At 50.2% G+C, this 286,604-nt stretch overlaps 2 protein-coding genes across 2 annotated transcripts; one reads left to right on the forward strand and one right to left on the reverse strand.

Annotated features, from left to right (window-relative positions):
- Positions 1–25,806: 25,806 nt before the first annotated feature.
- PELI2 (pellino E3 ubiquitin protein ligase family member 2) lies at positions 25,807–170,776 on the forward strand. The gene is made up of 6 exons (XM_048485908.1): positions 25,807–26,204; positions 84,869–84,998; positions 135,971–136,072; positions 155,348–155,545; positions 165,430–165,618; positions 167,907–170,776. Exons 1-6 carry the CDS (start codon positions 26,128–26,130, stop codon positions 168,471–168,473), a joined length of 1,263 nt encoding a protein of 420 aa, XP_048341865.1. The 5' UTR covers positions 25,807–26,127; the 3' UTR covers positions 168,474–170,776.
- Positions 112,964–117,740, reverse strand: LOC125426986. The gene is made up of 2 exons (XM_048485907.1): positions 117,388–117,740; positions 112,964–115,673 (listed from the first exon to the last, which is right to left on the reverse strand). Exons 1-2 carry the CDS (start codon positions 117,616–117,618, stop codon positions 113,814–113,816), a joined length of 2,091 nt encoding a protein of 696 aa, XP_048341864.1. The 5' UTR covers positions 117,619–117,740; the 3' UTR covers positions 112,964–113,813.
- Positions 170,777–286,604: the final 115,828 nt, after the last annotated feature.

The raw sequence follows: 286,604 nt of genomic DNA on the forward strand, positions 1-286,604 counted from the left end.
TTTTGAGGAAGCCCGCGGGTTTTAGATCTGCAGCTGCAAAACCACCTCTCTCCATGGCCATGTACGCAAGTTTTTTTTGTGCAGTACAGATGAGTTTGCAGCTGTTTGGCCTCTTTCATTATGCAAGATCTTGGTTAAGAACACTTCTTCTTTGTCGGAGAGCGAGGGACAAATATCAGCGAGCGTTCCTCATTTTAAACAACTGGTTTTGATGTATTGTTGAAGGTTTTCACGGCCGGATTCAACTGGTTCTGGTGGGTTTTCCGGGCTGTGTGGCCGTGGTCTGGTGGATCTCGTTCCTAACGTTTCGCCTGCATCTGTGGCTGGCATCTTCAGAGGTGTATCACAGAGGGAAGTCTGTTTCACACTATGTCTAAGTAAGAAGGGAAAGTTTAGTGTGGTATATTGTCTACATCCCAGGGTGGGGAACCAATCATTAAGTGTTTGGGTGGAACTTGCTATGCAAAGGTGTGGTTGAGTGCATTGTATTGCGGGTGGGGTTGTACTTAAAAAATGGACTGATAACCCCACCCGCAATACAACGCTAGAAATAAATACAAGCACTCGTAACTTTTTCCCAGTGGGGGCAAAACGGGCTGGGGCAGGGGGTGGGGGGGTGGGGTTTGACATAGTGTAGCTGGAGGGGGTGGTTAAAAACAACCTTGTTTCTCCCAGTGTCTTCCCCCCACTTCAAATAAGCAGCTGCAGTGGCTGCGTTTGGAAAGGAGGGAAGCATTTTAAAAGAAACGCAGAAGAAAATACAGCACGTAGTTAACCCTGTGATTAACTTCTCCAGTGGGCAAAAAGCATACTTATTTCTAACAACCGTTCCCCACGTGCAGGAGCACGCTGTGGGAGGGAAGGTGATGTGGTATAGCCCAACCTCATCAGATCTCAGAAGCTAGTGGGGGGGGGGGACACACAATACTTGGAAGGGAGACCACCACGGAAGGCTCTGTAGAGGAACACAACGGCCAACCACCTATGCCTTGCCAAGGTACTTGGATAGGAGACAACCTCCCTTCCCTTCTCCCCTTCAGGGATTTTCTGTGGAATGCGATTTCCTCTGCATAACATCTGAAAAAGCTCCGACTCGCAAAAACTTATGCTGGAATCAATATTGTTCATCTTTAAGTTGCTATTGGGCTTCTGTTTTACTTCTGTGTGAAGTCATGGGCCCCTTCCGCACGGGCCAATAAACCCGGGCTGAGGACGAAGAAAAACCCATTTTGGGGTGGCGGGGACTTCGCACAGCTCCTGCCGCGAAAGTGAGGCTGTCCCAGGTTTCCGCACCTGAAACGGGTTATTCGAGAATCATGCTATCTGTGATTCTATCATTTTAATGCGAAGTACAGCCACTCGCGTGCGAATGGCTGCCCTGGGAAATGCTTCCTAGTTTTTAATGGTCTCCCTGCACAACTACGCAGCATGGGATGTAAGGAGGTTAAGAGCTCGTGTATCTAATCTGGAGGAACCGGGTTTGATTCCCAGCTCTGCCGCCTGAGGTGTGGAGGCTTATCTGGGGAATTCAGATTAGCCTGTGCACTCCCACACACGCCAGCTAGTCACAGCTTCTCGGAGCTCTCTCAGCCCCATCTACCTCACAGGGTGTTTGTTGTAAAGGGGGAAGGGCAAGGAGATTGTCAGCCCCTTTGAGTCTCCTGCAGGAGAGAAAGGGGGGATATAAATCCAAACTCCTCCTCCTCCTCCTCCTCCTCCTCCTCCCCCTCCCCCCCCCCCCCCCCTCCCCCCCCCTCCTCCTCTTCTTCTTCTTCTTCTTCTTCTTCTTCTTCTTCTTCTTCTTCTTCTTCTTCTTCTTCTTCTTCTTCTTCTTCTTCTTCTTCTTCTTCTTCTTCTTCTTAAAGACACATCTCTGGCCGGAGGTGGGACGGCAGCCTGCATTGCTTCTGCGGGCTCCGTTCACTACCTGCATGGAGGCATGTGAACAGGTTAGCAGGAGAGCGGGCTACTTTTTCCCACCTGCAACCCACTATCCCAATGCTGTGAAGAAAGGACCAAGGACAGGGAATCATGCAGAGATGCAGCAATCAGCCTCCTTGGTGGATCAATCATAAGAGACTTTTTTTAAAAAAAGCATTAACTTCATTTATACTCTCTCTTTCTCATTTCTTTGAGCACATTAGTGAACTCGAAAACAATTTTGGAAATTACTACCCCGTTAGTATGAACTTCAAAATGGATCATCGTAATCACAAATCATCGTAACTGCGTCTCTTCAGAGAAGGGAAATCTTGGTTCTCTATTTTTTCAAGACCCATTCATTCCTGGCCTTTTTTTTAATGTTTAGAGGACAGGAAGATGTCAGATAATGGTCTTTCCTTCTCTTCTCTTCTCTTCTCTTCTCTTCTCTTCTCTTCTCTTCTCTTCTCTTCTCTTCTCTTCTCTTCTCTTCTCTTCTCTTCTCTTCTCTTCTCTTCCCTCTCCCCCTCCCTCTCCTGTTTCGGGTCAGAAATAGAGAAAATGTAATTTCCAGATGAAGAAGCTATTACTGCCGCTCACCCTGTTTGCTGGCCTAGCTCAGTCGCTGGGAGAGTTCCACATAAGTCACTGTCAACACGGCAGGCAAACATTTTTCAGAAACAAAAAACGCATTAACCCCATGCCGAGTGTCTGTGCCCCTCAGGTTGTCCCAAAGTTGGGTCCCACAAGTAATCTGAGGAATACAAACAAACATCGTTAACTCTTCTCTCTTTTTTTTTGGCCTGTTCTGTTCTGATCTGAAAAAAAAGGGAGTTTTAGATGTCAGGGATTTCAAGAGCTGCGGATTCTTAGCAACATGCATGGCTTTAAATGGTCCAACTTGATGACCCTTTGAAATAATCCCGAGTCTGACTTCACCGGCTTAGGATCTTCTCGTTCAGAACTTCGTAGGGTATGTGTGTTTGTAACCTCTATCTGTGGGTTCTGTGGGGCAGAACGTGGAATGAGTTTGCAACAACAAATTTTAAAAACAAAATGGTTTACTTTCTTAACATATAACATCAAACACCAACATTTACATCACACTTCAAAGTCCTGTTCAGGTTTCATTTTCAAGTCCTTATATTTACAGTCTACTGATACTGCCAAGTCCAATTCTTCTTTGCAAGTGGGTTGGCTCCTGAAGACTCCAAGGGCTTGATGAACAGGATTCAACATGAGGAAGGTTTCCAGGAGAACTCTCACCCATTACAACCACAAAAAAACAAACAAACCCTGAAACAATAAACTCCAACATTTACAACATAGCAAAAATAAACAACTACCTTCCCAGTAGCTCCCAACAATATTGCAATTACCTTAACAAGGTGCTAAGGGCTTATGGAAATCAAGGTCCGAGTCTGGTAGCCTTGTCTCCTCCAAACTACATGAGCTCTGCAGCTTTGAGTCTCCACCCCTTTTCTGGGTCAACCCATTCTGAGCATGGGGGTTACATGTTCACCCATGAAGCCCCAGTTGTCTGTGCATGTGGTGACATGCTTTCACAGCAAAGAGAGTGTTTCACCAATTATGATTGCAATGTTGGGGTCAGAGAGCCAGTGTGGTGTAGCAGTAAAAAGCAGGTGGATCCCAATCTGAAGAACCAGGTTTGATTCCCCACTCCTCCACCTGAGTGGCAGAGGCTTGTCTTCTTCCCTTCTCCCCTTCAGGGATTTTCTATGGAATGCGATTTCCTCTTCATAACATCTGAAAAAGCTCCGACTCGCAAAAAACTTATGCTGGAATAAATATCGTTCATCTTTAAGTTGCTATTGGGCTTCTGTTTTACCTCTGGGTAAAGTCATGGGCCCCTTCCGCACAGGCCAATTACCCCGGGCTGGGGACGGGGAAAAACCTGTGTGTGGGGGGGATTTCGCATGGCTCCCGCCCCTAAAGTGAGGCTGTCCCAGGTTCCCCCACCTGAAATGGGTTATTCGAGAATCGGACTATCTGCGATTCCATCATTTTAAATGCGGAGTGCAGCCTGAGTGGCAGAGGTGAACCAGATGTCTTTCCGCACTCCTACGTCCCTGCTGAGTGACCTTGGGCTAGTCACAGTTCTCTCAGGACTCTCTCAGCCCCACCTGCCTCACTCACAAGGTGTCTGTTGTGGGGAGAGGAAGGGAAAGGAGCTTGTAGGCCACCTTGAGTCTCCTTACAGGAGAGAAAGGCAGGGTATACACTCAAACTCTTCTTCAGCAAGCAGTTTTCCTCCGTGTTGGATTGGCTAGGTTGTTCTGGAGGTTTGCTTGCTATCTTCTGGGCATGGAGCAGGGGTCACTGGGCATTTGAAGGTGGGGGGGGGTGCGACTGCACTTGGAGTCCTGTGTTCAGTTCTGGTCGCCACATCTCAAAAAGGATATCGAGGAGATAGAAAAAGTGCAGAGAAGGGCAACAAGGATGATTGAGGGACTGGAGCGCCTTCCTTATGAGGAGAGGCTGCAGCGTTTGGGACTCTTTAGTTTGGAGAGGAGGCGTCTGAGGGGGGATATGATTGAAGTCTATACAATTATGCATGGGGTAGAAAATGTTGACAGACATTTTTCTCTCTTTCTCACAATACTAGAACCAGGGGGCATTCATTGAAAATGCTGGGGGGAAGAATTGGGACTAATAAAAGGAAACACTTCTTCACGTAACGTGTGATTGGTGTTTGGAATATGCTGCCACAGGAGGTGGGGATGGCCACTAACCTGGATAGCTTTAAAAGGGACTTGGACAGATTTATGGAGGAGAAGTCGATCTCTGGCTACCAATCTTGATCCTCCTTGATCTCAGATTGCAAAGGCCTCAGCAGACCAGGTGATCGGGAGCAACAGCCGCAGAAGGCCACTGCTTTCACCTCCTGCAAGTGAGCTCCCAAAGGCACCTGGTGGGCCACTGCGAGTAGCAGAGAGCTGGACTAGATGGACTCTGGTCTGATCCAGCAGGCTAGTTCTTATGTTCTTATGTTCTTATTATGGGACGAGGTGACCCAGGAGGTCCCGACTGTATGTTTCTATGATCCTATGTGTCTTTTTGAACTCTGCCCCAGGTATCTAAAGATGCTGAAGGAGGAGCCGAGACTGTGAAGCTTCAGGCTTGTCTGAAATATATTGGCGCACCCTTGGGAACAGGAAGTTAGTTTGATTTAGAAGGGGCAAACGCTGCATGCAGACCCAAATCTATCCGCGTTGGGAGCAAAATGCAGAAAATACGGAGAAGCTCAATGAAGGATAGCTTGCGGGTTCCACTTGATTTCTCACATGGTTTACCAAAATGTGTTTGTTTACCCTGACAGAGACTTACGGCCCAGCGTTCTGAGCGCCTGCCTCGGCCTAATAAAGAAGATAAATCTGCAATAATTCAGCTCCTGGCTTTTTAATAAAATCTCATCCTTCTTCTTTCTCCCTAAAGCAGATAGGAAAACCCTTGGTGTTTGAAGATTAGCGACTCCTCTCCCCCACTCCCTCCCCGCCCATTCACCCTTATCAGAGGGAAATGACAGGGCCATATCGACGCCAAGGAAATGAATGGCTGGGTACAGTTTCAGGCAGAGCACATCTTTGGCGATGCAAACTGAGCTGCGGATTGTTCCAGGCAGAGCACGTCTGAAACCTTTGGGGATGCAAGCTGGGGCACAGACTGTGTTTGCACTGAGCTTAAATCTCAAAAGCCGGTGTGTTGTAGGGTCAGACTAGGGCCCCTTCCGCACATGCAGAATAATGCACTTTCAATCCACTTTCAATGCACTTTGCAGCTGGTGGATTCCCCACAGAGAAATTAAGCTGGATACACCCCCAGTTCCAAAAACATAAGAACATAAGAACATAAGAACATAAGAACTAGCCTGCTGGATCAGACCAGAGTCCATCTAGTCCAGCACTCTGCTACTCGCAGTGGCCCACCAGGTGCCTTTGGGAGCTCACATGCAGGAGGTGAAAGCAATGGCCTTCTGCGGCTGCTGCTGTTCCCGAGCACCTGGTCTGTTAAGGCCTTTGCAATCTCAGATCAAGGAGGATCAAGATTGGTAGCCATAGATCGACTTCTCCTCCATAAATCTGTCCAAGCCCTTTTTAAAGCTACCCAGGTTAGTGGCCATCACCACCTCCTGAGGCAGCATATTCCAAACACCAATCACACGTTGCGTGAAGAAGTGTTTCCTTTTATTAGTCCTAATTCTTCCCCCCAGCATTTTCAATGGATGCCCCCTGGTTCTAGTATTGTGAGAAAGAGAGAAAAAATTCTCTCTGTCAATATTTTCTACCCCATGCATAGTTTTATAGATACAGCACCTTTTTATTGCGGTTTCTCCCTCCCCACTGCAGCGTGCGTCTAATGAGGACCTTGAAGTCTATCGCGGTTTCAAGCAATGCGACACTCCCCACAAACGCAGAATCTGCTCAGTGGATCTTTTCTTCCTCGTCCTGATTGGCTGTTTTGCTGTGTTGGGGCGGGAACTTTTTTTAAAAAACTTTTTTTCACACGCAGCTACGTAGAATTTCCCCGCCTCTGTGTTTGAACTGCTTTCTTCTGATTGGCTATTGTTTTGGAGCAGGAACAATACTCTGCCCTCAGCTTGTTTTTCACGCACAGCTTCGTAAATGCGCAGCTTTGTCATTCTAAATCAGTCGCCGCTACACACGTGTGCACGTTTGCTGTTCCCCTCTTCGCAGAAGCGTTTCTCCGTAACCACGACCAACGCACACACAAAAAGGCTGTGCGCACTCTGCGGTGGAAGGAATGGAAAGGAAGAATGAGGGCAAGACTAAAACAAGAACCAAGGTACAAGGTTGGCCAAACCCCCCAAAACTTGCCACACCACAGGATTGCACAAGGAAGTGTTAATACCAACAATGACTAAAGTGCATATATGCAATATTCACAAATCAACATAATCAGGAATGATTCCATGAGTCCATAAAGTTCTCCCGACCGTAATACTATAAATATTTCATTCACAGTCCAATGGAAAACATGGAAAAGGCACTGGTTCAAGAAACAGCAACCTGCCGCCCAAGTATAAGTTCAAAGGAGCAGCAAGGTTCAAAGAAGCAGCAGCAAAACGCCTGCGCTTAAGTGTGTTTTCGCTAATCTTCTTCAGTGCATGTGCGTCCTCTTCAGTGCATATGTATAGTATTAGTATGTATTTCCATCATTCAAATTGCTATATGCTACCAAATTACAGATTTCTCCTTCCCATGTACTTTTACCATTCTTACTTTTCCTCCACAGCTTCTTTTCTCCCTATCAGGCTTGGGGGGAAAGTCCTTTTACTCCACAGGAATGCTTGCCTTCTTCCTTTTCTTTTTTTTCTTTTTGAAAAACAAAGCTCCCCCCCCCCCCCTTGCCTTTTGTTCGAAAAGACAGAAAGCTCTTTGGAAGCAAGGCTGCAAGGTATAAAATATCCAGTTAAAAGGGGCCGTCCTTGATAGTCACTTACCTGCGAAGCAGGATATTTACAAATGCTGAAGGGTGGAGGTAGGGGGAGAGAGGGAGCCAGTGCGAGCTGCAACAGTTCACACCCTGCAAAATGTGGCCTATTCTCTGTGTATAACAACACAAGGAAGGGGGAGGGGAGGGGAGCTTTCACATTCCACAAATTATGTTGCAAATCATTCACTAGGTGTTCTTTCTAGGATTCTTAGAATCTCAGAGCCCACTGTGCTCTGATTGGCTGGAAGGCTCCATGTCACTCCCTAGGGCAGGAAAAATAAGCCAACTCTGTCCCCTGTATCTCTCCACCGAACCGGCTTTGGTGCGTGTTTTTCAAAAAGCTGCACTCCCCTGCTGGTTTTTGAAAAACGCGTGATAAGGAGGAAACCGCGCCAGAACCAGGATGAAGCCAAGTTGGCCACTTAAGCCATGGGGAGTCCTTGCCCAAACCGTCATTTTTGCCGTGAGTATCACGGGATAATTTGCCAGTGGGGAATCAACCGCTGTGCGGAATAGAAAAATCCACTTGCAAACAATTGTGAAAGTGGATTGAAAGTGCATTATTCTGCATGTGTGGAAGGGGCCTAGGATCTGGGAAACCCACGTTTGAATCCTCTCTCTGAGTGAAAATGAAGAAAACTTGTACCAACAGGCTACAATAATGACTTCAAAAAATTGTTTACATTCTCCCATTGGAGTAATATATATAACCATAAGTTAGAACGGCACGGCAATATAATCTAAATATAAATATAACAGCAAGACTCGAAGTATGCAAATGACACTTGGTTGAACGTTTCTTAAGAGTAAGTATGTGGGACCAATTTTTCCAAAACATTTGGTTACTGTTTGTAAAATTATAAAATTATTTTGGTTACTTAAAAGTAAATTGCTACTCCAGTGAGAGAACTAATTTTTTGAAGTAATTATTGTAGCCTGTTGGTACAAGCTTTCTCCAGATGGGAGAAGGGCAAATGTAAATATTTTAACAAACAAATAACCCCATTTGATTTGGCCTCAAACAGGTGACTTTTAGGTTTTTCATTTTTTTTCGCCATTTCCTGCCTCCCTGAATAACTCATCTTTTGGATAATGGCAACATTGCAGAATGGTCTCATAGTCAGGGGTATAATATCTTGCTACCGGTCAAACAAATCCCACAAAACCCTTTCTTTGGCCACTGATTTGAGACTGTCCTATTTTCCTTCAAACATACTGGTTGGCCATCTTAGAATCATAGTGTTGGAAGAGACTACAAGGGCCATCAAGTCCAACCTTCTGCAATGCAGGAACACCCAATCAAAGCACTCCTGACATATGATCATCCAGCCTCTGTTTAAAAAACCTCCAAGAAGGAGACTCCACCATTCCCCAAGGCAGTGAATTCCACATTCAAACAACCCTGACAGAAAGTTCTTCCTAATGTTTAGGTGGAATCTCTTTTCCTGCACCCTGAATCCATTACTCCTGGTCTTAGTCTCTGGAGCAGCAGAAAACAAGCTTGCTCCCTCTTCGACATGGCATCCCTTCAAATATTTAAACATAGCTTTCATGTCCCCCCCTTAACCTTTGCTTCTCCAGACTAAACATCCCCAGTTCCCTAAGTCTCTCTTCGTAGGGCATGGATTTTCGACCTTTTACAATTTTGGTTGCCCTCTGGACACATTCCAGCTTGTCAATATCCTTCTTAAATTGCAGTGCCCAGAACTGAACACAGTACTTTAGGTGAGGTCTGACCAATGCAGAATAGAGCGGTACAATTATAACCCTCGATCTAGACACTATACTCCCATTGATACAGCCCAGAATCGCATTGGCTTTCTTGGCCGCCGCATCACACTGCTGACTCATGTTCAGTTTGTGGTCTACTAAGACTCCCAGATCTCTTTCACATGTAGTGTGGTCAAGCCAGGAGTCACCCATCCTATATCTGTGCACTTCATTTTTTCTGCCTAAGTGTATATCTTCAAATTTATCTCTTGAAATTTGGGCGTCTTAGTCACAGCCACAGGGTCAGAACCCTGTGGCACTCCACTACTCTCCAGGATGAAAATACGCCATTGATGAGCACTCTTTATGTTCTGCCAGTCAACTAATTACAAATCCATCTAGTAGCTGCATTGTCTAGTCCACATCTTTCCAGCTTACTCACAAGACTATCATGGGGCACCTTGTCAAAGACATTACTCAAATCAAGGTATGCTATGTTCACAGCATTCCCTTCATCAACCAAGTTTGTCACTCTATCAAAAAAAGAGATAAGATTAGTCTGGCATGACTTTTTTTTTGAGAAACCCATGTTGATTTTCAGCGATCACATAATTCCCTTCCAAGTGCTTACAGACTGTCTCTTTAATTATCTACTTTAGAATCTTTCCTGGTATTGATGTCAGGCTGACTGGGCAGTAGCTGTTTGGGTCCTCTTTTTTCCCCTTTTTGAAGATGGGGACAACATTAGCTCTCCTCCAGTTCGCTGGGACTTCTCTTGTTCTCCAGGAGTTCTCAAAGGTTATAGCAAGCGGTTCTGAGATTACTTCTGCCAGCTCTTTTAATACCCTAGGATTTGGTTCATCAGGCCCTGGAGATCTGAATTCATTTAAAATATTCTGTACTAGCTCTTTATTTAATCTGTGCTGAATTTCCCCCACTGTATCTTCTGATCCATTTCTCTCCAGTTGAGCACAATTTTTCATTTGGGAAAAAACTGAGGCAAAGAAGAGTAGTTCTGCCTTTTCTCTGTCCCGTGTCAGAATTTCACCAATTTCACCATCTTATTTTATGTATGTATGTATGTATGTATGTATGTATGTATGTATGTATGTATGTATGTATGTATGTATCCACCCACCCACCCACCCATCCATCCATCCATCCATCCAAGCATCCATCCAAGCATCCATCCATCCAAGCATCCATCCATCCATCCATCCATCCATCCATCCATCCATCCATCCATCCATCCAAATCAAATCATCCAAATCCATCCATCCATCAAACATCCAAATCCATCAAACGTCCATCCATCCAGGCGTCAATCCATCAGGCAATCATCAGACATCCAAATCCATCCAAATCCGTCCATCCGTCCATCCGTCCGTCCGCCCATCCGTCCAGGCACGTCCGTCAGGCGTCCGTCAAGGCGTCATCAGGCGTCCGTCCATCAATCGTCCGTCCATCCAGGCACTCCGTCAGACGTCAAATCAGGCGTCCGTCAGGCGTCCGATCCGTCAATCCGTCCGTCAAATCCGTCCGTCCGTCCGTCCGTCCATCCATCCGTCAGGCGTCAAATCAGGCATCCGTCCAGGCGTCCGTCAGGCGTCCGTCAATCCGTCCGTCCATCCGTCGTCCGTCGTCAAATCCGTCCGTCCGTCCGTCCGTCCATCCGTCCGTCCGTCCGTCCGTCCGTCCGTCAAATCCGTCCGTCCGTCCGTCCAAATCCAGGCGTCCGTCCAGGCGTCAGAGCGTCCAGGCGTCAGAGCGTCCGTCCGTCCCTTCCGTCGAAGGCGATCGTCAATCATTTCGTCGAAAATCCGTCAATCGAGCGTCAAATCCGTCGAGCGTCCGTCGAGAGCGTCCGTCAGGCGTCCGTCCGTCCGTCCGTCAATCCCGATCCGTCCGTCCGTCCGTCCGTCAAATCCGTCCGTCCGTCCGTCCGTCCGTCCGTCCGTCCGTCCGTCCGTCCGTCCGTCCGTCCGTCAGGCGTCCGTCCGTCGAGGCGTCCGTCAGGCGTCCGTCAGGCGTCCGATCCGTCCGATCCGTCCGTCCGTCCGTCCGTCGTCGATCCGTCCGTCCGTCCGTCCGTCCGTCCAAGTCCGTCGTCAGGCGTCGTCCAGGCGTCCGTCCAGGCGTCAGCTGAAGGCGTCGTCGCGTCCGGTAGGTCGTGCGTCCGGTCCGTCCGTGCGTCCGATGCGTCCATTGCGTCCGTGCGTCCGTGCGTCAAATCCGTCCGTCAAATCCGTCCGTCCGTCCGTCAAATCCGTCCGTCCGTCCCGTCCGTCGTCCAGAGTCCGTCGTCCGTCGTCAAGTGCGTCCGTCCAGGCGTCCGTCCCAGGCGTCCGTCTGGCGTCGTGCGTCCAGGCGTCCCGTCCAGGCGTCCGTCCAGGCGTCCGTCCAGGCGTCCCGTCCCGTCCGTCGTCGGTCGGGCGTCCCGTCCGGTCGGTCCGTCCCGTCGGAATAAAATTAAAGATAAAGATCGTCAGGTCGTCGAATACGTCAGGTCCGGAAGTCAGGTAATTAGATGCGTGTCCCGTCCGTCATTAAATCGATAGATGCGTCCGTCGTCTAGGTCAATCCATCCATCCATCCATCTTGATTGATTGATTGATTGATTGATGAACTTTAGCTTTTCTGACTTTTCCCCTACCTGTCTTGGCTATTTGTTTGAATTTCCCCCCTTTTCCATTTCTTGTACGTATCCCTTTTATATCTTAGCTACTTGAGAGTCCTTTAGACACCTCCCATTTTTTCTCCTCACTGGAATTGTTTGAAATTATGGCTTCAAGATCTCACTTTTAAGAAACCCCCATCCATCTTGCACTCCCTTCTCTTTTAGTGTTCTTAACCATGGGATCACACCCAGTAGTTTCTCAAGTTTGCTGAAATCAGCTTTCTTAAAGTCTAGAATGCATGTCCGACTAGACTTGGCATCCCCTTCCCATTGTATAACGAACTCCAGGAGAACATGGTCACTGCCACCCTACCCCCTCCACCCCATTAATCAGGTTATCATTGTTGGTTAGAGCAGATCTAAAATAGCCGATCCCCTTGTTGCCTCATCCGCCTTCTGGATCATGAAATTGTCTGCAAGGCAAGTGAGGAAATTGTTGGACGGTAGACCTGGAAGTCTTGGCATAGTTTGATTCGCAGCAAATATCTGGATAATTGAAATCTCCCATTACTACTATTTCTCTTCCTTGTGAAAGTTTGGTCATCTGCTCCAGGAAGGGATCATCCAACTCATCAGTCTGGCTTGGGGGGTCTGTAATAGACCCCCACAATGAGATCACTGTTGTTTTTCTCCCCCTTAATTTTTACCCAGACGCTCTCAACTTGGTTCCCAGGATTTAAGTCATGGACCTGCTATATATCCCTGACATATAGTGTTACTCCCCTGTCTTTCCTAGTTGATCTATTTCTCTGGAGTAGGTTGTACCCCTCAATTATTACATTCCAATCATGAGATTCATCCCACCAGGTTTCAGTGATGTCTATTATATCATATTTATTATGCCATTTTAAGAGTTCCAGGTCATTCTGTTTATTACCTATGCTGTGTGCATTAGTGCAGAGACATCTAAGGCTTTGGTTCAAGCCCCGTGGGTGCTTATTTAAGGTTTTATCCCCCTCACTGCTGGGTTTTTAAACTATTCGTTCAGTTCTCTCTATAACCTTCGGCCTATTCTCTCTAGCAGTGGCAGTGGCGTAGGAGGTTAAGAGCTCGTGTATCTAATCTGGAGGAACCGGGTTTGATTCCCCGCTCTGCCGCCTGAACTGTGGAGGCTTATCTGGGGAATTCAGATTAGCCTGTACACTCCCACACATGCCAGCTGGGTGACCTTGGGCTAGTCACAGCTTCTCGGAGCTCTCTCAGCCCCACCCACCTCACAGGGTGTTTGTTGTGAGGGGGGAAGGGGGCAAGGGAGATTATGGCCCCTTTGAGTCTCCTGCAGGAGAGAAAGGGGGGATATAAATCCAAACTCCTCCTCCTCCTCCTCCTCCTCCTCCTTCTCCTCCTCCTCCTCCTCCTCCTCCTCCTCCTCCTCCTCCTCCTTCTTCTTCTTCTTCTTCTTCTTCTTCTTCTTCTTCTTCTTCTTCTTCTTCTTCTTCTTCTTCTAGTACTAGGTGATCCCCTTCCCACTTGAATATTGTCTCCCTCCCCCACTTCACTCAGTTTAAAGCCCTCCTGATAAGATTTGTCAATCTCCTAGCAAAAATGTTCCTACCTACAGGTATGAGGGGTAACCCATCCCTTGTCAGTAGTCCCTCTTCATGAAACCGTGGACCATGGTCCAAGAAGCTAAAACGTTCCTGGCAGAGCTGTAGCAAGGGGAAATTGTGCCTGGGGCACGTGTCTGCCCTGCACCCCTGCCATGCCCCCACTTCGGAACGCCCCCTCCCTGCCCCTGCCACAACCCTGCACCGGTGCGTGCCCGGGGTAAGATGCCCCCTGTCCCCCAGGCACTACGCCACTGGTTCCTGGCGGCACCAGCTGCGAAGCCAGTTATTCACTTCCACTACTCTTCTTTCCCGCCTGGGCTCATATTCTTCAACAAAGTAGAGATGAAATGACAATCTGTGCATCCAGTTTCTTCAGCTTCCTTCCGGGAGCCTGAAAATCCTTTCCAATGTCCTGAAAACTACATCTAGCAGTGTCATTTGTTCCAACGTGAATTAAAAGGAAGGGATAACGGTCAGCAGGCTTGACAAGTCTTCTCAGCTTCTCTGTGACGTTACAGGTTTTTGCCCCAGGGAGACAGCACACCTCTTGATACATCTTGTCAAGGCCTGCAAATTGCTGTTTCTGTCCCCCTGAGCAGAGAGTACCACCACCACACATCTCCTCCGGGGTTCTGCAGCCAGAGGTGGGATCCAGCAGGTTCTCACAGGTTCCCGAGAGTGGGTTACTAATTATTTGTGTGTGCCAAGAGGGGGTTACTAATGGGTGATTTTGCCATGTGATTTTTGCCTTAGTGACGCCCCTCCTCTCAGCAGTAGCGTGCAGAACTTGAAGCAGTCTAGCAGGAGGTGCACCGGCGTGCGTGGCAGCCTGCGCCTGCGTGCATTCGTTTCCCGCCCAAGGACCGGCGCAGCCTCTCCCAGGAATGCCCCGCCCCCGGAATGCCTGGCCATGCCCCCGTCACGCCCCGCCCAGCCCCATTGGCGCTACGCCTGTTTGAATCCCACCACCATGGGAACCTGTTACTAAAATGTTTGGATCCCACCACTGTAAATCTGCAGGTGATGTTTCATGGGTTGAACCTTTTGTCACTTGTACCTTCTCTGAGAGTTGAGTCCGTTCCTCCTGTCCCTGTTCCTTATCCTCATTGAGAAGGGAGAGAACTTCTGTAGTTTCAAATTTACAGAACACTCCCTGGTCCTTCTGCTTCTACGTATTACATTTCTCCAATTGCCCTCCTCCTCTGTTTGAAAGCTGCCATCCTCCTCAGAGATGTTCCCGGTGTGTTTCCCCCCCGCCCCAGTGCCGTCTGCTCCATTCTGTCCAGGAAAGGCTCGTTCTTCTTAACGTACTAAAGTGTAGATACTTGTGTTTCAAGCTGCTGCACCTTCTCTTCTCACGTAGTAACCAACTTGCACTTGCTGCAGGTGTAGCTACCCCAGTGGTGGGATCCAAAAATTTCAGTAACAGGTTCCCATGGTGGTGGGATTCGAACTGTGGCGTAGCGCCAATGGGGTTGGGGCGAGGCCCGCGATGGGGGGCATGGCGAGGGCATTCCGAGCGGGGGGCATTTCCTGGGCGGGGCTGTAGCGGGGCCTTGGCTGCTGTGTGGGTCGCCCGGGCAGGAAACGAATGCATGCAGGCGCAGGCTGCCACGCACGCTGGTGCACCTCCTGCTAGACTGCTTCAAGTTCTGCGTGCTACTGCTGAGAGGAGGGGCGTAACTAAGGCCCCTTCTGCACACACAAAATAATGCGTTTTCAAACCACTTTCCCAACTGTTTGCAAGTGGATTTTGCCATTCCGCACAGCTTCAGAGAGCACTGAAAGCAGTTTGAATGTGCATTATTCTGCATGTGTGGAATGAGCCTAAGGCAAAAATCACGTGGCAAAATCACCAATTAGTAACCCCCTCTCGGCACACACAAATAATTAGTAACCTACTCTCAGGAACCTGTGAGAACCTGTTGGATCCCACCTCTGAGCTACCCGTATCCTCTGGCGGAAAAACAAACATTCCACAGCTGTTGCAGGTGACAGCCGCAACTCCTTGATGATCCATATTTAGGTGTCTTAAATTCTGCAGAACAGATTTCTGGCCCTCCCTTTCGAAAGTCCCCTTATACACTTTACCACCAAAAATCCCATGTAGCCTTCCTTCTGTGAAGCCCAGCCCTGTCCACTGAGCTCCAGACTGTGACCTAAGGATTGAAGACTGTTGCCCCTAGTCACTACCTTACGTTTTGATATCAACCCAAAGATGGGTCCTTATCGGTAAGAATTGTGCACGCTGTAGGCATGTGCCGCTGCTTCTGAGCAAGTCAAAGAGCAAGCGGCAGTGGTTGGGTGATTAAACAGAATCCCCACCCCTCAATAGCCTGAGGCAAACATACAGCCAACGGCAACGGAACCTCTGACACAGACAAAAGCTTCCCCAAGCCCTCAAAAAACAAACACATAAGCCCTCAAAAACACACATACCGGATAAGGATTGATCTTTAAGGATAACCCCTAGAAAAAAACAGAGCTTACCCTTTTCTCACTGTCCTTTTCCCTGGTCTCAGAGAATACAGTCGGTGCTGCTGCTTCCGAGTATGGTTTAAACATTTAGATCTTATGAAGATATTCAGATCTTGCAAACCTTGCTTCCGAGCAATATAATCTTTCCAATTTTACTGCATCTCATAAAAGGCCATCTGAATGCAAGTATTTGAAGAATGTCCCTGGATGAATGCAAATCAGGGTGGGGTTTTTTTTTGGTCATTAAGTCGCAGCCAATTTACGGTGACTTCGTAGAGTTTTCAAGACGGGAGACATTCAGAGGTGGTTTGTCATTGCCTGCCTGTGATCCGGATATTCCTTCTGTCATGATCAGCCCGTTTCTGGTTTGATCCTGCTAATTCCCCTGGCTGGGATGTGGGGTCCTCTGTCACAGGCACCCCTCTTCGTTACTGTGATTATACTTCCGCACTCTCTGTACTTTCACTTCCTAGGCAATGCCTTATATCAACGCCTTCCAGGGAGTGGTTCCTGGGACTCTAGCCACTTCTGTCCCCCCCACTCCAGCTATACCTTTGGCTGGCTATTCCTGAAAGTGTGCAAACTACGAAAGATAAATATGTGCCCAAGAATGTGCATAAACATTCCAATTCTGAGAGACAAGTGAAGAGTTAGTTTGCAGGGGGGAGAGGGAAATTCACAGAAGCAGTCTTAAGGATGGCTGGGTGCTACCGTCCATGATAGGGAGTGAGTGTATGCTGGGGATCATTAGGAAAGGAATTGATAATAAAACTGCAAAGATTGTCATGCCCTTATATAAAGCAGTGGTGCGACTGCACTTGGAGTCCTGTGTCCAGTTCTGGTCGCCACATCTCAAAAAGGATATCGAAGAGATAGAAAAAGTGCAGAGAAGGGCAACGAGGATGATTGAGGGACTGGAGCACCTTCCCTGTGACTCTTTAGTTTGGAGAGGAGACGTCTGAGGGGGGGATATGATTGAAGTCTATACAATTATGCATGGGGTAGAAAATGTTGACAGAGAGAAATTTTTCTCTCTTTCTCACAATACTAGAACCAGGGGGCATCCATTGAAAATGCTGGGGGGAAGAATTAGGACTAATAAAAGGAAACACTTCTTCACGCAATGTGTGATTGGTGTTTGGAATATGCTGCCACAGGAGGTGGCAGCATAATGGTGGCAGCATAATGGTGATGGCCACTAACCTGGATAGCTTTAAAAGGGGCTTGGACAGATTTATGGAGAAGTCGATTTATGGCTACCAATCTTGATCCTCTTTGATTTGAGATTGCAAATGGCTTAACAGACCAGGTGCTCGGGAGCAACAGCCGCAGAAGGCCATTGCATTCACATCCTGCATGTGAGCTCCCAAAGGCACCTGGTGGGCCACTGCGAGTAGCAGAGAGCTGGACTAGATGGACTCTGGTCTGATCCAGCTGGCTTGTTCTTATGTTCTTATGTGTATGAGAGAAAGGTACTGAAGGCTACAAAGCTTGCTTAGGAACAGAACAAAGGCATGGGTTGGGAGAGAGTTTAAGGCTTCTGAGGGGTAGAGAGGGCAGCAAGAGAAGCTGGAGAAAGGATGATAGGAGGGGACCCCTGACCCATCCACTAGGTAGACCCAGGGAAGGAAGGGAAGTAGTTGCAGGTAAGTCCCAAACTGCAGGAAACAGTACAAATGGTTCAAAGAAGAAGAAGAGTTTGGATTTATATCCCCCCTTTCTCTCCTGTAGGAGACTCAAAGGGGCTGACAATCTCCTTGCCCTTCCCCCCTCACAACAAACACCCTGTGAGGTAGGTGGGGCTGAGAGAGCTCCGAGAAGCTGTGACTAGCCCAAGGTCACCCAGCTGGCGTGTGTGGGAATGTACAGACTAATCTGAATTCCCCAGATAAGCCTCCACAGCTCAGGCAGCAGAGAGGGGAATCAAACCCGGTTCCTCCAGATTAGAATGCACCTGCTCTTAACCTCCTACGCCACTGCTGCTCCTTATTGTGGTTTATATGCTCCCTGAATCTCAATGCAGAAGTCCCTGGCCCCAAGGGCATGGTGGCCCCTGGCCCCAAGAAAATTAGGTTCGCCTCAACCAGGGGCAGGGCCTTTTTGGCCTTGGCACCAGCCTGGTCAGCTGACACTAGGGCCCTGCAGGTCTTTAATAAGTCCTGTAGGGCCTGCAAGACAGATGTTCTGCAGGACTTTTGGTTGAGGCTGTCTGCTAGTCTGTCCTGCTCTATCTTGCTGGCTTCCCAATTTCCAACGTGCATGTTTTGATCTATGCACCCCTTCCCCCCCAAAGAAAATTCCTATGAAAGGAGCCATGTTGGGAATAGGGACGATATAAGCTGTAATTTGGGGGTCTCTGGATGCCCAAGAGATTGTCATCGCCATCTGTGGATTTTAGGCTTTAGGTTTTAGTTAACTCGTATTGCAGTTCTGAATTGTTTTTAATGTTTTTAAATATGTGTGTAAGCCACTCTAAGCCCGGCTTAGACCAGGAAGGGTGGGGTAGAAATATAATAACATTTACAAAAACCCAGACTATAAAGGAAGGAAGTAAATAAAAAAACATAAACACGCTGCCTGTCAACGGCAGCTTGATTTTCACATATTGATTGGACAGGATTGCTAACCTCCAGTTGGGGTGTGGAGACTTCTTGGAATTGGAACTGATCTGCAGACTATAGCGTGCAGCTCCCCTTGAGAAAAGGGCGAAGTTGGACGGCAGACTTCATGATATCATGTCCTGCTGAGCTCTTTCCCTTCCCAAACCTCACCTCCCTCAGGCTCCAGTGGTGGGATTCAGCCGGTTCGCACCGGTTCAGTAGAACCGATACCCAATTTTTTTTGTTGAGTTTGGCGAACCAGTAGTTAAAAGTGGCTTCCAGAGCCCTGAAGCTCTAGACTCTGAACCAGGGGGCATTCATTGAAAATGCTGGGGGGAAGAATTAGGACTAATAAAAGGAAACACTTCTTCACACAACGTGTGATTGGTGTTTGGAATATGCTGCCTCAGGAGGTGGTGATGGCCACTCACCTGGATAGCTTTAAAAAGGGCTTGGACAGATTTATGGAGGAGAAGTCGATCTATGGCTACCAATCTTGATCCTCCTTGATCTGAGATTGCAAATGCCTTAGCAGACCAGGTGCTCGGGAGCAGCAGCAGCAGAAGGCCATTGCTTTCACATCCTGCATGTGAGCTCCCAAAGGCACCTGGTGGGCCACTGCGAGTAGCAGAGTGCTGGACTAGATGGACTCTGGTCTGATCCAGCAGGCTCGTTCTTATGTTCTTATGTTCTTAAGCAACTGGGTGTCTTGCTGCTTGGCTGATCTGAGGTGCTAAAAGCCCTGCCGCCCCCTCTCCCAGGGGAGGGGGAGTGAGGGGGCTTTCAGAGCCCAGGAGCAGTCAGGAGGCAAGCCCTGTTGCCTCCTCTCCCTTGGGAAGGGGACAGAGGGGGATTTCAGAGCAGTGGTGGCAAGGCCCCGTTGCCCCCTCCACCCCCACAAGAAGTTCCTCCACAGCAGGTAAGTGGGCCGCGGAGGGTGGTGGACTGGTTGTTAAATTATTAGAATCCCACCACTGTCAGGCTCCCGCTCCAAATCTCCATAAATTCCTCAACCCTGCTAGCAAATAAGAACCAGAATTGGGGGGTAGTTAAAGCGTCAGACTAGAATTTGTGACACTTGAGTTCGAATCCCGGCTCTGCCATGGGAGCTTGGTAGGTGAGCTCGGGCCTGTCACACACTCTCAGCCAAGCCCACCTGACAGGGTTGTTGTGATGATAAAAATGGAGATGAGGGGAAGGCTGTAAGCTGCTTTGGGTACCCACTGTGGAGAAAGGCGGGGAATAACTAAATTAATAAGCCCTACTTATTATGGGAGCAGCAGTGGCGTAGTGGCTAAGAGCAGGTGCACTCTGATCTGGAGGAACTGGGTTTGATTCCCAGCTCTGCCGCTTGAGTTGTGGAGGCTTATCTGGGGAATTCAGATTAGCCTGTGCACTCCAACACACGCCAGCTGGGTGACCTTGGGCTAGTCACAGCTTCTCAGAGCTCTCTCAGCCCCACCTACCTCACAGGGTGTTTGTTGTGAGGGGGGGAAGGGCAAGGAGATTGTAAGCCCCTTTGAGTCTCCTGCAGGAGAGAAAGGGGGGGGGTATAAATCCAAACTCCTCGTCTCCTTCTCCTTCTCCTTCTCCTTCTCCTTCTCCTCCTCCTCCTTCTCCTTCTTCTTCTTCTTCTTCTTCTTCTTCTTCTTCTTCTTCTTCTTCTTCTTCTTCTTCTTCTTCTTCTTCTTCTTCTTCTTCTTCTTCTTCTTCTTCTTCTACTACTACTACTACTACTACTACTACTAGTAAATGAGCAATGCAAGTTTAGGTACCTATCTTGGAGGCACCATCCTGAAAGGAAAAATACACAAATCTTGAAGCATCCACTGTCTTTTAGCCTCCAGGATCTTCAGTTAGTTTTATCCAGCAGCTGGAGAAAGAGAAAGACAAGGGGGAAAAAATGTTCCTTTAAACAAGAAGACAGAGGAAACAGCTCCCCAAAGACAAAAAGCCGAAAAGCTCAGGGTACTGATTAAAGCTGCGAAGATAAAACAGCATATAAATGACTCCAAAGTGGAAACATGGACTTTTAAACACTTGCACTTTAAATTGTTCATAAAAAGAGTGTGACTTTTTTGGGGAGGGAGGGTAGGTAAAATAATAAAACTCCCCGAAGAACAAAGAGCCCGGCAGTTTTAAGATAATTTATTTTAGTCTTAGAAGATGAAACAGAATGGAAATGGCTGGGACCGCAGACTTTAAACTGTCGTTTTAAATTGCAGATAAATTAAAGCCCAGAGAAAAAAAATCTTTTTTTTTTACCTCGGCTGTACACTTAACAGTTTGATCCAGCCCCCTCAACAACTTCAGCCGGATTTAATGTGGCACCTTTTCTCTGCCTTTGATGATTTACTGTGAGGATCTAAATTTTCCTTTCCCGATTTTTTTTACTTGCTGAAAAGCATCCTCCAGGGCCATTAGTAGGGTGTCTAGCCCCTGAATTTCCCTGCCCCACCTCCCCACCAAACCCACCTGTCGCCACCCCCGCCACTGCCCTCTCCACCATACTTAGGCTGACCAGACGTCCCGCTTTTGGCGGGACAGTCCCGCCTTGAAACAACTTGTCCCGCGTCCCGCGTGTTTTTTCCCAATGTCCTGGGTTTGGGAAGGCTGCCACACTGCCTTCTGGGGCACAAGGCAGTGCAGCAGCCTCCTGCGGCTGCGCGCTCACCCACCTGTCCCGGTTTGCGAAGGTGACCATCTGGTCACCTTAACCATACTGCCACCCCAGCAACCACCCTCCCCAACAAACCTTTTCCTCCATCTGAGTTCCGTCGCCCTGGCCGGCATCATACCAGAGGCGGGACCTTATCCCCGCTGCCCAGTGTGTGGCTGGCTGGTGCTACTTGAAGGAGGAAAAGACTTGGGGGTTTTGTGTTGTTTTGTGGTTGTGGCGATGGCACAGAGGTGGTGGGGTGGCAGGGGGAGATCAATGGTGGGCAGAGGTGTAGCTCGGGAAAATGGAGCCCGGTGCAAAATTTGAGTTTTGCGCCCCCCCCCCCGTATGGACAGCCTCCCCACGACCAAAGGCCGTCCTCCCCCACTACGACGAAAGAACAATTTTTTGCACCATGTCATCTCAAAGTCACACTCACATTATAGAACATGCCCCAACTCACAAATCTGGGCTCCCTAGTTGAAACAACATTGAAAGTGATGCTGTTTGGGGGGGGGGGGGATCTATCTATCTATCTATCTATCTATCTATCTATCTATCTATCTATCTATCTATCTATCTATCTATCTATCTATCTATCTATCTATCTATCTTTATGCCCTACCAGCCGAAGATAGCTCTGGGCAGCTAACACATTTCAATAACAATCGTAAAACAATGTATGTAGTAAATATAGTTAAAAATTTTAACACATTGCAGCTTTAAACATACCACAGGAATTTGACAGGTGGCGACTAAATCACAATAAAAATCACAACAAGGTCCTTTCCAACACAACAATAAAGTCCCTATAAAACCCAATCCTAAAACCATAGAACATTATTAAAAATCCACTCAGGTGGAGCCTGAGGAGACAGAGGTTTGGGGAGGGGACAGATTTCAGTGGGGTTAAAATGCCATATCTTCCAAAGTGGCCATTTTCTGCAAGTGAGGCGATCTCTATGGCCTGGTTTACGTGGCACTTCAAACCGTTTCAAGCACCAGTCCTGAATTTTTCTTTTCACTCAGGCTCTTAACTAGGGCCCTTTCTGCACAGCAAATGTATAGCGGGTCGCAGTCGGGATAAAGGAACCCGTTTTCCCGTTTTTGCGTTTGCATGCATCCGTGCAGGCAGCGACTGGAGCCCACAGAAACAATGCGGGCCTATTTTTTTATTTGCTTCCCACCAATGCATAGCTGCGCAGGTATGCACAAATGCATCCCCGCAGCCCTGCTGACATCTCACAAAACGACCATCTGCGCCTGCGTAGCTAAGCAGATGAAAGCCGTGATTTATTTATTTTTAAAACTAGAACCTCGCTATTATTGATAACACATGCATGTGTTTTGGCATTAAAGTACATACACTGGCACTTTCACAAGAACTTTATTTTTTATTTGCTCAAAACTATTTTTTTTTAAAAATCTTCCAGGCTTGTGGAATGTAGCATGTGCTGCGAATGCAGCTGTTTTTTTAAAGGTTTGTTTTTATGGATTGTCAAGCAAGCTCTGCTGCCAGCTCTGTAGAGGTAGATTATTTTTTTTTGAGAGTACAGTGTTAGGCCATTGAAAACAGGATAAAGGTGGTTGAGGGAGGAGATGAAAGGACAAAAAGCCAGGGGTGTAGCGCCCAGGGGATCATAAGGGGTCAAATGTCCCTGGGCTGTGGCCATTTAGTCATGTGGGGCCCCCCGGAAAATCGTGCCGCACACCCCTCCTCTTTCCCCCCGGGGTCCATACACTGACTTCAAGACCTGGTGCAAAAAAAGTTGTTTGGTTGGGGTTGGGGGAGGGGAGGATGACCATCCATACGTCCTCACATATGGTTGGGCAGAAAACTCAGATTTTGCACCAGGCTGCATTTTCCCTAGATGCACCCCTGCAAAAGGCTATTTTATATTGTTACAGTCCCCTAAGGACTGCTAACCTCTGGTGGGGAAGGGTGTCCAGAAATTTCCCATAATCACAGTTTTCCAGAATCACAGATCTGCAATTCCAGTCTCCAGGCCGTGGAGATCGGTTAGTTAGTTAGTTAGTTAGTTTGTTTATTTATTAAACTTATATACCGCCCTCCCCCAGAGGGCTCGGGGCTGTTCACAACAAACAAATAAAAGCACATACCATACAATAGGTGGTGATATACATTAAAATACAGCGTCCAATCATAAAACATGTCAAACAACAGCAACAACAACAGATGGCGTCCAATAATTAAAACTCCCCTAAGAGGGAACAGCAGGGCCCCAGTTGTTAGAATAAAGGGGGGGAGAGGAGGGGGCATCAGCGGCTGGTCTCCCCAAAAGCCCGGCGGAATAGCTCGGTCTTACAGGCCCTGCGAAACTCATTAAGGTCCCGCAGGGCCCGGACAGCTGGAGGAAATGACTGCTTTGGAGGCTCTATGTTATTTCATAGTATCTGGGCTGAGGTCCCTTCTCTTTCCAAACCCCAAATCTCCAGGAATTTCTCAACCCAAAGCTGGCAACCCAGGCGCCAGCCCGTCAAGTACACTATCTGAAGAAGTGTGGTGGATATGACTGCCTCTAAGGCCCCTTCCGCACATGCACAATAATGCACTTTCAATCCACTTTCAATGTACTTTGCAGCTGGACTTTACTGTGCGGAATAACAAAATCCACTTGCAAACAATTGTGAAAGTGGATTGAAAGTGCCTTATTCTGCCTGTGCGGAAGGGGCCTGAGCATGCAGCATTTAACTATGATGTACAGATGGACCTAGCCTCCATGATTTTTTTCACTATAATTCTCCTCGAAAGCCATTTTGGGGGCGTGACTTCCCTTAGCTGAGTGCTTTGTTTGTCGTGAACCCACTAGCCTTTGTTTGTTCTTATATTATGAGATGGAGAAGACAAATAATATATTTCTTCATATCATATGCAACTTTATGATTATGTGGGGCACATAGATCAGTCATGGCGAACCTTTTCGAGACCGAGTGCCCAAATTGCAACCCCAAACCCACATTTATCGCAAAGTGCCAACGCGGCAATTTAACCTGAATAACCCCCTCAAGCCTGCTGTAGCCTCCAGCAAGTCCCACATGCACCGTTCTGCGCCTCTCTAGCATCTCTGCCGCCTCTGCCCCCCCACCCCCGGGCAGCAGCCACCTGGAGCACAGGCACCAGGCCTGCCAGCCGAGTCCCCCCTGCTCGCTGAGGTGCACGCACGTCAAGTCCAGCGGCCCAGGCCAGCCAAGATGTGTGTGGGAGGAATTCCCCCCCCCACATGACAAACTACGTGTGCGCATGCCCACAGAGAGGGCTCTGAGTGCCACCTCTGGCACCCATGCCATAGGTTCGCCACCACTGGACTAGATGGATCACTGATCTTCTGTTCTTAAATACTATGACCCTCTTTGTCAAGTAAGCAACTCAGAAGTGGGGCTTGCTTCCAGATATAAAGTTGCAGTCAGGTATCCCAGACACACTTACACTGGAGTAAAACCTATTGAGTTCTCTGGGTCTTATTGGCAGCTAAATTTATTTTTCATGCTATTTCATTTACTTCGTTGATCACCTGCTTTTCTCTCCGGGTACCCCCAAAACAGCTTATGTTATTCTCTTGCCCTCCCTTTTATCCCTACAACAACCCTGAGAAGTAGGTTAGGCTGAGTATGTTAAACTACAAAATGAATAAGGAATCTAGCTTCTTATGAACTCTTTATGTTTAGGATTTGGGATGCATCTCAGTACATTACTATGTAAAATTGTACCAACAGTTTAAGAACTTATGTCAATAAGATACATTTGAGTCTTGAGACTATAGTGGATTAATCATTTGACTATAATTGTTGACGTTTTCACTACCAGCCAGCCGGTGTGCTGCGCTATTTCCCGGGCTAATTAGGCTGAGTATGTGACTGGTGGAGCGGAGATTCGAACCTGGAATCGCCCAGATTGTAATCCTGTACTCTAACCCAGTGAGGGCGAACCTATGACACGGGGGTCAAAGGTGACACACCGCAACATTTGGAGTGACTCACCAGCGATCACCAACACCCAACAACTATTGGCCCTTGTTTGAGTGTGTCATTTTTGTAGTTATTTGACTTTTCTTTATTTAATACACAGCGCCACACACAACTGCACTGCATTGTAAAAAAATAATGATGTGAAGGATTGTTTCTCGTCTGCTCGAGGGGGTTGACATCCCAGCAGAGCCAAGTTAATTTTCTGAATTTTTTTGGTCCCTTGAGCCCCAAAATACTTATTTATTTATATTTTACATTTATATCCCGCCAATCTCCCGAGGGACGCGAGGCGGCTTACGCGTATATAAAAATACAAAACGATGAAAGCAATACAAAGTACAAACATTTGACGTCATCATTGACCTCACTGCTCTAACCACTACACCATACTGCGTGAAAATGGGCAATTCCAGTTTCACTCTCCACCTCACCCCTTCCAACCGTGCAATTTGATGCTGAAGTGAAATCACTATTTAAACACTTTTTTTAAAATTAGTAATGACCCTTTAGAACCCGAGACGTTTATTGTCTCCCCCCCCCCCCGCCCCCGCACCAAGCAGCGGGCCCTTTAAGAACCATCCATCCCGCCTTCCCTTTACTCTATGTTTACATAACAGATCGGGCCGTACCACTTCTCTCCCAAACCGAAGGGGTGTGGTGCTGCGAAAGGAGCCCGGCAGGGGGCGGAGCTTCCCCGCCCCCCCCTGTTATGCCGATGCCTTCCCTTCTGGGAGGCGCCGGTTGGTCTCTTCCGCAGGCAGTTGCGGCCGTTGCCGTCGAGCGAGCGCTGGCTGGCTGGCTGGCGCGCGCGGCGGCCGTTGAGGAGCAGCCGGAGGATTCCGCGCCGGCGGGCGCAGGAAGCCGAAAGGCGCATCGAGCGGCGGAAACAACAAGAAAGAAGAGAACCGCCCGACCGCTTGACGGACGGCGGCCGCCGGTGCTGCGCGCGGACTTAATTTTTTTTTTTAAAAGACCCTCTTATTTATTGCTCGTCATCGCGGCCCCCCCCCATTTTCCGCCCCCCCCCTCCCCTCCTTATGGGATTATAGCGGCGGCGTCGGCGGCGGCCCCATGTTTTCTCCCAGCCAGGAGGAGCGCTGCGTCCCCAACAAGGAGCCCGTCAAATACGGCGAGCTGGTGGTGCTGGGGTGAGTGAATGAGGGGCTTCCCTTGGGCGGGGGGGGGGGGAGGGGGCGGCGTGGATTTATGCGGGGGGGGGCCCGAATGAGGGGACGAGGGGAAGAAGTTGCGTGTGGGGCGGGCGCCTCAATTGGGGGCTTGCGGAGAAAGAGCGAATGAGGTGGGGGGAGGAGGTTGTTTCCCTTTGACTTAGTGGGGGGCTATCATGGGAGGAAGGAGGGGGTCAAAGGGGCTGCCCCCTTCCGGAAAGGGGGTCCCCGAAATCGCTACAGAATTGGGGGGGGGAAATCCTGAGCGCTTCCACGAAGTCAACCCCCCCCCCCTTGGCAGAATCTACTCGTGAGGAAAACGAGGCTCTCCCGTATTTGTCTTTGCAAGAGGAAAAGTCCCCCCCATGCTTTGCAGGAGTAAAAGTCCCCCCCCATGTCTTGCAAGAGGAAAACCCCCCATGCTTTGCAAGAGTAAAAGTCCCCCCCATGTCTTGCAAGAGGAAAAGCCCCCCCATGCTTTGCAAGAGTAAAAATCCCCCCCCATGCCTTGCAAGAAGAAAAGCCCCCCATGTCTTGCAAGAGGAAAAGCCCCCATGCTTTGCAGGAGTAAAAGTCCCCCCCCCCATGTCTTGCAAGAGGAAAACCCCCCATGCTTTGCAAGAGTAAAAGTCCCCCCCATGTCTTGCAAGAGTAAAAGCCCCCCCATGCTTTGCAAGAGTAAAAATCCCCCCCATGCCTTGCAAGAAGAAAAGCCCCCCAAGAAGAAAAGCCCCCCATGTCTTGCAAGAGGAAAAGCCCCCCATGCCTTTTAAGATGAAGCCACCTCCCCCTTCCAGTGGTAACCGAAAGCTAGCGTTAATCACTCCAGAAAAGCTTTCCCGAGTTGCCCCTCTGGCCTCTGCACACGCTCAGAGAATCTGGGGCTTGGACATCCCTTTTTTTATGGATAGGAGGAGATTGGCAAAAAAATAAAAAGGGGAGATTTCCATTTACAGAGTGGGGCGAGGTGATGCTTCTCAAAGGGGGCTTCTTTTTGGACTGATAGTTTGAGATGGGGACCCCCATTTGGGGAATACCGGGGAGATGATGATTAGCGACGTGGGGGGCTGGACCTCATTTTGGGAAGAGAGGGTGGTAGTTTGCAAAGGAGAACTTCTTGGTTGAGAAGAGGACACTGTTGGGGGAGTAGTGATGTTTGTACTGATGACTTGGGACTGGTGCCCCGTTTGGGACGGGTGTGTGTGTGATACTAAAGGGAATGGGGTGTGATGGTTTGCCAAAGGGGACTAAGTTTGGAAGGGATAATTTGGGAAGGGGGACCCCCGTTTATGGGAGGACTGGGGAGTGGTGATTTGAGATGGAGACACGGTGAGATGATTTGCAAAGGGGTGGGCCCCAGTTTGGGCTGGACCATTTGAGAAGGTGACCCCGTTTTGGGGAGGCAATTTGTGAAGGGGACACAGTGAGATGATTTGCGAAGGGGGGCCTAGTTCGCGATGGACCATTTGAGCAGGGGACCTCATTTGCTGGAGGACTGGAGGCTGACAATTAGCAAATTTGAGGAATGCATTTTTTGGGGTGTGTGATAATTTATGAGGGGGGGGGGGATTGGGTGGAACTGGAGGGATGATAATTTCCAAAGGGGGACTTTGTGCTGGGAGTGAATGGGGTGATTTGGGAAGAACCCTTTTTAGCAGGGGGATCTTTTTGGAGTAAGTGGGGTGGACCATGGGACGTTGGAAGGATGTGTTGGGGCTGGTGAGGAAAGGATCTGGTGCGTTTGAGAGGGAGTGTATGACCTGGAGCAGGTGGCAGAGGTATCAACTAGCAGTGGTGGCGAACCTTTGGCACTCCAGATGTTATGGACTACAATTCCCATCAGCCCCTGCCAGCATGGCCAATTGGCCATGCTGGCAGAGGCTGATGGGAATTGTAGTCCATAACATCTGGAGTGCCAAAGGTTCGCCACCACGGAACTAGGGGCTGGGAAGCACAGAGGAGGTCCAGGGCCTGGGAGCTGGGGAGGGAAGTGGTGGGAAGGGAATCAAAGAGAATTGCCTGTTTCTGCCATGGGGCCTGAAGGTGGGGAAGGAATGCCTCTTGGTCGGTGCCTGGCTGAAGTTCTGGACTGGAAAAGAAATTTTTGGGGTTGGGGGGGGGGACAGTGACTTAGGCAGAGCTCCTTGGGAGGTGGGAAGAAATAGGAAGCTTTTTATTATGCTCCCCAGTAGGAATGCAGGGGGTGGCTGAGGACGAGGAGTTCCTTGCTGGGTGGGGATGGAGAGTTCAGGGTTGCTGGGCTGGTGGAGTGGGGCTGGCAACAACGGCTTTGTGTAGGAGCCGGATTGCTGTAGAAGACGGGGAAGCGAAGCGGGTGGGCTTGGCTGGGGACGACATCTGGCAGGCCTCTGGGTGGGGGATGGAGAACCTGGAAGGTCAGCTGGAGAGGAGGGAGACCTCTGAGGTGTCGACAGGGGGAGGCCCTGAAAGAGAGGCTGAGTAGGGTTGGGGTTTTTTCCCCAGGAATGCCTTCCCTCCCCAGCTGTAGGAGAATCTGTGCACTGTTCTGGTGGGAAGGAGCGCTTTTGTGTTGGGAGTGGTTGGAGGGAGGATAGGGTAGGCAAGCAGATGCTAGCTGGGTGCCTTGACTTGCAAGTTGACAAATCTAGATGGAGAATAAAGGTGATTTGCTCCCTTGTGACCTTAGTAAATGTTAAGTTTAGAAGACTTTAGGGCATTTCCCTGCTCCTCTCTTCCCCCAGTCCTCTCTTTGCAGTAGATCCTTTGATGGAGAGTTAGAGAAAAGGGGTGTGGAGGGGGCAGGGAGAACGCAATAAACTTTTAAAGTTTGGGACACATAGGGCCAAGTAGTGGTGTTTTGGGGTCAGGGACTAGCTGTGTGGCCCAGCATGTTTTGGGGTCAGGGACTGGCTGTGTGGCCCTGCAGTTGTCTGGGCGTCTTCCTTTTTCCAGATGTTGGGCGCAGCTTGGCGGACATGTGCTCGGGCTAATCCCCGCTCTGTAGCTGAGCCAGTTTCCTCTGAGCCTTGTGTTTGCCTGCAGCCTAATGCATATCTCAGGGCTGGATTTCCTCCTCCTATCTTGGCTGACGTTGTGGGATTACTGGGTGTGAACCATGACCATCCGATTGGGGGGGAGCTGTCAGTTGTTTTCTTTAAGCCGTAGGAGTGGCTTCCCGCTGAGTTGGCTCTTTGTATACCCACCCGTACGCTTGCGAACATCAGCAAAGATGTCCGCAAACTCTTTTTCTAACTTCACGTTCAATGGGGTGTGGGAGGAAATTACCCTTCTCTGCACAGATCCTGGTCCGCAGATGGCCTTGCTTGCCTTTGTGGCGCTTATCTAATTAAAGACTTCATGCCATTCACTTCCCAGTTTCTCTGGCAGCATATTATTCACCCTGATGTTCTGTTTCTCCAGACGTGGTGGGGTGGGGTGGGGGGTGGCGGACGCTGAGTGCAGAAGGGATGCGTGCAAGATGCCAGACATGCTTAGTTCAATGCCAGTTCATGGCAGAGCGGTTATTTCTGTAATCGGCTTGGTGTTATGCTTCTGCCCTGCTGTTCTAGCTTGAAGCCTCTCTGCTGAGCGCCATAGAAGCCGATGATGAACGTAAGGCATTTAAACCCTTGTTTGCTGAGCCCCAGCAAGCCCTGCAAACTTGTTTAATCTTGATAGGCGAATGTGCCTAAAATGGACAGCAGAATGCGCTTGATCAGATAAGCAAAGCTGGGGAAACTAGCAAAAAGAAGTTTGCTGCTTTGAAAACCTGTCTCCCTTGTAGGCCTTCTATGCAATAATGCAATAATTCCAGGACGCATTAGTTGTTTTGGGACATATCAGCAAGGAAAGAAGATCAGTGGATTTGAAACAAAACCAGGCGGACAAAACTGCTCTTTACTTTAGCTGTCTGTTCTTGGGAAACCTTTGTAGCCCGTGGTGTGGATGAGGCTGGAATCTCTCCAAAAATCTAGTTCCTTCAGAATGGACTTTTTTTTTTTAAGTGGTCACTGAAACTGTAACATGACTTCAGACTCTTGAAAGGCTTGAGTTTTGGCAAAAGCTGTTGATCTCAGCACTTTCAGATGGAAAAATCCATGTTCGTTTTGCTAACAACCGAGGGTGGTTTGGAGTGGTGGCAGGCTGGAAACGGAGGGGAACCTCAGCTGTGCCGCTCCGGCGGTATCATTTGCAGACCACCCCCCTATTGAATGTGAAAACTTTAATTTCATTAAGTGACAGAAATTTGTTTTGTGCTGCAGCTGCGAGCTTACTTGGAATTGGAGCCTCCTTCCTTTTTATGAGGTTGTGTTGGTTTTTAATAGTAGCAGCGAAGTGTTCTGGCCGCTCCTAACACTTGTTTCGTTTTTAAATATTTGTAATGGGGCGTTGTTATGGATTGCCTTGTGTAAACCCCTGTGTCCTCCTTTGACACCGTCGAGGCTCGGTGTCTGTGAATTTCCCCCCCTCTTCCTCCGCAGAATCGTCCCCACAACGTTGCTCTGTTCTGCATGTGCTTATGACCTTTGACTTCTCCCAACGGAAGCACACGAGACTTTTCATACTGCAGCTCCATAATGACTTATTTTTAGGCAGTTCAGCGAATTCAGGAACCGCCAGCGTTCGTAAGCTAAACCACAATGACACTGGGCTTGTAGTTCTGCTATGCGGGTGATGCAGCTTGTCTTGTTCTGGGTAGATTGCAGCCGGATGCATTTGAAGAGGCAGGAGGACTGTCATTCTCCATCAAAATGATATGAAGGAGAATTTGGTACTGAGCCCCAAACAGCCGGAAGGTAGCCTTTTTCAGGGGAATGGTTGACTTGAAGACAGAAGTTCTTTTATTCTCGGTCTTTTCTCAGACCCTCCTCCTCAGGGACTGTGAATCATTCAGTAGTGTTACAGATAACATAATGCTGTCCATCCCCCCCTCCCCCAAACTGGATCATTAGTAGGAAATAATCGCAGAACAGCTTGAGCATCTGTTTTGCATTCATAAAAGAAAATAATCAACAGAATAAATAATCTTTGTGTAATATTATGCTATTACCAGTGCCTAGAAATGAAGATCTCCAGGTAACAAGGTTTTGAATGAGATAATCAAATCCTTGGAGGATTAGAAATAAGTTGAAGGGTTTTGAAGTTTGTAAGCATTAATGTATTATAACGGTGCATTCCATTGTCACAATTGCTGAGTTGCGGGCACAGTAAAATGACCTGTTTAGTAATTTTTATTAGCTAATTTTCCTTCCGCTGAGAGCTTTTGCAAGATTGCCTAGCAAGGCTTAAGCAGCAAATATCTGGTGCGCATCAACAACAAACTGTGGAACTGAGCTATGGAATGCTGGTACCAAAGGAAATTGTGCTAGATCTAACATATGGGTGAATTTTGCTTTTCTTTCATTAGGTTATTTACACGTAGTGTAATTCTGGGCAGCCCCTTATGTGCATCCAGGTCTTGAAAAAAAGGATTTGTGCTGAAGGGGGCATTATCACTTGCAAAGAGAATGAATTTTACTGCATCCATGACTGTCTTTTGTGTCCATGTGTTCACAAGCAGTGTCTAAAGTGCTACAATTCTGCTGCTGCTGCAATTGGTTTTTAATTACCTTTCAATGGTAGCCTTTGTGAATGTAAGTGGAGTGCCCCCTCATGTTTGGTGAATGTTTTTTCCTTTTGTACATTTATGTGGCTGATATTGCTGTGAACCAAATGAGTGTTTCCATAAGTTAAGCCAGATAAGTCAAAATCACTGGCTAAGAAAGATGGGCCTTGTGATTGGAAGGAGCACTCCCACAAAGTCAGCTGCTTCTCAGGGCCCTGGGCATTTTTCACGAGGGGCGGCAGCAGAGACTTGACTTCCCAGTTTTAATAAGGCAAGCTGTTCTAACTGTTGGGTAGTAGCCATGTGTGTTTCAAACATTACCAGGAAAATCAAATTATTCTTGTTCACAGTAAAACTGACTAACTTGACAAAGATAAGTCTTCATGTGGACCCCTTCAATTTGCTGTGCTTAATTTCAGGATTTTATTTTATTTATTTATAACATTTGCAAGCCACCTTGCTTCCCTAGGGAGTTCAAGGCGGCTTACAAACATAGCTAAAACACCCCAAATAAAATAGATTGACAGCATAAAATCAACATTTAGAATCGCTATTAAGAACTGCTACTAAACATTACTAAATGTTGTCCTGGGTAAAACGGGACTGGCAGTTTGGTCCCCAAGCCCCGTTTTACCCAGGACAACATTTGGTAACGTTTAGTAGCTGTCCTTACAGGCAGGCCTCGCAGCACCTCCTCAAGATCTCCAGGGCGGGGGCTACTCCCTCTGCTTTGGGGAGCCTGTTCCGCTGAGCTGGAGCCTTGTTGGAGAAGGCCTAAGCTCTGATAGATGGCAGATGAGCCCCCCTAAGTGGTGGGATAGCCCTCAGGTGGTAGCCTGATTACTATACTATAGTTGGTGCACAGGGATGAAGGGAAAGAGATAATCCTTGGAATGTGTGGGTCCCAGGTTGTGAAGGGGTTTAAAGTCATAACCTGCACTTTGAATTTAGCCCAGAAACAGGTGAGCAACCGATGAAGTTGTTTCAGAATGGGCAATACATGTTTCCCAGTGGCTATACTCTTTTCCATGTAAATATTGAAGTAGAATTGCATTCACTTAGGGGGCTGTTCTCTAGGGTGGTTTCGGCCATCTTGTCGGGTTGTTCTTTACCACTCGCTAGTGAGGCAGGAAGAGCTTTTTGGTCACATCCTGTTGGCGCCAAAATGCCCCAGTATCTTTCTGCCTCGCTAGTGAGTCGCAGCAACTTCGACTAGCCTCTGGCCAAAAAATCTTTAAAAATCTTCAAAAAAATCTCTCAAAAAATCTTCAAAAAATTCCCAAAAATCCTTCAAAGAAATCTCTCTGTTAAAGTACATCTCTCAGGCCAGACGGAGCGTCTTCTTTTCGCCCTTCCTTTGTTCGCGGAGTCCTCCTCCTCGTTTTTTTCGCCTCACACTCCTCCCCGCTGACTCGCTGGTTCTGGGCTCTTCAGGGCATGTGGCTACGCCCCCCTTTTCTCCCCCTAGGGAGGCTTTTTTTGCAAGTCGGGCCCGCCCGAGAACACTCTCAGAGCGGCGACGCCCTGCTCTCCGGCTGCCCCCCCCCGCTGCATCCCGCTGGTGTTTGAGCTGGGCGGAACAGCCCAGCGCTCCCTCGCCGGCCATCGGGCCCGGGCCCTAGTGAACCTCTCCCGGTGACCGGGAGAGAGAGGAGGGAGATGCGCCAGTTCAGCCGGCCCATACACGGGCTGCTTCTTGGAGAACCCTACAGCCGAGCAACCGCTGCAGGGAAAAAAAAGAATCGCGGGAAGGGAGGCCTCGGCCGGGCAGCGGCGTGGTAGCGCTCGGGACCTCGGCCGCACAGGCCGCTACTCAAGAGCATCGTCTCGTCCCTTTGCTCTCGCGACCGCTTTTGGCGCCAGCTGCCCAGACTCAAGGTTCTTCCCTGCCCCCCCAGGCAGGAGCTACTGGCAGTTCAAGGCACTTCCAGGGAATGCAAGATGACATTCCCAACGACTGGAGCCGCTTTTCTCCACTGTACCAAAGCCTAGTAAACCCTCATAAGCTTCCTCCATTAATAGGGGAGGAAGTCTCTCAGCAAAATTCTCCACCCCTCCCCAGGGTAAAAGAGCATCATAGGCGCAAAGAGGAGGGCCAGGTCCCCGGATCCAGATCTCCCAGGACCCGAGTAGAGGTCTGATAGTGAGACTGGCCTGCCAATTTCCTATGGGTCTGATTATAGCAAATGATATCAGCGAGGGGGGAGTTGGAGTTCTGGATTCAGACTACTTCTTCTGATAACGATTCCCCTGTCCCTGATCTCAATGACCACAGCAATAGGGGCTCTCCTTTAAGATAGAGGCAGCTCCCGGAGTCCTCCTGGCCAAGACCATCTCCTCCTTAGGCCTCCATGATTCTGTAGAGGGAGGCAGAGGACCCCAACTCCACGCAGCCGTCCAAGCCCATCCAAAGGGCTGTCCCAAGGGGTTCTCCCAACATCTTCCCTGCAGGAGGGAGGAGGTCTCCCATTTTTTTCCCCTCTACCAGAATTCTTTTGAGAGCATAGGATTCAAAAAGGAGTGGGTTAAATCCCGCCACTAACAAAGGCTTTCTCCGTCCCTCTTTAAAAAAGCTTCTTATCTCGGCCTTCCCCAGACCCACCTCCACAGTTCCTGAAATCAAGACACCGCTGGTGGGATGGCCTCTGTCTCTGCCCTTCACTCTAGGGGGGCCTAGTACACCCAGGAGACGAGGGCAAGCAGGGAAACATCAAAGATCCCATAGATAGGGAAGGGGCTGGAGTCCAGGACTTAGAGGCAGGGTCCTCACGCAGGGTTCCGCTGCCATGGCTGCTAGGGATCCTAGCCCCCTCGGGCTACACAGTGGCCAGGAGCCACCCTGAAGTCTGGCTCCCAACGCTTCTCACCATCATCCCCCCCCAGGACCAGGGAGTTAGGGGAGGGTGTTGAAAGGGTCCCTCATGGCAGTATCCTTCCCTAGCTGACTTCCTACTCCTGGACCAGCGTGCTCTCACCTCTTTCCCCGGCATTATGGCATGCAGCTTGAAAAGCCGTGACCCGCCGCCTTTATATGCAGCTCAAACCCTGGCAAGCTAGGATACCCTGCTCCAGAGACAGTGGTTGCCAGCTATGACTACCAGGCCGGGCATCCTTTTTTTGGTTCCAGAGCTGGAGGAAGATCCCTGATCAGGAGACTAGAAGACCACAAGAGAAGCAAGCTATGCCTCGGGTCCGTGGAGGCCGGAGAAACCCAGGTTCTCCCACAGGCCTCCGCTTCAAGTCATTTCTGATCTTCCTTTCTCGGCCCCCAGCGCCAGCAGGAACAGGCAGCCCTCCTGGCAGAGGCCAAAGCTCCTTTCAGAATTCCTCTTCCAGGAAGAGACAGGACTTCAGAGGATCGGCTTAGAGGAGTGCGAAAGTCCTTTCGCCTACTGACCCTTCCCAGGGGCAACAAAAGCCTCCGACTGCATCGATGTCCCAACTACGATCAGGGGCCGTCTTCTTCATTTTACAAACATCAGTGGCTCACCCCCTTCATGGCGACTTCAATGGATCCTAGTGAGATCGTTTCCTCCAGGCTACTCCTCTAGAGTTCCACTGCTCGGCCACGTGGACCGATTTCTCCCTTCCCCCATCAGCTCGAACCCGAAAAAGGCGGGCGTAGGCTGAGGGATGGCGATCGAAAAGCACCTGTTGGACATCAGGGCTATAGAGCCAGGGTGCCGAGGGAACAAGTGGGATTGGGGGTTTACTTTCCCCATTTTCTACACTGTTCCCAAAAAAAGAACGGAGACTTACCAGAGCCATCCTCAACCTTTCAGCTTTACTTGTGGAGACCGGAGTTCCTGCTGCAAATTCCTGGCTTCAGAATGGAAACTCTCTGGTCGACGGTCGCAGGGGCATCCAACAAGGGCGACTTCCCTCACATCCCTCATGACCCTCAAGGATGCATGCTACCTGCACATCCCCATCTAGCCCCACTTCCACCACCGCCTTCTCCCAAGGCCTTTGCCCTGGGAAACCTCACAGCACCGGCCCTTCCAGTATGTAGCCCTCCTTTTCGGTTCTGGCATACAGCCCCTCGTGGTTCCTTCAATGAAGGTTCTTGTGGTCCCGGATTAGCTTTCTTATCCGCGAGCCAAGCGGGGATTCACGCCCATCCTTACCTTCCGGACGCACCTCCTCATCAGATCGCAGGTCCAGGGAGCAGGCGTCCAAGGATATCCGGTCGGTACAGACGCAATACTATCAGCCACCACGGACCATTAAAATCTCAACCTGGACAAAGAGTTCCACCTGTCCCTGCTTCAGAGGATGGAGCACCTAGGTGCTCCTGATAGACACCGCTTTCGTGTACTCTCTTCGCTCCTCCGGCAAAGATCAGGAAGATCATAGAGGTTTGTCTACAAAGATCACTTTGGGGCACGCTCCACCTCCCTGCTCCAACTGGCGTACAGTCTGCTGGGCCTTCCTCCCTTGTCTACCACCATCTGGACCTCATATTCATATGGGGCAGGGCTCATGTCGCGCTTCGCCTCTTCAGTAAACCTCTCTTCTCATACTCCCCCATGCGGTAATTCTCCATCTAAATCCATCGCAGGGGACATACCCTTGCCTCTTTTCTCCATCGGGTAAAGGTGCAGCCTTCGATGAGTGGACATCCACCAACAATCATGGGAAAGTCTTTGCACCTCGGTGCCAGTATCCATATATTTTCCCGGATTGCCAGAATCTCAGGGGTGAGGGGAGGCCAATGATTGGACAAGCACTTTGCCCAGGGTCTCTGGACAACTCTCCCAGACAGCATTACCGCATCAAAGCGTCGCACTCGGGGAAGTCAGGGCCATCCTTCTAGCTCTCAAGGCCTTCAGAAACCGGATTCTGCAGCAACAAGCCGTCGGTGTTCACACCCGAATAAATATCTCAGCCAAGTGTTACCTGAACCACCAGGGGGGATCTCGGTCCTCTCAGCTACACAGGGAAGCTCTTCCGAGTTCTCTCCTGGGCAGAAGCCAACCTGACATCCTTGAGGGCAGAACATGTGAAAGGCTGCTCTGAGACACCGCAGTAGCGGATTGGCCTGTGCTCAGCCGCTCCAGCCTTTCAAACGCTGGAATGGAAACTGAACCCTCAAGTCTTCCACCTGATCACTCTCAGACTGGGGGGAGCCGGTGATGGACTTGTTCGCCTCTCACCTCAACACTCAGACCGGACAGGTTTCATGTCCCGCTTTCTTCCATCCCCAGGCGAATGGGAACGTGAGAGTCGCCCTGTCCAGCTCTTCCCGGGGTGGCCCTTTGGGCCTTCTTTATAGCTTTTCCTCCCTGCCTCTTCTTCTGCCAGGTTTCTCCGCGAGGATTCAGGAAGAGAGGAGACAGAGTCATCCTGGTTTAGCCCCGGACTGGCTCCAGATGACGATCAGCAGTGGTACTCCTTACTCCAGCAGCTCTCCATCAAGGGCGAGCCCGTTCCTGCCTACCAGTCTCCCCGGACCTGCTGTCTTCCAGGGCCCCTTTGCTCAACCATCCGGGATCCAGAGTTGGCTCCAGGCTGACCGCGATGGCTCTTGAGCGGAAAGCGCCTGGATTCGTAAAGCGGGTATTCGAGGCGTGGTGGACACCAGTGGTGGCGTGCCAGACGCAAGATCAACCATTGGGATAATAATACAACTACCTCCTGGAGAGGAGCCTTTCCGCCAGGTAAGGTGTAGGAAAAAAGCACATACGCATCCAGAAACCCCACCTACTTCATCGGTTCTGGCTTTCCTACAGGATGGCTTTTGCCGCTGAAACTATTTGGCGCTTGTTCCACTCTACGCCGGCAACTGGCTGCTCCTAGCCACTGTCCTCGCATACCCCGCCGGAAAGGTCCCACATCACCCAGACACCCCGCGGGATGTCCTACCGAGTTCCTGAAGGGGTGCAACAGTCTTCAGCCACCTGTCACTCACCGCTTTTCCATCCTGCAAAGCGGTTGCACGCAGTCTTGGACGGCGCTCACCAAGTCTCCATTTTGAGCCCGGGGTCCAGTCGACACACTCTACGCTTGGCTGCGCGATGAAGGCTTTTTTATTTTTTGGTGGCCATCACCTCCGCTGGGGGCCAGGCGGTTATTCCTGAGCTCAGAGGCCCTTTCAGTGAACCCTAACCTTGCCAATTCTTTGAACCCAGACAGAGTAGTGCTGGGAAGCTTGACCCGTCGCTTCCAAACCTTAAGGTGGCTTCAGGGTTCCACCTGAGACGGGTGAGGTAGTCCTACCAAACTTCTGTCCCCAAAGCCTTCCTCACCCTAGGGAGAGACTCTGCGCACTGCCTCGACGCATGCAAGTGTCGATCGCTTTCAAAGCTGCTCTCATACGCACGCATGAGCAGTCTCCGAAAGAATCTGAATCTCTCTTCACGTCTAATGTAGTTCCCCCTCGGCTGGGGGAGGCCATGTCCTCTCGGCGGCCATCAGTTCCAACGATTGTAGGGAGCCTCTGCATCACTGGAGGCGCACAAGGCAAAATAGTTTGCTCTGTCCCCACTGGCATCACGGCCCACTCTACCAGAAGTGGGGCAGCCGCTAATGCTGCCCTGGTTAGACAGGTTCCACTAGAACAGATCCTGTAGGGGCTGCCACGTGGAACTCCTTCTTCCTTCAAGTTAGGACATTACAGACCTCACTTCCATAGATGCTGTTCAAGGCTTCAGCTTCGGCAGAAGGGTCCTGGAGCATATTATTGGAGACTAACGGAACTCCACCTCCCTATGATTAAAGTACTGCTTGGGGAGTCCCCGACAAGGATGGGTCAGTCAAAACCACCCTAGAGAATCCACTCCATTGGGTACTCACCGCATTGAAGGGGTCTTCTCTTTGCGGTGAAGGCCATCTTGGCCCTCCTCCCTGTTCTCGTTCTTCTCCGAAAATATGCTTTCACCCTTCTGCCAGAGTCTTTTGGTTTATAGGTCAGCTTTTTGGTCTTTTTCTTGTTACCTGTTGGATTTACAGTTTTTTGCCCTTGTCTTGGCATTGTTCTACGAAAGTTTATCACAGCGCGTTCAGCTGTCTGCACTTCTTTGACTGTTCCTGCTTCGGTAGCTCGGCTTGTCAAGATACTGGGGCATTTTGGCGCCAACAGGATGTGACCAAAAAGCTCTTCCTGCCTCACTAGCGAGTGGTAAAGAACAACCCGACAAGATGGCCTTCACCACCCAAGAGAAGACCCCTTCACGGTGAGTACCCAATGGGTCGTTCTACCACTCCAAAGAGCAGGTCTGCCCATTGCTTCTTAATGGGAGGTGGACCAGACCTCCACTCGGTTGGCCATTTTGCGAAGGAAACACATGACTCTGTTTTAAAAAGGCAAGGTTTGCTGGTAGTTGTTCATGCACTATAAATGCTCTTTTATGAAAGAATCACATTTACATTTGTGCAAAAGAATGGTTTTGGCAAAGGCTGTGCTTAAAAATGAATTGTAATGCTTGTAGTCATTTGGGACTATTTTTCCACTGCGGAAGGACGCTACTTTCTTTTCCACTGCATCACAACTGACCGCACTTTTGTCTTTATGTGGAAAAGAGTATAGCCCCTGACAGTAACTGGTCTGCCACGTTCTGGATCAGTTGTAGTTTCAGTCCCATACACAGTGTGTTGAAATAATCTAACCATGATGTTGTAGCTTGTGGCTCAGCGTGGCCAGATGAACTGAGTCTAGGTCCGTGGTGGCGAACCTTTGGCACTCCAGATGTCATGGACTACAATTCCCATCAGCCCCTGTCAGCATGGCCAATTGGTCTAGGTTATGAGACAACTGACAAATCAGATGCAGCTGATAGATGGCGCTTCTGACCATTTTGCTAACTTGTTTTTCAAAGAGCAGGGGGGAGGAAGAACACGAGCACCTAAGCTGTTAACCTGCTCTGAAAAATCCAATGTTTCTCCATTGAGGACAAGTAGATTCAGTCCCTGTCGTGTCTTAGCCTTCTTGACTGACATTATCTCTGTCTTGTCGGGAGTCAGCATCAGTTTGTCCCGCCCTTGTCACCTAACCACATCCTCAGAGAACTGTTTCAGAACCAAGACAGACACATCTGGAGGCTTGAAGAATGAAATGCAGAGCAGTGTGTTGTTTGCTTATTGATGACACCTAAACCCAAAGATCCAAACAATCTCATTCAGTGGCCTTATATGGATATTAAAGAGTCCAGGCAACAGTGTAGAATCCTCTAGCACCCCACAAGATAAATTGTGTCCGGTTGATCCTTCATCTCCGGTGGAGACTCTTTGGGCTTTTACAGACATGTGATCTCCCTTGTTTTGAGCATATATTCCCTTAGGGATGATTCTCGGTTACGCACGTGTTTTGTCCTCTTTGGCAGTCACCCCTACCCCAGATCAGAGACTCTTTGTAGTTTTCTAAACCAGATAAACTGCAACTTTTTCTAAACACCAGCTCTGTATTTGAGTCAGATAAGAGTGAAGGGTTCTACTATATCAGAGGGTTTTTGAGCACAGGGCTAGTAACTGCTTCCTAAGAGAGCCAGCATGGTATAGTGGTTAAGAGCAGGTGGACTCTAATCTGGAGGTTGATTCCCCACTCCTCCATATGCTCCGGACTCTTATCTGATGAACCAGATTTGTTTTCCCACTCCTACATTCCTGCTGGGTGATCTTGGGCTAGTCACAGTTCTTTTGGAACTCTATCAGGCACACCTACTTCACCAGGTGTCTGTTGGGGGGAGAGGAAGGGAAAGCAGTTTGTAAGCTGCCTTGAGACTCCTTACAGGAGAGAAAGGCGGGGTATAAATCCAAACTCCTTCTTTCCTTTTCCTCCTCCTTCCAAGGTCTTTGGAGAGCCCTTCAGTCAGGTTGATAATTTTCACTAAAGCTGCAGCATCCTTTCCCCTGCAGGATTTTAAAAGCCGTGGTGGCCTTGTATCCACACCATAAGTGGTGGCCCTCCTACTCTCCAGGGGCCTGTCAGCATTTATAGGTAGGATTAATCTGAAACTGTTCATAACAAAAGGTCAAGCTGTCAGGTACCAGATCTGCATGCAACTTGGCCTCCACCTGCCAATATTCTGCCCCTAGGGTAAATACATTTTTATAGTACGGTAGGCAGTGTTTGTTGATAATGGTTTTGGTGCTATTTTATTTAAAGTAGAGGTTTGATAAGGCTTTGGCTGGGGAGGGTGTGAGATCAGATTGAATGAAATAAGAGTGGTCTGCTGCCCTGGAATTATTTTCCGCTTTTGGGGCTCCTTAAATATTTAGGTGACAGGTATTTGGTAGAGAACGACTTGTTGCATTTGAGAGCCCTTGCAAGCATCCTTGTCTTCAAAGCATTCGTTGCTTCTGAAGATGCCGGATGTTAAAGGGGCGCTACCGAAGCGTATCCTTTGGCGTGGCTTGGTTCCCCAGGCATTACACTTTGATGCGGCGCCCATAAACTTCAAAGGCATTTAAAAGCTGGGAGTCAGATTCTGTGGTCCTGCTAAGAGGGCGATTGCTATGGCTGTGCTTTCAGCAGTTGGATCTAATCATTATCATACACCCAGCCAGCCAGCCACCACCACTCTGACAAAAATGGCTGCTCCTGTTGGAGCTATAGCCTGCCCCCTAGAGACCATAGTGGTGGTACATTGCGTGTGGGAGGTTCATATGCCAGGCTGCTTCAGAGATTTAAGCCCCTCCCCTCTCTCAGGCAAATACCTGTTACATGTGGGGTGGGGGATCCACCTGTTTTTTGCTCAGGAGCGATTCTTAGATCTGCCTGGTCTGACTTGCAAGCAGTACTCCAGCCTCAGAAGTGCTCCAAGCTGCCCAAAGTCCAGCCTTTCATCCAGCCACGTAAGTACTGATACCCCCTCGTCCATTCCACCCTTGAAGCATGTGAATTCTCTGTGGGAACTCACTTCAGAAGCCCAGTTTGGATTGGAGGGGTTCCGCCTCCCCCCGCACAATTTTCCTGACTGAAATTGCCAGGTTATGCCTGCCCCATTTGGGACTGCCGTTGGAAGCATTCCGAAAATACTCAAGACCGCTTGTACACTATATTCTGGCTCACTGGGGGCATTCCTTTGAGATTGTATGTGATAATTTCCTTTCTGATCATATGTGGCAATTTCTTTGTTGCTCCCATATGGTTTGAACTGTGCAAAGTCTCTTTGATTTTGTGAACCTGATTCAAGCTGGAAAGAACCAGCATTCATCCAGTCCAGCCTTCTGTCCGGAGATGGCATGTTTACTCGCCAGTCTCCATTGACCACACAGTTCTGCAAGGCATACAATTGCGGGAGGGTTCTTGCGGAATTAAAGCTTCAGTGTTATTTGTACCTAAGTTGATTCTTCAGGTTTGTTAAACCTTTACATTGGTCTGTAGAAAAATTCCCGAAACAGCAGTCGTACCTTCTTTAATCGCTCTCTTGCTCTCACGCCATGCACACATATTACAAATAGTGGAAGCGTTTGAGTTCCCTAGAACTGTTCATCTAGTGAGATCTTAAGTACAGAAAAAGAAGAGGTAGAGGAAAAAAAGATTTTTTGAAGGCTTGTTAGAAAACAGTGGGTTTTTTAAAATTAAGCTGTCAAATATTTTATTTTATTTACTGAGCAACCTTTCCTCCGGTTTCTTTCTGTTTGAGGTGTTAGGAAAGAGTTCGTCTGAGTTCACTGATGGATGAGGTGTCAGGAAAGAGTTCGGCTGAGTTCACCAATGAAAGGAAAAGGGGTATATCTGAGGAAGCCAGAAGATAGACTGGAATTGCCATGCCTGTTGCTCACTGTAAGGATAGAACCTTCATACAATAAATCGAAAAAAATAAAAATAAATAAAATACAGCAGGACTTCGAAAGCTGCTGCAGACTCCACAGCTGTTTGGCCTTGAGAAGTCCATGTGTTGTAATTGTGGTATTATTTGAAGATGTTGTTTCTGACGCTATGTGGCTTCCCAAGGTTTTCAAGGCAAGAGATTTTTGGAAGTGGTTTGCTATTGCCTGGCTCTGCCTGGGCAGAAAGAGTTCTGAGAGGACTGACTGGCCCAAAGTCACTCTGCAGACTTTATGTTGGAGGAATGAGGGACTGAACCAGATCAGAGTCCACTGCTGTTAACCACCATGTGGTTTCGTGGGGTTTTCAAGGCCAGAGTTGTTCAGAGGTGATCTGCCATCGCCTTTCTCCCTTGGAGGCAGGAGAACATCTTGCTTGGGTGAGTCCCACCCCTTCATTCAGGGAGGCAGAAACAAATTATTTGCACTGCTTGTCTCCTGTAGTGGGAGTCACCTCCCTCAGTTCCTTTCCTGCCTCAGTCAGGTAGGGCAGCAATAGGAATAGGCTCTGTGTCCTATGCTAACTTTCCTCTATTTTCTTTTAAAATCAACATGTAGTTTCTTTCTGTCTTTTTCTCTTTCATCCTTTTCTTTCACTTCTCCTTTTATCTCCAGTACTTAGGCCATTTTAGTGAGTTTAGGAGAAGTAGGAGAGAGAAACTGCAGGCCACGATTGGCCTTTGCAGTGGATTTTCAACTTCTCACCAAACTGGGAAGCAACCACAGAGACGGCGCTGGAGGCTCCATTAACAGCTGCGCCGGTGGTAAATTACCTCCATAATCGATCAGGCTTGCCCGGGAACCAATGCGACTGTTTACCCAGAGGCTGGGAGCAATGTGTCCACAAAGTGCACAAAAAAGAGGCTCTCCCGGGAACCGGTTCTGTGGTCTACCCTGAGGCTTGGAGCAGCGTGCAGGCAAAAGGCATCAAGAAAAGTCTTCCCTGGGAACCAGTTCTATGGTCTACTCACACGCATAGGAAAAGAGTGCATGAAGAGAGTGTGCTCTTCCCAGCCGTCTGAGGGACTGGGCACCATCTTGCCAGTAGAAAAAAACGGCAAGGTTCCCAGTGATGGGGTCTGTGAACTCTCGGAATTGAATAGTTACCAGGTACAGAATTTAGAACCCCGTCCTCCAATAACACTTCTTGAGGAGTGGCTGGGATGGACCTAGGAGTTTGCCTCCTTCCATCAGAATCGCCAGAACCAAACACCCCTCTTCCTCTAGCCCAGTGGTGGTGAACCTTTGGCACTCCAGATGTTATGGACTACAATTCCCATCTGCCCCAATTGGCCATGCTGGCAGGGGCTGATGGGAATTGTAGTCCATAACATCTGGAGTGCCAAAGGTTCGCCACCACGGCTCTAGCCACTCCCTCAGTAGACATACTGGTGGCCGTTCAGAGGTGGGATCCAACCAGTTCTCACCACTTCTCTAGAAGGGGTTACTAATTTTTTCTGAGTGCTGAGAAGGAGTTACTAAAGCAACTTCCCTGCCCAATAGGGACTGGAGGTGCGTGTGTGCAGCGGCTCCACTGTTTGAATCCCACCACCATTGGAACCCGTATTAAAATTTTTGGATCTCACCACTGTGGCCGTTGTATATAGAGGGTGCTGTCGTGGCTACGAAAATGGGAGCAGGGGAGCAGAAAGTGCAGAGGAGGTTCCCTTCAGTGAGGCATATTAAATCCCAAAGGGAGGGCGGTGACAGAGAGGAGTGAGAATTCTGTCCGACGCAGGGGAGTTCCCATTCGAAGTTCCTAAACAATTCGTAAGGTTTCTTCAAACCTGAGGATTACCAATGTCTCCTCCTTAAATTAGTGGCTGCCTTAGATCCTCTGTGTACTTCTCCCAAGGAGGAGGCAGGTCCCTCCACTGATACCGTTAAGGGTTGACCTAAAAGCAACCAGGACATTTCTCTTGTACTGGCTCCACGAAAAGATTGTTTCCATCCCCAGAATTTTTTGAGAAACAATTCAAGAGGGAATGGGCTAACCTTCCTCAAATAAAACGTTTTCCCTCCTTTATTAAAAAAAACACCTATGTCTTGTCTCAGTTTACAAATAAACTTTTACCTTCTGGAGGATGCCCCAGTGTTTGCTCTACTGTTCAGCGATCTGTTATCAGAGGATGGTGGAGGCTCCAACCAGGGTGTACTGGATAAGATGTCAGAAAATGCTCTAAAAAGAGCCACTGGATTTTTAAAGGTGTCACCTCTTTAGAATGTGAGAAGCGACCCTGCTCAGACTAAGGCGGAAGGCTGGGCTTTTCTTAAGGAGACTTGATTTGTTTGTATCCCCCTTCAGTAGACACTCTAAGAAGGTTGCTTGGACCTTTTTCCTTACTTGCCTTCTCTCCAATATTCTGTAAAGTATGTTGGGTTCATCGTGTGGCCCCTTTGCTGTTTTTGAATCGTTTGAATCATGAACTATATTTTACCTGTTATATGGATTTGATTGAAATTCTGGGAACCACCCTGAGCCTGTATAAGGAAGGGGCAGCATATAAACTTAATAAATAAATAAATAAAATAGATGTAGAGAGTTATTTACAGGGTTGATTTATTTGCTAACTTATTCATTTTTGTGCACAATGTTATTCAATGTTATTGTGCACTAAGTTATTCATTTTTTCAAGTTATTCATTGAACAGTTATTCAATGTTATTGTGCACTAATTTATTCAAATGATTGGAGGCCCTGAGCAGGATGGCTGGTATCTTCCTGTGACCTGCCTTTGCACTTTGCATTTTTTTTGAAGTAAAGTGGTACATCTTTAACTCTGCTGACCTTTCTGTGCCAGGCCAAATAAATATGAAATGAACCAGAGGCCTGTAAATATTATTCCAGCAGTTCGGTCTTTTTGAACCGTGATTTAGAGTTTGGAAAAGATCGAAGTATGAAGTGAAGGATTTGACTGTCTTATCTTTTGCCTTGGGGTAGAAAATCACAGTACGATTTTCGCATATTCTTGAGTCTTGAGCAATTTTGTGCAAGTTTTGTAGCCCTGAGGCTGGGATTTGGGGACTTAGAGTCCCCAGACTTCTGCTTCACTTCAATTTCTGCGTTCCCTTCCCTGTCTGAAAAATTCCATGTAGGGCAGTTACAGTTAAACTGAGTCACAAATTTGCAATGCCTTTGTGGTGTTGAAGTATTCAGTAGTTTTCTCGTAAAACCAAACTTTAGAAGAAGAATGAAATGGTGTACACATGGAGGAGGAGGAGGAAGAGGTGGATTTATATCCCCCCTTTCTCTCCTATAGGAGACTCAGAGGGGCTTACAAACTCCTTTCCCATCCCCCCTCACAACAAACACCCTGTGAGATAGGTGGGGCTGAGAGAGCTCCAAAGAACTGTGACTAGCCCAAGGTCACCCAGCTGGCGTGTGTTGCAGCGTACAGGCTAATCTGAATACCCCAGATAAACCTCCACAACTCAGGCGGCAGAGTGGGGACTCAAAACCCGGTTCCTTCAGATTAGAATGCACCTGCTCTTAACCACTACGCCACTAAAGCTACCTTCTGCTAAACCAGACCATATGTCCCTCAAGATTAGTAGTGTCTACTCAGACTGGCAGTTGCTCTCCAGGATCTTAGTCAGAGGACTTTCACATCATCTTTGGTCTGATCCTTTTAATAGGAAATGCTAGGCTTTAATCTGGACGTTGTAAATGCCCAGCAGGATTTATTTATTTATTTGTTTATTAATTAGAAGTATTTATACCTTTCTTTCCCAGGTGCCTTGCAAACTACAATACAATGAAACCAATCGCGCTAAAACACAATACAGTAAAATAACACCATAAGATAAAAAATGAAGTTTGCAGTAAAATACCGTGGTACCTTGGTTTTCATCGCCCTCGCTTTTCGTTCGTTTCAGTTTTTGTCAATCCCCTGGGCGAAAAAGTTGACTCAGATTTTGTCGATTGCCTCGGTTTTCATTGATTTCCATCACCTGTTGTCTGTCAAAACCGCGTCAATAGAGGGCCACCCAGGAGTGCAAGGTAGGTGGCCCTATGGTGCCTTGGTTGTCGTCGTTTTCGATTTTTGCCAGCTCCTGCCGAACAGATTACCGATGAAAACCGAGGTACCACTGTACACCTATAAAGTCTAAATTGAGGCTTGTTAAAATCTAGATGTTAACATTTATTGAAAGGAAATGTGTTGGACACATATTGTCAGCACAACAACAGATTTAGCAAGGCATCCGAAAGAAAGATGTAAATATGCAATTTCTGTCTCCCTCACTGTTAGAGAATTGAATAGAATCGAATCGAATCGAATCGAATCTTTATTGGCCAAGTGTGATTGGACACACAAGGAATTTGTCTCCGGTGCATATGCTCTCAGTGTACATAAAAGAAAACCCACATAGCAATGAGTTACACATCCAGGTCTCCCCCTCCCTTCCCCTCCCCTCCCTTCCCTTTTCCCCTTCTTTTTCCCTTCCCTTCCCCCTTTTCTCCCTCAGTTGGGGTCTGAGGAGTTAAGCACCATCTTAGAATGAAATGATTAAATAAGTTTTAAATTGGTATTGGTTTTAATGGCTGAAGTTGAATTTATAGTTGGAACTATATTTTACCTGTTATATGGATTTGATTGAAATTCTGGGAACCACCCTGAGCCTGTATAGGGAAGGGGCAGTATATAAACTTAATAAATAAATAAAATAGATGTAGAGCGTTATTTACAGGGTTGATTTATTTGCTTAGTTATTCATAGAGGATTTGTGTGAGAAGTTGACTAGTAATTTTTTTCTGTTATGTTTGTTCCTTCATTTGATGCTTGCTGAGTCTGCTGCACATCAGGGGAGAGGTCTGCACTATCTGTTAATTATCAATTAAGTAAAGGTTTTACTTCTTGAAAGAATCTTTAGCATGGATTCATCCTTACTTACAAAAGTGCAGCATCTGTCACTCACTATGTGCATGCCCTACCTGCTCTTGTTCTAAGGCAGGCTTTAAACTTAGAAGTCTTTAAAGTATTTTTTTCAATTAATGAGAATATATAAACAAGGAATATATAAACAAACAAGAGAATATATAAACAAAGAATACGAATAGAGAACGAACTAAACTTAAATATAAAAGCCCATAGAGTTGTATAAAAGAGGTTCTGTAAAGGCATACGACTTCAGTCACATATTCTTTTCCGACCACTCCACCTTTCCTTAAAGAAACCTTTCCTCAAGTCTTCAGGAAGAGACTTACTAGCATTTTAAGTGTCCAAAATTTCTCTTCCTTGTCTTGTACCTGAAGGTGTGATTTGACCCTGTCATTGTTTCCAGCCAGAGAGCTATTAGCATTTCTGAAGCATTGGGCTGGGTGAGAAACTTTTTAAAACTCAAGGTAAAAGACTAGACCTCCAAAATAAAATCTATTTCTCTACACATGGCATGCTAAAAAGGACTTGTTGAATGTAGTCAACTGCCTTTTTTGAACTGTCTTCCAAATCTCCTGGTTATTAACACAGTGCATGTGGTGTACTTTGTAGCACTGTGCCCATGTGTGGTGAAGGGAGTGACTGCCAGTGTGGACTGTGTCCCGCTGGTATGTTGCGTGCTTGTGGTGCAGCAATTGGCTCAAATTCATCAACTGAGCTACTTGGCTCAGTGGGGATTTGAACCCCTCGGGTTGAGAACCAGCACGGTGTAGTGATTACAAGTGGCAGACTGTAATCTAGAGCAGTGTTTCCCAACCTTTTCAACATCACGGTACCCTTGACCTTACTCTTCATATCTCACGGTACCATCCCTCCACCTTTCCCTCCCAGTGCCCCTGCTTGCCACTCCCCCCACCTTCCCCTCCCAGGGTGAAGGGAAGCACTGTGTGTGTGTGCGTGTGTGGGAATTGGCTGTTGACCTTGCGGCAGTTTCTGCCTCCTGGGCCAGCTCCATGTCCTTGCTGGCGCTGGTGGGAGACACCACAAAAGTGAGGGGGGCCGGTAGCATTGCTACGGTAACCCTGGGACACGCGCACGGCACCCCAGGGTACCACGGAACCCTGGTTGGGAATCGCTGATCTAGAGAATTGGGTTTGATTCTTTTGCCATTTGAAGCCTACCGGGTGACCTTGGACCAGTCACAGCCCTCTCAGAACTCTCAGCCCTTGGGCCAGTCACAACCCTCTCAGAACTCTACTTCACAAAGTGTCTGTTGTGGGGAGGGGAAGGGAAAGAGTTTGTAAGCTGCTTTGAGATTCCTGAAGGTAGAGAAAAGCAGGGTATTAAATCCTACCTAGGAGGCTCTTTATAGGAGAGAAAGGCGGGGTATGAACCTAAACTACTCCTCGTCTTCATCTTCATCCCCTTCCTCTTCTTCACTGTGGCTTAGTGATAGAGCTGCTAGGGCTGGAGAAAAACCCTAGGTTCAACCCTCCAATACCTCCAGTTTTAAAAATCAGGTTATAGCTCAGTGGTGGCAAACCTTTGGCAGTGGTGGCGAACCAATTGGCCATGCTGGCAGGGGCTGATGGGAATTGTAGTCCATAACATCTGGAGTGCCAAAGGTTCACCACCACGGTTATAGCTGATGTGAGATACCCAGACTGTCAGAGTGAATAATGCAGACATGGATTCAGTATAACGCACCCAGATTTTCAGTCCACTACTACTGCATGATGGCTCTCATATTGGCAGATTACATAAGTGGTACCTTGTGTTAAGATCTTACATGTTACGGCTATTAAAGTGGTGCACACGGGGAATGAGAAGTTTCCCACTTGCTGTATGTTCTGGTAAGATTTTTCCTCATGTGCTTTCTTGGATGTCTGTATTAATAAAATATTATTTCATTTTTTTATTTGCCTAGCATGCTTATGTATAGTAAAGGCTGGCATCTTCACCAGATAGTAAATACTTCCACGTTTCTTGCTACTCCAGTACTGCTGCCTCATTAAATTACTAGGCAGTACATTCAAGAACAGATAAAGTGTCCTGGAGTTGTGAACTCTCAGCATTTGTACCATTTCTTTTTAATCAAGAAAATAATCAAATTTAAATATGTATACATTTCCTTATTGAAATCTACTAGTTGTGGGGAAGAGCAACAGGCTGGGAATTGAAATTCGTATCTCCTACTCAGCAAAATACCTTCCCCGGTCCTTTCACAGGGATTTTAGCGGTCATTATCTACATACAAGAACATAAGAACTAGCCTGCTGGATCAGACCAGAGTCCATCTTGTCCAGCTCTCTGCTACTCGTAGTGGCCCACCAGGTGCCTCTGGGAGCTCACATGCAGGATGTGAAAGCAATGGCCTTCTGCAGCTGTTGCTCCCGAGCACCTGGACTGTTAAGGCATTTGCAATCTCAGATCAAAGAGGATCATGATTGGTAGCCATAGATCAACTTCTCCTCCATAAATCTGTCCAAGCCCCTTTTAAAGCTATCCAGGTGAATGGCCGTCACCACCTCCTGTGGCAGCATATTCCAAACACCAATCACACATTGCGTGAAGAAGTGTTTCCTTTTATTAGTCCTAATTCTTCCCCCCCCAAGGCTTATTTTTGCAACCATAAAGGCTATAAACTTTTTTTAAGTAGGGAAGCTAATTTTTTTCCAGTACGCTATATTCAGTCATTTCTCTATAAAATTTTTGGACAACCCTACTGTGTGCCATATGTGGTCTTGTGCCTAGAGGCTGGTTTGTACCTTTAATAACTAGGGCATGGCTAATTACCTTTAAGTTCTGGGTAAATTTGTGTTGTTCTACTGAGTCTAGTAGCCTACTGCATAGAGCCTTACCAGATCTACAGGTTTCTGACGGGTGAAGGGCAATTTTAGGCAAACTTGCCACTCTTGATTTATCACTGGAGGCCCTTGTCATGCTTGAGCCTCAAGAAATAAGGGAAATTAAATCAAGACTCTTTGATCAAGAGCAGCCCCTTTTACTGAGCCAAGCAAGAACAACATGCTTCCTTTTATACTTTGGTATTACTCCAGTTGTTGGCAAGCTGGCGAAGTACTTACTGCAGCTATCCGATCCTAAGCATCGATGGGCCCCTCCTAGGGCCAGATGTAATGTGTTCTCTCCAGCTCTATTACAGGGCTGGTTTGGTCATATTCCTCTAGTCTTATCGGATAAAGTTACGAAAGTGCAGCGCGACATCAAGGGTGCTTGGGTTTATTTTCCGAGTTTTGAAATTCAGATAAACCCCGAGCAAAAGCAGAACCTCTGGGATTCATAAGTCTAGGCTATTACTGATAAATGTAAATTACGACCTCGCGATAGAAAACTTTTGAGCACAGCTACCGGGCGGGGGGGTTGCTTCTCTGATTTCAAAAGGCAAAAAAATCTTCCCATCTTTCCCCTCAAAGTTTAACTCTGCTTTCTGATCTGTGAGATGGCTGATGATGCAACATGCCTGCAAGGAGAAAAAGCCACGCTTAGTCAGTTAATATTTCTGCAGTGTGCAGTCTCCTTGTTAGGAACGAGGATTATTGGGGGGATGCGGCAGGGGAATCCGGCGTCTGCTGGAGCTTTTGTCTCTTGAAGCCAGCCAGGTGAAGCCTGCAGCGCAAACCTTAAGGCATCTTTGTCATTCTCATTAACAAGGTTAACAAGAGTGTGCAGACTATTTATACGTGCCAATGACCCTCCTCCCTCCCTCCCTCCCTCCCTCCCTCCCTGGCATGTACAGAGGAGGAATGGCTGGCAGTGAAAGGCTCTTGTGAGCCGAAGCAGCCTGAGGCACGTTAGGAGCGACCACCTGCCAATTCAAAGATCTCCAAGGAAGGAATATCGGTGCAGCCTGTGAGAGCCTGTTAAGCATCACAAGAAGCAGTTTAGAACTCTGCAGATGCTGTGTTAGCACTGTAAAGTGGGCGATAGCAAATGATTCCTCTGGCTGTCTTGCTAGTGGATCTTGGCATGACCATAAGAAGAGCCCTCCTGGATCAGACTAGTGGTCTGTCTATTCTAGCATCCTGCCTCACACAGTGGCCAACCTGTCCCTCTGGCATGGAGGCGGAGGTCTTCATCAGAACATCAGAAGAGCCCTGCTGGATCAGACTTGTGGTTCATCTAGTCCAGCATCCTGTTTCACACACTGGCCAACCAGTTCCTCTAGAGGTCCAACAACAGGGCATAGAGGCTGAGGCCTTCATAAGAACATCAGAAGAGGATCTAAGTAAGTCCCTGCTCTCTGAGCACTATTTTATTAATTGATTGATTGATTGATTAATTAATTAATTAATGGGTTTTGTATACCGCCCTACCCCCGAAGGGCTCTGGGTGGTGAACAACATAAATCACATATATACAATAACCCTTAAATACATTAAAACAATTTAAAACGCAGCGATCAGTAACAAACAATGTCCACAATAACCCTCATTAAAACCCTCCCCAAAGGGGGAAGAAAACGGGTCCCATAGATGGTAAGAGACCCAGAAAGATGAAGAAGAGGAGGGGGCACTTAGCACTGACTTCTGCTTTGTCCAGCCTCACACTTCTGATGGCTTTCCCTTTGTAAAATTACAAGCAGGTGAGAGAAGATGACGACTTGGTTTTTTTATCCTTTCTCTACTGTAAGGTATCTCAAAGAGGCTTATAATCATCTTCCCTTCCCCCCTCACAACAGACACCTTGTGAGGTAGGTGGGGCTGAGAGAGTTCGGAGAGAACTGTGACTGGCCCAAGGTCACCCAGCAGGCTTCATGTGGAGGAGCGAGGAAAGAAATCAAGTTCTCCAAATTAGAGTCCTCAGCTCATGTTTGGGGACAGGGAATCAAACCTGATTCTCCAGAGCAGAGTTTGCTGCTTGTAACCCCTGTACTATGTTGGCTGTTGAGAGAGTTGTCCTGGGCAGGAAACTGCCTTTACTGGGGAAGGGAGCAGAAGTACACAGGAGACTAGCAACTTGATTCTGCCTCCTCAGTTTATTTCACTAGCCAGGGCATGTGTGGCAGTATCTGGGGACCACATGAACCTCTGGAGTCACAACTGTTCCTCTTTCTCCACCACTTCCATGTTTGCTTGAATCTTCTCTTTAAGGAGCAAACTTCTCATGCAGCCCCTAACACTGGGTTGCTGAGGCTGCCTTGAGGAAGATGGATAGGGAATCACCGCCAGGCCAGACAGTCATGATGGGGAACAGGCCTTCTTCCCACACCCTAGAAGTATTCTACAGTCTACTCTTTTCAGTGTTCTCCTGACTGATTGCTTGTTCGTCTCTTCCCTCTGTCCTTCCAATTTAACTTCTTTTAAAACCTAGAGAGGATTTTTCACGCCGTTTAGCTTGTAATTCAGCGGCTACTGTTATAATGTCATCTGCCCATAAAAGCTTTTTTAAAAAAGGATTCCCATAATTGTTAATGCCGTGCAAGACCTGTGGAGTGGTAGTAGGGCAAAAATGTCAGCCGATAGAACGTGAAGGGACTTTGTAAGCTGTTCTTTTTATACGGGTGCATGTATCTGTTGTTCAAAAATTAGAAAATTTAGGATTCCTGTGGTGAGCAATGGAGTTTTGTGGCAGGAGTATTTATTTTTTTAAATGGTACCCCACTATTTTGAGCATGCCTGTTCGCATGAGTGCTGTCAACAGTCAGGTTTTTTAAATATCTAAAATGCTGAGAGGAACCATTGGGGAAACCAGCAGAAAATCAGATGAACAATAGCAGCCTCAGAAGGAACCAAGGGTAGAAAAACCGGTCAAGGAAAGATGGAAAAATGTAATGTGAAGTACGTATCTGCGTGTGGAAATGGCTGTCATGTGGTTTTGTACCAGTCGGATCACTGAGGGAGAGAATTTGATAGTTAAGGTGCCACAACAGAAAAGATTGGTGGTCTCCTTTCTTCTGAAAGTGGTGGTAAACAGTGTAGAGTATCTTAGCCTGACCTTCACTGCCAGGCTTGTGTGGGTGAATGTAGCCTGCATAACCAGTAAGCACTTTGAATTTTGTCAGGTGGCAGTTTGGGAGCATGGATAGATCCTTCGGGATCGGTGAGGTGTGTTCCTCATAACTCGCGCCTGCCCGCAAGCGTTCCTTGCTGCTGTATTTCGCTGTGACGGAAGTGTCTAAAGTTGCCTTCAGAGGCAAACCCTTACAGCATCCCATGCCGTGATTTAACCTGGATGGGATCAAAGCATGGAAACCTGTGGCCCATTTATGCTTTTAAGGAAGGGCTGCAGGCAACGTGCTAGCCGAAGTTGGAGAAAGAACCGAAAGTGAAATGACAACTCCCCACTTCTTTTTAGCTATTGGTGCCTTTGGATCTTTTACTGCACGGTCAAGAGGACTCTGCACCGTTAAGCTTTAAAGATATAAAGGGTCTCGCATTTAACCAGTCACTTAAAAGACCGTTGTTTTAAAATGCCTTTGAGAATCGGCAGCCCTCACTTGAGACAGACGTGGAAACGTGGACTATTTTAATCTGACTATTAGTCTTTCATTGTGTACTTGGTGATAGCTAAGGTGTGTCAAAGTATACGTGACTTAGCTCTCAGCCTGTGGGGCATGTTTGCTCACCACCTTTTTCGTCAGCCTTCTGTAGTTTGTCTCAGGTGAAATCTTTCTACTTGTATCCAGGGACTTGCTCTGGGCTAGGCAGCTGGCCCTTGTGTCAGTCAGGAAGATACTTGCCTCCAAAGCAGTTACTTAACATTTGAACAACCCCCCCCCCCCTCCATTGACCAGGACGCTCCCCAGTAGAATGGACACCTCACCTAAAGCGCGGCACAAGATGTGTAGCAGTAGTCAGCATTCAATCTGCAGGTTGAACATATGGCATTTGGAAGGTGCTTTGGGTAGGGGGAAACAGTTTATCCCGTATGAGAGCCAGTGTGGTGTAGCGGTTAAGAGCAGGTCCACTCTAATCTGGTGAACAACCGCTGCTGCTGTCCTAATACTTGCTTTCCCCCCACTGAACAGTCAACCAGAGTGGCACAACCAGCATCACACTGTCCTGGTTCCCACCCATCTCCCTCACAATTGAACAGTAGGGCTTGTTTATAGGGTCCTAGATCCTTTTCCTGTGAGTATTTTAAAACGTTTCCACTGTTGAGCTAGCGTAACAAGCAGATACATCAACCTATTTGGTTCCTAAGAAATTGCACCAGCAAGGGCCAAAGAGTCAGAAATAGGATCTTATCGCACAATTCAAGTTAGGCCTTCATCTATAAAAATTGTGATTGTGAAGATCGGAGAGGCCATCTCTTTGTGCCATTGTGGTTGGCCATAATATAAGGTAAGGCTGACAAACATAAATGACACAACATACATGAATTAAAATGATGTGGAAAAAAGGATCCTCAAAAGATACAGATATAATTCTTGAAAATTCACTCAAGACTAGAATTCCACCAAAAGTCCACATAAGACTCGAAAAAATATCCCATAAGACAGATTTCCCAGGAGTTTTTCTCTGTTCTCCTGGAGGCGATCTCGGGCATCTTGGATTGGGTGATTTCCAACCTATACTCAGGGAGGCAGGACTAAATGATGTCACTTCCTGTAGAGGCTGGAATCCATCTTAGATCCCCAGTATTACTTCCTGCCTAGCAGGGAGCGCAGTGCTTGTGAGAGGGCTCCAAGCTACTTGTATTTCTCTACCTTATTTCTCTACCTTATTTCTACCTTATTTCTACCTTATTTCTCTCAGCTTACTTCTATTCTCACGTGTGTTCTGTGTGTCTGTTTCTGTCAGCTCCTGTCCTCTTGTGAATCAGCCTGTCAGTTTGTGAATCAGCCTGTCCAGTCAGTTTTTCCAAACTGTCAGCTTTTTTCCTTTTTTCACCTTAGACGGGCCGCCTTTAAAATGGCCGCCAGCGTACATGGAATCTCACGCTCGCTCCTTCTCACCCCCGCCTGAGTCTTTATGGCAAGACCAGCGGCGCAGAGGGCACTTCGAACTGGCAGCGCTTGACCCTGAAGCGGAGGCATCAGAAGAGAAACAACAGTCAGGGAGTCTCGGCTGAGGGCTCCGTCCACCTTCTTCTTCTGCCGCATCGAAGGCGGCGGCGGCGGCGGCAACGGCGGCGGCGGCGACTTCGGCGCCCCCGCCAGGAGAGATGGCGCAGGCCGGAAAGAACAAAGCCCCTGCTTCGCCAAGAAATCGCATACCTAGAGCTCCTCCTGGAAGGCTATGCCAAGCGCTTAGGAGCACCAGCCGATCCCAGTCCGGGCCGCGGAAAGGTGCTTCAGCTCCGCGACTCCCCACGCCTCCCAATTTTTAAGCATGTTAGCCACGCCGCAGCGGCAGTGGCGAAGGGCGAGCTGCCAGCAAGGGGACCCAGGGAAGCGAAGCGGATGATCAAAGCGGCCTCCCGGCAGTCTCCTCATAGATCTTAGCTGACTCAGGCAAGATCAGGAGGGGGCCCGGTGGGGGAGGGAAGTCCCCAGCGAACCTGCTCCAACCCGCTTTTCAGACCCACTGCATCCTGGAGCTGGCATGCCTGCTCCTCGAAGCTAATGAGTATGTTCAGGGCTGCAATGAGGGGAAGAGATCTCCCTCCATGACAAGAAAAAAGAAAGTAGTACGCCAGAGGGAGACGCAGGTCCCGTTCTAGGAGGGGTGGTAGACGCTTGATGAGCGTTCATCTAGCTCTTTCTTCAATTCCCCCACACATCCCTGTAGCCACTCCACCTCCACTTATAGAGATCCCCTTAATGAATATGGGGAGGAGGAAATTCAGTAGAGAGTGGAAGTGGGACCATTCCTCAGAGCACTTTCTCTAGCGAAGGGGAGGAGGACATGCTCCAAGAGGCCAAAAGAAAAACTTATCATGATTTTTTTTTAGAAAGGAGGATTTAGCTTCCTTGATTATGTCAAAAACTATTTCCACTTTAGAACTCCAGGAGTTCAGCAGACGCTGAGGACCCTGGGAGGGTCTCCCCATCCTCCAAAGAGAACAGATTAAAGAGTGTCCCTAAAGGGGCCACAAAGAAATTTTTTCCCCCAGATGGAGGATGTCCCAGAAGCTTTCCACTCACCCTCGAAAGTACTTTGAAAAGAATTTCTTAAAAAAAGCAATGGGTGCCAGAATCTTGGAGAAGGTAAGAGTTGCCCGTCACATCTCAAGAGTCTATATATACTGCCCGAACACATACATAACATCATTAAAACTCCCTAATTGATGCACCTGTGGTTGCCCTCCAATCCTGGGGTGGGATTAGTCACCAAGGACGGGAGGAGGAGTTCCCTAGAGGGATGCCACTTGAACCGCGCAGGAGCCCGGCGTTTTTTTTCCTGAAAAGGATTCATGATGACAGGCACCTTGCTCCCTTACCATTAGGGCTCCTAGCCCCTTCTTCCACCATGGCCCTCGAAAGCCTCCATCCTTTGGCTTCGGAGGCTTCTTCACTGATGATCCCTCCCGAGGCGCAAGGCCTCCAGAGAAGTGGTTTAGAGAGTTACTCACAGCAGTTTTGTACTGGGCAGATTCCACCTTTGATTATCTCCTGTTAGTCTCCAGCGCATTAGCCTTGGGAGTAGTGGTTCGGAGACAGGCCTGGTTGAGAGCCTGGACCGCAGGACTTCCACTCAAAACAGGTGGTGTCTACTTTCACGATTATCGCATGGTTCCAGGCTCTTTTGGCAAAGATTTAGGCAGCTGTGTTGGTGGGAGACTAAGGGAAACAAGAAATCTATGCCTAGAGTAATGCGTTAGGCCAGGTGACCAGGAGCTCCTCCACCTACAAACCTTACACTTCATTTCGGTGACTTCAAGCGCACACTCCTGCACGAACTCCCAGAGATGGCAGAAAGTGGTTTTCTCAACATAACCTCAACAGCAACACTACTCCTTTCGTGGAAGAGGATTCTCTGGCAGCTCCTTTCGATCCCAACTACTCTAGACAAACCAATAGAGGTGGCAAACCTTTCCAACCCTGAGCTGACCGCCCAGGTCTTGACTACACTCACGCTTCCAGTAGGTGGTTGAGTCTGCAATTTTTTCAACACCGGTGGGTGAAGCGACCATGTCGACCGCTGGACAAAGGAGGTCGTCACACACGGCTATCTCCTAGAATGTTCAACCTTTCCAAGATCCAAATTCCGGACCTACCCCAATGCAATCCAGACAAACTAAAGAGAACACAGCAAGCCATTCTCCATCTACTGAGTATTCAGGCGACGAACCCGTACCCATCTCAGAGCGTTCTTGCGGTGTTTACTCACATTTCTTTACAGTACCCAAAAGAACGGCGACTGGCGTGCCATCCTGAACTTCTGCGGTACGTGAACAGATTCATGCGCCTATGCCATTTCAAGATGGAAACCTTGAGATCCATAGTGGAGGCTCTTCGCCCAGGCGATTACTTAACATCTCGACCTGACCGAAGCATATCTTTCACGTCCCCATCAACCCACTCCACAGACGTTTCCTCAGGTTCATGTCACAGTCGGAACACTACCAGTACAAGGCTCTCCCCTTCGGGCTGGCCACAGCCCGAGAGTGTTCTCAAAGCTCCTTCTGGCACCTATCATTGCGCTTCGGGAACAAGGTCTTCATATCCACCCATACTTGGGCTGACATCCTGATTCGGTCTGGGTCCAGAACACAAGCCCTTCGAGACCTGGATGTCGCCCTGACTACCCTTCGTCACTACGGGTTTATAGTCAACTTGCAAAGAGTTCCTGATTCCAGCCACCCGAATGGAACAGCTCGGGGCGACCATAGCCACAGTACACAATCGTCTCTTCATTCTGTAGTCCAAAATTCTCAAGATCCAGAGGTTGGTAGCGGTCTTCCTCCCAGCCAGGAGAGCTTCCTTCTTCAGCTAGCCAGACTGATGGGTCTCTTCATCTCTGTTATCGAGTATGTTGCAGTGGGGGAGGTTCCATGCGCCCCTTCAACAGTTTCTCCAGCCTCACCAATACCGGATCATGAGGGAAGGAAGACAGGTCACTCCAGATCACAGATCAGTTACGCTACAGTCTTAAGCTGGTGGTCTCATCAGAAAAACCTTTCCAAAGGGAAAGTCTTCATCTACCCTCATCGAATGCAGTTGTTCACAGACGCGAGTCTTCGCGGATGGGGGGCATCCTTGGAGGACAATATAGCACAAGGTCTCTGGACGATGACCCAAACACGTCTGCCCATCAACTTCTTAGAGTTGCGAGCTATTCTCTTGGCGCTTCAGGCCTTCCAGCCTCAGATCCAGGGCTGTCATCTTTTGGTCCGAACCGACAACATCGCGGCAAAGGCCCATCTAAACAATCAGGGCGGGTCCAGATCCCCTCGCCTTCATCTACAGGCAGTAGAGATACTGACATGGGCCGAGAAACATCTCCTATCGCTGTCGGCAGAGCACATACAGGGGAATCTCAACTTTCAGGCGGACTGGCTAAGCCGCCAATCGGTGACGGAAGCAGAGTGGAAGCTCCATCCGACGATCTTCCAACTGATCACTCAAACCCTCAGTTGTCCCACCGTCGATCTCTTTGCCTCCGCTCAAAATGCACAACTTCCTCGATTTTTCACCAGATACTTTCATTCCCGAGCACTAACAGTAGATGCACTGACGGCTCCGTGGCCGAGGGAGCTCCTCTATGCCTATCCACCTACCCCAGTCATCCCGAAGCTCATAAGGAAGGTCTGGTCAGAGAAAGCCGACGTAATTCTAGTACAGGGGTAGGGAACCTGCGGCTCTCCAGATGTTCAGGAACTACAATTCCCATCAGCCTCTGTCAGCATGGCCAATTGGCCATGCTGGTAGGGGCTGATGGGAATTGTAGTTCCTGAACATCTGGAGAGCCGCAGGTTCCCTACCCCTGTTCTAGTAGCACCGTGGTGGCCCAGGCGACCATGGTTCTCCTCAATCCTTCAATTGGCAACTTCTGCGCCCCTGAGGCTGCCTACGCCCGTGGACATGCTCTCTCAGGGACCCGTGGTCCATCCCAACCCCGAGTGGTTTTGTCTGACCGCTTGGCGCTTGAGCGGGAGGCCCTAACCAAAAAAGGTTATTCCGGCCAGGTCATCAATACAATCATCGCGTCCCGCAGACCATCAACCTCTCAAATCTATAACTCTTCGTGGAGGACCTTCCTCTCCTGGGCTCAAGAGGCCCGGATCGACCCACTGAGACCTTCTGTCCCTCAGGTTTTACAGTTTCTCCAGGTCGGATTCGAGAAGGGCTTTAGAAGTGCTACTCTTCGCAGACAGCTGGCAGCGCCACGACTGTTTGGCCCAAAGGTTCATGGACTACCACTGTCCAGGCACCCAGATATACTTAGATTCCTCAAAGGGGTCTCACAAAAACAACCTCCGATAGTCCATCGGTTCCCTTCATGGAGACTTAACATCGTGCTCTCAGCTCTCACCAAACCGCCTCTTCAGCCCATCCGTTCCGTGCATCTGAAATGGGTTCGCATGAAACTTCTCTTTCTGATTGCCATCACTACAGCCAGAAGAATTTCAGAGTTGCAGGCCCTATCCGTCAACTCCCAGCTCTGCATCTTTCACAAGGACAGAGTAGTCATGAGGCTGGATCCCACCTTTGTTCCAAAAGTTGCTTCCAGGTTCCACATGAAGCAGGAGGTGATCATCCCCACCTTTTGTCCAAGTCCTTCACATCCCAAAGAAATCCTTTGTCACACCTTAGATGTCCGTAGGGCGCTCAAGACATTTATCATCAGAACAGAGAATATCAGACGGACTGAATCCCTATTCATAAACGTTACCATGCCTAATCTGGGAGCTCAGATGTCCAAGGCTGCACTCAGTGACACTCTCAGAATGTGCATTACCGAGACATATAAAGTATCTCACATACCTGTGCCCAGCGGCATCACGGCTCATTCCACTCGGAGTGCCGCAACTAACGCGGCATTCAGACGACAGGTTCCTCTGGAGGATGTGTGTAGGGCGGCCACCTGGTCCTCTTCATCCTCCTTTATCAGACATTACAGGTTGCGTTCCATGGCAGCTAACGAAACCGCTTTTGGAACTAGAGTGCTCGAACATATATTTGGAGACTAACATTCCCACCCATTTCGGGACACTGCTCTGGGAGGTCCCAATCCAAGATGCCCGAGATCGCCTCCAGGAGAACGGTACATTGGTACTTACCCTGAAGGGACCTTCTCCTGGTAGGCGATGAGGGCATCTTGGCCCTCCCTGTGCGCACTTTCTATGCAGTCTCCAAAATTAATCATTCCTTCGTTTATTATTATGATCTATGGATCGGGGTAGTTAGTTATAAAATACTTGGAGTTCCTCAGGTTTTGATGTTTGTTTTCAATGTTATTCTTCGTTATTATGTTGTTCTCATTACTTCCTGTTCTACTTCTTAAGATAATAGAGTTTTTTCTCTCACTGCTGAGTCAACGGAATACTGGGGATCTAAGATGGATTCCAGCCTCTACAGGAAGTGACATCATTTAGTCCTGCCTCCCTGAGTATAGGTTGGAAATCACCCAATCCAAGATGCCCTCATCGCCTACCAGGAGAAGGTCCCTTCAGGGTAAGTACCAATGTACCGTTTCATAGGACAGAAGATTCCACTTCTTCAGCCAGCAAGTAAAGATGCTGTCTTGCCCAAAGCAACTGCTGGGACCACTGTCTTTGCAAACTTGAGAGCCAGCGTGGTGGTGTGGTTAAGAGCAGGTACACTCTAATCAGGAGAACCGGGTTTCATTCCACGCTCTGCCACTTGAGCTGTGGAGGCTTATCTGGCAAACCACATTAGCTTGTGCACTCCACCCCACCCGCTCGAGCAAGGGCCCGCCTGCTCTAGCCTCCAGCAAGTGTCTTGTGCACCGCTCTGTGCACTCCATCATGTCTTCTTCTTCAAGCCAATCACCAAAGTATAAGCATGTCCCATTCTGTCTGGGCAGCAAACTCAGCATGAGTGAGTATATAAAAAGTATTACATGAATTCTATTTCTTGTTCTGGATTTTGTGCAGACCAGTATAGCTGTTTACAAGGGGTTTTTTAATCTCCTTAAAAGCCTAGGGTTGGACAAACACAGGGGCAGTTGTTCTGCAGGTATTAAATTTGGGGGTGGGAGGGATGCAATTGTTCTCCAAGTAATAAATTTGGGAGGAGGGAGGGAGACTTATTTCTAGGTGTTTCAGAGCTGTGTGTAGCCAGGCAGACATCTGTACTCAACTCCTCGCATTACATTTTCCGATGGCTTTAAACCTGGGGTATATTTCAGTAGATTCCACAGCCTTTTTAAAATGTAAGATGAGCAGTAGCCCTGATGGCAATCTCTCAACAGCGTCCTCAGCGCCACATATAAATGACACTGACACACAATGACACGCTCGGCGCTCATTTTTTTTCAACTCTAGAACGGTTTTTCCAAAGCCCAGCTGAAGCTGAGTTTGATCAACAGTCTGGAAGCAAGAGAAGATGATGAGAAACATACACAGCTGCCAAGAATCCATATGGCCTGATTTTAGTTGCATTTGTATTCCCCTCCTGCCACAAGTATTTAGAAACGTTCCTGCTTGTGCCAAACCAAGACTAGGACAGGACATACCTACATAGGGAAGGGGGCAGCTTGAAAAGCTGCATCTGGAATGACGAAAACATGGGGGCGGGGGTTAAAAAAACTGAAGCAAGTTTGTATGTCCTCGCTCAAGAAAGTTTTACCCAATGCAGAACGTTTTACCCAATGCAGAACATGTAAAACAGGAAGATGTGTGTCTTATAACCTCCCCCTTAAAAACAATGAAAATGTGTGCATGCTATTTATTTATTGAAAACATTTTATCACTTTTTTCTTTTAAATTAGGGTTCCGAAGGCAGTGAACCGTATAAAAAAGCCTACATGCCTGCATGAGCGCACACACACACCAGGGCCTGGCAAATCCTGGGCGCCTAGTCATCCCGGTGCCCAAAAATTTCATTGTGGATTTCACTGTCGCATTTCTTAAAAGACGTACAAAGCGTGGAATCAAATCCAGTTTTTCCACTGGTACAGAAAAGGAAGGGGACTCTCTTGTCCCCAAAAAAGCTATGGTGGGGATCATGCAACCTGCATGGAAAAGAGCCAAGCTGAACAAGAACTGGAGCACAGAGGGGAATCGGCTGAGATAACAGCAAAAAAGCTAGCTGGATCCATTTCACGTCTTACTTGTGATCTTCAATGAGTCTGGTTTGTTGTACACCATAAATATAAATGTGCATCAAGCCCTTGCTATTGGTTGCATATATGCAAGCTTAACTTTAAGCCATTCACTGGTGGGGATGAACGAATTCATGTATTAACTGGCTGCCCTCTATTCTGGCCCCAATAGTCAGTTACAGGGAGATTTTTTTTCAAAGCAACTATGAATTTATGAGAAACTGGAAAGAAGTTCGTGTAGGGTTGAAGGTCAGCTTTTTTGTTGTGGAAATGACAACCAGGGTTACTCCACGTTTATTTATATGCTTTTGTCATCCCTTTAATAAATTATGAGAAACTGAAGAGCTTACAGTGAGGTTTTATGGTGGCAATAATTAGAAAATATGGCCATTAAAATGCTAAACCCTGGAGGCTGAAAAAATTAATGAGGCTCTCAAATCTTCAGGCTATATGTACAGCTAAAGAAAACACTCTTCACCCACTTGTGGAAAACAAGAAGATTGGGCGGGGGGAGGGGATGAAAGTTTGGATATATACACCCTTTTTGTCTCCTGTAAGGAATCTCAAGGCAGCTTACAAACACCTTTCCCTTTTTCTAACCACAGCAGACATCTCGCAAGGTAGGTGGTACTGAGAAAGCTCTGAATGAACTGTGCTAGTCCAAAGTCACCCAGCAGGATTCATGTGGATGGTTGGGGAAGCAAGGCCAGTTCGGCAGATTAGAATTCACCTTTCTTCACCACTACACCACACTGGACTGGGAATTCCGCACTTCTGGTGCCACAACAAAGGTATCTCTTGGTCAGGTTACCACCTGTCCAGCCTCAGGTGACCGAGGTACCTGAAAATGACCATAATGTACCCAGAGGATACTGGAAGCCACTGCAGACGAAGCAGGATGGGATTAGTATAGCCAAACAGCCCACTGCTGTCAACACTTCCTGCCCCAGCATTCCATATCTACTGTAGCTTCCAGCTGCTCTTAAGCTTCCAGCCGCCTCACAGAGCACCCTGCAATAACCTAAGGAAGCTGTTATCAGGGATGCACCATAGTGGTGAGATCTTTCACTCTCCTGCCACCTGCTTATTGTTAGGCCTCGAACCTTGAAGCAACAAAGAGACTCTGTATTGTTGATCAGCAGCGTTTATTGATAGGCATCGAAGCACCCAGATGGACAAAGCCAGTTCTGGTGAATACTGGCTTTTGCTACCCCCCTTTATCCTGATGTTAACCTCCCCGCTCCCATTTTCCCAAGAAATGTGAGAAAGAGTTAATTTGGAGCTAAGGCACTCCAAGGCCAGCCACCTGGCCTCCTGCCCCCACAGGATAATGGAAACAATCCCGGTTCTCATGAGACCGAAGTGTCAGGGGAAAGCCTGGTTATCTACTCAGTGTATGAAGCCATAAAGCAAAGATGAAAGAACGAATGTCCCAGAAACGGCAGTGATAACATAGAACAGGCTATATATCTTGTAACAGAATATATCTTGTAGCAATTACATTGAGCTCGGAATGCATCTCCAATCACCTAGGTACAATTCTTCCTGACACTTATTCAACAAGGGCCCTGGATCCAGTAGCATTCCCAAAAGGTAAGAACCTGCTTCTTTAGGGAGAGAGCAGCCCCGTCCAGAACCCCCAGGCCTCTGAATATGCAAACTTGCTTAAATGAAAAGGCCCTACTGTAAGCACCCAAGGAACCTAACGTGTTTCTCCGGAAATAAGACAGTGTCTTATATTAATTTTTGCTCCCAAAGATACGCTATGTCTTATTTTCAGGGGATGTCTTATTTTTCTGCTCCATGGCTGCATGCTCTGGTGTTCTGTTCGACGGGCATGCTTCCAAACAAAAACTTTGCTACATCTTACTTTCGGGGGATGTTTTATATTTAGCACTTCAGCAAAACCTCTACTAGGTCTTATTCTCAGGGGATGTCTTATTTTCGGAGAAACAGGGTACTACATGTTTTCCTCTCACCAAGCTACTACTTTGCTGGCATGATCACAAAAAGATAAGTGCTCAAAGGAATGCATTTAAGCACTGCATGGAAAAGCAGAACATCCAAGCAGAAAGCGTGGCATGGCATGGCACACCGTCTCTTAATCCCACTAGCCACAGAACATAGGATAATGATTTCCCCCCATTACAATATCACATCCAGATAGGAACTAAAGTCAAAAGGGAAAGCTGACGTCTTTATCAGCAGGAATGGAAAGTTAGGGCAGGCCATGTTTCCTATGGGTGTTAACTTATAGATTAGATGATTCCCATGTATGCTTCAGAACAATTTAGCCCGACAGCTATAAGCAAATGCAGAGCAGCATGACTATTAAAGGAAGAAACAGTCCCATTTTTATATGCCACAATGAACACAGTTCTGGATTTAAAGAAATCCGTGCAGTCCCTGTTGAGGCAGGAAAAATACTGGCTAAAATGGAACCCAAGCCTCGACAGGAAGTGACGAAATTCTTTTTCCTGCCTCCCTGAGATGGGTGGAAATCACCCACCAAGATGTCCTCCGCCTCCAAGAGAAACTCATTATTACTGCCCTTGGCTGGTGGGGTTGCTGAGAACGGGGATGGTGTGCCACTGATGCGCCCCTCTTCATTTTCTTTGCGTACTTGTACATTCAGAATAAGACACACCAATTTTGACAGAATGCCATCTTCCCACTCCTCCATCTATATTGTCAGAAACCGGAAACCAACACACACAAGTTCACATCCAGCAACCGAATGGATACCTTGTTTTTTGGATATCCTCACTGCCTTCAATTAAGTTAGAGAGAAATCAAGCACAGAAAGGCAATGAAATGCAGAAAACCTCGCCCAGGCGGGTGAGCTGGAGGGGACACACAGCCCCTGCCCACAGCTTTGCTGCCACTCCCTCGGAGTTCTCCAAAGCAGCCATTCTCCCCAGTTTGGAAAATCCCTTTAGGCTGAAATACTGCAGGACTAGCCAGTACCATGCGCAGGACCCTCCCCCTCCCTCCCCTCCCTTGCATGCCACCCCTCCCTCCCTTATCTTGCATGCTACCCCTTCCCCTCCCTCCCCTTCCCTTGCATGCCACCCCTTCCCCTCCCTCCGCTCCCTTGCATGCCACCCCTCCCTCCACTCCCTCCCTCCCCTTCCTTTGCATGCCACCCCTCCCTCTGCTAGGGTGGGTGGGCCATGTCCAGATGCCGGGCCCTTTCCCTCCCATCCCTTGCATGCCACCCCTCCCTCCCCTCTCTCACTCCCCTTCCCTTGCAAGTCTTTTCCCAGCTTTTTCTCCAGTTAAAGATTTAGGTAACCCCCTTTGCAAATGCCAGGACATTACTCACCCATGGGGTGATGTCACATCAATCTCTACTCAACAGACTATGGTTTGGCACTGCCTTCTCCAGTTGTCAACATGTTACCCCCAGAAAGCTGGGTATTCACTTTATTGACCTCAAAAGGATGGAAAGCGGAGTCAACCTTGAGCCGTCTACCAGAAACCGACTTCCCTCGGGATCAAACTCAGGTCGCAAGCAGAGCTTTTACCGCTCCAATTAGAGATTGGAAAAAGCCTCTGAGGAAACAAAAGAATGATGCAACTGGCATCTGGCAAGCATATCGTTTCAATGAAAGAGATTCTTCTAGTTAGAACAATGTATGCAGGAATCTCTCAAGTAAATCTGCACAGCGTAAAGGTGAATGCATGCAGGAGCAATCCTAGGTTTTACCATCCACTGCAAACGCCACTTTCACACCCACGATTATATCTCCTATATTATAAACTGTGTCCTAAATCTGTTTGAGGGACTATTCTCTTCTCCAGCAATAATTCATTTGCACGGTGACAGACAGTAAATGGCAGAGCACCCTTCCATGGATCGGACACAGAAAGTTAGATGCTGGCTGGAAGCCCAGTGCGTTAGCGAACCATGTGGCCACCCACAAGCCAACACTATTGCATTGTGTTGGCTGATGCATATTCTTCTGGAAGCCGAATTTGCCAGCCACGATCGCATATGTGAACAAAACACGAAACAGCGGCGAAGTCCTTTATACAAACAGCAGTGCAGAGCAGACGCTGCTAACTCCATTTGTTGAGACCTCGCTGCAAAAGTGTGAGAGGAAAATTGAAATCAATCAAGTAACATGAAGAAAAGCCCGTGTGATTGTAGCGGGGAGAGTATCGGACGAGCATCAGGAAGACCCGCTTCAAATCCCCGCTCTGCTATTCACGTTCGCTGGGTCGGTCATACACTCTCAGCCTAACCAACCTCACAAGGCTGTGGTGAGGATAAAACAGAGGAGAGGAGAATGCTATTAGCCACTTTGACTGAATACCCATGGCTGATTGTTCCCAGCCTTTACCCCACTCTGGTGCGAGAAGTCACACCAGAAATCCTCTTACATTCCCTGCAGAAATTGAGAAGCATGCACGGGGCAAGAGGAAGCACATGTGCTACCTCTTCGTGGCATGTCAAGAGAGGAGGTGCGTCGGGGCAAGATTTCTTGTCCCAACGTGCCTCCTCTCTCGGCACGCCACAAAGAGGAAGCACCCTGGGACAAGATTTCTTGCCCCAACAAGCTTCCGGTCCCACTGCGTCCCAGAGCACCTGTGGGTAATCGGCCTTTGAGTCCCAAGTGTGGAGAAAGGCAGTGTATAAACGAGTAAATACAATGCATCTCCATCCACAAGAGATGTGCCTACATTACTGTGGAGATCCATAACTAAGTTTTTTGCAGAGAAAAATATACCAGTGGGAGTCCTGGGTCTAGCTGTGGACACTTTAGCCATGTTACCGTCAAATGAAATGCTGAATCAAAGGCAATTTTTTTGAGGTTGAGTATCATAGCTTGATGTCCCAGGCTAGTAAGTACTGCTCGCCAATTTCCCCCGGTATTCCATATGACTCCTGGGGCATGGCCAAATATTTGTTCTTACTTCCTAACCCCAAGCTGCGCCGTGTACTACCGTGTTTCCCCGAAAATAAGACCTACCCCGAAAATAAGCCCTATCACGATTTTTCAGGATTTTTGGAGGAGGCTCAAAATATAAGCCCTACTCCAAAAGTAAGCCCTACCAGTAGTTACAGATCAGGATGGTGTGATCCAGCAGGGTGCTCCCTGCCAATGAGGATGCAGCTTGCATCACATGTGACAGGGAAGCAATGGGGCTGCCGAGAGCCCGCCTTAATGAATTGTGAAGGTACCATATTTCCCCTAAAATAAGCCCTACCCCAAAAATAAGCCCTAATGCAGTGATGGCGAACCTTTTTGAAACCGAGTGCCCAAATTGCAACCCAAACCCCACTTATTTATTGCAAAGTGCCAACCCGGCAATTTAACCTGAATGCTGAGATTTTAGTTTAGAAAAAAATGGTTGGCTCTCTCTTCCTCTGCCCCACCCACTCAAGCAGGGGCCAGCCTGCTGTAGGATCAAGCAAGTCCCACGTGCACTGCTCTGTGCCTCTCTAGCATCTCTGCCCCTGCTGCGCCCCCCCCCCCCGGGCAGCAGCCACCCGGAGCAGAGGTGCCAGGCCTGCCAGCCGAGTCCTCCCTGCTCACCGCAGTGCGCACATGTCGTGCTCAGTGGCCCAGGCCAGCCTAAATGGGTGTCTGTGTGTGAGTGTGTGTGTGTGTGTGTGTGGGGGGGTGATTTTCCACCTTACATGATGAACTCTTTGTGTGCATGCCCACAGAGAAGGCTCCGAGTGCCACCTTTGGCACCCGTGCCATAGGTTCGCCATAACTGCCCTAATGCATCTTTTGGTACAAAAATTAATATAAGATCCTGTCTTATTTTCAGGGACACACGGTAACTTTAGCTAGGTGCAATGTCTTACCCTCTGCTGTGAGACAAGGAAGAAGTACCAATATCATGAAAGACTTTGCGTATGCAGGTTAAATAGTGAGGAATCTGTACACCATGTTTTGCTCCACTGCCCTCTATACGAGACAGCTAGATTAAAGCTTCTGCTACCTCTCTTGGCCCGTTCAGAAGGCTGGACCAATCTACAAAAGACATAGCTTCTTCTGAATAATACTTTGGGTGCAGCTTTAGAGCAAATAGCTAGGTTTCTTTGTATAGTTATAAGTAAGCGCTCCTAATCAGTTTTTGCCTGGTTGCTGTTAAAGTTCATGTTTGGTTACTGTAGCATGTATGTTCTCTTTTATTTGAAAGTATGCCATTAAAGGTTCTTGACTTGAACTAGGTTTTTCAGCAACCCTTCCACCACAGGGAGCAGGGTCAAGAAGGATCCTGGAGACCCAGAGTGAACAGTGGTTAGAGGCCGACTTGGTACAGCCATGTTTTATACCCATTTCTAATAAACACTGTAAAGTTGTGAGTTTCAAAGGTCAGGGCCAGCCAGTGGTAGTTAACACTACAGTAAAGCAAAGCTTGGCTGGGGAGGGGGCTCTCTTGTTCCCCACACGCAGCTGCCCTCTGGTTCTATCATGGAAAGCCACGCAGGCCAAAAATGGGAGCAAGTGTTATTTGCCAGATTATCTTCATGACACTTGGAATCCTATCTGTTAGTGAAGAGCAGGAGGGAAGTCTAAATTGGAGGAATTGGAGGCTCATCTGGACTTCGTAGAAAAGGTACCAAGCCATCCCATCCTTGTCGCCAATGTTATGTCTATGCAATAAGCCCTCCAAGTCTTACGCTCAACTGCTTTATTCAAGCTCAGTCCAAACATTGTAAAACACACTCCAACAGCATTCCCATCCCTTACTTATCCTTAAATACGAGTCTCTTAAAGAGACATATACACTATACCACATTTCCATCAGCCCCTGCCAGCATAGCCAATTGACAAGGGCTGATGGGAATTGTAGTCCATAACATCTGGAGTGCCAAAGGTTCGCCACCATGGCCATAGAACATGCCAATGCAAAGGACAGAGAACAGGAAACACTGTTTGAAAAATAGACGCCACTATGACTACGCTGAAAGTTGTTAAGATGTCATCAGTCACGCTGTTTCTGTACAGGAGGTAACGGAATTAGGGACACACCAGCATATTTGACACCACAAAAATTCTGCAGAAAAAAAAAGATATCATTTCAGGAAAAAAAAAGTTATCAACTAGGGATTCGACCATTGGACTTACCCACGTAGGGTCCTTCTCCATTTGAGTGGAAGAGGACATCTGAGTTATGTTTGCATTTGCAAATCAGGGAGGCAGGATCTTAATCAACTAGGGGATTAGCCATATTCAACACTGCTTGTTGCATACTTCCTTATTTCAGCAGATCTACCAAATTAGCAACAAAATGCTCTACCTCCAGCTGTCTGGGCCCTGCGGGACCTTGGTGAGTTCCGCAGGGCCTGTAAGACGGAGCTATTCCACCGGGCTTTCGGAGGGGCTGGCTGCGGTCCTACTGCCCCCCACTGAAACTGAGGCTGTCTGTTTCCATCTTTCCTATCTTGGTCAGGCCCGATTTCTTGACTCCATCGCAGGCCCTGCCTACTCCCTCCCTTTCTTTTGGCCTGTAGATCGGGCGCCTGTTTTAAACAACTTCTGTTTTAAACAACTTTTGTTGTTTTAATCCATATTTGTTGTTTGTAATTGCTGTGTAAGTTTTATTGGGTTTAAGTTTTATGTTGTTTAATCGCTGTCTTATAGAACAGCCATGTTGTGAGCTGCCTCGAGCCCTTCAGGGATGAGGCAGCCTATAAGTTTAATATATAAATAATATATTTATATATAAACAAAAGAAGAGTACCGCATATGTGAGCAGAGGTCATATCACTTCAATTGAGCACTTAGCTTGGCAGAGGAGTGTGACAGAGGCAATGTGTCAAGCGCACCATTCCACAAACTGAAGATGAATGTTTGGGGGCAGAGAAGAAGAGTTGCTTTTTATGCCCCGCTTTTCTTTACCAAAAGGAGATTCAAAGCAGCTTACAGTGACCTCCTCGCAACAGGCCCCTTGCGAGGCAGGTGGCGTTGAGAGAGTTCTGAGAGAACTGTGACTGGCCCATGATCACCCAGCAGGCTTCATGCAGAGGAGCAGGGAAACACATCCAGTTATTCCAATCAGAGTCCGTTGCTTTTAACCTATCCTAGCCATTTACAGACATTTCCCTTAACAATAACCTTCACTGTTGCCATACTGTTAAAATAATTTGTTTCTGGCGTATGTCAGTGTGTGTTTTACACACGTGTTTGAACTTTAAAAGGTGGAACAATACTCGTATGACGGGCTCTGTTCCAAAATCCTGCCAAGTCAAAAACCAAAAACACAAAATCCCACTTTCCAGGCAGGAAGGGGTACAGGAAACAAGCGACACTTAATTTACACCAGTCACATTTAAAACCAAAGTCCATTGTTCGGTATCAAGGCAAAGGAATTTGAGTGAAATACGCCTGCACTTTTAGGTTACAGTTTTTTTGTGACAGAAAACCTGGTTTCTCTCAATACACACTTATGCAGAGGCAGTACAGGGAAACCAAAAACAGCTGTACGCTCCACTTTATCCAAACAAAGGCGGGATGAAGAGCCGAGAGTTTTAAGCACAAGGAGGTTATCCTGGTGGAAATTGAGAATTGGGAAATCCAGAGAATTTATTTCACTACACATTGAAGCATGTTAATGAGATTTACCAACTAAAGTCCATCTCTTGTAGCAGTCATTTTGTGGTGGCACCTCCTGCTGGTTATACCTGACCAGGCTGTACTAACCTCAGGGTCCATATTTGAAGCACAACACTTATGATACTGTCACATCAATAGTCCAGTAGTGAATACACATGAGCATTTTGCCTCCCTGTCGTGCCACTAGAACATAATTTACCCTCTGATGTTTATTGGCCATGATAATTATCGGTAGAAAAGACAGATTACTCCAGTACGCTTCAGGATCAGTAGATTTTGCACGGGCATTTGTGGTCTTGTGGTATACCTTCTGAATGATATGTAAAATGGATAAGGTGGACCATTCAGGTGGCTTCCTCAGTCTAACAAAAAGTGACTGGTTTATTCACAGTTTTCCTTTCTGACTGAGACCCAAAGCAGATTACTCGGTGTAAGTGGGCGCAGTCAACAGAATGAGACATCTGATAAGAAGTGTCATAGGGCTAGGATTATACGAGATCAGAAACAAAGCATAAAGTGCATAATCTATCATGTTTTAGTGTAAAAAACCCTCCAAAGAGCAGGGATTCTCAACTAAATGGAAGTGACCTCAACTTTCATTCTAAAAGTGTAGCTATTTTCATTTCTGAGTTAATCTGACAGCAGTTTTGTTTCACCAGCCCTTTTGGAAGATCTTCTGTGTCTTTCTTGCTGCACTGGTGAAAAGCTTTTCCAAGGGACTGATGTTATAATATCCCACTGCATAATCTGATCTTTGATCCTTAATCAATTGATACCTTTCAGTTATCAGTTGTTACCTGTAGTATATATCTGCCGCCCTCCAAGGCTGCTGCTACTTTTGCAAGAAGGTCCAGCAAGTGTTGTGGCTTGTGTTCACCATATCTCGATTTTTCACTGGGGTTTCTCTAGGGTCGATTCCGCACTTACGTTATCGACCTAAGTTCGAGTTGCGTTCAACCTAAGGGCTCCGCACAACCACTGGGATTGACGTGGTTTTGTACCAGCTTCGCCCCGTGTAACCGTCAAATTTCCGACTCCAGTTGGGAACGACTACTTTTTCAGAGAACCCCGCTCGAACTCAGCTCGATTCCAGTAAAGTGCGGAATCTCTGGTGCCAGGAGTCCCCCATTCAGCCAATCACAGCTGAGTGTTTCGGGCATGCGTACAGCTGGCCAATCAAAAAACGCCACCTTCATCCCTCCATTCCTCTGGCAGTTTTTTTTATAACGTGTGTGGGGATAGACGGAACATGGCTGTAGAACAGTAGCCAATCAGAACAGAGCGGCGAAGAGGCACAGGATGGTTCCGCCCTCTGAGCTGGGATCAAGCTGGTTGCAGTGGGGAACAACAGTGGCTTCGACCTAGGTCAGTACCCTTCTCAGGGAACTGGGTCGAACCTATTTTACTCATGTGTGGAATCGCCCTAAAAGGGGCTTTTTGAAAGGGTCTCAGACTCTTCCTGTGCTATGGTGACCCCAAGAAAAGATGTCTTCTCATGGCAGCTTCTCAAGGCACCCATCTTTATGTTATTATTATTTATTATTTTCTTAGTGTTGACACCTCACCCTTTCCTGGCTCAAAGACCAGGCTCAGAGCGACTAATGATACTCAAAGGCATCATAGCCACTGCATATCACAATCAAATCATGCATAAAACAACAGTTTCACTAAAACATATCCACTGCATATCACGATCAAATTGTACAAAACAGTTTCGAAACATACAGCTCCGAAATCCAAAATAGGCATCTAAAATTCCTGCAAATCTTATGGCGCCAATATTTCCAATTTAATTTACATTGCTTATTATCCCCTCCCCATCTTATTTCGGACCACATCAGGGCGAAGAGACGGTAGGGGACAGGTGGATCGGGAGGCCAGCTAGTGGGAAAGCTGTTGCTGCCTGGTGGAACATTTCCGTCTTCAAGAAAGCATGGAAACAGCCTGTGGTAGAATTCAGTAGCCTGTTTTCCCAAGGACAGCAGCAGCTATCTCCCCATTTGCTTGCTTGTGGAGGGAACAATGAGTCTGTAACTCTGCGAACTGTCTACCTGGTCACATAGTTTACTTACAACCTACCTTCTGCTGCCTCCTGTGTTCCTATGGCAATGAAGGCTCATAACCTCTGCATTTGATTCATGATCAAAACAGACTCCCTTGAAGAGATGTACTAATGACTCCCGTAGAGATCATCAGTGTCAGAGAATCGTCATGTCCTCTGCCTTCAGCAGACTCACAGAATGTCTCACAGAACAATGTGTATATTCTTCTGTCATAGAACTGAACATGCTGGACCATCTTTGTTGCAGAATGCTCCATTTGGGTCCTAGTACCCACCTAGCCCTGCTTCCCCCCATCTGTTTGAAAATTTGATGATAGCTGTTCCATGAATTGTAAATGTTCTTGTGCCAAAGTGCCAAGTTCAATAATTCACAGAATAAATGGTTTTGGTGGAGACATCGCGTAAAAGTGAGTGATAACTCTCATATTTGTTCGGGACTATATTCTACTGCAGAAGGATGCAATTTTCTCAATCGCTGCACCACAACTGACTGTGCTAACATCTTTATCTGAAACAAACTACAGGCTGCTGGTGTTTCACTGATACAAACCCCGATTAGAAGACTATTTTGAATAAGCTATGTGCTAAATGAGCCAGCAATACTTCTGGCTAGTCCTGGGGAATTCCTCTGCTAGGGGTTTTCATAACATTCGTGAGTTTTTACAAATGTGGACTTTTGACGGTAACCAGGCAGCCGACTGGATGCATTTAGCTCTATCTAATATGCAAATGGACTGCCTCGTGGGATTGGCTAAACAACCTGATCATGCTCCTAAAGAGCAGGCTCAGAAATAGAGAGCAGAGACCATTAAGTGCTTTTTATGCTCATCCACGTGACTTAGTGGAATATCATGTCTGTCTACATGTGTCCGTCTGTCATACTTCTTTAGATGTCAGGGTAAATTTCGGTTTCAGGAGAATGTTGTGATCTTCCATTACTTTTTACTTGCTGTCTAAGTAAGGTTTGATCTTCAGGAATTCCGAACGGGGCATCCCCTCGCCATGAAGATGAATACCTAGGCGTAGCTTCGCGTAGTGGGGAGTTTTCAAAAGAGCTTTGCATAATTGAGCTACAGTGCGATTAGCAATATTTTACAACCACGCGTGAGATGTCATTCCAATATTAACGGCACATTGAAAGCCGGTGTGCTTTGTTATTCTCTTTTTATTCTTTTCCTAATAATCCGCCCCTAAAGGAAACAAATGTTACAAGCTTTCTAACAGCTTCAGGCCTTGCTGGGCGACCGGCTTTTGAAGCAGCGACACAAAGCGACAAACGCGAAGAAGAAAGACTTTTCAAGTAGATTCTAGAGGCTAATGGGGAGCAGTAGGAATTCCAGAGGGCTGTAATGATAAATGACTGTGGGGAACACTCACATTTCTGTTTAGTTGCTTAGTACAAAGGATGCTTGTCTGGAAAGTAAAGCAGGCGTAGCGGCAAGGTAGGCTTGGAATGTGTGGCTGGAGGATTTTTAAAACATTTTTTCCTCGAACCTCCGTATTATTAATGTGCTCAGAATGTTTGTGAAACTCTGCTCCTGTGTGGAACAGCAAGCAGAACTTGGGAAATCAGACTCGTGCCGTATATGGGTTCTGTTGTGGTATGTAAATGGAGACCTTCCCCTTTCTGAGGAAAACGTATACTTACCGTTTCTGAACTGAATGACTGCAGGGGAGTTCTTTTTCAAAAGGACTTTAGGGACCTGATTGAGCTTGGCACCACAGCATGGAGGGACGCCTGCCTCTTCTGTGCCATTTTCCTGAGCCAAAATGCCTGGGGCGTGAGTTCTTAGATGCCCTTTGGATCCGTGTACTCAGTATCAAAGGCATGTATCGCCCCAAAATGGTGGTAAATATCTGCTTTGCAGTGCCTTTTAGCTCAAAACTGTGGGTAAAAGGTTGGAACACACATCCTCTCCCTAGTCCTCAGCCAGATTGGGCCCATGGGGTCCTTTTAAAAGCAGTTTCCCTCAGCTGTAGGGGAGGCAAGTTGGATTCTGGACCCTATCTGTTAAGACTTGTGCAGCCAAATCTGGGGGACGGGGGGCGGACCCACCTCTGAAACCAGCTCAGCCCTCTACTAGCGTGGATGTCTACCCTGCTGACACAAGGGGCAAATGCTCTGGAGGCTGACAGAGTTACCTGGGTGAGCACTGCGCAGCTCTGTGGCACCCAACCTGGAAACTGTCAACCCTTCCCAGCCCTGCCAGTGCAGAAAGCTTTACTGGTGTAGCCGAGTAAGTTCCAGGGGTGGGCCAGCGGGTGGAGCCAGCCTTAGTTGGCTTCCATTGGCCCCCCCCTCAGAATCAGAGTTGGAAGAGACCTCAAGGGCCTTCAAGGCCAACCCTCTGCAATGCAGGAACACATCAAAGCACTCCTGACAGATCACCATCCAGCCTCTGTTTAAAAACCTCCAAAGAGGGAGACTCCACCACACTCCGAGGTGCATTCCACTGTTGAACAGCCCTGACAGTCAGGAAGTTGTTCTGATGTTTAGGTGGAACTTCTTTTCCTTCACTGTGAACCCATTACTCCTGGTCCTTGGAGTAGCAGAAAACAAGCTTGCTCCCTCACCAACATGACATCACGTCACCTCTTAACCTTCTCTTCACCAAACTAAACAGCCCCAGCTCCCTAAGTCTCTCCTCATAGGGCATGGATTCCAGACCTTTTACCATTTTGCTTGCCCTCCTCTGGACCAGTTCCAGCTTGTCAATATCCTTCTTGAATTGCGGTGTTCAGAACTGTACACAATATTCTAGGTGAGGTCTAACGAATGCAGAATAGAGAGGTACAATCACATCCCTTGATCTGGACACTATTCATTAGGGTTGGAGATTCGGACGGTCCGAATCCGAGTTTGGACCGAATCTGCACTGATTTGGACGCAATCGGATGTTGGGTCTGAATCCGAGCTGTCCGAATCACATCTGTTCCGAATCCATGGGATTCGGATCAGCAGCCGAATCCCATTTTTATTTTTTGTTTTTTCATGTTTTGGCTACAGGGGGCACATTTCTGAAGGTACAGTCACAAAACTTTCAGGGTATCTTCAGGAGAGTCTCTGGATGACACCATCCAGGTTTGGGGAACTTTGCTTCGGGGAGCAGTGGGAGATGGGCCCTACCCTTTTTGGGTCCCATAGAATTGAACCCCCTGAAGCAAAGTCCCCCAAACCTGGACGGTGTCATCCAGAGACTCTCCTGAAGACACCTTGAAAGTTTTGTGACTGTACCTTCAGAAATGTGCACCCCACAGCCTTCCACCAGAAATTCCCCATTGACAGCAATGCATCTAAGTCACTACAGAACGAAGAATCTTGGGCAAATTTCTGAGGGTGCTTGCAGGGAGGCATTTTTAGATATATCGGCACTGGAATTTCAGGGTATTATCAGAAGACTGTCCTGATGACACCCCCCAAGTTTGGTGCAGTTTGGTTTAGGGGGGACAAAGTTATGGACTCTCAAAGGTGTAGCCCCTATCGTCTATTAGCTCCCATTGGGAACAATGGGGATGGGGCACCCCTTTTGGTGGTCAATAACTTTGCCCCCCATGAACCAAACTTCATCAAACTTGGGGGTGTCATTAGGACAGTCTCCTGATGATACCCTGAAATTTTGGTGCCGATACATCTAAAAATGCTGGTTGGTGTGTTTCACCGCTCACTCACTACAGCAGGCTTCATGTGCAAGGGCGGTGAAACACACAAACCAGAATTTTTAAGCTAGTGGCACCAACATTTCAGGGGATCATCGGGAGACTGTCCTGATGACACCCCCAAGTTTGGTGCAGTTTGGTTCGGGGGGGGGGGTCAAAGTTATGGACTCTCAAAGGGGGGCCCCTATCCCCCATTGTTTCCAATGGGAGCTAAGGAGATGATGGCTACCCCTTTGAGAGTCCATAACTTTGTCCCTCCCAAACGAAACTGCACCAAACTTGGGGGGTGTCATCAGAACAGTCTTCTGATGATAACCTGAAATTTTGGTGCCGATATATCTAAAAATGCGCCCCCTGCAGGCACCTCCAGAAATTTGTCCAAGATTCTTTGTTCTATAGTGACTTAACTGCATTGCTGTCAATGGGGAATTTCTGGTGGAAGGCTGTGGGGTGCACATTTCTGAAGGTACAGTCACAAAACTTCCAGGGTATCTTCAGGAGAGTCTCTGGATGACACCATCCAGGTTTGGGGAACTTTGCTTATGGGGGCAGTGGGAGATGGACCCTACCCTTCTGGGGCCCCACAACATCGAACCCCCTGAAGCAACAGTCACCAAACCTGGATGTTGTCATGAAGAGACTCTCCTGAAAACACCCTGAACTTTTTGTGGGTTTACCATGAGAAATGTGCACTCCACAGCCCTCCCACAGAAATTTCCCATTGGCTGCAATGGAGCCAGCCAGTCACTGCAGAGCACAGAATCTGGGGAAATTTCTTTGGGTGACTGAGGGGCGCAGTTTTAGAGCTACTGTCACCAAAATTTCAGGGTATCATACAAGGACTGTCCTTATGATACTCCCCAAGTTTGGTGAAGTTTGGTGCAGGGGGTTCAAATTTATGGGACCCTCAAAGGTGTAACCCCATCTCCTGTTAGCTCCCTTTGGAAACAATGGGGGTGGGGCACCCCTTTTGGTGGTCAATAACTTTGCCCCCCATGAACCAAACTTCATCAAACAGTCTCCGGATGATATCCTGAAAGTTTGGTGCCGTTAGCTTTAAAAGTGCGCCCATTGAAGGCCAAAATGTGTAAAAACACCAAAAAATTAAAAAAAATTAAAATGGACCTGATTGTTCGGATTTACCTGAATTTTCGGCCATATCCAAATCGGCTATGATTCGGATTCGGGCATACAAATCATTTTATGCCCCAAAACATCAGAATCTGAATTTTACCGAATTTTTTGAGTATCGACCAACTCTACTATTGATACAGCCCAGAATTGCATTGGCTTTTTTGGCCGCTGCATCACACTGCTGACTCATGATCTCTTTCTCATGTACTGTTGTCAAGCCAGGAGTCACCCATCCTGTATCTGTGCAGTTCATTTTTTCTGTCTAAGTGAAATATCTTACATTTATCTCTGTTGAAATGCACTTTGTTTGTTTTGGCCCAGCGCTCTAATTATGCCACATTTTTTGTGCCACATTTTTTTGGCATATCTTTATTATCCCCCATGGGGGATTTTGATGGGGTTTCTTTTGTTTTTTGGGCTTCCTGCACCATGGGAAAGCCCTTTGGAGCAGGCGGGGTGGCGTTGTAGCGGTGCCACTCCCGCCCACCAGCCTGTCCTGGATTGGGCTGTTAATACATAGTTTGATTTGATGTCGTGAAGGAATGGAAACCATAGGTGTATGTTACTTGTACAACATGAAATATTTTGAGATAAACACTTGGGTTGCTAAGGGGTGTGTGCATGTTACAGATACATCTTCAAGATACTTAAGGAATTGTTGGGTGTTGTAGCAACATACAGAGCTTGTCTGTGTATTAACTTGGCCTGCCCTTCTGTGATGTCTTTCTGCAAGTTGCTGAGCGTGAATCATTACCTTCATTTTTGGGGGTGAAGCATCAAATGGATTCTGGCAAGCTGAAGCTAGCCTGCATATTTCTTTGAGATCGCTGTGTTTTATAGCGCAATTGAAGAGTTTTCCATCAAAGCAGCTGTAGATCAATTTCACCGGGTTTTTCACTGCTCAAAGGACTTTCTTGAACAACTGAAATAGTAGTTTTAGTTGCATGACACCTTCTCCAGTTTGGAATTTTGAAGAAGTGTAGTAGTAGTAGCAGCAGCAGCAGCAGCAGCAGCTTGGATTTATACCCTACCTTTGCCCCCTGCAAGGAGACTCAAAGGGGCTTACAAATGCCTTTCCTTTCCTCTCCCCACAACAGACACCTTGTAAGGTAGGTGGGGCTGAGAGAGCTCTGAGAGGAGGAGGAGGAGGAGGAGGAGAAGGAGAAGAAGAAGAAGGAGAAGAAGAAGAAGAGGAGGAGGAGGAGGAGTTTGGATTTATATCCCCCCCTTTCTCTCCTGCAGGAGACTCAAAGGGGTTTACAATCTCCTTGCCCTTCCCCCCTCACAACAAACACCCTGTGAGGTAGGTGGGGCTGAGAGAGCTCCGAGAAGCTGTGACTAGCCCAAGGTCACCCAGCTGGCATGTGTGGGAGTGTACAGGCTAATCTGAATTCCCCAGATAAGCCTCCACAGCTCAGGCGGCAGAGCTGGGAATCAAACCTGGTTCCTCCAGATTAGATACACGAGGTCTTAACCTCCTACGCCACTGCTGCTATGACTAGCCCAACTATGACTAGCCCAAGGTCACTCAGCAGAAATGTAGAAGTAGGGAAACAAATCTAGTTCACCAGATAAGAGTCTGATGCTCCTGTGGAGGAGTGGGGAATCAAACTCAGTTCTCCAGTCCACCTGCTCTTATCCACTACTGCACTATGACTGTCATTCATGAGTTAGTTTTTCTTTGCCTTCCCCAGTCGTCGACGCTTTACCCCAGGAAGCTGGGAACTTGTTTTACTGATCTCAGAAGAATAGAAGGCTGAGTCAACCTTGGGGTGGTTACCTGAAATGGACTTTAATTAGGATTGAACTCAGGTCGCGAGCGGAGCTTTAAGGTGTCTGTTGTGTGGGAAGCGAAGGGGGGGGGGGAGTTGTAAGCCCCTTTGAGATGACTTCTTCCTTTCCCTCTGTGCCACAGGTCTCATCTTGGATATATACTTTGTGAATTACATGGGCACAGGATGGAGAAGAAATGTCAAGTCTGTGATTTATTTGTGAGAAAACAAAAGATACAATAAAGACTGATCCGTAAAGAGCGCTCACATGTAGCAGAGTTGTATTTTGATATTATTAAGTGGTGTTAGGGCGTGTGAAGTGTGGAGCCACAGAGTCTACAGCAGTGTGTGGTTACGACTGATGAGTGGCAGTCCTCTTTACAGTGGAAAATGGCAACCTGGCCATTTATCGTACTAGGACAGTGATGGCGAACCTATGGCACGGGTGCCAGAGGTGGCACTCGGAGCCCTCTCTGTGGGCACGCACACACAGAGTTCATCATGTGGGGGGCGGAAAATCACCCCCCCACGCACACACCTACACATATCTAGGCTGGCCTTGGCCACTGAGCACAACGTGCGCACACCGCAGTGAGCAGGGAGGACTCAGCTGGCAGGCCTGGTGCCTGTGCTCTGGGTGGCTGCTGCCTGAGGGGGGGCGCAGAGGAGGCAGAGATGCTAGAGAGGCACAGAGCGGTGCGCATGGGACTTGCTGGAGGCTAGAGCAGGCTGGCCCCTGCTCAAGCGGGTGGGGCGGAGGAAGAGGGAGCCAACAGGTTTTTTCTAAACTAAAACCTCAGCATTCAGGTTAAATTGCCGTGTTGGCACTTTGCAATAAATAAGTGGGTTTTGGGTTGCAGTTTGGGCACTCGGTCTCAAAAAGGTTCGCCATCACTGTACTAGGACATTTCCCAGTGTGCCTTTGGCAGCAAGGGTCAAGCCACGCTTTCAAGGCTGCCAATCTGTCTCAGCAGCCTCTTTGGCTCATGCCGTTCAGGGACACTGATGTGCTCATCAGGGAGGGGCCTTCCCCCACCCCACTGCCAGTTGGCAGGAGGAGCCAATGGAGGAGTCCGTGCCCATGTAGGCATTACTGAGCTGAGTGCCCTGCGGCGCCAGCTTGTAGCACAGCAAAAGCCTCTCAGCTGGGTCTGCCCCAGTGTCATTTGAGCTTCCTGGTTTTCTGGTGGTGCAAAGTAAATGCCATCACATCATTACAGAATGAGCGGAAGGGTATTTTCACCCCGCGGACTGTTTCTGGATTGGTGAGGCCGATATCTGGCGCCTTCTCTCATCGTACCTTTTCTCCTCCTTTGACTGCTGCCTCCTCTTTTGGAGGTGGAACACGAGCCCTGCCTTTTCCTTTAAAAAAGAGCAATAAAATGTCTATGCACAGGAATGACTTTCCAGACCTGCTCCTAGAATGCGATAATTTCCACAGCTGTGTTTTCATTTGGTGATTACAGCTGATTTTAATGGGAGCGTTACTAATGAATGTGACTTTGCTGCTGTGGTGTTGATGCTTGCTTACAGTATCTGCTGTGTTAATCTGGCTAAAAGCAGAGAGAATCCTATAACAGCGGTGGAAATGTATAGCTTTAAATGCCCCCATGGCAGAGTTACAAGTTCTGTATGAAGGACCAGGACAGTGTGACTAAGGCCGTTTCCGCACGGCGGCGGAAGGGGTCGGGTCGGCGTAGAGGACGCCAACCCGACCCCTCTGGGACCGTTCGCATGAACGGTCCCAGAGCTGCGCCGTCGTCAGGCCGATGTACCTGTCCTGCGGCCCTCTGGCGCGTCGCGAGGCCAGGGAACACGCCCCCCTGCCCTGCGCGACGGCTCCAGAGTCGCAGGGCAGAGGGGGCATGTCCCCAGGCCTCAGCAACGCTCCAGAGGGCCGCAGGACAGGTAGGTCGCCCGGACATGGGGGGAGTGAAGGCGCCGTGGAGTTGCTGCCGTTTGCACGGCAGCGGCTCCAAGCCGCCGTTTTCCAAAAACCTTGCTGGCCAAGCAAGGTTGGAAAACGGCTGCAAAGCAGCTGTGCCCCCTGTGCGAACAGCTCTCTGGGGATGGCGTTTTTGCCGTCCCCAGGCCGCCGTATTCCGCCCATGCGGAAGGGGCCTCAGGTAGATCCTCCACTGTTATGGTATTTGGGCAGCTCCTGAACTGCTCAATCTCCCTTCTCCCCTTCCAACTCCCAAGACATCAGGGCCTGTCACATCATGTATGTTGGAATGAATGAATTCCCAGCGATGACTGACTTGTAGCAGAAGGATTAAGCTGCAGTCTGTCGAAGAGCCAGTGTGGTATAGCGGTTAAGAGCAGGTGGACTGTAATCTGGAGAACTGGGTTAGATTTCGTACTCCTCCACATAAGTGGTGGACTCTTATCTGGTGACCTGGATTTGTTTCCCCGCTCCTGCACATGAAGCCTGCTGGATGACCTTGGATCAGTCACAGTTCTCTCTGAACTCTCTCAGTCTCACCTGTTGTGAGGAGAGGAAGGGAAAGGAGTTCATAAGCCTCTTTGAGTCTCCTTACAGGAGAGAAAGGTGGAGCATAAATCCAAACTCCTCCTCCTTTCTCTTTTTCTCCTCCTTCTCTTTCTTCTCCTCTTCCTCCTTATGATGTGCTCTTTGGTAAAATAGCTGTTGAAACTCTATGTTGTGAAGTTGTCAGAGAAAACTCTAAAACTTCCAAAAGAGCATGAACTGACTTCGGATGCTTTTATAAATATATATATATATTTATGTAGTACATTTTAAAATCACCTCATGTTATTTTTTTCAGCTCGTAATAGCAGCAAATGCTTGAACCGAGATATTTGACTAGCCAGATAATCAAGTGTCTTGTAAATGTCCTATTGAAGAGTCTGCTGAAATTAATTTAATGGGATAATGTTTGTGAAAAATTAATGATGCTATAAAATGTGATATAACATGGAAATCTTGACACACAAATTTTAGTAAACTCTGTTCAGATCTGTGCAAGGTATTCTGTGGATGGGGCTATCTCAAACACGGTATCTGGAAAACTAATCGAACACTACATTTCAGATGAATGAACTTTCTTGCTGTCAGCTTTCTTCATTGTCCATACCCGTACATAGTAATAGAGACTACTATGATACGAATTATCTTGATCTTAGTCACCAGGGACACATCCAGTGGTGGGGTTCAGCAGGTTTGCACCACTTCGTCACAACCGGTTGTTAAAACGGTGCTGGTAAACAACCAGTTGTTAAATTATTTGAAACCCACCACCAGAACCGGCTGTTAAATTATTTCAATCTCACCACTGGACACATCCCTCTTTTCTCACTCCTTCATGGCTGCCCTTTCTAGTCTCAGTCTATCTCTGATTTCTTGGTTGCAGTTTCCCTTTTGATTTATGATGGAGCCTAGGAACAGAAACAGTTTCATTTCATCACCAACCTTCAAGTTGCGTAATTCCCCGGTAGTCACTACTTGCGTCTTCTTGATGTTTGGCTGTAGTTCTGCTTTGCCCCTTTCTGCTGTAACCTTTATCAGAAGTCCTTTCAAGTCTTAAGTATCTGCTGCCAGTAATGTGGTGTCATCTGCACTTCTCAAATTGTTAATATTCCATCCACCAGTTTTCACTCCGCTTTCATCTGAGTCTAATCGAACTTTCCGTTTGGTATGTTCTGCATATAGATTGAAGAGATAGGGAGGTAAAATACATCCTTGTCTGACACCATTGTCCACCGGAAACCATTCTGTTTCTTCATATTTTGTCCTAACAGTAGCCTCTTGTTCAGCGTATAGATTCCGCATCAAATCAATCAGATGCTGTCGCACGCCCATTTCTTTTAAATCCAACCATAGCTTTTCATGATCCACACAGTCAAAGTGCTTCTGTGATCTATGGAACACAAGTTGACTTTCTTCTGAAATTATCTCCTATGCCCCAATAACCAATGTAAATTTGTAATACAAGCAGCGAAGCCCATTGTGGGGGAGGGTGAGGGGTTTGTCAGACCAGCAGAACAGCGGGCGCGAAGATGCATCTATTCCACCGGCCAGAATTATGGGAGGGCTTTAGCAGGTTTGTGCGTGGGGTGGGGGGAGGGTGGCTGGGGGAATGGGGAAGCATGCAGGAGCCCCTCCGTCAGGCCCTTTTGAATGTAACCACACACTCCAGCCAATGAGTGTGCAGGAGAGTCTCTTGCATGCCCATTGGCTGATGGTTTGTTGTTGCGACATTAGGTAATTATATAAGACGAGCTCTAGCGCCTCTTACTTTTCTGAACTCAGCTTGACCATCTGGCATTTCTCATTTTGTATATGGTAGCAACTTTTGTTCTAAGATTTTGAGCTTCACTTTACTCGTATGAAAATTGGCAGAGTGGTCTAGTAATTGCTGCAATCTTTAACATCTCCTTTTTTGGAATTGGAATGTACAGCCAGCATTTTCAGTCTGTAGGCCACTGTGTTATTTTCTATATTTATTGGAATATTCCTGATGAATTTCATTTCTGTGGCTTGAGATAACTATTAATATCTCATCTACTCTGGTTATTTCTTTTCCCCCATTGTTCTCAGTGCAGCTTTCGCTTCACTTTCTAAAACTGCACGCGGTTCTTCAAAAGGCCAAAAAGGGATATCATGACCGCCTCTTTTAAAGTGAAAGGTAGACTATGAAAGTAAGGAAATAAATAAAATGTGACCCTTTTTTGTCACTTGTTCACTACACCCTGGATCCAGTAGGTAGGACAATCCTCATCAGTTAGGGATGGCTAATGTTTGCCAATTTTATTGAAGGAGCGCAAAATCTGGGTGCACTACTTGGGAAGTACGAAGACTCTTAATGCTGTATTGTCAGAAATTTACTGGAGAGTCGTTTGCTACAGAGCCATGAATCCTAGCCAGATCTTCAGATGCTTTGGAATGAAACCAGTACTTTTTGGCTAGGTCTCAGAAGTGAGCTTTTTATTGCTGCAGGATGTATAGCCTTACACAGGCTTTACAGTTACTTTGATAGATCCCCTTCCAACTCTTTCTTCCATTTTTCCCCACCAGTCTGAAATAACACCTGTATTTGTGTTTCTCCTAGGTATAATGGCTCCCTTCCTAATGGTGACAGAGGGCGTCGGAAAAGCAGGTTTGCGCTCTATAAACGGCCCAAAGCAAATGGCGTCAAACCCAGCACTGTTCATGTGATTTCAACACCTCAAGCATCCAAGGTATGTGGCTGCCTCTCTGAGTTTGGAAGATAATGCTGACCACGCAGGTGGGGGACTTGGCTGCATTTGTCGGTTTGCCATCTGCTCCGTCTTCTGTGTGTTTCATTATTCTTTCGATGCTGAAATATGTGTCTGAAGACATTCTTGGTTTGTCAGTTACCTTGATAGTATTTACAAGCAGGAAGCCTGCAAAGAATGAGGATCGGGGGTGGGTATATATTTTCATATAAAAAGTCTTGCTTGTGGCAAAGAAGACCTCTCCACCCAAATATTCCTCTCCAGCATGCTTCAGTTTTGGAGGGCTTGAGCAAAGCGCTTTCTTCATCTATCTCTGGCTTTCTTCATTCCCTCCATCCTCTTCAAAGAAGAGAATCATGTTTGGCCAAAGTTCTGTTTTGTTCAGTTGGTTAATGTTTCTGCATGCTTATGGGAGTCCCCAGAGTGTGCAAGAATCCCCATTTCATATGTAGGCGGGTTTTCTTTTGTGTGTGTGCATGTGCATGCACTAGGTCATAAAACTTGCTATTCAAGCACATCTTGACAATTCCCAGGCGTCAGCTTGCGTACTAATTTCATTGCAGTACCTGACTTTTTTTTTTTGGTGATAGCAGTATTTAGAAAACATGGTCATATGTAGCCCTAAAGGCTGAAATATGAGTCTGGCTCCTACCTTTTTGGGCTGACTTCTAGAACCAAAGGAAATTTGTCAAGGCCTGTATTAGAGGGAACAAACGAAGTACAAAGACTCTTAATGCGGTATTGTCAGAAATTTGCTGGAGAGTAGTTTGCTACAGAGAGCTGTAAAGAATTGCAGAGGGAATAGATTTGGAGTTTTCTGCCCACATGGTCAGTTCTCCCTCTCCAGTATTCTGTACCTTGTCAGGGTTGAGCTTCTGAGTATTTCTCCTTTGCTTCTTTTGAGTATTTGCTTCTTCTGAGTATTTCTCCATCCTCCCCACCCCAGAAAGTCTTCTGTGATTCCTCTCCTGGAAGCATAGATTGCCTTGAGTCCCAGTGGAAAAGAGGGACTATAAATAATGTAAATACATAAATAGGCTACTTTTATTTAACAAGGTTAACTCACAAGGGGATGTTTTTCTGCTGCCTTAGGATGCCCCCTAAATATGTGGGAAGCCTGCTGACTAGCTCTTGGTGGTCCATTTTGTGATTGTTGTGAACTTCCCTGTGTGTGTGTGTGTGTGAGAGAGAGTGAGAGAGAGAGAGAGAGAGAGAGAGAGAGAGAGAGAGAGAGTGAGAGAGAGAGAGAGAGAGAGAGAGAGAGAGAGAGAGAGAAGGACTGTCAAGTCACTTCTGACTCACTGCGACCCTATGAATCAACGTCCTCCAAAATGTCCTGTCATTTTACAACCTTGCTGTAGAGGACCGGGCTTCCTTTCTAGACCATCTCATGTTGAGTCTTTCCTTTGTCCTGCTGCCTTTCACCTTTCCTAGCATTATTGTCTTTTCCAGTGACACTTGCCTTCTAATTATGTGACCAGAGTACGATAACCTCAGTTTAGTCATTTTAATTTCTAGGGACAGTTCAGGCTTCATTTGATTTCGAATACACACGCTTGTTTTTTTGGCAGTCCACAGTATCTGTTAGACTCTCTTCCAGTACCACATTTCAAAAGAATCTACTTTCTTCCTGTCTGCTTTCTTCAGTGTCCAACTTTCACACCCAGGCATAGTAATGGGGTTTCTTACAACATGAATTAACTTGATCTTGGTCATCAGAAACATTCTTATACCTAGGAATCTTTTCTGCTTCTCCATGGCTGCCCTTCCCAGTCTCTATCTCTGGGTTGCAGCCTCCTTTTTGGTTGATGATGGAATAGTTCACTGCAGGGTAATAATAATACCGTATATACTCGTGTATAAGTCGACCCGCATATAAGTCGAGGCACCTAATTTTACCACAAAAAGCTGGGAAAACTTATTGACTCGCGTATAAGTCGAGGGTGGGAAATGCAGCAGCTGCTGGTAAATTTCAAAAATAACAATAGATACCAATAAAATTACATCAATTGAGGCATCAGTAGGTTAAATGTTTTTGAATATTTATTTCAAAGAAAAACAGTAAACTGGCTCTGTAAGTAGAAAAGAGGGTCAACAAGAACAATATGGTCTCAACAATAACTTTAAAAGTACAAAAACCTTAGCTCAATCAGCAACCAAGCTAAAACACAAGAGTTAAAATCCTTCAAAACTGGATTCCTCATCATCATCTGTATGTCCAAATGTAACTCAACTTAGATTTTAAGAGGGATATTATCAGAAATGGAAAATCTACTATTAGCTTCCATTGTAAACAATGGGGGATGGGGCACCCTTTTGGGGATCAATAACTTTGGATCCCCTGACCCAAACTTCACCAAACCTGGCTGGTATCATAAAGAGACTCTCCTGATGAGACCAGCCAGGTTTGGTGAAGTTTCGTTCAGAGGGTCCAAAGTTATGGACCCTCAAAAGGGTAGCCCCATCTACTAATAGCTCCCATTGAAAACAATGGGGAATGGGGCACCTCTTTTGGGGGTTCATAGCTTTGGACCCCCTGAACCAAACTTTACCAAACTTGGCTGGTATCATCAGGAGTGTCCTCTGAGGGTACCCTGAAAATATGGTGTCGCTAGCATCAAAACTGCGCCCCCTGCTGGCCGGCAAAGTAAAAACACACAAAAATTTTTTAATGACCCGCATATAAGTCGAGGGGAGCTTTTTCAGCATTAAAAATGTGCTGAAAAATTCAACTTATACATGAGTATATACAGTAATTGAAATGAAATGGGGTTCAGAGGTGTTTTGTCACAGTAGACTTATCCTGAACCTCTTTTATGACTGAACAGTGTCAAACGAGCCATCAGAGTTCGTCAAGGGCGGTGTCAAGTGGGCCATCAAATTTTGTGTTGCTAATTTGCATTGCTAATTTGTGTAGTGTAATTTTTCCCCAAGAAGGTGCCCACCAACTCAGCAAGATTCTGTACATGCCAGTTAGAGGTCAGACTGCTGTGTAGGAACAGGTATGCAGGAACACGTTTGTCCAACTGTTGGAAATCTTTTTCGAACAGTTAAACAGATTTTTAAAATGCTCTAAGTTTTCTTTGCTTGGAGTCCCTTTTGTTTCAGTCCTGGATGCGAAATTGTAGCTGGCGGAACTTGTGCGGCCCCAAAAGCTGTCCTTTTAAAGACTCCAGGGAACTGTATTGTATAAAGTATCTAGATATCACTTTAGTTTTGTCAGTATTTTAAGAAGAAAAAAGTTAGACTGCTTCCCCTCCCCCCTTCCAATATAATAAGACTTACAGAAAGTCCAAAAAATGGCAGAGGCATTATGCAACATATAAAACAAATCTAAAGGACTACGCTGTGTATGGGTGAAGAACATACAAATAATTCCTTGCCTAGAATAGAATGAAAAGAGCTGTCGGTGGTCAGAAGCCTGCCAGAATTTCATGAATTCAGGTGGAAAGGTAGCCAAATGTTCACAACCAGCAGAGCGTTCTTTGAAGAAAGCCAGTCTTTGTGGCATGATAGGAAATGATAGGGCAGTGGTGGCGAACCTATGGCACGGGTGCCACAGGTGGCACACAGAGCCCTTTCTGTGGGCACACGTGCACAGAGTCCGTCATGTGGAGGGGCAGAAAATCACTCCCCCCCCCACCCCACACACATATCTAGGCTGGCCTGGGCGTGATCGTTTACCTGGGAGTAAGCTTGGTTGCTGGCAATGGGGCTTGCTTCTGAGTAAGCCCTCCTAGGGTCGTGATTCACCCATTTGAAGTGTTGCACTGTTGTTTCACCAAGTAGCGCGTTTCTAAACTAAAACCTCAGTATTCAGATTAAATTGCCGTGTTGGCACTTTGCATTAAATAAGTGGGTTTTGGGTTGCAATTTGGGCACTCTGTCTTGAAAAGGTTCACCATCACTGTGATAGGGTATTTCTTGAGTAGTTCGCATGCAAGGAAAGAATTCCAGCGTTCTCCGCTAACATTTCAAGGACAATAATGGAAACTTCAACTTTGATAGATGAATGCAAAGTCAGCTGCGAAAAATTTCAGTTTTTTCGGAGATGCCGTGGACATTGCCCCTCCCCTCTTCCCAGTTCCAGTAACAGTTCCTATAGGAGGAGAAATAGTAACGGGCCCCAGTAACACTTGAGCTTTATGGGATTCAAGCACAGGTTTCCTCTGTAGACAGCATTCTGACCACAACTTTACACTGGCTACAACTTTACACTGTCATGTTATGGGATCCAAGCACAGGTTTCCTTTTCAGACAAAATTCTGATGACAACTTTACATTGGTGTGTTAATGGAAAGTAATAGCTGTATCAGGAAATCTCCCTTCTCCATTGGGTTGTAAGATTTCCTGGGTGTTCTGTTTTCAGACCCTGTTAGAACAAGGCCCCTTCCGCACATGCAGAATAATGCACTTCCAATCCGCTTTTAGTGCACTTTGCAGCTGGATTTTACTGTGTGAAATAGCAAAATCCACTTGCAAACCATTGTGGAAGTGGATTGAAAGTGCATTGTTCTGCATGTGCGGAAGGGACCATAGTTACAAGTCTGAGGCCCACACTTATTTATTTATTCAAATGTATACCCCACCCCATTCCCGCAGGGTTCAGGGCGGGTTACAACACTAACAATTAAAACAGTCAATACTTCAAAACAGCATACAATAAATAATTAAAACCAGTAGAGAGCAATACTGGGTGGGGGACGCACATGCACTGAAGAAGATTAGCGAAAACGCACTTCGGCGCGCAGGTGTTTTGCTGCTTCTTCTTTGAACCTTGCTGCTCTTTTGAACTTGTACAATTTGGCGGCAGGTTGCTGTTTCTTGAACCGGTGCCTTTTCCATGTTTTCTTTGGACTGTGAATGAAATATTTATGGAGGGAGAACCTTATGGACTCATGGAATCATTCCTGATTATGTTATTTTGTGAATACTGCATATATGCACTTTAGTCATTGTTGGTATTAACACTTCCTTGTGCAATTCCTGTTGTGTGGCAAGGTTTTGGGGGTTTGGCCAACCTTGTTCCTTGTTTCTTGTGTTCTGATTGTTCAGGGGTTAAGTCATATTTCTGCACGTCCCAAAAGGGAATGTTGGAGAGAGGAAAGAGTGGGAAGAACCTGCAAGCGAAACAAAAAGGGATTAAGAGAAGTCCATCCTTAAGGCAGGATTTCCCCAAAGTGGGTCCTGGAGTGCCATGTGGGTCTCCAATACTTCCCACGGCACCCACTGAGCTTTTCAGAAAGAAGGTGGGGCCATTGTGCGACATGGTAAGATGTGACACGCCTCTGAAGATGCCAGCCATAGATGCGGGGGGGGGGGGGACCAATCGGAGCAAAATCTACCAGACAACGGCCACATGGCCCGAAAAACCCGGGACAGCCAGGGAACCCTTTTTGCTTTTGGTTGTTTGACACTGTCAGTTCAGCCTCTCGGACATCTCATATAACATTTCCAAGCCTTTATATATCTGTGTTCCCAAAATACCAGAGCTGAGGGCAGAGGTGGGATCCAGCAGGTTCTCACCCGTTCCTGAGAGTGGGTTACTAATTATTTGTGTGTGCCGAGAGGGGGTTCCTAATTGGGTCCGCTTTTCTGTTAGAAATTCCATTAGGTCCAAAAATCATGAAGTCCTGTCGTTTCCTATGTGGCTGGTTAGCGAAGGTAGAAAACGGGATAATTCTCCCTGTTGGGCTGTTTTAAAAACATGTTTTAGAAATACGGTAAAGTTCCTTGTTTAAGGAAAGTATCCTTCTTTTGATTTCTAGAAACAAAATGAAGTATTTGAAAGTATTAAGTATTTGACAGGCAGTCAATTAGAGGAGAAGTAGTTGTTTCTGTTGGCAGTAGACGATAGGACTTGCTAGAATGAGTTTAAATGATGGACAGAAAGATACCAGCTGGAAATTAGGAACTTTTTTTTACAGCAAGAGTTTTGTACAGTAACAGAGAAATTATTATTGCCCCGCCCCCGGAATGCCCGGCCACGCCCCCATCGTGCCCCGCCCAGCCCCATTGGCGCTACGCCACTGTTTGAATCCCACCACCATGGGAACCTGTTACTAAAATTTTTGGATCCCACCACTGGCTGAGGGCTGAAATTTTACGTTTGCGTATGCATTTCTTGCTGGTACACATTTTCCCCCTCATAAAACAAAGGAGAAATAGACCATGGAAACGTGTCCAGTACAATATTCTCTTACATCTGGATTTTGTAACACCTCGATACTTGCCAAAGGCCTATTGAGCGTGCCTGAGGCACCTTGTTACCTGAAAGAGCAGCTTTGTCCTCGTCGCGTTTTATGCACCTCGCATTTAATATGCAGCATATTGGCTTTTGTTGTGAGACAATGAAAGCAAAATGTGAGGCGGTAATTAAAATCCTTCACTGTTCTGCATTTCCGAACTTGGAACGGGAAAGAGATGCCAGGTTCAACATAGCTCTTTTGCACTTTCTTTGAACCCTCACGAAAGAGGGGTTTTTTTTCGTTCTTTTTAAATCGCTATTTAAGGTACAGCATCTGGATGTTTGCCCAGAGAGCAACGATGAGAATAGGCTGCAGCTAGCGCTCCTTCCCACATTGAAAGGATTTTAAAAACCTTTTTGGACATCTTTTCTGGGAGCTAATGCAGCCTCAAACAAAATGATGAGGATGGAGAGGAATGATTTTTGCACGTTCCAGAGTTAAATGGCTTCCAGATTCCCCTGCAAAGCCGTGCGGATTTGTGCTTTGTTCCTGGAAATAATTTCCAGCTTGATTTTTTTTAAAAAAATACCTTGGTTCTGCTAGAGCATTAGACATCAGAATGCATAAAAGATTGAGATCCAGTGGCATTCTGTTCTTGTATCCCATATCTCTGAGGGAGCAAGTGGGAACAGCCCTGGTGAAGCGAAGAGCAACAGTGGCATAGTGGTTAAGAGCAGGTGCATTCTAATTCCCCCAAGTTTGATTCCCCGCTCTGCCGCTTGAGCTGTGGAGACTTATCTGGGGAATTCAGATTAGCCTGTGCACTCCCACACACGCCAGCTGGGTGACCTTGGGTGAGTCACAGTTCTCTCAGCCCCACCTACCTCACAGGGTGTTTGTTGTGAGGGTGGAAGGGAAAGGAGTCCCCTTTGAGTCTCCTACAGGAGAGAAAGGGGGGATATAAATCCAAACTCCTCCTCCTCCTCCTCCTCCTCCTCCTCCTCCTCCTCCTCCTCCTCTTCTTCTTCTTTTCTTCTTCTTCTTCTTCTTCTTCTTCTTCTTCTTCTTCTTCTTCTTCTTCTTCTTCTTCTTCTTCTTCTTCTTCTTCTTCTTCTTCTTCTTCCGCACATGCAGAATAATGCGCTTTCAGTCCGATTAATTTGTATAATAGGAGGAGAGAGCTCTCAGCTGTAGGATTCGAATGTTCAGAGGTCTGTTTCAACCTCAGGCTGCTTTGCATTGGGACGGGACGCTTTTATTTAAAGCCTTCAATAGCCCACATGTGCCGGTGGCCGCCACTCGGCAGAGGCCTGAACAGTCCAGGATATTTATAACTAGTTAATGATAAATAGTGTGAGACACTGGATAGTGTTTCATAATAGGTTACATAAAAGCTTTATACTTGCTGAGCGGGGAGCAGCTTGCTACTCGCTGATGAAGCAGAAGTGAGTTTGCTCTTCCGAATAAGATTCTTGATCTTTCTCACAAAGGTTTTGTAGAAACTCCTGCTGCAGTTGGCACTGGATTTATTTAAGGTTGCTTTCTTGATCTGCTTTGGTTTTTGCTTTACAGAGGATTGTCTAGAGTAGCTTTCTGAAAAGGGGGCAATTTGGCTTCTCTGGTTACTTTTCAAGTTAGTCACTGGGTCCTCTCTTCCCTTTCAAAAGTGCTTCTGAAAAGCTAAGCAAGGGAGACACCTGTTGTCCCAGTCCAGTTTCATGCTGATACTAGGCAGCACTGGGTGCAGGTATAATTATCTGCGAGGCTAGTGAGAGCACAGACACAGGTGGTCTCTTGTGCGGGACGTGGTTGGATGAGCGGAGGAGAAGGGGCAGCTAAATTCTTCTTTGTGTGTATAGTTATGCCCCCCTCTCACACTTTTTCAGGGTGGGGGAGGGGAAACAGTTCAAGATTTTTCCCCTCCACCCAAGATGTTTTCTGTCTCCAGGAGAACAGTCCATTGGCTACTCACCGTGAAGGTTCCTTCTTCTGGTAGGCTAGGACAGTGATGGCGAACCTTTTCGAGACCGAGTGCCCAAATTGCTACCCCAAACCCACTTATTTATCGCAAAGTGCCAACATGGCAATTTAACCTGAATACTGAGGTTTTAGTTTAGAAAAAACGGTTGGCTCTGAGGTGTGCGTTACTCGGGAGTAAGCTTGATGGTAGTCGGTGGCTTTGCTTTGAAGCAACCGTGCAACTCTTCCAACGGGTGAATCACGACCCTAGGAGGATTTACTCAGAAGGAAGCCCCATTGCCAGCACCCGAGCTTATTCCCAGGTAAAGGATCGCACTTTAGTTCTTTGCATGAAAATCAGTGAGGTTTAACAGTGCTTAACAGGGTTACCTACACTGCTTCCCCATAACTAGGTCTTAGGTTTAATGCTAAGAATCGAGCCCAGCGGCCCAGGCCAGCCTATATGTGTGTGTGTGTGTGTGGGGGGGGGAGCTACTCTGTTTGCGCGTGCCCACAGAGAGGGCTCTGAGTGCCACTCCTGGCACCCGTGCCATAGGTTCGCCACCACTGGGCTAGGAGGACATTGTGGCCAGATAGAAAGGTTGCAAGGCTTCTTGACGCATTGAGCTGAAGAGGAAATGGGGGCAGATGCAGCTGATCTTGCGGAGATATGAAAGCTGGTCTGGTTGAAATACACTCTCCCACACGGCTGCCAAAGGTTTGGGAGCTCCGTGTCCCCTTGTTTTCCAAAGTGGAGAAAGGACATGTGAAATACCTTACTTGAAGCCAGAACTTGAAAAGAACTATACTCCTTTCCTTCAGTTCACATCTGAATGTTGTGTGATCTTAAAAAGCATTTTTGACAAGTTATGGCATTTGTTACAGTGTCAGTGGAGGGAGGATTTGGATTGCAGGGGCTGGATGTCTACTTCGTATCTGCTTCTACTTCTGTTTTCTTGTAAAATCTCAGTTCTTGGAAAACGCTGTCAACAAAGTGAGTGGTAAATAGTTTTCTCTTCCTATTCCCATCGCTGTTTCCTGCCTTATTCAGCTTGGCCCAAATATCACTCAACACGTTTGTAACATTTGTCATCTTTAACGGAGGAGAAGCACAGTTGCTCATTTGCAGATATTCATTTCAGATGACCCCATGCCAGACTTGTCCAGATGACCTTCCATATTTTTCCCCATTTTCAGTGGCCCTCCAGAAAAAGTGGTTGGTGATAAGGACTTGTTTCAAACCACATTTCCAAAAACTTATAGGCACATCCATCTTTTGAAAAGGGACTGGAGATTCCCCTAATTCAGGGGTGGGCAATTATTTTTTCCATGGGGCTGCATAAGAAACAGAAAATATTGTGGAGGGCCGGGCCAAAAGGCAGGGGGGCGAGGCGCTTTTGAAAGCTCCGCAGAAGCCGGCAGCCAAGGCAACCAGCTTCTGCGGGGCTTTCAAAGGCGCCTCGCTCCCCAGCAAGGCAGGGGGGTGAGGCGTTTTTGAAAGCCTGGCAGAAGCCGGCAGCCAAGGCAACCGGCTTCTGTGGAGCTTTCAAAGGCGCCTCGTTCCCCAGCAAGGCAGGGGGGCGAGGCGCTTTTGAAAGCCCCGCAGAAGCCGACAGCCAAGGCTACCGGCTTCTGCGGGGCTTTCAAAGACACCTTGCTCCCCAGTAAGACAGGGGGGCAGGGCGCTTTTGAAAGCCCCGCAGAAGCCAGCAGCCAAGGCAACCGGCTTCTGCGGGGCTTTCAAAGGCGCCTTGCTCCCTAGCAAGGCAGAGGGCCAGTCAGGGTCATCCGTCGGGCCGGATGTGGCCCGCGGGCCATATAATGCCCAGGTCTGCCCTAATTGCTTCTTTCCACTTCTGACCTGCTGAGCCATTGGTGCTATCTGGAGTATTTACTGCCCCCCCCCCCCCCTTTCCCATTGAACAAAGTCCACTGAGGTTTCAGTGGGAAAGGGAACATCCCACTTGGCACGGCCTTTCTGAGCTCATGTTTTTGGATACAGGCCAAGGAATCTAAATGAAAATGCCCTGAAACTTCATAATGTCTTCCAGTCAGGCTGACAAAAAAAATCAGTCCAGTTGAGGTGTTTCGAGGCAACATGCTGTAGGTTTGCAAGCTGAAATCTTGTGTTCTGCCCTTTTGGAAAGAGAAGATCAGACAGAACACTGTTCTGGAAAAGATAGTTAAAAATGCCGTGGGTGAGCAGGTTGTACTTGCTTAAAGGAAAAGGCTGAAAGTAGTCAGAATGTGGTGGAATCTGTTCTGGGGTCCGTGTGATGTCTCTGTGCAAATGGTACCATGAAGACGGTTGGGAATGTTCTTACCATTTAGACCACTGTTGCCGATCCAGTTAACAACATTAACATCAAATGTTCCCCAAACTACAAGTAAAAAAAAAAAAACCCTTCAGAAAGGGCAATTTGTTTTATACAGCTCAGGAGCCCAAGTGGCACCTTAAGAGATGAACAAAATGTATTGGACTCTAGAGGTGCTACTTGACTTCTGTCTTTATTTTGCTGTTAACAGTGTTAGGTTTTTGTTCCTGTTTGCCGTGCCAGTGTTGAGGGGCTTTGGAAGAAATCTGGGATTTTGAACCTCAGGATGGGACGGCAAGACTAAAGCAAGTCTCCTGAAAAGCCTTTGCAGGTAGAGAGAAAGGGCGATCTAAAATCCTGAATTTTCTCCCAAAGTTCTGAATGGTTTGTTGTTTCCCCTAGGTGTCTGAATGGCCCCGGTTAAAAATGACTGTGAAGCTTTTCTTATTCTCTTAGCACAGGATACAGACTTTGGAAAGAAAAAGAATTCCATTGGCCTTCACTACACAGCACGGTCCATTGGATACTCACTGTGAAGGATCCTTCTCCTGGTAGGCTAGGAGGACATCTTGCTGGGTGATTCCCCCTCCCCCCATTGTCAGGGAGGCAGGAAATAGTTTTCTGTCACTTCCTGTCTTGAGGCTCGGCAGCCATCTTCCCTCAGTATCCGACTGGCCAAGCAGTGGCCAACAATAACATCTTAATAATAGAACAGGAAGCAACATATACCAAAAAAGTAGGCACAGAAACGACAATGAACTATTTTGGAATCTAACTATGATCAAGGGAGGGCCAAGATGTCTTCCGCCTGCAGGAGAAATCACCTTTGTGGGTGACAACATATTGCTCACTGAATGCTGGCCAAATTCAGTGTTGCTCACAGCAAACACAGCACCAGCACAGCCTTGGCTTCCTGCAACAGTGACTGTTGATTTTATTAATAAGATTTATATAAGCCTATGCTCAAAACAGTGTGCTCAGTGGACCCATTTCCTCCCTAATAGCTTTTAAGATGGCCTTAAGAAGAGTCAGTAACGCATGAGGATCAGTGCTATCAGAACTCCATCTGTGTCAGCTGTCCTGACAGGTAGGAGCTAGACTTGATATGTTTGTTTTTTGGGCTCGGTAAATTAGCACATGCTGAAATCCCTCAATTTCAATAGCTTTAAAAGTTGAGATAAACAACAGGAATTTCCCACAGCATTCCTGGGATCCCTCCCCCTCTTTTTTTTCTCGGACGAAGGGAGTAGCCGGATGAAGTCAGCGGCAGAACTATTGAGATTTATGGACGAAAATTATATTCAGTGCATTTTTCACGCACCTGTTTCCTTCCTACTGGCCTTTACAGTGCCGAAAGAAGAATTGCTTTTGATATGCGCTCCTTTTTTGTATGTCTGCATGCAGGCATTCTGCAACCCAGAGAGTCTCTTTCATTTTAAATAAAGCTGCTGGGAAGAATATTTAGGCTTTCACCAGAGATCAGCTGCTTAAAACAATTGCCTGAGGCTGTGCCAAGTGGAAGATACCTTGATTTCAAAGGTGAAGTTGCGAAGAGTGCAGAGAATGTCACCATAAAAAGTGTTGTGTGGGCATGTGGATGGGCCTGCACTTTTTAGAAGCTCATCTGGTGGAACTGCGGCTTGCTAGATGCTGCGCTGCTAATAATGCATTGGGGTTTGGGAAGTGTTTGTAGCAGGATGTCCACAGCAAGAATCAGATACCAGCAGCATCAAATGATGTTCCCAGGTTTTGAGTTTTATATATTTCTCTTCAATGTGGATGCAGCTATCTTGGACCCATTTCAGTCTGGCTTCATTGCTGGCCAGAGAACAGAGGTGGCTCGGAACGCCCTCGTGGATGATGTCATGAGCCAGCACTTACCAGGACACAGAGGACTCTGAGGCAGAACCTGAGGACACAGAGAAGCCAGAGTTGGCTCCTCCTGAGGAAGACCAGGCAGCAGAGCCAATGCCCAGCCCTTCCCTGCCTGATGACATACAGGTGGAGGAGCCTGCAGATCCTCCTGGGGAACCCAGTGATGAGCCAGCTGTGCATAGGAGGCAGAAGCAAAGGCTGCTACTGCAGAAGCACAGAAGGAGTGCTCGTTTGGCAGCAAGGTATGGGTGATTGGAAGTCTCTGCATCTGATGAGGACTAACTCCTTGCAGAATCCCAGCCCCTTGAACAAGGCTCTCTCTATAAGCCTTGCTGTGAGCTTGCTTCTGCCTGGGTGCAACAAGTGTGTTACCTGATGCCACTGTGTGCCTGGTTCTTTGTTGATTCCCAGCCTGCTCCTCGGTTCTCCTGTGCCCTGACCTATTGGACTGTGACCTGACTATGCCTGCCTGCTTCCTACCTTGACCCATTGGACTGTGACCTGACCATGCTTGTGCTTGTCGCCTGTTTGGCCCTGCCGGGTGAGACCCGGCCAACACTCCTGCCTGCTGGCAGCACAGATGATCATCAAAGACTCATGAACTGAGACAGGTCAGTGCTGCTGTTGCTGCTTGATCTGACAGTGCCTCTTGAACTGGTTAATCATGACATCTTGGCCCACCACATCACTGACGCTGGGCTTGCAGTGGCTTCACCCATTTCTCCAGGACCAGGAACAGAGGGTAGCAGAGAAAGAGAGAGAACCTCTGTATGCCACTTGTTGGTGAATGGGGTCCCACAAGAGGTGTTTCCCTCTCTGAGGCTGTTTAACATCTATATGCACCCTCTTGCCAGGCTGATCCAAAGTTTCAGGCTTGGGTGCCATCAGTATGGTGATGACACCCAGCTATTTCTGCTGATGGATGGTCATCCGGAGTTGAAGTTGAATCCATCCAAGGCGGCGGTCCTGTAGCTGGGTTAGGGAGGGATGGGTGGGGCTTGCCGAATACTAGTGTCAGCTAACAAGAGTCTCAGTGTGATGCTCGATGCCTCCTTATCCATGGTCACACGCACAGCTACTCAGGCTTTCTGTCATCTCTCTAGGCAAGACAATTAGCTCCCTATCTGTCCCAGTCCAACTTAGCCACCTCTAGCAACGGTCACCTCTAGATTGGACTACTGCAACGCACTCTATGCAAGGCTTGCACTCTATGCAAGGCTTGGGCCTGCTCTGGAAACTCCAACTGGTGCAAAATGTGGCAGCACAAATCCTTACTGGGACCCCGTGGGAGATGCACCCAGTTGGAGTTTCCGGAGTATACCTGTGCTCTGCCAGCTGCTTTGACTCTGGGTGGAGTACTAAATCAGGTTCAAAGTTTTGGTGCTTACTTTTAAAGCCCTTAATGACCTGGGACCATAGTATTTGTGGGACCACCGTGAATAACTGCAGCGAGTAACTGCAGTCAGAGAGTAACAGTCTACTGGTGGTCCCTGGGCTAGAAGATGTCTGGCTGGCCAGCATGGTGTTGTGGTTAAGAGCAGTGGACTCTAATCTGGAGAAATGGGTTTGATTCCCTGCTCTTCCACATGAGTGGCAGATTGTTCTCTGGCGAAATGAATTTGTTTCTCCACTCCTCCGCATGAAGCCTGTGGGTGACCTTGGGCCAGTCACAGTTTGTCTCTGAACTCTCCCAGCCCCACCTACCTCACAAGGTGTCTGTTGTGGGGAGAGGAAGGGAGAGGTATAAGCCGCCTTGAGTCTCCTTATAAGAGAGAGAGTCGAGGTATAAATCCAAACTCTTCTCCTCATCTTCTTGGCATTTTCAACCTTGCCTCCAACCTAGTGGAATGTTCTCTCTGGCTTGATGGAATTCCACAGGACCTGTAGGACAGAGGTGTTCCACCAGGCATATGATTGAGGCAGCTGCGGTTTCAGTCGTTCCCCTGGCCTCCTCTTTTTCTGGGTTTTGATGGGTTAGGATTTTATGAAATTTAATATATTTGGGCTAGCTGCCATCTGAGATTTTAATTGTAATATAATGTATGCTTTTATTGTTTGTAATTTGTTGGAAGCTGCCCTGAGCCCATGAGGGGAAGGGCAGCATAATAAATAAATAGGCAGAGGGGTAGAAATCAGATTTTTCAGGGATGTCTTTATGCTGGTACAGAACATTTGTCCGGGAGCGGGGGTAGCCCCGACCCCCTCCCGTCGCCACATCGATGAGCCCAATCGGCGCCCCGCTCTCCTCTCGGCCGGCGGGGCGCAGGATAACATTTGGGAAAGATTCTTTTTGAATATGCACTTGAGGCAATTGCAGGGGGCCGCCTCCTGTTATTGAGGGCTCTGGTGGAAAGTGCCGTCAAATCACAGCTGACTTATGGCAACCCCCTAAGGCAAGAGATGTTTGGATGTCGTTTGCCATTGCCTGCTTCCATATAGGCCAATAGTGTTCTGAAAAAAATTGTGCTTCGAGGAGCAGGGAATCGAACCCGGTTCTCCAGATTAGAGTCCATTGCTTTTAACCACTACAGCACGCCTGCTCTCTGTAAAATGATTATTTTACTAGCAGTAAATCCCTTTGTGTGACAAAATACAGCAGACTCTAGAAAACAGTGAGTCGTCACCAGTGCTTGTGCTTGTGTCAGCACAGCCTTGTTACCCAAGGTGGAGTCACAGTCTCTCAATAATGTGGTGAAATTAGCTGCTTATTTCCAAGAGGCTTGGGTAAGGAATCTTTCGTACCAGCATATACGAAGATCAGCTCTCAGAAGAAAATCCGCAGAGAGGAATATGATGCAAATTTGACAATCCGCATTGGAGGGAGAAGGGGTTCATGAGCATCTGATTCAATTCAGCAAACATACACACACATGTTACTCACAGACAATGTTTCTTCACCCACCCTGGACACTCCAACAGGTATATATACTCCACTTGCTTTCCCAACATCAGATCCTCTGAAGATGCCAGCCACAGATGCAGGCGAAATGTCAGGAGAGAATGCTGCTAGAACATGGCCATACAGCCCGGAAACCACACAGCACCCAAATGCACACACAGAGTTCCTAAGATATAGATGGGTTTTCAAATAGATTTGGAATAGAAATAGGGTATAGGATAATACGATCTGTTCATGAACTGAAGGAAATCCAGGGTTCAGAGCCAAACGACCAGCGTCTGGTTCTAGAAAGATGTCAATGGTGCTGGAACAAGGTTTTGTGGGTGGGTAGGATCTTTATAGTAAAGATCCACCTCTGGGGGTGTCAGGACAACCTTTAGGGGATGGCTGGACATCCTCTGGGAGGCGTCTGGATGGATATTGTTGAGAAACAATGGAATGCACTGTGAGGTGGTCAAAAGATGTTAGTTACAGGAGGGAATATTTGGGTTAAGATACTCAGGGAAGGGAATGACAGGAGTTTTCTCGTGGATGAAATGGGTATTCATTTGGCAGGGATATTGTATTATATTGAGAACACATTTTTCCTTGTCTGGGAGGCTGAAAATATGCTGACAAAACCATCAGACTGAAAGCATGAGAACTGGAAAACAGTTCTTTTAGGTCAGTGATGGCGAACCTAAGGCACGGGTGCCAAAGGTGGCACTCGGAGCCCTCTCTGTGGGCACGCGCACACAGAGTTCTTCATGCGGGGGCCGAAAATCACCCCCCACCCCCACAGACACACATCTAGGCTGGCCTGGGCCACTGAGCATGACGTGCGCGCACTGCAGTGAGGAGGGAGGACTGGGCTGGCGGGCCTGGTGCCTGTGCTCCGGGTGGCTGCTGCCCAGGGGGGTGGGGCGCAGAGGAGGCAGAGATGCTAGAGAGGCACAGAGCGGTGTGCATGGGACTTGCTGGAGGCTAGAGCAGGCTGGCCCCTGCTCAAGCAGGTGGAGAAGAGGGAGCCAACCGTTTTTTTCTAAACTAAAACCTCAGCATTCAGGTTAAATTGCCATGTTGGCACTTTGCAATAAATAAATGGGGTTTGGGTTGCAATTTGGGCACTCAGTCTCAAAAAGGTTCGCCATCACTGTTTTAGGTTGGCCTGGCGATTGGCAGAGAATGGGCCTATCTCCGCAATGCCAACATCACCTTTTCTAGACAGGCACGTGAGCAGGGAGATCTGAGAAGCATGGCCCCCCCCCCCCCAGCTATACCAGTTGGTATACTAGCAACTTGCCCCTTCCACTTGCATTCCTGCACAGCTCTTTAAAAAGTGAGTCGTCGCCAATTCGCCTTGCCTTTCATATATATAGAGGGTGCAAATAAGCCAAAGGAAGTATAGTACAGTAGCTAGTATTAGCCTACAGAGGTATCCTGGGGCCAGTCACTCCTTCAGCTTAATCCCCCTGGCAGGGTTGTTGTCAAATAAAATGGCGGAGGGCAGAACTTGAGCAAGCTGACCTCAGGATACAATAGGATATAAAATAGGATACAAAGAAATCAGAGTTCCATGGCTGACGATCAGGTCGTTGGAGGTGGGTTGTTGTCCAGATTAATTGCTGACACTTGTATTTTCCTGTAGTTTGCAGCAACAGAAGACGTAACACTTTCCCAAGGCATGCAGTGACTCAGAAGTCATTCCTGTGTCTGCTGTGCTGTGTTGACAGCTGCCCTCTCCCTGAAGTTTGTTGATCAGCAAATATGGTGCAACGGAGCTGTAGGCAGAGTGTTTGCTCATCTAATGAACCTGTTTTGTTCCAAGAGTGTTTCTTGGATTAAACATCTTTTCAGCAACACCAGTTCCTTCTTTTGCTGCACGTGTTCGTGTCAACACAAGACAGTGCCCAAGAGTTTTAAATCCCAGACAGTTATAGGACGAATCTGAGGTCCCTTGAGATACAATTGGTCTGGCTTTGGTTCTCCAGTGGATAGTTCAGTTTGAGAGAGCTCTTGGCTGCTAACTGTCATACGGTGGAGTGCAAATTTGGAAGGGCCCTGGGCTTGTGTGATTCTTCTTTACTGCCTTTGATACTGGAAACCTGCAGAACACGAACTATTATCCACTGTCAGGAGTCAAGATACAGTGTTTGACTGTGGGAGTTTTCATCTAGAATGTTTTACTGTATGATATTGCATGGGAACTTCATGCTTTTATTGTAACTGCCCTGATCCTCTGAAGATGCCAGCCACACACGCAGGCAAAACGTCAGGAGATAAATGCTACCAGAACACGGCCATACAGCCCAAAAAACCCACAACACCCTAGTGACTCTGGCCATGAAAGCCTTCAACAATACATTGTCCTGAGAGTGTTGTAAAGGGTGGGGAACAAATCTTAATAATAATGATAAATTACTAAATCCCACGATTTGAAAATTGAGATTCAGTGACTATGGCACAAACCAGCTGAGGTCGTCCCAGTGGTCATCGGCACTTTGGGCACCATTCAGAAAACACTGGGGCAACATTTGAAACATCTTCAGATCAACAAAATCAACTTCGGTCCGATTCAGAAGGCAGCCCTGCTGGGATCCGCACAAATACTATGCCGATACATTACAACTTCCTAGACCTCTGTGTGAGGCTTGAATTGTAATGAAAGGCCAACAACCAGCTAAAGAACTGGCAGCTGTGATATCAAACATGATGATGATGATGATGATAATAATGATCTTGTTTGCTGTGTATAACTGTTTTTGTATCAATATAATAATAATAATAATAATAATACTTTTGGCTGTTTCTGGTGCATCTGCTTCTGGATCCTAAACATGATTAATAGGTGTCTAGACATAAAAGGGAAGGGAGTTGATTGCTCCTTATTGAGAGTTGATTGCTACTTATTTTGTAATGGAGCTGAGTGGACACAATTGCTTGGCATCGGGATGGTGATGCTCTTAAATATGTGGAACTGTGATAGGTCTTTGGCATCGTGAGATCTTTGGCCCTTGGCAGACAGCATCAATATTGTTCCCATATGTGATACAAAAGCCAAAATAGAGTACCTGCGTTCAGTGGTGGATCTAGGGCAGAGGGGGCAGATGATCTAGGTGCTATTTTAAAAAGTCACATGAGGGGCGCATTCAGCCGATCCCCCTCCCCCACAGGAGCATACATGGCCCAGGAGAGTGGCAGCAAGGAGCCCTCCTGTTCGGCCCAGCAGTAGTCTGCCCAGTTCTCTTCCCAGGAGCAAGCAGGGCCCTGCAGAAACAGGGCACCAAGCAAAAACTGGCCACTGCATTTTCCTCTGTCCTGCATGCCAAACTGTCTTTGGCCTGCTCGCCTGGCCTGGCCTGCTCGCCTGCTGCTTGCTTGGCCTGCCGCTCACCTGGCCCCCTTTCTTTTTTGCCCCCTGGTGCAGCCAGATGCCCAGACTAGCCCAGTGGGTCACTTGGGGTGGGAACGCAGCTGAGGGAGGTATGTAATGCCCAGGTTAAACCCAGCACCATTTTAAGTAGGTAGGCTTCTGGTTGCATTGCTTTCCCCATTTGTCTAAGTCTGGAATATTCAATGTCAGTCAGAGGCGTATCTAGGGAAAATGTAGCCTGATGCAAAATCTGAGTGAGTGTGTGTGTGCCGCTCGGGTATAGCTGGCTCGCCTCCTCCCACCACCTAATCACAAACAACTTTTTGCCGCCTCACGCCTTGGAGAGGCAGTGTATGGACCCAGGGAAGGAAGGGAGGGAGGTGTTTTGACAGCCTGGGAACATTTGACCCTATATGTCCGTTGGTGGTACGCCCCTGCAGTGCTATTCAGCGGTCAGTGCTACTGTTTCAGCAGGGGATATCAGTTTCCTAGCACCGCCATCTTGCCAAATGTTCTGAGGTCTTTTCAAAAAAGATCTGTATATGCTTGCATGGGGGGCTATTTTGTTCTAAATCAGATCATGTTGTTTAATAGAGTTCCAGCCAGAGGACACCATTTTTATTTGTTCCCAGTAATAGAAAAGCAGCAGATGCCAGGGAATAACATCTTTCAGATTCTTGCCTGAAGCCCTCTCGCTTGGTGGCACTTTGATTAAAGCTGATCTTGTTTCTCGGGTATCCATGCAGCGCAGAAACTAATGCCGAATTTAATTTGATGAAAAATTCATGTTTGGATATTTTAAAGAGTACTGTTTCTTAATCTCTGGGGCAGAGTAACTGACAACCTACTGGGAAGAGGTCCATGATCCAAGTAGCGTTGTGTGGGGCTCAGGGCTCACAAAATTGGGTCCTGCCCCTTGTATTGGTTGTTTGTGTTTCCTCCAGGGCGGATTTGATTCAGATCGCATCTATTCAAGTCACAGTTTAAATCACAGTGTAAATCACTAGTCAGCAAGACTTCTCTTAAATCATGGTTTTCTACATAAAAACTCATTCTTGCTGGTATAATATTAGTATTTACAACCAGATGAAGGTTTCGTTTTTAGAATAATGGCTGCCTTATCCATAGGTAGAGTAACTTTATTAAAATATTCCCAATCTTGGTCTCTTTTACGGCCTGCTGCCATTGTAGATTTTCTCCTCCAGGGAGAGAATAAAATAATAAACCTCAGGCTATATGCACAAAGATTTCTGGAATATTCTGTTCAAAAGGTTTTGCTTTCATTTTTACTGCTTGCCCCTTCCACCTTTCACTGTGCAGATCTATTTCACTCCAAACAATCTTTTATTCATCGAACCCCCTGAAACTTAGCATTTAAGAGGTCAGAGGGTTGATTTTGTGTACATGATTCATAGAGGAACAATGAAATTAAAGGCTTTTTTGCAACTCTGTGTTTATTTTATAGAATTTGTACTATGAAGAAGGGGCATGTTATCTCTGCAGACACAAATTCACAGTTTCGAGAACTGCAGAACCAAGCATGTGCAATAATATCTAGATGGAAAAACTGCCCCAAATAATCTTATAAAAACCTCTGGAAAAGCATGGCATTGTGAATGGATTAATGGCATTAATTTACCAAAAAAGAAAAATTGAAACATGGCATGAATATACACACACAGGCCACATAATTAAAATTTATCCTTATTTCACGATAAATAACCTTTGGACTGTAATGTATCCTAAATAGAAAATGGCTTTTTCCTTAAAAAGCTTTTTATTTAGAAAAATCCAAGTTAAACTTTTTAAAAATCCATTTTTGATTTGTATCCCCCCTGGTTCTCTCCAGTCTACCGTGTTCTTCTTCTGTAAGGAAACACTTCTTCACGCAACGTTGGTGTTTGGAATATGCTGCCACAGGAGGTGGTGATGGCCACTAACCTGGATAGCTTTAAAAGGGGCTTGGACAGATTTATGGAGGAGAAGTCGATTTATGGCTACCAATCTTGATCCTCTTTGATCTGAGATTGTAAATGCCTTAAAAGTCCAGGTGCTCAGGAGCAACAGCCGCAGAAGGCCCTTGCTTTCACCTCCTGCACGTGAGCTCCCAAAGGCACCTGGTGGGCCACTGCAAGTAGCAGAGAGCTGGACTAGATGGGCTCTGGTCTGATCCAGCTGACTTGTTCTTATGTTCTTATGTTCTGCTTTCCAGGGCCTCCTCGAATTTATTTTTATTTACTTGACATCTACCCCACCTTTCCCCCTAACATGACCTCTCCTGCATTATATTCTCAATGCAAACCCTGTGAAGTATGTTAGGCTAAGAGCATGTGACAAGACAAAGGCTACCTGCAAGCTTTCCCTGCAGAAGGTGGAAGCCTGATCATCATAGAGCAGGGGTAGGGAACCTGCGGCTCTCCAGATGTTCAGGAACTACAATTCCCATCAGCCTCTGTCAGCATGGCCAGGTAGGCGGCATGCTGGTGATAGGTGGATTCAGGCCGCAATTCCTATCGTAAGCTTCAGATAGGAATTCATAATTCCCATCAGTTTGCCAGTACGGCCAATTGGCCATGCTGGTAGGGGCTGATGGGAATTGTAGTTCCTGAACATCTGGAGAGCCGCAGGTTCCCTACCCCTGTCATAGAGTCTCCCAGATCCTAGTTTGAAACTCTAGCCATGACAGAACCCTTGCATTTAAAACATTGAATGTTTCGGTTAAAAGGAAAAGAAGAAAGCTCACATGTGCAGCCTGAATCAGTGCATGATCCACAGCTTGTGACTTTTTTGAAAGCAGAACTTAGCTTTGATGCTGAACAGAGGGGATGTCCTGCTCACAGTTAAGTGACCCCCGAGCAGAATTACTTAGAAAAATTAATAGGAACTGTGGTCTATACTAGCGTATTCAGCGCATTGAAACGAGGGTCCTGCTGTGTAACTTTGCATCATTTATTGTGTCATAGGTATATTCTATCTCATAGAAAGATGTCAGTAGATTGTATATTCCTCCACCACAGAATTTAACATGCCGGACCTTCTTTGTTGTAGAACGCTCCGCCTGGGTCCTAGTGCCTACTCAGCCCTGCTCCCTGCAGCCGTTTGAAAGTTTGATGCGTCATTCAGTGAACTATACTATCAAAGTAATAATGCACAAAATAATGGTTTTGACAAAGGCAACGTGTAAAAATGAATGATAATTCTCCTATTTGTTTCGGACTATATTCTAATGTGGAAGCATAAGAACATAAGAACGAGCCTGCTGGATCAGACCAGAGTCCATCTAGTCCAGCACTCTGCTACTCGCAGTGGCCCACCAGGTGCCTTTGGGAGCTCACGTGCAGGATGTGAAAGCAATGGCCTTCTGCGGCTGCTGCTCCTGAGCACCTGGTCTGCTAAGGCATTTGCAATCTGAGATCAAGGAGGATCAAGATTGGTAGCCATAGATTGACTTCTCCTCCATAAATCTGTCCAAGCCCTTTTTAAAGCTATCCAGGTTAGTGGCCATCACCACCTCCTGTGGCAGCATATTCCAAACACCAATCACACGTCAAGTGCGTGAAGAAGTGTTTCCTTTTATTAGTCTCTTCCAATTCTTCCCAGCATTTTCTAATGGATGCCCCCCTGGTTCTAGTTATTGTGAGAAAGCAGAGAAAAATGTCTCTCTGTCAACATTTTCTACCCCATGCATAATTTTATAGACTTCAATCATATCCCCCCTCAGACGTCTCCTCTCCAAACTAAAGAGTCCCAAGCGCTGCAGCCTCTCCTCATAAGGAAGGTGCTCCAATCCCTCAATCTCGTCCTCGTTGCCCTTCTCTGCACTTTTTCTATCTCTTCGATATCCTTTTTGAGATGTGGCGACCAGAACTGAACACAGTACTCCAAGTGTGGTCGCACCACTGCTTTATATAAGGGCATGACAATCTTTGCAGTTTTATTATCAACTCCTTTCCTAATTATTCCCAGCATAGAGTTTGCCTTTCTCACAGCTGCCACGCATTGAGTTGACATTCCCATGGAACTATCAACTAAGACGCCCAAATCCCTTTCCTGGTCTGTGACTGATGCAATTTTCTCAACTGCTGCACCTCAACTGACTGTGCTGGCATCTTTATCTGAGACAGAGTATAGCTCATTCAAGTGTGCTGACAGATTTTCCAGGTCAAGTTTCAGTACTGACCAAACAAGCTGATCAAACTTCACAGTTCTTCAGTAAAATCGCTGCTCGGGCCTCCACAATTGCATAATTCTCATTCATCAATACTCAAGCTACGTAACCGATACGATTGGTGCTGTCTTGCATCCCACTATACACAGAGAATGTGCTGGCATTTTGGGGCAGGCTGATTTGGCCAACGTCAGCTATTTTACGGTCCTCCTGCCGTCAATCCCGTCGCAGTCCTTGGCGTTACAAGTGAATTCCGGGAATAGAAACAGCTCTTTACCCTTCCGACTTTGCCTTTTGCTGAAGAACAAGCAATTACAACGTTTTAACTTCATCTCCATCCTTCAGCTCATGCTTCTGGTCTCTGCAAAGGTGAAGAACTACTTGCCAAGTTCAGAGCTTGGCAGCATCTTATGTATAATTAGATTGATCATAAATTAGTGTCCTTAAATGTGTGGGTATGCAATTATTTCCATGCACAGTCTTTCACACGGCCTTGCCTATTCAGAGAGTCAAATTAGAGCAGATAGAATGTAAAAAGGAACATCTGCATTTCAAATGCAGCTGTGAAAAAAGCCCAGTACATCTTGAAGTTTGTAGAATTCTGCTGAAGAATTCTGCTGAAAAATGGCAATTGTTGCTGCTCTGGGAGGCTACTGTGACGTTCTTGATAGATTTGGGTGTTGGAAGGATGATCCTAAAAGGAACAAAAGACCAGGGACTAATTTATTCCAGCACCCTGTTTAACGTACTGGTCAACCGGTTGCCCTGTTCACAGTTCATGCAGCTCTAAGCTATAAAGGATTTTTGTGTTCCTTTACCAGTTTTGTCATTTGCCAGATTCTTCCTAAAGTAAAAATAAGGGCTATTTGACAGTGGAGTGCACAACCTGGGAGTGTGGTGGAGTCTCCTTCCTTGGAAGTTTTTAACGAGAGGGTGGATGGCCACCTGTCAGGAGTGCTTTGATTGTGTGTTCCTGCATTGCAGGGGGTTGGACTTGATGGCCTTTGAGTGTATCTTCCAACTCTATGATTCTGTGGTTCTATTCTATGACTCACATAACTAAAGGATCATCTTGTCCCATGTGCCAACTCTGGTTCTCAATCTGCTGCAAACTGGCTTTTGCCCATTGGTGGCTCCCCTGGCACTAATCAGAGTTTGTGCCTTTTTATTATGGTTCCTGCTTCGTGTGAAGGGTTTTCTGCACAGATTAGGACAGGGAAGCATCTTTGGAAACTTTCAGAAAGAGCTGCAAGACATTCTTACCATATATACTCGCATATAAGTTGAATTTTTCAGCACATTTTTTGTGCTAAAAAGCCTCCCTCGACTTATATGCAAGTTAAGTGTATTTTAAAAAAATATTTTAGGGTTTTTACTTTGTCGGCTGCCAGGGGGCGCAGTTTTTAGGCTAGCGGCACCAAAATTTTCAGGGATTTTTCAAGACTCTCCTGATGATACCACCCAAGTTTGGTAAAGTTTGGTTCAGGGGGTCCAAAGTGATGGACCCCCAAAGGGGGTGCCACCATCCCCCATTGTTTCCAATGGGAGCTAACAGGAGATGGGAGCCACACATTTAGCTTGGTTGCTGATTGAGCTAAGGTTTTTGTACTTTTTAAGCTACTGTTGAGATCATATTGTTTTTGTTGACCCTCTTGCTCACTTACAGAGCTAGTTTACTGTTTTTCTTTGAAATAAATATTCAAAAACATTTAACCTACTGATGCCTCAATTAATGTAATTTTATTGGTATCTATTTTTATTTTTGAAATTTACCAGTAGCTGCTGCATTTCCCACCCTCGACTTATACACCCTCGACTCAATAAGTTTTCCCAGTTTTTTGTGGTAAAATTAGGTGCCTTGACTTATATACGGTACTTCCCGTGCTGTCCGTAGGTTATAAACTGCAGGTAACTTTTGGAAAGAGAGAGGATTTTTGATGAGGAGGCGTTAGTATTTTGTCAGCATTAAATTGTGAGGTTTTTCATTATAATTTGTAAGACTTTATGCCTTCCTGCTTTGAAATAAATCAAACTGAACTTCTTTATGAGAGATCATACATAGGACTGGGTTAAAATAAACAGTGAAGAAACGATACATTGGAGGCAATTTCAGACGTTTCCCCACTTACTATCGCCTGTCTTTGCAGAGATTGTTTAGGTTTGGATTTTTGCTTCACTTAAGGAGAAAAGTATAGGATGCACGCTGTGTGTTACAGCTGCCATTGCTCAAAGCTATCATTTTCTCTGTCACTTTTTCTTCTAATAATAGCTTCCAGCCGGATAAGTCATCTGTGTGACAAATGGTGGGATGCTCCCCTTACTGATCCGCATCGCTACAAATAAACCAATCTGTTCTCTGAGCCAAAAAAAAAAAAACCTCCTTCCTGTTATTTACACTGCAGTTTTTACTGATGCTATAAAATGTCTTCAACCTAGTCTGTATCTGTCTTTTGCTTTGGAGTAGAACTTGGTAGGCACGAAGACCCAAGTGGAGATTCTAGAACAAAGATGGTCGGGGAAATGGTGGATGGATTCACAAATCTTTATCTTGGACAGGGTATGGGCACCCCTGTGTCCTGACTACAACAGAGACCCCCCCCTTTTTTTAATTTCCTCGTTCTCACCCTCAGACAACATTTGTGGAGCTGGATTCGAAATGCCCGCGCCTGCCCCGTCAGACATTTCTCCTGCTTCCGCTCTGTTGACTATTGTCTTCATGAAGGAAAATGTCTTTGTTTGCCTAAAAAGGGAAGTTTCGCCAGTGATTGTTTAAGACAATAAAAATGCCTTTATAACAAACTACCAAGCGTAATAGTGCCAAAGGATCTTTTTAAGGAAAGTGTGCATAGAAATGATTCTTTAATTCTTAATGAGAATCGGCACTATTTTCTCCAGCGGAAGCAGCCTCCTGTCACTTCCTGCGTGCAACGCGGGGCCGCGTGGTCATTTTATGTTGAAAAAGGTACAGTTGATTCCTCAATATTATTAAGTTTGAGTCCTGTCTGCTACTTTCTAGGAGCCTGTGGAAGAAACGGAGGCTGTGGAATGCTTTCCTCCACTCAGGGTTAGCAGTATAAGGCAACTCTTTCCCAACGCACGTGAAGCTTCTTTATACTGAATGGTACTCTTAGTCCTTCAACGTCAGTATTTCCTACTCAGACTGGCAGCTCCCCGGGGTCTCAGACAGAGGCCTTCCCCCTGTACCTACCAGCTAAGCCTTTTAACTAGATATGCTAGGAATTGAACTTGGGATTTTGTATATGCCAATCAGATTCGCTTTCATGGCCCCCTGTTCTTCTTCATTTGTTATTGGAAGTCACTTCAAATGAGGGAGGGAAACTGGCTATCAAGTTCATCATAAGACCCCCAAAGATCTTCCCCCTCCCCATTAAGAATCACTGATTTTCAGGGCTCATTCCCCTTATTTCCCCTTAATTTCTCTCTTTCACACTCACATACCCTGCCATTGAGTACTTGTGATCGGTTAATGGTACCTGCTTGGGAATGAGCCTTTTTCATCTTTTGCTTTTTCTTAGGCCGTTTCCGCACGGCCTCCTGCCGCCCCCACGCCGCCAAGAGTGCGGGCGGCGTGGGGGCGGAAGCCCGTTCGCATGCAAGCATGCGAACGGGCGAAGCGGAGGCCGGCAGGCGGCAGGCGGCTCCGCACGGAGCCGCCTCTGCGCCCTCCCCCACCCCACTCACGGTGTCCTCCTCGTTGCCTGCGGGGCGTCACAGCCCCGCCCACGCTGCCCTCCGACCCCTGGAGGTCGGAGGACAGTGTGGGCGGGCTGCGGCGCCCGCAGGCTTAACGAGGACACCGTGAGTGGGGCGGAGACGAGGAGAGAGCGTCTTCCCGGCGGCGTGGTTTGCAGCGCCCGGGCGCTCTTCAACAACAACCCTTTAAAGGGTTGTTGTTTAGGGCGGCTTGACGCCGCCCTGGGGGGAGGGAAGAAGAGTCAGGTCACCGCTGCTGCGTTGCAGCAGCGGCGACTGTGCGAACGGCGGCCTGGGGGCGCCTTTTTTGCCCCCCCCCCCAGGCCGTCATAAATGGGCCGTGCGGAAACGGCCTTGGTGATTTGGTGAGACCTTAACTTTAATTGAAACACTAACTAACTAACTAACTAACTAACTAACTAACTAACTAACTAACTAACTAACTTTATTTATTTATTTATTTATTTGATTGATTGATTGATTGATTGATTGATTGATTGATTGATTTACCCCCGAAGGGCTCGAGGTGGCTCACAATACAGCTGTTCCAATAACAGCACATAAAATACATCACTAAAACTAACCACATTAAAACAAATTTCCATAGCAGCAATTTCTTAAAATTTAAATAGCAAAGTTAAGAGCAAGCAAAATTAAAGACAGGCACCCGATCAAAAAGGCTGGGAGGGGAGAGGCAGGGCCCAAGATGGAATCAAGGCCCTGCCAAGATGGAAAACTGGCAGCCTCAGTGGGGGGCGGTAGATCTGCAGCCAGCCTCACCAAAGGCCCGGTGGAACAGCTCAGTCTTACAGGCCCTGCGGAACTCACCAAGGTCCCGCAGGGCCCGGACAGCTGGAGGGAGAGCGTTCCACCAGGCAGGGGCCAGAGCTGTAAAGGCCCTGACTTAAACCATTCATCTACAAGCAGCTGTTGCAGTACCTGTATCCAATGTGTGTTGTCAATGAAATGCTTGTCCTCTGAAGCTATCTAAACAGGGGGGAAAACTTGCATGGGTGAAACTTTGGAGAAAATGTTTTCAGTGGAACAGTCCTATAAGAGTAGGATACCTATTCTTTGTCGTTCTAAACTATTAACATCGTGGGAGGCAGAATGTTTGTATAAATCTACTGAGTGGAAAATAGAGAACAGTGCTAATAGAAATTGGGATGGCAGCTCATGAAGCAGAAATTAACCTGTGGTCTTTCTGGAATCTGGCTAGTTCCAGCTGTCTTTAAACCACATAATTAACTTTTCCACTTGAATATGACTGTCTTTCGTCTCTACCTCGTTGCACACAACAGTGCGTCCAGTACAGGTATTTGTGATGCGTTATGTGACAGTTATCTGGAAAACTTTGAACCAATTGAATGTAACTTGTTCAACTTTTACATTTAAAAAGATGCGCCATATGCTGGACATGATATATAAACACTGTAAATATTTTTTTCTAATGAAAAGGTAAGTTGACTTCTATCCATTTTTATTTAAAACCTTTTATTCAGCCTTTCCACTCAACTTAAGCCCCAAGGTAGGTAACAATCAAAACATTAAAACAAGGACTGGCACATTCTTTCTAAATTTACGCACAGGTACACACACTCACACAATTTAAAAACAACAATTAAACACCAAAACGGGAAGGAGGGTTAGTTAGGGAGCATCAGACGAAACAGAAACGTCTTCCCCCGCAAGCAGAAAACAAGGAGGGACAGACACCTTCCTGGGGAGTGAATTCCATAACATTGGTGCTACAACTGAGAAGGCCCTTCCTGGGGTTGTCTGAGATTGCAGGGGCACCCAGAGCAGTGCCCCCTCCCCCCATAGGTAACTGTAGTGGTCAGGTAGGTTTGTGTGGAAGTAGATGTTTCTAAAAGGCTGGGGGTTTCAAGCCGTGTAGGGCTTTGTAGCACCTGGAGTATTCATGTATTTTAAAATTTTATTAGATTTATTCCGTGCCCTTCTCAACCAAAGTTGGGCTTGGGGCAGCTAATGTACAAGGTTAAAAACATTCAATAATGCAGTATAAAACTTTCACGCTAAAACTAATATTAAAACCTGAAGCAACCTGGGGGCCAGCATAGGTGGAACGAGGATGAAGTGATTTGGCCTTTATTGCTTGATATCTGGGGAGGGGACTAAAAAATTAGCCAAGCATGGGGGGAGCGGAGGGGGGTTTGACTGTTCAGGGACATTCAACGTCACTGATAAGTTAATAATACATACTTCCTTTACACTGTTCCCATTTTAAGAAAAAGTATCAGAATATTGAAAACAGTACATGTACTAATGTTAGCCCGTGCGTGACACGCAGCAGTTGTTCACTCATCTTATTCCAGTAGAGCCGAACATTCGTTGGCGGTCCCTTCGGCTTCGTGATCACTTTCTGTAGAGGTGCTTCCGACATAGGCTGTTTCCAGTTCGGATTGAAGCGAATCCAGTTCGGAGCTGCTCGAGTTGCCTTCTGTGTCACTGAATGATGTTTCTGCCTGCACTGAGTCTGTGGGCCACTCACTGCATTTAGTTTGCTTTACTACGGGCGTGTATAGCTGATTCTGCGAGGACAGCGAAAGGTTTTGATTAATGCAAAGCAGCTTAGCAGCGTGACTGCGTGTTAGTCTGTTCCCCCTTTGTGTCTTGAGTGAGCTAGAAGCCCTCCAGTTGGACTCATGCAAAATGGCCGGTGGAATACTTAGGATCCTCACGGCGATTGTGGACAGCTGTCGCGTGCTACAGTATCCCTTCCACCAGGTGAGGGGAGAAACGTTCTCTGCGACTTTCCAAATTATGTCTTTGCTCCAAAGTTTTTCTTTGGCACGATACTCCGCAAGGTCGGTCATCACAGTTAGTTCGCTGAGGTTGGGAACGCTCTTCGCTACTTCCATAATCGTATCGAGAGCAGTAAATAATTCATCTTCTGATAAATTTTGGGCCCTTTGTCGAGGATCCAACAGGTTGGCTGCCAAGTGAACTGGATGAGAGCAAAATTCAGACCTCACCAGAAACATTTGTTTTACCGCTGCCGCTTCGTTTTTGGATAAAGGGGAAGACGGCAAAAGATCAATTAAACTGGCATTCAGTTTTCCTAATATCCCTGTGACACTGGAAAGGTTGTTTTCTCCTTCAAGTTTCTGGAGAGCGGCCGAAATGGGTAACAGCAAATTGAACGCGCCTTCAACTTGAACCCAAAATATGTCGTTGTCAAGAATCTGCTTACGAATATTCACAGGAACAACGTGGGACAACGTGTCGCCTGTCAAAGCACTTTGCAAACAGTCCTTTAAATGCAGCAAGCTGTCTAAACACTTGGCAATTGAGCCCCATCTAGTTCCAGCAGGCCAAGAAAACAAACTTTCCTTTCTTTGCTTCTCCCTCTGGAATATCTTCAGTGTCTGGCTAGCGACATGGTTGTTGAACACCTTCGCAATGGCTTTACAGTTGGCCGCTATTGTTTTCATCGTGTTCAGACTTAGGATGTCTTCTGCCAGCAGGTTCAACCCATGAGCCACACAGCCAAAAACAATCAAGTGTGGGTACTTTGCCTTTAAAATTTGCCACGCCCCCTTCATGTTAGCGCCACCATCAGTTACGAGCGCCAGCACTTTGGAGGGACCTGCACTTTGAATCTCGCCACTCAGCACTTTGGCTATGTAGTTGCTCATGTGGCGAGAAGATTTGCTAGCGATCGCTTTCAGGAACACTGGCTTGGGTGTTGCAAACATGATATTCAGCAAAGACTTCCCTTGCATGTCGGCCCATCCGTCTGACATCAGTGTCAGTGATTCGGCTTGGCCCAGTCTCTGGACGACCATGGTTTGAACTCTGCCGTACTCTCGGTCTAAAAGAGAATGTGATAAGCGATAATGTGACGGCAGTTTATACCACGGGCATATTAGCTTGTAGTGCTCCTTCCAGTATGGATTTTCAGTTATGGAGAGAGGGGCGCCGCTTGCAAATATAGCGCGGGCCAATGTCTCGTCGGCTTTTTCTTTATCTTCTTTGGACATTTTGTCTGCACGGTTTGAGGACCCGCTTGGCTGTTTTAAACAGATACCCACAGTTTGCAAATCTTCTTCGGACACCGATCTAGAAAAAGACGGCCCCGCCTCTCTTTCCCTAGGCCCCTGCAGCTCAGGCCTTTCCATTTTCACATTTGGCAGGTTTGCTGTTCTGTTGGAGCTACTAAGTTCCTGGAACAAGAGAGAGGGAGAAAGGCCTTAAATGTTTGAAAGCTGTGTATTTTTGTTATTAATATTATTGTCAGGTGCCAAATTAATTTCGCAGGGCTCAGGGTGGGTCACAACAATTAATAAATGCAATCCATAAAAACATTTAAAAATGAAACCATCCAAAATTTAAAACACTAGTATAAGAACGCCACAACACTATGCCCTGCAGAATTATTCAAAAACAGATAGCAAGCTTAATCCTTTCCAACTCATCCTGTCCCCCTACCCGAGACCGAAAGAAGATGACTATAATTTGTTTTGATTCAGCTGGCTTGGTGGAAAAGCCAGGTCTTGCAGGCCCTGCGGAACTGGGAAAGCTCTCGTAGAATAAGCTCGAAGCTTATTCCACCAGGCCGGAGCCAGGGCCGAAAAAACCCTGGCTCTTGTTGAAATCAACCGGATATCCCTCGGGCCGGGGATCGATAATAGGTTCCCCTCCGATGAATGGAGGGGCCTCAAGGATTATGTTTTATGCTAATGCCTAGCTAGGATACTATCTTACAGATTGCAGTTTTCGATTCTGCATGTTTTATTTGTATTGATGGATTATTTATTGAATATTGTGAGCCACACCAAGCCCTGTGGCCCAGAAGAGGGGCAGGGCATAAGTCTAAAATAAATAAATAAACATTATTATTACTGGGGGTTGTGAGCTTTCTGGGCTGTGCAGCTGTGGTCTGAGGTGCATTTGCATGTGTTCGGGTGGAATCAATTTGCAGCTGCGCCTGGACTCATGCAAATACTCCACCTGGACGCATGCAAATGAACTTCACCTGGACACATGCAAATGCAAAGGGGGGGCCCCTTTCTACCTGTGAGGTGGACAAAACATATACCCCACCACACAGTCACGGAGAGAAATACATCTTTCTGTGACATGCCCCTAAAGATACCAGCCATAGAAGCGAGTGAAACTTTAGGAGCAAAAACTCCCAGACCACAGCCACTCAGCCCAGAAATCCCATAGCACCTAGTTGATTCTGGCCATAAAAGCCTTCAACAATAAGTTATTGTTAGTTTATTTATAGTCCGCCCTTTTTCGCTGGGACTCAAGTCAAAAGACAGAAATAAAAACTACGGAGTTCTTCAGCAATTGCAAAATGTGAAAACAACCGTAGAATCTACCAACAAAGTTTCCCAGAAAAAATGAATACTGCAGAATAGGGCTGGGCAGACAGACATGGGAAAAATATTCAGTCAATCAGCGAGCAGAGTTCAAAATATCAGAAAACAATTCCATGTAACAGCAAAGAATTCTTGATAAAACAAAACGTGGGGCCGAGATTGAAGAATTGTCGTCTAGTGAAACAAAGCAACGCGGAAGTCACCTCCTAAGCCCGTGGTGGCGAACCTTTGGCACTCCAGATGTTCATGGGCTACAATTCCCATCAGCCTCTGCCAGCATGGCCAATTGGCTGATGGGCCTCTGCCAGCATGGCCAATTGGCTGATGGGAATTGTAGTCCATAACATCTGGAGTGCCAAAGGTTCGCCACCACTGTCCTAAGCTGACCCAACTTTTTAAAAAATGTATAGAATGAATGTCCTCATGAAAATGTCCTCATGAAATGATACAATTGGGGAGCGTGGGGGCTGGGCTGGGCTCAGGCACACCAGTCCCATAATGTTGGAACCCCCCCCCCCGCCTGCTCTAACATATTAATGTGCATACTTACTTGTGACTGCTGAAATAGCTTCTTCACAGTTATTTTTTCTCCACTCGGCAGCAGCTTCCTGTACAAGGACTGGATTTCCTCCGGACAGTTTCGGCAAGTTGTCAAATGTTTCTTCATCCTGGTGGCGTTATTTGCATACGTCTGGCCACAGTATTTGCATATGCCAACTATCTTCCTCCCGTCGGTGATTTCGGTGTAGTGATGCCACACGAAACTTTTCTGATTCGGCATCGGGGCCCGCTCCAAACGAATCCGGGGAAAGCCCAAGAATAGTTCCTCCCGAAACTCCGACAGGCTTCGGGGCCGACGGCTCCGACTTCTGCAGCTCTAAAAACAGAGAAGTGAGAGGCTGCTTTGTCTGTCCTGGCTTTTGGCTTTGCGGCGAGGTGGGACGGAAAACTTTCCATGGAAAAAAAAGAGTCATGGAAAATTTTCCACGGCACAGAAATTTCCAGTCTCCCCTGCCCCTCCCGTCGCTGGCTCTGCAGAGCAGCCTCAGCATCTATGTAGGTGCTCTTCCAAATGCTGCCCGAGAGATTTCCCAGCACTATTGTGTTACATAACCAGTGTGTCATTAGCCCATTGACATACGAACAGCAGCGCAAACAGCTGCAGCAAACATGCAGGCTGCCGTGGTTTTCTCGAGAAATGGGTTTAAGCTTTATAATCTTTTTCCCACCCCCAACTAAGTGTTTTGAATACCGTGATTCTTTTTTTCCCCTTTGCATCCCCTGATAATTCTGCAACTGGTTCATTAGTGCACAGCGGGCTGATTACTTATTTGATGTCAGCTTGTCTAGTCCTAGACTTGCCTGGAGTGCTGAAGCGGTTTTGGAAGAGTTGCTAATGAAACCTGTTTGCTGAGGTTCACCTGTTTGCCGACTTGCTTAGATCTCCTCGCTTGCCTTTGACTCCTTTGTTGTTTCCGTCGTGTTGCGTTCTGCTTTGTCAGCCCCACACCCTCTGCTGCCTCAAACAGGCATATCAAAGGACACAAAAATTGGGCGGTGGGTGTATCCCTACGTTCATGTACACATAAATCTACTTACATGTTGCCATGATTCAGCATTGAGTTGATTTAAAAAGTTGCCAGCGTGGTGTAGGTGGTTAAGAGCCCTTCGGGGATGGGGCGGTATAAAAGTTCCAAAAATAAATAAATAAAATAAAATAAATAAGAGCCGGTGGATTCTAATCTGAACAACCGGTTTTGGTTCCCCACTCCTCCATCTGAGTGGCAGAGGCTTATCTGGTGAACCAGATGTGTTTCCACACTCCTACATTCCTGCTGAGTGACCTTGGGCTAGTTCTCTCTGAACTCTCTCAGCCCCACCTCCCTTACAAGGTGTCTGTTGTGGGGAGAGGACCGGAAAGTCACTTGTAAGCCACCTTGAGCCTTTTTACAGGAGAGAAAGGTGGGATATAAATTCAAACTCACCTTCTTCTTCTTTGGAAAGGAGGGATAAAGGTTAGGGTACCAGATCCAGGAAAATGGAGAATGGCTGGCAGCTGGTGTGTGTGTGTGTGGGGGGGGGAGGGGGTAATTGGTGTTTCCCTCCATGCTACCCATGTGTTTCCAAATTTTATTTCTCAAGTAATTTATTTTATTTTTTATTGTATTAAATAAATTTTTGTGCCGCCCTTCGCCTCACGGGCTCTGGGCGGCTTCCAACATATTGAGATTACAGTTAAAAGCATAAAACCATAAAATACAATCAGTAAGTCCCAGATGGTGACTAAAATTACTACATAATGAAATATTCCATTTATAACTCCAATAACAAAACCACTGAGAGGAAAAGGAAGAGGGAGAGCATTTAGATCAGCCATTCTCAACCAGGGTTCCGTGGTACCCTGGGGTGCCGTGAGCATGTCCCAGGGGTACCACGGCAACACTACCGCCCCCCCTCATTTTTGTGGTGTCTCCCACTGGTGCCAGCAAGGACATGGAGATGGCCCATGGGGCAGGGCCTGCCACAAGGTCAGCAGCCACCCCCACCCCCAGTGCTTCCCTTCACCCTGGGAGGGGAAGGTGGGGTGTGTGGCAAGCAGGGGCAATGGGAGGGGAAGGTGGAGGGTGGCGGCAGGGGTACCGTGAGATATGAAGAGTGAGGTCAAGGGTATCCTGACCTCGAAAAGGTTGGGAAACACTGATTTAGATGATACGACTGTAGCTGTCTCAACCATGTGGCTAGTAGAACAGCTCTGTCTTACAGGCCCTGTGGAACTGCATCAAGTCCCTCAGGGGCTGGGTCCCATTAGACAGAATTATACCAGACAGGGGCCAGGGCCGAGAATGTCCTAGCCCTGGTCGAGGCCAACTGGACATCTTTCGGATCAGGGACGACCAGTGAATTATTATTCTTTGAACGCAGCACCTATTGGGGTACTTACTGGGAGAGGCGTTCCTGCAGATTCGATGTCCCCAGACGGTTTAGCGCTTTAATGTGGACTGTGAACTTATTTGAAAGTAAACCACCCCTTTCTACTGTAGGTGGGGGACATCTTAGATGGGTGTCTTCTCCACCAATAGCAAGGAGGCAGGAAGTAGTCACAAAATTCGCCGCGTCACTTCCCTTCCCTGGTTCCGAGGCCATTTTAGATCAGTATTTTTTCCTGCCTTGCAGGGAGTTCTTGTGTTCTGAGAGGCTCTCGGGTACTCAATCGTGTGTGTGTTTTTCGCAGCATCTATTGGGGTACTTACTGGGAGAGGCGTTCCTGCAGATTCGATGGCCCCAGACAGTTTAGCGCTTTAATGTGGACTGTGAACTTATTTGAAAGTAAACCACCCCTTTCTTAGGATGCCACGTTCCAGGTTTGTGCTGTTAGCCTGTGAATTTAACAAATGCGTACAACCGTAGTAGTTTGGCAGCTAAATCTGAGGTGCCAGAGAGTTTTCCTTGTTCCATTTTTTTATTTATAACCTACCGTTCATGGTGAGAAACAGTGCTTTCAAACTGCATGAAATAACTAGTGAACAGTGCAGTGGTTACAACAGTGGTTACAGTATTAGGGTTTCAACGTTAAGAACAATGTGAATAGCAAACCATCTAAGGCGAAGAATATTATACCTAATAGTGAAAGTGGAGCACAAGGTAAAGACAACATAGTAAAGGCAGGTGATACTTTCAGTAACCGTTGCAGTGGACCACACAGTGGACCCAAGATAAGAACATAAGAACTAACCTGCTGGATCAGACCAGAGTCCATCTAGTCCAGCACTCTGCTACTCGCAGTGGCCCACCAGGTGCCTTTGGGAGCTCACATGCCTTTGGGATCCTGTTTCAGACATTGCAAGGAGCTCAAAATCTGCCCAAGCAAAGAACTGAACCGGTTCTCTGAAACAGGGATCAATATAAAAACTCCAAGGAAGCCACCTTCGTTGGACAACATTCTTAGTTTCTTGATCCTTGGTTCTGCCTTTCTGATTTCTGACCCTTGGATTCCTCATGACCGTTGCTGTTAGATTCTGATATTTCATCTAAAGAGCACTCCAGTAGTTGTCTGTTCAGTGTCTGTTTAGTGTATCCCCCTATTTGCTGTTTCTGTGGTATGGATCCTTGAACCTCTGGTTGATCCCATTCCCGATTCCTTATCTACATCTCCCCCTACCTGCCTCCTACACCATTGGCAATAACTGTAACCCTACACACTTGCTCGAGGCAAAGTATATTTGGCAGCTTCTGTGATGGATTTACTGCTTGGCAGTGCTTAAATATTCACCTATCAGTTCTTTGGTGTGCCCAGACACTTCAAAATGGCTGTGATACAGCAGTCAGTTTTGTGGAATTAACCCAGGCTGCATGTCCCTCATGAATTAAGATTCAGATCATGTTTTGCAACAGGTATTCAACTTATTCTTCCTGGTAGGTAAAATAAATGGTTATCTCTCTGTTGGTGCATTTTATGGCCATCTTTCCTGGGGAAACAGGTGGCAGTGTGCCAGGAACTGGTATTCTTCCAAGCATGTTTCCAGGACATGATGTCGTTCTGTAGAACCTCATAATGTTTGGCCTCTTAATTTTTCTAAGATTGTTAGAGCATTCATTTTTAGCAGTACCAGCTAAGCATGAAATTAAGAGGTTAAGACTACGGTGAGTCATGATTTTATTGATCCTCTACATATTATGTTATTCTCTGTTACTGTAGTTCCCCCACGCATTAGGTTATTCACCATTAATTACTATGTGAAAGTAGACAGCAAAGAAAACTGACAGGCAGAGAGAATGGATGCGTTTGAAATGTGGTGTTGGAAGACATTTTTATGGATACCGTGGACTGCCAAAAAGACAAAGGTTCTGGATCAAATCAACCCTGAACTCTCCCTAGTCGCTAAAATGGCCACGTTGAAGCTATTGTCCTTCAGTGACATGATGAGAAGACTGGGGTCACCGGAAAAGACAATAATGTTAGGAAAGATCGAAGGCAGCAAGCAAGGAGGAAGATCCAACAAGAGATGGATTGACTCAATCCAGGAAGTCGAAACCCTCAATCCGCAAGGCCTGCGCAAGGATGATAATTGTAGAACGTTTTGGAGGTTGCTCGTTCATAGGGTTGCCATACGTTAGAAGTGACTTGAAGGCACATAACGCAGACATGTCATCTACCTTGAACATTTCACGAAAACTGGAACTTGGCTCTCCCAGGCGGATCTGGCCACTGTGATCCATGCAACGGTCACCTCCAGATTAGACTATTGCAACTCGCTCTACGCGGGCCTTCCCTTGCGTCTGATTCGGAAATTGAAACTGGTCCAGCATGCGGCGGCTTGCTTGCTTACAGGTGGTGCCATTAGAGACCATATCTTACCTGTGCTGCACCCCCTGCACTGGCTCCCGGTTGAATTCCGAATCGTCTTCAAGGTTTTGGTTTTAACCTTCAAGGTCTTACGCAGTCTGGGACCCCTGTACCTGCGGAATCGTCTGGCCCCATATGTCCCATCTCGGCCTCTGTGTTCGACAGAAGCCAATTTGCTGGTGGTTCCTGGCCGCTCTATGATGCGGCTGGCCTCCACCTGGGCCAGGGCTTTTACAGCCCTGGCCCCTGCCTGGTGGAATTCTCTCCCTCCAGCTGTCCGGGCCCTGCGGGACCTTAATGAGTTTTGCAGGGCCTGTAAGACTGAGCTATTCCGCCGGGCTTTTGGGGAGACCAGCTGCTGATGCCCCCTCCTCTCCTCTCCCCCCCCCCTTCTATTTTAACAACTGGGTGCCTTGCTGTTCCCTTTTAGGGGAGTTTAATTATTGGACGCCATCTATTGTTGGGTTGTTGTTGACATATTTTATGATTGAACGCTGTATTTTAATGTACACCATCACCATTGTATGATGTGTGCTTTTATTTTTCTGTTGTAAACCGCCCTGAGTAAAATCTCTCTTGACCGTAATAGGGTCACAGGCACAAAAAGAGGCCAGTGCTGGACAGCTGGTCTTTGCCTGCTCTGGTGGGGACCCTGTCTCTTTCCCGACTGGATACATCTCGGTACTTGAAACAACATGCCATTTTCTGACCTCCAAGACTGAGCCCATATAATGAGCCCAGCCCACGGCTGCCAGCCCTGTTTTTCAACGCTTGCCCTCAAAAGGCAGACATTATTTTTCCCAAGCTGATATTTTTCTGTTCCACAAGTGATGCCAATTCTGTAAGCAATCAATGGGGACTTTTTGTTTTTTGGCAAGGAGTCAAATGTTTGTCCCTTTTCACTTCTCCCGAGAGACGAGGGGTAGGCGCGGCCTTTCGAAGGTTTCTCTCGAGGAAGCTGTCTGGAGAGTCTTCGGCCCGCAATGCAAAATCGATTTGTGTCGGACTCAATTGATAGCGTCTAGAAACTGTACAGCTATGTGATGGGGTCCTCATCTTATTAGTATACTTTGCCAAAGCTGGTGAGTGATATTCATTTACCGGAACTCAACATTGTTTGCCTCAAAAGCAGCTACCTTGTTTGCTTGGTATGGAGGCTGTATTGTAGATCTTAGTTCAGGGGACCCCAGTGTGGTGGGCACCATGGTACTCACGGGCACATTTTCTGGTAGCCACCAAGTGTTTGAGGAAGTGGGTGGGGCCAGGTAGGGCTTTTGTCTAGCAAGGCTTTGAACTGATTATTGGAGATTTGATTGGCTGTGCAGATTTTTGTAAACGGTCCTTGGACAGTAGCTTCCACCACAGCACAAGGATCTGCACTATGAGCTGTGGCAATCGTTCTGCAGGTAGCTCCGCCTCCTGCGGTGCTAGCCACAAAATGGTTGCCATTTTTGTTAACTGCACTCGCCATGCCATGTCAGATTTCCAGATGTGCCCCCTGGCTTTAATTGGGGACCCCTGGCTTAGTGTATTACTTCATTTTCCTTGCCTGGTTTCAAGCTTCTGGATAGGATACTACATAGTGTTACCGCTGCTGCTCAGGTAACAAAAAGTGATTTCAGCTCAGCAACTTAATGAGGTACAGGAAGCCGACATTCTTCAAAGCAAAAGGATTTTATTTGCAGGTGATGGTCACAGCTCGGGCAGGAGAATCGCGCCCTTTCAACCCAGTGCAAACTTCCCAAACTTCAAAGGGGCAAAGGGGCAGGTAAAAGGGGAGGGGAGGGGGCAAGTCCCTCACCAAACACCAATAAGAAAACAACAATACAAAAGCAAGATACAGTTACAACTTCTGAATGGGATTACAAAATCCTGCTGTCAAACGTCTTCTTGCGGGATCTCGCAATGGTGCTGAAGGGAGAGCAGATAACAGTCCATTCAGGAAATCCAGGTGGGCTCGCTACCACACCCAGCTATCTTCTTTATCAGATGGCTGTTTCCTTCAGTAATGCCCTGAGGCTCCTGCTCCTCATCTTTGCAACAAAGAAAAGTTCAAACTGTCTAATGGTGGTCCCTGCACATCTTCCAACGGCTGGGGACCTCTGGGTGCTGGTCAACAGATTTGATTTGCAAGTCCAAAGGGGGTCTTTTGTCTTTGCTAAGGAGTCGGCTGGGTGTTGGTCTATGCTGCATTCCAGAGCCAACTTCCTTGTCCCTTAATACCAGCCTCTACAGACTGCTTTTGCTAACAAATTTCAAAAATAACATTTCTCAACTTAAACATTAGAGAAACCTTAAGGGATAAACTCATATACTTATAGGCAAGACTCTCCTAAGTTAACAATAACAAAACCTTAAACTAACTGGAGAACCTAGTCAAACTAAAATCCTAAACAGCGGGCACATCATAAATTCAACTAAAGAGGGGCTTAATACATCTTAAAAGGGCATAAGCAAGAGGGGAACCATATAGCATTGGCACAATCAAACATATACGTTCTCTGTGAGCCTTATGGAGGCTTCTGAGCCACACACGTCTCCGCGTCCGGGTATGGAGCCAGTGTAGTCAGGTAACCTGACTCAGGAAAATATTTTGTTTATTTTCCTGAGGCGGTAACAATAGGATCAAGGCAATGCCCCCCTCCCCTTACTAATTCCAGAAAAGCTTATTTTTGGCATGCAGAGACTTGCATGTGCTAATAGACACCTGTGCTTGGGTGGTTAGAATGGAAGAATTAAGGGATGAAGATGCTCTGTCTTTCCTTTCACCCTTCCAACTGCAACAGCCTGACTCATGTAGCTGTTAGCACAGTCCCGTGGGGGTACAGGAGACAGTGGGAAAATCTCATACCTTCAGCCCCTCCCACTGGAAGCTTTTGGGATCTAAGCTTATGGCTATATAATAATTAATGCAGTTAATCAGGCAGCTTACTTAATAATTGCACATAAGCACTCTTGGCTATGTTCTTCAAATTACAGTATTTTTCACAAACCGATGCAGTATGTTCCAACTTCTGTTGTTGATTGTATAGTCGTACGGCTTGGCATGTTTGTAAAAACGCGCAAGTAGAAATTCCTTAGTTTTGTATAAGCAATCCTGCAGCTACAGCCAATATTAGAGACAGAACAGCCAGCTGCCGCACTTATCCATCCTCATCATGTACCTTCGGTTCTTGCCATCTGCCGCATAGGAATTAGTAAAAGTTTTTAAAAACGGGAATGGAAGTTTTGGAGTAAACAACAGAAAATGTATTGTTTGGGTAGCCTCATATAGATGGATTAAGAATCATATTTTGGGTATAGAGGTAAATTTTACACGCAGTGTCTTATACACATATCAGTGGTGAACAAACCTGTGCGCGGGTGAACTGCCGTCACATCTCTTCCGACTCATTGTGACCCTATGAATCAGTGTCCTCCAAAGCATTCTATAACTACCTTGCTCAGGTCTTTCAACTTCCTTCGTAGAGTCAATCCATCTCCCATTGGACTTCCTCTTTTCCTTCAACTTTTCCAAGCCTCATTGTCTTTTCCAGTGACTCTTGTCTCCCAAGTAACTGCGTAGAATTGTAGTGGGAAGTCGGCGGGGAGAGATTGAGCTGCTGTAGCAGAGCTGTGTGTGCGTGCAAGCTGCTGGAACATTGTATTGAGACTTTTGATTCTGTTTCTTTTTATTTTATTTTATTTTTATTTATATTTTAGATTTCTAGGCCGCCTCTTCCCCGAAGGGGAAGGCTTCTTGTGTGTATTTAGCAACTTCAAGAGTTTGCATAGTAATCCGTCGGGGCTTTTCATTTCTTTGGTCTACAGCAGTGGTGGCGAACCTATGGCACGGGTGCCAGAGGTGGCACTCAGAGCTCTTTCTGTGGGCACACGTGCACAGAGTTTGTTGTGTGGGGGGGGGCAGAAAATCACCCCCCCACACACATCTAGGCTGGCCTGGGCATGATCCTTTACCTGGGAGTAAGCTCGGTTGCTGGCAATGGGGCTTGCTTCTGAGTAAACCCTCCTAGGGTTGTGATTCACCCATTCAAAGTGTTGCACGGTTGCTTCACAAAGCTTACTCCAGAGTAATGCGTGCCTCGGAGCCAACCGTTTTTTTCTAAACTAAAACCTCAGAATTCAGGTTAAATTGCTGAGTTGGCATTTTGCGATAAAGAAGTGGGTTTTGGGTTGCAATTTGGGCACTAGGTCTCGAAAAGGTTCGCCATCACTGGTCTACAGGAATGGTTTTTGCTCATTCTTCTTTGATAAAATATCTGGTTTCAACCCATCCTTCTGATTTACGTTCATTTGAACTTAGTAATGCAAGTCTGTTGTTTATATGGCCTTTAAACGCTTCAGCAATGTTGCTTCGATTGTATGAATGTACTGGTCTTGGTCTGTTCCCTTTTAGATTGGGGAATTAGTGGTGGACAGACCTTATGCTGTGAGGGAGATCGGTATCTGGGATATGTACCACCAATTTATACAGGGATATAAATCTGCAGAAAACGAGTGTTTAAGTGAAGTTTAACAATTTTATTAAAGCACACAAATAATAAAAGGTACACATGCAGTTTGTCAAAACACAAACACACAGAGAGTTTCAAGGAGCCTAACATATATATCTATATATATGTGTATGTATGTATACGTGTGTGTGTCTATGTATATATATGTTTATATGTATACATATGTATATGTATAAACACACACATGCACACACATATATTGGGAAAAACAAAGGGCATTGAAGGTAGCATGATATTAAGCAATCTAGGAGAAGTTCCAAGGAAGCAGGGTCTAGTGCCAGGACTTCTCCTGGGCACAATGGATTAAGGTCCAAGGGTGGTACCAGGTCCAAAGGTGAGGGGCCCTCATTTGGGGGGGGGGGCTAGATATAGCAAATTTGACCCCTCTGGTTTAATGGTCCTCTGGTATTTGGACAGGAAGGGTGTGATAGGAAGAAAGGACTCAGGAAAGCTGATTGTGTTAAGGCTGAGTAGCGTTTGCAAAACCTTTGCGGGCTAGAGAACAGGTGTGTCTTTTCCAGGGCTGGGCTTTTGTTATCCAGATGGTAACAGGTGAAGCTGCAGGAAAGGAGTTGCTTGCTGCTGTACATATTGATAGGGAATGGGAAAGAATGTTCAGGTAAAGTTAGTATCAAAGTCCAGAATTAAGATTTGGCATCCATCTTAGTTTGAACTGTCTATGACGCCAATAGAGGTGATTGGTAGGGCATAGTTCAGAAAGAGACCCCCCCCCCCCCCCCCGTTTTTCTTGTTTTATCAGAGAGAATCGAGTTCCTCCATTTTCTGCTTTCAATTATGCGATCTGTTTGATTTCTATACTGGCTGTCTGATGATGTCCATGCATACAATCTTCTGTTTGGTTTCCTGAAACATTTATTTGCAATGAACCAATTATTGTCTTCACAGAATTCTGTGAGTCACTCTCCTGCTTCATGTTGTGTTCCTAGCCCAAATCTGCCAACAATATTTGATTCTGCTTTGTTTCCTACTTCTGCGTTCCAGTCCCCTGGGATTATCAGCACATCTTGTTTAGGTGTGTGATCAATGCCTTCCTGGACACCTAAATAAAAGCTGTCAATTTCCTCTCATCAGCATCTGTAGCTGGGGTATAAACTTTAATGATGATCATAACTGATAGGATTTCCAGGACGTCTGATTGATCTTATTCGGTCAGACTTTGCATTGTAACTCCTGACTACGTCTCCCCTCACGATTAAAGCAACTCAGTTTCTCTTGTTGTTGTCATTCCCTGAGTGAAACCTTTTGTAATTTTCTGACTGAAAAGGTCCGAATCCAGTCCACTTTAGTGCACTCAGCTCCCAAGATTGAAATGTCTAAATGTTCGATTTCTCGTTTTGCAATTTCAAGCTAGCCTTGATTCATTCTTCTCATGGTCCATGTTCCTATTATAAGTGTCAAATAGCTTTGAACTTCCATTTTGCATCCATTCACATTAACAACTGAATGTCCTTTCAGCTTAGTCCAGTCACGTCATTTATTTATTTAGTAAATTTCTATGCATAGGCTCATTCCGCACATGCAGAATAATGCACTTTCAAACTGCTTTCAGTGCTCTTTGAAGCTGTGCGGAATGGCAAAATCCACTTGCAAACAGTTGTGAAAGTGGTTTGAAAACGCATTATTTTGCATGTGCGGAAGGGGCCATAGAATCATAGAGTTGGAAGAGACCCCCAAGGGCCATCAAGTCCAACCCCCTGCAATGCACTCCTGACAGATGGCCATCCAGCCTCGTTTCAAAACCTAAGGAGGAGACTCCACCACGCTCCGAGGGACTGCATTCCACTGTCAAAGAGCCCTTACTGTCAGGAAGTTTCCCTGATGTTTGGATGGAATCCCTTTTCCTTCATCTTGAACCCATTACTCCTGGTCCTCTTCTCGGGAGCTGCAGAGACTCGCAGACTCAGCCTAGGGTGGGTTAAACATTACTCTAAAAGCATCATTATAAACATATAAAATATACCTAAAAACATACCTAGTAACAGCCCCAAACCTTTTGATCTTGCTTGGCTCCATTCTTTGCACTTCCCTTGGCTGTTTGTGATGTCATACAGTTGATCCCACTCAGTCACAAGGAAGCAAGCACGATGTTGTAGCTAATCAGTTCTCTTGGAGGCGAAAGGCATCTTGCTGGGTGCTTTTCACCCCGTCTCAGGGAGGCAGAAGAAGAATTTCGTCACTTCCTGTCGAGGCTTGGAGGCCATTTTTAGCCAGTATTCTTTCTGCCTCGTCAGGGAGTGCACGAGATCCTGGTTCCTCTGCACCAGAATTCCTTTTACCTACTATTATTAAGCTATTCGTCTCCTGTCTTCATCTTCCTTTCATCTATCTTCTTTTCTCTCTCCAAAATTGTAAGTAGCAGGGTCGGGGGTTCTTAGGAGGCTTAGTTCCCAGTCCCCCCCCTCCCCCCCTTAGCCTTCCCGCCAAAAACGGGGAAGAAGCAAAATGGACTCCCAACGTTTTTCTCCCCCTAGGGGATACCACCGCTCCGCTGCAGAAGCCACTAGGGCTTCTAGGAAAAGAACGTCCACCCCAGCCCCTGAGGATGCTGAGCGGGGAGCGCTTCCAACCGGCAGGACGACTTCGGCGGCCCCGCCAAACCACCGGAGGCGCATAGCAAAGAGCAGCCACTCAAAGGCACCCCCGGCAGCCCCGCGGCGCGCCCGAGAAGCCAAAAGCGAAAGCGCGGCTCGGCAGCTCAAGCAGGCGTGTGGCGTTCCTCCTGCTCCCACGCTTCTTCTTCCCCGGCCGATTTGCGGCGCATGCCACCCCCACTCCGGCGAAGCAGCTTCCTTAGGCAGGCGGCTGGACGAGGCCAGCTGTTCCTGCACCCGCAGAAGCGAACCAACAGCAGCAGCTCTCCGCAAGACAACAGGTATAGAGAGAGAGCCGATGATGACGCTGCGAGCCGTTTTACTCCCTAGGAGACCTGACAGGAGGGGCGGCTCCAGAGGCAGGGGAGAATGTGCCATGGAAGAGGGGAAAGATGATGGTGGATGCGAGACCCCGCCGACTGGCAGTCTCTCACCCCCGCTGATTTTGCCAGCATCCTCAACAAGGCCATTGATGACCAGCCGCAACAATTCCAAAAGGCATCGCAACCTAGCTCTTCTGGCACGGCGTCTTGTGGGGCAATCAGAAAAGCATATAAGGCGTGGGTCTGGGGTTACCCTGGCTCCCCACCGCCGGGCCCAGCAGGCTCATCACAGGGACGCTCTAGGGGTTACCCTAAGGTCCCCCCGGCTGGACCCCCCATCCAATTATGGGCACGCTAGGGGTTACCCTAGATCCCCATCTCCAGATCCACGGCTGCCTAGGACCGCGCTCTCCAGACAGACTCACCCCAGAACCTCTTCACCTGGTGATGAGGAACATAAGCGCCAGAAGGAGGAGGATCAGTCCAAGACCTGAACAGTTTTCTGCTAGGATTCTGAGGAACTTCCTTCCATTCCTGACACGTCTCATAAATGTTTCAAGGATGAGGAACTTGCCTTCCTCATAGCCAAAACCACCTCTGCATTTCTGGACCTGCATACCAGGACACCCGAGGACGCCCAGGTCCCAGGGGCAACTGCTTCCTTGCCTCCCATCAAAAGGCTGCCCCAAAGGGAAGCCAGCAGCTTTTTTCCCCAGGATGGCGAAAGACCCCCAACTGGTCTTCCCCATTCCAGAGTTTTTCATTAAGAAAATCAAGGAAAGGGAAGTGGGAGGCTCCTGCGACCCAATAAACACACTCTCTCCTCAGTCAAAGAAGCGTTATATGTGGTACCTCGAGTACGTAAATTCCCATCCTTCAAGGTCCCCTAGTGGACGCCCCTGTGGTGGCCACTCCAGTCGGAAACTGGCCTTCTGACCAAGGACGGAGAGGGAAGCATTAGGGATTCCCTGGATAAACGATCCGACTCCATGCTTAAAGGTCCTGTATGAATCTCTGACCAGCACCCATCAAGGCACTGGCTCCAGCTTCCACCGTGAAGCTAGAGCTGCTCCTGAGTGTGGGCCAACAGAGCTCCTAGGAGCTTCTTCCACCCGAACAAGCCGCGAGTGAGAGAGGGTTTGGATCGCGATGATAGGACGAGGGCGCCAGCTTTCATCGCCCGACAGCCACACTGGACGCAGTGATCTTATCGGCCGCGTCGCCATGGCCTCCTCGCTCCTTGGTGGCCAGACTAAATGCCTGGATCAGGGCTTGCCCAGCGAAGTAGGCGCCCACTCCAAGACCCTCACTCTCCAGTTACCCCTTTCATGGCAAGACCCTCTTCGGTGAGGACTTTACAACACATCCTGGCTGGAGCTCCAAGGACAAGAAGAAAATCCTCCCAAAATTTCTTCGTTCGGATGGGAACAAATCCTGGCCTAGGACACCCTTTCGTTCCCAAAGAGTTCTCGCGAGAGCCCCCAGGGATGGCAAGGCATCCAATTGGTCCACCAGAGACTCCAGGAATAACACCTGGACCAATAGAGGGTCTGGTTCCTTTACTATTGACGCAGGAAATTTCAGGTCAAGATTTTGTGACAAGAACAACCGAAACTTGAGGGAAATGTTAAGTCCTGACTCCCCGGTTGGGAGAGTCGCTCTTCTTTTTCAACAGGCATGGAACCACCTATTCAGACGCTTCTGGACGAAAGAGACGGTCTCTCAGGGACTACTTGCCAATAGAATTCCTCTCCTTTCCTCCAAACACCTTTTTGCCATCTCTCCCTCAGCCGGCAAACAGAAAAAGCATCGAGAACACTGCAAGCAGTCCAAACCATCTAATATCGATCCGGAAAAAGCAATAGAAGCAGGTTCCCACGGAAGAGACAGCTTCTCCGGACATTACTCACACTTCTTCACCGTCTCCCTAAAAAAGAGCGGGACTGGCGAGCGATCCTCAACCTCAAGGAACGTGAACAAGTTCCTCAAGCTTCAAGCATGATTTCAAAATGGAGTCCCTCCGAACCATCTCAGGTAGTGCCCTCAGACTTTGCATCGGAGATTACATGACTTCCCTGGACCTAGCCGAAGCCTATCTCTCATGTTCCCATCAGACACTCTCACAGTTACAATTCTTGAGGTTCGGGTCAATCCAAGACAATCACTACCAGTTCCGGGCTCTTCCCTTCGGACTTCCAGCTTCTGCTCCCCGTGTGTTCTCCAAGATCCTCCTAGCACCGATCACGATGCTTCGCCAGCAGGGGATACATACACATACACCCACGTTACCATTTTGGACGTGACATCCCTCGCTCAGCCTTCCAGAACAAGGGAAAAGGCCACCCAGGACCTGAAGATTGTCATTCAGACCCTAGAACATCACGACGGGTTCCTGATCAACAGGGAAAGAGAGTATTCTCACTCCCCAACGCAGCGGATCCTGCACCTGGGAGCGGTCCTGGACTCCAAAAAGAACGCCCTTTTCCTACCAGAGGAAAAGATCCAAAAGATCCAAAAGTTCGTCAGGTCGATCATGCAACCCAGGTCAACAGCACTACTCCTTCTGGTCAAGCTCTTAGGGATGTTAATTGCAGCCATGGACCTGGTTCAATGGGGACGGTTCCCATCGCCTCGCCCCCTACAACGCTCTACTCCGAATCAATTCCTCCTTCCAGCAGGATATCATCCTCGCGAAGTAAGTGGGACAGACTCCATCCTAGTTCCCCGCGAACCACCAAGAAACAACTTCAGTGGGTGGCTCTGGCCCGACGGAACTTGGATCCAGGGGGTAAACAATACTTGCATCGCGACTAACTTGCGGGTTCAAATCTTCACGGACGCCAGTCTCCCAGGGATGGGGAGCCAGCCTCGGACATCACCATTATGCCTTCAAGGCAAGTGGGAGCCTTACTACTCTCCAAGCTTCCGATCAAGCGCCCTGGAGGTAAAAGGCCATTCTCCTGGCGCTACTGCAAGCTACTTCCAACACCTCATATGCTAAGGGGCACAGCATGTCCTCATTCGGACCCGGGACAACATCAGCTGCCAAGTCATATATCAACAATCAGGGAGGGTCCCGGTCCTCACGACTATCCAAGCTTTAGAGGCATCCTCATACTGACTTGGGCCGAACTCAATGTTCAGAGCATCAAAGCGGAAGACACATCAAAGGATCTCTCTGAACCTGAACGCTGGTAGTATAGCTGAGTCGCCAGACCATCTCTCATGCGGAATGGTCCCTGAACAGGAAGATATTCCTATCAATCACTCAACGCTTCGGCTATCCGACGGTCGATTTATTCACCACAGCGCAGAATGCTCAGGTCCCTCAGTTCATGTCAAGGTTTTACCATCACCGAGCCTTAGCAGTGGATGCCCTGTCCAGCCCCTGGCCTCCAACCCTTCTTTATGCCTTCCCACCCATCCCAGTCATCCCGAAATTACTCCGGAAGATCCTGGCGGAGAAGGCCCGAGTAATCCTGGTGGCACCCTCTTGGCCAGCCCACAGCGGAGACCGTGGTTTTCTCTGCCGATACAGGAACTGGCCATGGGTCAACCACTCCAGCTTTCCCAACATTCCTGCAGAACACTGCTCCATCAGGGACCCTTTCTACATCCCCAATCCGTGGACTGGCTCAGGCTGACTGCCTGGCTGTTAAGTGGAGAAAACTGACTGCAAGGGGGTACTCCAGGAAGCAGTGACTTTCAGTTACCCTGCTGTCCTCCAGACGCCCATCCCACTCTCAGAGATTTAAGCAACTACCACTTTGGAAGAGGTTTGTCAGATGGAGCCAGGGGCCAGAGACATCGATCCTGGAATCTCCTCCTACACTGCCTTCGGGTTCTAGAGTTTCTCCAAGAGGGGTTCGAACTCGGCCTCAGGAGTAACACTCTGAGGAGACAAGTTGCTGCCCTCTCTACAGTCTGGCATCACTTTCAGGGATTCCCAGCCAACCAGCATCCGGACGTCCTCAGATTCATAAAAGGGGTTCAACAATCCCAACTCTCCCTGTCGCCTCACCGCTTTCCTTCCTGGAAACTGCCACCACGGTCCCTTCTGCCCCTCACCAAGTCACCCTTTGAGCCTATCCAGGAAGACTATTTCATCTCCAGCTGGCTCAGGATGAAAGCCCTGTTCCTTGACAGCCATCACGCCAGCTACTAGAAGGGTCTCGGAGGCTCAAGCTCCCTGTCTATTAATCCCAACTCAGGCAGGTGTGTGTGTGTTCCATGACGACATAGGGGTGGTCCTTCAGATGGGACTCCCACCCTCTCAGGCCCAAGGCCAGCGATCCTCCTTCCATCTGCAACAGGACATTGTGCTACCTTCATTCTGTCCACGCCCTTCTCACCTCGAAGGAACGTGTTCCTGGCATACCTTAGATGTTAGGGAGGGCACTTCCAAAGGCGTTTATCATTCGGACCCGGAGTCCATCAGAAACACGCTAAAACCCTCTCTTTCATCAACATCTCTAATCCCAAACTTCTGGCCATGCCACCATGTCCAAGGCCTCGATTGAGTGCCAACCTCAGGTCCTGTATTGTAGAAGCTTATAGAGCTCTAAATCTCCCAGTACCCGAAGCGTATCACTGCCCATTCCACCACAGGTCAAAGGCTGCTACCAACGCTGCCTTCAGGCATAATGCCTCTGTGGAACAGATCTGTAGGGCAGCTATCTGGTCTACCCCCTCTACGTTCGTTAAACATTACAAATTACAAGCGTGGGGGGCTTCCGACACAGTCTTTGGGCAGAGAGTATTGGAGCACATCATAGAAGCCTAACGACCACCCACCCTAAGGAGGGACACTGCTTTGGGAGGTCCCAGCAAGATGCCTTTCGCCTCCAAGAGAACGGCCCATTGGTTCACTTACCGTGAAGAGGCCTTCTCTTGAGAGGCAGAAAGGCATCTTGGCCCTCCCTGTACGTCGTTAGCTGTGATATGTGCCTCTATAAACAAATGCTCCTGCCGACTCTTGTCAGAGAGTTATAGTTATGGGCTATCTGTTAGGCCCCTATGTTTGGGTTGTTGTAGCAGAATTTTTCCTTTCTAACTGTTACTAACGTTCATGAGTTTGTCCTCTTTCTGTGGAACTCTCGTTATCTATGGCTTTGACTCTAATGACTCGGTCAGTCGAATACTGGCTAAAAATGGCCTCCAAGCCTCGACAGGAAGTGACGAAATTCTTCTTCTGCCTCCCTGAGACGGGGTGAAAAGCACCCAGCAAGATGCCTTTCTGCCTCTCAAGAGAAGGCCTCTTCACGGTAAGTGAACCAATGGGCCGATCTGGTTGCTCAAGGATCGTGATGTGGTCAGGTGCCAGCAGTTTAAACAGAACAAAGCAAATATTTTTGTGAGTGCTGTGAAACGCGTTCTTTTGGCACTGCCAAAAAGTTCACGAAGCAGAGTGAGCCATTTTCCTTAGCCTGACTTTACAGTAATTGGTAACTCTTCTAGTTCTGAAAAATGAAAATACATGCGGGTTGTAAAAGTGTGTGAAAAACATGCACACTCAGCTGAGATTCTGTTGTAGACCTCCTGAGCCTGTTATGGGAAGGGGTGGCCAATCAATCAATCAATCAATCAATCAATCAATCAATCAATCAATCAATCAATCAATCAATCAATCAATCAATCAATCAATCAATCAATCAATCAATCAATCAATCAATCAATCAATCAATCAATCAATCAATCAATCAATCAATCAATCAATCAATGCCTGGCCTCCCCTTCCCCTTCCCTTTCCCCCTTCCCTTCTTCCTTTTCTTTCCCCCTTTCTTTCTTTACTGAATAGATCAGGATTGGGGATGGAAGAGTTTGGATTTTAGTTTTATTATTTTACCCCCTCCCTCCCAATTGGTGAGTATAGTGGTGCCAAAGTTTTTAATTTTATTATATTGCATATTGACAGCATGTAAGCTGCCTTGAGGCCACCTGAACCAGTAATACTATTTTCCTTGTAAATAAGAACCACCATGCTGGAAGAATAACTCCATTCGTTTTGAACTGGAGGACCACCATTTTTCTTTTTGTGTAACGAATAATTCTAGAGGGGCAGGCATGTCAGCCTGTTGGAGCAAAAATAAGCCGGAGTCTTGTGTCACTTGAAAGACTTCAGAACTTTTGATTTTGGTGTAAGCTGTTTCTAGTGTATCTGAATTAGGAGTTATCCCAGGCACTTGCTGTGAAATGATATGATCAAATTGAAGCATCCCTGAGAGGTCTTAGTAATGCTCCTAGTATCATTTGCAAATGCTGTCGTAATAATAATAATGTTGGGTTGTTTTTTTTTACTAATGCATTGTTGAAATAAAACAGGAATTGTTTTATTCCCCAGGCCATCAGCTGTAAAGGGCAGCACAGTATCTCTTACACACTCTCAAGAAACCAGACAGTCATAGTGGAATATACGCATGATAAAGACACAGATATGTTTCAGGTAAGTCCGTTTATGTTGCCTAAAAGCCATGGCTGCAGACTGCTTTAATGTAATTTGGAGGAGTGAGTCCACTGCATGTATGGCTGAATTAAACGGGTAAGTTCACTCTGACAGTGTAGCTGTGTGCAGAGAAACCATGTCCTAGATGATCTAGTTTATTTCTGGGTGATCATAGAGCTTGTTTCACACACAAAATTCAGTATACTCTGCGAGTGAGAATCACATTTTCTGGTTTGCTGAAGTTTGTGACTTCAGTAGAGGAAGAAGCTTCCGATTCACGAATAGATATACAGCATGGGCCCGTTTTCACCATTTAGCCGCATATATGCATCCTCGGCAGCGTTGTTCAGCTGGCTTCCTGACTTCTCTAATCTGGAGAACCGGGTTTGATTCCCCGCTCTGCCACTTGAGCTGTGGAAGCTTACCTGGTGAACTAGATTAGCTTGTGCACTCCAACTCATGCCAACTGGGTGACCTTGGGCTAGTCACAGTTCTTTGGAGCTCTCTCAGCCCCACCTACCTCACAGGGTGTTTGTTGTGGTGGTGGGGGGGGGGCAGAGAGGGAAAGGAGTTTGTAAGCCCCTTTGAGTCTCTTTACAGGAGAGAAAGGGGGGATATAAATCCAAACTCCTGCTGCTGCTGCTGCTGCTGCTGCTGCTGCTGCTGCTGCTGTTCCTCCTCCTCCTCCTCCTCCTCCTCCTCCTCCTCCTCCTCCTCCTCCTCCTCCTCCTTCTTCTTCTTCTTCTTCTTCTTCTTCTTCTTCTTCTTCTTCTTCTTCTTCTTCTTCTTCTTCTTCTTCTTCTTCTTCTTCTTCTTCTTCTTCTTCTTCTTCTTCTTCTTCTTCTTCTTCTTCTTCTTCTTCTTCTTCTTCTTGCAAAGCAGAAGTCTATGCAGTCTTCCCCCGTGACAACCATGCATTCAGTTTGAGTACTTTTTTCCATGTTGGAAATTTGAAGCATTTCTCATGTTCCAGGCATTTTGAATTATGAATGCAGGTTTCTCCGACAGGATCTGCCCTGCTTTGAGCTAGTACACCTTCTTTTTGTTCAGTCAGTCGAGCTTTCGAAATTCAACACTGGGTTTTGTTGTTGACAAAAGAGCAAAAACAGTTTCCGTCATCTGTCAAAAAAAGATCCCTTGCCCAGACCGCCCAGTTTTTGCTCTTTAGAAAGCTCTCATAGTGGGATCCAGCAGGGGGTGTCATTATTTATACCTTTCATTTAGGTATAAATGTTTTCTTCCTCTCTTCCAATAGTAAGTTAATTTAGCAGAAAATATCTGGAATTACAGAGACTCACAAATAGATTATTGGGTTTTTCCAGGAACCACCAACAAAGAGGTTAATTCAATATACTGTTTTAGGTCTTCATTCAGGTAGGAGTTGGTTTGTGTTACTTATACAGTGTGTGGATGTTAGGGATGTTATCCCTTTTTCATATTATTGGATGCAGTGGTGCTATCATTGGGCATAACTGTGGTCCCTTCCGCACATGCAGAATAATGCACTCTCAATCCACTTTCACATCTGATTGCAAGTGGATTTAGCTATTCTGCACAGCTGCAACCAGACTCTGTCGTTGCTGATGTCTCTCTAGTCTTGCCCTTTAGAAAGCTCAGTGAGACTGATGCAAGACCTCCTTTGGCCTCCTGCCAAGCCAGAGCTCACTCTGCTCTTCCTGGCCCAGGGGTTAGCAGGGGTTCCCCAGGACCCACTTCACTTTATGCTGCTTTTATTGACCTAAAATCAGCACTTGATCTCATCTCTAGGGAAAAATTGTGGCAAAAATTAGAGACCTCCAACATAGACAGAAGGTTGTATTTTCTTATTCGAGCTCTTCATGACAACTCCTCTCTAAGAGTGAGATGTAACCCAAATGGCCTACTGACAGATCTAATAAGAACTTACAAAGGCATTAGACAGGGATGTCTTCTAGCTCCCTCCCTGTTCAACTATTATATCAATGGTATAGTGCAGCACTTAAGGAAAACAGACACACACCCTCCTAAGCTTGCCACACGACATCTCCCCATATTGTTATATGCTGACGATGCGGTCCTTTTGGCCAGAACATCTGTAGGTCCCAAAAAAGCATTACACTCTTTTGCAGCATATTGTGAGAAAGACGAGCTGACAATTAACTTTGACAAAACCAAGGTCACCGCTTTTGGTAACCAACCTAAAAAGAGGATCTGGAAAGTTAGAGGGAAAGAAATTGAACAAGTTGATAAGTTCAACTACCTGGGGCTTGTGGTTCAGTCAACAGGCTCGAATGTGGAGCATATAAAAATGGTAATGGGTTAGCAGGGGTTATCTCTTTTTCTCCTTGTAAGGCTGCTGAGAGCTGAGGCTGCTGAGGCTGCTGAGAGGTGGGGCTTAACAGGGGTTAACTGTTCAACTACCTGGGGCTTGTGGTTAACAGAGACACCACTATTGGAAGTCCCTAGATCAAGATGCTCTCTTCCTCAGAGCAAGAGAGGAACCTTGGATACTTCTGCTCATCTCTGCGTCTTGCCCACCCAAAAGAGAGTGTGTGAGAAAAAAGAGGAACATATGAGATATCTAATAGTCTGCAATTCAAGTATCAGTGCAAGAATAAGCTCAGAACTATAAATGTTTACACACCTGCACATCGAAGGAAGAAGGCTTGATTTGTTTGCTTTCCTTAAAACGATATCTCACATTCTTACCTGTTGTGCTCCTGCATGTGGTTACAACATTGTTTTCCACCTGTTCTGGCTCATGTTTTATGTTTATTATATTGCTTCCTGTCCTTCTGATTCTTACCCCAGAAAGTACTTATATTGGACTCAGGAGATTCCTGCCTGGGAGACAGGAAGTGATCCATTAGTCCTGCCTTCATGAACAACCAGTGAGAACCACCCAAGTTCAAAATGGCCTCCCTGCCTTCGAGCAGAAGGAACCCTCCGCAGAGACCCACAATATAAATGAAAGAGTTATACAGTAAAGAGGCGGCATTCTGTCCCAGCTTAGGCTTTTTAAAAATTTTGGCTTCTACTGAAAATACAGAGTGAAGTTCAAGTCGTGGAAAGAATGCCATATGGGAAGAAAGTTTGCGAAATGTGTTGACAGTAGCCCAGAGAAACTTTCAGCGAAGCTCTTGGTGGCTGTGATCAGGAAGTAGTAACACTCTGTTCCGTATTACGCATCTTCCTTTGCCCCTGCAACTCCTGTTCGAACGAACGGCAGAAAACCTGTACAGCAGGTGATCGCTCAGTTTACCTGACAAATTTAGGAAGCTGGGTTTTGGAAGTGCAGAACGACTGAGGCTTTTAATGCGCTCCTGTAGAGAGAGAAACAGAGTGTGCGTAATTCCCTGTAGCCATTCCAAATTGCTTCCCACAAAAAGCAGTCTGCATGAGCTGAGGTAATTGAAACAACTCCAAATGAAAAGTGAGCGGAGTGATCTGTAAAATGATGCTCACGAAGACGAAGCTTGCGGAGACGGGAGCGGAGGGCTTTTTATTAACACGGTCCTTTCGACGACTGGTATTCTTGAAATCTGTATCTAGCAGTTCCTCATAGCAGGCCTTGTCGGTGGGTTGTCGTTTCTTCAGCTTTTGCAAATGGGCAGCTGAGCCTTGTCGAAAGGATCCCAGCAAGTGCCTGACAGAAACAGCGAGGGACTTTCTGTGGCAGAGCTCGGTGCTCGTGCTATCTCTGTTGGATCGCTTAAGGCATAGGTGTCAAACTCGCGGCCCTCCAGATGTTATGGACTACAGTTCTCATCATCCCCTGCCAGCATGATGCTGGCAGGGGATGAACTGTAGTCCATAAAATCTGGAGGGCCGCGAGTTTGACACTTAAGGCTTCAGGATGTCAGCTGACGATCCCTTAATCGCTGAGTCGGTCCGAGCACCCGCAGGATAACAAACCTGTGCTTGCTTAACTTTCAAAGCAAGAACTATAGTAAGAACATAAGAACAAGCCAGCTGGATCAGACCAGAGTCCATCTAGTCCAGCTCTCTGCTACTCGCAGTGGCCCACCAGGTGCCTTTGGGAGCTCAGACTGGAAAAAATGCCATGTGGAAAGAAAGTTTGCGAAATAGTCTGTCTCGGAAAAAGATATTAGTAGGGTTGTATGTCCTTCCGCTACAGAACTCAGCATGCCGGACCTTCTTTGTAATAGAATGCTCCTCCTGGATCCTAGTGCCTAATTAGCTCTGCTCCATCCTGGATCCTAGCGCCCATCTGTTTGAAAGCATCGAAGAAGGCTTTTGTATCAAAGTACTGTAAGGAATTCCATAGAAGCAGAAATAAAAGGCTTTTTGGGTGTAAAAGTCCGTTTATTAAGACATCTTAGAAAGCTCACATACGTGAAAGTGGCAGAGATGGCACTTCCCGCTTAGAAGCACAGGTTATAACACCATTCACCCCTATCCCCTCTTTCCTGCTTCCCATGGGAATTCGAGTTCTTCTCAGCGCCAAGAAGATAAAGTCTCCGCCATGTCTGGCCCATCGCCCGGGCTGTAGGAATGCACCTGGCAGGGTTACTTCACCATCAACACCATTGAATCCTTTTACACTCTGCCTTTCCCTGCTAAAAGAAGACCCTTCCCCAGGTTTATCTTGGAAGAAGCGTTGAAAGCAGAAATAAGGGTGGGGGCTTCACATATTGCCGGAATGGCCATTGATTATGCCCAGAGGAATATCCCAACGCAAGAGACTAAATATTGCAAGCGTTCCGCGATTACAAAGCGAGAGTCAGGATAAGCGTCAATTTATTGAGTCTTGTGGCCATCAACCCAATAGTCGGTGGGGAGAAGACCTCTCCGGGTCCGTGCCAGCTGCATCGGGCGGGAGCCTCCTTGAAGCAAGCTGGAATGGAAGACAGGATGGATGTTAGCATAAGAGAGTTAGGCAAATCTAAGCCGGGCAGTGACATCATTAATGCTTTAGTAATCTGAAAAAGGTCCCACAAATCTCTTGCCAAGTTTGGAATATTTATGCACGTCTCTGGAGATTTTGTAGATAAATACGCAGGGAGCCCTGCGCCAGAGAAACCGATCGGCGGTGTTTATCGGCTTACGCAGTTTTGGGGAGTCCTTTGCTTGTTGTAAAGTGACTCTGGACGACTTCCATCCCTCGGCTAGGGATGAAATCCGTTGTTGAAATTCTGGGGGGTCCAAAGCCAGTTAGCGTAATTGGTTGTAGCAATGGCGGGCCGAAAAGGCGACTCAGACACAATTTCAAAGGGAGTTTTCTTTGTACTACTAGCGAAACCGCATTGTTGTAGGCGTACATCTCGCTAAGAACGGAATAAGCTCGCACTCAATTGTCTTGGTGCGTAGTTGGTGTAACAACGTAAATACTGCTCTAGGGTTCTGCCCTCGTTCTCTTCCGCCTTCGCCGTCACTTTGAGAGCGTGGGTAGGGGCGGCTGACGTCGGGCGGCCCCTAACAACCCTGGGTAAAAACGCCTTTCCAGAACTTCTTGAAGATGATGAATTGGGGCCGCCGGGTGCGGAGACCACCTTTAACGGGGGCGGAATGGAGACGGTAAACATGTTGAATAAACAGCCGCGGCTAAACTTTAGGAGGCCGGAGGGATGGAAGCACATGGAATAAAATGGGCTTGCTTTAGAGAATAAGTCTACCACTCACTCCACAAAACCGTTATTTGCCATATGACTTTCGGGCAAATCTGTAATAAAAAAATCCATGGAGATGACTCTCCTGCAAAGAGGCGGGAGGCCACCGGGAGAGGTTTCAATTAAAGCCCATGGGGGCTTTCCCGGGATGGTTTTGGCTTCTGCACAAAACCGAGCAGCCTTTTAATGTATGCGCTTCAATGTCTTTTTTGCGCATTGGCGCCGCCACCAGAACTGCCGGGCGGGCTAAATGCAGAGTTTTCAAAAGCCAAAATGTCCAGCCGAACGAGGGCATCGTGGGCAAAGCTTCAAGCAACCTGCTTGCGGAGGGGAGGCATGCGTACCAACATTCCCCCCTCTAAGCCAAACTCCATTCTCCAAACGCGAATTGGGAGTCACCTTCGGTCCGGGCTGGAGGTTTCGTGTGCAGCCCCGCCTCCTCCAGTTCCCGCAGGAAAGGAGAGACGAGACTAGGAATGGGGGGTGGAGGAGAAGTGGACGTTTGAGATCGGGTGACAGCCAACCCCAACTGGGAGGGGGAAAGAACAGTGCGTGGAATGTCTCGTTAGGCAGCTCCACCCCCCTCCCCGGGTAAGAAGCGCGAGAGCGGCGTCAGCCAAAGTTTGTTGGTTTTCCCAGGGAAAAAATGGACTGTAAAAAGAGAAACGAGAAAAAGAAATCGTCCCATTACGAAGTTGTTTTCGCGGACATCTTGAGGGGGGTTGGAAAGAGCTGCCAGGTTTTTATGATCCGACTCAAAACTCCTGAAAGGGGTGTTTAGTCTTCTCCAGCCAGGGTGGCATGCCGCGGAGAGTAAAGCGCTACTTTGATGGCCGCAGTCTCTTTGTCTCCTAGCAGTCCAGTTGAGTTCGGCACCAGAGAATTTTTTTAGGACAAATAAGCATACACGGAGACCAGCCTACCATCTTTATTTTTCTGCAAACAGGGCTGCCCCCAAGTTAGCTTTTGTCCCGAGGCATCCACTTGAACCACAAACGGAGAGATCTGGGGTCAGGGTGCTTTGTAGGATAGGATTCGAGGTGGTAAACGCATGATTTTAAGAGTTGAAAGGCTGTTTGACATTCCTCAGACCAGGAAAGGGGGCCCCGGGCTTGGCCGGATACGAAGTGGATCTTTACCCTTAGTGCGTAAGAGGTCTGTGAGAGGGAGAGTCAGTTCAGCGGATTGGGGTAAAAAGTCACGATAGAAATTAGCAAAACCAAGAAACGACTGGAGTTCTTTTATGTTGGCGGGGCAGGCCATTGGAGGACTGCGCCAATTCTTTAGCAGGATCCATTTTCAAGCCCTCGGGCGAGAATCCGGTAACCCAAATAGTCAATGGAGGTCTGATGAAAACAGCATTTGGAGAGATTGGCAAAGAGAGAGTTGACAAGCAAGCGAGTCAATACGTCTCGAACCAATATTTTATGCTCTTCTATGGTTTTGTCCAGGAGTAAATTCAAAAACGCCATCTTAAGTATACAACAACTCCCTTTGTACAATAAAATCATAGGAGAACTTTGTTGATAAGGGCCTATAAAGCTCCGGGGGCCCCTATACTTTAACCCTGGAATGGCATTATTAAATATTCAAATCCGTCCAAACTTTGTGTTAAACGCTTGAGTCAGGTGTTCATATAGCCTTCCAGCAATTCTGAAGCTCTGTAGTAAGTTTCTCTCAAGTCCAATTTAGTAAAAATGCGCCCTTTGCCGAAAGTGCGCATCTAAAAGGTCCTTTGATCAAAGGCAAAGGATAATATTTATTGGACAGGGGAGACACGCGATTGAGACACCTCGATAATCTGTGCAAAGTCAGTAAAGACCCATCTTTCTTTTATACAAACAAAACGGGAGCTTGAGCGTGTGTTGTGTTTGGTAGCCCGCCGTATGAACCCGCGAAAGCAAGGTTCTTGTCCAAGAAGGCAACGGGGTTCCTTCCTCCTCATTGGAGGACTCATCTGCGGTAGATTCTACCTTTGGGTAGTTGTGCCCCTGGTTGTATAACAATTTTGCAGTCAGTGTCTCTGTGGGGTGGCAACTGATCGCATTCCTGCTCCTGAAAAACTCTGGCTAGATCATGATATGCAGGTGGGATGCCAATAGAATCGGGAGCAATCACTGAGGAAGCGCCAGGGAGGGGCGGTGTGTCAGGAGGCATCGCTGGGTTTTCTCCCCAATTCATGTGTTCACCGCGAGGGAGGGTCAGTGAATTCTAGGATCCTCGCTTCTTTCCAAATGAACTCTTTGGTTCATGTAACAATAACCAAGGCATGCTCCAAAAACTATGCGAGTGTTTGGCCACTGGCGCCAAAATAAAACTAATTTTCTCCCAATGGGCGGCGCAACGGAGGAGAACCGGCTGTGTGTTTTTTGTACTTCCTCTGGGCCGGTCCTTCGCTCCCCGAAGGGGCTGCCGTCCCATTTGGGTGAATGGTATGCGGCTTAGCCAGGGAATTCGGTCCAGACCTAGCTCTGCTACTGCCACCTGGGGCCGCGATTAAGCAGTGGGGAGCAGCCGGAATCCACAAGGGCCGAGGCTATAATGCGCAAGTGTGTTTAGTGGGGTTGGCCAGAAATGCTTTTGAACAGTAATGGGAGCGCTTTCTTGCCTTTCACTCACCGCTATCAGGAGTCGGGCCCATGTCCATGGGGGGCTGAAGAAAGGCAAAACAGCTGCTTCCTCCTCCTCTGGAGTGCGCCTTCGGTAAATCCGCTTTTAGAGCGAGCCTTGTAGGAGGCGCCCCTGACTCCGCGCGTGGTGGTTTTGGCAGAATCCGGAGTGCGCGGAGCTGGAAGCGGTTGGTTTTGTTTCTTGGGGACAGTTGGCGGCTAGATGACCTGGCCCTCCTCGGCAGTAAAGACCACAATCCTGAAGTCGGGCGACGGCAATGTTTCAGAGGTGAAGTTTCGCGTAGGGCGGCTGGGCTTGACTTGGTGGACACAGTAGTGGTTTTGGCGTGGGCGGCCTCCCGCACTGAAATGCAGATTCCAAACGAGATGCCACTTCTGGGACCCCAACTGGATCCAATCTGCAATAGTACGAGGAACCCGAATTAAAAACACCGCTTCATCCGAAGCTTGCCGTCATTCACAGCATCCGAGAAGTATTCGCAGATTTCATGCGTTCAGGCCACTCAGGAGGAAGTCGAAAGCGAGTCAGCAGCACGCAAATTCACGTTTCGGCAAATTCTGCAAACGCGAGGCGGTTGCCTTGCTGGATGGTTTTGATGGTGCCGGATAGCTTCATTCTCGGCGCCCTGGATCTTGAAAAGCGCGCAAATCTTAAGGCTTGGAGGAATCGCGCGGCACTGTCGGCGCAGAGTCCTCATCCTGCAAATCCAAAAGAGTCACGCAATCCGGGAAGTCGGTTGCTTGCTCCCATCCAGGGACTGGAGCCCGATGTCCCTCGTGATTTTTTTCAAGGCGCTCAGACCGGTATAAATCATCATAGTGCTTCCAAGTAGGCATTCGAGTTGCAAAATGAAGTAGGGAAGTTTGGAAGCGGTCCCATCAAAACGGAGGGCTGGTATGCGGGGTCGGCGATAGTAGCCCTCGCTCAACGGCTCTTGGCGCCTGCTGGGGGAGGAGTGGTTATACCGCCGGTTGAGCAGGGTTGGGCAGCGAGCAGCTGCTGTACGGGGGGGGCCGGAATCGGGCGCTGGCGGTGCCGCTGGCGCTTTGCCAGTGGCAGGACCCAGGTACGCGGCCCCTGGCACCGGCATGATCAGTAAACAGCATAGACTCCAATCTTGAGGCTTCCTGGTCTGCTGCCTCCTTAGTTCCCTTCTCCAACGCAGCCAGCTCCCTCTCCTTGGCGCAGTCATCGCAAAATCCTGGTGCGCATGCAAAGCAGCTTTTTCTCGCTCAATTTAAGCCAGTTCGTCTGCCGTTTAAGGGCTTGCAGTGAGCTTCACTTTGCGGCGCCAGAACGCCTGAAACGCTTTCGCTGCCGCTTGTAAATCCAGTCTGGAGGTGTTCCAGCGACTTTTATCATGGGACTGACAGATTCTGGGCATATTGTGCGCTTGGAGGCTGGCGTCTTTAGCACGGTCCAACTTCGAGCTGGACTTCTTTGCGTTGCCTTTCTCGGTCCCTCTGCAGGTTTTCGCGTTCTTGCTGCAACTGTGCCCCGCTCTCCTCCTCCATAGCTGGCGTTCACGGGTCCATGCTTCTTGGGCATCTCAAGCATAGTCGCCCCACTTCCTCATCCCCCAAAGTCTCCTTCGCCGATGGGAGAGGGAACAGATCCGGCTGGGAGTGCAGGCTTTCTTCGGACTCTTCGTAGTCTGGGCGGGACGTCGGACGACTTACCGTGAGCCAGCCCGTGGGCCACCGGGTGGCTCCTCGAGGCACCTCAGGTGCGATTGGCTAGCACGGGATCGGGGGGGTCCGATTGGGAAAGCGGTACGGATACCCCTCCTAATTCCAGAGTTTAGTCCCGGTGTCCTTTGGCCGGAGCCCCAGTGCTGTGCCACGGTGGTTCCTTGGGAGCATCACCAAAATACCGCAGTCCAGGAACCGTTCAATGGATTCCCTGGGTTGCCGCATGAAAGGTGCGGTCCAGCTTCCGTCTTCCTCCATGACAGGTTGCATCTGGAGGTTTTGTAATCCACCACCGAAACGGGTAGAGATCCGATCCACAGGCGCTCGATCCATAGACAGCCCGCTAAGCGACTCATGGAAGTCCTCATGGTCGAGCCATCCGTCCCACTCTCTTTCCAACGGGAGTAAGTAAAGGAAGACTTCGATGATGCTGATACGAGGGGGCGGGGAAAAGAGCCACCAGCGAGGCCCGATTCTCCTGCCCGGTTCCTCCAGATCCAGAAGATTAGAACGGAGCCCTCTTTGGGGGCTACGCGCGACCTTCCGCAGTAACTTTCAACCTTCTCCATCGCGAAGACAAGAGGGTCCACTGCACAGGAATATAGATGAATTAGGTTTCCTGCCACAATGTAAGGAATTCCATAGAAGCAGAAATAAAAGGCTTTTTTGGGTGTAAAAGTCCGTTTATTAAGACATCTTAGAAAGCTCACATACACGTAGTGGCAGGAATGGCACTTCCCGCCAGAAGCAATGTAGAGTTATAACACCATTCACCCCATCCCCTTCCATAGCTTTCCCATGATAGGGAACGGAGTCTTCATCTCCCGCGCAAAGATAAAGTCTCCGCCGATGCATCTGGCCCATCGCCCGGGCTGTGGAATGCACTCAAGGTTACTTCACCATCAACACCATTGAATCCTTTACAAGTACCATGTTCAATAAGGCACAAAGTAATGGTTTTGACAAAGGTAGAGTGTGAAAATGAATGATAATTCTCATATTCGTTCTGGACTATGTTCTAATGAGGAAACATAGAGGTTTTTTGGACTGGTGGACCTCAACTGGCCTCAACTAGCATCTTTTTTTGAGAGAGAGTATAGTTGTGCTTTATTTGACGGGCATCGCTAGATATGTGTGGGGTTCAGCCTCCTCTGTACTCTTGCCCTTCTCTGTCCTGCTTGGACTTTTACAGAGCCTCGAAACTGCACGTATGTGCGAAGTGCTGTCAAGTTGCAGCTGACTGATGGCGAACCCTGCAAAGGGTTTCAAGGCAGGTGAGAAGCAGAGGTGGTTTGCTATTGCCTGCCTCTGTGAAGTCTTCTTTGGTGGTCTCCCATCCAAGTATTGACCCTGCTTAGCTTCCAACTGATGGTGACCCCAACAAAGGGCTTTTAAGGCAAGTGAGAAGCAGAGGTGGTTTGCTATCGCCTGCCTCTGTGAAGTCTTCTTTGGTGGTCTCCCATCCAAGTACTGGCGCTGCTTAGCTTCCAACTGATGGTGACCCCAACAAAGGGCTTTTAAGGCAAGTGAGAAGCAGAGGTGGTTTCTGTTATCGCCTCGCCTTCTGTAGAAGTCTTCTTTGAGTGGTCTCCCCATCCCAAGCATTGACCCTGCTTAGCTTCCAACTGATGGTGACTCCCCAACAAAGGACTGGGCTTTTTTAAGGCAAGTGAAAGGAAGCAGAGAGGTGGTTTGCTACTCATGCCTGCGCTCTTGTGAAGGTCTTCTCTTTGGTGGTCTCCCATCCAAGTACTGGCGCTGCTTAGCTTCCAACTGATGGTGACCCCAACAAAGGGCTTCTAAGGCAAGTAAGAAGCAGAGGTGGTTTGCTATCGCCTGCCTCTGTGAAGTCTTCTTTGGTGGTCTCCCATCCAAGTACTGGCGCTGCTTAGCTTCCAACTGATGGTGACCCCAACAAAGGGCTTCTAAGGCAAGTAAGAAGCAGAGGTGGTTTGCTATTGCCTGCCTCTGTGAAGTCTTTGGTGGTCTCCCATCCAAGTATTGACCCTGCTTAGCTTCCAACTGATGGTGAGCCCTGTAACAAAGCGGCTTCTTTAAGGCAGAGCGGAGAAGCAGAGGTGGTTTGCTATCGCCTGCCTCTGTGAAGTCTTCTTTGGTGGTCTCCCATCCAAGTATTGACCCTGCTTAGCTTCCAACTGATGGTGACCCCAACAAAGGGCTTTTAAGGCAAGTGAGAAGCAGAGGTGGTTTGCTATTGCCTGCCTCTGTGAAGTCTTCTTTGGTGGTCTCCCATCCAAGTATTGACCCTGCTTAGCTTCCAACTGATGGTGACCCCAACAAAGGGCTTCTAAGGCAAGTAAGAAGCAGAGGTGGTTTGCTATTGGCTTCCTCTGTGGAGTCTTCCTTGGTGGTCTCCCATCCAAGTACTGGCGCTGCTTAGCTTCCAACTGATGGTGACCCCAACAAAGGGCTTTTAAGGCAAGTGAGAAGCAGAGGTGGTTTGCTATTGCCTGCCTCTGTGAAGTCTTCTTTGGTGGTCTCCCATCCAAGTATTGACCCTGCTTAGCTTCCAACTGATGGTGACCCCAACAAAGGGCTTTTAAGGCAAGTGAGAAGCAGAGGTGGTTTGCTATTGCCTGCCTCTGTGAAGTCTTCCTTGGTGGTCTCCCATCCAAGTACTGGCGCTGCTTAGCTTCCAACTGATGGTGACCCCAACAAAGGGCTTTTAAGGCAAGTAAGAAGCAGAGGTGGTTTGCTATTGCCTGCCTCTGTGAAGTCTTCTTTGGTGGTCTCCCATCCAAGTATTGACCCTGCTTAGCTTCCAACTGATGGTGAGGAGAAAGCCCCAACAAAAGGGCTTTTTTAAAAGGCAAAAGTGAGGAAGCAGAGGTGGTTTGCTATCGCCTGCCTCTGTGAAGTCTTTGGTGGTCTCCCATCCAAGTATTGACCTTGCTTAGCTTCCAACTGATGGTGACCCCAACAAAGGGCTTCTAAGGCAAGTAAGAAGCAGAGGTGGTTTGCTATTGGCTTCCTCTGTGGAGTCTTCCTTGGTGGTCTCCCATCCAAGTACTGGCGCTGCTTAGCTTCCAACTGATGGTGACCCCAACAAAGGGCTTTTAAGGCAAGTAAGAAGCAGAGGTGGTTTGCTATTGCCTGCCTCTGTGAAGTCTTTGGTGGTCTCCCATCCAAGTATTGACCCTGCTTAGCTTCCAACTGATGGTGACCCCAACAAAGGGCTTCTAAGGCAAGTAAGAAGCAGAGGTGGTTTGCTATTGGCTTCCTCTGTGGAGTCTTCCTTGGTGGTCTCCCATCCAAGTACTGGCGCTGCTTAGCTTCCAACTTACGGTGATCCCACAAGGGGCTTTCAAGGCTAGTGAAGAGTGGAGGTAGTTTACCCTTACCTTTCTCTGCAGAGCTTTCATTGGCAGTCTCCCTTTCAAGTACTAACTCTGCTTCACTTCCAAGATCTGACAAGATCAGGCTGTGCCATGCTGCCTTCTATCCCCAACAGAATGTAGAACACAAAAAATATTCATAAAGATAAAGCCTTGGATCTTCTGGATGATTTTTTTGTAAACAGCAAAGGGATTTTTAATGACCAGCTCCCCCTTTATGCTGTTTCTGGGGGTCTTCAGTCCCTCAAGAGCAGTGCATCAGGAACCATTTGGGGCTCTAAGCATGACCATGAAAGGGAGAGCTGGAAGGGGTGGATCTGTGCTCGGCTCTTGTGGACCTTTCTTTCATGCCAGTGGCCGCTTTCAGAAAGGAATTTTCCTCCAGATCAGATTGGCTGTGTCCATGGAGGTCTGGACATAGAGTAGGGGTCCCTGGGGGAGTGGAGGGCGTAGCTGTGAGTTTCCTGCATTGTGCAGGGGGCTGGACTGGATGAGCCTTAGTGTTCTTCTGGCTCTTTTGTTCCTATGAGGGGAAGGCAAAGAAGTCATAGAAACCCCTTTTATCAGGGGAAATTAGTGGTGGCTCCAAGCTGTTGTCGGCACAAAAGATACTGGAGCAGCGTCAGAATTTCCATATTGCCAGATGCCTGGGAGAAGAAATAAGCCCAAAGGTGTGAGTCCTGGCGAGTAAGAAATAGGAAGGAGTTCCACAAGCAAAACGCTCTACAACAGAGGATGTCCTGTCGCTAGTAGCCATATACCTCCCTTATGAAGGTGTGGGCACAGAGCTGGGTCTCCGTAGAAGAGCATAACCACCATCAATGGCCACCCTAGACCTTCAAGTACCTGGTACCCTTAAGCACTTTGAAGGTAAGAAGCCCACAAATAAAATTGGTAGCTGTGAAGGTTTCTCAGCACTGGTGAGAGATGTTCCTTTCTGTCTTTATCAGTCAGGAGTCTCATGATTACATTCTGAACCTGTTGCCATTTCCAAGCAGTATTCGTGGCCCGTCCCAAGTAGACTGTAATTCAGTAGCCAAGTCTCAATGTGATTCAGGACATCACTAACTATGGCCAGACCCTGCTTTTTGTGGAAGCTGATAAACCATTTAGAGAGCCAGTGTGGTGTAGTGGTTAAGAGCAGGAGGACTCTAATCTGGAGAACCAAGTTTGATTCCCCACTCCTCCACATGAGTGGTGGACTCTTATTTAGTGGACGATGTTTGTTTCCCCACTCCCCGGCTCATAAGAACATAAGACCTAGCCTGCTGGATCAGACCAGAGTCCATCTAGTCCAGCACTCTGCTACTCGCAGTGGCCCACCAGGTGCCTTTGGGAGCTCACCTGCAGGAAGTGAAAGCAATGGCCTTCTGCTGCTGCTGCCAAGCACCTGGTATGTTAAGGCATTTGCAATCTCAGATCAAGGAGGATCAAGATTGGTAGCCATAAATCGACTTCTCCTCCATAAATCTGTCCAAGCCCCTTTTAAAGCTATCCAGGTTAGTGGCCATCACCACCTCCTGTGGCAGCATATTCCAAACACCAATCACATGTTGCGTGAAGAAGTGTTTCCTTTGATTAGTCCTAATTCTTCCCCCCAGCATTTTCAACGAATGCCCCCTGGTTCTAGTATTGTGAGAAAGAGAGAAAAATTTCTCTCTGTCAACATTTTCTACCCCGTGCATAATTTTATAGACTTCAATCATATCCCCCCTCAGACGTCTCCTCTCCAAACTCCTTCTGCTCATGCAGAATAATGCACTTTCAGTGCTCTTTGAATCTGTGCGGAATAGCAAAATCCACTTGCAAACAGTTGTGAAAGTGGTTTGAAAACACATTATTCTGCATGTGCGGAAGGGGCCCTCCACATGAAGTCTGCTGGGTGACCTTGGGCCAATCACAGTTCTCTCTAAATTCTCTCAGCCCCACCTGCTTTACAGGGTGTCTGTTGTGGGAAGAGGAAGGGAAAAGGAGCTTGTAAGCTGTTTTGAGACTCCTTACAGGTTGGGTATAAATCCAAGTTCTTCTTCTTGTTCCTCTGATGACACGTGAAGTATGCCAGAGGTTACATCTGGAGTGGATGTAACAGCAAATATGTGTGGAGAGATTCCTCCAATGGGCAATGATTCAGTTGTGCTAGTTTCAGGGGTTAGCTGCGTTGTTCTGCAGTATAACATCTAGATTCAACTGCAGTAGCCCCTCCGGGACCAACGAGATCATTTGATACAATCTTTTGAGGGTCTGACGAAAGGAGCCTTAACTCTTGAAAGCCGATACTTGGTTATTTTAAACATTTCTATCTTTCTCAGACTTCTTTCCTGTTCTTCTGCGTTATAAACGCACCGAATTCAAAGCCTCGAGCATCTTGCTTTCCTTGTTCTCTAGGAAGCTCATAATATTGTGTCGGCTGATGTTGGCACAGCTCCCGGAGGTAAAGATTTGTTTCTTCAAGGGCAGAATGAATCCCGTATATCATTTAGTAAGAGTTAGACGCTGTAGCAGAAGCTCCGCACTTGCCATCTATTTGTTCCACTCTGTAGCCATCATGATCTTTCCCCCAGCTGAACAGCTGATAATAGTGTTTATGTAATAACTTGCCTCTGAAGCCGCTGCTTTGATAAAAGAACGTTCAAGTACAACTGTGATTTCTCCCCACACCTGGGTGCCGAGTCATACCGTTCAGAAGGACAATATTTCACGGATGGCTGGATCCTTGAATGTTTCGTTGGCCACGTTGTGGGTGTCTCTCGCACTCTTTTCCCCCTTTAAAAAAATCTGATGTTAGCATTTATTAAAGGTCAAAGGATGCCGTATTGCACCTGGCCACAGTGTCAGCCTTAAAAATAACCCAGGATTTGTTCAGCACTCATTTTGTGAAGGCAATGCTTTTGAAAAGTTCAGAGTAACGACCTATCAGTAGCAAAATTTTGTGTTATGGCATATGAAATAAGGAAAAAAGGAAGTGCTTAAGACCAGGAGCAGCAGTGGCGTAGGAGGTTAAGAGCTCGTGTATCTAATCTGGAGGAACCGGGTTTGATTCCCAGCTCTGCCGCCTGAGCTGTGGAGGCTTATCTGGGGAATTCAGATTAGCCTGTACACTCCCACACACGCCAGCTGGGTGACCTTGGGCTAGTCACAGCTTTTCGGAGCTCTCTCAGCTCCATCTACCTCACAGGGTGTTTGTTATGAGGGGGGAAGGGCAAGGAGATTGTAAGCCCCTTTGAGTCTCTTGCAGGAGAGAAAGGGGGATATAAATCCAAACTCCTCCTCCTCCTCCTCCTCCTCCTCCTCCTCCTCCGCCTATTATTATTATTATTATTATTATTATTATTATTATTATTATTATTATTATTATTATTATTATTATTATTATTATTATTATTATTATTAAAGGTCAAAGAATGCCGTATTGCACCTGGCCACAGTGTCAGCCTTAAAAATAACCCAGGATTTGTTCAGCACTCATTTTGTGAAGGCGATGCTTTTGAAAAGTTCAGAGTAACGACCTATAAGTAGCAAAATTTTATGTTATGGCATATGAAATAAGGAAAAAAGGAAGTGGTTTATATATTTATATTAATATTTTATGGATTACATGCCGCATAAAATTATTGTGTGATACTGTCTTTGTTTGCTGAACTTGGATCATATTGAATGGAAGAGAAATATTCAGATTCAGAAAAAAAATGTATATTTTTTTGTAGTCTTCAGGGAAGTCACTCATAAATTAATGTAAAGCATATAAGTATATGTTCAGTTGCCTAGTCAAATTGCTTCATTAATTTCTCCACTGTGAAGGTATGTAATTATTCAAATAGCTTATACTTAACCATTAGAACTTACTAATGATTTAGAATAGTGGTTCCCAATCTTTTTTTCACCCACATACCCCTTGGCAACCCATTTCTCTAAAACTGTACCCCCATTCTCCTGAAGGCGAGCTCGGGCAGCTTGGATGGGTGATTTCCAACCTATACTCAGGGAGGCAAGACTAAACGATGTCACTTCCTGTGGAATGGTTGGACTCCATCTTAGATCCCCAGTAGTGTTCCTGCCTATCAGGGAGTGCAGTGCTTGTACCGGGCTCCAAGCATTTTATCTGTTTTTCAAGCTGTATTGGTTTATTTTTCTTGTTTTCCCCTTCTTATTTCAATCTGCTGTGCCTCTCTATCTCCTGCCTCCTCCTTTTTGTAATATCCCCATTTTTTGCATACCCCCATTTTTTGCATATCCCCAAAAGCTCTGGTGCATACGCCTGGTGCAAAAATGTACCCCTGGTTGGAAACCACTAATTTAGAATGCAGGGTATGTCCTTGGTGATACAGTCTAAGCCTGTGGTGGCGAACCTTTGGCACTCCAGATGTTATGGACTACAATTCCCATCAGCCCCTGCCAGCATGGCCAATTGTAGGGGCTGATGGGAATTGTAGTCCATACCATCTGGAGTGCCAAAGGTTCACCATCACTGGTCTAAGCCAAGGGAAATACCTGCTAGAGCAAAGGTAAAACAAAGTTTATTGGCTTAGTAGTACCCACTACCTTGGACAAAGGTGTGCAGAATTATACAACGTGCCTGGGTAATGGGAAGTGAGGACAAAAGCTTGCAAAAATGTCAGCTTGAGGCAAGGAATGGTTTTGCGCACGCAGTCTGACCAAACAAAGAGTTGGTACCACAAATTCCCCACTCTGAGGAAGGGTCATGGAGGAATCCCCCACCCCCACCCCCAGATTTATATGCTTGTCTAGTTATTCCTCAGATGATTTTAGATAATGGGGTAACCCGCTGCTATCTGACGAAACTGACTCATAAAATAAAAGGAACCAGCACGTGGCTGGCAGCTTGCACAGATGTGGAGTAGTGCCCTAGAAAAGATAGATGATCAGAAGCCCTGGGCCCTGCTATCTCTTGGGTCTGCAGTTCAATGATTCTCTCTGGACAGCAGTTGAAGAAGCAGAATGATACCCTGCAGGGATCATAAAGGTTGAGGGCGGCAAGACAAGATTTTGCTTTGAGCAAAGAAGGCGGGGACTCGTTGATCATTCTTAAAAGGGTGTTCCAAAGGACCTCGGCTTGGTTCAAGAAACATCAAACAATGGCACTAAGATGAACAAGCTGGGCTGACTAGTGCTGTTCCTCCTCCTCCTCGTGTGTGGTGAGCTAATTTGTATCATCTGAACGATGAAACAATGACTGAAAATCAGGATCACAAATGCTGATGTTGCCAGAGATATGATGACCTGGGGGGAGAAACTGAAACAATGGGGGGGGGGGGTTGCGCACAGGTGCCCCCCCCTAAGACTTCTCAGTGTTTTTTTCAGTAGGAAAAAATTGGACATTTTAGAGAGTGCTTTAAAAAGCCTATGATTTTTCTCTCTTTCATAAGGAGTGGAATGCTTTTTAAGGCAAGGATTTTACTCTCTTAAAAGGTGTTGGTTTTTATATAAAGGGGACACACAGTATTACAAAAAGATGTTTCCAAACTGGGGGTGGGGGCTAAATGCAGGTGCTGCTTAAGACCTTTCTGCTTTCGACTGGAGGTTTTGCACACCCATTTTCTCTGTGTAGGCAAACAATTGCAGAATTATTGTGATGTGTCTGCTGTCGAATGTGTAAAAGAGGTTGTTAAACAATTGCCTGACCTGAATATTTTAAAAGTTTGGGTCCAGTGGCACCTTTAAGACCAACCAAGTGTTCTTCTTGGTATAAACATTCATGTACAATGAACACTCCTTCAGACTTTTTCTGAATATTTACCTTTCCCATAGATACGCCACTATGGCACTCCAGATGTTCATGGACTACAATTCCCATCAGCCGCTGCCAGCATGGCCTCATCTGGAGTGTCGTAGGTTCGCCACCCCGCCACAGATCTTGAACCTAGCTTGCGTCTTCAATGTGAAACATTTCCCGTGTTTGCCTGCTTCCGAAGCGATCTCTTCCTAGGGCTTCGGAGCTTTCTCTGAGAGGCATGCTTTCCCTGCTTTCAGGTTGGCCGGTCGACGGAGAGCCCGATAGACTTCGTCGTGACGGACACGATTTCCGGCAGCCAAAACAGCGACGAAACGCAGATCACCCAAAGCACCATCTCCAGGTTCGCCTGCCGAATTGTCTGTGATAGGAACGCACCATACACGGCCAGAATTTTCGCAGCAGGATTCGACTCTTCGAAAAACATATTTCTGGGGGTAAGTGCGCGGCACGCTCAGAGCAAGCTGAGGAGCCGTCTGTGTGATGTACAACAGAGGACTGCTTCACAGAATTGTGTGTCCCATGGTGCTGGCTGTTTGCCTGTGTACAATCTGGTGTATTTTTTTTCAGGAGGCTTTTACATTTCATGTGAGAAGGATCTGTGGCAGAAGGAGGCTGCAAAACAGGGCACTTCAAGCCGAGGTGCTCGCCACACAGCACATAGTTAAATTTTGGAATGCTGTGCCCTAGGGCGGGGTGATGACCGTCAACTTGGAAGGCTTTAAGAGGGGAATGGACCTGTTCACGGAGGGATAGGGCTATCCATGGCTACTGGCAAAAACGGACACTAGTCATGACGCCTGGTCTGTTCAGCGTAGAGCCAGCCTGGTGTAGTGGTTAAGAGCAGGTGCATTCTAATCTGGAGGAACCGGTTTTGATTCCCTGCTCTGCCACTTGAGCTGTGGAGGCTTATCTGGGGAACCAGGTGTGTTTCCGCACTCCCACACACACCAGCTGGGTGACCTTGGGCTAGTCACAGTTCTTCGGAGCTCTCTCAGCCCCACCCACCTCACAGGGTGTTTGTTGTGGTGGGGGGGAGGGAAAGGAGATTGTAAGCCCCTTTGAGTCTCCTTACAGAAGAGAAAGGGGGGAACACAGGCAGGATAATGCTGCTGTTGTTGTCTTGCTTGTGGGCTTCCTAGAAGCACCTGGTTGGCAACTGTGAGGACAGACTGTTGGACACTTGTCTTATGTTCTTAGTGTCAGATTATTGCCATCTCCACTTGCCACAAGTAGGTGCAAACAGAAGCCATATCTCTGAGAGGGGGCCCATGGCTCAGTGGTAGAGAAGGTCCCATGTTCAATCCCCAGATCGCCAGTTAAAAAGGATCAGGGTAGTAAACTATGTGAAATACCTCCACCTGAGACCCTGGAGAGCAGCTGCCAGTCTGAGTAGGCGATACTGACCTTGATGATCCAAGGGCTTGACCATTGACAAGCCAGTAGGTGATATGAAACGGACCGTTGGATTCGTACCGTGAATGGTCCTTCTCCTACGAGGCCAGGAGGACATCAGATTTTGGAACTGGAGGTGGATGATCCCCACTGCAAGGAGGCAGGAAGTGACGAAATTGATCCTGCCTCTCTGGGAAAAGGGGACGGGGATCACCCAACACAAGATGTCCTCTGGCCTCTGGGAGAACACCTTCCTCTGCCTGCGACCCTGGAGGGCAGCTGTCAGTCTGAGTAGGCACTGGGTATATGTGAGTGTGAGGGAGTGAGGGAGTGAGGGAGGGACATGACCGGTGAAGTGCTTGAATTATTAAAATGGGAGTCTCCTAACCTACACATGCCTGCAAATCATTCCCACCAATGTTGAAACTACCCCCTGAATAGCAGATACATAGATATGTGTGGTTATTGTATAGTGATAGAAAAGCACTCTGTATGGGTGCAAAGGAATTTGCAAGTCTGCATTCAAGCCAAGAATTACTCCAAACTCATATTTATTTAGCTCCTGTCCCAAGCCCTGTGTTTCTGTTGTGTGAGGGGCTGAGGCGGTGGCATAGTGGTTAAGAGCAGGTGCACTCTAATCTGGAGGAACTGGGTTTGATTCCCCGCTCTGCCACTTGAGCTGTGGAGGCTTATCTAGGGAACTAGATTAGCCTGTGCACTCCAACACATGCCAGCTGGGTGACCTTGGGCTAGTCACAGTTCTTTGGGGCTCTCTCAGCTCCACCCACCTCACAGGGTGTTTGTTGTGAGGGGAGAAGGGAAAGGAGATTGTAAGCCCCTTTGAGTCACCTTAAAGGAGAGAAAGGGGGGCGGGATATAAATCCAAACTCTTCTTCTTAAAGCAGCCTGGAAGTTATTCCTCTGAGCCCTTCAGATTTCTGCAGTACAGTGTTACTTTTTCTGTTGCAAGAGGTTCTTGAATTTAAACCTGCCTTTTCAATCTTTTGGCCCTAATCTGTGACATGGGGGGAAGATAAGGACAAGAGCTTGGCAGTAGCTATTGAATTAAAAAAAAACATTCTGTACATACTCAGGGGCTTATATTCTATTGCATGGACCCATAGCAGGAAGGTGGCTTGGAATTAATAATTACAAGCAGGTACCAGGCCAAGTGAAACTAGATAGTTGCTTTCTACTGTAAGAGTGGGGCATCTTGTGTGGGTGTGATCTCGACCAATTGCAGAGAGGCAGGAAATGATGAAATTCTTCCATGTACTTCCTGTGAGGTCTTGGGGTCACCTTCTCCAGTATTTTCCTGCCTCTGCAGAGAGCAGACACGTTTTTTGGCTCTGGCAAAAAACCCTATTCGTAGTCTGTTTGTGTCAGTTTGTGTCAGTCTGTGTTTGTCTGAAGTCCTTAGAGGGGTGGAGTAAGCGATCCGCTTGGGGAAGAGTAGTCTAGCCGCCGGGCTGAAAGCAACCGCTTTCCTTCCCACCCACCCCTCCCCCACCCCTTGGCAAATAGAACGTTGGCAAATAGACAGTTAATCATGGACGCGAGGTCCTTTTCGCCTCGAAGCATTGGAAACCTTTGTTGGCTCGGCTGGGCGGAGCACACACGCATCGGGCAAAGTCAGGCTGACCATAAAGAAGGGGAGAAGCTCCACTCAAGCGGACGCCGCAACGCAGCGCGCGGGAAAATCTGGCGCCTTCAAGCATGTGCAGATCAGTCCTAACCCTACCAAGAAAAAGAAAAGAAGGACTAAAAGCGGCCGGGAGTCTAGCGCCTTCCCAAAGCGCGTCCCTAACTCGTGAGAACTCCATAGCCGACTCCTCCGACCTTCCCAGGGCCTCGCCGATAGTAATCGAAGCTACACCTCAAGCGGGCCCCCCCCGGATCCAACTGGTTCTTCCCTTGTGCCCCTAACTGAGGCAAGACCCACCTGGGATCCTGAACGGGGAGATTCTAACCACTGGGCAGTTAATCTCCAGCCTCCTCCTGGATGAACGCAGCCTGCAGTTTTCGCTTCGAGTTCTTTAGAAGGGAGATAGACAAAGCTCTTGATGCAAGAGATCAAAGAACAAAGCTAATGCCCGGCTTTTTCCTGCACTCGGTCCCATTAGATCCCAAGTAGAGTCCCCACCGAGAGGACTCCGGCTCCTACAGAAGGGACCCCTTAGCCCTTTCTACCTAATGAGGAGGAAGAAGAGATTATCCAGTTTAGACGGCTCTGATGGGGGAGAAAAAATTCCTTCTCTGGACACCAAGAGGAAACCCCTGAGCCAGCTGTAGAACAATCCATACAGAAGTTATGCTTTTAAACTGGAAGAAATCCAACTCCTTAATTTCTAAAACTATTCTCCGCTCTGGATTTCCTGGCGACACCTGAGGACGCGGAAGAACAAATTCCCCAGCCTTCCATTAGCGGCGTCCAACAAAGCCAATCAAGGGCTATCCAAAAGGCACATCATCCTACTTCCCGGCGCTGATAGGGAGGGCGACAAGTATTTCCCTGTTCCTGAATGCTTTGTTAAAAGGATTCATAGGGAATGGCTCAATCCCACTGCCCACAAGGGCTTGCCCCTAATTTTGGGTTAAGAAAAAAATATCTGATGCCTCAGCAGTTTTCACGTCCTCCTCCAGAATCCTCCAGTTGATGCCCCTGTGTCAGGCCTCACTACATTCCGGGGCACTGGGTAGCCAAAGAGGGGGAGGGCAATATCAAGGACCCGCTTGATGGGAGAGGTCTGAAGCTTGGCGCTTGCGTTAGCAGATCCCAGCATGAGTGGTTGGCGGACAGCCATCAAAACTCTTACGCCCTCTCCTTCCATAGTGGCCAGAGCCTCATAGATGGTAGTAGCTCAAACGTCTCCTGGAGATGATTCCAGTCAAAGGCATCAGAGAAGGCATCGAAAGGGTCCTTTCTGCCAATTCGCCTTCATAGCAGATGCCATCTTGGTACGCCATGTCACTGGTAGCGTAGATCACTTAGTACCTCTAACATGATATAGCAAGACGCTTAGCGCCTGGATTAAGCGGCCATGGCAAGCAGGACATACAATCTAAAACGAACGTAGTGGCTGGTTGTTATTCATACTTATGGAGGGGGGGGCCTATTTGGCAAAGAATTGGACGCAAGTCCTTGTCCAAACCAAAGACAACAAAAAGAGCTGATGCCAAAATCTGTCCGGGCACCCGACAGGTCCTCTACCAACAACAAGTTTACCTTCGGTCCCACAAATCCTTACCCCGCATCGCTAAACGCAGGCGGGCAAAGAACCACACTGGCAGAATCAACATTCCTTTCGGAACTACAAAACAATCCTTCCAAACAATACAACAAGCGCAGGGCAAGTCCTTCAACTCCAATAAGAACAAGCAGTGACGATCGAAAGCATCCCGGTGGGAGGCCAGTCTCCAACACTTTCAGCACCGTTGGCAGGGAAACCACGCGGACAGGTGGACAAAGGAAGTCATCTCCACAGGTTATGTAATAGAATTCCAGCGTTATTCCCACATCACCACTCTGATTTCATTTTCGCCGCTCTCCAAAGGGATCCGGCCAAAGCCAGCAGAGAACTCTCGGCGGGCGGTTTCCCACTCTTGGATAATCTCAAGATCCAAGCCATTGAACCCTTGTACGCGACAGCGGAACGTTTCTCATGGGGGACATATTCACATTTCTTTACAGTCCCCAAAAAGAAATGGGGACTGGATGGGCAATCCTCAACCTGAAGCGCATCAACAAATTCATTCGGTCCCCTAAATTCAGGATGGAAACCCTCGGTCCTATCCACGGACAACTCTTCGGCCATCGAAGATGACTCGCTGACTTCGTTAGAATCTGACCGAAGCCTATTTGCACCATCCCTTTATTCACAACTCTCACCAGAAAGTTACCTGGAGATTAGGCCACATTACAGGATCAACATTATCAATTCAAGACGTTGCCATTCGGACTCAGCCACGGCCCCAAGAACTCTTCTCCAAGGTACTATTGGCTCCAGTCATCATGTTGAGGGAACAGAAGGGGGGATACACGTCTACCTTCCTCACCGACTGATCTGCTTTCGATTCGTTGCTCGCATGCTCCGCTCCCCAAAGGCCATCGCCGACATCGCAGGAATAGTTCAAGAAACCCTGTAGCACAGCATGTGGCTTTATCGTAGAACAAAGAAAGAAAGCTCTTTCATTCCCTCCACACGGCTTTCGGGAGAACACCTAGGCGCAGTGCTGGACACGGTACAAGACTCCCTTTTCATACCAGAAGAGAAGGTAGAAAGAATCAGGAAAACGACATTACTAGTCATGTCCAACAGAAGATCGTCCTTGCTAAAACTGGCAAAGTCTGCTGAACCTTCATCTCAGTAATCGACCTGACCCAGTGGCACGTTTTCACGCAGCCGAGACCGCTCCAGCGATTCCTCCGTGCATACCAGCTGGACATTATTGCCAAGAAAGACAGAAAATTGACCATGCCCCCAAGAGTCCGTCTCAGCCTTCTCTGGTGGACGAACCGCTCCAACCTCAGACGGCGGAAAACGTTATCTACCTGCTCATCGAGCTCAAGTCTTCACAGACGCCAGCCTTCAGGGCTGGGGGGCCACCTCAGTCAAATGTATGTCCGGGGAACTTGGTCTCCGGAAGAATCTCGGCTCCACATCAATGTGTTGGAAACTTCGAGCGATCTTCCTTGCCCTTCAACATTTCGGCCACAAATTCGTCACCAACATGTCATCATAAGAACAGACAATGTTGCCGCGAAGATGTACATCAACAACCAGGGAGGCTCCAGATCAGCAAGGCTCCACTTTCGAGAAGCTTAACAGTAAAATCCTCCAATGGGCGGGGAGAACTTGGCATCGCTAGAAGCCCTACACATCAGAGGAGTCAGAATCTAGAAGGCGGATTGGCTCAGCAGACCCAGAGATCTGTCGCGAGAAACCCGAGATGGCTGACTTCGATCCACGGGTCTTCTTCAAGATATGCAACACCTTCGGCACTCCGGAGGTAGACCTGTTCGCCCTCTCAGAAAGAACCATCCAACTTCCAAAGTTCATGACCGACACTACCATCCACAGGCAGTAGCCTTGTGAAGACCCTCGAGCAGCTGATATGGCCTTCAAATCTTCTCTATGCATTCCCTCCTTTTCACCCTGATCCCTCGAAGCTCCCTGCGCGGGATCATTATCCAGCCTTGGTGATCCTCGTTACAGCCCCAATGATGGCCCAGGAGACCCTGGTTCACCACCATCTCTAGGAACTGCCCCAGCCATCGCCATGGGAACTTCCACTGACTCTGCCCAATCACTTCCGACTTCCTGGCTGGGGCCCCATCATTCATCCCGATCCCGGCTTGGTTCAAAGGCTGACCGCGTAATGGCTCTTGAGCGGGCAAACCCTCAGGATAAAGGGAATTTTCGAGGAAGAAGTCACATCCTACAATTCTTAACAGCCAGGCAGCAGGAATGCGACCGGTCCAATATCTACAACTGTTCATGGAAGGAGCCCTACGTCCAGAGTTGGTGCCATCGCAAGCGACTTCGATCCCACGGAACCATCCATCCACCGTTATCTTGGAATTCCTACAGCAACAGGGGCTACTCAAATGGGACTCAAGTGTTCCCACCTTACATGGCAGAACGGAATTGGCAGCTCTTGCGCTACCGTCAATGTCCCCTTGTGTGGGTGATTTACCCCCACACCTGAACATCGAGGGCGTTCTGAACTTCCCTAAGAGGGGTAAAAATTGTCCCAACCTCTTGCGGTGATCCACAGGTTCCCCTCTTGCAAGCGCCTGAGCGGCATGTGTCCTAATACCGGCAAACTCACTAGGTCCCACGTTCAAACCCATTCAAACTGTACACATCAAATGGGTAAATGAATGGCGATTATTCTTAATTGCAATAACATGCGGCCAGGAAGAGTGGCTGAGCCCGGCGCCCTTTCAATAAACTCAAAATTCTGCGATGAATTTCCATTAAGGATAGAGTATGTCTTCGTGCAGATCCCAACTTTCATTCGAAGGTTAACTCCCCTTTCCACATGCGTAAGCCAGGGAGATGGAAATGCGTTTCCAACTTCTGCATGCGAGGTCCCTCTCATCCCAAAGAGAAATCGTGGCACACATTGGCGTCGTCGCGGCGGGACCTTAAAAGCATACGCATAATAGGCGGAGGGAGGTTAGCGCCAAATCAGAGAGTATGTTCATCCAACATTAGCCCGCTTAACTTGGGAGCGCCAAATGTCCAAGAGCAGCAATCAGTAGTACCCTGAAAGCCTGTACATATGTCTGAAAACATACAAAACTTCTGACTTACCCGGTCCCTCAGAGTCACAGCTCCCCACTCAGTTCGCTTATGATGCTGCGACCAAGCGCAGCCTTCGAAATCATGCATCGATTGGAAGACATCTGCAAAGCTGCCACCTGGTCTTCCATTTCCACCTTCATGCGATCTCATTATAAAATTCGGTCCCTGGCCTCGGCAGAAGTCAGCGCTTTGGCAAAAGGGTACTGGAAAGTATCATCGGGGACTAATGAAACCCACCCAATTCGGGACACTGCTCGAGGAGGTCCCACACAAGATGCCCCACTCCTACAGTAGAAGGGATCCATTTGGATACTCACACCGTTGAAGGGTCTTTCTACTGTAGGTGAAGTGGGGCATCTTAACCCTAGGATTCCATTTGTTTCCCGATGTTACTCTCTCAGTTATCCAACTAAATTCATGTTTTCAGACTGTTTCCAGCGTTTAGGGTTGTGCGATTTGTTGTTGTCACTGTGTTTCTTCACAGTGATCCCTGGTTATTGCCGAGCCATTGTTTTTTCCTTCCGTGTTTTGGTTATATGTTCCTGTACTGCCAAGCTGCTATACCACTACACTATGCCAGGCGGGGGTACTGAAGAAGGTGACCCCAAGACCTCACAGGAAGTACATGGAAGAATTTCATCATTTCCTGCCTCTCTGCAATTGGTCGAGATCACACCCACACAAGATGCCCCACTTACCTACAGTAGAAAGACCCTTCACGGTGAGTATCCAATGGATCCTTTTCTCCGCTCCTGCCCTCCTCCCATGGCCCTGCCGGCTCCCGAAGCAAGTTTCTCATTGCAGACAGAGGAGGTGGCCTCTGAATAGTATAGATCTCCCTCCAGCTTCTTCTGCCCAGCATTCTCACTTGTCACAGTGGACGTTAAAAGGTGACCGAAAGAAACAGAGGCCAGAGGCCCAAAGAGGAAAAAACTGAGCTGATAAACCACATTTGCTTGGAGAGGAGTTGACTCACTGTCTTGCTGCTTCTCCTCTTCCATGCTTGCTCATCTCCCTTAAGTCTAGGCCAGTGGTGGCGAACCTATGGCACGGGTGCCAGAGGCGGCACTCAGAGCCCTCTCCATGGGCACGCGCAAACAGTCGTCCCCCCCCCCCCCCATATCTAGGCTGGCCTGGGCAGCTGGGCTCGATTATTAGCATTAAACCTAAGACCTAGTTTTGGGGAAGCAGTGTAGGTAACCCTGTTAAGCGCTGTTAAACCCCACTGATTTTCATGCAAAGAACTAAAGCGTGATCCTTTACCTGGGAATAAGCTCGGTTGCTGGCAATGGGGCTTGCTTTTGAGTAAACCCTCCTAGGGTCATGATTCACCCGTTGGAAGAGTTTCACGGTTGCTTCAAAGTGATGCACGCCTCGGAGCCAACCGTTTTTTTCTAAACTCAAACCTCATTATTCAGGTTAAATTGCCGTGTGTGGCAACACTTTGTGTTGGCACTTTGCAATAAATAAGTGGGTTTTGGGTTGCAATTTGGGCACTCGGTCTCGAAAAGGTTCGCCATCACTGGTCTAGGCTACAAAAAGAGCCAGGCACGCTTTAGAAAGAAATGGGCATGTTTGGGAGGGGACAGTGACCCCCACGAGCCCTTGAGGCTGTAGGCCACACACACAGCCAGCTTCATGACTGGACTGTGAACTTCAGCATTCCAACTTGGTAGTTCCTTGGTCTGCAGAGGCCAAATGCTTTTGTCAACCCGTTAAGTTCACGGGGAGTGGAGACAGGTGCATTCCCTTGTGATCAGCTGCCTGGCTGTGAGTGATTTCACTCAAATGCTTTGCTGATTTTTGTGGTCGGAGGCCTCCTTCTGATCTTTTTGGTCACCTGCCACCCCTATGAGATGGGGCAGGAAAAAAATAAAAGAGAAAAAAATCTCTGCTGGCGGGTAGCTGTAGGAAAACATAAATTCCGGTAAAATCATAGTTTCCAGTGATTCCTAGTGACCCATTGTCACTTCTGGGTTGTACCCAGAATGAATATAGTGACACTGGTGATATCCTACCTATCCCCTCTGAGGTTCCCATCCCAGAGGTGGGATCCAACAGGTTCTCACAGGCTCCCGAGAGTAGGTTACTAATTATTTGTGTGTGCCGAGAGGGGGTTACCAATTGGTGATTTTGCCACGTGATTTTTGCCTTAGTTACGCCCCTCCTCTCAGCAGTAGCGTGCAGAACTTGAAGCAGTCTAGCAGGAGGTGCACCGGCGTGCGTGGCAGCCTGCGCCTGCGTGCATTCGTTTCCCGCCCAAGAACCGGCGCAGCAGCTGCGTCCTTGCCACAGCTCCTCCCAGGAATGCCCCGCCCCTGTTGTGCCCAGCCATGCCCCCGTCATGCCCCGCCCAGCCCCATTGGCGCTACGCTAGTTTGAATCCCACCACCATGGGAACCTGTTACTAACATTTTTGGATTCCACCAGTGCCCATCCCCCAACCCGACTGAATAGCATAGTAAGTAAAGAGCCACTCTTTCTTTGGAAAACTAACTTGTGTGATTTGGAAAATGGACTTCATTCCTGACTGACTTTTCCAGCACTGCAAAGCTAATATTTTTGGTGTGGGTTTTCCCCCCTCCTTTTTGGGTGGGCTGTGGTGTTGCATCTAGGAAAAAGCAGCAAAGTGGAAGAATCCGGATGGGCATATGGATGGATTAACAACCAATGGCGTTCTAGTCATGCATCCGAGAGGGGGATTCACCGAAGAATCTAAGCCTGGAGTCTGGAGGGAAATTTCCGTCTGCGGCGATGTCTACACTCTCCGGGAAACAAGGTCTGCTCAGCAGAGAGGCAAGCTGGTAAGTTGGGGGGGGGGGGGGTGCCTTGTGAATTAGCCCCTTTCCAAAAGAGGACAAAACCTCCTCTTAATAGCCTTTCCCTTTCTGCCGCCGTTAAAGGGGGGGGGGCCTGTCTTGACCAAAAAAACCAGAGTGTGCTCTTTGTACGCTTAGGTGAAGAATGCTACTTTGCATTCTTCCAACCCTCCTTCAGGCTTCTGATGATTGATGAGTCTGATGATGTCTGCAGTTTGACCTTTGGCTTCATTTAAACCCTGATTTGTCATTGACGTATTGCCTGCCGAAGAGCCTGGATTTTCAGCAAAGCTCAGTTTTGAACATGAGATGCATGAGGCGGAAATAAATTCTCCCTTTCAGCTCGAGAACATCTGTGGGTGTTTCCCACTGACCAATTGGAGGAGGCAGGAATACATTCTTTTCTTCCTAGCTGTCCCGGAACATGCCTACTTCTCCTCCAGTTCTTTCCTGCCTCCAAGGAGAGCAGTTGTGGCCAGTTGCCTGTCCTTCACTTCCGTATTCTTATCCTTATTTTTCTGTTGTTCCTATTCAGGCTCTGTTCTTTGTTCTTCCAGCCTCCCTTGATTTCTCTCTACTTTGATTGGGCAATGAGAGAGGAACATAGTCAGTCTCTTTGGGGCCCGTGTTAAAGAGGCTCTGAGCACTAAGCTCAGGAGCCGTTTGTTTTCTCCAGCACGCATCCAAGCTGGGAGAAGGAAAGGAGCCTTTTACTTCCTCCGAGGAAGAGGACACTCCAGTGGCTGCTGGAGCCGCTCAGCAGCCAATTTGGGCAGGCACGTTTCCAGAGAGGGCGGCCTCAACCCAAGCCTCCGCCACGGAGTTCAGCCCGCAGGCTGCTCCTGCCTCCAGTAATTTTGGCATGAAAACAAAGCACCTTCACAAAATGGCGGCCACCATCACAGCATGCAGGAGGAAGCTGCCGAAGAGCAGGCCCTGCGGGGAGGCAAGCGCAGGAGCCACGGAGGCCTGTTTTCAGCTCCGGGAAAGGGCTCAAGTTCAGCCGGTAGGATGCATGCGGCTGGATCTGGCAGCTTAAGAGGTTGCTGCCTTTATTAGAGGTGCTTTTAAACGTGAGAGGGCTATTACTGAGGGAAGAGATGGCTGAGCTGTTTACTGGCTTCTAGTAGAGTTCCGGATCATCTTCAAGGTGTTGGTGTTGACCTTTAAGGCCTTACGCGGGCTGGGACCATCGTATCTTCAAGACCGCATCACCCCATATGTCCCTGTACGGCCTCTTCGATCAGTTGAGGCCAATCTACTAGTGGTTCCTGGCCCCTCGGTGATGCGGCTGGCCTCCACGTGGGCCAGGGCCTTTATGGCTCTGGCCCCGGCCTGGTGGAACGCTCTCCCTCCAACTGTCCGGGCCCTGCAGGACCTTGGTGAGTTCCGCAGGGCCCTATAAGACGGAGCTGTTCCGCCGGGCCTTTGGAGGGACCGGCTGCTGATGGTGCCCCCCCTTCTTTTGGCCCCTTACACCTGGGCCGTTGGTCATCTAACGGGACTCGCCATCCCTCCCTCTTGGGGAGAGGACTTTGAAAATAGAGCTGCTTGACGCTACTTATATTTATACTGATATTTATTATATTATATTTATTATACTCAGCTTCTATTGTTTTTTATCGCTGCTTTTAAAGGTTTTTAGCCATCTTATGTTGTATTATGTTTACATGTTGTACACTGCCCGGAGCCCCTCAGGGATAGGGTGATATAAAAGTCTAATTAATTAATAAAAAAATAAAAAAATTAAATTAAAAAAAAGCACTTGGGGGCCAAAGGTCTTCCAGATTTTTACAGGGGATGGGGGGTAGAGTCAGAGGCTGGCAGAGAAAAGAAAGGGCCCCCCTCAGCCTGGAAGACTAAGGCAGCCCTTAAGAGACCCAGGCCTAGCCCTGGCTGACTGAGATTCAGACTCCTCAGAATTAAAGATGAGGACTACCAATACTTACTAGCCAACACGTTCTACACAATGACGAGAAGATATCGGCAATTTAATTTGCAGGGCTAGAAACCAAGAGTAAAAAGGTCCCTTAAGAACCACAAAAGCCTCCCGAAAAATGCGAGTCAAAATCTGGTGGCTCCAGAGGACATGTGGAAGGCAGGATAAAGACCAAAGCAGCCTGGGGTCGGAACTGACGCAGCAATGCAGCGTGGGTGACACCCACCATCCAGGATGGCAAATCTGTTGTTTTGCTCAGGGCAAAGTAGGGCGGGCTGGCAACTTCAGACAGAACCGGCTATCAAACCTAATCCCCCCTGCTTGCCTCTTTCAGGTAGAAAACGAAACCAACGTCCTGCAAGACGGCTCTCTCATCGACCTGTGCGGGGCCACGCTTCTGTGGAGGACGGCAGACGGCTTGTTCCACACACCCACCCAGAAACACATCGAGGCCCTGCGGCAAGAGATTAACGCCGCGCGGCCCCAGTGCCCCGTGGGCCTGAACACCCTGGCCTTTCCCAGCATCAACCGCAAAGAAGTGGTCGAAGAAAAACAGCCCTGGGCTTACCTCAGTTGTGGCCACGTCCACGGCTACCACAACTGGGGACACCGCAGCGACATGGAAGCCAATGAGCGCGAGTGTCCCATGTGCAGAACCATTGGTCCCTACGTGCCTCTCTGGCTTGGCTGCGAGGCTGGCTTTTACGTTGACGCCGGTCCCCCGACTTACGCTTTCACCCCTTGTGGACACGTGTGCTCGGAGAAGTCTGCCAAATACTGGTCCCAAATCCCGTTGCCCCACGGCACTCACGCGTTCCACGCCGCCTGCCCTTTCTGCGCTATCCAGCTCTCCGGAGATCAGAACTGCGTCAAGCTGATTTTTCAGGGTCCAATTGACTGATGCCGTTTTACACATGACTATAACAGAGCTCACTTTGTTAACAATTTACTGTGAAGGTTAAGAATTTGCCACTAACGCTAGATTTTACCTTTTTATAGGATTGTTATTAATGAGGGACTGGGGCTGGGTGGGTGGGTTAACAAGGGGTGTGGAGGTACACTGATACCAGGAACCAAACAGATATCGGTGGCATTCCATGCTTAGTAGCAGCATGTTCACGACGACAAACTGTAGTATATTTGTAGTATTTTTTCTTAGCACCCGTGATCAGAAGGAAAAAAAACAAAACCCAGTGTCTTAACAATTTTTTAATCTTGGGATTTTTTAACAGAAAAATGCTTTTCTTCTAAACTTTGACAAGCCTTTAAGACACATATTTTTTCAGACCTAAAAAAGGAACGTACAGAATGTAATTTGTCTCTCTCTCTGTTTTTTTCTCCTTAATTTGCAATATAATGAACTTGAATAGCTCGTTCTCATGGAGGGGGTACCGAATGTGAGGGCAAACCTGGTTGAATGTTCCGTTAAAAGACGCGTGTTCGAAGGAGCCGTGAACAAGAAAGGGTCGGTGTTAGGAACAAGAGCACAAAAGATATTAGGAAACTCTGCCGTGTGATCTCATGCAGCTGTTCAAAACAAACGAAAGACACAAAATTACTTGAAATTTGGGGAATCGTCCATGGGCCACTTCTAGTGTTATGTTCTAGTGGCACCGAAGTCACCCTGTTTTTAGAAAATGCTAATTAAAACATAATATGGGAAGGGTTAAAATACGGGTTATTTGGTCCCACAGATGCATAGGGCATTTTGGGGTGGGGGGTGGGGGTGGGGACGTGTGAAATGGAAGCACTTGAGCTTTGCTTCCGAATTTTTTGGAAGCGGCTCGGCTGTGCACCAGTCTCCCTGTCTTTTTACCAACTCCGTGCATCAAAGAATCGATCCTTGGGTCTGTTCATTGCTAACTTCAGAGCCCTTCAGATGTTGCTGTTGGTGGCGTGGTTGCTATTCCTTGGGGTCTGTATCCCAGGCCTCCACAATGTGCTTGACAAGCCAGAACGCCGTGAGCGGGAGCCAGTGGGGCGGGTTCGTTTCTGCTTGACTGTCCTTGCTTAAGCAATTCCATCTTGTCAAACCCCCGTCAGGACTCCAAGGAGCAGTCGCTTGCCTGTCGACATCCGAAGGGCTCTCGCGTGATGTGTGAAAGCACCTTTAATTGAAATCCAGTGTTAGCAAATCATTGGTTAGCCTTTCTCAGTTTTCATTTGGCATTTGAATTCTTTTTTTATATATATACATATCCAATCATCTTCCACAGTGTTCTGTCTCCCCAGCCCCCCCCCCCCCTCCTTTTAGTTTTCTTTCCACTTGGTGTAGTGCATTGGACCAGTGGGCAAATTGGAAATGTAGCAACTCCTTTATAAATGTAGTCACTTACGTGGCTGGGCTGCCATGCTAGAAAGAAGTCCTGGGTCTCTCTCTATCTCTGTAGAACATGCGTGCGTTGGCCTGGATCCTATTTGCTAGTTCAGGTCGCTCATGATTCTTCACCGACTGCAGGATTCATAAATTGACTCATTGCGTTCTAAGCATTCGGTAGCTATTTTGAAATCACCGATTAAAAACAAGCTGTTTTGCTCCTCTAGCTTCAGTGACACAGCTTTCTTGCATCCTTCCGTAGCCGTTACGGCATGAGTTTGCTCACTTCTGTTTTTTCCCACAGCCTGAGTAGAGTCCCGCGGTAGTTCGGTTGGTTTTTTTAAAAAAGCATCCAAGCTGAATGCAATTTGTGCAAATTGAAATCCCAGATAATTTGGGAAAGGGGGAAGGATTCTTATCGCTCAGTCTTAAAATTGGTAGATTGACATTTATGTGTACTTTAACTCTGCCCTATTAGCATTTTCATTTGTGTTAGCAGCATTTTGTATGTTCTCTTTCTGTACATGTGGTATCTGAGGTATTTTTCGAGGGGTGCGTGTGCGTGTCAGGGAAAACCCCTTGGTGAGAAATTGAATACCCAATGGAGCTGAATCCAGCCGTTGGGGTCTCTTTTCTGCTCAATTCACAGCAGTTCCTACTATATTTGTGCCCTTTGTATAAATATATAATTTATATGATTTTAATATATTGTGTATATACTTGAATTAGCCTGTTCATATTTTGGATGTAATATTGTTTTATAGTTAACCTTTTAAACCTTTTAAAATGTCCCTTGCCTGTTTTGGGTGACGGGGCGTACGGTGTTTTTATCTGCTGCTGTTTAATACAATTTTGCTGTATAAAAAAATTCAGCATTTTAAGTTGAAGTACCTTTCGCTCCAACGTCTTTTCGCTTTGGAAGGTTTCCCTCCTGCGTTTTAGGTTCTGTGCTCTGTAGCTCATCTTATCCCTTCCTAGGTTGGGAAACGGGGCTGACGGTGTTCAAAACACGTTTTTTCCTAGTGCCTTTTAAAATTAGACTTCTCTTAGCCTTGGATTCCTCCAGACAAACGTGCAGCCTGAGTCCCTGTTATTTCGAGACCGCTGTTTCAGGTACTCAGCCTTGTCTCTAGTATGGGTTCCTTGGCAGGGATGGAGCGCTCACGGGGACATGTGGTGTCACGTGTCCCTGGGCGCATGCCAGCTGGTTATGAGGGGCAGAGAAACGCCCCCACCCCCTCCACTCGGCCCTGCCCCGGCAGCACTGGCTGAAAGAGCAGCCTGGCGGGACCAGGCCGAGGGGCAGCTCATAGCAGGCTCCTGCCAGCTAAGGTAATCGGGGTGGGGAGTGGGGGGGGGGCGACCGGAGCTGGTGTTGCCCCAGGTGCCATTCCCCCCCCACACACACCTTTGTTCCTTGTGTCCCTGTTGTATCCTTCTTTCAGTCCCTCATCTGGCCTCCCAGACTCGCCCGGCCCTTCCATACGCGCAAAATAATGCGTTTTCAAACCCACTTTCTACCGCAACTGTTTGCCAAGTGGATTTTTGCTATTCCTTTACACCTTCAAAGAGGCTGAAAGCAGTTGCAGAATCATGGTATTCTGCGTAATGCCGGAATGAGCCTTTTTAACTGCCAGCCTGGATACCATAAGATTTTAAAAACTGTTTTCATTATCCACTTCAAGGGCAGAAAAGTTTGGCAGGATTAGGATTAGGAGCCTCTCGGGTGTAAAAGGTTCTGCAGTTTTGGTTTTCTTCCACATGCAGATATATTCATCTAGGCCAGTGGTGGCGAACCTATGGCACGGGTGCCAGAGGTGGCACTCAGAGCCCTCTCTGTGGGCATGAGTGCACAGAGTTTGTCATGTGATAATAGTGCAATTATTTCAGGGAGATTATTACCTGGGAGTAAGCTCGGTTGCTGGCAATGGGGCTTGCTTCTGAGTAAACCCTCTTAGGGTTGTGATTCACCCATTCGAAGCGTTGCACAGTTGCTTCAAAGCAAAGCCACCGACTACCACCAAGCTTACTCCTGAGTAATGCATGCCTTGGAGCCAACCGTTTTTTCTATACTAAAACCTCAGTATTCAGGTTAAATTGCCGTGTTGGCCCTTTGCGATAAATAAGTGGGTTTTGGGTTGCAGTTTGGGCACTTGGTCTCGAAAAGGTTCGCCATCACTGATCTAGGCATTTTCTTCCAGTGTATTAAATTACATGGAAGCTGTTGCACCCTTGTAAAGAAGGGTCCCTTGGGTGCCCAAGAGTTGTATTGCTGAAGGCTTCCTTGAAATCCCAAGTCCTGCGGAGTCCCCAGCTCAGAATCTTTGGATGCCCTGGCACCCACTGATACTTTTCCTGGTGCCCGCTACGTGTTTTTAGAAAGCGTGCAGGGCCAGGCGGGCTTTCTGCCCAGCAAGGTTTCTGATTGGCCATTGGAGATTTGGTTGGCTCGGCTGGTTTTTTTTAAAGCGTTGCTTTAGCAGCAGCTGCCAGCACAGTGCAAGGATCTGAAGGGAGGAAGCTGTGCCAGCCATTTTTGTGGCTGGCTGCCCTTCCTGGGCAGCTGTTGTGTGGCCACCATTTTGTGGCTGCGTCCACGGCACTGCCGGAATTCCAAAGGTGCCCACAGGCTGGGAAAGGGTGGCGACCGCCCAGGTTTAGAGATTCAAAGACTGGTTGGGGGCATCTGGGTGTAACCAAGTATCCCATTTGATTAGTGACAAATGTTTGACTGGCTGTTTGACTCGATGCTTGCCAAAAGCCATCGTACACTGGAGATTTCCCCCTGAGGAGGGAACTGGAAATCGTTGTGTCAGAACAGACCATGGCAATTTAATCATATTTTTTTGACAAAAGCAGTTCCCAGGCTTCATGACGCTTAGGCAGAGCCCGGAAACAGCTCAGCCTCCCGAAAGAACCTAAAAACGTCTTCTATATGCATCGCATATCTGAAGACCAGTTTTTGCTATAGAGGTTCGATTGCTGAAAAACTTGTTTCCGCTCTCAGGTCATGTGTAGCATGAGAAACATGGGAATGTAAAGCAGGAAGGGTCCTGATCTGGTCCAAACCCTTGCATACTGCAAGAAATTCACATCTCATAAGAACATAAGAACTAGCCTGCTGGATCAGACCAGAGTCCATCTAGTCCAGCACTCGGCTACTCGCAGTGGCCCACCAGGTGCCTTTGGGAGCTCACATGCAGGAGGTGAAAGCAATGGCCTTCTGCTGCTGCTGCTCCTGAGCACCTGGTCTGCTAAGGCATTTGCAATCTCAGATCAAGGAGGATCAAGATTGGTAGCCATACATCGACTTCTCCTCCATAAATCTGTCCAAGCTCTTTTTAAAGCTATCCAGGTTAGTGGCCATCACCACCTCCTGTGGCAGCATATTCCAAACACCAATCACACGTTGTGTGAAGAAGTGTTTCCTTTGATTAGTCCTAATTCTTCCCCCCAGCATTTTCAATGGATGCCCCCTGGTTCTAGTACTGTGAGAAAGAGAGAACAATTTCTCTCTGTCAACATTTTCTACCCCATGCATAATTTTATAGAGTTCAATCATATCCCCCCTCAGACGTCTCCTCTTCAAACGAAAGAGTCCCAAACGCTGCAGCCTCTCCTCATAAGGAAGGTGCTCCAATCCTTCAGTCGTATCCCCCCTCAGACATCTCCTCTCCAAACTAAAGAGCCCCAAATCTCCCTCTCCCCCCCCCCCACTCCCCAGTGTCCTCTGCTCCATGCTCAGAGTAAGGCCGAAAACCTCCAGGCTCCCTGGCCAATCTGTCCTGATGGAAAATTCCTTCCTGACCCCAACGTGGCCATCACCCTGGGCTTGTAAGAAAGGACCACGTCAGCCAAACGCTGCCTCATCCCTTCCTGCCTGCCCTTTCACGATCTGTTTAACTTCCCAGATTCAACCTTTCTCGAGAAGGTTCGCCATCACTGGACTAGAACTTGTCGCCACTAACGGGTAACTCCCGATTCAAGGTATGATTTTTTTTCCCTCCCCAGTTTTTGAATCTCGGCTTGTTAGTGCAGGTCTTGGCCAACTCCACGTGAGCAAGCCAGCACGTTTTCGACAAAGGCTAGGGGCCTTTGTCGACTGTTCATGTTCTGCCCTTGAACTGTGGTTTTTATTCCGCAACTACGTTTGCGTCTGTCAATGTACATTGATTCTGCCTGTTGTTAATCAAGAAACGGTGTTACCTTTGTGCCTCCAGGCGGCCTGATACAGATGGGTGACTGAGCTGGGAAATAGAGAATTCTAATGCAAATTCTAATGCAAAAAGGGGGGGGGGGAGAAGGGGGGAATCCATCCCATCATAACCATTTCATCTGGCTTTACATTGGACTTTTTTTCTTCTGTCAGAATGCCTTGCCATACGTTTCCCGTTTAACCACCCGTCCTATGTATTGTTGATAAATCAATTTGAATCTAGGGCATTTGGGCACACCCTGTTTCCCTGCCAGAAGGCTTTTTGTGCCCCATACACTCCGGTGGCGTTTTCCTGGTCCGCGAAACCTCGTGCAGCTTTTCCCGTTCCCTTTTGGGCAACGATACCCGATGGCTTCTTCACCCCTCTGTGGCTTTAGCACGTCGTTTCGGGAAATTCTACATTGCGGCATGACATGCCGTATGTGCTTGCAAGGAAAGGCTGCTCTGCCCCATTATATGCATCTCATGACGCCTGCTCGCAGCCTTTCATTTTGACGATCGCACGTAGATGCAAAGAACGAAACACCTGGCTGCGGCTTCTGTCGTGCTTCATTTCCTCTGCTTGAATCCAGCCGTTTAACCCACGATTGCTAGTTCTGTCTCAGCCAGGTGGTCTTTGTGTCCATCAAGATAAGTGTGTTCCCTCATCCTGATTCCTCTTCCCCCATCCTCCATCGATAGCCGTGACGCTAGAAGGCGAATTTAGCTGAGACGTATTCACCAGTTGGGTATGGGTCCCCCCCACCCAACTCAGACCACTGTAGAGTCACCATTACATGCCCGAAGATCCACCCCCCATTGGTGTTTTTAGTGTTTTTTCAGTTTTTGGCCTGCAGGGGGTGCATTGTTTAGGCTAGCAGCACCACAATTTCAGGGATTTGTTTGAAGACTCTCCTAATGATACCACCCAGGTTTGGTGAAGTTTGGTTCAGGGGGGTCCAAAGTTATGGACTCCCAAAGGGGTGCCCCCTCCCCCATTGTTTTCAATTGGAGCTAACAGGAGATGGGGGCTACATCTTTGAGGGTCCATAACTTTGGACCCCCCTGAACCAAACTTCACCAAACGTGGGTGGTATCATTAGGAGAGTCTCCTAAAGATACGCGGTAGAGTGCAGGGTTTGGATTGTAACCGTGGCATAGGAAGAGGAAGGGTTTTAGTTTTCTTCCTATGTCATCTGCCTGACCCAAAATGTCCTGCAGTAGGGTCTCGTTTGCCCCACTGGCGGCTGTCCGTGCAGTGGCGGCCCCCCCTCACTGCGTGCTTGGGCTCTGTCGTGCAACTTTTAAGTAATTCCCGGGCTGACCTCTTTCCAGACAGTTCCGTCTAAGGCAGTGCTGCTTGTGGGGGCATGTGTTCCATCACCATCTTCCAAACCATGCTGGAATGCAGTGGTGGTTTTGAACTCTGACGACAGAGTTGCCAGAAGTAAACGTGGGCGTTCACTTTCAATTCAGGGAAAAAATGTGCTTCAGGTTTCGGGACCTTTGGGAGAAAGTGCAGCAATGTAGCAAAGTGTCTGTTGCTTTTGAGAGAGGCACAGTGTGGTTAAGAGTGGTAGACTGTAATCTGCAGAACCTGGTTTGATTCCCCGCTCCTCCATATGAGCAGTGGACTCTAATCTGGAGAATCGGGTTTGTTTCCCCATTCCTCGACATCGGGGCGTCCAACTCGGGCGTTTCAGATGTTCAACGATTACAATTCCCATCAGCCCCTGCTGGCGTGGCCATTTGGGTCAACACCTCTGCTCTACATGAAGCCTGCTGGGTGACCTTGGGCCAGTCTCAGTTCTCTCAGGACTTTCTCACCCACCCCCTCACAACGGGTTTGTTGTGGGGAGGGGAAGGGGCGCAGTTTGTAAGCCGCTTTGAGACTCCTTGAGGATAAAGAAAAGTAGGGTATTAAAACAAACAATTCCCCTTCTTCTAGTTGGACAAGCACTGAGGGGAAATTGGAAGTACCAAAAAAAATTATCCCATCTGAACTTGTCTCATGACAGTGAGATGTCAGAGGGACGCTTTCGCATGCCCCGAATAATCCGCTTTCAATCCATTTCAATGATGTTTGCCAGTGGATTTTGCTGTTCCACATGGGAATTCAGCTGCAAAGTGGATTGAAAGTGGAAATGCCACAAGTGTTTGTGTTGGGGGGGGGGGTCATTCCACTCAACAGAAAAAAAAACATTTTTTTTCAGACGGCATCCGCTTACTTGGCCTACAGCGGTAGCTTTTTCTGGTACAAGCTGACTTCCTCCGGCACAAGAAGGGCCCCTTCGGTAAGAAGATGACAACTTGTCATCCTTTTCTTTCCTCAGCTTGACTTCTCTGGTTTAGAGTGTGCTTTAACTCTGGTGATGTAGATGCTCTCGGGGCCAAAATAAACTTGGCACAGGCCAGGAAATGTGTGTTCCCGTACAGAATGGCTGTTCGTCGTGCTCTCGTTCTCCCGAGCTGATCTGAAGGCATCGCTTTCTGCCAAAGGATCAGAACGCTCTTCCCCCCCCCCCCCACAAAGTGGAGAGGTGACGTCTTTGATGCAGTTTGTTTGCATGAGAGGCCTCATTTTCTTTGAAGTGGGTGCTTTCTTGTGTAGAGGGACTAGGTTCATCTCACAAGACAAAAGCGCGTGTGACAGTCTCTTGGAAGGCAGTGTCTGGGACCTCAGATTTAGGCGAGGGTTTGTGGCTCAGGGAAGAACCTCTTCTTGGTATGCAGAAGGTTCAATCGCCAGCTTCTCCAGTTAAAAGGAACAGGCAGTGGGGTGGTGGGAAAGACCACTGGAGAGCGGCTGACAGTTCAAGTAGGCAATACCGACCTAGATGCAGTAGAAGATTCAGTAGAAGGCTGCATCACAGAGCTGCATCACAGAGAGAAGTGTGTTATACACTGTGTCCAGTGAGAAGGGAATGTTTAGTGGGGTATATATTGCCCATGTCCCAGGGTGGAGAACCAATCAGTAAGTGTTTTGGGTGGAACTTGCTATGCAAAGGCGTGGAAATATATATCCCACTAAACGTTCCCTTCTCACTGGACACAGTGTGTAGCACACTTCTCTCTGTGATACACCTCTGAAGATGCTGGCCACAGATGCAGGGGAAACGTTATGAACAAGATTTACCAGATCACATCCACACAGCCTGGAAAACCCACAACAACCAGTTGAATCTGGCTGTGAAAGCCTTTGACAATATAAGCTCTGATTCCACCACAATATGACTCATAGCAATAAAATTCCTAATTGTTAACTAACCATATTGACAGATGGGAAGGATGGAAGACAGATTTCATTTTACTAGCAAAGCACGCCAAAAGCACACAATGGAGTTGATGCCAATTCTCCACCAATTCATCGAATCCCCCTTTTAAAGCCCCCCAAACTAGCGGTCGTGACACCACCTTGAGTCTATGTGCTCCAGAGGTCAGCCGTTGCACAACTGGCTCCGTCCTTTGGCCTTAGATCAGAGGTGTCCAACTCTGGTGCTTCAGAGGTTCATGGACTACAGTTCCCATCAGCATCTGGCCGTGCCAGCAGGGGCTGATGGGAATTGTAGTCCACGAACCTCTGAAGTACCAGAGTTGGACACCCCTACCTTAGATAATTGCATCCTCTGGCTTAATTTGTTGGATACAGACACCAACGAGCTGGGCCTGACCTGCGGAGATAGGGCTAGAGAGCGTGGTGGAACAAAACCCGAACTGCAGATGAGTCCCTGTACTCGAGGTAGTACGCCACAAGAGGCAGAGCTAGCAGGAACTCCAAGAGGGATAGAGCAAGCACCCTCAAGTTTCTATTAAGCCCCCTTTAGCCCAGGTGCCTAGAACATCCAACCTGGTGGAACACCCTGTCTAGTGAGACCAGGGCCTTGCACGATCTTGTGCAATTCTGCAGGGTCTGTAAGACAGCTGTTCTACCAGGCATATGGTTGAGGCAGCCATGATTCCATCTGGACTCCCCCTTCCCTCCCCCTCCTTTCCCCCTTCTCTTTCCCCTCCCTTTCCCTTTTCCCCTTTTCCCCTTTCCCCCTCTTTTCCTTTTTCCCTATCTTTTCTCCCACTTGCTGAGATACTGCTGTGTTCTACACCACTATAGGACCTTGTGTTTGCCTCTTGGATCAGCTAAAACATAGGTGTCAAACTCGTGGCCCTCCAGATGTTATGGACTACAGTTCCCATCATCCCCTGCCAGCATCATGCTGGCAGGGGATGATGGGAACTGTAGTCCATAACATCTGGAGGGCTGCGAGTTTGACACCTGTGAGCTAAAATGATTGAGTGGCTGGAATGTTTTTTAAAACAACGTTAGATATCTTATTTATATGTATTTTAAACTGTGGTCGTAAGCTGCCCAGAGCCCGAAAGGGGAGCGGCAACCCTATTAAGCCTAATAAATTAAATTAGGTGACAAAAAAGGCCGGCACCTGTCGAGGCTGCGTTGCAGAATGAGCGGAACGGGAGTGGGGGCAGGGAAGGTGTGGCTGATCTGGAAGGAAGGGCAGAAGAACCGGAGGGAGAGTAGGCTAGGGAAGGTGTGATGGCCCCGTGGTGGAACCAAATGTAAACAGTGGGAAGCCGGGCAGCCCCTGGAGAAGGGGCTGTGGTCCAGGGCTTGGGCATCTGCTTTGCAGGCAAGAAGGTCCCTGGTTCAATCCCAGGCAGCTCCAGTTAGTAGCAGGTAATATATCTGCCTGAGACCCTGCATACCGGCTGCCAGTCAACACACATGCCAGTCTCGATAGGACTGGATTTAATTATTTATGACGGCCCAAGACCAGTTGATAGAGCGACCACTGGACTCTGCGTCAGGCCCCCCAGCCTTGTGTTTGGAATATGGTGTTTGGAATATGCTGCCACAGGAGGTGGTGATGGCCACTAACCAGGAAAGCTTTAAAAGGGGCTTGCATAAATTTATGGAGGAGAAGTCGATCTATGGCTACCAATCTTGATCCTCTTTGATCTGAGGTTGCAAATGCCTTAACAGACCAGGTGATCGGGAGCAGCAGCCGCAGAAGGCCCTTGCTTTCACCTCCTGCACGTGAGCTCCCAAAGGCACCTGGTGGGCCACTGCGAGTAGCAGAGAGCTGGACTAGATGGACTCTGGTCTGATCCAGCTGGCATGTTCTTATGTGTTGTGAGCCCAGCGTTGCAATAGGATTCAAGAGATGCAGTTCTGAATTTCCACTTTGCCATGGGAGCTCGCAGTGTGACTCGGGGCCAGTCTCACGCTTTTGTCCTATAACCTACCTTGCTGGGTTGCTGTGGGGATAAAACGGAGGAGAGGAGACTGGTGTGAGCTCCTTTGGGCCCCTCTTGAAGGCAGGGTGAAGATTAGAAGAAGAGTCTGGGTTTATACTCCACCTTTCTCTCCTGTAGAGAGACTCAAGGCAGCTGACGAACTCCTTTCCCCTTCCTCTCCCCGTGTAGGAGTGGGGAAACAAATCTAGCTCACCAGACAAAAGTGTGCCGCTCATGAGGAGTGGGGAATCAAATGCCGTTCTCCAGATTACGGCCCAGATAACAGCTGACGTGTTGGAGTGGGGAAACAAACCCGGTTCACCAGATTAGTCCATCGGTCATGTGGAGTGGCAGCTTACAATCAAACCCAGTTCTCCAGATAAGAGTCCACCTGCTCTTAATCACTGCATCATACTGGCTCTTCCTCAACGAGGAAGAAGAAGAATTGGTTTTTTTATATTCTGCTTTTCTCTACTGTGAGGAGTCTCGAGGTGGCTTATAAACTCCTTCCCTTCCTCTGTTCGCAACAGACACCTTGTGAGGCAGGTGGGGCTGAGAGAGTTTTGAGAGAACTGTGACTGGCCCAAGGTCACCCCGCAGGCTTCATGCGGAGGAGGAGCGAGGAAACAAACCTGCTTCGCCTGATTAGCAGGGAAACAAGCCCTGTTCTCCAGATTAGTTTCTGCTTCTCTTAACCACTACTGTAGTAAATGAGCAAGTCAGTTTGTGTGGGGATCCCTGCCCGGGCTGCTGCTGGCCCCCTTCCCTGCCTGACGCCTTCTGCCACTTTGGCTGGCTTTACTGGCCGTTGTGGGAAATGGTCTCAAAGCCAGCACTGAGTGGGACATGTCAGAGTAATGGAGGTGGGGTGGGGGTGGGGGTCAGAAACTGAGAGAAGAGCTGACTGGGGTCTGCAGCTGTGAGTTGGGGTAGGAAAGGAGCTTCCCCGGGCTCATTTGTGCTTCAGTACAGATCGGCCTTCCTCCCTGCTTGGACCTAAAATATCTCCCTCCTTTCTTATACTTTCCTCTGTGAGGATCTCTGGCCTCCTGCTTCTTGGCTGTAGCAGCCATTGCCCTTTGAGGGGTTCTCCCCTCGCCCTACCTTTTATCCCCGTGATAGTCCTCTTTCTGCCTTAGACTTGCCAACCTCCAGGTAGGGCCCACAGATCTCATGGGATTGCAACTGATCTGCCGGCAACAGGGACCACATCCCCTGGAGAAAATGGCTGCTTTTGAGGGTGGGCTCCTTGGCGTTATACCCTGCTGAGGTCTCTCTCCGCTTTAAACCATGCCTTCCTCAGGATCCGCCCCCAGCGGGGTGTAGTGGTTAAGAGCAGGTGCGATCTAATCTGGAGAACCGGGTTTGATTCCACGCTCTGCCACTTGAGCTGTGGAGGCATATCTGGTGAACCAGATTAGCTGGTGCACTCCACACACGCCAGCTGGGTGGCCTTGGGCTAGTCACAGTTCTACGGAGCTCTCTCAGCCCCACTTACCTCACAGGGTGTTTGTTGTGGGGTGGGCAGGGGAAGGGGAAGGGGAAGGAAATTGTAAACCCCTTTGAGTCTAAATCACCCTCTTCTTCTTCTTCCTCCTCCTCCTCCTCCTCCTCCTCCTCCTCCTCCTCCTTCTTCTTCTATTGTTGAGGAATTCCCCCAGCTGGAATTGGCAACTGTATCGCACCTACTCACCTAGGTGATAAATATTACAACTGGGATGCTGGTAAGAGGTTTTGAAGGATGAAGGCCAATTGTTCAAAAAGCATTCTTTCTGCACAGGAGGAGGCAGAGCCCTCTTGACTCTTTATTGCTTGATATTTATAATAATTTAAGATATAAAGGAAGCCCATCTTGCTACGGTGGCGGAGAGCGCTGTCAAATTGCAGTTGGTTTGTGGCAACCCCGTAGAGTTTTCAAGGCAAGGGATGAACAGAGGTGGTTTTGCCATTGCCGGCCTCTGCATAGCAACCCTAGACTTCCTTGGTGGTTGCCCATCCGAGTACTAACCAGGGCTGACTTTGCTTAGCTGCCAAGATCTGCTAACTTGGCCCATCCAGGTCAGAGCAGAGTCACTGGATGCTGTCAGGCTGTAGCCAACTTATGGAGACTCCATGGAGTTTTCAAGACCTGTGGTTGGTCCACCATTAGAAGAAGAAGAGTTTGGATTTATATCCCCCCTTTCTCTCCTGCAGGAGACTCAAAGGGGCTTACAATCTCCTTGCCCTTCCCCCCATCACAACAAACACTCTGTGAGGTGGGTGGGGCTGAGAGAGCTCCGAGAAGCTGTGACTAGCCCAAGGTCACCCAGCTGGCGTGTGTGGGAGTGCACAGGCTAATCTGAATTCCCCAGATAAGCCTCCACAACTCAAGCGGCAGAGCTGGGAATCAAACCCGGTTCCTCCAGATTAGATGCACGAGCTCTTAACCTCCTACGCCACTGCTGCTCCTTACCTGCCTTGGCTTAGCAGCCCTGGACTTCCTTGGTGGTCTCTTGCCCAAGTACTAACCAGAGCACAGCAGGGGAGAAATGTCCAAATTGCTACATCCAAACTCATTGATGGTTTGTCATCATTTCAACCACCTGTTCCTGTGTTTTCCCGGCCACCCGTTCATAGGAGAAAGCCGATTTCTAAGGAAAGGACCTTCTGTGGCTTTCAAAGCAGGGCCTAAATTGTGTTTGGCCCCTCAAAACACCATCTCTACGTCTCTTTTCCAACAAGCTCGTGGGAAGGCAGGATTGGAAAGAGTTGCTGTGTTTGTTATCCGCTGTTAAGCGTTTGGGGTTTATAGTTGTGAATGTTGGCCTGTCATAAGCCAATGGGATGGATCTTAACACAATTTTAACTGTTGTACGTTTTGGAAGTACAAGCCATTTTACAGCAGAGGGAAAAAAATTAAAAAGGTATTCCAGTATTATCTTATGACTCGTTTTTTTCCTTTCTCTCTCTCTCTCTTTTGCTTTTCAAATCCATCAGCAAGAATGCAGCGGTTTGTGAATAACGTTGAAAATCTGTGCTGCCGCTGAAACCTATTGAGTAGACAGTTAACACTTATTCCTAACAACGCGAAGATTTGTAGCTGCCCTCTCACACAGATCTGCAGAAGGGCTATTTAATAAAAAAGGACGTCGAAGCGGCAACAGAGGAGTTGGCTGTCAATGCCAGGTTAAGAACTTAGCCCAAATCTCTCCGAAGATTAGAGAGCGAACAGTCAACAGTGTCGAAGGCTTTCACAGCCGGATTCAACTGGTGGTTGTGAGTTTTCCGGGCTGTGTGGCCATGGTCTGGTGGATCTTGTTCCGAACGTTTCGCCTGCATCTGTGGCTGGCATCTTCAGAGGTGTATCATAGAGGTAAGTCTGTTACACACTGTGTCCAGACTTCCCTCTGTGATAACAGACTTTTCTCTGTGATACACCTCTGAAGATGCCAGCTACAGATGCAGGCGAAACGTTAGGAACAAGATCCACCAGCCCACGGCCACACAGCCCAGAAAACCCATCAGAACCGGTTAGCAGTGTGTCTTTTTTTCCTTTTAAGAGAACCTTCTTACTAGGTCTCTGTGATAAGATGGGATGCTTTTCTTGAATGGGCTACAAGTTCAAAATGCTTGAAACTAGCATATGACTCAAACAGGATAAACACACCTGAAGAGCCCCGCTGGATCAGACTAGTGGCCCATCTGTTCAGCATCCCATCTCACACAGTGGCCAACCAGGTACTCCAGAGGGACGACAACAGGGTGGAATCTCTTTTCCTATACCTTGAACCCATTACTCCTGGTCCTAGTCTCTGGAACGGCAGAAAGCAAGCTTGCTCCCTCTTCAACATGACATCCCTTCAGATATCTAAACATGGCTATCATGTCCTCCTTTAACTTTCTCTTCTCCAGACTAAACATACCTAGCTTCCTAGGCTGCTCCTCGTAGGCAGGGCATGGATTCCAGACCTTTTACCATTTTGGTTGCCCTCTCCTGGACCCATTCCAGCTTGTCAGTATCCTTAAATTGTGGTGCCCAGAACTGAACACACAGTATTGCAGGTGAGGTCTAACCGATGCAGAATAAAGTGGTATTATCATGTCCCTCAATCTGAACGCTATACTCCCAATTAATGCAGCCCAGAATCGCATTGGCTTTTTTGGCTTCCGCATCACACTACTGGCTCATGTTCAGCTTGTGGTCTACTAAGATTCCCCCAATCCCATTTGCACGTACTGTTGTCAAGCCAGGTCAGGGGCGTACCTAGGCAAACTGGCGCCCGGGGACAAAACCTGAGTTTGGCGCCCCCCCCCCCCCCGGGCCTGGCGTATGGGCGGCCACCCTCCCCCACCATGACCAATTTGGGCATTTGGGGTTATTTTTGGTGTTTTTTCGGCCTGCAGGGAGCGCATTTAAAGCTAGCTGCACCATGATTTCAGGGTACCATCCAGAGACTGTCCTGATGATACCACCCAAATTTGGTGATGTTTGATTCAGGGGAAGCAAAGTTATGGACCCCCAAAGGGGGTGCCCCCATCCCCATTGTTTTCAATGGGAGCTAACCTGAGATGGGGGCTACCCATTTGAGGGACAATAACTTTGGTCCTCCTGAACATAACTTCACCAAACTTGGGTGGCATCATAAGAATAGTTAACAGATGATACCCTGAAATTTTGGTGTCACTAGCTGTAAAATACATCCCTTCCAGGCACCCCAAAAAATTTGCCCAAGATTCTTTGTTTTGCAGTGACTTTGCTCCACTGCAGCTAATGAGGAATTTCTGAGGCAGGCTGCACATTTTTGAAGATAGAGGCACCAGACTTTCAAGGTGGCTCCAGGAGGGCATCCTGCTAATTGCATCCAGGCTTAGAGACCTTTGCTTCTGTCCAATTTTATGGGCCCCCCAAAGGCTTATTTTGTTTCCCTGCTCCTGCACATGAAGCCTGCTGGGTGAGTTCTCTCAGAACTTCTCAGTGCCCCCACCCACCCCAAAAGCAAAGCTCACCAAGCTTGGATGCTATTACTCAATGCCTCTTGGAGCCACCTTGAAAGTCTGGCACCTCTGTCTTCAAAAATGTGTGGTCACTGCTTACACACTCAGAAATTCCCCAGAATCTGCCCGCCATCAAGCCTGCATGATGTGCATGTTCTGTGGTGGGAAAAATTATTTTTCCCACCATAGACTTCAATGGGGCTTTCTGTTATGCCCAGCTGGCTCTGTGGTAGAGGTTTCAACAGGAGGCACTGTGGTAGTGGTTTTTCTCTGGGCAGGGGCACTTATTTCCTGTAGGGCTGCTGGTGTGAATCTCCTGAAAGGAACCAGCCAACTTTGCTAAAGTTTGCCTGTGATGGCCGAATGCTGTGGGCATCAGGTTCACCTTCAACTCGGTGCCCACAGCATTTTCCTCTTCCACACACATTTTAGCAAATTTGGCTGGTTCCTTTCAGGAGACTCACACCAGCAGCCCTACAGGAAATGCCCCCACTCAGAGCAACATCCCTACCACAGTGCCTCCTGTTGAAATGTCTACCACAGAGCCATCTGGGCATAACAGATAGCCCCATTGAAGTCTATGGTGGGGAAAGTAATTTTTCCCACCACAGAACTTGCTGAAGAGCCTGGCAAATTCTGGGGAATTTCTGAGTGTGTAGGCAGGCTGCACATTTTTGAAGATAGAGGCACCAGACTTTCAGGGTGGCTCCAAGAGACCTTGAGTAATAGCATCCAAGCTTGGTGAGCTTTGCTTCTGGAGTGGGGTTGAGAGAGTTCTGGGAGAACTCAGCCCACAGGCTTTCATGTGCAGGAGCAAGGAAACAAAATAAGCCTGAAATTGGGGCCCATAAAATTGAACCCCCCTAAGCAAAAGTCTCTCCCAAACCTGGATGCAGTGCTTAGCAGGATGCCCTCCTGGAGCCACCCTGAAAGTCTGGTGTGCCTCTCTATCTTCAAAATAATGTGCAGCCTGCCTTACACACTCAGAAATTCCCCATTGGCTAAGCTAATGTAGCAAAGTCACTGCAAAACAAAAGAATCTTGAACAAATTTCTTCAGGGGGTGCTTGCCTGTAAAGGGTGTATTTTTTACAGCTAGTGACCCAAAATTTCAGGGTATCATCTGTTAACGAATAGTCTTATGATGCCACCCAAAGTTTGGTGAGGGGAAGTTATGTTCAGGAGGACTAAAGTTATTGTCCCTCAAATGGGTAGCTCCCATCTCAGGTTAGCTCCCATTGAAAACAATGGGGATGGGGGCACCCCCTTTGGGGGTCCATAACTTTGCTTCCCCTGAACCAAACATCACCAAATTTGGGTGGTATCATCAGGACAGTCTCTGGGTGGTACCCCGAAATTTTGGTGCCGCTAGCCTTAAAAATGCGCCCCCTGCAGGCCGGAACGTGAAAAAAACACTTTAAAATGTAAAAAACATACAAACGACCCTGAAATGTTGGCGCCCCCCCACGTGACCAAATGGGGGGCGCCCGGGGACAAAGGGTACCCCATGTCCCTAGGTAGGAACGCCACTGAGCCAGGTGTTGCCCATTTTATATCTGCACATTTCATTTCTTCTGCTGATGTATTTTTTATTTTTTATTGTATCATTTGAGTTTTACAGTTTATAATAATTTCTTCATACATTTTCAAACAATACATTTCCCCCCTTTTCTCCCTCCCCCGTTTCATCTTCTTCATCGTTTTGTCACACAAACAGCAGTAAGTTCATTCTCTGTAGCCTCTTCTCCCCTATTTCTTCATTGACTCGAGCTTCTTTCATCCAGTCCACGTACATTATCCATATCTTCAAAATGTCATTCTGTTTATCTCGCCACGTCTTACTTTTGGTTAATATATCGAAAATATCAAGTGTCACTTGTTCCCAGATATATTCTAGCCATTTCTGAAGTGTCCATTTTTTCCTTTTCTTTCCAGCCCAAGGCTATTGTTGCATGGGCTGCTTTAATCATTATTTTATCTTCTGCTGATGTATAGTACGGTACATTTCTCCCCACTGAAATTCATTTTGTTAGTTTTGGCCCAGCACCCTATTCTGTCTAAATTAGGCCCTGCCCTCTGGGCTATCAGCGGCTCCCCTAATTTGGTGTTATCTGCAAATTTGATTAGCATGCCCTCTATTCCATCATGCAAGTCATTGATAAAAATATATTGTCGAAGGCTCTCATGGCCGGAATCACTGGGGTGCTGTGTGGTTTCCGGGCTGTATGGCCGTGTTCTAGCAGCATTCTCTCCTGACGTTTCCCCTGCATCTGAAGATGCCAGCCACAGATGCAGGCGAAACGTCAGGAGAGAATGCTGCTAGAACACGGCCATACAGCCCGGAAACCACACAGCACCCCGATAAAAATATAGATTAGCACTGGGCCCAGGACAGAAATCTGTGGCACCCTACTACTTACTTCTCTCCAGGATAGAGAGGAGCCATTGGTGAGCACCCTTTGGGTTCTGTTTCTGCTTTATACCTAGCCTTTTCCCTCAAGGCAGACCCAAAGCACCTTCCGTCCGCCTTCTCAGTTCCATTTTATGCTGAGTACAACCTGTGAGGTCAGTTAGGTTGAGAAACTGTGTCTGAGGTCACCCAGCAAACTTCCGCGGCACAGAAGAGGTTAGAAATTGGATCTCCCAGATCTTCATCCAGCAATTGAAACACTATACCACGCTGGTTCTGTTGGCTTTACTCAGGGGTGTACGGGGACATGGTTTTTAAAAAATTTTTTATTGTATCATTTGAATATTCCATTTTATTATTATTTATTATTTTATTATTTATTAATTTTATATACCGCCCTCCCCCTGAGGGCTCAGGGTGGTTTACAACAAGGTTAAAACATACATTAAAACATAATTTAAACATTAATTACATAAAAACAGAACCCATTTAAAAAATGTGGATGGCGTCTGGCTACCCCCCCTCCCCCCCCCCCTTGTGCCCATGGGAGGCCAGATGATATGGTAGATGTATTTTTAGCCAGGCTGGCCAAACAAAATTATATTAATATTCTTCATTCGTTTTCAAACAATACATTTTCCCCTTTTCCCCCCTCCCCCCTGTATTTTCTTCATAATTTTATCAAACAGCAGTAAGTTCATTTTTGTAATCTCTTCTCCCAGATCTCCTCATTGACTCCAGTTTCTTTCACCCAGTCCGCATATATTGACCGTATCTTCAAAATTTCGCCCTGTTTATCTTGCCACATTTTATTTTTTGTTATTATATCGAAAATGTCCAGTGTCACTTGTTCCCGGATATATTCCAACCATTTCTGGATTGTCCATTTTTTTTCTTTTCTTTCCAGCCTAAAGCTATTGTTGCATGTGCTGCTTTGATCATTATTTTATACATATAGCTGTATTCCACAGGGACATGTTGTGTCACATGTCCCCGGGAGCAGGCTGGTCAGACACATGGAAGTGCAAAATTGCCACCACACCCCCTCCATTCCCCTGCACCCACTGAACAGCCGGGCTGGGAGCCCTTCAGGCCGGCCCCCACAGGGTGCCTTTTGGCCCCGCCAGGCTGCTCCTTCAGAAAGCAGCCTGCTGCAGGCCGCCCCTCGGTCCAGCCCCGCCAGGCTGCTTGGGTCCACCAGTGGTGGCTAAGGTAAGTGTAGGCTGACCAGACGTCCCGCTTTTGGCGGGACAGTCCCGCCTTCAAACAATTTGTCCCACGCCCTGCGGGTTATTTCCAGTGTCCCGATTTTGGAAGGTTGCTGCACTGCCTTCTGGGGCGCAAGGCAGTGCGGCAGCCTCCCGCGCAGCCGCAGGAGTGCACGGCCTTGTGGGGCGCTCCCGTTTCCCGCCCTGTCACAGGAAATGGGAGCGCTACAAAGCACAGCTTCCTGTGGCTGCGTACGTCTTCGTCGCAAGTGCGGCTCCATGCTGAAAGTCCGGTTCCAAGAAAGGTGACCATCTGGTCACCTTAGGTAAGTGGGATGCGGGGGGCTCCCAAAGCAAGTGTTGCTTCGGGTGACATTTCCCCCCGGTACGCCTCTGGCATTACTCATATCAAATATTCCTGGTTTGAACTAATAGAGTGCTTAGAGTAGGGCAGACCAGTTCCCCTAATCAAAATCCTCGTTTCCTTTCTGCTGGGGATCAGCTAATTCCACTCGCGCGCTCTCTGGCATAGTTCTCGCTCCGTGTTAATCTGCCAATCACTTCTATTAATAGGATTATTATGTAAAACACTCAATAATATGCCAAAGAAATCAAACAGGAGCACAGAAGGGAGAAATTATACTCGCTTGCTTGACAGTTTTAATTTCCACAAACCTGTGGGGGGAAAGCAAGCCAGACAAAGGCAAAAGGAGGAGCAGCAGTGGCGCAGTGGCTAAGAGAAGTGGCTAAGAGCAGGTGCACGCTGATCTGGAGGAACTGGGTTTGATTCCCAGCTCTGCCGCTTGAGTTGTGGAGGCTTATCTGGGGGATTCAGATTAGCCTGGGCACTCCCACACACGCCAACTGGGTGACCTTGGGCTAGTCACAGCTTCTCGGAGCTCTCTCAGCCCCACCTACCTCACAGGATGTTTGTTGTGAAGGGGGAAGGGCAAGGAGATTGTCAGCCCCTTTGAGTCTCCTACAGGAGAGAAAGGGGGGGATATAAATCCAAACTCCTCCTCCTCCTCCTCCTCCTCCTCTTCTCCTTCTCCTTCTCCTTCTCCTTCTCCTTCTGAGGTGGGTGAAAACATCCACGTGTACATAAAAGCTTCTTATACCGAGTCAGATTGTTGGTCCATTAAAGTCAGTATTGTCAGCACTGGCTGTTGTGAGTTTGTGGGGCTGAGGTCTGGTCTGGCCAGGCCATGGCCACATAGCCCAGAAAACCCACAACAGCAAGGTCATTCTGGCCATGAAAGCCTTTGACAAGACGTTGTCTACTCTGACTGGCAACTGCTGTCCAGGGTTCCAGGTTGAGGCCTTTCACATAATCTCCTGTGTGGTCCTTTAGCTCCCAGAATAGATGATCAACTGTCCCATTCCTCCACAGGTTTGTGACCAAAATGTCCCACCTGCAGCCAACCGGCTGGAGAATTACTGATTTTGCTGGGATGCGGATGTTCCTGTCCATTTGTGAGGCACAGAGAGTGCCGTATGTAGAGGTGTAGCTGGGCCAGAATGCGCTCGGTGCACACTCTGTTTTACACACTCACACTCACACACACACACACACACACACACACACACACACACACACACACACACACACACACACACACCCCCCACAGCGCCCTGCTCCTTCGCCCTCCCCCTTATCTTAGTTCAGCCTGGAAAAGCGGCCTGTTCCCTTCAATCTGAAAATGGCCCCATGTGATCCTAGGGCTCGCAAGGTTTCCTGGGAAGTGTAGTTCCCACCAGGTCATTTTCAGCCTGAAGAGAGCAGGCTGCTTCTCCAGCTTGTGCTGTTTCACTAAGGTAAGCGGGGGGGGGGGATTTTCTGCTCCCCCAGACTCGCGCCCAGTGCAACACCCCCTGTCCCCTGGTAGCTCCACCTCTGGCCCTATAAATTGGCATGGTAGAAGTGTCTGGGTCACCGACCAGCAGGTGAGGCCTGGCGATCTCCTAGAATCATAACTGATCTCTAGATTACAGACATGAGTTCCCATGGCTGCTTTGGAGGGTGTACTCCATAGTGTTATACCCTACTGAGGTCCCTCTGCAACCCCCCCTCCTCAAGTTCCACCCCCAAATCTCCAGGCAACCCTAAAGTCAGTGACACAATTCCAATATTGTTGATTATTACCCATGTGTGCCTTCACAGCAGGTAATTTCTGTCCGGCTGGGGTGGGGAGGAAATAGGATACTGGCCTTTATGAGTAAGGTATCCAAGCCAAGGAAATATATATCTGTATATATTAAGGTGACCAGATGGTCACCTTCGCGAACCAGGGCGGGCAGGTGGCCGTGCACGCGCACGATAATGTGCGCAAGCAGTCGCAGGAGCGCACTGCCTTTTGGCAGCGCCCCAGAAGGCCGTTTGCTCCTGTGGCCACGCGGGAGGCTGCCGCACTGCCTTGCGCCCCAGAAGGCAGTGCGGCAGCCTTCCAAAACCCGGGACATTTGAAAAAACCCATGGGACGCGGGACAAGTTGTTTCAAGGCGGGACTGTCCCGCCAAAAGCGGGACGTCTGGTCAGCCTAGTATGTATTGGCTATCCTTCTCAGGGAGCCTTTTGTATGGCGAGACCTAACATATTTTGGTTTGTAGGAAAGGGAGGAGGGGTCTTTGCTGTCAGTATTGTGTTTGTGATTTGCACAGCTGAAAAGGTTCCATAAAACAGGCCTGCTCTGGATTATTATATGCAGAAAACAGCCTTCAGGAATGTCGACAGCATCATCCAGGGAGTTGCCGTGTTCAGATGTATGTATTTTATTAGCACAATGGATTGGATTCTTTTCCCAACAAAAGGGCCCAGAGCGGGGATGTGGATCAGATCCTTTATCTCCTGGTCTTCAGCTCCCAGAAGGGAAATGGTAAATTTGACCGGGATCTGAGACCCAAAAGAGCAGGGTCTCAGAAGCAGGATTTACCTAAGCTTGTGAGAACTTCATGCCCCAAAAGAAAGGAAACTTCAAAAGTCCTGTTAATTTTCTGTAGTTTGACAGGACTGTGCACAGAGACCACGTGTCAACTGAAGAGACCAGGTGGTTGCACCTTTTTAAGAGGAGCTGCGTGGCTACTACTGCAGGATCCCCGCGCACCCATGCCAGATTTTCTCAATTATCGCCTGCGGTGTTGCCACCTGCCACGGTAGCCATGCACCAGCTGGCCGCTGTGCATCGCTGGAGTGTGAAGGGCAAGAACTCCTGCTGGAAGGCAAGCTGGCATCTTCCACAGCCAACATAGAATCATAAAAGTATAGAGTTGGAAGGGGCCATACAGGCCATCTAGTCCAAGCCACAGCTGAATGCAGGATCTGCCTAAAGCAGGGGTGTCCAACTCTCACCCCGTGGGAATCATAGTCCATAAACATCTGGAGGGCCAGAATGGGACACCCCTGGCTTAAAATATCCCTGATCAGAGTTCATCTAACTGTTTGTCTGTGACCTAGTGCATCTCGAAACATTGTCGAGAGAGGACGCCGTCCTAAGCCACAAGTCATGTCCCCCTGTGTGTCATTTTCAGTGTATTGTTGGGCAGTGGCGTAGCGCCAATGGGGAAGCGGGGCACGACGCCCCAGGCAGACCCACAGCGGGGGCACAGAGGGGGCATTTCAGGGGCGGGGCGGTGGTGCCACAGCAGTGGTGCAGGGTGAGCACGTGCCCCAGGCGCACTTCCCCCTCGTTCCTCCCCTGTTTGTTGGGAAGTCAGTGAGATTGCACTTAGAAATGGCAAAGTATTCGCCCTCATAGCCCAGACTAGCCCAATCTCATCGGAGCACAGAAGCTAAGCATTAACTGGGCAGCCCTGTTGGTCTGCTGTAGACCAGCTCGATTTGAGTTCAGCAGCAACTTAAAGACCAACCAGATTTTTGGGGATTTGAGCATTTGAGAGCCGAAGGTCTTTTAATCGGAAGGGAGTTTTGGCTCTCAAAAGCTAAAACCCCCAAAACGTTTAAGGTGCTACTGAGAAATAACAAGGAGAGTTTGAATTTATACCCTGCTGAGTCTCAAAGCAACGTTCGAATTCCTTCCCTTCCTCTCTCCACAACAGACACCTTGTGAGGTCGGTGGGCCTCAGAGAGCTCAGCGAGAACAAGGTCCCACAGCAGGCCTTATGTGGAGGAGTGGGGAATCAAACCCAGTTCTCCGGATTAGACCCTCCACTCTTAACCACTGCACTGCACTGGATCTCCATGCTGGATTTGAATCTAGCTGGAAATTAAGCAGGGTCAGTACTTTGGTGGGAGAACACCAAGAAAGGCTGGGACTGCTCTGCGGAGGAGGCAATGGAAAGGGAGGAAGAAGGAGGAGGAGGAGGAGGAGGAGGGTGGCCACCTAGGGTGGCCAGCTCTGGGTTGGGAATACCTGGAGATTTGGGGGGGGTGGAGCCTGGGGAAGGAGGGGCTTGCGAAAGGAAGGGACCTCAGTATGGTATAAGACCATAGAGTCTGTCCTCCAAAGAAGCCATTCTCATCACAGGAACTGAATTTGGTTGTCCGGAGATCAGAGCGGCAGATCTCCAGGTGCCACCTGGAAGTTGGCATGCCTGGTCGTAACTGGCTCATGGTGACGCCATGAAGTTCTACCTCAAGAGGTTTTCCACGGCAAAGGATGTGCAAAGATGACTTTCCTGGGAGCAGCAGTGGCGTAGGAGGTTAAGAGCTCGTGTATCTAATTGGGAGGAACTGGGTTTGATTCCCAGCTCTGCCGCCTGAGCTGTGGAGGCTTCTCTGGGGAATTCAGATTAGCCTGTGCACTCCCACACACGCCAGCTGGGTGACCTTGGGCTAGTCACAGTTCTACGGAGCTCTCTCAGCCCCGCCTACCTCACAGGGTGTTTGTTGTGAGGGGGGGAGAGCAAGGAGATTGTCAGCCCCTTTGAGTCTCCTTGCAGGAGAGAAAGGGGGGATATAAATCCAACTCTTCTTCTTCTCTTCTTGTTGCCCGCTGGGTTTTTGAGCCAGCTGTAGGCCAGATGTGAGGCTTTCAGCCTGGAAGAGAGTCAAGAATCCAAGGGCAGCAAACCGCTCCCAGGCTTGGGGTGGGGGTGGCGGCAAACCTTTGCATTCCCTAAAGTCCTCCTGCCTGCCCATGGGACAGACCCTTCGCTCAGAATCTATCATTGTTTTGGTGCATTCGGTCATGGATGGATAGCTGGGAAACCCCAGCTGGTTGACTTGTCTTATTCCAAAAATGCAGATCTGGGGGAAGCATGACAATAATGTAGTTTTTTCACCCTGCTTCCCCAACAACCTGGCTTTCATAGCCCGAGGAACAGCCGTCCCTGCACTAGTAGCTTTAGAGAAATGACTAAGTCATGATTATTTTAAAGTGGAGGAGAAGGAGAAGAACATGAAGAAAAAGAAGAGTTTGGATTCTTGTCCCCCCTTTCTCTCCTGCAGGAGACTCAAAGGGGCTTACAATCTCCTTACAACCCACCAATAAATACCCTGTGAGGTAGATGGAGCTGAGAGAGCTCCGAAGAACTGTGACTAGCCCAAGGTCACCCAGCTGGCATGTGTTGGGAGTACACAAACTAATCTGGTTTACCAGGTATGTCTCCACATCTCAAGTGGCAGAGCGGGGAATCAACCCACATTCTCCAGCTTAGAGTGCACCCGCTCTTAACCACTACATAACACTGGATGGAAGTGGAGAGGGGAGGATTCCATGGGGGTTTTCCAGCTCTGGATTGGGAAATTCCTGGAGAACGGAGAAGGTTGGGGTTGGGGAAGGGGAAGGGAGAGACATGGGGGGAGGGAGGGCTGTAATGCCATACTGTCCCCCTATTTTCTCCAGGGAACTGATTTGTAATAAGAACATAAGAACAAGCCAGCTGGATCAGACCAGAGTCCATCTAGTCCAGCTCTCTGCTACTCGCAGTGGCCCACCAGGTGCCTTTGGGAGCTCATGTGCAGGAGGTGAAAGCAATGGCCTTCTGCTGCTGCTGCTCCCGAGTACCTGGTCTGCTAAGGCATTTGCAATCTGAGATCAAGGGAGGATCAAGATTGGTAGCCATAGATCGACTTCTCCTCCATAAATCTGTCCAAGCCCCTTTTAAAGCTATCCAGGTTAGTGGCCATCACCACCTCCTGTGGCAGCATATTCCAAACACCAATCACACGTTGCGTGAAGAAGTGTTTCCTTTGATTAGACCTAATTCTTCCCCCCAGCATTTTCAATGGATGTCCCCTGGTTCTAGTATTGTGAGAAAGAGAGAAAAATTTCTCTCTGTCAACATTTTCTACCCCCATGTATGACAATTTTTTATAGACTGTCAATCCTATCCTCCCCCTCAGACGTCTCCTCTCCAAACTAAAAGAGTCCCAAACGCTGCAGCCTCTCCTCATAAGGAAGGTGCTCCAGTCCCTCAATCATCCTCGTTGCCCTTCTCTGCACTTTTTCTATCTCTTCGATATCCTTTTTGAGATGCAGCGACCAGAACTGGACACAGTACTCCAAGTGTGGTCGCACCACGGCTTTATATAAGGGCATGACAATCTTTGCAGTTTTATTCTCAATTCCTTTCCTAATGATCCCCAGCATAGAGTTTGCCTTTTTCACAGCTGCCATGCATTGAGTTGACATTCCCATGGAACTATCAACTAAGACGCCCAAATCCCTTTCCTGGTCTGTGACTGATAGCACTGACCCGTTGTTGTTGTGGGATATCTCCAGGCCCCACCCAGGAACCTTTGGGAGCTTTGGCACAATTTTGTGCTGTGGTGTATATTTACCTAGGATAGCCCCATGATGAAGCCCTTGTGCAAAAGGCTGAAGCAACTGGCTCACATTGGGACCTAGAAGCGCCATGCCAAGACGAATCAAGAAATTAAAAGCAGACCTTATTCTAAGATATATTTGTATGCCTGTGTCAGGACTACAACTCCCAACATGCACCAGTTCCCGCCGTCCTGGTTCCAAAGCGGGAACGCGACCGCCAATGAGGGCCAAGGGTGGGGAAAAGGGGAAGAGGTGATTGGACCACTGGCGTTTCAAACTTGCAATAAATGCTGGAGCCGAGGAGGGGCTCCTCAGTTCCAGCACCCTGTAGCCGGGGCGAGCCAAATCAATAAAGTTTTCCTGTGAAGCAAACTTTGTCCGAGTGGTTTCAGCCTCGCAGCCTGTAGAATATTGTTTCGAGATTATGTATGTATACAAAGAATTAGTGGCATGAGGTTAGCGAAAATGATCAAGAAATAAAGCACACATACATAAAAGTATTTATGAGACACTACTATAATCTTTTAGAGCTAGCTTCTGCAGTTTTGGAAGTTTTCTGTTTTAAATATAGATGGAATGTTGTTTTAAAATGTTTTTATTATATTGTTCTGACATTTTTGTTTGCTGCCCCAAGCCCAAAAGGGGAGGGGTGGAATATTCAGAAGCAAGCCTTTATTGGCATAGACAACAGTACAACAATAATAAAAAACGGATTAAAAAGCATATACAATACAGGAAATAAATGTTAGGTCGAAGGAAATCTACTGGCGTTTAGTAATTTCCAGGAGAAAGTCTGCCACTATCATACAGAGAGAAGGATCAAGGTTGTCCAACAAGTAGTGTAATCTAATTAAATCGGGGAGATGGGTTAAATGTAAAGGAGTAAGATTCACATACTTGGATCTGATTTCCTTGAATCAGTAATTGGTGGGCCAGAGATTCAACTGAGCCAAAGTTACATGGGCACAATCTTTTAGCCTTTTCTTGCTTATTAAATCTGCCATGTAACAAGGCAGAAGGCATAACATTAAACCTGGTGAGCATTATGGCTCTCCTTTGAACAGGGTTTATTAAGCAATACAGGTAGTGTGTCAAGTGGCCCTGTTCAAATGGGAGAGAAAAATACAGGGCGGGGGGGGGGGCACGTTTTCTTGGCTGCGGTGATTAGGGTAGAGAACTCTCTATCCAAAAGGGGTGGAATATTGAATAACAATAATTGTAATAATAATGACTGGAAGTTGAGAGGTGAAGAAACGGATGCACTGAATACTCTATCGTGCATCAGCTTGATATTTTTCCTTTGCAAACCTCCCTCATCCCCTACCCTTGATGATTTGAAGAGTGGGGAAGAAAGCGGGGGAGGGATAGCATTCAATGGTGACGCTTTAGGAATTTCTCCAGTCTCTGTGGTAACGTCCATAGAGATTGTAAGGATTCCTAGAGCATCACCCAGAAGTGACCTCATATCTTCCATGATGCCGTAGGAATTTCCTCATTCTCTATGGTTTGTACCAAAGACTAGAGAAATTCCTAGAACATCAGATAGGTTGACACCCGCCCCCCCAAACCCTCCTCTTTCCCCAAGCAACCCTGCTGGATATGACCCAACTACACAGTGGTTCTGCTGATAGGGGTCCTACCTAGACTGAAGTTTGGGTTTTTGGTTGCTGTTGAAATATTTTGTGTTTACTAACAAAGATCTTGTTCTTTCCCATACTGGGAGAGTTGTGTTTTTGGAAAGTCATTTGGAAAGTCATTTTGGAATGTTTTCTTTTTCCTTCTCTATAAAATTATGCATGGGGTAGAAAATGCCGACAGAGCGACATTTTTCTCCCTTTCTCACAATACTAGAACCAGGGGGCATTCATTGAAAATGCTGGGGGGAAGAATTAGGACTAATAAAAGGAAACACTTCTTCAAGCAACGTGTGATTGGTGTTTGGAATATGCTGCCACAGGAGGTGGTGATGGCCACTAACCTGGATAGCTTTAAAGAGGGCTTGGACAGATTTATGGAGGAGAAGTCGATCTGTGGCTACCAATCTTGATCCTCCTTGATCCCAGATTGCAAATGCCTTAGCAGACCAGGTGGTCAGGAGCAGCAGCAGCAGAAGGCCATTGCTTTCACCTCCTGCACGTGAGTTCCCAAAGGCACCTGGTGGGCCACTGCGAGTAGCAGAGAGCTGGACTAGATGGACTCTGGTCTGATCCAGCAGGCTAGTTCTGATGTTCTTATGTTCTTAAAGTCACAACCAAGCTCTGGTATTCTTAACTTCGCGTCTCCGATATTCTGGTTCTTTCGTATTCTTAATGCTGTTTCTGGGGTCCTTATTACTGGGGAAAGAGTCCTAATAAGCCCCTCACTAGATGAAATCTTTTTATTAGTCCCTTTTTTTTATGACTGCTAAACTGGCCAGATGTGCGTTTAATAGCTTGCTTAACAGCGTCGGGTCCGTGAATAGCCCGTGTGATGAATGAAGCTGTCAGCGTTCATTCCAGCCCAAGAGGAGACTTACCGTCTCCTAACTGTCGGCGCAATAAATCAACGGCATGAAAAACCAGCAGGTGGACAAAGGGGATCTCCTGGTTCCACACATACGTGCCGGCTGGATTCAGAAAAAGACCCAATTCCCACTACCTTCCTCCCCAGACACAGGAAGCCTTTCATAGAAGGTACCATGGGATGTGTCAGAATGGTGTGCTAACCTGTAAAGAAGAATTTCGCATTCCTTATTACATGCAAACGGGGCATGCTTCTTCGGCCACAAAGAGGAAGTTGTTCGACACAGCACGGGAGGGGTGTGTGGCAAACGTGTTGGAAATGAAAGGAAGACAAAAGACCCGCCGTGTTCTCTGCTGCCAGCATAGTATAGTGGTTAAGAGCAGGTGCATTCTAATCTGGAGAACCGGGTTTGATTCCTCACTCCTTCACCTGAGTGGCAGAGGCTTATCTGGTGAACCAGATGTGTTTCCGCACTCCTACATTCCTGCTGGGTGACCTTGGACTTGCCACAGTTCTCTCTGAACTCTCTCAGCCCCATCTACCTCACAAGGTGTCTGTTGTGGGGAGAGGAAGGGAAAGGAGCTTGTCGGCCACCTTGAGTCTCCTCACAGGAGAGAAAGGTGGGATTTAAATCCAAACTCCTCCTCCTCCTCTTCTCCTTCTCCTTCTTCTTCCTCTTCCTCTTCCTCTTCCTCCTCCAATCTGTCTGTCATGGAAACTTGCTGGTCGACCTTGGGCTAATCAAAGTCTCCCCTCTTGGGAATTGGCAACTCTGGTCCTGTGCAGGTAGGTGGCCAGAGCTTCTCACACCGCCCTGCCTGCCCTCCGCGAGATTGGTCTCATTGTGGGGGTTGTATTTCCTCCTTTCTTGTGCCCTCACTGAAATCTCCCGCTGCTCTTCCAACTGCATCATCAACACTCCAGCCCGGGCCTCACTCTCTGGAGCGTCACGACCCTCGCTCTCACGTACGTTGTGCAGCACCACACACGCTCCCACGACCGGGTTGGTAATGTGGGGCATCACCTGGAGGCTCGCAGGAAGGCACCGCCACCTGGCCTTCAGTCTCCCAAACGTCCGTCCCACCCTATTCCTTTGCCAGGAAAATCTGTAAAAAGTCAAGCGAAGAGAAGATGGAGGAGATTTCTAGCCCAGCTGAGTTGGAACTGGGAGTGGCATCTTCAGAGGATCTTACCTTAGTGAAACACTGCAGGCTGGAGAAGAAGAAGAAGAGTTTGGACTTATATCCCCCCTTTCTCTCCTGCAGGAGACTCAAAGGGGCTGACAATCTCCTTGCCCTTCCCCTCTCACAACAAACACCCTGTGAGGTAGGTGTGGCTGAGAGAGCTCCGAGAAGCTGTGACTAGCCCAAGGTCACCCAGCTGGTGTGTGTGGGAGTGCACAGGCTAATCTGAATTCCCCAGATAAGCCTCCACAGCTCAGGCGGCAGAGCTGGGAATCAAACCCGGTTCCTCCAGATTAGATACACGAGCTCTTAACCTCCTATGCCACTGCTGCTCCCTTCAGGCTGAAACCTCAGGCTGAAACGGCCTGGTGGGAACTACACTTCCCAAGAGACCTTGTGAGCCCCAGGGTTTCATGGGAAGCGTAGTTCCCACCAGACCATTTTCAGCCTGAAGGGAACAGGCCGCTTTTCCAAGCTGAACTAAGGTAAGAGGGGGCGGGGACAGGGCTCCGTGGAGGGGGGTGGGCGTAAAACACAGAGTGCACACCGGGCACACTCTGGCCCAGCTACGCCTCTGCATCTCAGTCATCTCCTTTTGCTATTTATCTTTCAGTTTCTGCAAAGACAGACAGTTGTGCAGTACCTGAGCCACATAGAGCTAATTGAGCCTAAATTCTCCGTAGAAGCTAAAATGACTAAACTGACGCTATTGTACTTGGGTCAAATCATGTGAAGACCAAACTCACTGGAAAAAATAACACTTCTAGGAAAGGTTGAAGGGGGCAGGAAAAGAGGAAGACCTGACATTAGATGGAGCGACTCAATGAGGGAAGCCACGGACCTCAGTGGGCAAGATCTAAGCACGGCTGTCAACAATAGGACGGTTGGGAGTCATTAATTCATAGGTCCACCATAAATCAGGAGCAATTCGACAGCACATTAACACACACATTTGTGAGCCACACAAATGACACCTGAACATACAAAGCTGCCTTACATTGAAAGATGCTACTTGTCTATCAAGCTCAGATATGGTCTATCTATTGTAACTGGCAGCAGTTGCCAGGATCTTGGCCAGAGAAACATCACCACCCATGTGAGCTCCTTCAACCTGAGATGCCAAGAATTGAACCCAGGACCTTCTACACGTAGAGCATATCAGCAGAGTTTAAAGCGGAGTCACTCTGGTAAGATGAGAAGTCTTTAGTCTTCTTGCACTCACGGCAACCTTCTATCACACTTGGAAAAGAATACTCTCCACGCAAGATGTTCTTTCCATAGGAAGATTTTTACTTTAGCAAGGGGCATACACTGAAAATGCTGGGGGGTAGCTAATAAAAGGAAACATTTTTTCACGCAACGTGTGATTGGTGTTTGGAACGTGCTGCCACAGGAGGTGGTGATGGCCACTCACCTGGATAGCTTTAAAAGGGGCTTGGACAGATTTATGGAGGAGAAGTCAATCTACGGCTACCAATCTTGATCCTCTTTGATCTGAGATTGCAAATGCCTTAGCAGACCAGGTGCTCAGGAGCAGCAGCAGCAGCAGAAGGCCATTGCTTTCACATCCTGCATGTGAACTCCCAAAGGCACCTGGTGAGCCACTGTGAGTAGCAGAGTGCTGGACTAGATGGACTCTGGACTGATCCAGCAGGCTCGTTCTTATGTTCTTATGTTCTTAGTTGCAAGGTTACACAAATCTATTCTTATACAAGACTATAATGCTATACAGATCTCTTCAGCTATAACGCAGTTTAACACACACAGAACTTAACTCAGTCTCTAGCTCTCAACTTAGCATAGCATATACGATACATACATCAGGGATACTTTTCCCCACCCACGCAACAGCCTCTCATTGGTCTAGAATTATAGTTGAACTAACTAATCATGTTAAAGGTTAATCTTTGCTACTTTTGCCCCTAGACTGACTGTCTCCGTCCTCTGGGTTTTGCAAACCTCTGCTAACTCAGAAGATGACCTTGTAGTGAACTTTTCACTCTTTTTTATGTATCATGACAGAGCCCATGCTTTATCACTGAGCCACAGCTTTGTCTTTTCGTTTCCTGTTCCCTCAAACCAGTTGATTTTCCCCTTCTGTTTTTTGATACTTCCGTTGCCCTGTGCTTTCACCTAGATGCTCAGGCATAAGTCTCCTCTCCCACATTTTATCCTCACACAGCCTAGGCTGGGAGGGTCTTTAGGTTGAGAGAATCCAGATCGCAGTCCACCTGCTCTTAACAACTACCCTGCACTGACATTTAATTCTATATCCTTTCTGTCTTTCTGAATGTTTCATCCTTAATGCCTACCTGGGGTAGGGGTGGGGGGGAGTGAGGTCATAGAATCAAAGAATTGAGAAGGGTCATAATGGCCATCCAGTCCACCCCCTGCTCAATGCAGGATCAGCCTAGACCAGGGGTAGGGAACCTGCGGCTCTCCAGATGTTCAGGAACTACAATTCCCATCAGCCTCTGTCAGCATGGCCAATTGGCCATGCTGACAGACTGATAAGGAGTATAGTTCCTGGTATCCTGAGCTGCAATTCCCTACAACTTCGACTCAGTGATGGCGGGAGAACAGCCCTTTTCGAGACCGAGTGCCCAAATTGCAACCCCAAACCCACTTATTTATCTCCAAGTGCCAACACGGCAATTTAACCTGAATACTGAGGTCTTAGTTTAGAAAAAAACGGCTGGCTTTGAGGTGTGCATTACTCAGGAGTAAGCTTGGTGGCAGTCGGTGGCTTTGCTTTGAAGCAGCCGTCCAACTCTTCCAACGGGTGAATCACGACCCTAGGAGGGTTTACTCAGAAGCAAGCCCCATTGCCAGCAACCGAGCTTACTCCCAGGTAAAGGATCACGCTTTAGTTCTTCGCATGAAAATTACTGGGGTTTAACAGCTTAACACAGTTACCTACATTGCTTCCCCAAAACTAAGTCTTAGGTTTAATGCTAATAATCGAGCCCAGCAGCCCAGGCCAGCCTAGAGCGTGTAGGTGGAAATTCCGCTTCAACATGACGAACTCTGTTTGCGTGTGCCCACAGAGAGGGCTCTGAGTGCCGCCTCTGGCACCCGTGCCATAGGTTCGCCACCACTGGCCTAGACTTATAGCACCCCTGACGAATATCTGCCCAGCTGCTGCTTCAAGAGAGGGGATGTTTACTACCTCCTAGGCAGCTGATTCCACAGCTGAACAACTCTCCATGTAAAAATTTTTCCTAATGTCCAGCTGGTACTTTTATGCCCGTAATTTATACCCATTATCGTGAGCCCTCTCCTCTGCTGCCAACAACAACGGCTCCCTGCGCTCCTCTAAGCGACAGCCCTTCAAATACTTCAAGAGAGCAATCATGCCCCCCCTTCCAACCTCCTCCAGACCGAGCTGCCCTCCTCAGGCTTGGTCAAACTGTTCCCGAACCAATTCGAATCGACCGCACGACAACATCTTTGGGAGCACGTCGGAGCTGTTGCAAAGGCATAAAACGAACGCTGCTGAAGGCCGTGTTCAAACCCGCGGAACCGAGGGAAGCCTTTCTCAGCTCTGCTGAAACGATTTCCAGAAAGCAGCGCTTTCGGCTGATTTGCTCATAACCTTCGCCGCCCGTAACGTGGCAGATTGCTCGCGAGCCGAGCATGCTGTTCCCTTGGATCTCACCTCTTTGGCAGGCCTCCCCGTCGAGCTGGCAGAGAGCCCACTCGCAGAGCATAAAATTATTCGCTCAGGAGGTTGAAGAATTTCCTGCTTCTGCCGTAATCGCTCTCCCCCTCTCCCTTATCGCCAGGGCTTCCCAGTTCTTTATGGCTCGTATAAATATTTTCGGCAATGAAAGTAAAGGCGGAAAGGACGTTAAATGGAGGTGGCAGCCTCCGAGAGACATTTGTGTGACTTTCGGTTCCTCTGGGCAGAGATCCAGGAGCCAGAGAGCGGGCATTGGGAACTTTTGATGCTGCATATTGAACTTTAAATGTTTTTAGATGTTTTTAAGTAATTGATTGGCTTTTATTGTATTGTGAACTGCCTAGAGCCCGAAGAAGAAGAAGAAGAAGAAGAAGAAGAAGAAGAAGAAGAAGAAGAAGAAGAAGAAGAAGAAGAAGAAGAAGAAGAAGAGTAGTAGTAGTAGTTTGGATTTATATCCCCCTTTCTCTCCTGTAGGAGGCTCAAAGGGGCTTACAATCTCCTTGCCCTTCCCCCCCAACAAACTCCCTGTGAGGTAGGTGGGGCTGAGAGAGCTCCGAGAAGCTGTGACTAGCCCAAGGTCACCCAGCTGGCGTGTGTGGGAGTGCACAGGCAGAGCTGGGAATCAAGCCCGGTTCCTCCAGATCAGAGTGCACCTGCACTTTGCCACTGCTCTTAGCCACTATGCCACTGCTGCTTTGGGGATGAGGCGGTCTACAACATCTAATAAACAACAACAACAATGACAACAACAACTCTTTCCAACGGTGGCCCCTTGGATGCTTCTGAGAAGGTTGTAGCCAGGGGTATACTGCCTCTGAATATGGAAGTTCCATTTGGAATGCCATGGTTTGCCGCCATGAAGAGATCTACCCTCTTGGAAGCTGACTGTAATGTCCTTTTATTTATTTATTTATTTATTTATTGTTTAAACTTTTATACCGCTCCCATCCCCGAAGGGCTCTGGGCGGTGTACACACAAAGTATAAATACAGGTAAACACATTGTTAAAACCCTTAAAACAGCGATAACAATAACAATAAAAGAGGCGTCCGCCAGCCCCAATTTTAAAATTCTACCCAGAAAAAAAAGAGAGGGGGGGAGGTGGAGAGTCATGTTGGATGGTAAGCCCAGGCATAAACCGGTTAGGGGCCAGCTGGGGGGGGTGATGTTAATTACTTTAATTAAAGAAAGGTGTGATGTTAATTACTTTGCAGGGCTGTTTAAGGACGAACCAGGAAAGACCTGTGCACTTTACTTGCTGGAGGAGCAATGGGAAAGAAATATTTTGGCGTTTATCTATTTATTTATATTTATTTTATACTTTAGATTTATTAGCCGCCCTCCCCTGGAGGGCTCAGGGCGGCGCACAACACAATATAATATTAATCATATAATTTAAAACCAATAACAATATAAATTTCGAATAAAACCAGAATAAAACACAAAATAAAACTCAGATGGCGGTAAAAAAACCCTCCCCTCCCCTGAGCCCACCGGTTGGAACTTGGGGAGGGACCTCAACAGGCTCTGATGCCATAGACTCCGCCCTCCAAAGCAGCCATTTTCTCCAGGGGGACTAATTGTGGTCATCTAGACAGCAGCTGTACCTGGAACTTCAGGAAAGCAAGTGGCTCTGGTCTTTTAAGCTCAAGGTTGGGTTTCGGTCAGTGGTGGGATCCAAAAATTTTAGTAACAGGTTCCCATGGTGGTGGGATTCAAACTGTGGCGTAGCGCCAATTGGGCTGGGCGGGGCATGATGGGGGTGTGGCCGGGCGTTCCGGGGGCGGGGCATTCCTGGACGGGGCTGTGGCTTAAGGGCAGCTTGGCTATGGCGGTCCTTGGCGGGGAAAGCGAATGCACGCCTTGAAGCGCAGGCTTTGCCACTTGCATGAGGTGCACCCTTGATTACTGCGCTAGACTGCTTCCAGTTCTGCGCGCTACTGCTGAGAGGAGGGCATAACTAAGGCAAAAATCACGTGGCAAAATCACCAATTCGTAACCCCCTCTCGGCACGCGCAAATAATTAGTAACCTGCTCTCGGGAACCTGTGAGAACCTGCTGGATCCCACCTCTGGTTTCGATGCTTCCTGGGAAAAATGGCGCCATTTCAGTAACAACATTAAGAGCAGGATTCTATTTCAGTCGGGAGAGAAATCCAAATATTTTAGGAACAGCCTCTGTAGTTAGAAAAGAGCAGACACAAAGTCATTCAAACCCGCCCACTCTATCATCACGCACCAGATAAGTGATGAAATCTGTTGGTTCGGAGGCCGGATGTGACCGAGCCAAATAATTTGCCAGGGGGAAAAAAATGCCCGACGATTAAATCGTTTAAAGCACGTGCCGGCGGACAAGCGACAATTGTAGTGGACGTGACCTTGCTGAGTATCACAGTGAGTTTGCATTGATCGGAGCATTTGATAAGCGATTGACTTTCTGGCCTGAGCAATTCTCGTTTCCATCCACCGAGTCTTGTTACAGGCAGCGGTAGAATTCAGGGCAGTGAATAATTAATTGGTGTCATTAGAGAAGCTGGAAACCAAATAAACAGGCATATATTTCACGTTTTCTTTCTTTCTTTCTTTCTTTCTTTCTTTCTTTCTTTCTTTCTTTCTTTCTTTCTTTCTTTCTTTCTTTCTTTCTTTCTTTCTTTCTTTCTTTCTATGGTGGGGGGGGGGGGGGGTGGGGGGGGGGGGGGGTGGGGGGGGGGGGGGGTGGGGGGGGGGGGGGGTGGGGGGGGGGGGGGGTGGGGGGGGGGGGGGGTGGGGGGGGGGGGGGGTGGGGGGGGGGGGGGGTGGGGGGGGGGGGGGGTGGGGGGGGGGGGGGGTGGGGGGGGGGGGGGGTGGGGGGGGGGGGGGGTGGGGGGGGGGGGGGGTGGGGGGGGGGGGGGGTGGGGGGGGGGGGGGGTGGGGGGGGGGGGGGGTGGGGGGGGGGGGGGGTGGGGGGGGGGGGGGGTGGGGGGGGGGGGGGGTGGGGGGGGGGGGGGGTGGGGGGGGGGGGGGGTGGGGGGGGGGGGGGGTGGGGGGGGGGGGGGGTGGGGGGGGGGGGGGGTGGGGGGGGGGGGGGGTGGGGGGGGGGGGGGGTGGGGGGGGGGGGGGGTGGGGGGGGGGGGGGGTGGGGGGGGGGGGGGGTGGGGGGGGGGGGGGGTGGGGGGGGGGGGGGGTGGGGGGGGGGGGGGGTGGGGGGGGGGGGGGGTGGGGGGGGGGGGGGGTGGGGGGGGGGGGGGGTGGGGGGGGGGGGGGGTGGGGGGGGGGGGGGGTGGGGGGGGGGGGGGGTGGGGGGGGGGGGGGGTGGGGGGGGGGGGGGGTGGGGGGGGGGGGGGGTGGGGGGGGGGGGGGGTGGGGGGGGGGGGGGGTGGGGGGGGGGGGGGGTGGGGGGGGGGGGGGGTGGGGGGGGGGGGGGGTGGGGGGGGGGGGGGGTGGGGGGGGGGGGGGGTGGGGGGGGGGGGGGGTGGGGGGGGGGGGGGGTGGGGGGGGGGGGGGGTGGGGGGGGGGGGGGGTGGGGGGGGGGGGGGGTGGGGGGGGGGGGGGGTGGGGGGGGGGGGGGGTGGGGGGGGGGGGGGGTGGGGGGGGGGGGGGGTGGGGGGGGGGGGGGGTGGGGGGGGGGGGGGGTGGGGGGGGGGGGGGGTGGGGGGGGGGGGGGGTGGGGGGGGGGGGGGGTGGGGGGGGGGGGGGGTGGGGGGGGGGGGGGGTGGGGGGGGGGGGGGGTGGGGGGGGGGGGGGGTGGGGGGGGGGGGGGGTGGGGGGGGGGGGGGGTGGGGGGGGGGGGGGGTGGGGGGGGGGGGGGGTGGGGGGGGGGGGGGGTGGGGGGGGGGGGGGGTGGGGGGGGGGGGGGGTGGGGGGGGGGGGGGGTGGGGGGGGGGGGGGGTGGGGGGGGGGGGGGGTGGGGGGGGGGGGGGGTGGGGGGGGGGGGGGGTGGGGGGGGGGGGGGGTGGGGGGGGGGGGGGGTGGGGGGGGGGGGGGGTGGGGGGGGGGGGGGGTGGGGGGGGGGGGGGGTGGGGGGGGGGGGGGGTGGGGGGGGGGGGGGGTGGGGGGGGGGGGGGGTGGGGGGGGGGGGGGGTGGGGGGGGGGGGGGGTGGGGGGGGGGGGGGGTGGGGGGGGGGGGGGGTGGGGGGGGGGGGGGGTGGGGGGGGGGGGGGGTGGGGGGGGGGGGGGGTGGGGGGGGGGGGGGGTGGGGGGGGGGGGGGGTGGGGGGGGGGGGGGGTGGGGGGGGGGGGGGGTGGGGGGGGGGGGGGGTGGGGGGGGGGGGGGGTGGGGGGGGGGGGGGGTGGGGGGGGGGGGGGGTGGGGGGGGGGGGGGGTGGGGGGGGGGGGGGGTGGGGGGGGGGGGGGGTGGGGGGGGGGGGGGGTGGGGGGGGGGGGGGGTGGGGGGGGGGGGGGGTGGGGGGGGGGGGGGGTGGGGGGGGGGGGGGGTGGGGGGGGGGGGGGGTGGGGGGGGGGGGGGGTGGGGGGGGGGGGGGGTGGGGGGGGGGGGGGGTGGGGGGGGGGGGGGGTGGGGGGGGGGGGGGGTGGGGGGGGGGGGGGGTGGGGGGGGGGGGGGGTGGGGGGGGGGGGGGGTGGGGGGGGGGGGGGGTGGGGGGGGGGGGGGGTGGGGGGGGGGGGGGGTGGGGGGGGGGGGGGGTGGGGGGGGGGGGGGGTGGGGGGGGGGGGGGGTGGGGGGGGGGGGGGGTGGGGGGGGGGGGGGGTGGGGGGGGGGGGGGGTGGGGGGGGGGGGGGGTGGGGGGGGGGGGGGGTGGGGGGGGGGGGGGGTGGGGGGGGGGGGGGGTGGGGGGGGGGGGGGGTGGGGGGGGGGGGGGGTGGGGGGGGGGGGGGGTGGGGGGGGGGGGGGGTGGGGGGGGGGGGGGGTGGGGGGGGGGGGGGGTGGGGGGGGGGGGGGGTGGGGGGGGGGGGGGGTGGGGGGGGGGGGGGGTGGGGGGGGGGGGGGGTGGGGGGGGGGGGGGGTGGGGGGGGGGGGGGGTGGGGGGGGGGGGGGGTGGGGGGGGGGGGGGGTGGGGGGGGGGGGGGGTGGGGGGGGGGGGGGGTGGGGGGGGGGGGGGGTGGGGGGGGGGGGGGGTGGGGGGGGGGGGGGGTGGGGGGGGGGGGGGGTGGGGGGGGGGGGGGGTGGGGGGGGGGGGGGGTGGGGGGGGGGGGGGGTGGGGGGGGGGGGGGGTGGGGGGGGGGGGGGGTGGGGGGGGGGGGGGGTGGGGGGGGGGGGGGGTGGGGGGGGGGGGGGGTGGGGGGGGGGGGGGGTGGGGGGGGGGGGGGGTGGGGGGGGGGGGGGGTGGGGGGGGGGGGGGGTGGGGGGGGGGGGGGGTGGGGGGGGGGGGGGGTGGGGGGGGGGGGGGGTGGGGGGGGGGGGGGGTGGGGGGGGGGGGGGGTGGGGGGGGGGGGGGGTGGGGGGGGGGGGGGGTGGGGGGGGGGGGGGGTGGGGGGGGGGGGGGGTGGGGGGGGGGGGGGGTGGGGGGGGGGGGGGGTGGGGGGGGGGGGGGGTGGGGGGGGGGGGGGGTGGGGGGGGGGGGGGGTGGGGGGGGGGGGGGGTGGGGGGGGGGGGGGGTGGGGGGGGGGGGGGGTGGGGGGGGGGGGGGGTGGGGGGGGGGGGGGGTGGGGGGGGGGGGGGGTGGGGGGGGGGGGGGGTGGGGGGGGGGGGGGGTGGGGGGGGGGGGGGGTGGGGGGGGGGGGGGGTGGGGGGGGGGGGGGGTGGGGGGGGGGGGGGGTGGGGGGGGGGGGGGGTGGGGGGGGGGGGGGGTGGGGGGGGGGGGGGGTGGGGGGGGGGGGGGGTGGGGGGGGGGGGGGGTGGGGGGGGGGGGGGGTGGGGGGGGGGGGGGGTGGGGGGGGGGGGGGGTGGGGGGGGGGGGGGGTGGGGGGGGGGGGGGGTGGGGGGGGGGGGGGGTGGGGGGGGGGGGGGGTGGGGGGGGGGGGGGGTGGGGGGGGGGGGGGGTGGGGGGGGGGGGGGGTGGGGGGGGGGGGGGGTGGGGGGGGGGGGGGGTGGGGGGGGGGGGGGGTGGGGGGGGGGGGGGGTGGGGGGGGGGGGGGGTGGGGGGGGGGGGGGGTGGGGGGGGGGGGGGGTGGGGGGGGGGGGGGGTGGGGGGGGGGGGGGGTGGGGGGGGGGGGGGGTGGGGGGGGGGGGGGGTGGGGGGGGGGGGGGGTGGGGGGGGGGGGGGGTGGGGGGGGGGGGGGGTGGGGGGGGGGGGGGGTGGGGGGGGGGGGGGGTGGGGGGGGGGGGGGGTGGGGGGGGGGGGGGGTGGGGGGGGGGGGGGGTGGGGGGGGGGGGGGGTGGGGGGGGGGGGGGGTGGGGGGGGGGGGGGGTGGGGGGGGGGGGGGGTGGGGGGGGGGGGGGGTGGGGGGGGGGGGGGGTGGGGGGGGGGGGGGGTGGGGGGGGGGGGGGGTGGGGGGGGGGGGGGGTGGGGGGGGGGGGGGGTGGGGGGGGGGGGGGGTGGGGGGGGGGGGGGGTGGGGGGGGGGGGGGGTGGGGGGGGGGGGGGGTGGGGGGGGGGGGGGGTGGGGGGGGGGGGGGGTGGGGGGGGGGGGGGGTGGGGGGGGGGGGGGGTGGGGGGGGGGGGGGGTGGGGGGGGGGGGGGGTGGGGGGGGGGGGGGGTGGGGGGGGGGGGGGGTGGGGGGGGGGGGGGGTGGGGGGGGGGGGGGGTGGGGGGGGGGGGGGGTGGGGGGGGGGGGGGGTGGGGGGGGGGGGGGGTGGGGGGGGGGGGGGGTGGGGGGGGGGGGGGGTGGGGGGGGGGGGGGGTGGGGGGGGGGGGGGGTGGGGGGGGGGGGGGGTGGGGGGGGGGGGGGGTGGGGGGGGGGGGGGGTGGGGGGGGGGGGGGGTGGGGGGGGGGGGGGGTGGGGGGGGGGGGGGGTGGGGGGGGGGGGGGGTGGGGGGGGGGGGGGGTGGGGGGGGGGGGGGGTGGGGGGGGGGGGGGGTGGGGGGGGGGGGGGGTGGGGGGGGGGGGGGGTGGGGGGGGGGGGGGGTGGGGGGGGGGGGGGGTGGGGGGGGGGGGGGGTGGGGGGGGGGGGGGGTGGGGGGGGGGGGGGGTGGGGGGGGGGGGGGGTGGGGGGGGGGGGGGGTGGGGGGGGGGGGGGGTGGGGGGGGGGGGGGGTGGGGGGGGGGGGGGGTGGGGGGGGGGGGGGGTGGGGGGGGGGGGGGGTGGGGGGGGGGGGGGGTGGGGGGGGGGGGGGGTGGGGGGGGGGGGGGGTGGGGGGGGGGGGGGGTGGGGGGGGGGGGGGGTGGGGGGGGGGGGGGGTGGGGGGGGGGGGGGGTGGGGGGGGGGGGGGGTGGGGGGGGGGGGGGGTGGGGGGGGGGGGGGGTGGGGGGGGGGGGGGGTGGGGGGGGGGGGGGGTGGGGGGGGGGGGGGGTGGGGGGGGGGGGGGGTGGGGGGGGGGGGGGGTGGGGGGGGGGGGGGGTGGGGGGGGGGGGGGGTGGGGGGGGGGGGGGGTGGGGGGGGGGGGGGGTGGGGGGGGGGGGGGGTGGGGGGGGGGGGGGGTGGGGGGGGGGGGGGGTGGGGGGGGGGGGGGGTGGGGGGGGGGGGGGGTGGGGGGGGGGGGGGGTGGGGGGGGGGGGGGGTGGGGGGGGGGGGGGGTGGGGGGGGGGGGGGGTGGGGGGGGGGGGGGGTGGGGGGGGGGGGGGGTGGGGGGGGGGGGGGGTGGGGGGGGGGGGGGGTGGGGGGGGGGGGGGGTGGGGGGGGGGGGGGGTGGGGGGGGGGGGGGGTGGGGGGGGGGGGGGGTGGGGGGGGGGGGGGGTGGGGGGGGGGGGGGGTGGGGGGGGGGGGGGGTGGGGGGGGGGGGGGGTGGGGGGGGGGGGGGGTGGGGGGGGGGGGGGGTGGGGGGGGGGGGGGGTGGGGGGGGGGGGGGGTGGGGGGGGGGGGGGGTGGGGGGGGGGGGGGGTGGGGGGGGGGGGGGGTGGGGGGGGGGGGGGGTGGGGGGGGGGGGGGGTGGGGGGGGGGGGGGGTGGGGGGGGGGGGGGGTGGGGGGGGGGGGGGGTGGGGGGGGGGGGGGGTGGGGGGGGGGGGGGGTGGGGGGGGGGGGGGGTGGGGGGGGGGGGGGGTGGGGGGGGGGGGGGGTGGGGGGGGGGGGGGGTGGGGGGGGGGGGGGGTGGGGGGGGGGGGGGGTGGGGGGGGGGGGGGGTGGGGGGGGGGGGGGGTGGGGGGGGGGGGGGGTGGGGGGGGGGGGGGGTGGGGGGGGGGGGGGGTGGGGGGGGGGGGGGGTGGGGGGGGGGGGGGGTGGGGGGGGGGGGGGGTGGGGGGGGGGGGGGGTGGGGGGGGGGGGGGGTGGGGGGGGGGGGGGGTGGGGGGGGGGGGGGGTGGGGGGGGGGGGGGGTGGGGGGGGGGGGGGGTGGGGGGGGGGGGGGGTGGGGGGGGGGGGGGGTGGGGGGGGGGGGGGGTGGGGGGGGGGGGGGGTGGGGGGGGGGGGGGGTGGGGGGGGGGGGGGGTGGGGGGGGGGGGGGGTGGGGGGGGGGGGGGGTGGGGGGGGGGGGGGGTGGGGGGGGGGGGGGGTGGGGGGGGGGGGGGGTGGGGGGGGGGGGGGGTGGGGGGGGGGGGGGGTGGGGGGGGGGGGGGGTGGGGGGGGGGGGGGGTGGGGGGGGGGGGGGGTGGGGGGGGGGGGGGGTGGGGGGGGGGGGGGGTGGGGGGGGGGGGGGGTGGGGGGGGGGGGGGGTGGGGGGGGGGGGGGGTGGGGGGGGGGGGGGGTGGGGGGGGGGGGGGGTGGGGGGGGGGGGGGGTGGGGGGGGGGGGGGGTGGGGGGGGGGGGGGGTGGGGGGGGGGGGGGGTGGGGGGGGGGGGGGGTGGGGGGGGGGGGGGGTGGGGGGGGGGGGGGGTGGGGGGGGGGGGGGGTGGGGGGGGGGGGGGGTGGGGGGGGGGGGGGGTGGGGGGGGGGGGGGGTGGGGGGGGGGGGGGGTGGGGGGGGGGGGGGGTGGGGGGGGGGGGGGGTGGGGGGGGGGGGGGGTGGGGGGGGGGGGGGGTGGGGGGGGGGGGGGGTGGGGGGGGGGGGGGGTGGGGGGGGGGGGGGGTGGGGGGGGGGGGGGGTGGGGGGGGGGGGGGGTGGGGGGGGGGGGGGGTGGGGGGGGGGGGGGGTGGGGGGGGGGGGGGGTGGGGGGGGGGGGGGGTGGGGGGGGGGGGGGGTGGGGGGGGGGGGGGGTGGGGGGGGGGGGGGGTGGGGGGGGGGGGGGGTGGGGGGGGGGGGGGGTGGGGGGGGGGGGGGGTGGGGGGGGGGGGGGGTGGGGGGGGGGGGGGGTGGGGGGGGGGGGGGGTGGGGGGGGGGGGGGGTGGGGGGGGGGGGGGGTGGGGGGGGGGGGGGGTGGGGGGGGGGGGGGGTGGGGGGGGGGGGGGGTGGGGGGGGGGGGGGGTGGGGGGGGGGGGGGGTGGGGGGGGGGGGGGGTGGGGGGGGGGGGGGGTGGGGGGGGGGGGGGGTGGGGGGGGGGGGGGGTGGGGGGGGGGGGGGGTGGGGGGGGGGGGGGGTGGGGGGGGGGGGGGGTGGGGGGGGGGGGGGGTGGGGGGGGGGGGGGGTGGGGGGGGGGGGGGGTGGGGGGGGGGGGGGGTGGGGGGGGGGGGGGGTGGGGGGGGGGGGGGGTGGGGGGGGGGGGGGGTGGGGGGGGGGGGGGGTGGGGGGGGGGGGGGGTGGGGGGGGGGGGGGGTGGGGGGGGGGGGGGGTGGGGGGGGGGGGGGGTGGGGGGGGGGGGGGGTGGGGGGGGGGGGGGGTGGGGGGGGGGGGGGGTGGGGGGGGGGGGGGGTGGGGGGGGGGGGGGGTGGGGGGGGGGGGGGGTGGGGGGGGGGGGGGGTGGGGGGGGGGGGGGGTGGGGGGGGGGGGGGGTGGGGGGGGGGGGGGGTGGGGGGGGGGGGGGGTGGGGGGGGGGGGGGGTGGGGGGGGGGGGGGGTGGGGGGGGGGGGGGGTGGGGGGGGGGGGGGGTGGGGGGGGGGGGGGGTGGGGGGGGGGGGGGGTGGGGGGGGGGGGGGGTGGGGGGGGGGGGGGGTGGGGGGGGGGGGGGGTGGGGGGGGGGGGGGGTGGGGGGGGGGGGGGGTGGGGGGGGGGGGGGGTGGGGGGGGGGGGGGGTGGGGGGGGGGGGGGGTGGGGGGGGGGGGGGGTGGGGGGGGGGGGGGGTGGGGGGGGGGGGGGGTGGGGGGGGGGGGGGGTGGGGGGGGGGGGGGGTGGGGGGGGGGGGGGGTGGGGGGGGGGGGGGGTGGGGGGGGGGGGGGGTGGGGGGGGGGGGGGGTGGGGGGGGGGGGGGGTGGGGGGGGGGGGGGGTGGGGGGGGGGGGGGGTGGGGGGGGGGGGGGGTGGGGGGGGGGGGGGGTGGGGGGGGGGGGGGGTGGGGGGGGGGGGGGGTGGGGGGGGGGGGGGGTGGGGGGGGGGGGGGGTGGGGGGGGGGGGGGGTGGGGGGGGGGGGGGGTGGGGGGGGGGGGGGGTGGGGGGGGGGGGGGGTGGGGGGGGGGGGGGGTGGGGGGGGGGGGGGGTGGGGGGGGGGGGGGGTGGGGGGGGGGGGGGGTGGGGGGGGGGGGGGGTGGGGGGGGGGGGGGGTGGGGGGGGGGGGGGGTGGGGGGGGGGGGGGGTGGGGGGGGGGGGGGGTGGGGGGGGGGGGGGGTGGGGGGGGGGGGGGGTGGGGGGGGGGGGGGGTGGGGGGGGGGGGGGGTGGGGGGGGGGGGGGGTGGGGGGGGGGGGGGGTGGGGGGGGGGGGGGGTGGGGGGGGGGGGGGGTGGGGGGGGGGGGGGGTGGGGGGGGGGGGGGGTGGGGGGGGGGGGGGGTGGGGGGGGGGGGGGGTGGGGGGGGGGGGGGGTGGGGGGGGGGGGGGGTGGGGGGGGGGGGGGGTGGGGGGGGGGGGGGGTGGGGGGGGGGGGGGGTGGGGGGGGGGGGGGGTGGGGGGGGGGGGGGGTGGGGGGGGGGGGGGGTGGGGGGGGGGGGGGGTGGGGGGGGGGGGGGGTGGGGGGGGGGGGGGGTGGGGGGGGGGGGGGGTGGGGGGGGGGGGGGGTGGGGGGGGGGGGGGGTGGGGGGGGGGGGGGGTGGGGGGGGGGGGGGGTGGGGGGGGGGGGGGGTGGGGGGGGGGGGGGGTGGGGGGGGGGGGGGGTGGGGGGGGGGGGGGGTGGGGGGGGGGGGGGGTGGGGGGGGGGGGGGGTGGGGGGGGGGGGGGGTGGGGGGGGGGGGGGGTGGGGGGGGGGGGGGGTGGGGGGGGGGGGGGGTGGGGGGGGGGGGGGGTGGGGGGGGGGGGGGGTGGGGGGGGGGGGGGGTGGGGGGGGGGGGGGGTGGGGGGGGGGGGGGGTGGGGGGGGGGGGGGGTGGGGGGGGGGGGGGGTGGGGGGGGGGGGGGGTGGGGGGGGGGGGGGGTGGGGGGGGGGGGGGGTGGGGGGGGGGGGGGGTGGGGGGGGGGGGGGGTGGGGGGGGGGGGGGGTGGGGGGGGGGGGGGGTGGGGGGGGGGGGGGGTGGGGGGGGGGGGGGGTGGGGGGGGGGGGGGGTGGGGGGGGGGGGGGGTGGGGGGGGGGGGGGGTGGGGGGGGGGGGGGGTGGGGGGGGGGGGGGGTGGGGGGGGGGGGGGGTGGGGGGGGGGGGGGGTGGGGGGGGGGGGGGGTGGGGGGGGGGGGGGGTGGGGGGGGGGGGGGGTGGGGGGGGGGGGGGGTGGGGGGGGGGGGGGGTGGGGGGGGGGGGGGGTGGGGGGGGGGGGGGGTGGGGGGGGGGGGGGGTGGGGGGGGGGGGGGGTGGGGGGGGGGGGGGGTGGGGGGGGGGGGGGGTGGGGGGGGGGGGGGGTGGGGGGGGGGGGGGGTGGGGGGGGGGGGGGGTGGGGGGGGGGGGGGGTGGGGGGGGGGGGGGGTGGGGGGGGGGGGGGGTGGGGGGGGGGGGGGGTGGGGGGGGGGGGGGGTGGGGGGGGGGGGGGGTGGGGGGGGGGGGGGGTGGGGGGGGGGGGGGGTGGGGGGGGGGGGGGGTGGGGGGGGGGGGGGGTGGGGGGGGGGGGGGGTGGGGGGGGGGGGGGGTGGGGGGGGGGGGGGGTGGGGGGGGGGGGGGGTGGGGGGGGGGGGGGGTGGGGGGGGGGGGGGGTGGGGGGGGGGGGGGGTGGGGGGGGGGGGGGGTGGGGGGGGGGGGGGGTGGGGGGGGGGGGGGGTGGGGGGGGGGGGGGGTGGGGGGGGGGGGGGGTGGGGGGGGGGGGGGGTGGGGGGGGGGGGGGGTGGGGGGGGGGGGGGGTGGGGGGGGGGGGGGGTGGGGGGGGGGGGGGGTGGGGGGGGGGGGGGGTGGGGGGGGGGGGGGGTGGGGGGGGGGGGGGGTGGGGGGGGGGGGGGGTGGGGGGGGGGGGGGGTGGGGGGGGGGGGGGGTGGGGGGGGGGGGGGGTGGGGGGGGGGGGGGGTGGGGGGGGGGGGGGGTGGGGGGGGGGGGGGGTGGGGGGGGGGGGGGGTGGGGGGGGGGGGGGGTGGGGGGGGGGGGGGGTGGGGGGGGGGGGGGGTGGGGGGGGGGGGGGGTGGGGGGGGGGGGGGGTGGGGGGGGGGGGGGGTGGGGGGGGGGGGGGGTGGGGGGGGGGGGGGGTGGGGGGGGGGGGGGGTGGGGGGGGGGGGGGGTGGGGGGGGGGGGGGGTGGGGGGGGGGGGGGGTGGGGGGGGGGGGGGGTGGGGGGGGGGGGGGGTGGGGGGGGGGGGGGGTGGGGGGGGGGGGGGGTGGGGGGGGGGGGGGGTGGGGGGGGGGGGGGGTGGGGGGGGGGGGGGGTGGGGGGGGGGGGGGGTGGGGGGGGGGGGGGGTGGGGGGGGGGGGGGGTGGGGGGGGGGGGGGGTGGGGGGGGGGGGGGGTGGGGGGGGGGGGGGGTGGGGGGGGGGGGGGGTGGGGGGGGGGGGGGGTGGGGGGGGGGGGGGGTGGGGGGGGGGGGGGGTGGGGGGGGGGGGGGGTGGGGGGGGGGGGGGGTGGGGGGGGGGGGGGGTGGGGGGGGGGGGGGGTGGGGGGGGGGGGGGGTGGGGGGGGGGGGGGGTGGGGGGGGGGGGGGGTGGGGGGGGGGGGGGGTGGGGGGGGGGGGGGGTGGGGGGGGGGGGGGGTGGGGGGGGGGGGGGGTGGGGGGGGGGGGGGGTGGGGGGGGGGGGGGGTGGGGGGGGGGGGGGGTGGGGGGGGGGGGGGGTGGGGGGGGGGGGGGGTGGGGGGGGGGGGGGGTGGGGGGGGGGGGGGGTGGGGGGGGGGGGGGGTGGGGGGGGGGGGGGGTGGGGGGGGGGGGGGGTGGGGGGGGGGGGGGGTGGGGGGGGGGGGGGGTGGGGGGGGGGGGGGGTGGGGGGGGGGGGGGGTGGGGGGGGGGGGGGGTGGGGGGGGGGGGGGGTGGGGGGGGGGGGGGGTGGGGGGGGGGGGGGGTGGGGGGGGGGGGGGGTGGGGGGGGGGGGGGGTGGGGGGGGGGGGGGGTGGGGGGGGGGGGGGGTGGGGGGGGGGGGGGGTGGGGGGGGGGGGGGGTGGGGGGGGGGGGGGGTGGGGGGGGGGGGGGGTGGGGGGGGGGGGGGGTGGGGGGGGGGGGGGGTGGGGGGGGGGGGGGGTGGGGGGGGGGGGGGGTGGGGGGGGGGGGGGGTGGGGGGGGGGGGGGGTGGGGGGGGGGGGGGGTGGGGGGGGGGGGGGGTGGGGGGGGGGGGGGGTGGGGGGGGGGGGGGGTGGGGGGGGGGGGGGGTGGGGGGGGGGGGGGGTGGGGGGGGGGGGGGGTGGGGGGGGGGGGGGGTGGGGGGGGGGGGGGGTGGGGGGGGGGGGGGGTGGGGGGGGGGGGGGGTGGGGGGGGGGGGGGGTGGGGGGGGGGGGGGGTGGGGGGGGGGGGGGGTGGGGGGGGGGGGGGGTGGGGGGGGGGGGGGGTGGGGGGGGGGGGGGGTGGGGGGGGGGGGGGGTGGGGGGGGGGGGGGGTGGGGGGGGGGGGGGGTGGGGGGGGGGGGGGGTGGGGGGGGGGGGGGGTGGGGGGGGGGGGGGGTGGGGGGGGGGGGGGGTGGGGGGGGGGGGGGGTGGGGGGGGGGGGGGGTGGGGGGGGGGGGGGGTGGGGGGGGGGGGGGGTGGGGGGGGGGGGGGGTGGGGGGGGGGGGGGGTGGGGGGGGGGGGGGGTGGGGGGGGGGGGGGGTGGGGGGGGGGGGGGGTGGGGGGGGGGGGGGGTGGGGGGGGGGGGGGGTGGGGGGGGGGGGGGGTGGGGGGGGGGGGGGGTGGGGGGGGGGGGGGGTGGGGGGGGGGGGGGGTGGGGGGGGGGGGGGGTGGGGGGGGGGGGGGGTGGGGGGGGGGGGGGGTGGGGGGGGGGGGGGGTGGGGGGGGGGGGGGGTGGGGGGGGGGGGGGGTGGGGGGGGGGGGGGGTGGGGGGGGGGGGGGGTGGGGGGGGGGGGGGGTGGGGGGGGGGGGGGGTGGGGGGGGGGGGGGGTGGGGGGGGGGGGGGGTGGGGGGGGGGGGGGGTGGGGGGGGGGGGGGGTGGGGGGGGGGGGGGGTGGGGGGGGGGGGGGGTGGGGGGGGGGGGGGGTGGGGGGGGGGGGGGGTGGGGGGGGGGGGGGGTGGGGGGGGGGGGGGGTGGGGGGGGGGGGGGGTGGGGGGGGGGGGGGGTGGGGGGGGGGGGGGGTGGGGGGGGGGGGGGGTGGGGGGGGGGGGGGGTGGGGGGGGGGGGGGGTGGGGGGGGGGGGGGGTGGGGGGGGGGGGGGGTGGGGGGGGGGGGGGGTGGGGGGGGGGGGGGGTGGGGGGGGGGGGGGGTGGGGGGGGGGGGGGGTGGGGGGGGGGGGGGGTGGGGGGGGGGGGGGGTGGGGGGGGGGGGGGGTGGGGGGGGGGGGGGGTGGGGGGGGGGGGGGGTGGGGGGGGGGGGGGGTGGGGGGGGGGGGGGGTGGGGGGGGGGGGGGGTGGGGGGGGGGGGGGGTGGGGGGGGGGGGGGGTGGGGGGGGGGGGGGGTGGGGGGGGGGGGGGGTGGGGGGGGGGGGGGGTGGGGGGGGGGGGGGGTGGGGGGGGGGGGGGGTGGGGGGGGGGGGGGGTGGGGGGGGGGGGGGGTGGGGGGGGGGGGGGGTGGGGGGGGGGGGGGGTGGGGGGGGGGGGGGGTGGGGGGGGGGGGGGGTGGGGGGGGGGGGGGGTGGGGGGGGGGGGGGGTGGGGGGGGGGGGGGGTGGGGGGGGGGGGGGGTGGGGGGGGGGGGGGGTGGGGGGGGGGGGGGGTGGGGGGGGGGGGGGGTGGGGGGGGGGGGGGGTGGGGGGGGGGGGGGGTGGGGGGGGGGGGGGGTGGGGGGGGGGGGGGGTGGGGGGGGGGGGGGGTGGGGGGGGGGGGGGGTGGGGGGGGGGGGGGGTGGGGGGGGGGGGGGGTGGGGGGGGGGGGGGGTGGGGGGGGGGGGGGGTGGGGGGGGGGGGGGGTGGGGGGGGGGGGGGGTGGGGGGGGGGGGGGGTGGGGGGGGGGGGGGGTGGGGGGGGGGGGGGGTGGGGGGGGGGGGGGGTGGGGGGGGGGGGGGGTGGGGGGGGGGGGGGGTGGGGGGGGGGGGGGGTGGGGGGGGGGGGGGGTGGGGGGGGGGGGGGGTGGGGGGGGGGGGGGGTGGGGGGGGGGGGGGGTGGGGGGGGGGGGGGGTGGGGGGGGGGGGGGGTGGGGGGGGGGGGGGGTGGGGGGGGGGGGGGGTGGGGGGGGGGGGGGGTGGGGGGGGGGGGGGGTGGGGGGGGGGGGGGGTGGGGGGGGGGGGGGGTGGGGGGGGGGGGGGGTGGGGGGGGGGGGGGGTGGGGGGGGGGGGGGGTGGGGGGGGGGGGGGGTGGGGGGGGGGGGGGGTGGGGGGGGGGGGGGGTGGGGGGGGGGGGGGGTGGGGGGGGGGGGGGGTGGGGGGGGGGGGGGGTGGGGGGGGGGGGGGGTGGGGGGGGGGGGGGGTGGGGGGGGGGGGGGGTGGGGGGGGGGGGGGGTGGGGGGGGGGGGGGGTGGGGGGGGGGGGGGGTGGGGGGGGGGGGGGGTGGGGGGGGGGGGGGGTGGGGGGGGGGGGGGGTGGGGGGGGGGGGGGGTGGGGGGGGGGGGGGGTGGGGGGGGGGGGGGGTGGGGGGGGGGGGGGGTGGGGGGGGGGGGGGGTGGGGGGGGGGGGGGGTGGGGGGGGGGGGGGGTGGGGGGGGGGGGGGGTGGGGGGGGGGGGGGGTGGGGGGGGGGGGGGGTGGGGGGGGGGGGGGGTGGGGGGGGGGGGGGGTGGGGGGGGGGGGGGGTGGGGGGGGGGGGGGGTGGGGGGGGGGGGGGGTGGGGGGGGGGGGGGGTGGGGGGGGGGGGGGGTGGGGGGGGGGGGGGGTGGGGGGGGGGGGGGGTGGGGGGGGGGGGGGGTGGGGGGGGGGGGGGGTGGGGGGGGGGGGGGGTGGGGGGGGGGGGGGGTGGGGGGGGGGGGGGGTGGGGGGGGGGGGGGGTGGGGGGGGGGGGGGGTGGGGGGGGGGGGGGGTGGGGGGGGGGGGGGGTGGGGGGGGGGGGGGGTGGGGGGGGGGGGGGGTGGGGGGGGGGGGGGGTGGGGGGGGGGGGGGGTGGGGGGGGGGGGGGGTGGGGGGGGGGGGGGGTGGGGGGGGGGGGGGGTGGGGGGGGGGGGGGGTGGGGGGGGGGGGGGGTGGGGGGGGGGGGGGGTGGGGGGGGGGGGGGGTGGGGGGGGGGGGGGGTGGGGGGGGGGGGGGGTGGGGGGGGGGGGGGGTGGGGGGGGGGGGGGGTGGGGGGGGGGGGGGGTGGGGGGGGGGGGGGGTGGGGGGGGGGGGGGGTGGGGGGGGGGGGGGGTGGGGGGGGGGGGGGGTGGGGGGGGGGGGGGGTGGGGGGGGGGGGGGGTGGGGGGGGGGGGGGGTGGGGGGGGGGGGGGGTGGGGGGGGGGGGGGGTGGGGGGGGGGGGGGGTGGGGGGGGGGGGGGGTGGGGGGGGGGGGGGGTGGGGGGGGGGGGGGGTGGGGGGGGGGGGGGGTGGGGGGGGGGGGGGGTGGGGGGGGGGGGGGGTGGGGGGGGGGGGGGGTGGGGGGGGGGGGGGGTGGGGGGGGGGGGGGGTGGGGGGGGGGGGGGGTGGGGGGGGGGGGGGGTGGGGGGGGGGGGGGGTGGGGGGGGGGGGGGGTGGGGGGGGGGGGGGGTGGGGGGGGGGGGGGGTGGGGGGGGGGGGGGGTGGGGGGGGGGGGGGGTGGGGGGGGGGGGGGGTGGGGGGGGGGGGGGGTGGGGGGGGGGGGGGGTGGGGGGGGGGGGGGGTGGGGGGGGGGGGGGGTGGGGGGGGGGGGGGGTGGGGGGGGGGGGGGGTGGGGGGGGGGGGGGGTGGGGGGGGGGGGGGGTGGGGGGGGGGGGGGGTGGGGGGGGGGGGGGGTGGGGGGGGGGGGGGGTGGGGGGGGGGGGGGGTGGGGGGGGGGGGGGGTGGGGGGGGGGGGGGGTGGGGGGGGGGGGGGGTGGGGGGGGGGGGGGGTGGGGGGGGGGGGGGGTGGGGGGGGGGGGGGGTGGGGGGGGGGGGGGGTGGGGGGGGGGGGGGGTGGGGGGGGGGGGGGGTGGGGGGGGGGGGGGGTGGGGGGGGGGGGGGGTGGGGGGGGGGGGGGGTGGGGGGGGGGGGGGGTGGGGGGGGGGGGGGGTGGGGGGGGGGGGGGGAGGGGGGGGTGTGTGGTGAGGGGGGGGGGGGGTGGGGGGGGGGGGGGGTGGGGGGGGGGGAGAGGGGGGGGGGAGGGGGGGGGGGGGGGGGGGTGGTGGTGGGGTGGGGGGGGGGGGGGGGGGGGGGGGGGGGGGGGGGGGGGGGGGGGGTGGGTTGGGGGGGGGGGGGGGGGGGTGGGGGGGTGGGGGGTGGGGTGGGGGTGGTGGGGGGGGGGGGGGGTGGGGGTTCTGTCCATAATTTAAACTCATTACAGCAAGTCCTATCGTCTGCTGCCAACAGAAACAACAACTACTTCTCCTCTCATTGACTGCCTGTCAAATACTTAATACTTTCGAATACTTAATTTTGTTTCTAGAAATCAAAAGAAGGATACTTTCCTTAAACAAGGAACTTTGCCATATTTCTAAAACATGTTTTTACAACAGCCCAACAGGGAGAATGATCCCGTTTTCTACCTTCGCTAACCAGCCACATAGGAAACAACAGGACTTGAAGGTTTTGGGACCTAATGGAATTTCTAATGGAAAAGCAGACCCAATTAGTAACCCCCTCTCGGCACACACAAATAATTAGTAACCCACTCTCGGGAACCGGTGAGAACCTGCTGGATCCCACCTCTGGTCAGGGCTGTTCGACAGTGGAATGCACTGCCTCGGAAGAGGATGGAGTCCCCTTCTTTGGGGTTTTTTTAAACAGAAGCTGGATGGCCATCTGTCAAGGGTGCCTTGATTGTGTGTTCCTGCACGGCGGGGGTTGGACTTGATGGCTCTGGTGGTCTCTTCCAACTCTATGATTCTGCACCCAAAACAACACAGACTGACTGTATTGGTACACTAGTTTCCACTTTGAAGATGCATGGAGTGTTAGGGGATATCTTGATACCCAAAACTATGGATGGCAGAAGAGTGGGGAAGGCAGTTTTTACGAACAGGCTGGAAGGTCCAGTTCCCTAGGAGATGATGCCACACTCCGCTACCTGGCTTTCTAAAGTGACTGCAGTGTAGAGCCATACTCCCAAGCTGCAAACCTGGCATTTCAAGGGGAGTCTAGTTTCTTCCAAGAGATCTGAAATCTGTCTTTCTACTAACCCAGAGAACCTGTCTTGTCAGGATTCCGTTTCAGCTTGTTCCCTCTCTCCTGGTTTGATTCTTTGCTCTGCCACTTGAGCTGTGGAGGCTTATTTGGTGAACCAGGTTAACTTGTGCACTCCAACATATGCCAGCTGGGTGACCTTGGGCTAGTCACAGTTCTTCGGAGCTCTCCCAGCTCCACCCACCTTACAGGGTGTTTGTTGGGGGGGGGGAGGGAAAGGAGATTGTAAGCCCCTTTGAGAGAAAGGGGGGGGGAATACAAATCCAAACTCCTCCTCCTCCTTCCTCCTCCTCTTCTTCCTCCTCCTCCTCCTCCTCCTCCTCCTCCTCCTCCTCCTCCTCCTCCTCTCCTCCTCCTCTCCTCCTCCTCTCCCCCTCCTCCCCCTCTCCTCCTCCTCCCCCTCCTCCTCTCCTCCTCCTCTCCCTCTCCTCCTCTTCTCCTCCTCTCCTCCACCACCTCCTCCCCCTCCTCCTCTCCTCCTCCTCCTCCTCCTCCTCCTCCTCCTCCTCCTTCTTCTTCTTCACTACCCCCATTGCACATCCATTGCAGAGTTTAAGCACCAGTTCAGAACATTAACAGCATCCTGGGAATTGGCTTTGACCATGAAACAGATGTAACCAGGGTTTGCTTGAGAAGTCGTAGCTTCAATCGTCAAAGAGGTCTTTTCTGCATTCTCATTTTTGGTTCTGGTTTCTTTTGGGGGGATAGTTCTGTTCCACGTGTGCTTTGCTTCGTGTACTGGACAATCCGATACCACACCGGTTTATGTCTCGCTGGCAGGGAGATATGCTGGACATAAACTGTGCGACATCATATCGATCACTAGGGGGAGCAAGACACATGGGGAACAGAACTCCCACCGCCAAAGAAAGAGGTATTTACAAGCAAGGAAAATAAGAATGCAGATTAGGTCCAGAGCTAAGGGCATACACAGTGCAATCCTAAACAGAGTTATGACTAAGCCATGGACTTAGAAGTGCGTAACTAAATTTAGGATTGCTCCGACAGAGCGGCATATTCTGAGTGAACTCGCACCCGTTCCCAACGTCTCTCATTGTCAAACCGCATCATCAATGTTTAGATCAGCGATTCCCAACCAGGGTTCCGTGGTACCCTGGGGTGCCGTGAGCATGTCCCAGGGGTACCGCGGCAATGCTACTGCCCCCCCTCACTTTTGTGGTGTCTCCCGTCGGCACCAGCAAGGATATAGAGGTGGCCCAGGGGGCAGGGCCTGCCGCAAGGTCAGCAGCCACTTCCTACCCCCCTACTCCATCACCCGTGCTTCCCTTCACCCTGGGAGGGGAAGGTGGGGGGTGGCAAGCAGGGAAACTGGGAGGGGAAAGTGGGGGGAGGATGGCAGGGGTACTGTGAGATCTGAAGAGTGAAGTCAAGGGTACCATGACATTGAAAAGGTTGGAAAACACTGACTTAGATTATAATTTTGGGGTAAGGAACTCCCTCTCTTTTTCTATTATCCTCTGCTGTAAAGAGCCACCAGTGGGATTACTGCTAGAACTCGGGGGTGGGGGGGTGGGGAGAAGCTCTCCATCACTCTGTGTGTGAATGTACATGCACAAAAAACCGATTGAGCTGAACTGCACTGTGAAGAATGAACAGAGGCAATAACCTTCCAAGCAGCTACGAAGGGCAAATGACTTCCGTTCGCCTCTTACCTTGAAAACCCGTAAGGCTGCCATGTTGGCTGCAATTTAACTTGGTCATGGGAGCTCCGGGGTCACTACGTAGAGCAGTGATGGCGAACCTTTTCGGGACCGAGTGCCCAAACTGCAACCCCAAACCCACTTATTTATCGCAAAGGGCCAACACCGCAATTTAACCTGAATACTGAGGGTTTAGTATAGAAAAAACGGTTGGCTCCAAGGCACGCATTACTCGGGAGTAAGCTTGGTGGTAGTCGGTGGCTTTGCTTTGAAGCAACTGTGCAACGCTTCGAACGGGTGAATCACAACCCTAGGAGGGTTTACTCAGAAGCAAGCCCCATTGCCAGCAACCGAGCTTACTCCCAGGTAAAGGATCACGCTTTGGTTCTTTCCATGAATATCAGTAGGGTTTAACAGCGCTTAACAGAGTTACCTACACAGCTTCCCCAAAACTAGGTCTTAGGCTTAGTGCTAATAATCTCCCTGAAATAATTGCGCTATTATCACATGACAAACTCTGTGCACTCGTGCCCACAGAGAGGGCTCTGAGTACTGCCTCTGGCACCCGTGCCATAGGTTGTCCACCACTGACATAGAGGCAGGCAGTGGCAAACTATTTCTGTTCATCCCTTGCCTTGAAAACCCTACAAGGTTTCTGTTAAGTCACTAAGTGTTGTGTGTTGTGTCGTTTCCAGGGTGTAAAGCAGTGTTCCAGTAGCATTTTTCTCCTGATGTTTTGCCTGCATCTGCGGCTGGCATCTTCAGAGGATCGTCAGGAGAAAATGCTACTAGAATACAGCCATACAGCCCGGAAACCACACCACACCACAGTGATTCCGGCCGTGAAAGCCATTTCTGTAAGTCAGCTGCGTCTTGGCTTGGATGATGGACCATGTAGGAAGTCCAGGGTCCCTATGCAGAGGCAGGCAATGGCAAACGAGCTCTAAGAACATAAGAACAAGCCAGCTGGATCAGACCAGACTCCATCTAGTCCAGCTCTCTGCTACTCGCAGTGGCCCACCAGGTGCCCTTGGGAGCTCATGTGCAGGATGTGAAAGCAATGGCCTGCTGCTGCTGCTCCTGCTCCTGAGCACCTGGTCTGCTAAGGCATTTGCAATCTCAGATCAAGGAGGATCAAGATTGGGAGCCATAGATCGACTTCTCCTCCATAAATCTGTCCAAGCCCCTTTTAAAGCTGTCCAGGTTCATCCCTCGTCTTGAAAACTCTACAAAGTCACCATCTGTCCGTTGCGACTTGCTGGCACTTTTTACACCCTTATGGATACACCTCAAAACCATGTGTGTTGTGAAATTGTCCCCCTTTTCCTGGGCGGTCTGAAACAGCCATCCGTGGCTGCTATACCAGCCCACGCTGCCTGCTCAGACTGAACTCCTTTCTCTTTGGACAGTAAACGGCTCCTTCATCGCCTTACCCACGAGCACATTTACGTCGGCCCTCGCTATATATCTCGCTGCTTCTCAACAGCATTAAATAATTCCCTCTCTGTTTTGCATTCCGTCTCCCCTGCAAAAGGATCATCCAATTTGAATCTCAGCGTCTCTCGGGAGTGCGTGTCACCACTAGGGGGCATTACCTCATCTAATTACGCCAGCAAAGTCAGAGGCCTTTTGGCAAAGCCACCCTTGATGTTCTTAAATGGATTTTAAACATTAATATAATAGCTATTTAGTTAAGAACAGGGAGGGCGGGGGGGAGGGGGGCATCTGGGAGAGAGAGCCTTTTTTACGCCAGCCAGCAGGTTACGAAGACGGCATTACGAATGCACAGGCGTTCCGAGTGGCGACTGAATTTATTTCGGTATCGGGGAGAATTCCAATTGTCAGGGAGGCTCGGCGACGCTAATGCGAGGAAAAGCTCATTTTGATAAACGCCGACGCAGTGACCCTCATGATTTGCAGACTTATTTCCGTAGCTAATGGAGGGTTACTAATTTCACACCATCAGGCAGAGCGTCTTCATTTACTTACCAGCCCTCCTGGGGGCCGGAGCGGAAGGCCTGCGCCGGAAAAGCACAAGCGCATTTCGAAAGAGGCCGGCTCTGCCTGCATTGCCAGTGGGACGATGAGCGCGAGAAGCTCTTGCTACTTTAAAAATATTTTGTGGGTCTCACAAACAGCGGCAAACAGCAAATCCTAGAATCCTAGAGTTGGAAGAGACCCCCAGGGCCATCAAGTCCAACCCCCTGCAATGTAGGAACACAAGGTCCACTCATCAAAAATATATATTGGCTCGGGCCCAGTCAAACGCAAATGCCACTAGGAGGTTCTATCATTCTAGGGGCAACCAATATATTCCCCCAGCTCTGCAAGTTTTCAAAGCAAGGGCGAGAGCACAACTGCTTTATGGAGCGCCCATTTGGTTAACACCCAGCAACAGTGCCATTAGATCATTCCATTCTAAATTTCTGCATAAATTATTTGGCGTGCCAAACTGCGTCCCATATGCAGTTCTATGTCTAGAATCTGGCCAATACTCTATAGAGGCCACTATCTGGTTAAACATCAGAACATTTGGGCTGCATATTCATTATCAAAGCTCCGACAACTCACTGACACAACTCACCTTGAGAGAACTCCATCACTCTAAATGGTGCACAACAGTTATAACAAAGATTGCGGAATTGGGCTATGATAGTGACTCTCTGAACATGCTAACCCTCACTGAGACATTTGCCCTCATCAAAGAGCGGCTACTAGCAATGGGTTATCAACAACTGCAGAGCTTGGCCAACAAATCCTGCTCGCCAACGAACGTGGCAATTCCATTTGTGCAGGGAAACCCAGCCTACTATATTGCAGCGCTTACCAACCCTATATATAGGAGAGCCTACATGCTGGCTAGGTTTAATATTATGCCATCCCCGCTCCATAGAGGAAGACTCGAGGGTCTACCAAACGATAAGAGGCTTTGCCCCTGCAGTCCAGGGCAGTCGGAGTTCATTGCGCACATTCTCCTCCACTGCCCACTTTACCAGAATCCAAGATCCAGCTTATTATTACGAATCATTGACTCTGTGAAAACCCTGACAGAGCTTGATAAAGTAAATATGCTCTTCAACTGTAATGACCTTGACTGTTGTCTCGCAGTGGCAACGTTTCTGGCTGAGGTTTGCGAACTGAACTTATGATCCAGTGTGAAGTTTTATCTAGTAATTTTAACTGTATTTATATTGTATGTTCTGTATGCCAATAAAAGCTTATTGAAATTGAAATTGTAGGAACACATAATCAAAGCACTCCTGAAAGTTGGCCATCCAGCCTCTCTTCAAATACCTCCAAAGAAGTGTTACCGCGCTGCTCTGGGTAACACTTTCCTTACTCAGAAGTATCCCGCTCTCGGCAGCGCCCAGGAACCCAAGCAAGACCCGACACGGCTCGGATAAATAAAAGTGGTTTATTGAGATGCTGACCTAAGTGTCAGCACCTCCGTTCCGCACAACAACTGCGCTGCCTAGCAGCCTTACAACCCCTTAAGTACACTTTCTCCCGTCGGGAGCCCGGGAGAATCAAAGACAGCCCACCACCATTCATTAACAGAATTCAAAACAACCAATCATTCATTTGCTACATGCAGGAACCAATCAGAGTCCGATAGGCATCCCCTTCTTGAGTTTCGCGCCAGAGTAGGGCGAGGCGATGACGTGTCCACTGGCGGGGAAAACACAAAGGGTTTCCCTAGGTGTCCGGGGTCAGGAAGCAGAGGGTGATGACGAGAGCTTCCTTATCTGCCTGCTGACGGGATTAGGCAGGGCGAGGCGCTTCGACTGAGGTCTTCTTTTTGTCCGCGTGTATCAGGAACCTTTACACGTGAATAGGATGTGCCCAGGTGGAGCGGAGATGGCTCTCTGCCTTGGGCTAAGGAGGTTCCATACAGTCACAAATACAAAGAAACTTACAAATCTTATTTTACTATCTAATACAGGTAATTTCTATCTAGCTAGCACAGAGAACAGGACAGTTTTTAAACCTTAATTCGAACACAGTCCAGAAGTGGAGGAATTTCACTTCTGGCTCCGCTATCAGAAGGAGACTCCACCACACTCCGAGGCAGTGCATTCCACTGTCAAACAGCCCTTATATTGTCAGGAAGTTTTTCCTGATGTTCAGGTGGAACCTCTTTTCCTGCACCTTGAACCCATTCCTGCTGGTCCTAGTCTCTGGAGCTGCAGAAAACAAGCTTGCTCCCTCACCAACATGACATCCCTTCAAATATCTAATCAGGGCTATCATGTCACCTCTCAACCTTCTCTTCACCAAACTAAACATCCCCCGCTCCTTAAGTCTCTCCTGGTAGGGCGTTGACTCCGGACCTTTGACCATTTTGGTTGCCCTCCTCTGGACCCATTCCAGCTTGTCAATCTCCTTCTTGAATTGTGGTGCCCATGGCAACTTGGGCTCTCACCCTGCTGTTTCCAAGAGCTCTTTAGCTGTAAGTTTTCTTCTTGTTTGCCTTTTTTTGTTTGCTGCAGCCGATTCTCTGTAGAGAATCCCCACGGAGGTTTCCTCTGCTTTCAGCTCATCTGTTTGCTATTTCACTGTCAAAAGTAGATGACTGAAGTTTGTTTAGCCTAGCAATCATGCGCATGTGTCGTTTTCCCTGTTTTTTTGGTTTTGAGGAGTTGGTCTGTGAAGCTACGATTAGGGAAGCTGTAATATGCTCATAGTTGTGTTGCTGTTGCTTTGCAGACATCCCCCTCAAAACAAAAAGGAAAATGACACGTGGTAGGCTGAACAAAATTTATTCGTCTATGATGTAAATCTTAGTTGTGATTATTATATCACACTTCTTATAGTTGCAGGGTTTGCGCAATAAAGAGGCAGAGGCAGTTGCTTATTGTAAATAAATTTTACTAACTATAAAACAGGAAAGGGTAAACTTGGATACAAAACAAGAAAATATCTTTCTTGATGGCTAGCTCCATTAGCTAGCTTTTGCTTGGCTATCACATGACTACTGAAGAAGAAGAAGAAGAAGAAGAAGAAGAAGAAGAAGAAGAAGAAGAGGAGGAGGAGGAGGAGGAGGAGGAGGAGGAGTAGTTTGGATTTATATCCCCCCTTTCTCTCCTGTAGGAGACTCAAAGGGGCTGACAATCTCCTTGCCCTTCCCCCCTCACAACAAACACCCTGTGAGGTAGGTGGGGCTGAGAGAGCTCCGAGAAGCTGTGACTAGCCCAAGGTCACCCAGCTGGCGTGTGTGGGAGTGGCCAGGCTAATCTGAATTCCCCAGATAAGCCTCCACAGCTCAGGCGGCAGAGCGGGGAATCAAACCCGGTTCCCCCAGATTAGATACACGAGCTCTTAACCTCCTACGCCACTGCTGCTCCCAGAGCTACTAGAGAGCACGTGGGCTACTAGAGAGCATGTGCAGAGAGTAACAAAGGATATATACCTATTGCCTACGTGCAGACCTGCATGTATCTCATGCCAGGTCTGCTTGACCAATAGGGGTCAATTACCTGGTCACTGACTTCTGACCTCACTAATTAATTAGCCTGCGCAACATCAACTCCTTCATTACTGGATTATGTGACTGGCACTTGCCAAATACCAACAGGTTACTTTTGACAGCAAAATAGCAAACACATGAGCTTCAAGCAGAGGAAATCTCGGTGGGGAATCTCCAGGGAAAATCTCCCGCAGAACACAAAATGTTGGCCACCACAGTGACACTAACAAGAGCTCTGTGCAGCGGGCGGCGTGGGGGGGGGGGGGGGATCCACTTTGCTGGCAACGCTTGTGTTCTCCCATGCTGTGCGAACACAGAATCCCAAAACGGATCTTTTTATAATATCCTAAAGATGTTATTTTCATGCTGTGTGGAATCCACCTCTATGATGAGCTAAGGAAGGGAAAGGGAAATGTTCAAGAAACGGAGGGCCGGGAATACCTCTAGAGAAGAGGACCTGTGAGTTGCTAGGCACTGTAGGCTGGCCATCAGAGGGGCTAAAGCTCGCAGTGAGCTGAGGCTGGGCAGGGAATCATAAAGTTGGAAGAGACCCCCAAGGGCCATCCAGTCCAACCCCCTGCCATGCAGGAATATACAATGAAAGCACTCCTGACATAGGATCATCCACAGAGGTGGGATCCAGCAGGTTCTCACCAGTTCCCGAGAGTGGGTTACTAATTGTTTGCGTGTGCCGAGAGGGGGTTACTAATTGGGTCCGCTTTTCTGTTAGAAATTCCATTAGGTCCAAAAAGCATAGAGTCCTGTTGTTTCCTATGTGGCTGGTTAGCGAAGGTAGAAAACGGGATAAATTCTCCCTGTTGGGCTGTTTTAAAAACATGTTTTAGAAATATGGTAAAGTTCCCTGTTTAAGGAAAGTATCCTTCTTTTGATTTCTAGAAACAAAATGAAGTATTTGAAAGTATTAAGTATTTGACAGGCAGTCAATTAGAGGAGAAGTAGTTGTTTCTGTTGGCAGTAGACGATAGGACTTGCTATAATGAGTTTAAATGATGGACAGAAAGATACCAGCTGGAAATTAGGAACTTTTTTTTACAGTAACAGAGAAATTATTAATGCCCCGGCCCCGGAATGCCCAGCCACACCCCCATCGTGCCCCGCCCAGCCCCACTGGCGCTACGCCACTGTTGGAATCCCACCCCTATGGGAACCTGTTACTAACATTTTTGGATCCCACCACTGGTCATCCAGACTCTGTTTAAAAACCTCCAAAGAAGGAGACTCCACCACACTCTGAGGCAGTGCATTTGAGGTAGGAAGGCTCACAACAACAACAACAACAAAAGCTTCCTCAGGCCTGGGAGGAGCAAATTCAAGTTAAAAGATGCGATGGGCTCAGTGTTGGGTGAAAATGGAGAAACTCGGACCGAGGACAGAAAGCTGAAAGCCTCAACGGCCTGTTTTGCCTTAGTGTTTTTTCCTGAAGAAGAGAACAGGCTCGTGTAGAGATGGTAGCAGGTAAGGCAAGGCATCCAGGGTAGTAGAGAGGTAGTAGAGAGGGGGTTGGCTGCATTGGGTGAGTACAAGTCCCCCAGGCCAGAGGGTGTACACCCAAGAATGCTGAGAAAACTATCTAGAGAGCTTGCCGAGCCTTCGTCCATCGTCTTCCAGATCTCTTGGTGGATGGCAGATGTACCACAAGCAGGGGTGTAACGAGGCAAACTGTAGCCCTGGGCAAAACCTGAGTTGGATGCCCCCCCCATGGGCGGCCACTCCACCACGACCAAATTTTTTTTGCACCAGGACATTGGTGCCTGCAGGGGGTGCATTTTAGACATATCAGCACCACAATTTCAGTGTATCATCGGGAGACTGTCCTTATGCTACCCCCCAAGTCTGGTGAGGTTTGGTTCAAGGAGTCCAAAGTTATAGACTCCCAAAAGGGGTGCCCCATCCCCCATTGTTTCCTATGGGAGCTAATAGGAGATGGGGGCTACAGTTTTGAGGGTCCATAACTTTGGCCCCCCTGAACCAAACTGCACCAAACGTGGGGGGTATCATCAGGGCAGTCTCCTGATGAGACCACGAAAGGTTTGAGACTGTGCCTTCAGAAATGTGCCCCCCACCAGCCTGCAAACCCCATTGACAGCAATATAGAAAACTCCAGAACAAAGATTCTTGGGCAAATTTCTGGGATGTTCCTGCAGGGGGCGCATTTTTGGATGTATCGGCACCACAATTTCAGGGTATCATCTGGAGACTGTCCTGATGGGACCCCCCAGGTTTGGTGCAGTTTGGTTTAGGGGGTCCAACGTTATGGACCCTCAAAGGGGGTTCCCCATCCCCCATTTTTTGCTAAGGAGATGGGGGCTACACTTTTGAGGGTCCATAACATAACAATTCCCATCGAGAGAATACTGTTGATGTTGTTTATCTGGATTCCTTTGATAGGGTTCCCATGATATCCTGATCAGTAAACTGGAGGACCGTGAATTGGATCCTAGGATAGTTAGGTGGACAGGAAACTGGTTGGAGAACCAACACAAAGGGTAGTTGTCCGTGGCATTTTATCGGAATGGAAGGAGGTGTCCAGTGAAGTACCACCGGGCTTGGTTCTGGGTCCGGTATTTCTCAACATTTTTTATAAATGATTTGGATGTGGAAGGACCTCTCATTAAATCTGCAGATGATATCAAATTGGAAGGAACAGAAAGCACTCCAGAAGGTTGAGGTAGAATTCAGTGAGATTTGAACACACTGGAAAAGTAGGGAGATAACAACATGCAAATTCAACAAGAATAAGTGCCAAGTTCTACATCTGGGTAACAAAAGCGAAGGACGTGCATAGTGGATGAGGGATACACGACTGAGCAACAGTGTGTGTGAACAAGAACTTGAGGTAGAGGTGGACAGCAAGTTAAATAAGAGCAGCCAGTGTGATGCAGCGACAGAAAAGGCTAATGCGATCCTGGGTTGTATCAACAGAGGCATTGCATCTGAATTGCAAGATAGTTAGAGATGTTTAGCCATGGAATCGGCTGCCTAGGGAGGGGGTGAGCTCCCCCTCACTGGCAGTCTTCAGCAGCAGCTGGAAAAACAGTTGTCAGGGATACTCTAGGCCCGTGGTGGTGAACCTATGGCACCCCAGATGTTCATGGACTACAATTCCCATCAGCCCCTGCCAGCATGGCCAATTGGCCATGTGTCATAGGTTCACCACCACTGCTCTAGGCTGATCCTATATTGAGCAGAGCTTCCAGCCAGAGGTGGGATCCAGCAGGTTCTCACAGGTTCCCGAGAGTAGGTTACTAATTATTTGAGTGTGCCGAGAGGGGGTTACTAATTGCTGATTTTGCCACATGATTTTTGCCTTAGTTACCCTCCTCCTCTCAACAGTAGTGTGTAGAACTTGAAGCAGTCTAGCAGGAGGTGCACCGGCGTGCGTGGCAGCCTGCGCCTGCGTGCATTCGTTTCCCGCCCAAGGACCGGCGCAGCAGCTGTGTCCTTACCACAGCCCCGCCCAGGAATGCCCCACCCCCAGAATGCCCGGCCACACCCCCGTCGTGCCCCGCTCAGCCCCATTGGCGCTATGCCACAGTTTGAATCCCACCACCATGGGAACTTGTTACTAAAATGTTTGGATCCCACCACTGCTTCCGTTCTATGATCTTGCACAGAGAGATGGCTTACGGGCAGTGGTGAGATTCAAATAATTTAACAACTGGTTGTTTACAAGCACCATTTTAACAACCGGTTCTGCTGAAGTGGTGCGAACCTGCTGAATTCCACCACAGCTTACGTCCTTGCCACAGCCCCGCCCAGGAATGCCCCACCCCTGTCGTGCCCCGCCCAGCCCCATTGGCGCTACGCCACTGTTTGAATCCCACCACCATGGGAACCTGCTACTAAAATTTTTGGATCCCACCACTGCTCCCTGCCCAATAGGAACTGGAGGTGCGTGTGTGCGGCGGCGCCACTGTTTGAATCCCACCACCATCGGAACCTGTTATTAGAATTTTTGGATCCCACCACTGCGGAAAACCCACCAGAACCAGTATTATTGAAAGCTTTCACGGCTGGAATCAACTGACTGTTTTGGGTTTTTCAAACTACATAGCTGTGGTCTGATAGTTTGTGCCTCTGAAGATGCCAGCCAGAGAGGCAGATGAAACATTAGGAGCAAAAACTAGTAGACCGTGGCCATGCAAACCCGAAAACCCAAAACAGCCAGGTTTTGGATGAGTTGGTTGGACAATGTTGAACAATTGCCACTAGGGGGAAGCAAGGGTATTTGTCATTGGGTGAAAGAGACCAGGAGATGTCTGGTAGAAGAATGTCCCTTCTAAGCGTCTCAGTTTTTTAAAATGAAGTTTTGTTGCAAATTAGGAAATATCAGTCACAACTTAACATAACAATCCAATACATACCGCAAAATCAACACACGTCCTAAAATTTTACACCAAACCCCCATCCAAATGGAAAAAAGAAAAGAAAGAGAGCAAAAGAAAAGAAAAAAACAGAAAAAGGAAGAGAGCAAAAGAAATAGAGAAAAGAAGTAAAAAAAGAAGTTAAGAAACGACTTCCGGCTAAAAAGTAACTTTTAAAACTTAAACTCCAAATATGATTTCCCGTCTTAATGACTGTTTAACTAAATTCTAGCGCCGAAGGTATGCTAACATATGCTTATATTCTGTCTCATTCTTAAAATTAAATTTGGCAATGCCAAAAGGATCACTACCATAATCCATTTTTTAAAAAAGATAAACACAGCTCGGCTTCACTTAATGAAGAATGGGTTCAAATTTGCCTGCCAGAAGATTCAGAGATTCTATCGAGCTGTGTTTCGCCGGAAAAGCCAAGTATATGCTGATCTTCATAATCAGTGAACGGGCGATTCACTTTCCGCAGCTCAAAAATAGGTTTCAGGTGTTTTTTAGGGCTAGTTTTACTGTCTCTCTAAAGAGCTCTTCATACAATCAGCGGAGTCAGGATTAAACCCTACCGCACAAGCCAATATTTTGTAGAATAGCACCTTTAGTGCAAAGCTGCTGAGAAAAAAATCCCTTGTGATTAATTTTTTTCTTTATTTATATCCCTCTTTTTTCCCCCAATGAGGACCCAAGGCAGCTTACACTGTTCTCCCTTCCACCATTTTATTCTCACAACAGCCCTGCAAGGTACAGAAGAATGGGTATATAAAGTAGAGGATTTTAGTCAAGCAAACAGAATTAAGCAGCAGTTTAGTTATGGCACCATATCTGCAAATGTTCAAGAACACGAGGAAACGAAATGGGTCCCATGGAAAAGTTATATTAAAACCAGATATAATTTTTACAATTTAAAGCTATGTATAATATACATACATACATACATACATAAGCCTTTATTGGCCTAGTCAGAAAGAGTTACATAAATCGGGAACAATTGCATGAATACATGATAGATAAAAGGCCCCACGGGGAGCACAACAAATACGTTCTACTGGGAACTCTCGACTATCTCCGCAATGAAATTGGCGATCTCTTTGCAAAGACCGGGGTCCGAGTTGTTTAACAATAGAGATAACCTAGTCAGATCAGGCAGCCCAGATTGGAAGAAAAAAATGTAAATTGATATATTTAGATCTGATGTTATCAAATCTGGTGCAGCGCAAGAGTTGGTGAGTCAGGGTTTCAACCACATCAACTTTGGAACTGCACAACCTTGCAGATTTATCTAAATTGCTGAACCTACCCTTTAATAGGGCAGAGGGCATAACGTTAAAACGCGCAATGGTAAGGGCTCTCCTTGCGCGTGGGTTCGTTAAGGTATGGAGGTAATAGCTATGTATAATTTGAGATGTAAAAATCTGGCTTTCTTCGACTTTTTTCCCCCCTTCTTGTTTTCTTCTTAACCACAGATATATAGAACCCCCTTCAAGGGTTAGGCAGTATAAAAATCCCACGAACGAACGAACGAACGAACGAACGAACGAACGAACGAACGAACAAATAAATAAATAAATAAATAAATAAATAAAATTAAGGATAAGCAATGACAATTTATTTATTTATTTATTTATTTATTATTTGATTTCGTATACCGCCCTATCCCCAAAGGGCTCAGGGCGGTGAACAATATAAAAGCATATATAAACATAAATATATAAAAGTTTAAAATTTTCATTCTAAAACTGGTATCCCACGGTGTATGCAGCAACCCTCCCCAAGAGGTGATGGGTCGATGATGTTAGGGACCCTATATACGCTTGGGGAGGGATGAAGCAGGGCACCACCCTCAGCGGCTAGTCTCTCGAAGGCCCGGTGGAACAATTGATCTTACAGGCCCCTCTGAATCCCAAGGTCCCGCAGGGCCCGGACAACTGGTGGTAGAGTGTTCCACCAGGCAGGGAGCCCAAGTAAGTAAGGCCTGGCCAGTGGAAAAAACCAACCCGTTTTATCATTGAGGGGCCAAGGGATCTCCAGTAAATTGGCCTCTGCTGGTAGCAGAGGTGGAGCTCCACTCGGAACATATGGGGTAATCACGGTCCCGAAAATCCCCAGAAGGACACTGGACGCATAAGGCCTTAAAGGTCAACACCAGCATTCCTTGAAGATGATTGAGGAACTCCACTGGGGAGCCAATGCAGCTGGTGCAACACAGGCTGGATATGATCCCAGATGGCACTGCCAGTGAGCAGGCGTGCAGCTGCATTTTGGACCAGTTTTTGCTTCGAATCAGGCGCTTGAGGAGGACCAGCGTAGGCGAAGTTACAAGGCCAGTCTAGCCTGGAGTGACCGTTGCATGGATCACAGTGGCTGGGTCAGCTGTTGGAGAGGAAAGGGAGCCAGCCGTCGGGCCTGTCGAAGATGGAGAAAAAAAAAGCGCAACCCGGGTTGTAGGGCCACCTGGGTCTCCCATTGAAAGGAGCGAATCCAGGTGGACCCCCAGGCTGCGAACGCAGGAGGAGGAACCGGCACCAATGTGACCCTCCCTCACGCGGCGGCACAAATTCCCCAATCTCTCCCCGCTGCCAAGCCAGGATCTCAATATGGATGGATTCCGTTTTAACCTGTCCTCTGTTGCTTAACCAACCAGCGCACCGGCCTCCAAACAATGCTGTAGAGCTGCAGGAAGGCGGTGACAGCTCCCGCCTCCATACGACAGGAATGAGCTGAGTGTCATCCCAGCATACTGGATGGCAGACCAGTGCCCTAAGCTCATTACCAACTGAGCAAGGGTGCATATAGATGTTAAAGCAGCCAACAGTGGGGATAATGTCAAAATGCCCCTGAGGCACACCACAATGAAGCGGGCACCTCTGGGAAGCTTTGTCCCCGCACCACACTTGCTGACTCCGCCCGGAAGAAATCGAGACAATCCCATTGCCGAACAGTGCTGGACCCCTCGAGGCGGCCAGGCTGATGAGCCAAAAGGTCGCGTGGTCGACCGCATCAAGCGCTGCGGGTGAGATCTAACAACACCAGCGAAGCGCCCGCATCTCGGCCGTCAAGTTGCATCACGAGGCATTATCTGTGACTGACAGCGGCCGACGAACCGTCTCCGTCCCATGCACTAAAACCGAAGCCAGACTGGAAGGGGTCGAAGCTGATATTCTATCCAGGAAACCCTGAAGCTGCTCCAACACCCTCTCTCAATTACCTTCCCCCAGAAGCTTAAAGATTCGAGGCGGAGTGGTTGGCCAGATCTCAGGATCTAGCGATGGTCTTTCTAAGAGTGGGTGGACCACGCTGCCTCCTTCAACTCCATCTGGAAAAGGCTCCTTGCTCAAGAGAGAGTCATTGATGATTTTCAACAGGTGGGGTGTGTTAACTCCTCGGCAAGTTTGCAATTAGCCAGGAGACGGTAATGGATCCAGAGGGACGGGTAGGTAGGTCTAACAGCAGCCAAGATCCTGTCAACAGCAGCTTCGGAGAGCAGGGAAAACCGGGCCAAACAAGGGCCAGAAGACGGCAAGGGAGCCTCCAGTTCACTAATTGTAGTTAAGGTGGCAGGAAGGTCCTGGGCGGAGCCGACGACTTTGTCTGCAAAAAAAATACAAATGCCTCTACGGCTAATAATAGCCAATTCACGATTTGTAGAACCCTCTGATAAAGAGGTCAAAGATCGAATTATCGGCTCATTCAGGCGAGGCCGAGCTAGCAGATGCTACGAGAGAGGAAGAAGAAAACCCCTCTTAGCCTCCTTAAATTACGCCGCCATCTCGCCAGGCCTTTCATAAACGTCCTATAGGATGTTCGCGCAGCTTCATTTTGATCGAAAACATCAGACAACTAATAATGGTGAGAAACTAATAATGGTGAGAAACTAAGGGGAAGTCACACAGGGATTCTTTTTATTATCTGCTCTCTGCAAGATGCTTTTTGTCTCTTTAAACTTAACTTCATTGTAACCATTAATCAAATACTAGTAAGGGAGGTGGAGGGGTTTATGTTAGATTTTTCCCCCTTCTGTATTTTATTTCAAATGTTGATAACTTTCTGCACTCTGTATGATGTTCTCTATGGTTTACTAACATTAGCTTATTATATAATATAATCACTTAAATAAAGTTTTTTTTTAAAGAAAGGCTAGGCTGAGAGTATGTCATGTCATGTATGCCCTTCACGTCATGGAAATGAGGATGCTTCAATGGATGGTAAACCTGATGCTGTTCGACCGTGTGCCGAAGGATGACATACGGCAAAGTCTTAAAATAACACCGACTGACCAGTACATGAGGCAGGCACAGCTAAGGTGGTACGGCCATGTCATGCGCCGTGAGGAAACATCTGTAGCAAAGACAGCCCTGCGCCTTGAACCTGGTGGATGTCACCCACATGGCAGACCCAAAAAACGGTGGATGGGCACAATCAATGAAGACCTGCGGGCAAGATCCTTACCCCAGAAGACACTCAAAATCGTGACATTTGGAAGAGACAATTCGGGAAGAAGAAACCAATTCGGGAAGAAGAAGAAGAAGAAGAAGAAGAAGAAGAAGAAGAAGAAGAAGAAGAAGAAGAAGAAGAAGAAGAGGGAGAAGAAGAGGGAGAAGAAGAAGAAGAGGAAGAGGAAGAGGAAGAAGTAGAAGAAGAAGGAGGAGGAGGAGGAGGCTCCCAGATCATAGTCTGAGACTCTAACCACTATGCCACACTGGCTGTCCCTGTGATGGGACATAACACTTGGATTTTGCATGCTCAAAACTCACATGCAAGCTAAGAGACCTGCCTCTAGATTGCTTGCATATATCACAGAGGCTCATTCCGCACATGCAGAATAATGAACTTTCAAACTGCTTTCAGTGTTCTTTGAAGCTGTGCGGAATAGCAAAATCCACTTGCAAACAGTTGTGAAAGTGGTTTGAAAACGCATTATTTTGCGTGTGCAGAAGGGGCCAGAGTTCTCAGGAACTCTGAGACCCTTTATGCATGTCCAGCACTACTTACCCCCATTTGCTTTGCAGTGGGTTTTTCTGTCGGTTTTTGTTTCCACCCAGGATTCTTCTGCTGTGAAGTGTTCCTAGTTGAGCCGATCCACCATTTTGCCCGCCCCCGGCTTCCTTGTTATCTCCGTGCAACCTTCATTTGGGGAGGTTGCCGGTTGCCTTTTTGGGAAGATGGCAGTCGCTGTCTGCGGTGACAAGACCCTGAGTGTGAACATGAAACAAATGAACAGCCCTTTCGATCCTTCTGAAGTGGTATCGAGAAGAGCGGGAGAAACCATTATGGTGTGGGCGGGGGAAGGCTGGGAGGAGGGAGAAAACCTGAACGAAGCAAAATGCATGCTGATTCTCTCCGCTTTCCCTGTGAAGGGAGATAAAAAGTCACACGTTCAGAGACCAACAGTGGTGGTTTGCCAGTTCCTTCCTCTGCGTAGTGTTGCTGGACCATATATTTCCAGATAAGGTGGTTTGGTTGGTAGAGGACCAGCTCACTGAAACTGATAAAACTTAATAAGAACCCCGCTAATATAAAATATAAAATTAGCCTTCCATTCAGGGGGGAAAAAATGTGGCGTTCGATTCAGGACGGAGATTTGAAGAAGAAGAAGAAGAAGAAGAAGAAGAAGAAGAAGAAGAAGAAGAAGAAGAAGAAGAAGAAGAAGAAGAAGAAGAAGAAGAAGAAGAAGAAGAAGAAGAAGAAGAGGAGGAGGAGGAGGAGGAGGAGGAGGAGGAGGAGGGGGAGGAGTTTGGATTTATATCCCCCCTTTCTCTCCTGTAGAAGACTCAAAGGGGCTTACAATCTCCTTGCCCTTCTCCCCTCACAATAAACACCCTGTGAGGTAGGTGGGGCTGAGAGAGCTCCCAGAAGCTGTGACTAGCCCAAGGTCACCCAGCTGGCGTGTGCGGGAGTGTACAGGCTAATCTGAATTCCCCAGAGAAGCCTCCACAGCTCAGGTGGCAGAGCGGAGAATCAAACCCGGTTCCTCCAGATTAGATACACGAGCTCTTAACCTCCTGCGCCACTGCTGCTTTCATTTGCAGTGAAAAAAGCACATGCTACCCGAAAAGTACATATGTGCAAATTCTAACTGCTAAGGATATGGATAATTTGAAGGAGGTGAATAAAATGACTGTCTTGTGTAGTGGATTAGGGTGTCCAATTAGCAATGGGGAGATCCGGGTTCAAATTCACACTCGCTGGAAGACCTTGGTCCAAACATATCAATGGGCAGAGCTGAGAGAACAGTGTGTCTTAGAAAGGTACCGGGCAGAGGTGGGACTCAAATAATTTAACAACTGGTTCTGGTGGTGGGATTTAAATAATTTAACAACTGTTTTTTTTACAAGCACCATTTTAGCAACCGGTTCTGCCGAAGTGGTGCAAACCTGTTGAATCCCACCACTGGTACCAGCTGAGAAAAAGAGGAGTTTGGATTTATACCCCACCTTTCTCTCCTGCAAGGAGAGACTCAAGGTAGCTTACAAGCTCCTTTCCCTTCCTCTCCTCACAACAGACACCTTGTGAGGAAGGTGGGGCTGAGAGAGTTCTGAGAGAACTGTGACTGGCCCAAGGTCACCCAACAGGCCTCCGGGAGTGGGAAGCTAATAAATCTAAAGTATAAATAAAATAAGTATAACTAAATGAATGCGGAGGATCAGAGGAACAAATCCAGTTCACCAGATTAGAGTCTGCTGCTCATACGATGGGGAATTAAACCCAGTTAGCCAGAGTCCACAACTCTTAACCACTATATCGCATCAGCAGAGTACATCGGACCAAAAGCTGCTCAGTCCCTGCAGATGAGAAATGGCTGTTTTAGCCTTGGATTCCTTCTCTGCAGTGTGGAACAGAAATGCTTTCCTGCTTGAGACGACGGCTGTGCCCGGATCAAATGCAGACACGTGTGGCGAGGGCCCATCTCAGAGAGAATCCGTCTAAATGTAACTGACCAAATCCTCAAATCTCCAAATAACCAAAACAAAGAGCTACAAGTAATGCATTCTGCCGGAAGTCGGCCGCAAAGTGACTCAGATCTCGGAGGGCTGAGGCGAAAGTGTCCATTAACAAAGGATTAACATTTGTGCGAGGAGGGGGGGGGAACGCAGCCAGACACTACGAGGCAGGGAATGAGCTCTTTCTACTGGGATTTTAGGAGGGGATGGGGGTGGGGGGTGGGGTGGAGGAATCTTTCCCACGTCAGCCTCGCATTTCTAAAAGAAAGAACCATTTTATCAGTTTGGCTGGGAAAAAGGGATAGGCTCAGACCGATTATGTTCATACAATCATTTCAAAAAAAGGAAAAAAATGGCTAGAGATGTCATATAATAGAGTTGCTGATGATACGCTGTTTGATCCTGGGCCTGTTATTTGCTGCCTTCGCAGAAACCAGATTTCGTGTGGTCTCCTAGTATCTTATAGTTACACAAAACTAACCAGGATGTCGGCTTTTCAGCCCATCAGCATCACTGTGTCTCGGTTGCAAGTTAGATGCGCAGATGTTTAAAAAATACATATTTTGGTACCACTCCTCCTGATATATATGGAGGAGTGGTACCGAAATCTAGAAAAGAAACGAACAGGATACCACTCTACAAATCCAAAGTGTTTTGGGTACATTTTGGTACCACTCCTCCCATAAGAACATAAGAACAAGCCAGCTAGATCAGACCAGAGTCCATCTAGTCCAGCTCTCTGCTACTCGCAGTGGCCCACCAGGTGCCTTTAGGAGCTCACATGCAGGATGTGAAAGCAACGGCCTTCTGCGGCTGTTGCTCCCAATCACCTGGACTGTTAAGGCATTTGCAATCTCAGATCAAAGAGGATCAAGATTGGTAGCCATAAATCGACTTTTCCTCCATAAATCTGTCCAAGCCCCTTTTAAAGCTATCCAGGTTAGTGGCCATCACCACCTCCTGTGGCACCTCCCGATATATATCGCGATATATATCACCACCTCCTGTGGCACCTCCCGATATATATCGCGATATATATCACCACCTCCTGATATATATCGCGTGGTACCCAAATCTGGAAAAGTAATGAACAAGATACCACTATTCAAATACAAAGTGGATTAACACGTGAAGTCTTCATATCATTGAGTCTTTTTCTAAACTTACATCGCGCCTTTCAAACAAGACTATTTCAAGAATACATACTAATCCCTTCCCTTCATGGACTGACATGAAAATGTAACATGCAATTTAGTCTTCTTGTAAACTTATTTATTTATTTCTTTACATTTGTCACCCAACCTATCCCGAAGGGCTCAGCAATTCAACTTTTCAAATCTTCAAGCGATACTGCCTGACAAGGTTTTGCGGCTCTTCCTGGTTTCTCCGGCGCTCTGTTGCTTTAAATCACCCCGGAGAATCTCAAAAGCTTCCGCAGAAGTCTTTGCGATTTTTACGCAAAGCAAAGTACACGACCATGAGACCTGTGATTAAAACATAACAGTTCCAGAATATTTATTACATCCTCAGTGACAGTGCAATATTTACCCAAGCGAGTATTCAATCGATGTAATTTGAGAAAAAGACTCAATTGGACGAAGACTTCATACGTTAATCCATGAAGTTAATGGTTAAGTATTTTTATCTGTGATGTCTAAACATTTTTTTTGAATTTGTACAGGGGCATCCTGTAACTGTTACAGGTGTGCACATGTCAGGAGGAGAACGTGTTTAGGCCCCTGAGAAAATCTGTAGAGTTCTACATGTCAGGCTGCTGATGGTGGAGGAGCAGGGTGTCTGTTTCCCCTGGTCAGTTGGCAACACACGTTCGACAGTGGAATTCACTGCCTCGGAGAGTGGTGGAGTCTCTTTCTTCGAAGGTTTTTCAACAGAGGCTGGATTAACATATGTTGGGAGTGCTTTGATTGTGTGTTCCTGCATGGCAGGGGGATTGGACTTGATGGTCCTTGGGGTCTCTTCCAACTCTATGGCTGATTCCGCAGGGGTCAAAAACAGTGGTGTGAAAACGGTGTGAAGCCTTTTACACTGTTTTAAACCCTTTTACACCATTTTCACACCGTTTTCACACTGCTGTTTTTGGCCCAGGCGGAATCTGCCTCTGATTTGACGATTCTATGAATGTGCAGAGGCATTTTCCCCTGGGAACGGTGAATCCTATTATCAACTCTCTTGCTGGTGAAAAGGGCTGTCAAGTTGCAGCCAAGTTATGGCAAACCTGTAGGGTAGGGGTGGCCAACCTATGGTGCTCCAGATGTTCATGGACTCCAATTCCCATCAGCCCCTGCCAGCATGGCCAATTGATGAGCTGATGGGAATTGTAGTCCATGAACATCTGGAGCACCATAGGTTGGCCACCCCCTCCTGTAGGGTGTTCAAGCAATAGCCAAACAGGGATGATTTGCCATTGCCTGGACTCCCTTGTTGGTTTCCCATCCAAGTTCTAAACCCGGCTGACCTTGCTAAGCTTTCCAGGTCTGACAAGATTGGGCTATCCCCAGTCTAGAGAATTGGGAAAAATAATTCAAGGACGTATGTAATGACGGCAAGAATAACAACCTTGGTCCACAAAAGAGCCAATCAAGAATTCCAAGGTAAATGGAAATTGTCCTTCTCGTGTTATTCATAAGGGTTAAAGAAACAACAAAATGAAATTTACATAGTGGGACTGTAGTACAAATATAGAGAATTACTACAACGGGCAAACGTTAGCATGGTAATGTTTGTGTTGGCAGACAGAAGGAGTTTACAATTTGACAGATTTTATTATTTTGGGGAAAATGTTTGGGAAATAGTAACAACAACGTGACTGAAAACTTAAGCCTGTAGAGAATATCTTTTGTACGACTCTGCGGGCTCTCTTATTATATTAGGAATTATTGGTGACCCCTTTACACCTCAGATATTTTGTCCATAAAGAATCTGTAACCACTAGTACTGTCCCTAGATTTTTAGGAGACATTTTTTAAAGTTAACTCTACATTTAATAGTTTTCAGCGGGAGATGGTAGGAATTGAATCTGGGACCTTTTACAGACCAAGCTGATGGGCTACCACTGAGCCACGGCAGCCCCCCTAAACCACTGAGCCACGGCCCTCTCCCCAAATGAATCTGCCTTTGACCAAGTTGGACCCCTGGTCTACTTAATGTTTTCAATGGGAGATGCTGGAAATCGAACCTTGGGCCTTCTGCCTTCCAAGGTGATGCTCCACTACCAAACCACGGCCTGTCCCATGAGGTAGGCCAGGCTGAGAGTTTGTCACTTGGGCCCAAGGTCACCCTGCGAGCATCCACGGTAGAAGTGGGGATTGGAACCCGGTTTCCCATGATCTTAGTCCAGTGATGGCGAACCTTTTCGAGAGCGAGTGCCCAAATTGCAACCCAAACCCCACTTACTTATCGCAAAGTGCCAACATGGCAATTTAACCTGAATACTGAGGTTTTAGTTTAGAAAAAACCAGTTGGCTCCGAGGCATGCGTTACTCGGGAGTAAGCTTGGTGGCTTTGCTTTGAAGCAACTGTGCAACTCTTCCAACGGGTGAATCACGACCCTAGGAGGGTTTACTCAGAAGCAAGACCCATTGCCAGCAACCGAGCTTACTCCCGGGTAAAGGGTTGTGCTGTAGTTCTTCGCATGAAAATCAGTGGGATTTAACAGTGCTTAACAGGGTTACCTACACTGCTTCCCCAAAACTAGGTCTTAGGTTTAGTGCTAGTAATCGAGCCCAGTGGCCCAGGCCAGCCTAGATGTCGGGGGGGGCACTCTGTTTGTGCGTGCCCACAGAGAGGGCTCTGAGTGCCCCCTCTGGCACCCGTGCCATAGGTTCGCCACCACTGTCTTAATCCAACCCTCCATCCACAACGCCACATGATCTTTGGCCTTCAACAGGAGACAGGAAAGGTGCCCAACCTGGTGCCATTTTTGGAACCATTTTGAACAGTTTATCTTTTTCGTCTCTCAGAGCTGCCTCGTTTTGTGCCGTCGGCCTGCCCGTCTCGCGCACACTCCCTCACTCACAAGACTGCTGAGTTGAGAAAGGTTAACCCAGTTAGAGACTTGCCATTCGTGGAAAAGAAGAAAAGAAAGTTTGGCAGATTAACATTTACGAATTTGTGGAAAAACAACCCGCGTTGTCTGCAGGCGTTTGTCTCTGGCCTGGCAGCCTGCCTCGTCCTCGCTCACAACTTATTGTGTTGCTCTTTTCCCCGATCGGCGCTATCACAGCGACGGATTAGGCCTGCCCGGGGGCGCCTGCTTTTAATCTTGTTGTTCGAGGCATTAATGTTATTACCGGCGATGAATTAATGGCATTTAGGTGCGCTGGGCTGGGCTGAAAGAATGTTGACTTGCGCACGAGGAGGAACTTTCTTCAAGGGGTGCGGTCAGGGCTGTTCTGAAATATGTGGGTCACTTCCTTTCGTCTGCAGGGTTGCTAACGTCCAGGGGGATTGGCCTTGAGGTGGACAGAAGTGATCAAGAAATACAGACATTGGTCAGAGCAGCCAAGAAAGCCAATGCAATTCTGGGATGCATCAATAAGAGTTCAGTGTCTAGATGGAGGGAAACAATTGTACCACTCTACTCTGCATTGCTCAGACCTCATCTAGAGTACTGTGTTCAGTTCTGGGCACCGCAATTCAAGAAAGATATTGACAAGCTGGAACATGTCCAGAGCAGGGCAACCAAAATGGTAAAAGGTCTGGAGTCCATGCCCTACGAGGAGAGACTTAGGGAGCTGGGGATATTTAGTCTGGAGAAGCGAAGGTTAGGGGGGGACATGATAGTGATGGGATTTGGCAAGTGCCAGTAACACAATCCAGTAATGAAGGAGTTAATTGTTGCATGCTAATTAGTTAGTGAGGTCAGAAGTCAGTGACCAGGTAATTGATACCTATTGGTTGGGTGGGCTACATGCAGGTCTGCACGTAGGCTTTAGATATATCTTCTATTGTGTTGTACTCTGCACGTGTTCAGTTCAGTTCAGTTCAGTCTATAGCTTAGTAGCCATGTAATAGTCTAAGCAGCAAGCTGGCTGTTGGTGCTAGCTAGTAAGAAAGATGTTTATTGTTTTTCTTCCAAGTTTCCCTTCCCTGTAGTAAGTAAACTATATTTCAGTAAAGCAACTGGTCTCTGCCTCATTATTGCATTAACTCTGCTAATTAAGTAATTGTCCGCACGACAGATAGCCCTTAGATATTTGAAGGGATCGTGTCATGTTGGAGCAAGCTTGTTTTCTGCTGCTCCAGAGACCAGGACCAGGAGTTATGGATTCCAGATGCAAGAAAAGAGTTTCCACCTAAACATGAGGAAGAACTTCCTGACTGTCAGGGCTGTTCGACAGTGGAATGCACTACCTTGGAGAGTGGTGGAGTCTTCTTCTTTGGATGTTTTTAAAGAGAGGCTGGATGAACATATGCCGGGAGTGCTTTGATTGTGTGTTCCTGCATGGCAGGGGGTTGGACTTGATGGCCCTTGGGGTCTCTTCCAACTCTATGATTCTATGATAGAGCATTCCCAACTATACCCCCCTTGGAGAGGTCATTGGGAATATGAGGAGGGGTTGTGGCTCAGTGGTAGAACATATTCTCAGTGGGTCACTATCCACTCTACCAGCTAAGCAGCAAGGGTCACCTCACCAGCAAAAGCTACGCAGCGGGGTCCTGGACGCATCCCCACATCTCCGGCGCTTCTTACCTCATGCGCTGGGCTGCCGAGCTAGGGATTTACCTCTCTCCCTGGGCCTCTGGCTGCTGCGGCAAATTAAGCTCCGCTAAAACAGCAACTTTTAAAACGCGGGTGCCGCGGGGTTGTGGTGAAGGCTCTCGGAAAACTGTTTATGCCTGGCGGCTGCATCGGTGCGCTGGCAATGACGCGCAGCTCACGGCCAATCAGGGAACGAGGGCGTAAATGCTTGGTAAATTAGGGAACATGCGTAAAGTGCGCGTAGTGATGACGTATGAACCTGCGTGTCAACACCCATTGCACTTCGGAGGTAGACGTGTACACAACAAGACGTCCTAACACATTGCTTTTTCCTTGCTTCCCGACTTACATCGGTTGTGCGGAGTTTGCAAGCGCCTGCATTCAAAGACATACAGCCCCGGATTCCTAACGGTGGAGGCGCGTTTTTCTTTCAGCTTTTACTGCCCGAAAGTATTTGCTTTTCTCATTTCGATCTCGCAAGAAGGTGTGCAGTGCCTTGATGGATTGCCTCGTGATGCATCGCGTTACGCGTCACGCGCGATACGATTTAAATCCAATCCTAACCAAAAGCTGTTCTGCAACCAATCGAGACGGCCAGACCATACCTCGGATGGCCGTGACGCTGAAATTCTCAAGCCAATCGGAGCGGCTCTACGCATTCCCCTATTTCCATGGAACTTCTGCTCTTGCTGCCAGCATGAATTTTCCTGTAGAGAACAAATGTCTCCGTGGTCAGAAGCAGCGGAGGATTTTTCACTCTTGAGTGCGCTCTTGGCCGTGCGTTGAGCCTTTGGTTGCCCAAGCACTCTTCCCAGGAAATTAAAATGTCTCCGCGGGCTGGGAAGTCATGAGGTTTCGATCATGTAATGCTATGCCAAGGGATTCTAGCAAGAGGTAAGTGGATAGTGGCCCAGTATGCAGAAGGTCCCAGGCTCAGTCCTTGGCACCTCCTGTTAAAAAGGACCAGGCAGTAGGTAATACGAAATACCTTCACCTGAGACCCTAGAGAGCCATGGAGAGAGGCTCTAGAGCATCTGCTTGGCATGCAAAAGGTCCCAGGTTCAATCCCCAGCATTTTCAGATCCCCTTGGAGATAACAGCAGTTCTAGAGGACATTACATCATCCCAAGGTTTGTTCTTCTTCTTCTTCTTCTTCTTCTTCTTCTTCTTCTTCTTCTTCTTCTTCTTCTTCTTCTTCTTCTTCTTCTTCTTCTTCTTCTTCTTCTTCTTCTTCTTCTTCTTCTTCTTCTTCTTCTTCTTCTTCTTCTTCTTCTTCTTCTTCTTCTTCTTCTTCTTCTTCTTCTTCTTCTTCTTCTTCTTCTTCTTCTTCTTCTTCTTCTTCTTCTTCTTCTTCTTCCTGGGCTATGACTCTTGATATGTTGGCCTAAATAAACACGAAGCCGGCAGGGTAAAACTTAGCCCAGGCAACAAGAGATTCTTGCCTGCAGCCCCCCCCCCCTTGAAACAAACACAAAGAAGAGGGAAGTGAGGGGGGGGAGGACGGATGTTTGCGCAGATCTCCTGAAGAGCCGGCATCTCCCCCCCCCCCCCCCCACCGACAAAGTGTTCCCTACTGAGCGATTCCACATTGGCTATTATTCACTTTTAATTACTTTATTTCATCCATTAGACTTATCATAGCTCTGACGTCTTGCGTACTTAAATTATCTTCGCTTAATACTATCAAGGCTCGGAGTGCGCTTTTCAGAAGCCACGCTGCAAAAACGTCTGTTCGGAACAAGGGTCCGCCGCGCTCGACATTCAGGCGGATGGAGCAAGGGAAGGAGGATGTCGCGAGATCAGGCCGAAGAGCCATCTGGTCCAGCATCCGGGAGGTCCACAAGCTGGGCATGATGGCAATACAGCCCTCTCCAGTGGCTTGCCTTCCAGCAACTGGAATTCACAGGTATACTGCCTCTGCACTTGGAAGTTCCAAGGGGTAGAGCATTTTGTGTACTGGTCCCGTGTTCAACCCACAGCACCGCTGTTTAAAAAGTCCACGTAGTAGGTGATACAAAAGACCCCAGAGAGCTGCCACTAGTCAAACAAGAGTAACCCTGGTCTGCTGCCCATACTAAGCGTCCAATCTGGCCGTGTCCCACTGCTCCTTTCAGACAAGGGGGGGTGCTTTGACTGGAGAGAGGCTTCAGACTTGGCTGAACAGAGATGTAGGATACAAGCACATGTCTAGATTTCCACAGCTGATTACACACTGCCGCTCTGCCACACAGCAAGGGGGCGTTTCCTTCACGGCAGAGATTTCCATACAGACGCACTTACGTTTACACCACTGCTGATCCAGGCGCCGCGTGGTTAGCAAGAGCAGGGAACCTTCAACGTTTCCTCTTGTTTTGGGGTTTTGCTCCTTCCAGGTTGCCATTTGGGAGATTTGGAGGATTTTTTTAGCCCTTTGAATGTGGAAGAAGAAGAAGAAGAAGAAGAAGAAGAAGAAGAAGAAGAAGAAGAAGAAGAAGAAGAAGAAGAGGAGGAGGAGGAGGAGGAGGAGGAGGAGGAGAGTAGTAGTAGTAGTAGTAGTAGTAGTAGTAGTAGTTTGGATTTATATCCCACCTTTCTCTCCTGTAAGAAGACTCAAGGTGGCTTACAAGCTCCTTTCCCTTCCTCTCTCCACAACAGACATCTTGTTAGGTAGGTGGGGCTGAGAGAGTTCTGAGAGAACTGTGACTAGCCCAAGGTCACCCAGCAGGAATGTAGGAGTGCGGAAACATGTCTGGTTCACCAGATAAGCTTCTGCCACTCAGGTGGAGGAGTGGGGAATCAAACACGGTTCTCCAGATTAGAATCCACCTGCTCTTAACCACTACACCACGCTGGCTATATAATATAATATAATATAATATAATATAATATAATATAATATAATATAATATAATATAATATAATATAATATAATATAATATAATATAATATAATATAATATAATATAATATTATTGATTGATTGATTGATTGATTGATTGATTGATTGATTGGTTAGGTTTATATACCGCCCTCCCCCGGAGGGCTCAGGGCGGTGGACACATGTAAATTAGAGCACATATATCAGATTAAAATCCATTAAATATCGAGATTAAGCATTACAGGCTCTAAAAATAAACCCTACCCCATTAAAATGCAGCATTGTTAAGATCAGCATAAAAGATGGCACCTACTATCAATTCCCTTAAAAACCAAAGGGAAGGGGCTGCAGGATCCACTTCCTGATGTGTTATAAGGAGCGGGGCCCATCAGTGGCCTAGGGTCTCCCAAAGGTCTGCTCAGAACAGCCTCAGTGCCTTACGAGGCCCCTGCTTAGTGAACTCATTAAAAGATCCACTTGCAGGGCCCGGACAGCTGGAGGGAGAATGCTCCACCAGGCCGGGGCCAGGGCTGTAAAGGCCCTGGCCCGGGTGGAGGCCAGCAGCATCATTGGGGGCCAGGGATCACCAGTAGGTTGGCCTCTATTTGCCGAGCGCAGAGACCGATTCGGGACATATGGGGGGTAAGACGGTCCCGCAGGTACGGAGGTCCCAGGCCGCGCAAGGCCTTGAAGGTTAACACCAGCACCTTGAAAATGATTCAGAAAATAATATAATATAATATAATATAATATAATATAATATAATATAATATAATATAATATAATATAATATAATATAATATAATATAATATAATATCGATATTGTGCAGGCAGTTGCCATTATTTTTTGTCTTTTTAGGGAAATGCCAACTGTTGGTCCCTGCGAGGAGCAACCTGGAGGTGGGGGCAGGCATGCCACGCAATCTGCAGGGAAGGCAACGGGGCACCTCCTCACGTGTAAACAAGGAAACGCATGGAGGCCCCACTGTGAAGGCACTACGGGGTGACGAGCAGCACTAGAAGCGCTCTGTGTGAATTGGGGCCATATTAAAAGATCCACCCTGAGGGGAAAAAAAGTCTTCTCTACTTGCATTCTTTCTAATATGTCAATATGTTCCCTTAATCTCTGGAGTCAATTTTTAAACCACACTTGGTGCATCGCAATGGGTGCCCAAGGGGCTCCAAAAGGAATCGGCTGTGTGACTTGTGTGATAGAGGAGAGGGTGCTGTTCCTGAAACCCAAATGTCAAGTTCGGGTTCGGGTTGTTGGTCTCTCAGGTGCTGCTGGACTTGAATCTAGAATCATGGAATTATAAAGTTGGAAAAGACCCCAAGGGCCATCCAGCCCAACCCCCTCCTGAGCAGAAATACACAACCAAAGCACTCCTGACAGATGGCCATCCAGACTCTGTTTAAAAACCTCCCAAGAAGGAGACTCCACCACACTCCGAGGCAGCATATTCCACTATCAAACAGCCCTGACCTTCAGAAAGTTCTTCCCGATGTTTAGGTGGAATCTCTTTTCCTGCACCTTGAACCCATTACTCCTGGTCCTGGTCTCTGGAGCAGCATAAAACAAGCTTGCTCCTTCAACAGGACATCCCTTCAAATATTTAAACATGGAGATCATGTCACCCCTTAACATTCTCTCCTCAAGACTAAACATACCTAGCTCCCTATGTCGCTCCTAAGACTACCTTTCACTAGTTTGGGGTAATAACCTAGCTCTTCTACTGCCAACAAACACAGCTATCCTTCCAAAAACTATGAACTTCAGAGGCAGGAAACCAGTCACTGTGTGAGACAGGATGCTGGTCTAGATAGACCATTGGTCTGATCCAGCAGGGCTCTTCTGATGTTCTTATGACGGTCTTGGCTATGCACTGGTTGGACCTCTAGAGGAACTGGTTGATCACTGTGTGAGACAGGATGCTGGTCTAGATAGACCATTGGTCTAATTCAGTAGGGCTTGTCTGATGTTCTTATGAAGGTCTTGGCCTCTATGCACTGTTGTTGGACCGAGGAACTGGTTGGACACTGTGAGACAGGATGCTGGTCTAGATAGACCATTGGTCTGATCCAGCAGGGCTCTTCTGATGTTCTTATGAAGGTCTTGACCTCTATGCACCTGTTGGACCTCTAGAGGAACTGGTTGGTCACTGTGTGAGACAGGATGCTGATCTAGATAGACCATTGGTCTGATCCAGCAGGGCTCTTCTGATGTTCTTATGAATACTCTATGCACTGTTGTTGGACCTCCAGAGTAATTGGTTGGTCACTGTGTGAGACAGGATGTTGGTCTAAATAGATCATCGGTCTGATCCAGCAGGGTTCTTCTGATGTTCTTCTGAAGGTCTTGGCCTCTATGCACTGTTGTTGGACCTCCAACTGTGTGAGACAGGATGCTGGATTACTACTGTTCTAACCTACAAGCCTCTTCTGATGTTCTAAGAATATCTTAGCATCTGTGCCCTGTTGTTAGTTCTTCAGAGGAACTGGTTAGCCTCTGTGTGAGACGGAAAGCTGGACTAGATAGACCACTGGCCCACTGGTCTGATCCAGCAGGTCTCTTCTGTTGTTCATATTTGGTCACCTTGGATCTGCAGTCTATCATCCTAGCCAACCTGGGGAAATCACATAGTTGGTTACTCCTCATTATAAAGACATTTCCAAAACATAGGAAACAACGGTCAAGGTACCTTTTGTTCGAGGAGTTCAGAGCGGCATGCCTGGTGTTCTCCCACCCCTAATCTCACAACAATCCTGCAAGGTAGGTTATGTTCAGGCAGAGCAACCTGTCAGTCAAGCATTTGAACTTAAATCTTCAATACACTACACCGCACCACGGAAGAGGTTTCCAGTCTAGCTTTCTAGTTTTTGTTATTGGATGATGATGATGAAGAAGAAGAGTTTGGATTTACATTCCCCATTTCTCTCCTGCAGGAGACTCAAAGGGGCTTACAATCTCCTTGCCCTTCCCCCCTCACAACAAACACCCTGTGAGGTAGGTGGGGCTGAGAGAGCTCCGAGAAGCTGTGACTAGCCCAAGGTCACCCAGCTGGCGTGTGTGGGAGTGCACAGGCTAATCTGAATTCCCCAGAGAAGCCTCCACAGCTCAGGCGGCAGAGCTGGGAATCAAACCCGGTTCCTCCAGATTAGATACACGAGCTCTTAACCTCCTACGCCACCGCTGCTGGGGCATGTGGTTGATGGGGGCGGGTTGCATGTGGTCATATATGCCCTTACGTGCCACGGGAAGCAACATAGCCCAGATATCCCTAAAGCGAGAACGGGCCCATCGCGGAGTGCTGTTGACGTCACATCCACAGCTCCGCGCTGCCAAGTGGTCCTTCGCGAGCATCCCTGAACGAGAGAGAGAAAAATATCCGCCGAAAAACTGCCTCGAGCTATTCTTTAAGTTAATTATCACTTCTTTTGGTACCCTGAATGGCTGCTCAATGACACTGTCAGCGAGTGGAAAGCACCAAATTACTTTAATTATGGAGTAATTGCACAGAGTGATGGTAATTAAATCTTGATCAGTTTAAGTGAGCGAATTAATTGCTCCAACTCGGAATGCAAATCACAGCGAGAGGAGTTGTTTTGTAGTTTAATTAACACCAGACACTAAATTCTTATCGTATCTAAAATGCGGGGCCGTTAATGAGTTGGATTCCGTGCTCACCTTAATAGGGAGTCGGACGGAATGCCTGCTGAGAAAAGGTAACCGGGTTCCGGGAAAGTGATGGAGAAACTTAATATTCTTGTCGTTTGTGTGGATATTAGCTGCACACCCCGCTCTGCCTTCCAGTGAAATGTACAAATAGAAATATTTCCATGTAATTAGCTTCTGGCCCCCTCTCATTTTGGGATTCCGTGATGTGCCGAACAACAGCCGGTTTCAAATTCCTTCCTCCCCGTCCCGCCTCAACCTTGAATTGTTGTCTTTCCAGTGTGGTTGTGTGTCTCTTTTCTGTACCCCAACCTGCTCCGATTTCTAGCACTCTCTATGGGCGTTTTCCCACTTACCTTCTTCGCTCCCTGCTGCTACTGCAGCGCAAGTAGCAGCCGGGGTCCCTCTGCACTCCCCACTCGCCAGGGCGGCGACCAACGCAGCGCTTGAGGCAGCTACGGGGCTGTCATGGCGCCCCCTCAGCTGCTAAGGCCATTCCCATGGCAGCTTCTTCCAAATGGCGCCTTTTGATGACCTCGCGCAGAGCGCGGGGTCGTGGGGAAGCCCGGGTGCGCACCAGAAATGACGCGCGCTGCTCTCAGGGGGGCAAATGGGGGGTCGTGGCAAGTGGGGAAACGCCCTATGATTATAATGACAATATCTTAAGGGGCAGAGAGTGGCCAGGAAATGCTAAAATGGTCCAGAAGCAAGTAGTGTGGTGTAGTGGTTAGAGGTTGGACTATCACCTGCAGGGACCATGGGGAAAATCTCCACTTCTGCTGCGGAAGCTTGCTGGATGACCTTGGGCCAGGCTTAAACACACATTCTCCATCTAACCTACCTAATAGGGTCGTTGTGAGGATAAGATGAAGGAGAAGATAATTCCCGAAGCCTAAAGAAAGCCCAAAATATTCTGAGAGACCCGTCTCATCCAGCACACTCTCTTTTTGAACTGTTACCATCTGGCAGACGATACAGGTCTATCAAAACTGGGACAAAGAGGCTTAGAGACAGCTTCTACTCTAGAGCTGTGGCTATGTTGAACTCCGCGGCTTCGTGTTGATGTGTTTGGGGCTGTGTAGGGATGGGTGGAGGAAGGGGAAAGTGAGGATGGGGTAGGAGTCTGAAATTGTGTGCATCGAGGAATGCTGCTGTAAATTTCGTTGTGCGTGCACAATGACAATAAAATGCTTATGCTTATGCTTAAGAGGATGATGTGAGCTGCTATTGGTCCCGATCACGGGCAAAAGTGGGGAATAAATAAAGTGAATCAATCAATCACTGCAGCGGTTGGTTGGCTCAGAGCTGTCTGGTGGTATCATGGATGGAGGTGGCATCATGGATGGAGGAGAAGTAGATCTATGGCTACCAATCTTGGTCCTCTTTGATTTAAGATTGCAAATGTCTTAGCAGACCAGGTGCTCAGGAGCAGCAGCAGCAGAAGGCCATTGCTTTCACATCCTGCACGTGAGCTCCCAAAGGCCCCTGGTGGGCCACTGCGAGTAGCAGAGTGCTGGACTAGATGGACTCTGGTCTGATCCAGCAGGCTCGTTCTTATGTTCTTATGTTCTTATGGCTGTCAGCTCACCTGCGGCATTTGCCATCAACTCCTCTGGGTCACATTCAAACCCAGGAATGCACTTTTTGTCTGTGGATGACCAGGATGAGTCAGGGACCATTTTTTTTTGGGGGGGGGGACTTCAGAGACTCATGGGACCCTCAAGCACGCGCGAAGCCGGCAATGGATCCAGGCCAGCTGGGAAACGTAGGCCCCATTTCAAGCTGATCATTAAGTATTTTTGCAATCGGTTCGAAATACAACTGGTTGTGGTGGGTTTTCCGGGCTGTGTGGCCGTGGTTCACCAGATAAGCCTCTGCCACTCAGGTGGAAGGGTGGAGAATCAAACCCGGTTCTCCAGATTAGACCCCACCTGCTCTTAACCACACCACCACGCTGGCTTTACTGAGCGTGACACTGTTTTGACACGGATGGACTCGGCACTTGGCACACCACATCCCTTCGTATTTCTTCGGGAGAGTCCTCTGAGGCCAAGAAGAGGGCAAATGGCGTATTTGGCTTTATTGGTCATGCGCCAAGACGAGAAGTTATTGTCTTTAGCAACGTACCTCTTGAAGCGTGAGGTTGTGCAATTTGCGTATTAGCATTTGCAAGTCTTTTTTCCTCTGTTGGGTTCATTGTGTCTTTTTGTTATCTGCTTGGGGTTTTCCCCCCCTCTCCAGAATATTTAAGTCCTGGGCTTAGCAAGGAGCTTTACAGGGTCAACCGGTGGCCATGGCTAGTTTTCCCCCCCAAGGAATCCTGTCTAATAAAAGCAATTGATAGCCAGCTCGGGGAAGCGCCGCAGAAGCGAGAGACTTTCCTTTGCCGAGTGTTTGTCATTAAAGTTAATGCTTGTCGCGCCACCTTTGCTCTTTATTTTGTCCGTATGCTTCTGAGGCCCCTTCCGCACATGTAGAATAATGCACTTTCAATTCACTTTCAATGCACTTTGCAGCTGTGTGGAACAGCAAAATCCACTTGCAAACAGTCGTGAAAGTGGATTGAAAGTGCATTATTCTGCACGTGTGGAAGGGGCCCTCGGTTAGAGGACTAACATGCTAAGCACACCAGTTTGTAATTCACTCTTTGTAACCTGGAGCAATTCCAGGTTGGGTTGAGCAACCAGCTCCATACTGACTTTTCCAAAGAGACCGGGGGCTCTTGTAGCAGACCTTAAAATCTTGGAGAAGCTTGTGGCGTAGGAGGTTAAGAGCTCATGTATCTAATCTGGAGGAACCGGGTTTGATTCCCAGCTCTGCTGCCTGAGCTGTGGAGGCTTATCTGGGGAATTCAGATTAGCCTGTACACTCCCACACACGCCAGCTGGGTGACCTTGGGCTAGTCACAGCTTCTCGGAGCTCTCTCAGCCCCACCTACCTCACAGGGTGTTTGTTGTGAGGGGGGAAGGGCAAGGAGATTGTAAGCCCCTTTGAGTCTCCTGCAGGAGAGAAAGGGGGGATATAAATCCAAACTATTATTATTATTATTATTATTATTATTATTATTATTATTATTATTATTATTATTATTATTATTATTATTATTATTATTATTATTATTATTATTGAAAGGGGGGATATAAATCCAAACTCCTCCTCCTCCTCCTCCTCCTTCTTCATTGTCCAGAGTGGTGAGCAAATCCGGGGTTGAGGAGATCTGCTACTTTCGTTCTAATTTGTCGCTGTAACCTTCTAAATGGAGGATTGATGGCCTTGGTTCTGTGCGTCTTAGAAGACCAAGGTATGCGGCGGGTGTGTCGACCATGTGGCTGCCATGCAGAGTCCGATTCGTCTGCCCCCTTGAGAGAGCTTATTAGACCCACCAGCCAGCTGAGGCACTCCCCACCACTACTCCCAACTCCGCACGGGCTCGCCAGGCCAGGTTGGGATTGAGGGGGGTTGCCTCAGCTGGCACATAGGCCTCATTAGCCCTCTCAAGCCGAGGTAGCTACCCCCACCCCCTCAGTGCAAATCTGAGCTGGGGAGCCTGCCGGGGGCTCGCCAGCCAAGGTAGCCACCCCCTCTGATCCTGACAAATCAAGTCACATTTGTGTTACATCCAGCCCTCAAAACAAATGAGTTCGACACCTCTGCTATGTTGATGAAGGCTGCTGAAATATGGTCAAAGGCAGGGGTAGGGAACCTGCGGCTCTCCAGATGTTCAGGAACTACAATTCCCATCAGCCTCTGTCAGCATGGCCAATTGGCCATGCTGGCAGGGGCTGATGGGAATTGTAGTTCCTGAACATCTGGACATCTGTAGTTCCTGAACATCTGGATCATCTGGAGAGCCGCAGGTTCCCTACCCCTGGTCAAAGGTCTGGAGCTCATGCCCTGCGAGGACAGACTTGCAGCAGTGGCGTAGGAGGTGAAGAGCTCGTGTATCTAATCTGGAGGAACCGGGTTTGATTCTCCGCTCTGCTGCCTGAGCTGTGGAGGCTTATCTGGGAATTCAGATTAGCCTGTGCACTCCCACACACGCCAGCTGGGTGACCTGGGCTAGTCACAGCTTCTCGGAGCTCTCTCAGCCCCACCTACCTCACAGGGTGTTTGTTGTGAGGGGGGAAGGGCAAGGAGATTGTCAGCCCCTTTGAGTCTCCTACAGGAGAGAAAGGGGGATATAAATCCACTCTTCTTCTTCTTCTTCTTAGGGAGCTGGGGATGTTTCATTGGGTGAAGAGAAGGTTGATGTGATAGCCATGTTGAGGTATCTGAAGGAATGTCATGTTGGTGAGGGAGCAAGCTTGTTTTCTGCGGCTCCAGAGACTAGGACCAGGAGGAATGGGTTCAAGGTGAAGGAAAAGAGATTCTACCTAAACACCAGGAAGAACTTTCTGACTGACAGGGCTGTTTGCCAGTGGAATTCTCTGCCTCAGAGAGTGGTGGAGTCTCCTTCTTCGGAGGTTTTTAAACAGAGGCTGGATGGCCAGCTGTCAGGAGTGTTTTGATTGTGTGTTCCTGCATGGCAGGGGGTTGGACTTGATGCCCTTTGGGGTCTCTTCCAACTCTACGGCAGATTCTGCATGGGCCAAAAACAGCGGTCTGAAAATGGTGTGAAACAGTGTAAACCCCTTTACACCGTTTTAAACCATTTTACTCCGTTTTCACGCTGCTGTTTTTGGCCCGTGTGGAATCTGCCTATGATCCTAGGATAGGACTGCCAGCCTGTTTGTGAAGTGTTGAATTACTTTGGGTAAAAGTGCTCAACAGCTTGAACAAAATGAAGAACCATGACAGCACGACAAGGGTTACTTTCAGGGCAAAAAGTCAGCAAAGAAAGATTCTCATTTCTACCAGGCTTTGCCGAGTCAGCTATCAATTGCCTTTATTACATGGGACTTCCTGTTTTGTTTACATTATACCATGTCCCCCCCCCCCCCCCCCCCCAATCAGTTCTATTATCATTATAGCGTTTTTCCATGCCACCTAGGAACCTGGTCCCAGGTTGGTGACTGAGACAAGGAAGTGAAATAATAATATCCTTAAAATAGCATATAATATTTAGATCTGATAAGTCTAAGTTGCACATCTTAGGTCTCCACACAAGCTGCCTTCTCTTCTCCCCCGAAAAACAAAAATTATTTCCTCCTGTTGGCTTCAACTTTTCTATAAATCTTAAACATCCAGGACTTAGGAAAGCACCAGAGTTGGAACCACACAAAATATCAGTACTGCTTTTTCTTTTTAAAGCATGGTTATTAGGTGGAGTGTTGTGGGGTTTCCGGGCTGTATGTCTGTGTTCCAGTAGCATTTTCTCCTGATGTTTCGCCTGCATCTGTGGCTGGCTGTTTCAGAGGATCATCTGAAGATGCCAGCCACAGATGCAGGCGAAAACGTCAGAAGAAAATGCTACTGGAACACGGACATACAGCCTGGAAACCCCACAACACTCCAGTTATTCTGGCTGTGAAAGCCTTCGACAATACATGGTTATAGTGCTACTGAGGTGTCATACCAGAGGTGGGATCCAGCAGGTTCTCACAGGTTCCCGAGAGTAGGTTACTAATTATTTGTGTGTGCCGAGAGGGGGTTACTAACTGGGGATTTTGCCACGAGGTTTTTGCCTTAGTTACGCCCCTCCTCTCAGCAGTAGCGTGCAGAACTTGAAGCAGTCTAGCAGGAGGTGCACCAACGCGCGTGCATTCATTTCCCGCCCAAGGACTGGCGCAGCGGCTGCGTCCTTGCCACAGCCCCGCCCAGGAATGCCCCGCCCCATCATGCCTGGCCACGCCCCCGTCGTGCCCCGCCCAGCCCCATTTGCACTGCGCCACTGTTTGAATCCCACCACCATGGGAACCTGTTACTAAAATTTTTGGATCCCACCACTGTGTCATACGTACGATTTCTTCTTCTGTCAGTCCTATCATCGTCATCGTCTAAGTAGACACAAAAGTCCACAGTATGCTTGGCATGACCTGAAATAAATAGCACTGTAGGAGCATGGTGATAATGTGCCTAAATCTAAACTAGCAAGGATTAGAAAGCAAGTACTGGTTGGTGGACACTAGTCTTAAAGTCAACGCAGGAGGTTTTCAGGACCAAGGAGAGCTCCTACAGAATAACAGAAGTTGCTCCAAGGAAGTCCTGACCTCTTAAGTCCCCAAGAGGGTCTGGGGACTTTTACAACCCTGGTAAAACCCTGATGAATTGAAAGCTGCTGCAGCTTTGCTTCAGTCCCATGACCTGTTGTGCAGCTGAATACGTTCAAAGCCAACCTTCACTTTCTTCCATTTCCTCTTTGAAACTGACACTAAATTGCTTAAGGCGTGAGTTCGGTTAATTGCTACTCCACGCTGCCCGTCTTGGTTTGCTTTGGCTGCATAAACAAACAAATAAACAAATACACTCTTAAATTAACTTCTACAAAGAACTAATTTCAAATTGTTTAGTGACTGGACTTCCAGACGATATAGCTCAGAAGGGTATTCTAGCTGTTTTACCATTTTGATATAGCACTAGTGGGCCCGGCCACGCGTTGCTGTGGCAGTTGTCCTTCTCATCACAGTCTGCAACCCACACAGATGTCCATGTAGGTCCAATGATCCCCAGCATAGCCGTTTGGGGTGGTCAAATGGAATCCCTCTTTCCCTTTTCAATGCACATCGTTATATGGTGCTGTCTTGTTTTTTTAGTATAAGGTAAACCTTTCCATTCCACAATGGAACTGTCCAGAGTGTGAATCCCCATGTCCGTGAGGGCTGGCTGGACACGCACAGTCCTGGCTTGGGTAAGGCAGAACTGGGGCAAAGCATGAAATATCCCAGTCAGGCAGCAGGAGGGGCAGGGGTGGGTAAGGCGCTCAGGATCGAGGCCAGCTCCCTGGGTTCTGTAAAGGGCCACGTGCAAAAGAAGTAGCGGAGCTGTGGTGTTGGTCCTGCTTCCCATCCCAAGGTGGAATTTCTTAGAAGAAGAAGGCAAACTCCAGCCTCGCCTTTTAGTAAAAAAAGAGAGCTGTATTTAACATGTGGTGAGGGAAGTGGGTAAGTGCGGTGGTTGGATGATGAGGGAGGGCAGAGTGAGGTGTGTGAGGGATGAGCTTGGATGTGTGTTGTGTGGTAGCAGTGGGTGAGGCACAGAGGAGTGAAAAGTTACCTGCGTGTGGAGGGGGGGGAACTCCCTACCCTGACTTCTACATGGCAAAAGTGTGTGTATGTGTTTCACTTCCCAGTCGTATTACTCTAACAGCGGTGTTACTCTATTTACTGTTTTCACCTTGCTCATCTCTTGCTTGCATCCATGCTGGAACATCCCTAAAGCCCCTCAGGCCACAGGGGATAGACAGGCTGCACGGACATCTCTAAGGGGTGACAGTTAGAAGCACAGCCAGCTTCCATGAGCCTGGCAATGCCCAGTGGAAAAGACGCTTTTACCTTGGCTCCAGGTGTATGGACTTTTGGCAATTTGAAGGTCCGATTACCTGCCTGCAACAGGGAGGAACGTCATGCGATCCGTCCAGCCGTTTCAGCGTTACGGAGTGACTAACAAAGTCACTGTTAGCTTTTTATATATATAGATTTTATTGTTGTACATTGTTTATACTGGTGTATTTTAATTGTTGGGGTTCTATATTGTAATGGCCACAAACAACAAGGAGTGTGGAGTAAGAATAGGTTCAAAGTGAATGTTTGTGAATTCTCCAATGGGGGACCTCTTTGAAATTGACACTAAATTGCTTTGGGTGGCAGAGGGTTAATTGCTGTTCCATACCCAGCGGCCCTTTGCAGTTGGATCATAACATCCATCTTTGCTGCACTCAGCAAAGGGCAGAGGCAGACAAGGACCTTGTGTAGCCGGAAGAAAAAGAAGAGTTTGGATTTATACCCCGCTTTTCTCATCCCTAAGGAGTCTCAAAGTGGTTTACAAACTCCTTCCCTTCCTCTCCCCACAGGACTGAGAGAATTCTTGTTTGCAAGTGGATTTTGCTCAGTAGAATCCAGCTGCAAAGTGCATTGAAAGTGGATTGAAAATGCATTTTTCTGCAGGTACGGAAGAGGCCCAATAAAACCAACAGTGGTGGCAGCTGCCCCGAGACAACATTATTATTTGCACGGATCTCCAATGGCCAATCAGAAGTCATGCCGGGCAAGTGGAGCCCCCCACGCAGCACCAGCGTGGCGTAGTGGTGAAAAGCAGGTGGACTCTAATATGGAGAACCAGGTTTGTTTTTCCAGTCTAACATTCCTGCTGGGTGACCTTGGGCCAGTCCCAGTTCTCTCAGAACTCTCTCAGCCCCACCGACCTCACAAGGTGTCTGTTGTGGGGAGAGGAAGGGAAAGGAATATGTAAAGCCCCTTTGAGAGAAAAGGAGGGTATAAATCCAAACCCTTCTACTTCTTTTTAAAACACCTGATGTGCATCAAGCAATGGTGCATCCGGGAACCATGTTGGAGACCTCTGGCCTATACCCAGAGGTGGGATCCAGCAGGTTCTCGCCCGTTCCCGAGAGTGGGTTACTAATTATTTGTGTGTGCCGAGAGGGGGTTACTAACTGGGTCTGCTTTTCCGTTAGAAATTCCATTAGGTCCAAAAATCATAAAGTCCTGCTGTTTCCCATGTGGCTGGTTAGCGAAGGTAGAAAACGGGATAATTCTCCCTGTTGGGCTGTTTTAAAAACATGTTTCAGAAATATGGTAAAGTTCCTTGTTTAAGGAAAGTATCCTTCTTTTGATTTCTAGAAACAAAATTAAGTATTTGAAAGTGTTACGTATTTGACAGGCAGTCAATTAGAGGAGAAGTAGTTGTTTCTGTTGGCAGTAGATGATAGGACTTGCTAGAACGAGTTTAAATTATGGACAGAAAGATACCAGCTGGAAATTAGGAACTTTTTTTTTTTTACAGTAAGAGTTTTTTACAGTAAGAGAGAAATTATTAATGCCCCGCCCCCGGAATGCCCGGCCACGCCCCCGTCGTGTCCCGCCCAGCCCCATTGGCGCTCCGCCACTGTTTGAATCCCACCACCATGGGAACCTGCTACTAAAATTTTTGGATCCCACCACTGCCTATACCACACATTCCACCTTTCCATATCCCGCAACTTCAGTTTAAAACTAGCCATGAACCGGTTTTGTCCTTGCAAGAGTGCCCATGCTTGGGGTGAAGAGGGCAAGCATCTGGACCCCCACCCCCCCACCCCAAGACCCCCTTTACTTTATCTCTCCATCTTTGAGAGATTTGGCTAGCTTACTTTTTTTATTTTAGTCTCTTCCGACACGTTGTGGCAAAGCCGCTTTGGGCTGAGTGCTTCTTAGTCCCCTTTTTCTGTTTCTATTTAAATATATAAAATGTTTTTAAAAGCAAGAGGTTGCCGGGGGGGGGGGGGGGATGAATTTGATACATCGCATGGCTTTTTTTCTTGTTTACCCCATAGCTCAGCAGCCGCACAATCAGGGCGGCAGATTAAATTTCTCCGCTAAACTGGATGCATCTTTCAAAAAAAAAAAAAAAAACTAACCAAAAAGCAATTTTTTGAAAAAAAGAAAACCCCGCAACCGCCGCCTCTTCTCCGAATGTAGAATCTATTAGTTCACGACCTTCTGTTTTAGTTGGAAGAAAGTGGTTTTGTGCTCCGCGAAATGTGTTAATGCATAGATAGAAGGCCCCTTATCCTTTCCCTTTTCGCGTGCGCCAATCAGCAGAGTGGATTATGTTTTCTAGTTTAATAATCTGACATTAGTATTAAAAGTGAATATTTAAGGCATTAGCCCCCATTACCGGCACAGACTAGGGGGGTCTGCTACTCCCCGCTTTTCTTTTTTGGTGATAAAACATATGTTGACAAAACAACGCATTAGCACAGAACGGTCCAAATGTCGCAGAGATCAACAGAGAGAAAGACTAGATTACTCTCTTAACATCACTCCCCACCCCACCCCCAATTAGTGGTGAGAGAAAGATTTCAGAACCATTATCAAACTATGGATTACAGAGGTTAGATGCAACTGGTAGCTAGAGAAAGGAAGGAGGCCCTTGCCACGACTGGAGGGTGTGCAAAATGCCAACAACCACCTTTTTGCTGGAAATGCCAACGGCTCTGAGGATATACTTAGCAAAACCAACCTGGGCTAACCTGATCATTGGGTGAAGTGCACTTGACTTGCCTCTGGTGCCATCGTTTGGGATTCCGCTGCCACTTTGTGTCTGACTTGCAGCGACCCTATGAATCAATGTCCTCTTGCAAAAACTGAGGGCCGTGGTCATCTGGACTGAGTCTAAACCTTTTACTGCTATCTTCAATGTTTCCTAGCTTCACGGCCCAATCTGGGGGGAGAAAGGGGGGGAGTATAAATCCAAACTCTTCTTCTTAAAACACCTGACGTGCATCGAGAAAAGTGTCAGGCGAACCATCCTGTGGAGGCAATGCGGGCCTGTGCCAGTGGATTTGCCCTTCCTGGGGCACCTAACCTGGCAGGGGGACAAACACACTGGTGGGTGAATACTGTTTTTAGGAGTTGATTTAATGTTATATATTGAACTGATGTAAACCGCCCTGAGCCCTTTGGGGAGGGCGATATATAAATTTAAACAATAAGTAAGTAAGCAGCAGTGGCGTAGTGGCTAAGAGCAGTGGCTAAGAGCAGGTGCACTCTGATCTGGAGGAACCGGGTTTGATTCCCAGCTCTGCCGCCTGAGCTGTGGAGGCTTATCTGGGGAATTCAGATTAGCCTGTACACTCCCACACACGCCAGCTGGGTGACCTTGGGCTAGTCACAGCTCTATGGAGCTCTCTCAGCTCCACCCACCTCACAGCTGTGTTTGTTTGTTGTGAGGGGGGAAGGGCAAGGAGATTGTCAGCCCCTTTGAGTCTCCTACAGGAAAGGGGGGATATAAATCCAAACTCCTCCTCCTCCTCCTCCTCCTCCTCCTCCTCCTCCTCTTCTTCTTCTTCTTCTTCTTCTTCTTCTTCTTCTTCTTCTTCTTCTTCTTCTTCTTCTTCTACTTCTTCTTCTTTGTAAGCAAGCAAGCAAGCAAGCAAAGAAAGAAAGAAAGAAAGAAAGAAAGAAAGAAAGAAAGAAAGAAAGAAAGTAAGAAAGTAAGAAAGTATGATAGCTTCACTTTAGTCATGTTAGCTTCTAAGCAGAGCTTGGGATAGATTTGATCTAGGTTCACGCATATATAATTCAGACATTAATTCAATGGTTATTTCTTAAGTGTATTCTAGTGGTTACCATCTATTGTTTTCTTTGGATTTCAAACCCTGCCACTACTTCTCCATTTGAATAGGTTTTCAAAGGATATCACATAAAAGGTTTCCAGTTTTCGAAAAGAAATTGTTCAAACTATTGTCTCTTTAACAGCGTCGTCAGCTTTGCCATTTCTGAATATTCTGTAACTTGCGCATCTGGTCCGCTCTTTCTGGTATATTATTATTTCTCCATTGTTTCACATATAAAATCCTTGTGGCAGTCATCATATACATAAATTGCTTAGGAAAATCTTTTCCCACAATTCCCAACAGAGACTATTCCTTCAATGTGTAGCTTGTTATCCTCAGGAAATGCCTTCCTTCCTCCTTTTTGAAGAAGAAGAGGAGGAGGAGGAGGAGTTTGGATTTATATCTCACCTTTCTCTTCCTCTCCCCACAACAGACACCTTGTGATGTAGGTGGGGCTGAGAGAGCTCAGAGAGAACTGAGACTAGCCCAAGGTCACCCAGCAGGAATGTAGGAGTGCGAAAACACCAGATAAGCCTCTGCCACTCAGGTGGAGGAGTGGGGAATCAAACCCGGTTCTCCAGATTAGAATCCACCTGCTCTTAACCACTACACTATGCTGGCTCTCTTGTACTTACACACACAGACACACACAGACACACACACACGCAAGTCCTGTATCTCCCTCCATCCTAGTTCATTAGACTAGATTTGGAAATGATATTTTCTCTATCCCATCCCAAAATGGAGTTCCTGCAATAAATCAAGTATATTAGTTTGAATAGGTACAAAGGCTCCGAGTGATTTTGATCCTGAGCACATAAAAGAGGTTAGACGGGCTTTGCTGGTGCAACTCTCCTACATTACCAGATTCGAAGAGGTCGAGGAGCCCGGATTCGGATTCCAACTCAGGGGACAGCATTTTCGCCTCAGCCTGCATCACATCAGGACAAAATATCCACGCCATACAGATTGTGTCCAGCAGTGGGATCTTGGAATACACCCCCCCCCCCGCATCTACAGACTGACCATTTATTAGCTGAATACTATTTTTACTGCCACAATGCACAGCTTGGGTTGCCAAGTCCAGGTTGGGGAATACCTGGAGATTGTGTGGGTGGAGTCTGAGTTTGGGCCACAACCAGATGCCGGGCCCTCTCCCCTCCCAATAGTGGCGTAGGAGCAGTGGCGTAGGAGGAGCAGTGGTGTAGGAGGTTAAGAGCTCGTGTATCTAACCTGGAGGAACCGGGTTTGATTCCCCGCTCTGCCGCCTGAGCTGTGGAGGCTTCTCTGAGGAATTCAGATTAGCCTGTGCACTCACACACACGCCAGCTGGGTGACCTTGGGCTAGTCACAGCTTCTCGGAGCTCTCTCAGCCGCGCCTACCTCACAGGGTGTTTGTTGTGAGGGGGGAAAGGGCAAGGAGATTGTAAGCCCCTTTGAGTCTCCTGCAGGAGAGAAAGGGGGGATATAAATCCAAATTCTTCTTCTTCTTCTCCCTCCACCCAGGGTGGGTGGACCACGGCCAGAGGATGGGCCCCTTCCCCTCTCCCACCCCCTAGCCCTCCCCTTCCCGTCTCTAATGCTCCCCCCAGGGTGGGTGGGCCTTGACCAGATGATGGGCCCCTCCCCCCTAACCCTGAAAGTTTGGTGGAAGGACATAGAGTCCGCCTTCCAGAGCGGTCGTTCTCTCCAGGTGAACTGATTTCTGTTGCCTGGAGATCAGTTACAATTCCAGGAGATCCCTAGCCGTTACCTGGAGATGGCCAACCCTTATAACCTGCAAAGGATCCTGGGAACTGCAGTTTGGGGAGCACGGCATGTGCTCTTAGGGCCAGTAAGATTTAGGGAGGGAGGGAGGGTAACAGCTCCAGGTTGGGAAATCCTGGAGATTTTTGGGTGGAGCCTGAGGAAAAAGAAGAGCTGGTTTTTACACTCAGTTTTTCTCTATCTTACGGAGTCTCCAGTGACGTAGGTATAGAATTTTTTATGGGGTGGGTTCAGGGGACAGGGTCACGTCCCCACCCACCCCTGGGGGTGTGGCCACACCTACCCAAGCCCCGCCCTTGGCCTCAGTGCTTATAAAAGCAGCTCTCCAAGGCCAGGGACTGCAGACTCCCCTGCCCTCCCGACTCCCTCCACCGGCTGGGCTCCCAGCCGGCAGCCACCGGTTCCTTCTGCCCTCCCCTCCAGGCAGAGGAGTAGCTAAGGAAAATGGAGCCTGGTGCAAAATCTGAGTTTTGTGGGCCCCCTCCAATGGGCAGCTTCTGTGATGCTGGAATCCACCCCCAAACAGCATCATTTTCAGTGGTGTTTAAACTAGGGAGCCCAGATTCTCCTTTTAAATCCACCTTAAAGGGAGAATCTGGGGTTTCCAGTTTAAACAACATTGAAAGTGATGCTGTTTTGTGGTGGATCCTCCCCCACCCTGAAACAGCATCACTTTCAATGTTTAAACTGGGGACCTCAGATTCTCCCTTTAAATCCATGCCGAAGGGGGTGGATTCAAAAGGAGAATCTGTGGAAATATTGGGGGGGGGGGGGGGCTGCTGTCAGAGGTGCAATTGTTAAGCTAGTAGCACCAAACTTTCAGGGTATCTTTAGGAGACTCTCCTGATGATACCACCCAGGTTTGGTGACGTTTGGTTCAGGGGGTCCAAAGTTATGGACCCTCAAAGGCGTAGCTCCCATCTCCTATTAGCGCCCATTGGAAACAATAGGGGATGGGGCACCCCCTTTTGGAGTCTATAACTTTGGACCCCCAGAACCAAACTGCACCAAACCTAGGTGGTACCATCAGGAGAGTCTCCCAACAAATCCCTAAAATTTTGGTGCTGCTAGCCTATCAACCGCACCCCCTGCAGGCTGAAAACTGAAAAAACACTAAAAATACCAAAAACCCCACAAATGGGTGTGTGTGTGTGTGTGTGTGTGTCGAGCTTTGGATATGTAATGGGGAGGTTTGAACCTGGGAACCTCCCCCTTACCTACATCCTTGGGAGTTCCAAAGAGGCTTACAAACTCCTTTCCCTTCCTCTCCCCACAACAGACACCTTGTGAGGTAGGTGGGGCTGAGAGACTTCTGAGAGAACTGAGACTGGCCCAAGGTCACCCAGCAGGCCTCATGTGTAAGAGCAGGGAAACAAATCCAGATCACCAGATAAGAGTTTCTCACTCATGTGGAGTAGGGGGGAACCAAACCTGATTCTGCAGATTAGAGTCTGACGCGCCACTACACCCATACGCTGGTGGTGTTTGGGAAGAGGAGGGAGCTCAGTGAATATCATACCATACAGTCCGCTCCCCAAAGCCGCCATTTTCTCCAGAGGAACCGATCTGTGTTGCTTGGAGGCCAGTTGGAATTCTGGGAGATCTCCAGCCGCCCCCTGGAGGCTGGCAACCCTACCTAGAAATCCCGGGAGGCATTCCCCAGTGCGCTTCACAATACCCTTTGTCTCAGGATCGGGGCGTTCGTTTTTCGGCCCGTCGCCCCCTCCTGACCTTCCTCCGCCTCCCAAGGATGGCCTTTCGAGTGTTTTCCTATTAACCTTATCACCCGATGGGCAACCGAGTAAGGTTTAACAGCAGCTTAGGCCTAATTGGATGGTATTTCTGTATTTTCTTATGTAAAAGTGGTTCTGGTCCATTGTTTTTATTTATTTGCAATAACTGTGCTCATTCAAGTTTGTAATGACAATGCTATGGGTGACGAGAATTTGCTTTAAGTATTTATTCTCTCCCTCGGTTATCTCCTGCCTCTCCTCTAAACTAGGTCTCTCCGGAGAGGAGCTGGAAAGGATGCTGGCTGGGAGGGGGGGGGGTGAAACTTGCTGAGTACACAGGGTTGGGTTGTTTTGGGAGGACGCCTGTTCTCCAGCTGTGTTGGAAATTGCTTTACAAATATCTTGTTTGTTTTCCCCTCTGCTCCCCCATCCCACCTTGTGTGCTTTCAAAGACGGCGCGAGGAAAGGAACGGGAAATAAAGAAGTCGTCCGAAAGGACCTCTAAAGTGCATTTCCTAACGCAGGGCCCGAAAAGTAGAACTGCCAACTCTGGAGTGTGAAATTCCTCGAGATTTGGGGGTGGGCCAACAAAAGAGGGGAAGAAACCGAACCCTACGAAACTAAAACGAGGTGCCCAGAAGGTCAAGAAAAGGCTTAAAGGGCATTTTAAATGTATTTATTACACATTGAAATAATCTACTCATAGGCGTTTTCCCCACGGACATAATATCCCAAGGGAAAACCGGGATCAAACATACTGGGTTGTTGGTATCTTGGTTTCTCCCTTCGCACGGCTGCCCCGTCAGCGTGTTCAGGCCAGGAGGAAGAACTCCCGTGAATTATGCACGAGCCCCCGGTTTACTTTCCTTTTCCACATGAATGTTTAAGTTTACGTAGTTTACATAGTTTGCGTAGATTCCTGTGCATGCGTGAACATTCCCGTTTTTCTGACGTTCTGGTTGGCTGTAGCTGTGGGGCGGGGAGAGCAGGCGGCGAGGCGGGAAAAATAGACCGATCCGTCTCCTGCGGTGTTTGCGTGGCAGTGGGCTCGGCCCGGACTTTTCAAAAAGAACCTCCAATGTTATCGTTTTTTGAAAGCCGCAGGATAATGCAAATCTTGTGCGGCGGGCCCGATTTAGACTCGGAAGCCATCCAGAAGTCATGACTCAACCGGGATGTTTCACCGCCTTATGGAGCAGCACTGGTGTAGGAGGTTAAGAGCTCGTGTATCTAATCTGGAGGAACCGGGTTTGATTCCCCGCTCTGCCGCCTGAGCTGTGGAGGCTTATCTGGGGAATTCAGATTAGCCTGTGCACTCCCACACATGCCAGCTGGGTGACCTTGGGCTAGTCACAGCTTCTCGGAGCTCTCTCAGCCCCACCTACCTCACAGAGTGTTTGTTGTGAGGGGGGGAAGGGCAAGGAGATTGTAAGCCCCTTTGAGTCTCCTGCAGGAGAGAAAGGGGGGATATAAATCCAAACTCCTCCTCTTCTTGTTCTTCTTGTTCTTGTTCTTGTTCTTGTTCTTGTTCTTCTTGTTCTTGTTCTTCTTCTTCTTCTCCTTCTTCTTCTTCTTCTCCTTCTTCTTCTTCTTCTTCTTATCTGGAAGCTCGACACCACATGAATGGGTTAATTTTGACCCCTTGGGAAGGCTGTTTGGCCAAAACACATCTGCTTGTTAGGGTCAACAAAGCGCCCTATTGGATCCTTCCGTGTATCATAATGCACGAGGCAGGCTATTGTGGACCCTTTATATGTGTGGATGATTGTAATAAATACATTTGTGATTTCGGCGTGGAGCCAGAGAAGAGTAGGGTTTGCGGTGGGGCTGCAGCAGAGGTGGGATCCAGCAGGTTCTCACAGGTTCCCGAGAGTAGGTTACTAATTATTTGTGTGTGCCGAGAGGGGGTTACTAATGGGTGATTTTGCCACGTGATTGTTGCCTTAGTTACGCCCTCCTCTCAGCAGTAGCGCGCAGAACTTGAAGCAGTCTAGCAGGAGGTGCACCGGTGTGCGTGGCAGCCTGCGCCTGCGTGCATTCGTTTCCCGCCCAAGGACCGGAGCAGCAACTGCATCCTTGCCACAGCCCTGCCCAGGAATTCCCCGCCCCCGGAATGCCCGGCCACGCCCCCGGAATGCCCCGCCCAGCCCCATTGGCGTTACGCCACTGTTTGAATCCCACCACCATGGGAACCTGTTACTAAAATTTTTGGATCCCACCACTGGGCTGCAGTGTGGCACAATGCCAATCTTCAGAGCAGTCCTTGTTTGGTAGAGGAACAAATCTCCATATTCTGGAATCCACTGGAATTGCAAGCGATCTCCAGAGGCCGCCTGGAGAGTTTTGGGGAAGGGTTTACCCCCGCGTCACTTATGGCGACCACCGCTGGGGTTCTCCGAGCAAGAGATGTTCATTGCCTGTCTCCACATCACAACTTCAGCGTTCCCCGTGGGTCTCCCATCCAAATATTTGCCAGTTTCGACCCTGCTTATGTAACCCCTACGTTAAGAATGGGATGACCCAGAAAGGGGTGGAGTCTGAAAAGAAGCAGAAGGCTGCAGAACTCATGAGGTCGGAGCAGGCAAAGCTACCAGGCTGGGACCTGGATATATTATTATAAGCCCTGAACACCTTGTTTAAGGTAACTGCAATGTTGTTGGGAACTTGTGGGAGGGGAGCTGTTTATTTATTTATTTATTTTTGCTACATTGTAAATGTTAGAATTTATTGTTTCAATAAATTTATTGTTTCAGTAAATAGAATTTATTGTTTTGTGCGTGAACAGTGAGAGTTCTTTTGGGCACCTTCATCATCTGGAATCCACTGCACCGAGGGTCTAGAGATTTCAGGAGCCACCCCCTTGCAGGAAGAAATGGACTTGGCAATACAAGACTGTAAATAGAAGGACTTGAAATGCAACTTTACAGGACTGTGAAGTGTTATGTTAAATGTTAATGTTTAATAATAATAATAATAATAATAATAATAATAATAATAATAATAATAATAATAATAATAATAATAATAATAGTTTGGATTTATATCCCCCTTTCTCTCCTGCAGGAGACTCAAAGGGGCTGACAATCTCCTTGCCCTTCCCCCCTCACAACAAACACCCTGTGAGGTGGGTGGGGCTGAGAGAGCTCCGAAGAACTGTGACTAGCCCAAGGTCACCCAGCTGGCGTGTGTGTGAGTGTACAGGCTAATCTGAATTCCCCAGATAAGCCTCCACAGCTCTGGCGGCAGAGCTGGGAATCAAACCCGGTTCCTCCAGATTAGATACACGAGCTCTTAACCTCCTACGCCACTGCTGCTCCTAAGTGTTATTTGTTAAGAAAAGTAAACCATTTTGTTTTAAATTTAGTTGTTGCAACTCCTTCTAAGAACATAAGAACATCAGAAAGAGCCTGCTGGATCAGACCAGAGTCCACCTAGTCCAGCACTCTGCTACTCGCAGTGGCCCACCAGGTGCCTTTGGGAGCTCACGTGCAGGATGTGAAAGCAATGGCCTTCTGCTGCTGCTGCTCCCGAGCACCTGGTCTGCTAAGGCATTTGCAATCTGGGATCAAGGAGGATCAAGATTGGTAGCCATAGATCGACTTCTCCTCCATCAATCTGTCCAAGCCCTTTGTCAAGCTATCCAGGTTAGTGGCCATATATTGCATATATGCAGGACCATATTGCCTTTCGCCTCTATCATCATCGCCTGACACGCTTCTTTCACACCTCGACTGACATATATTACATCGATAACTACGCTCGATACTTTTTTCCCCTTTTGCTTTGCCAACTCGCCACTAGAGGATGCTCAAGTGTTACAAGTTCTAGAATTTCAGAGCGAAGATGGAAGCGGGAGGTAACGCTCGATCTGAGCTGCAGCGTTCGGCTGGAAGAAAAATCTCCAGGCCCTGCTGATTTGGGTCAGCCAGCCCAGCCCGTCCAAAGATGAACCGAAACCCTTGCTCTTTTCCTATAAGAAATGGACTTTGAAACCCAAAAGCTGGTGTCTTAGACCAGAGGGCTGCCAGAGGGCGTGGTGGTTAAGAGCAGGTGGATTCTAATCTGGAGAACCGGGTTTGATTCCCCACCCCTCCACCTGAGCTGTGGAGGCTTGTCTGGTGAACCAGATGTGTCTCTGCTCTTCTACATTCCTGCTGGGTAACTTTGGGCTAGTCTCTTCTACATTCTGCTCTTCTACATTCCTGCTGGGTAACTTTGGGCTAGTCACAGTTCTCTCCGAACTCTCTCAGCCCCACCTGCCTCTTAAGGTTTCTGTTGTGGGGAGAGGAAGGGAAAGGAGCTTGTAAGCCACCTTGAGTCTCCTTACAGGAGAGAAAGGTGGGATAGAAATCAAAACTCTTCTTTTTATAAACAACTTTTGTTGTTTTAATGTCTATTCCTTTAAAGTAATGGCTGCTATTAGATTTTAATGGGGTTAAGTTATATTTTGTATTTGTATTTATTTGTTGTCATGGTGAACAGCCATATTGTGTGCCGCCTCGAGCCCTTTGGGGGGTGAGGCGGCCTATAAATCGAACAAATAAATAAACAAATAAAATAAAGCCAACCCCCTTGGTAACCATGACTTTAACAGCAGCCTGAGGCTTAATGTTGCCTTTTGGTACTAGTATTCAAAGGTTGACTGTCTCTGAAGGTGGAGGTTCACTTTAGTCACCATGGCTAGCAGCCACTGAGTAACCCTCCTTCAGTCAACTGTGTCATCTATGAGAGCCAGGATGGTGTAGTGGTTAAGAGTGATGGACTATAATCCGGAGAACTGAGTTTGATTCCCTTCTCCACACAAACAGCGGATTCTTAGCTGGTTAACTGGATGTTTCCCTGTTCCTACACATGAAGCCTGCCGGATCACCTTGGGCTAGTCTCGGTTCTCTCCGAACTCTCTCAGCCCCACCTAAGGGAAAGAAGTTTGTAAAGGAAAGGGATTTTGTAAGCTGCCTTGAGTTTCTTTACAGGAGAAATTGTTCAAACTATTGTCTCTTCACAGTGTCGTCAGCTTTGCCATTTCTGAATATTCTGTAACTTGCGCATCCAGTCCGCTCTTTCTGGTATATTATTATCTCTCCATTGTTGCACATATAAAATCCTTGCTGTAGTCATCATATACATAAACAGAGTTCTATATTGCCTAGGAAAATTTTTTCCCACAATTCCCAACAGAGACTATTTCTTCGACGTGTAGCTTGTTATCCTCAGGAAATGCCTTCCTTCCTCCTTTTTGAAGAAGAAGAGGAGGAGGAGGAGTTTGGATTTATATCACACTTCCTCTCCCCACAACAGACACCTTGTGAGGCAGGTGGGTCTGAGAGAGTCCTGAGAGAACTGTGACTAGCCCAAGGTCACCCAGCAGGAATGTAGGAGTGCGGAAACACATCTGGCTCACCAGATATGCCTCTGGCAGATTCATGCATTCAGCAGAATCAGGGCGAAGGGGTTTAGACATGAAAAACCCAGATTCGGATTTACACTCCTTTGGCTCAGCTCTCTCCCAGTGGTCTCGAGCCGTTCTGTCCCCTAAAGCTGTCTTACACGGTTGCTGCGGGGCCAAATCCCTGCACGGCTCTTGTGGGGCCAAATCCCTTCTCTGAGCTCCAGAGGCGTCGGCAAATAATTCCCGCAAATTAATCGTGGCAAATGGGATGTTGTGCCACAGGGCGTTCTCTTGCCCGAGGCGAGGATTCTTTCGAACGGATTGCAGTGGTCAACGGAAGCTCAGCCAGGCAAAGTGACGGGGTGACATAAATATGCCTTAATTGCAAGGAATAAAACAGACCACAGTATGCATAAAGAGGGATTCTCATCCACATCCAGTCACTGGGGAATTTTTGCAGCAGTTTCAAGGTCTTCCACGAACCCCAATGAAACTTGCTTATTATGGGGTTTTCTTCCTCCTTGAGGTGGTGTCTCCTAGATTGGGTTTCATTTGGTAGGCATGTTTCCAGCACTTGAACCCGAAACTCCCTTATTAGGAAGAAGAAGAAGAAGAAGAAGAAGAAGAAGAAGAAGAAGAAGAAGAAGAAGAAGAAGAAGAAGAAGAAGAAGAAGAAGAAGAAGAAGAAGAAGAAGAAGAAGAAGAAGAAGAAGAAGAAGAAGAGTTTGGATTTATATCCCCCCCCTTCTCTCCTGCAGGAGACTCAAAGGGGCTTACAATCTCCTTGCCCTTCCCCCCTCACAACAAACACCCTGTGAGGTAGGTGGGGCTGAGAGAGCTCCGAGAAGCTGTGACTAGCCCAAGGTCACCCAGCTGGACTTTGTACAGGCTAATCTGAATTCCCCAGAGAAGCCTCCACAGCTCAGGCGGCAGAGCTGGGAATCAAACCCGGTTCCTCCAGATTAGATACTCGAGCTCTTAACCTCCTACGCCACTGCTGCTCCTGGGAATTCCAGGGAATTGATCCTGTGGCCATTTGGATGGAAGTGAGCTGGGAGCTCAGCTAAGGTCACTTGACAACACCGTTCCCCTCTCCTCCGTGTGAGGTTCTTCCGGAATGGCAGGACAAGGGAATAAGACAATACATCGGTCAATTCTGCACAGCAAATGTATAACAGGTTGCAGTCGTGATAAAGGAAGCCGTTTTCCTGTTTCTCGTTTCACGTGTGTGCCGGGCAGGCAGTGATTGGAGACCATGGAAACAATCCGGATGGCTATTATGCCTTTGCCCGGAGACATTTTTCTTTTTTTTTTTAAAAAAAATCCTGTAACATGTGTATAGCTGCGCAGGCATGCCGATCGTCCCACAATACGACCAGCTGCACCTGTGCAGCTACGCAGATGCAACCTGCAAAATTTGAAAAATAAATAAATAAAAAGAGGCTCCCTGCAACGGCAGGCAGATTCTCCCTGACCGTGGATGGCGCGGTAGAAGGGAAGGGAATGAACCGTCTCCTGTCTGGCTGTTCGCATGGCAGCGGCTCCAACCTGGGATTTTTCAAAAGGATCACTGGTTTAGCAATTTTTGAGGGGGAAATAAAATGGGACGGGCTCGTTTTGGGGGCAGGATTTGTGCAAAGTCCCCCCACCCCAAAACGGGTTGGATTTGATATATGATGTCTTATATTGTACACCGCCCTGAGCCCTTCAGGGATAGGGCGGTATATTAAATCAGATAGATAGATAGATAGATAGATAGATAGATAGATAGATAGATAGATAGATAGATAGATAGATAGATAGATAGATAGATAGATAGATAGATAGATAGAATAATAATAATAATAATAATAATAATAATAATAATAATAATAATAATAACGGGTGCATGCCGTTATATCATCATCAATCATCCTCATCATCCTCATCATCCTCATCATCCTCATCATCCTCATCATCCTCATCCATCCATCCATCCATCCATCCATCCATCCATCCATCCATCCATCCATCCATCCATCCATCCATCCATCCATCCATCCATCCATCCATCCATCCATCCATCCATCCATCCATCCATCCATCCATCCATGTGCTGAAATGACCTTTGTTATGAATGTCCCTTCAATTATTGTGAGACTCGCCAACATCTGGGGGGGGTGGGGGCTACCAGATAACGCTGGCAACTGAAGAGGATGGGAGGTAGGTGGGAACGTAATGGTAGCAAGTTGAGGCCTCCGCCCAAATACCAGAGTGTCCACACAGGCGCAGATGATATGATGACATCACTTCCGGTGCACGCTGGAAGTGACATCACCGTGATTCCGGTGGCCTCAGTTTGCTGCTGATAAGTGCCCCTGATCACCTTCTGGCTGGACAACTCTGGGGCAAGGGCCCCCAAAGTGGAGGATTCTCTGTTCCGCCCAGGGGTCTGAGAGCTCTATGGGGGCTACAGGTCCCCCACAATTAGGACTGATTTGTACCTTACAGAGATCAGTTTCCCTGGAGAAAATGGCTGCTTTGGAGAATGAACTCCACGGCATTTCACCCTGCTGAGCTCCCCCCTCCCAAAACGTGCTCATCCCCCAAATCTCCCGACCCCGAATCGACACCCCTAGACTCTAACAAACCCCTGTCCATCAAAGAGGGCATGACATGGGGAAAATGCACAATTGGGGCCGAGGTTTTTAAGTTTCACCGCAAGGAGCCTTCAAAACCCAAGCTCGGCGTGCGGCGGCCGCTAAGCAAGCAACTGAGCCCGAGAGAAGTCCTGATAGGCGAACAAAACCCACGTCCCCAGAAATCCTTCTGGGGTGGCAACAAAAGCTTTACCTGGAGTACCCGCGAAGATTAAAGGAAGAGGGTTGAATAGAAAGGTGGGGGGAAGGGAGGCAGAGCCGAGCGTCACTGGGACGATAAAAACAGTCCTGTGGATTATATCTAAGCAGAGACGTTTGGGAAATTAGGTTTGCATTCATTTAATTTGGAGGGAAAAAACACACACACACACACAGAGGAGATTAAAAAGGCAGAGTGATTGAAATGTTTCAGACTCGGAGCAGGTGAGCGATATTGGAGGGCGTTCTGTTACACCCGGGCCCTGCAGACAATAAATCCAGATGTCTCTAGGGAGAGCTGTCTCCGTTCGTTGCAGCGGAGTCAACTGATACGTGCCTACAAAGGAATGAGGACAACTGCAGCGGCCTCCATTTCTACGACTGGGGAACTATCAGAGGCGTATCTAGGGAAAATGTAGCCCGGTACAACATCTGAGTTTTCTGGGGGCCCCCATATGGGTTGCCGCCCTCCCCCCCATGACCCAACAACCTTTTTTTTTGCACCAGGTCCTGAAGTCAGTGTATGAATCTGGGGGATGGAGGAGGGGTGTGGGGGGCGATTTTCCGCCCCCCCATGTGACTAAATGGCCACAACCCAGGGACATTTGACCCAATATGTCCCCCTGGGCAGTACACCCCTGGCTATGCAGAAGAGAAGAAGAAGAAGAGTTTGGATTTATATCCCCCCTTTCTCTCCTGCAGGAGACTCAAAGGGGCTGACAATCTCCTTGCCCTTCCCCCCTCTCAGCAAACACCCTGTGAGGTAGGTGGGGCTGAGAGAGCTCCGAGAAGCTGTGACTAGCCCAAGGTCACCCAGCTGGCCTGTGTGGGAGTGCACAGGCTAATCTGAATTCCCCAGATAAGCCTCCACAACTCAAGCGGCAGAGCAGGGAATCAAACCCGGTTCCTCCAGATTAGATACACGAGCTCTTAACCTCCTACGCCACTGCTGCTCCTTGCTTCAAGTTCAGCCTCTTGAGAAGAGGATAGACTAATTCATGGTCATTCAGTGAGCTGCCTAGGTGAATGGAGATTTGAACCCAGGTCTCGTAATGTGTGAGCGGGCAACAACATGGTCAATGCAGTTCACTGCTGAGAGGCTTAAGGCAACACACACTGGAACAGCAACAACAACAACATTTTAAATATATGCTGACAGGCTCCGACCTGTCCGAGATGAAGACTGAAAGGGATCTTTGCGTTATAGCAGACGGTCAATGAAAAGTTTGACCCAATCTGCAACAGTGGTGAAGAAGACGATGAAGAGGAGGAGTTTGGATTTATACCCCACCTTTCTCTCCTGTAAGGAGACTCGAGGCAGCTTACAAACTCCTTTCCCTTCCTCTCCCCACAACAGACACCTTGTGAGGTAGGCGAAGCCGAGAGAGTTCTGAGAGAACCGTGACTAGCCCAAGGTCACCCAGCAGGAATGTAGGAGTGCGGAAACACATCTGGTTCACCAGATAAGCTTCTGCCACTCAGGTGGAGGAGTGGGGAATCAAACCCGGTTCACCTCATTCTTTGCTGAGCAGTAGATTCGTAGTGGGTAGGGTTGCCAACTCTGGGTTGGGAAATTCCTGGAGATCTGGGGGAGTAGAGACGGGGGAGGGCAGAGTTTGGGGAGGGAGTATAACGCCATCAAATTCACTATCGAACGTGGCTGTTTTCTCCGTGGAGAGTGATCTCGGTCGGCAGGAGATCAGCTCTAATCCCAGGAGATCTCCAACCCTAGGATATGCCCCCTTGTAACTCCCTACTGCCCAGAGCAGCCGTTTCGCTGTTGCTGCCTCTTGTGGTCTCGCTCACACACCAGGAAGCAGATTCCACTTCTGAACATTTCTTTGCGGGGGAAAAAAAAAGGCTTTGGTATAAAACTAGCAGGCAGAAAGGCGCTCCTTTTTCTTTTTTTTGCTTGAAGAACTAGCTTTCTAGTTGCAGGGAGTTCTTGCTTTATAAGGGAGTGGGAGAACTATGGGCGAGAACCTGCTTTATTTTTCCCATCAAACTTCCCGGTGCTTGTAGTACCGCTCTCCACCAGGCGGGGGAGCACACGCCCTCAACGCAGGCACCGGGAGGACGCAACCATCGTTGCCACTAGGGGGGGGACACTCCACGCCCCCTGCGCCTGCATCATGGCACAAACCCACCTAGCCCCGCCCATTTTCCCGGGACCCGGAAGCCGGGGAACGCGATCGCAGTTTGTGCGCATGCGCTCGGAGTTGAGCGCACGGGTGCTTCTCAATGGGACTACCTGGCCAGGCGGGCGCTGTGGGCGCGGCGGTGGCGGCTCTGTACGTGGCCACCCTGCCCCGCTCCGTGCCCGGGGGAGACTCCGGTAAAGTACCCCGCCGTTCCTTCCACGCACGTGGCCCGCTTTCTCCTTAATGTGCATGCATTTGCATATTGCGATTTATGCTAATGAATGCATCTCCGTTGCATTTCTTTCTTTCTCTTTTTTGCAGACAAGGGAGGGTTGCCCTTTCCTGGACAATTTTAGTGTTTGCATAGTGTATTATTATTATTATTATTATTATTATTATTATTATTATTATTATTATTATTATTATTATTATTATTGAGAAAACTTTTTAATTTTTAATTTTATTAATTTTAGCTAATCTTGATCATAGGTTACAGTTTTTGTTTTTGGTAGCTTCTGCACAAAACTATGCCATCGCACCGTGACCTGTCTCTGATGATGCAAGTCGTAGATGCGGCTGAAATTTTAGGAGTAAAAACTACTAGACCACGGCCACACAGCTGGTGGATTTTTTTTTCTTAATTTCTTCATATAATAAGCCATCATTATTAGAAGGAAGAGGAGGGGAAGTTTGGATTTATACTCCACGTTTCTCTCCTGTAAGGAGACTCAAGGTGGCTTACAAGCTCCTTTCCCTTCCTCTCCCCACAACAGAAACCTTAGAGGCAGGTGGGGCTGAGAGAGTCCTGAGAGAACTGTGACTAGCCCAAGGTCGCCCAGCAGGAATGGAGGAGTGCGAAAATGCATCTGGCTCACCAGATAAGCCTTTGCCTCTCAGGTGGAGGAGTGGGGAATCAAACCCGGCTCTCCGGACTAGAATCCTCCTGCTCTTAACCACTACACCACGCTGACTTAATACCGTGAATAAATTTTATCTATTTCTTGTACATTTAATTCCTGCCCATCACTAAAGTCCCTGGGTGGGACTTTAATTAATAACATTAATTAATGCAGGGTGAGGGATGTGTGGGAAGGGCCCAAGTTGGCATCCCTGCTCAGGTGTAAAATCCCAGTGAATTTGCATCTATGATCAACGCGTCCTGTTTTGATCTCAACCTTCTTCCAGGGAACTCACCAATGTAGGTGGCTGTCCCATCCCCCTTTAAACCTTCACAACAGTCCCGTGAGGTAGCGCCAGTATGGCTATAGTGGTTAAGAATAGTGGGCTCTAATTTGGAGAACCGGGTTTGTTTTCCTGCTCCTCCACATGAAGCCTGCTGGGTGACGTTGGGCTGGTCACAGTTCCCCACAAACTCTCTCCGCCCCACCTGACTAACAAGCCCCACTCTTCTGGGTGGGGAGAGGAAGAAAAGGAGTTTGCCAGTGTAACCTCTATCTGTGGGTTCTGTGGGGCAGAACCTGGAATGAGTTTGCAACAACAAATTTAAAAAAAACAAAATGGTTTACTTTCTCAACATATAACATCTAACATCAACATTTAACGTCACACTTCAAGGTCCTGTCCAGGTTGCATTTTCAAGTCCTTATATTTACAGTCTACTGATACTGCCAAGTCCAATTCTTCTTTGCAAGTGGGTTGGCTCCTGAAGGCTCCAAGGGCTTGATGAACAGGATTCAACATGAGGAAGGTTTCCAGGAGAACTCTCACCCATCACAAACACAAAAAACCCTTAACTAGGTGTTAAGGGCTTATACCAATCAAGGTCCGAGTCTGGTAGCTACATGAGCTCTTCAGCCTTCCGCTACTTTGAGTCTCCACCCCTTTCTGAGTCAACCCATTCTGAGCATGGGGATTACACTAGCCGCCTAGAGTCTCCTTACAGCTTGAGAAAAGCGAGATATACATTCAAACTCTTCTTAAATTGAACGCCAGAGCAACCTTTCCTTAGATCAGCCTCATGGTGGGCCACTGCGAGTAGCAGAGAGCTGGACTAGATGGACTCTGGTCTGATCCAGCTGGCTTGTTCTTATGTGCTTTATAGCACCTCTAGGCCAGCGTACAGTCCACTGCATTAGCTCTCTTTCATCTCTCCACGCTTGACCCCTGTGTGTGGATCAACGGTTCCCTCAGATGCACTGCATTCGATGTGTTGCAGTGTGGGATGCTGTAACTTCCTGCTGTTGGGGCATTCCCAAATACATCCCTTGAGCATCGTGTTGAGTGCGCATATGTAAATCATGCCTGCTGTAAAGATGAGTTATTCATACGCTGAATAAAAATAACACAAAGAACCCTGCAAGGTTGGCCACTGCCGACTTGTGGATCTTTGCCCTCCTTTGCAGCTGCCAATGCCACAGCGATGAGCACAGACGATATCAGCTTCTTTCCTGCCACTTGCCTGAATGAATGCAACATAGTTCAGCATGCGCAGGGCTTGAGCTTTAATGAACAATAGTACTGGAGGTTTGGTTTATTTTTGTAGCCAGTAACATCTGGCAATGTGCGCTTCCTGAGCATATTGTGAAAAAGGCAAACTCTATGCTGGGGATAATTAGGAAAGGAATTGAAAATAAAACTGCAAGGATTGTCATGCCCTTATATAAAGCTGTGGTGCGACCGCACTTGGAGTACTGTGTTCAGTTCTGGTCGCCACATCTCAAAAAGGATATCGAAGAGATAGAAAAAGTGCAGAGAAGGGCAACGAGGATGATTGAGGGACTGGAGCACCTTCCTACTCTTGAGGAGAGTAAAGGCTGCAGCCGCTTTACAGGGACACTTTTTTTAGTTTGGAGAGGAGACGTCTGAGGGGGGATATGATTGAAGTCTATAAAATTATGCATGGGATAGAAAATGTTGACAGGGAGAAATTTTTCTCTCTTTCTCACAATACTAGAACCAGGGGGCATCCATTGAAAATGCTGGGGGGAAGAATTAGGACTAATAAAAGGAAACACTTCTTCACTAAGCGTATGATTTAAGGTGTGTTTGGAATATGCTGCCACAGGAGGTGGTGATGGCCACTAACCTGGATAGCTTTAAAAAGGGCTTGGATAGATTTATGGAGGAGAAGTTGATTTATGGCTACCGATCTTGATCCTCCTTGGTCTGAGATTGCAAATGCCTTAGCAGACCAGGTGCTCAGCAGCAGCAGCAGCAGCAGAAGGCCATTGCTTTCACATCCTGCATGTGAGCTCCCAAAGGCACCTGGTGGGCCACTGCGAGTAGTAGAGAACTGGACTAGATGGACTCTGGTCTGATCCAGCTGGCTTGTTTTTATGTTCTTATTGGCGTCTCTGTCTTTCTTTTGTATTACTATTGTATTTTTTGGGCTAGGCTACATGTAAGAGCCGTCTCCTCTTACAGCGGTGTGCCTTGCTTTGAAAAAGCCTCACTCTTGAGTAGAGGCAGTGCAGATTGGTTGGCAAAGCCATGATAACATTAAACGTTGCTCGAGGTCAACTGTTATCATTGATAGCCATTCTTCAGTGAATAGGCTTCCTCGGGAGGTGGTGGGCTCTCTTTCTTTGGAGGTTTTAAGCAAGGGCTATATGGCTATATGACAGTAAGGTTAATTCTGTGAACTTAGGTGGATTCTGCATAGCATATGCATAACAGTTTGCTGTCGTTATAAAAGAACCCGTTTTCCTTTTTCCCTTTCACGTGTGTGTCCTTCACCTGTTCAGGCAGCGATTGGAGCCCTTGGAAACAATCCAGGTTGCTTCCGCTTCTCTCTTTGCAAAATTTCCTGCAACACATGCATAACTGTGCAGGCGTACAGAAACGAGCCCCCGCAGCCATGCCGATTGTCGCACAGTTTAATCGTCTGCACCTGCATAGCTGTGCATGTGCAACACACCAAAGAAAAAAAGAAAGCGGGAACAGCAGTGGGAGCAGCAGTGGCGTAGGAGGTTAAGAGCTCTTGTATCTAATCTGGAGGAACCGGGTTTGATTCCCTGCTCTGCCGCCTGAGCTGTGGAGGCTTATCTGGGGAATTCAGATTAGCCTGTACACTCCCACACATGCCAGCTGGGTGACCTTGGGCTAGTCACAGCTTCTCGGAGCTCTCTCAGCCCCACCTACCTCACAGGGTGTTTGTTGTGAGGGGGGAAAGGGCAAGGAGATTGTCAGCCCCTTTGAGTCTCCTGCAGGAGAGAAAGGGGGGATATAAATCCAAACTCCTCCTCCTCTTCCTCTTCTTCTTCTTCTTCTTCTTCTTCATCGCAACAGCCAGGCAATGATGGATGTGTTGCTGTAGATCTATATGGCAGTCATACTTGCTTCCACAGGGAGCAAATGTGCTTGGGGGACTTAGTACATTGTTGGGAGCTCAGAGAATCTGCCCCCAATCTCCTGTGCGACCTGTGCAGAATGGCGGGCAGGTGGATTCTCCTTGACAGTGGGCAGCGCAGAACCTAAAGTGAACAACTGGAAGGGAGGGAAATAAGGTATCTCCTGCCTGTTTTAAGAACATAAGAACATAAGAACAAGCCAGCTGGATCAGAACATAAGAACAAGCCAGCTGGGAACCCGACACTTCCAGAGTAGGTTCATAAGAACATAAGAACAAGCCAGCTGGATCAGACCAGAGTCCATCTAGTCCAGCACTCTGCTATCAGAGTGGCTGACTCCATACCAAGGGGCCTTTTGGGAAGCCTTCACGATGCAGGAGGTGAAAGCAATGGCCTTCTGCTGCTGCTGCTGCTCCCGAGCACCTGGTCTGCTAAGGCATTTGCAATCTCAGATCAAGGAGGATCAAGATTGGTATCCATAGACCGACTTCTCCTCCATAAATCTATCCAAGCGCCTTTTAAAGCTATCCAGGTTAGTGGCCATCACCACCTCCTGTGGCAGCATATTCCAAACACCAATCACATCGCTATGCGTGAAGAAGTGTTTCCTTTTGATTGTAGTCCTAATTCTTCCCAGCATTTTTCAAATGAATGCCCCTGGTTCCTGAAGTATTGTGAGAAAGAGAGAAAAGATTTCTCTCTGTCAACACATTTTCTACCCCATGCATAATTTTTTTATCGAGCTTCAATCATGCATCCCCCCTCAGACGTCTCCTCTCCAAGCTAAAGAGTCCCAAATGCTGTAGCCTCTCCTCATAAGGAAGGTGCTCCAGTCCCTCAATCATCCTTGTTGCCCTTCTCTGCACTTTTTCTATCTCCTCAATATCCTTTTTTTGAGAGGCGTGACCAGAACTGGACACAGGGACTCCAAGCGCGGTCGCGACTCCTAACGTTTCAAGTTTTATACAAGGGCATGACAATCCTTGCAGTTTTATTATCAACTCCTTTCCTAATTATCCGCAGCATAGAGTTTGCCTTTTTCACAGCTGCCATGCATTGAGTTGACATTCCCATGGTACTATCAACTAAGACGCCCAAATCCCTTTCCTGGTCTGTGACTGATAGCACTGACCCCTGTAGCGTGTATGTGAAGTTTGGATTTTTTGCCCCTATGTGCATCACTTTACATTTTGCTACATTGAACTGCATTTGCCATTTCTGAGCCCACTCACCTAATTTACCTAATTTATCAAGGTCCGCTTGTTTTGTTCATGCAGGGGCACCTTGAACATGGGATTGTGCAAAAGGGGCTCTGGTTTAGCGATTTTCGAAAATCCCGGGTTGAGGGGAATAAAGCAGGCCAAATCCCCCCCCCCTCCAGTGGTTTTTAGACGTTCTACACCTGTTATATTTGGGCGGGAACCCACCTTAGGCAAACAGGCTTGGACCATCCAGGTCAGGGTGAAGACATACAGAGGTGGTTCACTGTTGGCTGCCTCTGCGTAGCAACCCTGGACTTCATTGGTCGTCTTCAAATACTGACCAGGACCAGTGTTGGTTATGTTCCAAGATCAGACGAGATTGGGCTAGTCTGAGCCATCTAGGTCAGGGGAAAGACATACAGAGATGGTTGGCCTCTGCATAGCAGCCCTGAAATTCCTTGGTATCCAATCCTGATGTGATGTGATGGGGCTAGCCTGGGCCATCCAGGTCAGGGTAGAGACATACAGAGGTGGTTGTCTGTTGTCTGCCTCTGCATAGCAACCCTAGACTTTATTGGTCCCATCCGTATACTGACCAGGACAAGTGCTGCTTATGTTCCAAGATCGGACAAGATCGGGCTGGTCCGAGCCATCCAGGTCAGGATAAAGACATACAGAGGTGGTTAGCCTCTGCATAGCAACCCTGGACTTCCTTGGTTTCCGATCCAAATCTGATGTGATTGGGCTAGCCTGGGCTGTCTAGGTCAGGGTAGAGACATACAGAGGTGGTTGGCTATTGTCTGCCTCTGCTTGGACTTCCTTAGTTTACCATCCGTACACTGATCAGGGCCAGCACTGATGTTCCAAGAGCTGATGGGATTGGGCTAGCCTGGGCCATCCAGGCCAAATTAAAGACACAGAGAGGTGGTTGGCTAGTGTCTGTGTTGCAGCCCTGGTCTTCCTGAGTTTCCCATCCACATAGTGACCAGGACACTCTCTGTTTAGCTTATGAGTTTGTTCTAGCTGGGCGATCAAGTTCAAGCCAGCCATGATGTTGGAAGGGGAAATCTTGCTAGCCTTCTTATCCTTTGCTGCATCGCTGAGATGTTGGCAGAGGTGTAATCTCTGTGTGAGATGTGGGCAGATGCATAGGAATGCACGCAGATTGTGTTGGTCCTTGTGTTTATCAAACATATTTGTGTTGTGGGGAGGGGGCAGGGTTTTCTTCTAGAGCCAGTGTAGTGTCGTGGTTAAGAGTAGGTGGACTCTAATCTGGAGAACCGGGTTTGGTTCCTCTCTCCTCCACCTGAGAGGCAGAGGCTTATCTGGTGAACCAGGTGTGTTTCCGCACTCCTACATTTCTGCTGGGTGAACTTGGGCTAGTCACAGTTCTCTCAAACCTCCCTCAGCCCCACCTACCTCACAAGGTGTCTGTTGTGGAGAGAGGAAGGGAAAGGAGTTTGTAAGCTGCTTTGAGTTTCCTTACAGTGAAGAAGGGGATTCTAAATCCAAAGTCGTTGTCGTTGCTTCCTGCTCTTCCTCCTCCTCCTCCTCCTCCTCCTCCTCCTCCTCCTCCTCCTCTTCTTCTTCTTCTTCTTCTTCTTCTTCTCCTCCTCCTCCTCCTCCTCCTCCTCCTCCTCCTCCTCCTCCTCCTCCTCCTCCTCCTCCTCCTCCTCCTCCCAATATCCATTTGTCCACCTGTAGCAGAATCTTCTAAAATGTTGGCAATAGCTTTTATTTCCAGGTTTTCTGATGGGTACATATTTTTCTTTGATGTTACTGCTCTTTTTGGGGGAGCAAGGGAGGATCCGATATTATCAGTTGCTCACAAACTCTGTCTTTTTAATACTCAGAGTTTTTTGAATATATATTTTTATTTGCTTTTGATGCCACTCTGCCAATTTTCTACATATTTTCAAAGCGTTAACGTCGCTACTTGTTTAATGCTGTTTTTATTGTCTGTCTACTGCTCCTTTTAACAACTTGCTTTTAAGATGGCTTTGCCGGGGTTTTTGTCATTGTACTATTTTTAGCCGGGATATTTTAATGGCTTGCTTTATTTACACTTCAAAGCTGCCCTGTTGCGCTCCTGCGTTCAGGCGCATTTCTTTGGACATCGTATCAAACTGGATGCCAAATGCAAAAAAAAGATAAGAAAGGGGGTGGGGAGATTTGGGACATTCTGAATATTGCATTGCAGGCGGAAAGAGGGCAAACGCTGTCATTATTTCCCCCGAATTTTCATATCCACATTACACGAATTAAGTTACGTAAGATGTAATTCTCCCTGTTTTCATAAAACCACTCCATAAATATTAACTAATCCCCAGAGCAAGGCTGGAAAGGAGGCGGGCGTGCTTATTTTACAAATGGGATGGGGGCAACCGGAAGAGAAGCTTTACTGGTACTTGGGGGTGCAACAAGAGAGGTCTTTGGGGTGACCAGAGGTCAAGGAAGGTCGGGCACTCTGGGTGTAGGAAAGTGGAGTTTTTGTAGGTGCTGTTTTTCTACCCTAGTGAGACCTGGATGGATCTTGTTAGATCTTGGAAGGTAACCATGGTTAGATCTTGGAAGCTAACCATGGCTCTTGTTAGTATTTGGATGGGAAACTGCCAGCGCAGGTGGTATCAAACCATCTCTGTTCATCTGAGACTGTGGTAAAGGGAGGGGAATGAATGTAAATAAATAGAAATAGAATAGGATCTTTCTTCGAAAATCTTACAGGATTGCCTTGATCATTATCGCCCTGGCCTGGGTAACCCCGGTTAGCCCGATCTCATCAGACATTGGGAACCCAAGCAGGGTTGTCCGTGGTTTGGACTTGGGTGGGCGACCTTGAAGGAGGTCCAGGTTTCCTACATGGAGGCAGGCAATGACAAACCACCTTTGTTGATTTCTTGCTTTGAAAAATCCACGCCGGTGCCGTAAGTCATTTCATTTTGAGGTCACCGACTCCAAAATTCCCTCTTGTGGGGTACTGATGTGATTGAATGAATACACAAGAGCAGAACTTTGGAGAGCAGGACTCTGGCCAAGCCTTCTCCACGACTTCTCCATTCATCTTTTGGGGTTGGTCAAGAGCCGGTGGATTCTTATCTGGAGAACCGGGTTTGATTCCCCACTCCTCCACATGAGTGGCTGAGGTATATCTGGTGAACCGGATGTGTTTCCACGCTCCTACATTCCTGCTGGGTCTTGGGCTAGTCACAGTTCTCTCAGAACTCTCTTAGCCCCACCACCTCACAAGGTGTCTGTTGTGGGGAAAGCATGTTGTCGTGTGAACTCTCAAGGGCTACAGATTATTCCAGACAAAGCCTCGTTATTGGTATTTGAACATGTGCCGAGGAGAGCTAATGGCTCAGTACTGGAGCATCTGCTTGATAGAAGACAAAACAGTAGAGAGACAGATAGACAAAATCTCCCGGAGCCAATCCCGAAAAGACCCTGTCTTATGTTGCTGCCCATCTAGCCTCAGGGCACCTGAATCTGGGTCTCAGAATATGACAGAATAAGTTCATATGGGAGGAGCCAGAGTGGTGTGGTGGTTAAGAGCAAGTGGATTCTTATCTGGAGAACCGGGTTTCATTCCCCACTCCTCCACCTGAGTGGCAGAGGCTTATCTGGTGAACCAGATGTGTTTCCGCACTCCTACATTCCTGCTGGGTCTTGGGCTAGTCCATGGGTCTGCAACCTGCGGCTCTCCAGATGTTCATGGACTACAAATCCCATCAGCCCCTGCCAGCATGGCCAATTGGCAGAGGCTGATGGGAATTGTAGTCCATGAACATCTGGAGAGCCACAGGTTGCAGACCCCTGGGCTAGTCACAGTTCTCTCTGGACTCTCTCAGCCCCACCTACCTCACAAGAGGTGTGTTGTGGGGAGAGGAAGAGAAAGGAGCTTGTAAGCCACCTTGAGTCTCCTTACAACAAGAAAAACTCCTCTTCATCATCTTCTTCTTTTCTGGCTCCTTTAAATCAATGCCTTCCCTCCCTCTCCCCACAACAGACACCTTCTGAGGCAGGTGGGGCTGAGAGCTGAAGAGTTCTCTGAGACCAAGATTAGAACCTCCAGGAATCCCAGATGTTCCAGGACCATACAATTATCATGGCCCTACCAGCATTGGCCATGCTGAAAGGGGCTGATGGGAATTGTAGTTCCTGAACATCTGGAGAGCCGCAGGTTCCCTACCCTGGACCAGCCTGCTGTCACTCCAGCAGATTAGAGTGAGGTGAACAAACCTGCATTTTACCAGATTTGAGTCTGCCACTCATGTGGAGGAGTTGGGAATCAAACCGGGTTCTCCAGATTAGAGTTCTCCGCTCTTAACTGCTTTACCCTGCTGGCTCTCATCCAGTACACGCGTACATTTCTTTCACATATCTTGAAAATAGACGTACAGCGTCTGACAAATCTCAGATTATGGGAGATGGGTGCCATGTGTTTTTAAGACGTTGTGCGCTCAGCAAAGATGCCCGCTGGAAATTGTCACTGTTTTGTTCCATTTCTGCCTTCATTTTCAACATGTTGCAAAGCCAACTCAAAATTGAAACAGGGTCGATGGGGGTGCGGCACCCCCTGCCATCTGGAAATCAGGGTAGAATTTTTCGGCCCTCCCTTCGTACCAGAGACATCTGAATTTTTTGTTTTTAATTTATTTTAACTTTGAAAAAAGAAATTGTGCATATTTATGGTATTAAAAGGTAAAATATATTGTCGTTGTACAATACTATACGTATATTTTATTCACTGATGAG

This window comes from Sphaerodactylus townsendi, linkage group LG02 (assembly GCF_021028975.2).
Source record: "Sphaerodactylus townsendi isolate TG3544 linkage group LG02, MPM_Stown_v2.3, whole genome shotgun sequence".
NCBI lineage: Eukaryota > Metazoa > Chordata > Lepidosauria > Squamata > Sphaerodactylidae > Sphaerodactylus > Sphaerodactylus townsendi.

Coding starts and splice junctions, on each gene's coding strand:
- PELI2 (XM_048485908.1), top strand. CDS start 26,128: ATGTTTTCTCCCAGCCAGGAGGAGCGCTGCGTCCCCAACAAGGAGCCC. Junction 26,205..84,868: donor GGCGAGCTGGTGGTGCTGGG/GTGAGTGAATGA, acceptor TGTTTCTCCTAG/GTATAATGGCTCCCTTCCTA. Junction 84,999..135,970: donor CAACACCTCAAGCATCCAAG/GTATGTGGCTGC, acceptor TTTATTCCCCAG/GCCATCAGCTGTAAAGGGCA.
- LOC125426986 (XM_048485907.1), bottom strand. CDS start 117,618: ATGCCGAATCAGAAAAGTTTCGTGTGGCATCACTACACCGAAATCACC. Junction 115,674..117,387: donor AGCTATTTCAGCAGTCACAA/GTAAGTATGCAC, acceptor CTCTTGTTCCAG/GAACTTAGTAGCTCCAACAG.